This window comes from Lynx canadensis, chromosome C1 (assembly GCF_007474595.2).
Source record: "Lynx canadensis isolate LIC74 chromosome C1, mLynCan4.pri.v2, whole genome shotgun sequence".
NCBI lineage: Eukaryota > Metazoa > Chordata > Mammalia > Carnivora > Felidae > Lynx > Lynx canadensis.
Window position 1 is genome coordinate 194,679,019 of NC_044310.1, and position 272,258 is coordinate 194,951,276.

Genomic DNA, 272,258 nt, shown 5'->3' on the forward strand with positions numbered 1-272,258 from the left:
AGTTTACATTAGAAAACTGTTACATAACTACTAAGCATATAAAAACTCATATATGTACGTAAATTGGTGCGTGTATGCACACACGTGTGTGTGTGCATCTTCTAGTCCTCCAACTGAAGTTATAGATTTTGATTATATGGCAGTGAATCGAAAGTACATTCTGTATGCTTAAACTTTTAACTACGTTGGCTATGAAAAGTATGTTTATAGAGAGACCTGCTAAACTCACCCAAATCACAAAGGAAGATTATTTTTTTTTGTTAAAATTGCTTATTAAATAGGCATTGCTTATGTTGTGATTTATACTTTCAAATATTATTTGGGGTTTTGTGTCCCATTTCCTAAGAGAATGAAAGACACCTGTGAGTTAAAGATAATGGATAAAATGAAAACTTTCACATCTAAAACTTGAGAAAACAGAGGTGGTAAACGGCCTCTTCAAAATTTTACAAAATTTTCAGAACATTTACTTGATGCTGAATTAATTCTCGAGTGCAGAAATATATGTATAAGGTGGCTTTATGATTCTTTCTAAGCTGATATATTTTGCCTGTTAAAAATTATGCTGCTCAATTAGTGTTAGAGGCCTTACGTTTGGTAATTACAAGTGTCTGGGCTGTATGAGTCTCTATATGTGTGCACTTTGTTCCAGCTTTTTGGTTCTCGATTCAAATTCTCTATGTATAATCGTATCAAATATTTAAAAAGTAAAGGAGTCAAAAAAAAACTTGAATATATGACAAGAATTCTAAATACCTTTATATATATTTAAAAAGTATTGGGCTGTTTTGAACACGATTATACTGGCATGTCTGCGTTTCAGCCCGACTCCTTCATTCTAGTGTTACGGAAGTCTATTGGAAACTTTTTAATAAGCTAAGTATTGTTGTACCTTGCAAAAAAGCCTCCACTCTGAGAAACCGGGCCTTACAGAGTGGGAATGTTTTCAGACTGGGACTGCTGAGGTTTTGCAGATGTGTGCATCTGTTCCATTTAAGGTGCCCTTAAATGTGTTGAATGTAATGTGTTGAATGTTTCTGTGTAATTGATAAGGTATTTATATGTATGTGCATAAGATTGTCACAAGATGTATTCTCAGGAGTACTGTTACCTGGAGTTTGAAAGAATAACTATTTAAAAAAAAAAAAAACAGTTGGGGAAGATCAGAAAAAAGTTTAAGATAATTAACACATTTTTGTAATGTTCCAAACGTTATTGAGTATATGACTAAAAATTATTATATATGGTAAATACAGATTGGTAATACTAGATTATTCCTTAAGCTATGATGCTTAATGATATTTATCTTGTTTAAAGGAAAATCAAAACAGGCACCTACTTCCCATGTGTAAAACACTGGACTAAACCAAGAGGTTGCTTCTTCTGAAATTAACTTTGGAAAGACCTTGGAATAAAAATGTATCATCCATGACAGTGGGTGTAGATTTATACCACTCAGATTCAATTAAAGCAGTTCAAATCCTGGATACAGCATTTTCTATAGCAAAACATTTTACTTTCATTTTTCAGTATTTGCTGCTTTTTATAATTCTATTAGATAAGTTATTTGATTTTTCCAAAAAGGAAACTGAGTTACTGAGTGCATTGGGACAAGTCGCTGAGAACCATAGTGGCAAAAGGCATAAATGGGCAGGACAATGGTGGAGAAAAAAATGATGTGGTGTTTGGGGAGAGGGGGTCTGGTTAGGGCTTGTTGGCTAGGCTGGGAGCAACTGGCTTGCTATTTCAAGCCTGCAAGAGAACATTAGGCAGGGTGACATCTCCCTTCTTTAGTACCTGTCCCTTTAGTCAATGAAGAACATTCTTCACTCTGCAGCCTAGCTGTAAGATGATATAAGATGAGAATAGGGTGTATATAGGGACCAAGAGGGAAAAAAAGGGTCATAAGTGGAGTTACAGTCCAAAATGCAAACTAAATACCCTTCCTCAAGTTATACAGGATACTTTATTAAGCCTCTGGAATTTGCTGCTATCACACTGAGTCATGCTGTTGCCCTGTGACCTCACACTTCAATTCCATGGCCTTGTCTTGGCAGTGAGTAGAAAGTCCCACTTCCTTGCTTACTTTAGTGGGTCTCAACTGCAGCATTTCAGAAACAAAGTTTGGTTTGACACTCAGGACAATAAAAACAAGGGCAGAATGTATTTGGAAAAGCTTAAGATAAATTTACTTCTATTATTTCAGGATCATTTAGCATTACAGATCAATGTACCTCCATAATATTTTTCAACAGTCACTGTGACTACAGGATGAAAATCCTTTATTAGCCATTTTATAGGTAAAAACAAAAGATTGATTACACAGCCAACTTCCCTTAGATGACTATGAAGTCTGTGATGAATACTGAATGACCAAAGAGCATGGAAAAAATGCATATGAATACTGAAACGTTTATGAAAGATATTTATGAAAGATATTAAGACCTCTGTGTTTGAATATGCACATATAATAAAATAAAGCTAAAAACATTTAAGATGCCTGATCAAGTTTCATTTTCTCATTCTCAACATAGGGAATAGGTTAACTCATTCAGAAGTTTTCATTTTGGAACCCTTGGGAGTGCTTTGATGTCTCTTCTCAACCCCCAGTCTCCAGTTCTTCCCTCCAACCCCAGATGAGCTCCGTTTTACTTAAGCTTTCCACCCCTATCTTTCAAACTAAAGCAGAATGGATATATTGGGAAACAGGTACCCAGGTTTGATTTCTCTGCCCCGATTATGACCTGATGCAATGACCAATAGATTTCCCAAGAGGAATGTGAAGGAACTGGTTGCCCTCTAAACATGGCCAGGACCACCACGGGGTCCAAGTTACCACTTTCAATCAATTACAAAGTGCCCATTCCCTACCATCTAAGGTATGCTCTTGCTAAATCCTTTTTTTTCCCCCCCTCACGGGATTTCCCCCCACCCCCTTTTCCTGACCCAATGACCTTAGACACATTTGGCAGAGGAACAGACATGCCTACTCTCTTCCAGATTGGGTCCGAACAGTAAAAAATGTATTACAATTTGTCAACGAACCTCCATAAAAAGGAAAAACAAAAGAAAAATGAATAAGGATGAGGGCCAGAAGCCAAGAAGGGGAGTAGTAATAATAATCACCACCATTTTGTACTGGGCACGCGAGGTCTCGCGCTGAACGCATTATCTGGATTCACCTATCTGATCCTCACAACAACCCTAAACGCTGGGTAGGGGTCCTAACAGATGAGAAAACGGAGACTGGGAGAAGTGACCGCCGGGTTACCCAGTTAGTACCTAGAAGAGCGACGATTCCGCCCTAAATGTGACTCCTTCAGCTCCTAAAAAGAATTCAAGGAGAAAGCTATGAGAAGAAAGGATTTATTTGTTCCGTTGTTTTACAGGCAAGCACAAGCGCTGGAGAGGAGAGGACAGCAGCACAGGTGGAAACAATGGAGAAGCAAAAAGTGAAGTGAGGGCAAGAGCCGAGAAGAAAAGAACCCGGGGGATGTAAAGCAAAAAAAGATTTAGAAACTCTTCGAATTCGGCGAGGGCTGGGAGACCTAAATACTACTTCAAGAAGGAAGACGGAAGGAAAGAGGCAAGGGCCTGCAGGCGAGAGGCCCCACCCCTAAGCCCTCGGGCAGACAGCCCCGCCCCCGAGGGGAGGAGGGACTTCCTCCCTGCGGGCAGCTGCTTCCGGTGGAGTCCGGAAGACGCTATCGGGAAGGGACTAAAACTGCGCAGCCAATCGGGGCGACACTTTCGTCTTACCGGAGGACTCGTGGGTAACTTGCTCTTGGGAACCAGCACCATGGCGTCTGGCTGCAAGATTGGCCCGTCCATCCTTAACAGCGATTTGGCCAATTTAGGGGCTGAGTGCCTCCGGATGCTGGACTCTGGGGCCGATTATTTGCACCTGGATGTAATGGACGGGTAACTCCGCGGGGCTCGGGTCAGGGTTGCCGCGCGGGGCGGGCTCGGCGCACCTTTATTGAGTGCCTTTTGGGTGCACGGCGTCCCTGTACCGCGGAGCGCCGCACTCTGAACGCGGTGCTGAAAAGGGGACTTGGGGTGGGAGTCCTGGAGGCCCTGGCTGGAGCGAACCTGAGGCGGCAGCCTGGGCTGCGACCGCGTCCCAAACCCCACTTCTTCCCCTCCCCCCACGTAACGTGTGGCCCTTAGCACTAGGACCTGGACGCAATTTTAAATCTCTTGGACGCGTCTCTCATTTTCAGTTAGAGAAACTGAGGCCCAAGGGGATAGGCATGACTTGCCCAAGCTCATATAGCTAGTTAGTGGCAAAGCTGGGGAGACAGACTTGCGTAACGATTAAGAGCTTGGTACCTGTAGCGAGATTGCCCGAGTTCTGCCATTTGATGGATCACCTGGGACAAGCCACTTAACCTCATTGAGCTTCAGTTTCATTATGTGAAAAATGGGAGTAACAATAGAACCTACCGCTTAGGCAATTTTGGAAGATGAAATGAGCCAACATGTAAAGCATACAGTGCCTGGCGTATAGTAAGTTCTCAATAATTATTAGGTGTTGTGTCATTGTTCGAATTTTGATTTTCCTGTTTATTTTCTCTTCAGGCACCCTGCTCTTCAGGGAGGTCAGTTTTTTTGTAAGTAATTTTTAAGCACTGTAGTTATAGCACATAATCGATATTGTTCAGAGTCAGTATGATGCTAGTTTAAGTTGGCTATAAAATGTAGAGTCTAACCTTGAGAAGACAGTAGGACTTTCAGGATTACACAACATTGTGACAGAGTTGCAAATTGTATTTTCTTGGGTTTGCCAAGTAGTTCCTTGAGCCCTGCTGATAACTGGCCTTAAAGCAGTAACAGCCATTACTTTGGGTTCTGGGTCAAAAAATAAATTTAAACAGGTAAAATTTCTGTGTGGCCTCGTGCAAATTTGCAAATTTGTTTTATTTACAAAAGATGATCAGTTACTTCCTGTTCTTTTTAATGTCACTCCTGTTACAAGAGTTTTGTCTTTCTCTGTTCTGTCTGGTTAAATCTGTTGTTTCTCTTTTATATCCGACTCAGTTATCATTAAGTATCCCAACTGATCACGGCAAAGTCTTTACTTTAGAGTCTAAGCATTCTAGGCTAAGTGTGTAAGATTGGTAAGTATTACCTCGCACGAAAGCTTGATTTTTATTGTGTTATATACATAATTCATATTCATAGTTATGTACACGTACATAATTTTTGAAAGCTCTGAGCTTTCACAGGTAACTGGAGGGTGTACCTCAAAGATGGGTAGGTACATTTTCATGTCTGGGATACAGATTTTGTGTCTGAGACCCCTACCTCAGGATAGAACAGGCTACATGTGTACATGTGTAGTCTGTTTAACACAGAAAGCAATTTGGTGTTTTAAGTAAGTCTTGGGCCATATTTGAGTAACTGAATGGAGAAGATAATTTTTTCAGTGCACAAATCAAGAATATTAATGATAACAGTAGTAGCTAATATTTTTGAGCACGTAAGTGTTTTCAATGTTCTTTGTGAATTAACTCACATAACCTTATGAGGTTGGTGCTGTTGTTGTCACCAGCATTTGACAGTGGGGAAATGGACACAAAAAGGTTAAGTCACCTGTCTGAGGTCTTCTAGTTAGGAAATGGTGGAGCCAGGATTAGAAGCCTGCAACAGCTTGTGTGGTCTCAGAAGTTAAATGTCTTCTGTGGGCTCTGGGCTTATCAGGAAGGATTAAGACATTCTCTGTCCACAAAGACCTAATAATTTATACAATTACTTTTGTTGTCTATTTTCCCATCTCTCCTGCTGTACTGTAAGCTCCCTGAAAGTAGGGTGTCTTTGGCTCACCTCTGAATTCTCTGCAGGTAAAGCACGGTGACAGGCTTAGTTATAATTGGTTGAATGAATGATTGGCTCTGTCATAAGAGAGGGATGTCTGATGAAACACCTTGTCCCCTCCCAGCCCAGTGGCAGACCCTGAGCTGATTAAGATACACATATTTGTTTTTTACTGGCTCTTTTCCCCCTTTGCCAAGTAACATCTTGGTTTGACAAAATTAAATTCTCCAAACACCATTTTAAAACCTTTCTCTTTTAATCTTCACAACGTTTTGAGCTCAGAGGTATTTTGATCCCCTTTTGTAAAGGAGGAAACATTTAGGGAGTTTCAACCTCTTCCCGATGTCCCACCAGAAGAGGCAAAGCTAGCTGAGCTGCATTGTTTCCTAGGCCAGGTGTGTGAAAGTGGGGGCGTGGACTCCCCTTTCTAAGGTAGCCAGCCTCAACTTACCTTCTCTTCAGGTACTGCCTCTATGCTGTTCTTTTTCCTGGTCCCTTTAAAAATCTCTAGTATTCTAGTTTGGATGCACCTGTTGTTTCCCCTTTTCCCCTAAGGTCCCCGATTTCTCTCCTGATTAAAACTGAATGTCTTCATCTTGAAGGTCAGGAACAAGTTTTGGGAATACTGTGGGGGGTGGTGCACTAGTATGGTTGGATATTTGAAAAAAAAGGACAAATGAATTCTCTGGAAAAGAACATTGGAAAGCATATAAACCTGCCATGACAGGACAGTGATCAGAAATGTGCTGTTAGTCCTAAGTGTAGGAACAGAGCAAATATGCAATTTTTTTTTTAAGTCTGTTTCTAACGTTTGTTTATTTTTGAGACAGAAACAGAGCATGAACGGGGGAGGGGCAGAGAGCGAGAGGGAGACAGAATCTGAAACAGGCTCCAGGCTCTGAGCTGTCAGCACAGGGCCTGACGTGGGACTCAAACTCACGGACTGCGAGATCATGACCTGAGCCGAAGTCAGCCGCTTAACCGACTGAGCCACCCAGGCGCCCCGCAAATATGCAATTTCTAAATTAGTTACCAGGATTTAAAATTGGGGAGATTTCACATGAGTACTGGATTGCTGACTTTTGAAAAACACCCAAAGATTTGCTAGCACTTGGTCCACAGCCTCATGAGGCCACAATGGGCTGGAGCTGAATGGCAGCCACCATCATTAACCAGGCTAGATGTTCTTCAATTGTCTTCTGTCTCCATCTGCCCTATATTGCTCCTCTGTGTTTTTTGCCAGCCCTTGGAAACATGAGATTGTGTTTTCTGATTCACAGGGAATGTTTTCTCATTACAGACTTGCTCCATTTATTTTTTTTTTTAAATTTTAATGCTTTTATTTATTTTTGAGAGCCAGAAAGAGCGCCATCAGGGGAGGGGCACACAGAGAGGGAGACACAGAATCTAACACAGGCTGCGGGCTCTGAGCTGTCAGCACGTAGCCTGACGTGGGGCTTGAACCCATGAACTGCGAGATCATGACCTGAGCAGAAGTCGGATGCCCAACTGACTGAGCCACCCAGGCACCCCAACAGTCTTGCTCCATTTTAGATCAACTTTAATCCTCCGTTTACCATCTTTATCTTGAAAGATCTGGTAAAGGTTTTATCTCTCTGAAATTGATTGTATGACAATTGGAAACAGCTTCAGGTTGATGAGAGAAGATGATGAGAGATAAAATAATTATATACCTGTGCTGTAAACAGTTATAGCTTAATCTCACTAAGTCTCTGGGGAAAAGGGATACTTTTTTATTGTATTTTATTTTTTGCAGACTGCAGAAAGTACCTTTAACAGGACAAAGAAAAAGAATAATACAATGGTGAAGCCGACTGCTTTGATGATATTTCTCTTAGAGTGAAATAATGTATTTTCCAAGCTGGTCTGATAAGAACTCCCAAGGCTTTGGCGTGTCTGGGTGGCTCAGTCAGTTAAGCATCTGAATGTTGGTTTCGGCTCAGGTCATGATCTCTTGGTTTGTGGTACTGAGCCCCGCGTCTGGCTGTGCCCTGACAGCGTGGAACCTCCTGCTTAGGATTCTTTCTCCTTCTCTCTGTCCTTACCCTGTGCGCATGCACTCTTGCTCTCTCTCTGTCTCTCTGTCTCTCTCTCTTTCAAAATAAACATAAAAAAAGACCTCCCAGGGCATTTGTTGAGAATTCAGATTCCCAGGTCTTCTTTAGTGTCATAGGGTTGGCATAGAGCCTGTAAGTCCTTTTGTGATACGTGGTCCCAAGGTTACTGTTGCCTGGCAAATTTAGGACCCCTTCACTTCATGCTTGGGTTTGTTGCCTTTTTCTGTTTCAGCTTAACCATAAACCTTTGGTGTCTTGTCAGGGTATCAGTACCTTTCTGTTCTTCTAGTGTTCGTGGTGAGCCTAGAGCACTGTAGTACAATTAGTCATGCAGCTGGGGGAATCAGTAGTGTTACATGATCTGCTTCTGTTTCCCAGTGAAGTAAAAAGTATATTTATTCTGTTCTCCTGTTTTCTCAAGATGTATGTGTTTATTATGTCTGTTTAATTATAAAGGCAACCTAAGGTTGAGCAACAAAAGTACTCTAAGGCCATGCAGCAAATTAAAAGAACAGTGAACAAAATCCCGATTTTCATTCCAGAGCTGTATGATACCCAGTAAGCCTCCCTGTCTGCTTATCTGACCCTCACCTCTGAGTTCCAGGTAAACATAACGAGCATCTTATCCGTGCCCCTGGCAGTCATTGCTCTGAAGTGAAACGGTGGAATGGTTTCTAGATACTAGAAACCCTACCTTCAAGGACCAAAGTGTTTGCAGGTGTCCGTACCTGTCCACCTTACCTGGTCCCTCTCACATGTGTCCTGAATCCTGACTCGTCTCACCTCCCCCTGGACTTTGTTTTTTTGTCGTTATCAGTGGAGGGACAGATGAGCGTAATAGGTTAAGAGCCTGGACTTTGGAGCCAAGTTGCCAGTGTTTAATGCCTGCTTGTGGCACTTCACAGGCTGTGTGACCTTGAGTCTCTCTTCCTTGTCTGTGATATATGGATTATAGGAGTACCTGCACCATAGAGTTGTGAGGTTTTAATGAGTTAGTATATGGAACGTGTTTAGAATGGTACCTGGCCTGTGTAAGTTTTAATTTTTTTATTAGCATTCATTGGTCTGCCATCTAAGCTTAAGGTCTTAACCGTGGTTTATTCTCTTTTGAGCTCCTCACATCTAATGAGTTCACAAGTCCTGTCACGCGTTATCTGTCGTCCTTTCCATTCTCATTGTTCCTTGCCCAGGCCGTCTTCCCACTTTATTATTTCCACTTTATTTTTTATTTTCTCATTGCTTTGTGTGTTTTTTTTTTGTTTGTTTGTTTGTTTGTTTTTTTTAAGTAATGTCTGCTATGGGCCTTGAACTCACAACTTCGAGATCAAGAGTGACACACTCTACCAAATGGGCCTGCTTGTTTCTTGCTTTAAAACCTCACTTCATATTTACAGCAGGATAGAATCCAAACACCGAGCCAGGCATTTGATACCCTTGATGTGACATATTCTGCCTCCTGTTCTTTTCACCCTCACCAAGCCGAACAGCACCACCTCTCCCCCACTTTGAACACAAGTTGCTTATTTTTGCCTTTGCTTCATTTCTTTTCCCATCTTTACAAATTCTTTGTTCTCTAAATCTCGTGATCTTCCCTTCTTTTCAAGTGCCATACTACTTGCCTCATATGGCCCACTTGTGGCTTTACCTTTTCTTGCTATCCTCATACAGGGTAATATCTACTACCTTTAACCAATAAAGCCCCGAGTTCAGTGACTTAATGTTATAAAGTTCAGTTATTCACGTAACAGTTCAGCTTGAATGTCCTTCCATGAAGAATTTCAGGGACGTAGTCTCCTTCCATCCTGTCACTCTGCCAGCCCTTAATGGCTTCTCTATTGGCAAAAGGGTGAAGTGAGGGCAAAAAAGGAATACCGCTTAAGCTCCTGGCCCTGCAGTGACACGCATCACTGAAATTCACAGGCCTTTGGGGAGAACCAGCTGCACGGGCCACCTGGAGGTCAAGGGAGTCGGCTCTCCCCAACAAATACAACAGCAGGGCCAGGGATTCCGTTGGGTGTTAGCCATTTCTCGCCAATGAGATTATAAACTTTTCTAGGGTAAGCAGGAACTCCCGTATCATGGTACTTGCATAGAGGGGGTTTTGTTACATATTGAAATGAGCTAGTGATAGAACAGAAGGACAAGCGAGTAGGTCAGTGGCATGAAGTACTTTGGGGTCAGATGTCAGGAAGACTTACTCTGAATCCTGCCTCCGCAAATTATTAACAGGGTGACTTAAGGAAGTTATTTTTCCTGTGTTCTTCAGATGGGGCTATAACAGCATCTACTTCATAAGGCTGATGAGAAGATGAAGTAAGGTACAACACCTGGCATGCTGGAAACCCTCAGTAATGGGTGGTTAAACTGATTTAGTGCCCACTGAATGAAGTGGATTAGAAGTGGCCACAGGACGCCCATGACAGACTAGGATTTGAGAGACCCATGTCAGAGTCCAGAACTTCCTAACTAGTGTGTGACTTGGGCAAGTCATAAAACTTTTGGAGTTTGGATTTGGTTGTCTTTCCATTTTTACCTGTTGGATTACAAACGATGGAGTTAAATCTTGTGACACTGTCTGATTTTGTTGAAATATCAGGGAAATACTGCTTTGTAAAACTGAAATTACTGAGATATTTTTAGTATTTTTTAATACTGATGATGTTAAATACTACATGGAAAAATACTGCAATCACAGATGGTCCCATTTACCCCTATCAGAGTGCTTTTGAGAACAATACAGAAATTGAATTGAAAACATTTTCAGAGTAAGATTTTGTTTGTCTTGTAGGCATTTTGTTCCCAACATCACCTTTGGGCACCCTGTGGTAGAAAGCCTCCGAAAGCAGCTAGGCCAGGACCCTTTCTTTGGTAAGTGGGTGTTACGCTGTCTGACGCTGGATGTGTTGCTCAAGTAGATGATTGATCTCTCAACCTCCAATTTCATCTGGAACCCCCAACCCCCACCCTGTGCTGGGTCTTCACTGGCTGCTTGTAATAAGCCAAACTCTTTCTTGCTTCAGGGCCTTGGCACTTTAGCTGATCTCTTTGCCTAGAAAACTGTTCACTTGGCTGGCTCTGCTTTATCTTTTGGCCCTGAATTACTGGCATTTCCTCAGGGAGAAGCCTTTCTAAGCACCCCATCCTAAATTAACCTTTATCCAGTTATCAGACCACCTTCCGTATTTTCTTTTTCAAACTTCCTTCAGTCAGATTACTTTTGTCCTTTACAGCAGGGATTTAATACACTTTGTTTTACTGTGGTTTTTGTAGAGCTAAGCATAAACACAAGATTGGGGTTTAGTGTAATTGTTAATTCTCGTGAACGTGAATTCAGTCCACATGTTGTTACTGCTCTTTTAAGCTAAGTTAGCAACGGCTTGAAGCTGACAAATGTCTCGTACGTAAGGAGTTGAACAAATTTTTATAAATAATGTTCTTAAGTACCTTGGAATTTAGTAAAACTTAGGTATTTTTTATTGGCATATTGTAGGCCGATTTTGAGAAGGATTCTAGTTGTGCTGTCCCATGTGGTTGTCCCTACCCACATGTAGCTATTTAAAGTTAGTTCAGGTTAATAAAATGAAAGATGAAGCTTCTCAGTGGCATTAACCAACCATATTGCAAGCTCTCAGTTGCCACATGAGTCTAGTGACTGTTGTACAGTGCCATTCTGGAACATTGCCCTCGTTGTAGGAAGTTCTCTCCGTCAGAGCTTCTTCATAGGATCCATCTACTTTGCACATAAGAAAGGGTGCGTTACCACGTAATTTATGTGGCATGAGGGAAACCATGTTCCAGCAGCTTGTTCACCATTTTGAAATTTTCAGATAATGGAATGTAATCCTCTGATGATCTGGACTTTTTTATTACATTTTAGAAAATGAATTTTCCAAAATAAATTTGTTCTTATGAATATCAGGTGAATGAAATAAGTAGCCATGTTTGCCCCCACCGTGCTGTGGCCACAGAGTCCTCTGCATCTGGCTTTGTATGAATTTAAAAGAAGTTGTTTTTTTTCTTTTTTTTTCTTTTACTTGGATTCCTCGCATCACTACTCAGTGCTATTTGTGTCTCCTACATTTGTGCCTCTCGTATCAATCCTACTGCTACAACCACACACAGTCTGCTCTTTCTTTCTGTTTTTAGTTTATTTGCTAATAAACTTGCTACTAATCAGTCTGTCTAGAAGTGGGTCTACAGTAAAGATGAATGGACTCCAAATGCTTTAATGTTTGGGTTTTGTGACTTTTGCTTTTTATATTAAGACGTGTTTTTTTTGTTTGATTCTTGGATCTTGGTTGTTGGATAATTCATGTGTACATTCTAAGAAGTATTTCACAAGTTGCATGCATAACTGGTACAGTTCTGAACTGTTCAGTCTCAGTATTGAGTGGAAATAACCAGTAAGCAATCAAGTGATAGGGAAAAAGCTATTATTTTTGTGCTTTGGTTTTGGGTGTTTTGTGTTGTTTTGTTTTTGTTTTCTTTGCTCTCATCTAAATCTGCGGTCTTCACGTGTGGTCTGAAGACCCCAGGAATCTCTTGCGGGTGGAACATGAGGTGATGACTACTTTCATATTACAGCGTTATTTGTCATTATTTGTGTGGATGGTACAAAAGCAATGGTGAGTTTGTCTGTTGGTTCCTTAGCCTGAATCAAAGCAATGCTATTGAACTATCCAAGTTGTTGTTAAATTATTCTTCACCACCATGTATTCATGGTACATATCGTTGAAGGTCAGTACAAATTATTAACTACAGTAAATCTGATGGTTGGGTGCATTTCTTTTCATGTTTTGTGTGCCAAAGCAGGAAGTACATATGAAGTGCTTCTGCAGTATACTGTGTGATGATGGCTTTCTCAAGGAAAACCCACTTGTGCCACTGAGTTGTGAACTGAACTGGCTGCCTTTTTCACGAACACTTATCTTCACTGGAATGATAAACTGATAGATGAACTATGGTTATCAGACTTCAGTATTTTACTGACATTTTCTTGAAAGTTAACTAAGCCTGTCATTTCAAGGAAGATGCCTCATTAATTATTGTTTCCACTGATAAAATTAGAGCTTGCAAATGAAAATTTGAATTTTGAAGAAGTTGTATCTGCTTCTGTGAGCTTATTAGCTTTCTCCTGTTTACAGCTGTTGTGATAAAATCTGTGGTGTTGCATAATTTCTGATAGCAAATAATAAAACGTGTCACTCTTTGGAAGTCCTATGTAATGCAGCAAACCAGTACTGCAGAGATCCATTCAAAGTGTACTAGGACAGGCCAGTGGCTTTTAGTGTAACAAAGCTCAAAAAGTTCATTGGTAGAGTTTACAGATTCCACATTGCAGCTAACCTTTATTAAAGTCCTACTTGCTGAGTTCTGGGGTAGAAATAGAAGAATATCCACACTGGTCTGAAAAGGCTATCAATGTACCCCTCCCTTTTCTGTGTACTTTTTTCCCTTTTCTTCATATAAAACAACACATTGCAGCAGACTGAATGCAGAGCACATGTGAGAATATGGAGGTCTTCTGTTAAGCCAGACATTAATGACTTGCAAAAGTATAAAATAAGGTCACTCTTAAGTTAACATGTGATAGATTTATTATTATTTTTAAATGAGTTCAGTAGACACTTAAAAATTGCTTAGTTTGAATTTCTAAAACATTTTAGACAGTGTTAAATACAGTTCACATCAACATCGTTTTGGAGGTCCTCAGTAATTTTTAACAGTGTAAGCGGAGGCTGATGTTGGAACGTTCGAGAACTGTGACCTCAGTATGTCACCTACAGGCAGATGACTCACTGAACTGGTCGCTCCCTGAACACTCTCCATTGAGGGTTCCCAGCGGTGACCGCACGCCGGAGGAGGACTGGCATAGCAGTCTGTTAACGAAAGGAATGAATAGATATTTTAAAGCAGATTGATTTTTCCTTACTTATAACACAAAGAAAATAAGAAACACCAAATAGAGTTTGTCTTTTAAAAACAATGTTTTACCTATTAACATAGGTTCTATTTTTGTCACTTGTTAGTTTAGAAATACAAACTTTAATCTCGGCTTTGTCAAGCAGTATTCCCTTTTCCTGATATTTTTCAAAGCCTTATTGCATTTTATGGTCTTAGTTGAGTCTAGAATTCTAGACATTTTTTCTTTAATGTAGCTCAGCTGTATCAGAGGTATGCTTCCTCTAGCAAAAAACAGACAAACTCAAAACTCTTCTTAGCATATCTGTCTGACCTAGGAGTATTTACTGTTTCCTTCTTGACAGCAATATTTCTTGACTTAACCACTTTTAAGCCGCCCTCTTCTTGTTAAATGGTCTAATGTTTCAAGTCAAGAACCTTAAGAAGGCCACCCCCACTCTCCCTAACGGATCCCTGTGATTTGAGCTTTACAGTTAGGATGTGTGTCAGACCTGCAGTTACCATGTCCTTCCCTCGAGACCCGTCCCCCGTGGTGCAGTTTTCGGGCTCCCCTCCCCCTGCACATTGGCCTGCAGCAGCTCCCGCTGCCATAGCTGCAGAGCAGACCCAGAATCCTGCCACTGCTTGCCAGTTTCAATCACTGCCAACGTCATTTCTTCCTGGGTGACTACTGTGGCTTTCCAGCTTAGATCTTGTCACCTCTCCGCTCAGAATCCCACAGTGCTCCCCCCCAATCTCGTTCAGAATAAAGCCCAGTGGTCTGCAGAGCTCCAGGCTGTGGCCCCTCATCCCGTGCCCCTGTGATCCTCCTGCCCAGCCACGCTGGCCAAGCTGCCAACCCAGTGTGTGTTGTATTAACGTAGTTTCTTTATGGTCTGTCCCCACCCCCCACTAAGAATGTAATCCCCATAACAGCAGAGATTTTTGTCTGTTTTTTATGCTCTGTCCCTGGGGTCTAGAATACTTAATGATGCAGTAAGTGCTCCATAAGATATTGTAGAATCACTTTATTTAGCTTTCTTATAAATGAGAAATGAAATCTGCATAGATAATAGGACTGTTGAGAGGTTTTTTTAGACTAGCATTTCCTGGACCTAGGTTTCCTGAATTCTAGTCCTTTTCATATATACCATCATATGCCTTTTGTGGAAAACTGGTTTTTTGAGAAATGAGTTTAACTCAAACTGTATCTTCAAGTCAAAAGGAGGCTAGCAATAAATACAGCAGTGTCATTATTTAAGAATTCTTTTAATGCCAAGTAGTTGATATCCAAAACAGCCAGAACTGCAGGCTGGCCTCACCAGTATGGGGCAGGTATCTTCCTTTCAGTAGTATTCAGGAGATGTGTCTTTTCTTTCTAGATATGCACATGATGGTGTCCAGGCCGGAACAGTGGGTAAAACCAATGGCTGTAGCAGGAGCCAATCAATATACCTTTCATCTTGAGGCTACTGAGAACCCTGGGGCTTTGATAAAAGACATTCGGGAGAATGGGATGAAGGTGAGGGGCCAACAGTGACCATAACGTTTTAATACTCTTCACTCTTGGTGTGGACGTTTCATTAGAAGACAGGAAGTGATAGGCAGAGAAGACCAGACTTGAGCAGTTGTTTTTTAGCTGAGAAATCAGAGTTGAAGTATAAGTTGTCTGTTAGACAGGATTTCTATGTTCCCCTAATGTTTTCTGAAAAGTACTGCCTTTTAGGAAGATTTACATGTGGGTAGCCTTGTTGACTCTTTTAAAAAATAGTTTGAATAACTTATGCATTCCATTTCTGTGTATATTCTACTCTTTAAGAATAGATATTTCTAGGGGCGCCTGGGTGGCTCAGTCGGTCACGCATCTGACTTTGCCTTGGGTCATGTGCTCACGGTTCGGGGGTTCAGGCCCCATGTCGGGCTCTGTGCTGACAGCTCAGAGCCTGGAGCCTGCTTTGGATTCTATGTCTGCCTCTCTCTGCCTCTCCCCTGCTAGCACTCTGTCTCTCTCTAAAATAAATAAATATTAAAAATGAATTTTTAAACGATAGATATTTCTACTGGGTCTGACATGCCATATTAATATAATGTGGAAATAATTATTAATGTGATGTAGCAAATTTGTCTCTGTTATAGGTTGGCCTTGCCATCAAACCAGGAACTACAGTTGAGTATTTGGCACCATGGGCGAATCAGATAGATATGGCCTTGGTTATGACAGTGGAACCTGGGTTTGGAGGGCAGAAATTCATGGAAGATATGATGCCAAAGGTAAAGAAATATTTGGTTTTGGGGTGAGGCTTTTATAGTGTGTGCACATTCGGTAAGCCTGTATTGAGCCACTTGTGTATTTAGCCATGTCCTGTTCTGAAGATGGTGGGGGGGGGGGGATGCCTGCAGATCCCTGGAGTATGGTGTGATAAATGCTGTATGAGATTTAGCGTGGAAATCAGGAAAAATATCACATCTTAATCTTGAAATTTTCTGTCAAAGGCATTATCCCTGTAGCCTTTCGATCTCTTGGGAGATCTCTTTTCATTGAACATTGAGGGTTTTTTCTTTGTCTTGTTTGCATGAAGTATATTCTCTGCAAAGCCATGACAAGTTCAGTGCCATTCCCCCAGAAGAATAAGCCTTGCTTTTATGAAGCTGGATTTGTTTCAGTATATTAAAAAGGAAGGTATCCCTGATCATAATTTGTATTAGTAGAAAGTTAACTGTGTGGTGGGCACCTGGCCGTCTCAGTTGGAAGAGCATGCAACTCGTGGTCTCTGAGTTGTGAGTTCGAGCCCCATGTTGGATATAAAGACTACTTAAAATAAAGAAAGAAAAATAAAGTTACTGTGTGAGACACTTGGAATCCTGTTTTAGTGGCTAGTATTTGGCTATTTGATTTTTTATTTGGTTGTTTTTCCCCTTAGGAAATATCCACCTTAGGAATCACTTATTTCTTCGTGTATATCTAGGTTCATTGGTTGAGGACCCAGTTCCCGTCCTTGGACATAGAGGTCGATGGTGGAGTAGGTCCTGACACTATCCATAAATGTGCAGAGGTGAGATTGCTCTTCAGGTCACAGCTGAACTGGTCACAGACCAGTTTCCTATCAAATGTAATGTCTGGAACATTGTCTTGTGCGCCAAACAGATTTCCTGTGTTTCCTAAATTGCCTTTCTTTCTGGGAAAGGTATTTTTTTTGTTCAAATGTAGAACATTGAGAATAAAGAGCAATAAGTGAATATTCTCAAATCACATAATCATTAAAAAGTAAGTCCCAGTTATCTCATTAATGCTGAAGGAAGTTATTTTTTAAAAAAGAATATGCTGAATGCCAGCCTTTGGGAGATCATTAAGTTCTAGGCCTTGGAGTAAGACATTTTTCCAAAATAGGGAAAGAAAATCTCTACCTGCTTATAAAGTGAAAAGATTGTGATTTTGTATAGCTTAGGTGTATTAGTTACTGGTTTGTCCCTTGTAAAAACTGACTGGAGCCATTTCTGATGTAAATTTTGGTCTGATTTCTGGATAGCTGTGGTCCTCCTCTACGTGAGGGGGGATGAGTCTTCCCAAGTAGCCAGCTGAGCTGAGTTAATGAAGCCCTGAGCTTCCCAAGAGGGTGCCAGCCCTTCCTGTAACACTGCAGGTCATTGAAGTTTATGTGGCCTGTTTTTATTTAAGCAACATGGTCTAATCTGCACTTTAAGTTTTTTGTATAAATGCCACACTTTTCTGCTTGATACTTGTCAAAAGCCGTGGCCGTGAGGTACTTCTGGAAGAGGAGCTGACCGGGTGATTAGTGAACGTATGTCCTTTGACTACTTGTGGATTTCTTGTTACTGAACTGTGCTGTGCCTTTGGGCGTTTTTCCTGCTTACATTAAAACCATGTTAGGCTGTAACCCTACAAAACTAATTTTTTTTTACATTTTTGGAAGGAATGTTTTTGGAGATGTGCACTGTATCACAGAGTGACGGTGTCTCCTGGGAGGAATTTTCCTCCCTTCTGCTGCCTCTCCCAGTAGCCTCCTGCCACTTTGTTCCGGAAGTGGATCACGTGACAGATTGGGTTTCCCTCAAGTCAAATCCTGGGAGTGCAGAGCTAAATTTGGACTTCCCTTACTTGCTTTTTCTCTTTGATTTCTTTGTTTCCACATTTAAAAGTATATTGAATATCTTTTTTAAGCCCTTCAAAGCCTTTCTGGAATACAGTGAAGTAATACATGAAAAAGTGCTTCAGTCTTTCTGACGTCAGAAGGAGAAATTATTTAATGTTGCTGTATTTTATAGTTTCACACTTTAGCAATAATGGTCTATCAATTCCTTCACAGTTGACCCTTGAACAACGTGGGTTTAAACTACCTGGGTCCATTTTTATGTGGATTTTGTTGTTGTTGTTATAGTAATGTAATTGTATTTTCCTTATGCTTTTCTTGTCTTTTTTTTTTAATGTTTATTTTTGAGAGAGAGACAGAGTGTGAGCGGGGTAGGGGCAGAGAGAGGGGGAGACACAGAATCCGAAGTGGGCTCCAGGCTCTGAGCTGTCAGCACAGAGTCCGACATGGGGCTCAAACTCACAAACTGTGAGATCCTGATCGGAGCTGAAGTCAGATGCTTACCCGACTGAGCCACCCAGGAACCCCAATTCCTTCTGCTTTTCTTAACACTCTTCTCTAACTTTATTGTAAGAATACAGTATGTAATACATGTACCAAATATGTGTGAATCAACTGTTTATGTTATTGGTAAGGCTTCTAGTCAATAGAAGGGTTTTAGTAGTTAAATTTTGAGCGAGTCAAAAAGTTACTCACAGATTTTTGACTGCACATGGGGTTGGTACCCGTAACCCCTGCATTGTTCAAGGGTCAACTACAGAGTCCAAAGATTAAAAGATAATTTGTTTTTTAGTAGCCTTAGGGGCACTGGCATATTTTGGAAAAACTTTAATAAAGTTGAGGATTAAAAGATTTTTACATCTTTTTTTAAATATTAGCAAAGATTCAATGTCGTTTATTTAAAGGTGGTTATTAAAAAGCCAGTGATTTCTTAAATACATTTAAAAATCATTTTATGTTTTCATTTGTTAAGCATTTTATTTGTTCATGGAACTAGACTGTTTGAAGTCTGTTCATCTCAAGGTAGCTTTCGTGCATTTAAAGCACTGACGAATGCAAGGGTAGAAACTCTAGTCCAGAAATTGTTTTAAGCTTCTCTGCGTCTTCCTTTGAAGGATAACCTGAGTGTTTACTTCTTCCAGGCAGGAGCTAACATGATTGTGTCTGGCAGTGCCATTATGAGGAGTGATGACCCCAGATCTGTGATCAACCTGTTAAGAAATGTTTGCTCAGAAGCTGCTCAGAAACGTTCTCTTGATCGATGAAACCGTGAGGAGTTCAGTGTTTACGCTCATGAAATCTTTCTCCTGGAAAACAAGAATATCGACTACCAAAACATACCACAGTTGAAGCAGGGCTGTTTCTCTGAGCAGCTGTTCATTCCAGTGACTAAAATCTATCCTGCAGAATGTTCCAAGAGGTTAGAAATTGGTGTGTATGTCTCCATTTTTAGTGATGGAATTTAAAGATTAGTGTGGTAAAATACCATTTTTACTGGGAGACTTGATTTTTATAAGAGTAAAAATATGGCTGTATTAATAGGGTTATAAACAGAAATGTGTCTTAATGCCTACTGAAGGCATACTAGCTACTATGAAAAAATATTTTTTTTCTGCATTTTAAATCTTCTCGTTTCTTGGTTGTTTTTCCAAAGCAAAGGAAGTCCTTATGTTTTTCCTGTTTCATGTCATTTTTGATTTGTGTGTGTGTGTATGAGAGACAATATGAGTAGAATGGAAGTAATTTGCTTCTTAAACTTTATCTGTTTTTTATTTTGTACCTTATATTTGATACATAAAAACTGCACAAACAGTGTATGAAGCCCAGGGATTTCAGGTGGTCTAAAATACAAGTATAGATTTTACAAAATTTATACAAATATAGATTTTATCAGGGCGTTTTTTCCTTGTTAGCTTTGCTGGAGGGGCAGGTTACACAGTGATCCCCACCTTTTCTTAATCCTCCCCACCATTCTTAAGGACATGAAATAATGTGCTAGCTCCGAGCAGAAAGGAAAGGAAAGCCTCTGCTTGGAAGTGATATTGAGTTGAATCTGGATTCTTCTCCTTTCCAGCAGTTTGACTTAGCAAATCAGATCAACCAGCCTCTTTGAGTATCTGTTAACTGATTTATACACTGAACGTAATTACAGTTACCATGCGGTGTTGTGTTGAGCACTAAGAGATCCTATGTATACGTAAAGCTTCCACTACTAGTCCCAGAATTGTAGGATAGTAGAATTGAGGATGCTCAATACAAAGTAGCTATCATTACAGAAGTTTATGTTTTATAGCCTATAAAGTACTTTGATATAATTTCATTAAAACCACAAATCACTCTTCTGAGTGATGGGACAGGTATTTTTTGTCCCCATTTAAAAAAGGAAGAGAGAAAAGCTCAGGAACAGGCTGGTACCATGGAAAGAATCCAGTAGGGCAGAGGATTTCTGGTTTTACTCTTTTCACAAATGGAGCCCTTGGGAGGTAGATTAGGCAAAGGTAGCCTTGTTTATTTAACCTTGTCTAATTTTACTCGGTAGCAGAACCAGATGGCTGAGGATATTCTGGACGTTATGGATTTTGACCCCAAGGATATATATTATATTAATCCAACAAAGACCAGGTAGGCTAAAAGATGATAAGGTAGAGTTAATCCATAAATATTTAAAGTTGTGTCCCAAATTATACTTTGACAACAAATATGTATCTGCCACTTGCAAATAGTCTTGATATATGGCAAGAAATAACAGGACCTAAACTTTAGGCTACTATGAGTTTTGACAAATAAAAAGTTTGAAAAATAAGAACATTAACACTTCTGCATAGAATAGAGCTTGCTTGTTTTTTTCCTATACTACAGTGTAAAAGTTTGTTTTTGACTTAGGAAAGGTTTGTGCCATGAACAGGTGCCGTTTAATCAAATCAGACAACACGAGGCATATAGAAATAACTTTAATTAAAAAACTTACATAGAAGATTATAATGTCAGACATGACAAAAAGATTTGACCTTATTTGCCTAGACAACTTGGGTTTGTCTGGCTTTTGTTTTCTTTTTTAAAAATAAATGTACAGTAAAACTACAAGCAAAAATTTGTCAGTTTTGAATTTGAACTTTTTTCCTTCTTTAAAGGGACTAGTAGAATTCCCCATCCCTAACAAAAACTTGGTGTGAGTCCCCCAGACTAGGCCAGGTGGCCAGGATTGTCAGTTATATGGGGACTATAACTTGAATAACCTTTTTTTTTACATGAGAGAAAGCGATTCATAAATTGTCCTCAACTTTTATATAGAAAAAATTATGTAATAGCTTCAAGAAGTTTCTTTAATGTATACTCCTGTATTCAGTACTGAAGCACTATCCTTTAAAAAAATTTCTCACTCTAGCATACACATGAGAATAGATGCTTGTTTGGATAGAGTAAGCTAATGGTAAGGAATGACCAAATTAACTAGAAATACAACATTTTTTACTTTCCTATTTGTTGCTCATTTTCACTTGGGGTCTTCTCTTTATGAGATACATAGGATAGATAAAACTCAAGTTTTAAAATTAGACCAATATTTAACTCTGCTTTGCTTGTCTTAATCTGTTAGGAGTGAATAGAAGATGATCTGAATTTAGTCCAACAGATAACAGTGATTTCAAATAAAGGCATATTGTGTTATCTGGTATAGAAATTTCCATATATAACTTCTATTGGTTAAACATGTTTAAAATCTCCATAGTCACTGGGAACCTGTGCTTTACAGTGCAGCTTACATTCCATGGGATAATTCATCCATGCATTTCAAGTGGAGTGGTCACTGCCAGTGTTTTTTAAAACTACGTGTGTGTACATGTATGTATATATACTCTATACACACATATTTGTATATTCCCATATACAAAGGCATATATTTGAGGCAATTTTAATGAATTACCATAGAAATTACATAGAAATGTATAGGAAAAAGAGCGATCATTGATGCACAGGTGTTTCTGTGTGTGTACATATGTATGTGTGGGTATGAAGTCTTCTAAAAATTATTTACCCAGTAATACGATTTAACATCAGCTTGCAGCAGTTAATTTTCTGGTGCTTGTGATTTGCATCATAAACACAAACGACTAGCACTTGTCTGTAGGTGAAAAGCTAGTTATTCCTGTGGTTCAAGGAAAAAGAGACCTACCTTGCCTGTTTTAAAACAGCATAAAAGATTAATACATGCAGTACATGCTCTTACTCTGGAATTGTGGCTGAGGGGGTGGGGGATGGAGAACAGGGCTTATTTTTTCCTCCTGCTTTCCATTCAGTTACATACTTTTTTTAACCTTTCCCTGTCACCTGTTTTTTTTAACATGAGTAAGTCCTAGACCAAAAGGTTTGCATTCTTCCATTTCATCTGTCTGCCTTTTTGGATGGTGACCGTTTTCTGGTGCACTAGTACAGAAGACTTCTCCACGGAAAACGGGGCTTGAACTTTCACTATGATCCTTTTTTTCATCTTGACATAGTAAGGCTTCTGTGTCTTCATCCTTCAGCGGAAAAGTCCGTCGTTCCCACCACAAAGACTGAAAGAAAGAGAAAACCTTTTCAGTTAAGTTTCAACTAATTTGTTTAAAGTTCATGTATCCAATAATCCTTAAATGTCAACTGTGTAATTATTGTTTGGTTCTTTAGCACGTCAATGTACACATTTTCATTTGGGCCTAAAGATCTAGCAACTCCAATGGAACATACTGGCAATTGTTTAGAGACCTTTGGGAACTATCTTTCCACTTCACCCTTCCACAAAGAGGAAACACCGCTATAAGGCACGGGTCTTCCTTATCAGCACAGGAGCGCTTTGGGAAAAGCCCCTTTAAAGGTGTTTGATCTACTTGAGTGTCTCCATTTCCATCCCATAACTATCACAGACACCTATTGACTTTTCCTTCCCCGAGCTTTCTACGACTTGCCTATTAATTTTTATAGTTTCTGCTCTGTGTTCTAGATACAGTTCTTCTTTTTCAACACCTACTTATGAAGAACAGTGCAAAAATTTATAGATGGTGTGTTAGAAATCATTCCCTGTGAGGTAAGAACTGGATCCACGGGGAGACAGGTAAAAATCTGTTATGAAGGGAAGAGAACTAGCTGACATTTGCTGTGTGCCAGGTGCTGTTCCCTCTAATCAGATTTGTGTCGTCATGAAACTTGGATAGAATCCCCATTTCCTAACAGATAAGTGAGTAGGTGGAGTTAGATACTGACATGTTCTACGAAAAGATAAGGTGTGTATGATTAGTGACAGAACTAGAAAATTTGTACCCAGCAGTTAACGCTGGATTGTTATGCTGAACTCATTAATTGGCAACCAGCAGGTTTCTACAAACAGGTTTTCAAAAGGGTAAAAGGCATTGAAAAAGAGGTGTCACAGGTCATGTATATCATACTTACCTTGAGTTCTTGACTTTGATTTAAGGAAGGTGAGCCCCGTGTGCCCAGATCCTGGCTCTGCGGAGAAGGCTCGGCAGGACTCTCGGCAGCACAGTGCTGACCACCACCAAGGTCGTTAGGGTATTCTTTCAAGAGCAAGTCCTGTCCTTCAACGTTTCTACTGTAAGCTCTAGCAAGAAAATCAAGAAAATATTTAATTACTATTTCTTGAGGTCTTAACGTTTTATGAACGACCCCTAAGTCCATTTAACTTGGTAGCTTTTCTTTAAACAGTTCTGCCCAAAAGATTTCTAAAAATTCATCTGTCAATCTTCCTGATGCTTTCTCAAAGACTTAAACAGTATGTTATGAATACTATTTTATGAAACTGCCAAATTATAATAGTGGGTTTCGGGTTTTCAAGGAGGGAGTTTTTGTTGTTTTATTTTTAAATAAGAAAGGACAGTTACTTGACCCTTACAGTCTTTCAGAGTTCCCAGAGTATTCTAAGACTATTATAATGTCATCCATGTAAGACTCGATTCACATTTTCCTCTGTACTTCTAGAAAATTATATCTCTGGAATGTGGAGAAAGAAGACAATTGAGTCTTATATGTGTGTTAAGATAACTCTTGGAATAAGGATCTACAAGAAATCGGGATATTTTCAGACCTAAAGAGAGATGTGTTTTCAAAATACAGTTGAGGGGCGCCTGGCTGGCTTAGTAGAGCATGTAACTCTTGATCTCGGGGTTGTGAGTTCGAGCCCCACATTGGGTGTAGCGATTACTTAAATAAAAGTACAGCTGACCCTTGATGAACACAGGAGTTGGGAGCACCAACCACTTTGTGCATTCAAAAATTCACATATAACTTTTGACTCCCTCAAAACTTAACTATTAATAGCTGACTGTTGACCAGGAAACCTTACCAGTAATATAAACCAGTCAATTCACACATTTTGTATATGTATTATATACTGTATTCTTACAGTAAAGTAAGCTAGAAAAATGAAATTTGTTAAAATCGTAAGGAAGAGAAAATACATTTATAGTACTGTACTATTAAAAATCTGTGTGTAAGTGGGCCCACATAGTTCAAACCACAAAGTTCAAACCTGTGTTTGAGGGTCAACTGTACTAAGTAAATGAGAGGTGCCCCCACACTAAATTTAGTGACTACCCAGACTTCATGATCTTCCTTTCTGAGTTTCGGCTATATTAAAACACAGTGAAATGTAAATATAAAATACCATGGACTTTCTCAAATATATAATTACTAATTACGTTCTCAGGATTTAATCCTCCCTCCCCAAAAGTCATATTCAAAGTATTTTAGACCAGGTGCTTTTTGTCTTTTAATTTTTTAAATGTTTACTTATTTTGGGAGAGAGAGGCAGAATACGAGCAGGGGAAGGGCAGAGAGAAAGGGAGACATGGAATCCAAAGCAGGCTCCAGGCTTTGAGCTGTCAGCACAGAGCCCGTTGCAGGGCTGGAACCCATGAACCTTGAGATCATGACCTGAGCTGCAGTCAGTCACTTAACCGATTGAGCCACCCAGGTGCCCTAGACCATCTGCTTCTTAGACTGGACAGGTTTTTTGAGAACATTTTTAAAAAAAAAATAATGTATTTTTTAAGTGGGTATGTTAAAATCGATCACCAAGATTCTAATCCCTAGTGTAAGGTCTGCTATTACAGTACAATGAGATGATCTACTTTAGGGAGAATTTTCACATTATTTGCTGAGTTAAATCTGTTCCTCAGGCTGACAGTAAGCATGAGAAATAAGAGTGGAGGAAAATACAAAAACTCATTTCATTACTCTGTAATTAGCCAAAATGTATATATATATTTATTTTGACAGCACGAGTGGGGGAGGGAGACAGAATCCCAAGGAGGCTTTGCGCTATCAGTGTGGAGCCCAACGCGGAGCTCAATCTCACAAACCTGTGAGATCATGACTTGAGCCAAAATTAAAAGAGCTGGACGATTAACTGACTGAGCCATCCAGGAGCCCCAGCCAAAATATATTTTGAATGTAAGCTCAGTAAATGCAATGTTTCCCTCCTGTGCACAAATAACTGATGTTATACAGTATATACTTTTTCCTTTCTAGTGGTCTTCCTCAATATTCATGCAGAATTTTGTTAATTCTACATGGATTTCATGGTTTTGGCTTTTAAATTGATAACACCTGCCTGCTGTTTCTTCTGTGCCACTTGCTTTGTTCCCATAGTGACCATCTGGCTTGCTCTCTCTCTTCATATTTTTTGTGTCTTAGGGAGAAGACTTCATCAGAAAGATCTTCTACCTGGAATTAGAAAGAAAGTTTTTCTTTTATCAGAAACATTTTGAAATAGAACAATTTCTCATCAAGAGAATATAGGAAGAAAACTCTAAAATTGAACTTCAAATTCGAAAATAGAGGGAGTGAACTTTTTTTTTTTTTTTTTAAACTTTTTTACTTCTGGGTCATATTGGAAGACTTAACCTAGATTACAGATAGGTTCACAGTGCTTTGTATAAAAAATTCTTAATGCTTAATTCATTCAAAGGTTTGTATTTGATTGCCCTTTATGGAATACACTGTTCTCTTAACATGTTAATATCAAAGAAAAGTAAAACTGAAAAAAAAGAAAATTAATTTAATGAGTTATCAGAGGTTCTAAGACTCTGGTGGTAGTGGTTTAAGAATTTGGGTTTCCTGGCCAGAATCATTCTGAACTAGGGAAGAGTGCATTGAAAAGTTGATTTGGTAGCTGAAGAACAGTCAGTGGGCCTAGAAAGATTATGATAGAGACAAAATGTCTTACATAATACAGCTTCTACAGATCATCACTTTCAAATTGATTTGGTTACACATTTTTCCCTGAAATTATGCTTGTCTTAATAGAAGCTTTACCCATACAGGCTTACAGTCCCTTTCCTTCAGTTCTAAAAATCTGAAAAAACACGTGCTCATAATTCATTTGGTGACATAGCCCGTTCTGGAATGATGAGGTTATTCCAATTTCTATAAATATTTCCCTACAGAAACATTAATATTTGATTATGAGAACTATGCTAGACTCCACATATGTCTTCTTTCTTAAGTCCAAAGTTTTCCAAATTCAAAAGCAACCTGTTCCCAAGGTTTTGAATATGGCATTGTAGGGTTGAATATTAAGACCACATCTCCTTAAACAGAAAAACAGGACTAATAACTGGAAATAAATATAGATATTAACATAAATTCAGTGTTTCAACAGTTCATGTAAGCAACTGACATGTTTTTCTTTATATGTTACTGTCTTTGCAAATCTAAATTTGCACAAAAACATTTTCCTAATGAAGTTAATATCCTTAATGAACTTTCTTTTCCTAAGTGAAAAACAAGTCAATGTATGCTAAAGGGCTTATATTTCCCTTGAGTTCCTCAAGTCCCAGATTAAGCAGGCTTCGTAATGTATACAGTGCAGTTATCTGTAACTGAAAGGCAACTTACCTCTTCACCTACGTTATATTCATCCAGAGGCTGAAGAACAGCCATTCTCCAGCTGTTGAAGATACAAACCAGTTTCAGCTTATGTTAATCTAAGTGTAGCAATTGTATTCTCTAAGCACAGCTAATGCAGTAGTGTTTTCTTTCCTTGGGACTTGCACAATTCAAATGGTTGTATTTTCATACTTTATTTTTTTAAAGAGAAAAATTTGTATTATGAAAAGAAGATGAGACTTTTGGCCTTACAGTGAATAACTGTCTCTTCTGTATAGCTGCATTTTATACCTAAGAATATACTAATTTTGAATTAAGTCAATAGATGGTGATACAGTGGCAGGAAGAAAAAACAAAAACAAAAACAAAAAATCCCTCACTTGAGCATTTGGCAATTTCTTTGTGTGAAGACACCCGGCATGGCCTCTTGAGTTTAACCACTGGATCACAGAATTCCTCTATTTAAACAACCAACCCAGCCAGCCAGGTGCAGCCTACCAATGTCAATTGAAAAAACATCGTTGCTGCAGAACATCATAACTACAAATGGTACTCTGCTTCTGCAGAATGTCTCAACAAGTTCTCTGTGGGATTTCTCATAATACCTCCTAGAATATTAAGAGTTCTTAATACCTCAAAGCAATTAGGAATAAGAGAATTCGAAATCAGCTAATATAGAGAGGGGTAGGAATTACTGTAGTTGTCACTGAGCTTATGTCTGTTTCCACCCTCTTCTGTCTACTTTCTGGTGCCAGATTCACATTCTGAAGAAACTGCTTTCATCATTGCTAAAAAACAAAACAAAGCAAGACTTTGACTAACTTCACTGCCACTAGGAAGCAGATCTGTGTATGGCATTCGGGGACCTCCATAATCCGGTTCTAATTTCTTTTGTAGCCATAACTTCATCACCCTATACAAAAACTTGGTCTCTAGCTTAGGCTTGCACACTTACCTGTGTGCCTTTGTTGTGGTTTCCCTGTGTGAATAAACTTTCTTCTTTTTCCCTCCTTCGTGATGCCCCACTAATATCATGTATGTATTGCTGACTTGGCAATACATCAGAATCTTATTTTTGTGGTCATAGGTGTTATTGTCTTGCAGTGAATACCCCTTGCAAAGGTAGTTGCTTTCTTTGAACCCTTTTTGCAGTCATTTACAGAACTGCATGTTAAAGAGCAAGGGTTATTTATTACTCAGCTTATTTACATCCCTAAATAGCCTTTAGTGCCATATATACATAAAAGGTAACTAAACATTGAAAAAAAGACTTTAAGAGCGTTAGAGTAAGTTAAGTCTTAGGAATTCGCAATTCTTAATAAAAACTGAGAGGCAGGGTGATAATATATGGCACTTTTTTTCAGCATGAGTAATGTAAAGGTTTCTTTCACCGTTCTCCCTCCATGGTTCTCTAAGTAGAAGACAGGAGAGAGGAACATCTTCCTTTCATTAATTAAAATTTTAACTTCACTTTGAAAATTTAAGTTTACTCAAGAAGGAAGAGAAAATAAAAAGATGTAAGTATACATACCTTGGAGTAAGTATTTCCTTATATTGGAGTTTCTCCAACTTAGCTGGGGCAACTAATGACATGGGAATCACGATATTATCTATGTCATAAGAGCTCTCGCTTCTCAATCTCCGTCGTGCAGTATTCTGCAAGGTAGGAGGACAGCAACTCAACAACAGTATCTCGTTACCTGTGATGATGCCCTCCTTTCATGAGGGCTAGAAGAGGTGTACTGCATACATGTTTTATAAATACGTTGTGATAGAGTGGACTATAAAATGTTAAAACAAGCACACCTCTCCTTTGTAAAACAACACAATCCCTTTGGCAGGTGTGAAGTGTACATTTGTGTACACATACAAGCCTATTTTTAAGACCATAAAAAATAGGAATACCTTAAAATGTCAAACTCTTACTAGAGGTTACCATAAAGCACCCAAATGTCAAGGAAATGATCATTTAACAAGCACACTTATTAGGAAAGAATATGAAATATTTGGTGTACCATTTAGTAAAGATCATTTTTTATAATCTTCATTTGTGTGTTCCTGGTCCCTGAGCTTTACAGTTTCTTCTAAACCCTTTCACCTTTTAACCCCTACTCTGACCAGGTGACAAAACAGTAAGAACAACACAAGTGCTGGATTCTTATTAGCAAGACTAAATTTAGCTTCCTGGTAAGGAGTAGGGATGGTTATGATAGTTTCTCACAGGAAAAACCAAAAAACTATAATCAAGGATTACTGAGCAATTAGCTCACTAGTAAAAAAGTTAAATACAGTTTATTGCTTCCTAAGAAGATCATTTTAGGGGCGCCAGGGTGGCTCAGTTAGGCATCTGAATTCAGCTCAGGTCATGATGTCATGATTCATGAGTTACGAGCCCCGCATCAGGTTCCCTGCTGTCAGCACAGAGCCCACTTCGGATCCTCAGTCCTCCCCTCTTTTGCCCCTCCCCACCTTGCTCGCTCGCTCTCTCCCTTTCTTTCAAAAACAACAAAAACCGGGCCGGTATGTACAAGTAAAATAAGGCTATTAAAGGTTAACAAAATATTCTATACGTTTTTTTACTGGCCAGTTTTAAAAATCTACAAGCAATTTTAGGGTTCAGTATACCAAAAAACCTACTTGTGATGATGAATTCTGGGTTCTTGATATACCATTGACATTAGTAACAGCAGTAAAATTGCTATGGGATCCTGGTTCTGTGCGTTGAAAAGCAAATTCTTCAAATCTAGTTCTTTCTCCTGCCATGGAAAGAACCATTGAGAATGTCATACATTAAACATGGTGATAGGTCTTAAAATTACTTTCCTAATTAGGTAACATTCCTTATTTGTTTGATCTTTTTATTTTAAAACTTATGTATCAAAAACAAAAAATTAAGGAAATGAAAAAAATCTTACCCACAGTTCTGTCACAATTACTTCCATTTTCTTTTAATCCAGTACCTCTAATTTCTTTAATCTCCCTTCTCTTCACTCTGTTCATGTTTTCTATAATGCCTATTATTTGGATGTTAACATCCAAAGACTTACCCCCTTAATTTTCTCTGTGTTTTTCATTCTGACTTTTTAATTTCTGGGAGATTTCCTTTCCTTAACTTGATCTTCTGACCATTCTACTGAGACTTTGTCTGCTAATACATTAAATTATTAATTTCTAATTACATAGGAAAATATTTTTCCATTTGTTTTGATTCCCTAATTGTGAATATATATTTATTCACTTATTTTCTGCCCTTGTTTATTTTACTTTAGTACTGATATTAAAAAGTATTCTGTGTAATATAAAATTTAATACCCAGTCCATACTTCTATTTTTCTAGTTGTTAAAAAAATGTCCTTTATGGTTAGTACTTTCTTCAAATCAGGATCCATATATTGAAATTAGTTACTGTCTTTTAAGTTTCTTACAATCTAGAAGAGTTTGTTTTTCATGATATTTGTTAAAGAGACCAGCTACCTTGCTCTTTCGGGAGTTACCTATTTACTTTGTAGTCTGGCTCTTACCTGTTCTATTCCTGTATTCCCACCAAACTTGAAGTTATGAAGTTAGATCAATTCAGGTGAAACATTTTAGATCTTAGGTAATCTGAACTTCATAGTGGTTCTTATTAAGAGATGCAAGTTTTCCTGTGTGTTGGTATGTAGGTAGTCCTCAATTTAGCAATGGTTCTACTTAGGATTTTTCAACTTTATGACAGCCCCAAAGTGGCATGCATTCAGTAGAAACCGTACCTTGGATTTTGACCTTTTTCTGGGATAGCAGTGTGGTAGGACACCCTTAGGCTGGGCAACAAACTGCAACTCCTAGTCAACCATGTGATCATGAAGATAAACAATGGATATACTTAAAACCATTCTGTACCCATACAGCCAGTCTGTTTCTCACTTTCATTATAGTATGCAGTAAGTTACAAGAGATATTCAGCACTTTGTGTTAGAGGATTTTGCTGAACTGTAGGCTAATGTGTTTTTAGCACATTGAAGGCTAAGCTATGGTGTTTGGTAAGTTAGGTGTATTAAATAATTACTGACTCAAGATATTTTCAACTTACCATGGGTTTATCAGGATACAACCCTGTTGTAAGTTGAAAGAGAAAGATCTCTATATGTAAGTTCCTCAGAAGCTAGGTGACTCTTGGTTGTCCTAAGATTGAGGCACTAAAAAGCACAATGGAATCTCTGGATGTGGCCCAGGAGTTTAATTTTGTGCCACACTACCTTATCAGGTAGTGACTTGGGCTGTTAAGGTGGGATTTCTAGAGATAGTAGTGATAAATGTGTTAAATTCATCAAGTATAATTAGTCCAACACATCTTGAATGCAATTTCTAAGTTTTTGGGTATATTGACATATTACATCTGGGGAATACTTGACTAATGAGTATAGTGTTCTGTCCACTGGAACAATGAACAAGAACCAAAAAAGTATATAGATAATTTGCATATATATTTCCCGGTAAGTTTTATTTTTCAATCATTATTTGCAACAATTCTGGAAACAATCTGATAGTCCCAAGTCCCCACAACAAAAATCCCACCTTGTATTATTAGAAGAGTTCTAGTTTCAAAGAGATCTGTTGACCATTTTGGAACTATAAGTTCCTAAGAGAAATTGAACTACTTGGTTGAGTTACCTTTGGTGAATCTCAGCCAGTTTCTCAAAATTCTAAGGAAGCTTCAGTGAATTGACACCCCCACAGTAAGTCCCCGAAATGGTAATACATTTCTGTGAGGAGACTTTGTACTGACATACTCGGAGTCCAGAACACAACCCTGGAGGCTTAAGTTCTGTTTCGGAGGATAGTCAGTAGAAGATAACTCTGGACAGGGAAAATAGGAAGGAAATCCTTAATTGCCATTAGTGGATGGATGCCCAGTCCACAGATCATTCTGAATTGTCTATATGAATATGCCGTAATGTTTATAGGACCATGGATATTTTGTGTAATTAGTGATTATTCTGGATTACCATGAAGCAGAGGTTCTTTGAAGATCAGAATTTACTTTCAGTTTTTAGTACTAGTGCTCACATCCTCATTTTAACCTACCTAATGCTGTTTCACTCAAGTGTCTTTTCTTTCTTCCCTGGAACAGCTGTACAGAAGATTCTGACCTTATCTGAGGCTTGCATGTAGGAGAATATCCATTTCTCCATTGATTCAGAGAAGTATTATGTACTAAAACAAATAGAAAGGAAATGTGAAGTTTCTTTCCCTTGACACAGATAATGAACGTGTTAATTTCTTATAACATTGCAGAACATTAATTTACCAGTTCAGAATAACATATGAAATACTTCTATACCAAAATGGAATGATCCTACACTGAAAATACACATAATAAGATTCCTTAAAAACCTCTTCCATAAGCATCCAATTTCCTATAGTTGCTCCATTATTTGAAGGGGATGAAAAGGTGACCTGTTCTCGAAGCCTTCTAAATTGCAAAATTTTATAGAGGAGGTTGGTTCACATCTGTAAATGTTGCCTGAGGATGATATGAATCCTTAAGTTAGCCCCTGCTCACCCTTCAGTGTGAAAATAATTCAGGATCAAGTAAAATCCTACAGAATTATAAGAGACTGGGACCTCTTGAGGGCAAGAACCAGATTTCATCAAACTGACGGTACCTAGCACTGTTCTTTCAATTTTAAAAGCAATGTATTTTCTAAAACTTTTAGGGTCACTTGATGTCTCTATGCCTCAGTTGCCTTATCTGTAAAATAGGGATAAGTGCACCTATCATGGGATTATGAGGATTAAATGAGTTAATCCCTGTAATGGTCATTAGGAGGATACCTACCCGAAGTATTTAATAAATGTTAGTTTCTTCATGATCGTTATTATCTATCTGAAACCCATATTTCCAGTACTGGATTAATAACCAAATTGGCTTTTTTTGAAGGTGTTGGAGATGTGGAAAGGAATGGAAAAAGAAATGTAGGCCTAAGTGCCAAATTCTCACCAACACTGAAAAACAAAGTGTGGTCTACCAACAGTAACCAGACTCTGATTACAAGATGACAAAGCACCCTAAAAGTAACAGACAAAAGTTTTATACATAGACACACAGATGTGCACATATACACACATATATATATACACATTAGCAAGCAATAAAAGGGAACTTGTGAGTAAAGCAGAATTTGTGAGGAATCTCTGAAAGACTAATACCACATGGAATTTGGAGAGCAATCAAGGTAAAAGCACATGAGAAAGTGCTGCCACAAAACTATGACCATCAAAGGTGCTCTAGACCTGGAGGAAATGAAAGTGGAGGATAATTACTTAGATGGACAGTTAACTGAAAGGATAACTACACAAGCCAACTTCTCAGCCACACTCCTTGAGATTATCTGTCTTAATAGATAACAAAATCCAAGCCGAGCAGAGAAATGGATGAGAAAGCAATACTAAGTGCCTCACTTTGAACTATGTCCTGCCTGACCTTAACTGCTCCTGAAAACAGTATATACTGCAACTTCTACCCATCCAGGGAAAGGATCCCATAAATAGCAGTGGCAGAACAGTCTTAATAGTGAATATGAACTGTAAAGGTGAGAACACAAGACTCCAAAAATCTGAATACCAACACCGTAAAAGTCAAAGAAGATGTAGAAATGAACCATCTCAAGTAATAGTGAATGGATGCACAGAATACAGTTAACAAGACTGAAACAACTAACATTGCCAGAAGAAACAGGCAAAAGTCCCCACTAGAGAGCCCTCAGAAATGGAAAATGTGATTGTTCAAATTTAAAAACAACCATCACTAATTGGACTGAATGATACAGTGGACACGGGCTAAACATCAAAATCTAGGTTGACTGAGAACTGTACAACTCAAAGGAATAGAGTGATAGAAAATATTGGGGGTGGGGAGAGGGGACAAACCAAAACAGGGTAACAGAATGAATGGTAGCCAATGTTGAAGAAATGGGCCAAAGTTTTTCCACAGTGATATTAACCCTAAGATTTCAAGAACTCAGTTGGCTGTCAAGACAAGTGGAGGGGGAAAAAATTCTAATCTTACAGCACATCACAATGAAGATACCCTAAAACTTACCAGAAAAGGGATGAGATTACTGCAAAGAAATGATCAAATTGACCAGGCAAAACTACCTGCCTGAAAACAGAAAGTGACCTTAAAAAGCTCAGGGAAAATGGCAGAATTCTAAGATGGCCCCAAGATTTCTTACCACCCAAAGACTTCAGAGAAAGATGTCACAAAGAAAACAAAACAAGATGGCAGGCATAATTCTAAACTCATTTCTAGAAAGGGTAACTAGAATTGTGAGGTTTTAAAATTGTATGTGCCTGGCATGGGCAGGTAGGTATTCCAATAATGCCGTCTCTTGTTTTAATGGAAACATTTTTGGAGTATTTTCAAACAAATTCCAGTCAATTCACTCTTCTTTTCTAAAAGCAATTCATCACCTTCCTTTTTTTCTAAAAGCAAGTCAAACTTTTTTAAGAAACTTTAACCTTCCCTAAGGTGATACTTTTTATTGAATTTTAATCATTTTTTTACACTTACTTTCCCTTATTGTCTTGTGAGGTTGCAATGGACTCTTGAAACAGTAGGTAATATGACAATTGAAAAACTATACATTCTCTTCGTCTATTTATAACCCTCTCAGCCTTTCAGTGCTTGCTCTCCAAAATCCTCTCCTAGATTCTATCCTAAAACACACTTTGACCCCATATCTCTCCTGTCTCCTGCCTTCCCTTTCATTTATTCATTAACTATAAAGACTTAATTACAATACCAAGTACCCTAGGGACACTGGTAAGCAGAGTCATGATCCCTGCCCCTAATGGGCTTTACAGGCATTATCTCAAATAATTGCAACCAATGTGTAACAGAAAAGAGAAGTGCTATTTAGAGAAGTTAATGGGAGTATGTAAGAGAGCTCTAGGAAAAGTACCCCAGGTAAAGTGGTAGATTTCAAATATGAATAGAAATAACTGATGTCAAGGGGAAGAGAATGGTATGTATAGAGAGGCCCAACAGGAAGCCAGATAAATTTGGCAACAGAACAGCAGCTAGGTAGTATAGAGTAAGGAGGATAGTGAAAAAGAACCATGAACAGGTAGGAGCCATCCTGTGTGGGTAGAGCTTTAGGGGTCCCTCAGTAATACTTCCTTTCAAATCATTTTAAGTTATAGTGGTGGGGAGCAGGTGTGATATAAGTAGCTTTGCATCTTGAAAAGATCACAAGCTACAGGGATTGGAGAGAAGGAAGAATTGATTAGGCTATTTCAGCAGTATAGATAAGGGATCATTACACTGGACTCTGAAAGTGGTAGAAATGAAGACAGAGGAGCATATTTGAAATGATTAAGATCAAAAGGACAATGGGCTTAGATATGAGGACATGTAGGTGAAGAAACCTGAGCCCTAGGTTTTTGGCTTGTGTGGGTTTCAACGCTACTGTTCCTCTCATCTGTCCACTAAAAAAATAAACTTCATTTTGACAATTTCAGACTTGGAATAGTAAAAAGAAGTCCCATATACCCTTTACTCAGATTCTGCAAATGTTACATTTGCTTTATCCTTCTGAACTCCAATGAAATTAAGTTGTTGACATGATGTACCTCTATGTCAATACGTATTTTTCAAAAACAAGGGCATTCTCTTACATGGCCACACAACCATCAAAATGAAATTAATACTATTAGCTAACTATGGACTTCATAGAATTTCACCAATTATTCCTATAATGTTATTTATAGAAAACTCTGTTCACTCTGCATTTGTCATATCTCTAAAGTTTTCTTACATCTGAAACTGTTCACTGTTGTCTTCCATGACTGCATGTTTTGATGAATACAGGCCCTTAATTGGCTTTGCCTGGTATTTCCTCATGATTAGCTACTAATCATTCAGTCTTCAAACCACTACAATTTGTCTTTTCCCTACTTGTTACTTGAAGTCAGTTGTGCTTTCTTAATTGCCAATTCTGGATGACAGAGGATAAATACAAGCTCTGTGGCAAAGCTCGCAAACATCCATCTACTTACCTTCACACGGTTTACCCTATAAGAATACCAGGCATTCTGTATATACTTAAACACATCACCCTGTCTTATGGTTCTGTGACAAATCACATGTTTGTTTCCATTTTAAAACCAATATGGGTCCAAGCGTTTGAATCACCTGGGACCTTGTTAGAAATCCAGAATCAGACTTCATTCCAGGATTAACTGAACCAGAATCTGCATTCTAACAATATCGCCCAAGTAATTTGCACATAAAAGTTTGAGAAACAATGATTTGGAACACTTTGCTCTTCTTCCTTTAAATTCTAATTGAGTATTTAAAGCTACACCTGGCATCACCATCTTTCTGGAGTTCCTCTTGCCCTTTCCCCATCACTCTGCCTTCCTCCAGGCAGAGAGTTCTACACTCTCTCTCCTTTTTAGAATGTTTTTGTCATATCTGTGCTCACATCATTTTAATAGTTATTTGCGTGTCTGCTTCCCCCTATTACATTATAATTTCTTTGATTCCCTGTGATTCACCTTTGATTCTTTAGCACTTAGTCTGCCTGGCACAGAGTATATGATCAATAAATGTTGAACTCTAGTTTTACTTAATTCTACAGAAATCACTTAACAATAAAAGAAAAAATAACAAGCGACTATTCCAGACATGCTTATATACGATGAAACCTAATTAACCCTTAATTATTTGGGTTTGGAGTGGTAGGGGAAGAAAATAAGGGAGGAGAGATCGAGATACAGAAGACTACATACTCAGATGATTTGCCTAATAATACAGCAGCACTCATCTCAAATGTCTTCCATTCCTAGCTCTTAATTCCACCTAACTAGCATGGCATTGCATTACTGGTATGTTACCATTAATTCTGTGACTAACACATTTACACTGCCCTATCTTTTTAAGTCAAATAGATAAACAGAACAACATTAGAAAAAATATAATCACCTAATCTCACTTATCTAACAGCATATAATTTCAGTTTTGCATATTCCCTTTCAGTTATACATGTGCATACATTTCATATTCACATTTCAAATGTAGTTTAACTTATTTTTCAAATTTGATAATTCACAAATTATTTTTTCAGATGGTTGCCTAACACTCTTCTAATTAGAGATAATATCACTTAACTATTCCCTAGCTATTAGAGCTGGTTGTCATTAATCATGATATTTCTATTATGGTCATTCTTAAAATGATCATCTTCATGCATACATATTTTCTTTTTTAAAGATCAGTCTAAGGAAAAATTTCAAGTAGTAGAATTATACCATGAAAAATTACCTGCACATAACCTATATTTTCCTGCATTTCTTTAGATTTTTCTCCCCTAAGCATAGGCAACTGCTGCTTGTCCTTAGTGCTTTCCACTTATTTTTTTTAACTTTTTACCATGGAAAAATTTCAACAAACACAAATGAGGAAGAGAAGAATGAACTCCCCTGTGCCTATATTCATAACCAATGATTACAAACTGGTGACCAGTCTTGTTTCATCTTTTTCCCCACCAACTTTTTTTTGCTGGCCTATTTTAAAGCAAATCCTGGACTGCCTATCTTCTATCTTGTCATCGACGTATGTGTGAGCTTGAATTTCTAACAAACAGATAAAAAGTGCATGTGTGTTTATGGAACCACATGCATTACTACATCTAACAAAATTAATTCACTAATACTCAACAGCCTGCATGTTCAAATTTCAAATTTTTATTATCTCAAAAATTTTGTGTGCTCGTACAGGTGACTTGTTCAAATCAGGATCCCCAAAAGGCCCACGTTACATTTGGTTGAAAGAAGAATGAACATTTTTATATGGTTATAATCAGACCATACACAGAAGTAAAACTTTTTTGTCCTTTTCTATCACTTAACATTCTTTAATGTTTCCATCCTTACATGAACTTTTAAGATATTTTTAAAAGCTGTATGTCCCACTGTGTTGGTTAATCACATCTCAATTATGCTCTGTTTCCAATTTCCCATTAACACAAATAGTGTTTAAAATGAATATATTTGTAAATATAAATGAATATATTTGTATTTAGCATTATACTAGGTTATTAGAAATGGATGTATTGGGTCAGAAAACAGAGTTAGCAGTTTAGTAAACATTAATTGTAAGCAAGTGAACAAGTAAACAGTGTTTTTCTTCGATGAGTTTATTTTAAAAAATAGGTAGTTTAAGGGCGTTGTCATTCATTTCCCAATACTTTCCAAAAGGTTTGTATTCTTAATGCTACCTAAAATATTTGAGGGTCCTGTTTTTACTACACACAGTCTTGCCAGAATTGATGATTATAATGTTTAAATGTCTTAATGTAATCAGAAGATAGTAAATGTTTAGCACGGTGTCTGCACATAAGCACTCAGTATATGTTACTTATGATTATCATTTTCATTATCATCATCATTAAATACATCTAGTTTTTCTTATAATTCTTTTAAGACATCATTTTTAACATTTAACTCTTTAATCCATCTGGAATGTATTTAATGTTCACCCATCTTAAATTTATTTTAATGTGCTGTATGTGGTAGAGATCTCAATTGTTCCCCCAAAATCATTGTTTAATCCACTGATTACAAAGGAAACTTAGTTGTTTAAAACATGAATTCTTTGAGCCTGATTGTTTGGATTTGAATCCTGGCCCTATCACTTACCCAAATGTGACTTTGAGAAAATTAGTCAAGGAGAAAAACAATAATGTTACTCACTTTACATGTTAAAATACTGTCTTCTGACAGGAACAGGGTATTTCTATTTAGGCACATCATCTTGCATTCCTCAATAAAACTCTGGAAGTTTTCTTTCGTGTAGACCCTTACAAATTTAATTAATCCTAGATAGTTTATATTTTCATTGTCAATATCTCAAAAATTCCTTTACATATTGTAAATGGTTATTATTGGTATTTATAAAAGCTGCTGATTTCTATAAATATATTTTAAATTCCTATACTTTTTCAGACTCCCAATTTTAACAGGCATTCAGTTGATTCTTGAGTTTTTGAGGTAGATGATTATTTCATCTAGAAAGAATTTATCTCAGTTTGTATGAATTTTCTGATATTAGAAAGATTTCAGCCTTGTAGATGGTCAAAATATGTTGATATTTCTCTTCTTGTTTCCAAGCATAGGCAATGTCCCTGCCCCCATTCATAATACTGAAAACAATTTCATTTTAATTCTTCAAGTTTTATTTTGTAATTTTAGTGTTTTATTTCAAGTTCTTGAAACCAACTAGAATTTATTCTGATACATGGTATGAAATAAGTATGTAAACAAAATTTCCCCCAAAAGACTAACAATACTAAAAATATTGTTTACTGAATAGTTCTCCACATTCTCATGAATTTACAATTCTTCCCTTACATTATAAAGTATAAGCTATATAGTCTGCTTCATGGATTTACTTTCCTAATTGTATGCAAAATCTATGCTAATAATTATTACATATTTTTGTCATGTTTCCATATGTGGTTAAGATGGATTCTCTGAATACTTCTTCCAGCAGTTACTTTGTATCTCCCCATTTATTCTTCCCAGTGGGCTTTCCAATTATTTTGTTAAAATAACCAAATCTATTAGAACTTCAAGTTATAAACCAATAGGAAGAACTGATATCCTTATTAATCTTGTCTAGGAATGCTGTTTCTCTAAGTGTATTTAGATTTCCTTTTATATTTACTAATAACATTTCATAATTTTCATTCAGTATCACATTTCTTCTTAAGATCACTGCTATGTATTTTCTATTTGTGTGTGTGTGGTAATTTGTAAAAAGTGAATATTAAAAATTAAGGATTTAGATTTGTTCTTCTGTTAAATTTTATTTCCTTAGAAAGCAAAAACAGTGAGTATCGGAAAGATGTAAAACATATATAAAGTACAAGATTTGTAAATGACATACCAGGTGATGGAGATATGACACAGTCTCCTACTAATTTATTTTCAGCAAGATCTCCTTTTATTTCAGTCTTTTTTAGCAATGTTTCAAAGTGAAAATGAAGAGGCACATCTGGCAAAACAAAGTAAAAGTACTTTGAGTGAATACCATTCTTTACGGACTCTAATATTAAGATTGCTTTCTTTCTCTAAGTAGCACATAAGCTTAGAAAAATAAGCAAAAGCTTAAAATGTCACAACTATCAGAAGTGGCAAAATACTCTTTCCAAGCATACAGAGAGAAATTTGGAAATTACTGGTTATATGCTGTATATAAACAAAAACTCTGATGATGAACAAGTTCATAAACCGAAATAGTAAGATGATAGAAATTATTAGTATTAATAAGTAGTATTCATAGATGAAACAAATGCAGTCAAAGGTCTTGAATAAAACAGAGCAAAACCCGGCCACCTAAGTTCATTCCACCCACCCCCACAAACTTGACATTTGAAATAATGAGGTTTCTAAAAGATACATAATTTTATTTTTTTTTTTTTTAATTTTTTTTTTCAACGTTTATTTATTTTTGGGACAGAGAGAGACAGAGCATGAACGGGGGAGGGGCAGAGAGAGAGGGAGACACAGAATCGGAAACAGGCTCCAGGCTCTGAGCCATCAGCCCAGAGCCTGACGCGGGGCTCGAACTCCTGGACTGCGAGATCGTGACCTGGCTGAAGTCGGACGCTTAACCGACTGCACCACCCAGGCGCCCCAAGATACATAATTTTAATTACTTGAGGGAAAACCACTGTAATTCAGATGCAACATCTTATAAAAATACCAAGGTTCACATTCCCTTAGTTTACTAGTATTGTGAATGACAAAATACACTTTTACATACAGACTAGTTCCTTTCCTTCAAATAGAGACTTAAGATGTATTTATATTCTATATTCTCACAACCAAAAGAGGAGCTAAATAATAAAGTAGATGTGCTTCACATTTTTTTTTCAATCAAGAACGCTAAAATAAAGCATTTAATAGAGACACGTAAACTGCTTCCTAAGAAACAAATATTTCATAAAGCAGTTGATGTATTTAAAGTTTTGCTACTGAAAAAAGAAAACTAATTACAAACATATAAATCAGAACAGACCTAGAATGAGTCTGGACTTTAAACAAAGAAGTACCTCTTTCTTAAACGCTGTATATTAATAACAGATCCATACTCAAGTGTGGGGAAAAAAAAAATATGTTCATGAGTTTCAACATGGAATCTGTCCCAAGGGACAGAACAGAGGTAGGAAAGATTTCAATCCTAGCACTATATACTATGATCGTACAAAAACTACATAACAAAATGAAACTAAGAATACAAATTAAATATGCTACTTATACATTTTAGGAATCCAATGGTTTCCAATTACCAAAAAATAAGCTTATTTCTCTGAAGAAATATCACTTATTTTTATAAAGAAAATATCACCTATTCTACCACTGTTCGTCATGAGTTGTGAGAAAACTAGGGTTAGGCCCTTGTTCCATCCATATATCTTTCTTAGTGCCCACCCTGTGACTTTGGGCTTTTATAAAAATATATCATAACACTGTAGTACATCAATCAGTTTACATTTCAGTTTTCTTAAACTAGAATGCAAGTACCTTGAGGGATTTATTTGTATTTATACTCCTAATACCTACTTAGTACCTAGTAAGCAGTGGGTACTTAATCTTTATTAAATGAATGCAAGAAGAAATGAATAACACTAACTGGCAGGTGAGGAAGTTAATCTTAACTTATTGGAGGGGACCTAAGAGGATTAAAATGAAGGATAATTCTATCAGCTCTCAGGGGTATATCATCAGAGAAACAAATGTACTATGAGAAAACAGACAGTAAAGAGTAAAGGTTAGGAGTGTAGCTCTGAAGTATGACTACTCACATCAAATCCTGCCTCCATTATTTACTAGCTGTATAATCTTGGAATAGTAATTTAAAATCTCTTAGCTTCAATTTTCTTGTATGTAAGATAAAGAGGACAACTATGTATTCTCATAGGGTTGTTGAAAGAATTAAAACAATGTAATGTGCTTATGGGTATGCTAAGCCCAAATGTTGGCTGATTATTGTTGTATTTATTATTGTTTCTATCATTAAGTTTTCCTCAAAGATGGAATAACACAGCTCCTGCCAGAAACTTACTTCAAAGTATTATGTAGCTAAGAAACCACTCAAATACTGGTAAAAACAAAACACAAACAAACAAAAACTAAGATTCAGGAATCAGGGCAGGAACAGGTACAAGAAATAGTGTTTTGTGAAGACGAGCCATCGCTGGATGATTAAAACCGAAAACTGAAAAGGAAACACAAAAGCCCATTTGAGACGTCTTCCCATACAGAGAAGAACCTGAAATAACCAGTGTGAAGAATGTTTCCTTTCTTACCCTAAATATTTACTTCAGTTCAATACAGAAACAACTGGAATGGTTCCAACAAAAATCAAGAACTAGAAACTTAAAAGGAGGTGCGACTAGATGTGACTCATTTACTCAGTTACGGATTATAGATTTTCTTGAGGTTCAAAAATTAGCTATACCTAAAGACGGACAATTTTCTTCTCTTGGGAAACTAATGCTGATTATAAACAGAGGAATATTATATGGCAGAGAAAATTCCATGCAGAATAACACATTAGAAAAAGAACACTGACTTCCTGACAACCATTTCAACAGCATAGTCAAGTTATAAATAAAATTCTAAAAATTTAACCCTGAAAAGATCAAAAGCTAGTTTGTAATCAATGTAAATCAAAACAGTTTCCAAGGAATTAAAGAATCAACTTGCAAAGATAGAACATTAACTCAGGATTAATTCCTCTACGAAAACTTTAATTCTAATATCTAGTGACAAAATAATTGATACAATTTTGATTCCATATATCCATAGGATTACATTTCACCATAGAAATATGCAGTTACTTAGAAATTTTTTTTTATAAGTGGACTTACCTGACGGCAATGATAGGACAGAATGGAAAGAAGAGTCCAATTCTGATACATGCTCTCTTAATATCTGAGATTTTGAATTGTGTTCACAGCTACTCCAAGTTGAAGCTGATTGCAAACAAGGCATTTGTGTCGTATTTAAAAATGTTGTTTCTTTTGAAGGCAAAGTCTGCAAGGGAAAAAAAAGACTTCATTTTTGCTTAAAAACTGAATCACTCAGAGAGGATATAATAGTTATCAAGTACAGTATCTAAATGACACAAGAAAGTTCTAGTTTACTAAGTCACCTTGGAGAAAGAACTTGAAAATGACAAAGGGATATACTCTTTGTCATTTATTAAAGGTCATAAACATGATGAGATTTCACTAATCCCTTTTCAGTTTTTCAAAAGGAAGAGCAAGGTCTTCCTTTACCTTACAAAATCACAATAAGGAAAAATAAGTGTGAAGAACTTTGGGTTAAAAGACAATGGCCAGGGGTGCCTGGGTGGCTTAGTAGGTTAAGCATTAGACTTCAGCTCAGGTCATGATCTCACAGTTTGTGGGTTCAAGCCCCGTGTCAGGCTCTGCGCTGACAGCTCACAGCCTGGAGCCTGCTTCGGATTCTGTGTCTCCCTCTCTCTCTGCCCTTCCCCCACTCATACTCTGTCTCTCTCTCAAAAATAAATATTAAAAAAAATTAAAAACATAAATACAAGACAATGGCTACATTCCACATTAGTGACAACTGTAAGTGATGGTGAGCAGGTGCTATGTTAGGATTAAGAATTGTGCATACTGTTTTCCTCATTGCAATCTGTTACAATCAATGAATGAAACTGGATTCTCTGTCTTAAATTCCAATGCAAGAAAATATCTACACTGGAATAACTGTGAAGTACTACGAGCATTGTATTTTTTACATTAGGTAAAATTTGACTTAAAACATTAAAAGAATATGTATAAAACACACAATATGTTACACGAGTTTGCATTTCTGAAAATAAAGATTTGAGTCCAGGAATCTTAGGAAAACCATGTTGCTAAACCAAAAAAAGTTATCTTACTACATTAAGAAGTACATATTCTGTTTAAAATCTGGATTTTAAATTCTTTTTTCTGGTTATAAAATTAGTAAACAAGCAAAGATCTATAAAATAGAGAAAATATTTTTACAATAGAGCTCACCTGTACTCCTTCCTTCACTCTTAACCTCTATTATCCCCTATAATAACATTTGGACTCATTGTGTTTTTTAATGTAATTGATATTTAAAATGCTAATAAGAGATCTTTAGATGCTATTTTTAAACACTTTTATAAACTTACATGAGGTTTGTCAACTTTCTTGAGTTTGAGTTTCTTAGCTAACCTTGGCATTTTCTATGTTTCCATAGCACCTTAGGCACATCTATCTCTACCACAGCATTCAACTAGACTTTTTTTTTGGACTATTATTAGCTCCTTGGAAGGTTGGGACTATAATTTGTTCAATGCTGTATTCCCAGAACCTGACACAGTCCCTGACATATGGTTGAAACCTGAATGCTAACCAACTGCATTTTATTTTATTTGCTTTAATAAAAATTAAGTGAATGAAAATTCTCAAATGCATGTATGCCTGAGACTATTTCACTGGGGAAAAAATAGTTCCTGTTAACATATGCTAAAATTTGTCATGCAGTGACTTCTGTTTACATTCCATTAGCCAAGACCTAGGTCACAGAGTCATACCTAGCTGCAAGAAAGGTTAAGAAATGCAGTCCTTCTGGGAGGTCAAGTAAATCGATGGGTTTATATAAAAAGATATAATATGTTTATACATGATTATAATAATGTGAGTTGTTTCCAAGATTTATTCTAATGATATGTGTATATTTACGGGAACAACTGCTGTTCTTTATCTTTACAGGATACACTGATACTTTGGACTCACTCTAGAATTATTTGTCCTTTTATGATGTACTTCAGAAAGATATAAAAAAATCTTTGAAATTACAAAGAAAAAAGGGTGCTAACCTCCCTTTTCCTTATATGGATAGAGCATTATGAACAAAAGGTGATAAAATCTGAATATTTACCATATAATTAGTTTTTTCTTGAATTTTTTCCAACTCCAGGGAACCCATTAGCCAATTTGAAACTATCCTAAATAATTTTGGAGACAAGTGAGGGGCATCTAGGAAAAGGTCTTTTTGTTCCCTGCAGAGAAAGTGAAGCCCGGGAGGCTGAAAAGAAATGGATGGAAAAATAAGAGAAAAACCAGGAGATTCTTGCCAATAAAAACTCAAATGTTTAGAGGGTATGATCGATAGTTCCATATGCTGCAGAAGATTCAAGCAAAACAAAGCCAAAAAGTATCCACTAAACTTCTTAGCTTTAATAATGAAAAATTTCATATACATAAAAATATATAATTTATAGGGAAGGCATAAAATAAAATATTAGAAGGACACCTATACTTACCATCCTATTTCAAGAAACAGAACAATACCAATTATGCCTTTTCCTCCTACTCCACCCTCATTAGCCTGCAGCAGATATTGCTATTTTCCTCCAATACCTCTGCTCTCTTTTTGTCTGTTGTAGAACTGCTGATTTTCAGCTAGGCACATTTCTCAAGCCTCTGTGGATCTAAAAAATTACTTAAATTCTAGCCAGAAGTCATGTGTGCAACTTCTGGGAAGTGACCTTTTAGGTCACTCATTTCCTCCATTCCTCCATGTTATACTTGAAACACAGCTGTGGTGCGGAGCTACCATAACCATGTAGATGAGGATAATACAAGATTAAGCAAAAGAGAAGCCTAGCTCCTAGATCACCATGTAGAATGTGGTTGTCATATCTAGGATATTTTCAATCTAAGACAAAGAAATAAACTTGTATCTTGTTTATGTCACTATGTAGGGTTTCTGACAAATGCAGCTGAACCTGTATCTTAACTAATACAATGTGCCTCTTTAACCACATTTTTCTATTATTCCAGGAGTAATTGCTATTCTGAATTTTGATTTTATTATTTCCTTTATAGTTTTTTCACATAAATACATGTAATTCTATATAACTTTTAAAATCTGGATCCTTTGGGACACCAGGGTGGCTCAGTTAGGCATCTGACTTCAATTCAGGTCATGATCTCATGGCTGGTGGGTTCGAGCCTCGAGTCGGCTCTGTGCTGACAGCTCTGTCTCTCAGCTCTCTCTGCCCCTCCCCCTCACCCACTCATCCTCGCTCTGGCGCTCTCTCTCTCTCAAAAATAAACATTAAAAATAAAAAAAGATGTACATAATAACCATTAAAAATAAATAAAATCTGCATGCTTTAAAATGTATATAGACAGAAAGTTAAGTGTACTTTCCTGCTGTATTCCCCAACATTATGTGCATACAATTCATCATTCTCTTCTGTTTATAAATATCTAGAATGTTTCTCGTTTTTTACTACTACGAACAATGCTAGTATGAATATCTTATTTGTCTCCTGGCGTATGGGTGTAAGAATTTCTCTAAGAGTATGTACACTGTTAGAAATGGATTTGCTGGGTTAAAGAAACACATGAATGCATACATTCAATTTCACTAAATGATATGTTGTATTACAAAGTAGTTGTAACCAAATTTACACTCCAACAAAGCAGATGCTGGTGTTCACTGCATCAGATTCATGCTAACATGCATACTGTCAGACTTTTTATTTTTGCTAATTTCAGAGCATACACATATTCTCTTATGGTTTAAACTTGCATTGCTCTGTTTACTATTTAAGTTGACCACCTTTTCATTCCTAAAATTGGTCATTCACTTTTCCTTCTTTTGAGAAATACATATTATGATGTTTTTTCTCTAAGAATGTCTTTTTCTTACTGATTTTTAAAGTTTTCTTTACACACTCTAGAAAGTTACAAATCCTTTGAAGGTTCTATCTATTGCTCCCTGTCTGAGCTTCTCTTTTCACTTTCTTTCTAGTGTCTTTTGATCAACAGATGTTAATTTAAATATTTCCTTTATATAGAGTCTGTACTTTATATCTCTATGAGGAAATCTTTCCCTACCCTGAAGTCAAAGATATTCTTCCACTTTGCTCCCCCTAGTTGTAAGGTTTTTTGCCTTTGTACTTAGATCTTTACTTGAAATTAATTCACATGATGTGAATCCAACCTTAATTTTTTCTTATATGGATCATCAATTTATCCGAACACCTTTTATTGAACATCCTTTCCCAATTGATCTACAATGCTACCTGTTATATACACCACATTCTATATGTGTGTGGTACTATTTCAGGATTTCTAATGTTGTACCATTTGTGTCTATGCTAAATAACCAATGTCTTAATTACTACATGTTTAAGTCTTGACATATGACAATGCAAATTTCTCCAATTTGTTCCTCAGGGGTATCTTGGCTACTATTGGCTTTCACTCTTCTGCATAAATTTTAAAAAATGCTTAACTTCCAGCAAAAAACTGCAGAGCTCTTCTACAGTGAATCTGTAAATCAACTGGGAGATTTTTTTTTTTTTGACATCATAATTAAAGGTCACCCAATCCATGACTATGACACACCTCTTCATTTACTTAGGTTCTCTTTAATTTCTTAAAAAAATTTAATGTTTATTTATTTTTGAGACAGAGAGAGAGCATGAACGAGGGAGACACAGAATCCGAAGCAGGTTCCAGGCTCTGAGCTGTCAGCACAGAGCCAGACGCGGGGCTTGAACCCATGGACCGTGAGATCATGACCTGAGCTGAAGCTGGATGCTCAACCGACTGAGCCACCCAGGCGCCCCTCTTTAATTTCTTTTAATAAAACTTTATAACTTTCTTCTCTAAAAAGTCTTTACATATTTTGCTAGGTGTACTTCTAGGTACTTGAATATTTTTTCAATTGTAAAAGGAATTTAAAAATACAATTGACTTTTATACTTTGAACATATCCCACAATTTGGCTAGACTTTCTTATTCTGATAATATATTTGTAGTTTCTTTTACTTTTCTATTATCCAAACATATTATTTACAAATAGTGACAGTTTAGTTTTTTTCACTCAATTGCAATATCTTTATTATTATTTAGAGGGTTCCAAACATGCTAGATGGGTTCATCAGTTCAGTGATGATTAGAAATGATCAGAGGAGATATTGTTTTGTTCCATATTATAAAAGAAATGCTTTTAATTTCTCAGAATTAAGAATGATATGGATTAAGAGTAATTGTGGGATTTTTCTAGGGGGGTATATTCTTTAACAGAATATATTCCGAGGTTGCCAAAAGTATTTTTTAAATATGTAATGTTGAATTTAATCATTTACTTTTTCTGAATCCATTGAAATAATTACACATGGGTTTTCTTTTTTAATTTAATAATGTGGTGAATTAATGATGTTAATAAAATTTTAAATGTAAAATCAACTTTGGATTATTCTTGAGTACACTTGCTGGGGCTTATCAAATTTTGTTCAAAGAATCAGAAATTGAATTTACTTTCTACACTGTATGTAGAAATTTATTGTATATGTATGTTTTAGATTTCATTGACTCCTATCTTGATTTCTTTGGGATTAATCAAATATTACATTTTCCCCCTCTATTAACTTAAATTTATATAATCTTTTACTTTTTAGTGGTTTCCCTAGAGATTATAATGTGCATTCTTAACTTTTTTGCTTTTAGAGAATAAGACAAATTGTTTTCTTACCATTTCCCGAAAACATTAGAACAGTTTAAATTCATTTACTTTCCTCTTTCTGTATTACTGTTATTTTAATTTTATATATATTCAAAACACTACAATATATTACTATTAAAATTTATATTACCCATATATTTACCCTTTCTGTTGTTCTTAGCTCTTTCCTACAATTCTGTACTTACAGAATTGTGTTTACAGGATCATGTGTCTTCTTCCTTTGCTATTATTATACTGTAAATTTGCTGACAAATTCTCTCAGCTTTTATTCTCAGTTTTTATTACGTGAAACTTTTGTATATCACCAGTTTCAAAGGATTTTTTGTGATTATAGAATTCTAGGCTGGTTTTCATTTTTTCTTTTAGTATTTTAAGGATGCCTTCAATTCACCTGGCTTCCATTATTTCTGATGAGTAGTTAAGTCTTATTGTTGCCCTGATTTAAAGATAATGTTTTTTTTTACCCTGACTTCTTTTAATATTTTCTCTGTGTCTTCATTTTAGCAGGCTGGCCATAATATGCCTTTATGTAATTTCTATATATTTTTCTTTTTGAGGTTCACAGAACTTCTGGAATCTACAGGATAAGGTCTTTTTTTAGTTTGAGAAATACTACTTCTGCCCTATGCCCTAACATATATGGGTAGATTTTTTTTCACTGTCACACACTTCTGGTTGTTTAATTCTTTCTTATCTCTGTGCTTCCCACCTTAGTATTTTATATTTAGTTTATTAATCCTGACTTCTCTAATTTGTATTCTAATTTGTAATTAAATTCATCTGGTGAGGTATTAAATTTCACATGTTGTATTTTTCAGTTTGAAATGTTCACTGAACATCTCTTTAAAAAAGAGTCTCTTTAAAAAAGTAGATTCCAATTATCTGGTGAAATAGTCTGTTTATTTTTTCTACTTGTTCTCTTTGTTTTAAAACATATGAATCACAGCCATTTTAAAGTTCTGGGCAGCTAAATCCAATATCAGAATCACCTGATAGTCTGATGCTATTGTCTGTTTTTCCTCTTGAAGACTAGTCATGGGGTCCCATCTTTTGTAATACCCAGTAATCTTTAACTGAATGCCAAATGGCTTTTTTTTTTTTAATCAAACGTCTCCACATGATGTAATCTTTCTGTACAGAGCGTTCTCTCTCCCTACTGCTAAGTAGATACAGTGCAGATTTCTTTCCTTTAATCTAATCTGAATGTGTCCTAAGTCTGGGTTTCAGTCCTAGTATGGTTCATAGATCTGATTTGTTTTTAGCCCTTCAAGGTTTTCATCTAAGTGTTTGATGTATTTTATAAAATTTCTCCTGATTATCCAGACTTTAAGAAAATTAAATCCTAAGAGTATACTTTAAGCCTCCTGCTCTGTGCATCTGCAGTATTCAGCAAATGTTGAGGAGAACAATGTCAAAATGGTTCTGAAGTAAAATCTGGCCATGTGATTTAGATCTCCCAAACACCACCAACAGCATCCTCCATAGCTATCATCTATGAGCATGTGCACCAAATTTGAAAATTCCTGCCAAAGCTCAGATGAAAGTGGTTGCACAAACCAGCTCCCCTAGGTGTTTCCTCCTCTGAAGACATACATATGTTAGACTTTCTCCTCTAACCTCTATATTTAATTAATCTCTTCTCACATTTTCTGATTCTTTTTACTCTACATGTTTCATTTTGTATAATTTCATTTAAATCTATTCCCCAACAACACAATTCTCTCTTCAGGTGTATCTATCCACTTAATCATATTCCTAATTACCTAAATTTATTTTTCTTAGATATATTAAACTTACTTGGTTTTACATTCCGTATATGGTAATTGCAACATCTGAAGTTTGCCAGTCTGGAAATGAGCTTACCTATTTTAAAACCCAATTTTTGTCTTTTTAAATAAATCACATCCAAAGCATAATTTCAGACTTTAACGATATAAAAGGCCTAATTTCTTGTTACGAATTTTATGCATATACTCTATTTTACATTTTTAATCAGAGCCTAAGGCAGACAAAGGCAAGCTCTTTGCATCTCTGTGCAGCAGAGTTAAGTTCTAGTTCACTCATTAACAGAGTGAGTAGCCTTTGAAGGCCCTTAGCGTTATGTAGGATCTCTAATATACCTTCCCATATCTCTTAGGTTCTAGGCGTCAGCTCCAGTCTATCACAAGACTATTGAACAAAAATTTCTCTCTCTCTCTCTCTCTCTCCTTTCTTTGTTTCATTTTTAATTCCGTGGCTTTCCATTTTTCTAATCAGATTAACCATGCATTATATAAAATATCCTTTACATTTTACATTCTAATATTTTCTACCTGGAGGCTTTCCCAAGAACTATTCCACCACATTCCTAGAACAATAAGTTCTGCATTAGATCTGGCAATTCAAAGGTGACTCTGACCTTTAAAACAATATTTCAATAAAATGCTTTTGTTGGTCACCATACTACAGTAGGGTGAAGAATGAAATAAGAAACCAGAGACGTTGCAGTGTTTCTCTAGGAACCCAACATTTGAAAGAGATAAATACAAATACTATCAAATTTATTGTGGAGGAAAGAGATTAAACAATAGCTAAATGAGATATGCTATTTAAAAATAAGTTTTGAAAGGAGAAGAGGTATTTCCATTTCTGTCCATGAATAAGTACAGCTACGGGACTTATATGAAACATTTATGTTTCATATAACACTTTTATGGACATCAAACAACTTGGACAATAGGCAGCAGATGACTGTTATACTTGAGAGACAAAAACAAATGAAGTGATCCTATAAATCTTGAAGCTTTTTGCATGAAGCTATGTTCCTCAGATTTCAGCACATGGAAGGGGGTCCAAGTAGAGCATGACAGTCTACCTGATTTGAAAAGATAGATATTAAAGTTTGGGGAGAAAAAGGTAGCCACAATTTGTAGAAGAGATTGCCCTAAGAGAGGAAGCTATGCAGAGAAAGGGCTCCAGAAATCCACATGGAGTCCTTTTCAATTGTTTGTCAAATAATAATCTACACATGTATATAATGAAGCAACAAAGGCGAGTCTAAGAACAATTAATTTGGTGGGGTGGGTGGGGGAGAGGAAGCAGGAAAAAAGAACAAACAACACATGGGAGAAATAAAAAGCAGCAAAATGGTAGATTTAAACCTAACTACATCATAATTACATTAAATATAAATGGTCTAAATACTCCAATTAAAAGGCACAAATTTTCATATTGGATGAAAACAACCTAAACATATACTATCTACAAAAAAACTGCTTTAAATTTAATGTCATAGATAAGTTACAATAAAAAATTATACTACCCAAGCATACTAATCATTAAATTAGTGTCAGTGAAAATAGATTTCAGGATGTGGGCAAACATATAAGAATAAAAGGGTCAAATCATAAAGACATAAAAATAAAATATCTATGTAGGTACTAAACAAACTTCAAAATATCTGAAGCAAAAGCTGAAATAACTAAAAGAGAAAGAGACAACTCCACCCTTATGACTGGATATTTGAACACAAGTGGGAAGAAAATCAGTAAGTAGATAAAAAAAATTGACCATTATTATCAACCAAATAAACCTAATAAACATTTATAGAAAACTCCATCAAAAAAAAAGAATATACACTCTTTTCAAGTGTGCATGTATTATTCCCCTAGACTATATGACAAGTTATTAAAAAAACCTCAATTTAAATTAAATTTAAATTAAAACAGGATGCTTTCTACATAAGACCATTCCTTCCAGATCAATAGACAGAGCTGACATACCTAATACATATAAACACATAGACTCAGGCAAAACATGAAGACAGAGAAATAGGTTTAAAATGGAAGAACAAGACAAAACTTCAGAAAAATAAGTAGATGAAATGGAGACAAACAATCATATCTGACAAAGATTTCAAAGTAATGGTCATAAAGATGCTCACCAACTCAAGAATGGATGAATACAGTGAGAATTTCCAGAAGAAGTTAAAAAAAATCAGACCCGAAGAACATAATAACTGAAATGAAAACTATACTAGAGTGAATAAACAAACAGATTAGCAGATGCAAAACAGATCAGCAACCTGGAAGAAAGGAAAGTGGAAATCATCTAAGCTGAACAGCAAAAAGAAAAAAAATAAAAAAAAAAGAAGATAATTTAAGGGACCTCTAAGACAACATTAAGCATACTAACATTTGAATTATATGAAGTCCAAAAGGAGGAGAGAGAAAAGGGCAGAAAAATCATCTGAAGAAATGGTAGCTAAATATGTCCTTAACTGAGAGAAGGAAACAGACATATAGACTCAAGAACCAAAGAGAGCCCCAAACAATATGAACTCAAAGAGTTCCACACCAAGACATGTAATTAAAATGGTAAATATTAAAGAAAAGGAGATCATCTAAAAAGCAACAACAGAAAATAACAGGTACATACAAGGAAATATCATGAGACCATTAGTGATTTTTCAGCAGAAAGTTTGCAGGCCAAAAGGGAGTGCCGTGCTATACTTACAATGCTTAAAGAAAAAAACAAAAACAAAAACAAAAACAAAAACATACAACCAAGAATACTTTATACAGCAAGACTATCATCCAGAATTGAAATACAGAGAACAAGAGAAGAAATGAACAGGAAAGAACTACAAAAACAACCAGAAAACAATTAATGAAATAGCAGTTAAGTTCAAGCTATCAATAATTATTTTAAATTGAAATGGACTGAATCTTCCAAGCAAAGACATAGATAGGGTAACTGGACAAATTAACAACAACAACAAAAATCCATCCATTACTGCCTAACCCAGACTCACTTTATACCTAAAGACACATATAGACTGAAAGTGAAGGGATGGAAAAAAAAAATATTCCATTCAAGTGAAGAGGAAAAGAAAGCTGGAGTGGCAATACTTAGACAAAATAGATTTTATTACTTATGTCAGACAACATAGATTTTAAAACAAAGACACTAAAGAGAGACAAAGAAGGGCATTACATAATGATAAAGAGATCAATCCAACAAAATGATATAAGACCTGTAAATATGGATGCATTCAACAAAGGAGCACCTAAATATATAAAGCAAATATAAATAGTAATTAAGGGGAAAATTGACAGTAATACAATAGCAGTGTAATACTATTCTTACATAGATGGACAGATCCTCTAAACAGAAAATCAATATGGAAACTGACCCAAATGGCACATTAGATCAGATGGACTATGTGTGTACACACACACACACACACACACACACACACAAAATACTGTCTTCAAAAACAGCAGAACACACATTCTTTTCAAGTACATATGGAACATTCTCCAGGACAGATCACATGTTATACCACAAAACAAATGTCAATAAATGTAAGAAGAATAAAATCCTATCAAGCATCTTTTCCAATGACAATGGTATGAAAATAGAAATCAATTACAAAAAACAAAAAAGGAAAAAACACAAACACATGCAGGCTAAACAACATTCTACTAAATAGCCAATGGGTCAACAAAGAAATCAAACAGAAAATGAAAAAACACCTTGAGACAAATGAAATGAAAACACAATGCTCTCAAATCACCAGGACGTAGCAAAAGCAGTTCCAAAAAGGAAGTTTACAGAGACACGGGGCTACTTCAAGAGAAAAGAAAAATTTCAAATAAATAATCTAACCTTATAACTAAAGGAATTAGAAAATAAAGACCAGAGTTAGTAGAACGAAATAAAGATCAGAGCAGCAATAAATTAATTAAATACAAAACAAAACAAAAAAAGCAAACAACAGAAAAGATGTATGAAACCAGGAGGTGATTCTTTGACAAGATAGAATTGATCAACTTTAGCTAGACTCATCAAGAAGAGAGAGGACTCGAAATCAGAAATGGAAGAGAAATTACAACTAACACTAGAGAAACACAAAGGACTGTAAGAGACTACTACAAACAATTAGGCCAACAAACTGGATAACCTAGAAGAAATGAAAAAATTCCTAGAAACATACAATCTTCCCAGACTAATCAGAAAGAAATAGAAAATCTAAACAGATCAGTTATTACTAATGAAATTGAATCAGTAATCAAGAAACTTCCAACAAACAAAAGTCCTGGACCAGACAACTTCACAGGTAAATTCTACCAAACATTTAAAGAGTTAATATCTATCCTTCTCAAACTATTTCAAAAAATTGAAGAGAAAGGGATGCCTTCAAATTTACTCTATGAGGCCAGCATTACCCTGATACCAAAACCAGACAAAGACACTACAAAAACATTGCAGGCCAATATCCCTGATGAACACAGATACAAAAGTCTCAACAAAATAGTAGCAAACCAAATTCAACAATACATCAAAAGGATCATTAATCATGATCAAGTAGGATTTATATCAGGGATAAAAGGGTGGTTCAACATTCACAAATCAATGTAATATACCACATTAACAAAATTAAAGATAAAAATCCTTGTGGATCAGTTGGTTAAGTGTACAACTCTTGATTTCAGCTCAGGTCATGATTTCATGATTTGTGACTTTGAACCCCATGCCAGGCTCAAGACTGACAGCATGGAGCCTGCTTGGGATTCTCTCTCAAAATAAATAAACTTAAAAAAAAAATCATATGGGGTGCCTTGGTGGCTCAGTCAGTTAAGTGTCCGACTCTTGGTTTTGGCTAAGGTCATGATCTCACAGTTTTGTGAGTTCAAGCCCTGTGTTGGGCTCTGTGTTGGCAGCATGGAGCCTGCTTAGGATTCTCTCTCTCTGCTTGTTCTCTACTTGCGCTATCTCTGTCTCTCTCAAAATAAAGTTAAAAAAAAATTTAAATCATATGATCACCTCAATAGATGAAGAAAAAGCCTCTGACACAATTCAGCATCTATTTATTATAAAAATACTCAACAAAGTAGGTACAGAAGGAACATATCTCAGCATAATAAAGAGCACATACGACAAACGACAGCAAACATCATACTCTGCCATGAAAAGCTAAAGCTTTTCCTCTAAGATCAGGAACAAGACAAGAATGACCACTGTTACTATTTTTATTCAAGATAGTATTGGAATCCTAGCCACAGCCATCAGACAAGAACAAGAAATAAAAGACATCCAAATTGGTAACAAGTCAAACTACTCCTATTCTGCCATTATGTTCGTGACATACTGTATATAGAAAACTGTAAAGATTCCATAAAAAAAAAACAAAATTAGAATAAACTCAGTAAATTGTAGAATACAAAATTAATACACAGAAATCTGTTGTGTTTCTAAACATTAATAATGAACTAATCAGAAAGATAAATTAAGAACAATCCCATTTACAACGCCCTCAGAAGAATCAACTACCTGGGACGCCTGGGTGGCTGTGCTGACAGCTCAGAGCCTGGAGCCTGCTTCAGATTCTGTGTCTCCCTCTCTCTCTGCCCTTCCCTGGTCTCTCTGTCTCTCTCAAAAATAAATCATACATTAAAAAAAAAATGAGTAAATTACATAAGAATAAATTTAACTAAAGACGTGAAAGACCTGTACTCTGAAAACTGTAAATCATCAATGAATGACACTGAAGACAATGCAAATAAATACAAAGATATACCATCCTCATAGATGGAAGAATTACTATTTTAAAATGTCCATACGACTCAAAGTAATCTACAGACTCAATGCAATCCCTATCAAAATACCAATATCAGCTTTTTTTTTTTTTTTTTTACAGAACTGGAATAATCCTAAAATTTGTATGGAGACACAAACAGCCAAAGTAATCATGAGAAAGAAGAACAAAGCTGTAGTAATCAGAACAGCATAGTACTGGCACACACACAAAAAATACATATAGATAAATGGAACAGAATAGAGGGCCCAAACCACATTTATATGACCAACTAACCTATGACAAAGGAAACAAGAATATACAGTGTAGAAAAGATAGTCTCTTCAATAAATGATGTTGGGAAAATTGAATAAGTCATGCAAAAGAATGAAACAGCCATTTTCTTTTACCATATGTAAAAGTAAACTCAAAATAGGTTAAAGACTTATGTGTAAAATCTGAAACCATAAAGCACCTAAAGGAAAACATAGACAACAAACTCTTGGACATTGGTTTAGCAATTTTTTTTTTTTTTTGATCTGTCTCTTCAGGCAAGGGCAACAAAGCACAAATAAACACGTAGGACTACATCAAACTAAAAAGCTTTGGCATAGCAAAGAAAGCCAACAAAATAGAAAGGCAATCTATTGAATGGGAGAAAATATTTGCAAGCAATATATTTGATAAGGGGTTAATATTTAAAATATATAAAGAACTCACACAACTTAACACCAAAAAAATTATTCTGATAAATGGGTAGAGAACCCAAACAGATGTTTTTCCAAAGACAACACACAGATGGCCAACAGATACATGAAAAAGGTGTTCAACATCAATCATCATCAGGGAAATGCAAATCAAAACCAAAATGAGATATCAACTCATATCAATTAGAATGGCTTGTACAAAAAAGACAGTACACACAGGATGTGGAGAAAAGGAAACCCTCATGTGCTGTGAATGTCAATTGGTGCAGGTATTATGGAAAACAGAACAGAGGTTCCTAAAAAATTAAAAACGGAAATACTATACAACCCAGCAATTCCACGTTTGGGTATTTATCCGAAGGAAACAAAAACACTAATTTGAAAAGATATCCACCGGCATGGCTCATTACAGCTTTGTTTACAACATATGGACATTGTTTACAATATGTGGACAACATGTAAACATTGTTTTCAGCATATGTTTACAACATATGGATGTAATCTAAGCATACATCAATAGATAAATGGATAAGATGTTGTACACACACACACACACGCACACACAGAAATATTACTTAGCCATAAAAAAGAAAAAAAATCTTGCCATTTGTAAGAGCATGGATGGACCTAGAGGGTATTACGCTAAGTGAAATTAAGTCAGACAGAGGAAAACATATACAATATGATTTCACTTATATATGGAATCCAAAAAACAAAACAAATGAACATTAATACAGAGAACAAACTGGTGGTTGCCAGAGGAGAGAGGGGCTAGAGAAAGAGTGAAATAGTTGAAGAGTATTAAAAGGAACAAACTTTAAGTTATAAAATAAATGTCATGAGGACATGAAGTACAGCATGGGAAATATAAATAATATTGTAATAACTTTGTATGGTGACAGATGACAACTAGATTTTCTGTGGTGATCATTTTGTAATGTATATAAAATGACTAATTAATACTGTATGTTAACTATATCTCAGTAAAAAGTAATTAATTAATAGGAAAAAAATCCAATTGCCTTTTCGGCAGAACTGAAAAAGTCAACCTTCAAATTCATATGGAAATGCAAGGGGTCCTGAATAACCAAAACAATATTGAAAAAAAAAAGAATGAAGTTGCAGGACTCACATTTCTTGATTTCAAAACTTAGTATAAATCAACATTAATCGAAACATTGTGGTACTGGTATACAGACAGACATATAGACAAATGGAATAGAGCTGAGAGTATTAACTAAATCCATACTCCTATGGCCAAATGATTTTCAACAGGGGTGTCAGGACTATTCAATGGGGGAAAAAAGAGTCTTATCAACAAATGATACTAAGACATCTGGATATCCACAATTAGGAAGCAAAAGACTGAAGCGGGACACCTATCTAATACCATATACAAAATTTAACTCAAAATGGATCAATGACCTAAATATAAGAGCTTAAAACCATAAATATCTTAGAAGAACATACAGAGGTAAATCTTCATTACCTTGGGTTAGGCAATGGAGTCTTAGATTAAAAAAAAAGGCACAAAGAACAAAATAGACAATAAATAAATTGGACTTGATTGAAATTAAAAAGTTTGTGCATCAAAAGACAATGTCAAGAAAACAAAAAGAGAAACCAAAAATTGGAGAAAATATGGGAAAATATATCAAATCATATATTTGATAAGGGTCTAGCATCCGGAACATATAAAGGACTCTTATGCCTCAACAATAAATAAAAAGACAACACAATTAAAACAGGGGCAAAAAACAGAGTTTTCACCAAAGAAGATCTACAAATGGCCAACAAGCACATGAAAATATCCTCAGCACCATTAATCATTAGGGAAATGCAAATCAAAACCACATCACACTCATTAGGATGTGTGTACTAAAAAAAAAAAAAATGTTGTGGAGAAATAACAAGTGTAGAAGATTTAGGAACCTCATACATTGTTGGTGGGAATGTTCAGTTGCTGCAGAAAACAGTTTGGTGGTTCCTCAAAAAGTTAACACAGTTACCATATGACCTTAAAATTCTATTACTAGGTATATCCCTCAAAAACTGAAAACACACAAACAAGCACATATACATACATATTCATAACAGCACTATTCACAATAGCCAGAAGGTGCAAACAACCCAAAGTCCATTATTGGATGAAATGATTAACAAATTGTGGTGTATACATACAATGAAATATTCAGTCATTAAAGAATCAAGTACCAATTCTACAATCTAGATGAGCCTCAAAAACATTATGCTAATGGAAAAAAGGCACAAAAGGTCACGTGGTGTATGATTACATTTATAGGAAATATTCAGAATAGATAAATCCATAAAGAAACTGGTGGCTGCCAGGAGCTGGGGATTTGGGGTAATGGGGAAAAACTGGTTAATGAATAAGGGGTTTTAGTTTGGAATGATGAAAATATTTTGAAACTAGACACAGTTAGTGATTGCACGACACTGAACATGTACTAAAGGCCATTGAATCATTCACTTCAAAATGGTTAATTGAACGTAATGTGAATTTCACCTCAATAAATTATTTTTTTAAAGTTTATTTATTTTGAGAGAGACAGAGACTATGTGAGTTGGGGAAGGGCAGAGAGAGAGGGAGAGAAAGAGAGAAATCCAAGCAGGCTCCATGCTGCCAGTGCAGAGCCCCATGGGGTTTGAACTCTTGAAGTGGCGACATCATGACCTGAGCCAAAACCAAGAGTCAGATACTTAACTGACTGAGCCACCAGGTACCCCAATAAATTACTTTTTAATGCAAATTGATAGGTGATATGAAATAATGGATTGCTCCATTGATTGCAAAAGGCAACAGTGTAAATAATCCAAATATTCAGCAACAACAGACTGGCTAGATACATTACAATATCTCTCTACACTGGAATACCATAAAAAAGAATCAGGAAAGCTCTAAAAAAGCTGATATGAAAAAGTCTCTAAAATGTACTGTTTACTAGGGGGGAAAGGGAAGGTACTGAATAGTTAATATAACACATTACTATTCCTGTCAAAATGTGGGGGCTAATTATACCTATATATATTCACCTATATATGCATACAAATAGAATGAAAGACACAGTAGATGCTAGTAACACTGGTTACCTTGTTCGGAAGTAGGTAGGTATAAGCAGAATAGAAAGGCAGGAAGACTTCAATTCATACCTTTCCAAAATTTTCATCTTGAATCATATATACTACTTAAACAGTTACTTTTTTGAAAGTCTCTAGCAAGTTTAAAGCTTTTAAAATGATTAAATACAAAACAATTATCTAAAACTTAAGTATAAATGTAATAAGTAATTATAAAGTAATCACATGTAATCCTGAAACAGATCAAGCAATAGAACACCATCTGCACTCCAAAGGTCCTTATGTAGCTCTTAATCGTTAGCCCCTTCGTTTCACCAGAGGTAGTCACTATCCTAATTTATAACCTACTCACTTTTGTCTTTACACTTTTACTTTTTTTTTATGCAACCTTAAACAATATTGATTTAATTTTTACCTGCTTTTAACTCAATATAAATGGAATTCATCCATGATGTTGCATTTTTCTGAGTACATTGTGATAAAGAATTTCATTATATGAATATATCAAAATTATTCATCAATCCTATTATTGATAGATCACTGGATTGTTTACTGTTTGTAGATATCACAAATAGTGTTACTCTGAACACTATTATGTATGTCCTGTTGATGCCCAAAATCACTTTTCTAGGATATCTTTCTAGAAATGTATTCTTAAATTATAACTATGTTTATCTTCAACTTTACTACAAAATACCAAATGTTCTATCAAAGTGCTTGTATCAATTATTTTCCCATCAGCACTAAGAACTTCCATTGTTCTACATCCACACCAATACTTGATATTATTTTATTTAAAAAATGTTCCCAATCTAGTGGGTATAAAGGGTATCTCATTGTTTTAATCTTCATTAATTATCAGTGAAGTGGCTGTTTGTTTTTTTTTTAATATTTGTTAATGGGGAGAATTTCTTACGAAGTAGCATGTTCAAGTCTCGCACATTTTTAACTGTTGCCAATTTTTTTCTTTTAATAATTCTTCATAGTCTTTCTATGAGTTCTATGTTGGTTGTATGTGTGGCAAATATCTTTCTCACATGGTTGCTTGCATTTCACTCTGACTTTCCAATAGAAATCTTTCATTTTAGGGGTGCTTAGGTGGCTCAGCCAGTTAAGCGGCTGACTCTTGGTTTCAGCTCAGATCATGCTTTCATGGTTTTGTGGGTTCGAGCCCTGCATCAGGCTCTGTGCTGGCAGTATGGCACCTGCTTGGGATTCTCTGCCTCCCTGTCTCTCTATTCTTCCCCTACTTGCTCTGTCTCTCTCAAAATAAATAAATAAACTTAAAAAAATTGTTTAAATTTCATTTTAATGTAATTTTGCCACTTTATGGTGTATTAGGATATTTTCCTACTTTGAAATTCATACATCCCATAGTTTCTAAAATGCTTTTTAATGTTTTCTTTTATATTTAATTCTATAACCCACCTGTATATTATTGTACATAGTAAGGGATAGAAATCCAATTGCATTTCCCCCCATTTGAATAACCAATTTTCCCAGCAATGTTAACTTAAAATATAACTCCTTCCTCACTGCTCTCCAGTATCTCCTGTCTTAAATCAAGTGCCCATATACATTGAGTCTTTCTCTGAGCTATTTGTCTAGCCTTGTACCTCTGTACCAACATAGCACAATGTCTTAATTCCCAGAGCTTTACAATACTATTTAGTATCTGGCAGAACAAGTCCTCTCGCTGTGTTTTTGTTTGTTTGTTTTTAATGTTTATTTTTGAGAGAGAGAGAGAGAGAGAGCACACACAAGCAAGGGAGGGGCAGAGAAAGAGGGAGACAGGGGATCCAAGCGGGCTCTGTGCTGTCAGGGCAGAGCCCAACGTGGGGCTTGAACCCACAAACTGTGAGATCATTGACCTGAGCCAAAGTCAGACGCTTAACCCAGGTGCTCCACCATATAAATTGAATCTGTCAAGTTTCAAAACACACAAAAACAAAAAAGCAAAAAGCAAATACTTAAACCACCTTTTGAGATTTTGATAGGCACTGTATTAAAGCTATGAGTCAATGTGGAAAGAATGGACTTCTTTGCAATAAGACAGTATTCCTATTTATGAAAGTGTTTTTCCATTTAGATGTTCTTTAATATCTCTCAACAAAATTTTGTAAATTTTTCCATAATGGATTTGTACATCTTTAGCTAGATACATTACAAAGCACTTAATTTTTGAAAACTGCTGTGAATGGTATCTTTAAAAACTAATTTTATTTTGCTGGAAAGTAAGTTTATAAACTGATTATTAATTCAAATAGCTCATCTTTTGGATTTTCTATAAACTGTCTACAAATGACTTTTAATTCTTTCATTCTAAGTTTTTTTTTAATTTCTCATTGTTTGTCCAACTGTGTTGGATGATCCTTGTGGTAAAAGGCAAAATAAAACTGGCACTAGCAAGCATCCTGTGTCTTTCCCAATCTCAAAGGCAAAGTCTTCAGTGTTCACCATTAACTATAATGTTTAATATGTACTTTTTTAGATAAGTTTTTTTTTATTATTAAAAATTTTTTTTTAATGTTTTTATTTATTTTTGAGACAGAAACAGACAGAGCATGAGCAGGGGAGGGGCAGAGAGGGAGACACAGAATCCGAAGCAGGCTCCAGGCTCTGAGCTGTCAGCACAGAGCCTGACGTGGGGCTCGAACACACGGACTGTGAGATCATGACCTGAGCTGAAGTTGGACGCTCAACCGATTGAACCACCCAGGTGCCCCTAGATAAGTTTTTAAAAATCAGAGTAAAAATGTAACTTTCGGTATCTGGCTAGCTTAGTCAGTAGAGAATGCAACTCTTTATATTGGGGTGAAAGTTTGAGCTCCACAGTGGGTGTAGAGATTAATTTTTTTTAATTTTAAAAAAGGAATATAAAATTTAAAAATAAACTCTTAAGGAAAAAAAGGAATGTAACTTTGTATTCCAGAGTTTTTATCATGAAGATACAAGTAATATATTCAAATCTTGTCTTCTGTACTAATCAAATGGTTTTTTACCTAAATCCACTTTTACCTAAGCAGTAAACTAATTTATTCCTAATGTTAAACTAATCATGCATTTCTGGTATGAAGCCAGCTTTGTCAAGAGGTCATATTCACTTTATACATTGCTGGGTTTTATATATTGCTAAGTGTTAGGATTTTGTCTAGAATTTCTCCATCTCCGTTTATAACAGAGATCGGCCTAAAATTTTCCTTTTCTTACTTCCCGTGTTATTTATGTAAACGTTATTTATGTTATTTATGTATTTATGTATATTAGACTCAATTTCTTTTCTCTGAGTTTGCATAAGTTTGGAATATTTTCCTTGATTATTCACTAGCATCTGATATTTAATGAAGTCATCTTAATTCAAGTTTTTTTGTAAGAAGAATTGTTTTTTTTTTTAATTTTGGAGAGAGAGCACAAGCAGGGGAGAGGGGCAGAGAGAGAGAGGGAAAGAGAGAATCTTAAGCAGCTCACGCTCAGCCTGGAGCCTGATGTGGGGCTTGATCCCACGACCTGGGGATCATGACCTGAGCCAAAATCAAGAGTTGGATGCTCAACCAACTGAGCCATCCAGGCACCCCTCTCTTGAGAAGAATTTTAATTATGGATTAAACTTCTTTAATGGTTATAAAGTATTCAGGCTGTTTTTTATTCACCTTTGATATGCTACATAATTTTAAGGACTTTGTCCATTTTACATGATTTTTCAAATTTAAGGACAGAGAGTTACTTTTTCTCTATTTTTATAAGATGTATTTTTTAGCAGGACACACTGCCACTCTGTGTATAATTTAGGGCTCTATTTTTTTTTCATTTTTTTAAATGTTTATTTTTGAGAGAGAAAAAGACAGAGTATGCGGGGGGAGAAGCAGAGAGATAAGGAGATACAGAATGCGAAGCAGGAACCAGAGTCTGAGCTGTCAGCACAGACCCCGGCACAGGGCTTGAACTCACAAACTGTGAGATCAAGACCTGAGCTGGAGTCGAACACTTAGCCAACTGAGACACCCAGGCGTCCTGGGAAGAAAGTTAAAGAAAGAAAGGTAAAGTTGATATTGCATAGGCAAGAAGCTAGGATGTATATACAGAACCCAATAAGAACCATCTTGACTGAGTAATAAAGCTGGAAAATGACCAGCTCTAAGGTATAGCAGCAATAGAAGTCAAATTAAAGTTGCTCTTAAAAACAGTAGAAAACTTTAGAAGATTTGTATATCTTTTTCTTCTGTAGATACTGTTTAAAAAGTCATAATTCTGATTTATATTACATTACTGAAACTCTAGGTATCTATTATTTCTTAGATAATTTAAATATTTTAACCTTTGTAAGGACTCCATTGTGGTCATAAAAAGGACAGTGTGTTTTTAATTTCCAAGAAATCTGCAGGAGGACTGGTTACATATCTGTATTATTCATTTTCATAGCCCTTCAAGAGGAAAGGCAAAAAGAGAGTAATAAGAATAAGCAATAGGAATAAGAAGGTGTGTTGAGGGCCAAAAAATCACCTTTTAGTGAAGTAATGAACAATGTTTCATTCTTTAGAAATGTTTTAAATGGTTAAAAAAAATCAGCAAACTTAAGCTTTCAGGTTCTTTTCCTAAAAAATTTATGAAAGTGAACAAAGCTACTACAAGATTTAACATTTTAACACATTTTTTAAAATAAATATTACTAAGCAGTGTGCAAACTAGCACTGGCTCATTTTCCCTAATATTTTTAAGAACCTAAAGATACGTTTTCTCCATTTGTTAAGCAACTCCTGAATTCCATATGCAAGTGATCTATAAACAAAACAGCACTGCACATATTTATTACTTTCTAGGTAATATAGAAAGTATATTACTCATTTGAACATGTTAATGTTGATATAATGGCACCCTAGTACAGAAATGGCAAATAATATAGCATGTCTATTACCATTCTTTCCCTCATTTGTGGCAAACATTGAAAATTAACCATAGCATTCCCTCCCCAAGCCAAAACGTCAAACTCTCTCAAATAGCACTTCAGACAGCCAATGGCCGATACCAGTCAATTGAGTAGGCAGGAGAAGAGGTGGGGAATATTTGCCTTTCTTCAGTGGCTTGAAAGAATAAAGGAGAATGAGCTATAAAGAAAAAAGATATAATCGAGGACTATACACATTTAAAGCAAATGACTTAAGGTTTGCTTACTTGTGTTGTGGAAGAAGGTTTCACTCATCCACTTCAAAATGGAGTTGATAGAATTGTGACTCAGATGACATTAAGTTGAAAGCCAGATTTGGCACATGTTCTACTGCTGTTTAATCCCTGATAGAAGTGTTACTATATGACTTGGCATTTTACAAAATGGATTCAGCAATACCATAAGTGCCTCCTCTTCCACTCCTCTCTAAAATTTTTCTTTTATCATATCAAATCACTTAAGAATAGTCATTTCTTCTTTGAACTGTTTTATATATCTATCTATATCTATATCTATATCTATATCTATATCTATATCTATATCTATATATCTGGTTCATTCCACTCTTTGTAACCTTACATCTGGACTACTATAGGAGCCTAGGAGCCTCTTTAATTGATCTGTTCCTCCAATCCCTTCCCAGGGCAAATTGTCTTGTTCAAAGGTACCAAGTCAAGCTTTCAAAAACAATACTTTGATCATTTTACTTCCCCACACAACCATCACTGATTACCGAGTGTTGGCATAATCACCGAATCACAGTTGTTGTCATCATCATTCACAACTGATGAGGATTTAACCTGCCAGCCATTGAGCTAAGTACCTTTAAAATATGTTATCTTATTTACATTTTTTAAATGTTTATTCCTTTTTGAGAGACAGAGAGAGACAGGGCATGAGCAGGAGAGGGGCAAAGAGAGAGGGAGACACAGAATCCGAAGCAGGCTCCAGGCTCTGAGCTGTCAGCACAGAGCCTGACGCGGAGCTCAAACCTACGAATCGTGAGATCATGACCTGAGCCAAAATCACACGCTTACCCGACTAAGTCACCGACTGAGCCACCGAGGCACCTCTCAAATATTTTATCTTATTTAGTATCAACCCAACTATATATGGTAACCCTATTTTTTTCCCTTTTTTTCACTGCTTAATTCAGCTGATGTCTTAATTTGAGGTTACTCGTTGCCCCAAGGTAGACCCCAAATGGATGAATGCTTAACGGCCACAAATTCCTCCTATTGCTATATATATGCATACCTCTTCGCTGCAGTTATCTCCGAAAGGTAAAGTCTATTTCTCCACCTCCTTAAATCTGGGCCGCCATGTGACTGGCTTTGCTCCACCATCAAATGCAGTGGAGATGAGGTTGTTGAGACCCAGGGCCTAGGCCTCAAAACTTGCAACTTCTCTGCTATCTTGGAATACTGTCCTGAAGTGCCATGTTAGGGAAGCCATCCTTAGCTACTACACAATGAAAGGCCACAAGAAGGAGAGTTGAGTCTTCTCAGGCAACATCCAGCACTACTTATCCGCCAGATAAGTAGGTAAGGCTAGAATCTTCTAGCTGAACACACCCTCCAACTGAATATAGCCACATGAAAGTAACCCTACGTTTATGGGTAAGGAAAATGAGGCAATGAGTGATTTAGACAATACTACACACTATTAAGAAGAAGAACTAAGATTTCAATCCAAACAACATGTCTTCCAGAACCCATGCATGAGACTACTAAAAAGTGTTACTTCCCCCTAGGAAATAATTTTTTGGCTCTCTAGAATTTGATACCTTCCAGATTTATCTACAATTACATAAAGCATCTTTTCTCAAAGAAATAAGGTCATATACATTCTATACATTTCTGAGTCAACCCATAAAACCCAGGAGCACAGAACTGTTGCAGCATGGTGAGAAAATCTTCAACCAACATACTTCCACTATCTAGAGCAGATGCTCCAGCAGGTAGAGCTGAAGTCAGGATGGCACAGAAGAGGAAAAGCCAGTCTCCCAGCTAAGTAAGAATACATTCAGGGCCTCAAGACCTCTCCTCTTCTTCATTTAAGCAGACACTTCCTATATCATGAAATTAACTTATTTTGTTACCTCAATTCAGATTTTTCTTCTTCCTGCCCTTAATGCAGAAGAGTAGACTATATCTCAATTTGCTGAAATTTATCCCTTGCATTACATTTTAATTTGCACATTTGTGCCTTATTGCCCCAACAGGAACTTCAATTTCTGTAAAACCAGGTCTTTATTTTCCTTTAAAATTCTTAAATTATTTGCTCACAAAAATAGCCTGAATGCACATAAAGCGTATAAAGCTAATCATTCCACAATTTAAAAACTAAATGAAAACTTTAAAATGGAAATTTTATTATATACACATTAACGTATATACCTTACTTGTATTATTAAGCCACCCACCTTGGATCTGAAATCTATAAAAATAACAAAAATGAGAACTGACTATCAATACCAAGAAACACTACTTAGACAAATTTGCCTTGAGAAATATATAAAAGAACACAGAATAACAGAGCTTGTAATAGGAATAGTTCTAAGGGGCAAATATCCAAAATATATTAAAAAACCCATGTAACTCAACACCAAAAAAATATGATTTTTAAAATGAACACAGGCACAATATGTATAGATCTAGAGAGTATAATGCTAAGCAAAATAAGCCAGAAAAAGACAAATACCATATGATTTCACCCATATGTGGAATTTAAGAAACAAAACAAAACAAATAAAAGAAAAAAAAGAGACAAACCAAAACAGACTCTTAAACTATAGAGAACAAAAAGATGGTTACCAGAGGGGAGCGGGTGGGGGAAGGGAGCAATAGGTGAAAGGGATTAAAAATACACTTATCTTGATGAGCACTAAGTAATATATGGAGTTGCTGAATCACTACATTGTACACCTGAAACTAATATAACAATGTATATTAACTACATTGGAATTAAATTTTTAAAAAATGAACATAGGACCTTGAATAGGCATTTTTCCAAAGAAGACATACGGATGGCCAACAGACACATGAAAAGGCATTCGACATCATTAGTTATCAGGGAAATGAAAATCAAAATCAAAACGAGTTATCACCTCATACCAATTAGAATGGCTAATATAAAAAAGACAACACATAACAAACGTTGGCCAGGATGTGGAGAAAATGGAAACCTCGTGCACCATTGCTGGGAAAGTAAACTGCTGCAGCTACTATGAAAAACAGTATGGAGGTTTCTCAAAAAATTAAAATAGAAATACCATACAACCCAGTAATTCCACTTCTTGGTATTTACCCAAAGAAAACAGAAACACTAATTCAAAAAGATATATGCACTCCTATGTTTGTTGCAGCATTATTTACAATACCCAAGATATGGAAGCAACTTAAGTGTCCATTGATAGGTGAATGGATAAAGATGTGGTATGTATATTTATATACACACTCAGCCAGAAAAATATAATGAATTCTTGCCATTTGCAACAACATAGATGGGCCTAAGTGAAATAAGTCAGAGTCACATACCATATGATTTCACATATATGTAGAATCTAAAAAACAAAACAAATGAACAAATGAAACCAAAAATGATGTAAACATACAGAGAACAAACTGATGGTTGCCATTGGGAAAGGGAGTGGGAAGAATAAGTAAAATGGGTGAAGGGAGAAAATGGGTGAAGGGAGATAAATAAAATACAGAAATAGTTCTTCCTTATTTCATAAGGGTTATATTTATTCTTTTTTAAAAAAAATTATATTCATTTTTGAGAGAGCACGAGCAAGCGAGAGAACAAGTGGGGCAGGGCATAGAGAGGGAGACACAGAATCTGAAGCAGGCTCCAGGCTCTGAGCTGTCAGCACAGAGCCCAGTGTGGGGCTCAAATTCATGAACCACGAGATCATGACCTGAGCAGAAGTCGGACATTTAACTGACTGAGCCACCCAGGTGCCCCTAATATTTATTCTTAATTATAAATTTTACCTCAATTTGCAAATATGTTAGGCCTACAACAGCTGTTACCATAAATATATATGAAATGGTTCTTAGTTTGCATGTTAAAATTTATGAAAAATGAAAAAAATTCTCCTGTTCATAACAGTTTCCCATCCAGCACATGCCATAGTCCTATGTGACTATTTTATATTTAATTTACTACTTGTGTAGGACTTCTCATAATGAAAATAGCATTCTTTAGATTGACAAGATCATTGCTAAATAGTTTACCAGAGATTAGCAGGGTCACCTAGAGACAACACAGGTTAGTTATATTTGCAAAAAGGCAAGGAGAAAAAAAGAAAAAAAAATACTAAGTTAGAAAACTTAAAGAATACTATGGGTAAGCAGGACCCTTACATGAGAGCACTAGACACCAAGGGGATGGGAGACACCATAGAGGAAAAGGGATGACAGAAGACAGGTGGGGTCCCACAAATAAAGTTTCATGTATTTAAAAATTTTGCCTAGGTAACATATTGATATTTACAGTATAGTGATCTATAATTTGTACCCAAGGAGCTGTAAGTATTAATGGGGAAGAAATAATCACCACCACTGCCAGTCCCAAATATGGAAAGTGGTTGGGAGCATAACCAAATAAACTTTGGGCTTTTCAACCACCTCCTTTCCCTATTCCCAGGCAAACCATCTATACTTTTATCAGTTTCATATAAAATAACCTCTAATCTAACCAACTGAATAAATTTATCAGTTTATTCTTGCTCACTTATTTTTACTAAAATCTTAAAATAAAATAAAATCACTACTCTAACTTAAAATAGAATTCTTGTTATGATTAGCACCCTATATATACTATTTATGCCCAATTACCCACAACCTGTTTCTATAGAAAACTGTACCCAGAATTGTAACCTTGGATGACAGAAACCTCTGTCCTTTTATCCTAGTGGGACAGAGAACTCCCCTGACAGGAGTTCATCAGGGTGGTTCCTGTTAACCAAAGGCTGAGACACTAACAAGGTAGGGCCTAAGGTTGCATGGTGATTGATACTCTTATAAAGAAGAGGCTGAAGAAGCATATTATGGCCAAATCGTGTTTTTCTTTAATTCTTAATTAAAAGTGAGATTGTACTTTAAAGCAAGCTTGTGGCTACATTTACATTTTAAGACTTATACTAGAGTATTATTCTGGAAAACACATTCATATCTATGTCTGTCAATGTGTTTTCCCGAATCTGAAGATATTTCTATACTTTAGATAGATCAAGCAATATTATACCAAGCATAAAAAGGCATAGATTCTCTAAGGATAGTTTCTTAGTAATGAATAAAGATTAGACAGAAAAATATGTGATTCAGCTAGACGAAGAAGGCCAAAAATAAAAAATAAAATAGCTTTAGAAACTACATGGATTTTAACAATTGTTGCTATGGGCTGAGATTTCACAGGAAGGAGTTTTACCGAAGTTCATAAAAAAAATAGTGTTAAGATTCAGTCTTAACATTTAAAAGAAAATTACAAAATTGTATTCCCATTTATTTTAATTAAAAAGTTGTTTTAATGTTTATTTATTTTTGAGAGTGGGAGAGAGAGAGAAAGAGAGTGAGCATGAGTGGGGGAGGGGCAGAGAGAGAGAGAGGTCAAACCAAGAGAGAGAGAGGGAGGGAAGGAAGGAGGCAGACACAATCTAAAGAAGGTTCCAGGCTCTGAGGTGTCAGCATAGAGCCAGATGTGGTGCTTGAACCCATGAACCTTGAGATTATGACCTGAGCCGAAGTTGGACGCTTAACCAACTGAGCCACTGAGGTGTCCCTCCTCTTATTTTTTTAAATGTTTATTTTTTTTATTTTGAGAGAGAAAGCAAGAGAGCATAAGCAGGGAAGGGGCAAAGAGAGAGGGAGAGAGAGAATCCCAAGCAGGCTCCGTGCTGCCAACACAGAGCCCGATGAGATCATGACCTGAGCCAAAACCAAGAATCAGATGCTTAACCAACTGAGCCACCCAGGTGCTCCTTACTTCCATTTATTTAAATAGTGCTAAATATGTGTATTTTTGCATTCTAGGTGCACTTCAGTTTCCCAATATAAAATGGGGTACATTAAATAAGAAATAAATGTAAAGCATTTATAAGTTAAAACAATGCCTTGCACATAATTCCTTAATAAATATTAGCTATGATTATTTGACATTCTCATTAGAGACGGGTATTGAAAAAATGGCAAAATCACAAAAAATATATACTAATTTATGCTTTTTATTAATTTTTCCCAGCAAAGGAATCATAACCTCTGAAAACAAGGATCTAAATAATCATTTCAATTCTTACACCTTTATTTCTTTCATCTTTATTGCTCTGGCAGAAAAAGTAGTGTAACCGTTGACTGTAGAAATGTGGAGGATAAAGAGGGTACATAATGAACTCACAGATCTGGCTAAGGAGGTTTCTAGGCAGAATTTTCGAAGTACCAATTGGTTTCATTTAGTTGCCTATGATAAATTATGGATGTAATAGGGCAAGCTCAAAAAGGAGCTGTTAAGTTTTCAAACAGTTTAGAGGAAATACAGAACCAAGACTTGCTGGTTCAAACAGTAAGATTGTTGCTGGTTTCTGGCCACTCCAGAGAGCAAAAGGTTCACACGCAACAAAGAAATGATACCAATTCAAAGACCAAACCCAGGAAACTTTGCCAGTAAAACTGGCCTCAGTATCAAGATCTCACAGGTGAGACTGCAAGACTCTTTGTTAAGACCTTACAAAGGTTTGAGGCATGCCGATAAATCCTGGCATCTAGATAAGAAGGTTTCTAAGATTTTTTTTTTTTCTTGCAAGATTTTTAAGTAGTCTCTATACCCAACACGGGGCTTGAATTTATAGCTCCAAGATCAAGTCTCTCATGCTCTATGGACTGAGCCAGTCAGGTGCCCCAAAGGTTTCTAAGAATCTTAAAGGTGTTTCTCAATGATCTTCTCAGCTAGCCGAAAGTGCTTCTAAGGATCCTAAGGGTATTTGTCCTACTGCACCACACAAAGTCCAAAATGAGAAGGACCTTTCTTGAAAAGATTTATAGATATGACTTTTGTTCAGCAGAGTTTATTTTCATGCGATACATAAAGAGTCTACAAAGTTTCAAGGACTTGAACTCAGATTAAGAAATAGTTCAAAATTAAAAGGACTTTGGGCCTTCAGCTTTTTTCAGTCAGTGACATGCTGAGAAAACACACATGCAAAAAAGGGTTTAAAAACTGTAATATTTGTTTATTTTTCAGAGACAGAGGCAGTGTGCAAGTGGGGGAGGGGCAGAGAGAGGGAGACACAGAATCTGAAGCAGGCTCCAGGCTCTGAGCTGTCAGCACAGACCTGACACAGGGCTCAAACTCATGAACCATAAGATCATGACCTGAGCCAAAGTTGGATGGTTAACCAACTGAGCCACCCAGGAGCCCCCAAAAGGGGATCTTTTGTGTGGAAAAGAAAAAATGACAGAGAATGTAGTCAAGAGCTCAGAGGGCAGACACAGCAGCCACAAAGAACCACTTCCAGAGAAACAGACCCACATCAACAAACCTGTAACATGTGCCTAATTCTGTATTTCAGAACTGCTCTATTCCTCCCATTCCCCATCTGAGCAGACTGTCTATTCTGATTATCACCTGTCTCACTATTGTATGTTGGGTATGTGTAAAGCAAGTAATAATATTAGTTCACAAGTTAATAGTCTTTTAATCCAGAGGAGCCATACTTGAGCTATACCCAAAGAACCACACATGATGGACCTACACCTAAAAAGTCTCATTTCAGGGATGCCTGGTGGGCTCAGTCGATAGAGCATGTGATTCTTGATCTCCAGGTCATGAGTTTGAGCCCCACATTAGGAGTTTACCTAGGAAAATAAAATAGAAAAACTAAAAAAAAAAAGTCTCAATTCAGGTACCTGACCATCATTTAATATGATAAAATTCAGGACTTTTAAGCCTGAGCTTAATGAGGTAACAAGATGAGACACAGGGATCTTCAGGAAAAAGATTATGTGATTTTTACATATGAGAGGTCAATAAATAGGAACCAGAAATGAACTAGAGTAGTTAGCCTCCACTGATGGCTTCCAATGAACCATGTCTCCCTCCTGGTATTCTAGCCCTTGAATAGTCCCTCCCATATTAAATCTCACACTGATTTGCTTTACCTAAGAAATTGAACAAAAAAGCTCTATCCTAGTTCTAGGCCTAAGTCTTAAGAAGAACTGGCAGCTTTCATATTTGCATTTTGGAGAGGCTGAGCCACCATGTAAAACTACTCTGCTAAAGAAACCATGTGAAAGTCCACATGGAAAGGCCTGAGACTACATAAAAAAGAAAAAGAAGCCCAGATCACCAGTCCATTCAAGCCTCCAAATGATTCCGATTCATCACCATCTTATTACAACTGTATGAGAGACCTTAGACAAGACTGAAAGAACCATTCAGGCAATTCACAGAATTATGAAAAATAATTGTTTTAAATCACTAAATTTTAGAATAGTTTATTATGTAACAGTAGATCATAAAAATAAAAAAGGATGGGGTAACTCTGAAGGTGTAGCAGGGGACCCATGCCCACTTCTATGATGAAGAACATACCTAACATAACATTTTACATATGTATATACCTGGTAACCACATCACCACTTCGATCAACATATGAAGCAGTTCCAACCACCCAGAAACCTCAGTTACATCCTTTGCTGATCAACTCCCATCCTCCATATAAAAGTCACCACAATTCTAATTTATATTACCACCAGTTAAGTTTTGTCTGTATTTATCAGAGACTATGTACTTTTTCCTTTCACTCAACGTAATGTCTGGGAGATACATATTTTTGTATCAGTAGTCCATCTTTTTTATTGCTATATGTATATACACCACAATTCTGCTGATGGGACATTGAGACTGCTTTCTGTTTGGGGCTTTAATGAGTAAAGCTGTTATGATCATTCTTAACACAAGTATTTTTGAGTACATAAGTATTCATTTCTCTGAGGAAAGTTCCTAAAAGTGGATTTGCTATTAGAAGGGTAGGCGTATGTAGTGGTATCTTGTTGTAATTTTAATTGCATTTCCTTGATGAGTAATGATTTTAAAAACATTTTCATATGTGTATTGGCCATTTGGATATCCTCTTTTATGAAAGATCTGTTCATAACTTATGCCTTTCTTTTTTACTTAAAAGAAGTTCTTGTGGTAAAATACACATAAAATTTATGATTTTGACCATTTTAAAGTGTACAACTCTGGGACACCTGGGTGGCTCAATTGGTTGAGCACTGGACTCTTGGTTTCAGCTCAGGTCATGATCTCACAGTTTGTGGGTTCGAGCCCCACAAGTGCAGAGCCTGCTTGGGAGTCTCTCTCTCTCTTTCTGCCCCTCTACTGCTCATATGCTCTTGCTCTTTCTCAAAATAAACATTTTCAAAAAGTGTACAAATGTTTATGCCTATTTTTAATTGGACTGTTGGTCTTTTTCTTGTTTTATTAGTTTAAAATGCATATATATGTGTGTGTGTGTGTATATATATATATATATATTCAAGATAAAAATCTTTTTCTTCAGTGTATACTTTGACTTTCTTAATGCTACGTTTTATATAAATAAGTTAATAATTTTAACAGAGTCTAAATTAATTTTTTCTTTTATTGTTGTTTGTGTCCTGATTAAGAAAGACAGGAAGGTATTTTCCTATGTTTTTTTCTAGCTTTAATGTTTTCCTCTCACCTTCAGGTCTATGAGTCACCATTTTTTTTCTTTTTCTTTTTTTTTTTTTAGGGTAGTACATATTTGTAGCTGAGTAGGTAGCTCTCTTGCCTATTTCCTGCGTATAAAATTTTCGGGATCCGATAACTTTCTTTCATCCAGTCTGTGCCCTTTTTAGTCTAAGCTGATACTGTTTTTGTTAATATAAAATTCTCAAAAACCTTGTTATGTCAAGATGATCCATGTCATTAGACAAGAGGGTGCCCTCCAGGTCTTTTATGGATAGCCTCATCTTTATTCTTTGACTTCTGCTAAGATGGTTGATTGGATCTGTGAGTAGGTCCTATGCCTAATCTCTTCAGGAAAAGTCTGTCCAGCCACACCCCCTGAATTCTCTCCAAGACAGAGTACATGGTTTTTGTTTGGTTTTGGCAACAGAATGAAAACTTTCCAAATTATCAATTTCTGCTTCCTTTTTGGTTAACAATTGCTTCCTCAACTTATCCATTTCTTCTAATATTTTACTATAAATAGCAAGAAGAAACTACACTGTAAATTCCATACTTTGATGATTCCATACTTTGACTCAGCCACCCTGGTGTCCCTGAATTTTCCTTTTTATAAAGACATCAGTCATATGGGATTAGGGCTCATCCTAATAACCTCATCTTAACTAATTATATCTACAACAACCTTTTTTCCAAATAGGCTCAATTCTGAAATACTAGGGGTTAGCACTTCAACATATAAATTCTGATGGACACAAATCAATCCATAACATTCATAGATACCAAGAGTTAGGGCATGGACAGGTTTTTTTGTGGGGAGACACAATTATGCCCACTAGTTGTTTTTTTTTTTTTTTTCTTTCAACACTTTGAATATTTCATTCTACTCTCTGCTTACATGGTTTCTGATGAGAAGTCAGCTGCAATTCTTATACTTGTTCTTCTATAGGTAAGAGTCTTTGTTTTTATTTTTGTTTTTCCTCTGCCTTTCTTCAAGATTTTCTGTCTTTGGTCTTCTGCAGTTTGAATATGTTATACCTAAGTGTTTTATTTTTTTGTTACTTCTGTTGTTTTTTAGGTATTTATCCTGATTGATGTTCTCCTGCTTGAGTTTTCTGGATATATGGTTTGGTGCTGGTCATTAACTTTATAAAATTCTCATGTATGATTACTCCAAATATTTTTTTGCTCCATTCTTTTTCTCTTCCTTGTTCCAACTACATATCTGATAGACCTTCTGAAATTACCCCAAAGTTCTTGAATGGGCTATTCTGTTTTTGCATTCATTTTTCTCTTTGCATTTCAGTTTGCAAAGCTTCAGTTTGACTTACCCAAGCTTGCTGATTCTTTCCTCAGCCATGTCCAGTCTATAGATGAGGCCATGAAATGAATGCTTCATTTAGGTTACAGTGTTTTTGATTTCTAGCATTTACTTTTTATTCTTAAAAGTTTACATCTCTCTGCTTACATTACCCATATATTCTTACCTGTTTTCTACTTAAATCTATTAAAGACTTTAACGTATTAATCACACTTATTTAAGAGAATTTCAATATCTTTGTCATATTTGAGCCTGGTTCTTTTTTTTTAATATTAAAAAAATTTTTTTGATGTTTATTTTTGAGAGAGAGAGAGAGAGAGAGAGAAGCATGAGTGGGGGAGAGAGAGAGGAACACACAGAATGTGAAGCGGGCTCCAGGCTCCAAGCTGTCAGCACACAGCCTGATGCAGGGCTTGAACTCACAAACTGTGAGATCATGACCTGAGCCCAAGTCGGATGCTTAACTGACTGAGCCATCCTGGCACCCCTGTGAGCCTGGTTCTGATGGTTTCCTTGTCTTGTCAGAGTGTGTTTTTCCTAGCATGCCTTGTAATTTTTGTTGAAAGCTGGATATGATGTATCAGGTAATAGGACTGGAGGTAAACAGAATGTGTGGGTTTTTTTTTTTTTTTCAGTAATCTATACCCAACATAGGGCTTGAACTCACAACCTGGAGATCAACAGCTGCATGCTCCTCCATCTGAGCCAGCCAGGTGCTCTGATGTAAAGAGAATTTTACTGTGAAGCATTACATTAATCTGGCTAAGAGTGGGTGGTGTTTAATGGCTAATATAGTTGTAGGTGCCAGAGGCCTCAAAATTCCTCTAGTGTCTTTGTCTCCCTGTTAATTTTTGACTTCTTAAGCACTCCTCCTCAGAGAAAGTCTATGCTTTGCAGCTGTACCCTCCTGTTGTAGTACCAGAAACTTGTTGGTATGGTGGTAAAGTGTGAGGAAAAGGAAGCATACAAGGGGTGCCTGGCTGGCTCAGTCAGTAGAGCCTGTGACTCTTGATCAGGGTCATGAGTTCTTGCCCCATGTTGGGCATGGAGCCTACTTTAAAAAAAAAGGGGGGGGTGGTGCTTGGGTCACTCAGTCGGTTAAGCACCCAACTTTGGCTCAGGTCATGATCTCATGGTTTGTGGGTTCCAACCCCGCGTTGGACTCTGTGATGACAGCTCGGAGCCTGGTGCCTACTTTGGATTCTGTGTCTCCCTCTCTCTGCCCCTCCCCTGCTCATGCTCTGTCCCTCTCAGTCTCAAATATAAATAAAACATTAAAAAAAATTTTTTTAAAGAAAAAAGAACAAAAGGAAGCCCACCTACTACAGTAGCATAATGTACTATATTCTTACAATTAAATCGTCTTTTAGTGGGTCTACTTAAACAAGTGTTTCTTATTTTCTACACTCATTGCCTCTATAGGGGGGCAGCAGTGGGAAAATGCTTTTCTCCCAGGCAAAGTAAGACTTTACTGAAGTCTTTCCACTGGAAGAAAAAGCTGTGTTACAGACAATGCTCTGAACTCATTTCATAAAAGTTATCTCTTCCCTTTCCATACTTAAGCCACTAAGGATTCTTCTTAGTTCTTCATTATGAGAACCTTGTGGGGTCGTAGAAGTAAAGCCCATGAAAGTGTTGGGGGGGTACTTTTAAGACAGGAGTACCTAGGAGTTTTTTAATCTCAAGGTAATCCACACTCAGCCTCAAATAATTCATCAAAGTTACCATGTAAGTGTTTCTAACAGTTTAGTTAATGGTTACTGTGGCTTCTGCTCTAGGAGAGCACATCTTGGCTGTAGCTCTCTGAAGTTGCTTTTCTCTCCATATTTCAGGGTGGCAATTTGTCCCATAGCCTTAATTCTTTGATGGGACCATGGAAAAGCAGTGATTTTCAGTTTGTTCCCCTTTCTCTTACTGTAAGGGTAGCAGTGATGACTTCCAGGGTCCTTATGTGCTGGAGCTGAAACCAGAAGTCTTCCTAATGTCTTTACTAGTATGATTTTTTTTCTCTGCAATTTATACATGTAGTTGTTGCAATGAAAGTGAGGATCAGCCAATTACTATATGCTACGTAGTAGCAGAGGACTCCTACTTCTCCATTGTCTTTATATAAGCTTTTTACAGCCAGTACTCTGCTAGAGAGTTAAGTGCTATAAAAAGTAATTTAAATAATTATTTTCTCAACTCTGCCAAGGATGCTACATGGCTAGTACCATTCTACATGCGCAGGAGTTAATTTATTACATAAAATGGATGCCTTAGCCACTTTATCCCTTAATATTTCAATGTGCATTTCTTAAAATAAGGATATTTTCTTACGTAATGGCAAAACAGTTACCACATTTAATATTGATACAGTGATACAATATTTTTATATAATCTACCATAGTACAACAGTACAGTTTTCTTAATACCCAAGAATCCCCCTTCTCTCCCCCCTCCCAAGATAATTCTAAACTGGATCAAATATTTCTTTAACTGTCATGTATCTTTTTAAACTCTCTTTTAATCTAAAATATTCCCTTAGTCTTTCTTGCCTTTCACAACATTGACTTTTTAAAAAGAATACAGGCTAGCTGGGGCACCTGGGTGGCTCAATCAGCTAAGCGTCTGGCTCTTGACCTCGGCTCAGGTTGCGATCTCATGGTTCATGAGTTCAAGCTCTGCATCGGGAGCCACACTGACAGTGTGGAGCCTGCTTGGGATTCTCTCTCTCCCTCTCTCTCTTCTTCTCCCTGCTTGTGCTCTCTTTCTCTCTCAAAATAAAAAAATAAACTTAAAAAAAATTGTTAAAAAAAAAAAAGAATACAGGCCAGTTTTCACAATTTCTTAACAACATGTTGCTGATTTTGGCTTTGTCTAATATTTCCTTATAATTATATTCAGGCCATGCATCCCTGGCCAAAATACTCCATAGCGATACTGTATCCTTTTCGTAGGCTATGTTAGTTTTGACCACCTACTGATGACTCTTGCCCAATCAGTCTTTACTATGATTACTGCAATAATTCTCTACCTGGGCTCACTCCACATTTATTAATCAGCAACCTACTATACAGAAAAGTCCTTCCTTTCTCCTTTTTATCTATCGATCTAACAGTAGTATGGACTCATGGTTTCCTATTTCTTCAATGGTTCGCTACTGTCCTTAGTTATTTTGATGCTCAAATAGCCCTAAATTTGGCCAGCAGCACAGCCTCCTCAAACTAGCTTCTGGGTTCTTTTGACATGCCCATCTTTTTTTTTTTTTTTTTTTTTTTAATATTTCCTTGCCTTCTGGTAACTTTGAGATGTTCCAGGCTCATCTTACACCTTCTGTTCCCCGTGTCTGGAGATTGACCATTTCTCCAAAGATCCCTGTTTCCTCTCAGTAGGGAATAGTATTAGAAAACAAGAATGAGGGCCATATGTACTCACTGCTGTCAGGGTAAGTACAAGTCTAGACCAGTCATATCCAATTTGGTAGCCAGTATCCATATGTGGCTATTTAAATCAAAATAGATAAAATTAAAAGTTCAGTCCCTCAGTTGCACTAGCCACATTTCATGTGCTAAATGTATTTAGTTTCTACCATATTGGACAGAACAAGTATTCACAGAACATTTCCATCATTACAAGAAAATTCTATTGGACATTACATACTAAGACCCCTTCACAAAGCAAATTGAGGACACAAACACATACACACACTCATTCTCATTCTTCACTACCTTTTAAATAACCTCTTATATCCATTACATTAATTCTTTCAAACATTAAACAATTATTTAGGGGCACCTGGGTGGCTCTGCAGGTTAAACGTCTGACTCTTAATTTTGGCTCAGATCATGATCTCATGGTCGTGAGATCAAGCCCTGTGTTGGGTTCTGTGCTGACAGCACAGAGACTGTCTGGGATTCTCTCGCTCCTACTCCCTCTGCCCCTCCCCTGCTCTTGCTCGTGTGCCCTTTTTCTCTCGTGCACACACTTGCTCTCTCTCAAAACAATTAAGCAATTATATATTGAGCATATGTTATAGGGACAGTTACTATTCAAAGCTCTGTAGGGTCAGAAATATATACTCTCTATTCTCTAAGAACTTGTAATGAGAAGACAGAAAAATAAATGATTATTAAAAATGGACTATTTTCATAACATAAGGTATTTGTTGTATTAATATCCCACTACAGGGATGTCAAGGAAGCCTTCCGGAGAGAAAGGACATTTATTAAGTTTAGAAAGGCAAATAACTATTTTCCTGGCAATTTGGAGGATAAATTAGGGGTGGGGCATTTTCTATTTTCCATCATTTTCTCATCTCTGTTTCTATTAAAATTCTTTCTCTACCTCTCCTATGACTTTTCAAAATTCTGTTTATCTTTCAAAACCCATATTTTATGATGCATTTCTGAATACTTCTAACCAGATAAGCCCCTTCCCTCAATCCCCAAATATAGTGTCTTTACTGATTTCAAAAGCACAAAAGATTTGGTCTATTTTTGGCATTATTGATACACTGGGTAAGAACATGGGCTTTGGAATCAGACTTATTGCTTACTAGGTGTGTGACCTTGGGTAAATTACTTAATCTCTCTGCACTTCAACTTTTGTATCTAAAGAGGGGATTAACAATACTACATGGTTATATTTTGAGATAATAATAAATAATAATGTATTGAAAATACTTGGCATTGTGAATGGAATATGATAAAGTATATGGTCTACCAGTAACAATAATGTGACACTTGTTTCTTCATTTGTTTGCTGTAAAAAGGCCCATGTTTACAATGTCAGGTATATGAAGTATTCCAGCAACATCTAGCAAATCTCCAAAATTACTCAAGCAAATTCCTTCCAGTCAGAATATTTTGGCATAGTCATATGCTCAATATTTTAGACAATTCTACTTATAATTCTGAAATTACAAAATCAATTTCAAAAATACTACTTATTGTTTACAGCATCTTTAAAAATAAAAATAAAATATGATTTTGTATATAAAAACTTTAAATAAAAATATTTTCCTATTTGGTTGATTACATAGAATTTCTTAAAATTCTGAAACAAACCTAAGTTTTAAAAAAATATTTTCAAGTTGGGAAATAGTAATAAAATCTAAACTACTTAAATGGTAAAAATCAACGTATTAATAAAAACTAATTTGTCAGAATGCACATTTCTATTTAAAATTGGAGCCTATAAAACCAAACTTAAAATTGGTTTCTAATGAAACAAGCATCTTGATTTTTATACAAATATATTTAAAATAGTTAAATATATTTAATAGTTAATATAGTAATAATCAGAAACAATATTAAATGATAGTATCATTTCTTTCCTTTGACATAGTATTTAAAAATGTAATAGAAAAAAAGCAGGTCATATAACAAAAACTAGAGGTAACTCATCTTCCCTTTACCACAGTTTGTTCAGATATGCACTGAAAGATGCATACTTAACATTTTGTGAACAAGTGAAAAATATGATTTTTAAAATGAATGGCTTTAATGAAGTACATTTTAATTATAAAAAGAATAAGCACGGATACATAAACTTGCATTGCTTATATTCCAGAAAAAGAAAAAGGTGTGCTCACAAGAATTAACAAATACCAAACCTAAAAAGGAGAGCAATGCCATTTCCTACAAAATAACTGACAGCTATACAGATTTTCTTTACTTTTTTCTTTACTAAGCAAAGGACAAATATGTAGTACACTTGTGTTTTCTTTATTACCCTTACCAGTAAAATTTTTAAATAACCATGATATGTAATATTCCTTCAAATTGGTTTAAACATAACAGTGCATTTAAAAAAATGGAGATGTGAGAAGTTTCAGAATGCACTATGTTAAAAAATTACTAATTCCACTTAGATATTATCAATACCTACGTGATTTATAAACTATATATTTAAAGCTTTCTAGATGTAATTATTCTAAATAACCAGGTACAATCCATACCCTCTTGTATGTGAAATATACTGATGATAAAATCTTTGTTCATGTTTCCCCATAGGCAGCCTTACCTGTGGAGTCCAATAAAAAGTAGGGCTCAATCGGTAGAGTTTTCGTTTGTGGAAACTCTGAAGTGGCCTTGTTCGAGCTGCTGTACTCATGATAGTCAAGGATGGAGATTTCAATCTTGTCCTGTCTTTTCTCCTTTTCTTACTGTGCTTCTGGTTAAGTAACCAGCTACTGGAGGAAGAGAGCTCATCTAAATTCTCTGAAGCACTGAAATGCCATGAAATAATTGGGGAGTGGAGGGAGTAAAACAAAACAAACAAACAAACAAAAAAGACAAAGAAAACTAAATGTAAATTGCCTTGATCTATTAGGACAAAAGAGTATTAATTTTAGCCAATTTTGTGGTAACAATTGGCAAAAGAATTGATATTAATGGGGAATTACATATTCAAGTTGTGAAAATAATCTCTACTTCTATTTCCTCCTGCAAAACAAAAATCCCATAGGTTAGAAATGCTGACATGAGTTCGCTGGTGCGACGTAAATGTTCACTGTAAATTAATAATTTGCGCATGTTGCATAGTGTTGTAACTATTTACATAATATGTTTTTTGCATGTGGGTGAAATTACATAAGATTATTAGTCTGAAAAGGGCTAAAATCCCATACTGAAAATCATTAGTTGCTCTGAAATAAACACTACATACCATCTCCATGAATTCTGAAACAAACATGCATCCTACTATGTTTTAGGAACTTTTTAAAACTTCTGATGATATAGAAGCTACAACTATAAACTGAAATAGATCACACAAGCTACACATAAAAATAAGCAATATTAATGTCATCATTATGCTTCGTATTAATTTTTAAACATATTTAAATATTTTAAAAATCAGAATAGCAAGAGGAAGTTAATGCTCAATGCCACACAAATTTAATTTCATTTATACAGTATATTATATATAAAATAATTTTTTCAGGCACTACAATATACCAATTTCAACCTTGTTTATATAGACAGAAGCTAGTCAATTTAGTTTTTTATTTTTTTTAAGATTTTATTTTATTATTTTTTTTTATTATTTTTTTTTTTTTTTACATTTATTTTTGAGAAACAGTGAGACAAAGCGTGAACCGGGGAGGGGCAGAGAGAGTAGGAGACATAGAATCTGAAGCAGGCTTCAGGTTCTGAGCAAGCGGTTAGGACAGAGCCTGATGCGGGGCTCGAACCCACGAACTGTGAGATCGTGACCTGAGCCGAAGTCGGATGCTCAACCGACTGAGCCACCCAGGCGCCCCAAGATTTTATTTTTAAGTAATCTCTATACCCATCGTGGGGCTCGAACTCATGATCCTAAGATCAAGAGTTGCATGTGCTACAGAGTGAGCCAGCCAGGCACTCCAGTATTCTAATATCAACAAGTGAATGTGTTATGTGTTGGACTGCTAATCATCATGAAAGTTCTAAATATGCTATTTGGTTTAAGTAGAATTGGTGTTTAACAGTAAATATAAAATATTGTTTTTCTATAGTAGCACCATTAGTTTTCAATCATCTTTATGGCTGCTATAAAATATTAATAGCTTGTACATAAAAAGCAAGTAATTCAAAACTGCTTTACACGGTATTAACTCAGATATAAAGGTACCTGAATGGCTTTTGTTGGTGACACCAAAAAGAATTAAATATGAAATTTGGGGACTATCATACATTCAACAAATGCACTACTGGCCAAACCAGTTTAGGGAAAAGAGCTGATAATAATTATCTATTTCACTTTTAAAATCTTAACTTTAGTCTTCAGAGAGCCCTAGTCAAAAATGTCTTAAGTCCCAGTTTGTAAGCTTTCTAAAGATCTTCTGAGAAAGATTTAAGATATAACACTACTCTCAAATTAACAGGTCCAATCTCATATCCTGAAGTTATTTTCTGTAACAAGTGTATCAGCGGTCAGTCATAGTCTTCTCTTGAGAAACAGCCATGGAGTCAGGCTATCATGTCAAGGGTGAGCAGAAGGTATAGATGATAGGAATATCAAATTGGGCACAGGGCTGGCACAGAAGTGTCAGGTCAGGAAGAAGACAGGTTTCAGAAGCTGGTTGACTTAAGAAGTCATCAAGTCAGGATGCTAGGATCCAGGAAGGCAGGACACAAAAAGAGGTTCTTCTGGCAAGTTAGAAATACCTTTAGGCAGATAGGTATATTGGTTCCTTAAAAGAGACAGGTTCTGTAATATCTACAGAATATTAAGAGCTTTTATTCCAGGACCCTGACGCACTGTTAACCTGGCCCTCTATTTACAATTCTTTAGTTGTTAATGAGTCCTTAGTTCCCCTACCCACAGGAGACTTAGCCCTAAAGAAGGGAACCACAATCTCTTTATAGACTGACAGCAAACAGCTTTTGAACTGGCTAGAGGCTTACAGGTTGGGTTAAAGATAAACAGAAAACATGCCACTTGTTCACTAAATGTTGTTGTATTTTCAAGTTTCTCAAGTGACTGACACAATACCATCAAGGGGAAAAAAGTTTTGTTTTTTTAAATTAAGTATGTTCCTAGCTGTAGACAATTCTTCCTTAATGACTTTCAACACTCTCTGTTAAGCATCCTTGCAAAGTGTCATCAAAATTTATTCTTCTCGGGGTGCCTGGGTGGCTCAGTCTATTGAGCATCCAACTCCTGATTTCGGCTCAAGTCATGATCCTAGGGTCCTGGTATTGAGTCCTGCTTAGGATTTTCTCCCTCACTCTCTCTCTCTCTCTCCCTTCCTCCTTCCCTCCCTCTCCCCCTCTCCCCACTTGCATGCTCTCTAAAATTAAAAAAAAATTATCCTTCCCAAATAAATGGGGAAATGTACTGAAATTCAGAGATGTGAAATCTGTTTATTTCATAACTAATGTGTAAAACACATTATTCTCACCAAAGCTCATTTGGTACATAAACCAATTTTATAAATAATTAATGAGGTTATTGTAAAGGGTTATTATAAATTACTGATAAATTCAGTTATTTTCCACAGTGTTTTACATTAAAGAGAGAGTCAATCAATTAAACTCAATGAAAACCAGAACAAGAGAAAAATGAGGGAATTTGGAAGACAACAACCCTGCTCAAGTAACTCTATAACATAAAGCTTTTTTATCAGGAGATAATATCTAGTAATTAAGCATTACATAAGAATTTAAAACAAAGATATCATTAATAAACCAATAGAAGACATCATCATCACGTGACATTCTTAGAAAAAAAAAAAAAAGAGAGAGAGCTATTATAATATTGGGAGGAGGAGGAGGACATGGAGGCAAAATCCCAGGACAGGGGAAAAAAACATTTCAGTAAGAGAAGGCTTAATGTTCACACTGAGTTGTAGGTACACCCTGGGAACTCCAGAAACAAAGGATGCAATGGGTCACCATAAAGTACTGTCATGTTATAATTATCAAGACAATATCAATAAGTATTACTATACAATTATCACTGAACTTTTGAAATCACAAACTTATAAGTGGGATAGTAGCAGGTAAGGCAATAAATTATACTTCTGTAGATTTCCAACTGGAAGCTATGACTCAGAGAATAATAAAAATCCCTTTGGGGCACCTGGATGGCTCAGTCAGTTAAGTCTCTGACTTAAGCTCAGGCCATGATCTCACAGTTCCTGAGTTTGGGCCCGATATCAGGCTCTCTTTTGTCAGCACAGACTCGTCTGCAGATCCTCTCTCTCTCTCTCTCTCTCTCTCTCTCTCTCTCCCTCCCTCCCTCCCTCCCTCTCTCTCCTTCCCCCACTCACATGCACACTTGCTCTCTCCCTCTCTCAAAAATAAGAAAAAATCCCTCAAAGGATAGATCCTTTCTGTTTTCTAGGCAGATAGCATAATTTGGCTTTAAAATGAATTAAATAATTGAGAAGGGAGAACAGTGAGGGTGGGTTTACACCTTTCTCCATTTCCACCGTCACTCACTTCCCTAATCCAAGCTTGTGTCCAGAAATACTCCAATAGCTTCTAACTGGTCTCCTTCATCCACACTTTTCCCCCTTCAGTCCCTTGTATACCAATCTTGTAGGAAAACAAATCTTATCCTGCTATGCTCTTTCCAAAGACTAGGTCATCCCCTTTTGAGCTCTGATAGCACTGTTCACCTGTCCACCACAGCATTTTTCATGGTGATAATTTTGCATTCATTTGTATGATTATCTGATTAATGACTGTCTTGCTTTCTAGACTGTAAGTAGTACAGGGAGTGTGTCTGTTTTGTTACCCTTGTATCAGAAGTTCCTGATATTGTACCTTGCATACTGCAGATGCTCAATAAACACTTACTGAATGGAGAAATACATGTTTATCATTCCAGTTCTGTGCTTATATACGGTGCATGGACAACACACACTACACCTAAATAATCAGCTTAGTGAATGAGTAGACATTGAACACTTTAACCTAAGAGCCAAAATAAGTTCTAAACAGAAGGTTATGAGAGAGCTTTTATTAGAAAGATATATATATTCAGATGGCCTTGAGTTCTATTCTAAATCTCTCTTTGGTTTACAAAAGGTAGTTGTTGGTAGTAAAATATGACACATCTTATTTTATCTTATAGTCAAGTATGTCCAACATAAATTTATAAGAAAAAGATGATGAGAACTATAAGATGTTCTGATTTGTAAAAAGAAAAAGACATCAATCAAGTCTAAAAAATTTCTTCTCATCTAAAAAGTGCAAAATGACTGAGAGCTTTATCTAATAATTAGAAAGTTGTGAATTCACATTAACACTAATTTCTCTAATAGTTATTTAATGACTTCCTGAAATCACTGGTTTTCTATTAAAATCCTAGAAAATCTTGGCAGTTAATATATTTATGGATAATATATTGCATTCAATTTGCTTGTACAGAGTATAAATGGAAAACTTAAAGTCAATTTTAACAGTATATCCCTATACTTTCATTACTACAGGAACCAAAGGCCCAAAAGTCACTACCAAAATCATTTCCTGCTAATATTATGTACTTATCTCACAATAAATAAAACAATCTAAAGATATAGGGACACCTATTAGATTTTGGGTGTTATCTTGGTGGTAGTATTAACCGTAGCAACATCCTGCTGATAGCTGAATTTACTATCTTGTTTTCCCTTGATAGTATTTGGAGAAATGAATGCATCATATACTCAACTCAATGACATTCAGGATGGCATTAACCAATTTAAAATAAATTACATAAAACAGGGCTTACATAAACTTACTAAAATGGTTCACTAGGGGCATTACTTGTCTTCCAAGCAGCAAAAGTAAAACACCTCTCTCAAGTGACCAATGAATCAAGATCAAGATAACAGGCATTAATCTGGTACAGAGAAAACTGTCCTTTTGCCAGGTCATTTCCCCTACTCTAGGTATTAATTAGAAGAACTGTACCCCTTACTCAAAAATACAAGTCTCTTCAACTCTAGCAATAAGAAAATGTTTTGAAGTACAATGTAAAATAGCATTCTAATTAGATATATACCTATTCTCAAGAAATAAAGTATATCTTAATGCAGACATTAAAATGGAAAGGAAATATTTTAAGTAGAAAAAGCTTCAGATATAATGTTAAAATAACATCTAAAAGTGCTTCTAATAGAGATCAACTATGAAAATAATGTATAAAATGACAGAAAAGAAATACACTCTGAGCAATATGATTTCCACTTTTTCAATATTTTGTGAATTTTCCAATTTTCCTAAAATGAGCTTGTACTGTTTTCTAAACAAAAATATCATCTGGAAATCATTTTTTTTGTATTACAGACTTTTTTTAAAGATTAAAAAAAATCTTTTTTTAATGTGGATTTATTTTTGAGACAGAGAGAGAGAAAGAGAGACAGCGCGAGCAGGGGAGAGGCAGATAGAGGAGACAGAATCTGAAGCAGGCTCAAGGCTCTAAGCTGTCAGCACAGAGCCCAACACAAGACTCAAACCCACGAGCTGTGACATCATGACCTGAGCCAAACTCGGACGCTTAAGTGACTGAGCCACCCAGGCACCCACCCTTTAAGATTTTGTTTTTAAGTAATCTCTATACCCAATGTGGAGCTTGAACTTATAACCACGAGATCAAGAGCTGCATGCTTTCCCAACTGAGCCAGACAGGTGCCCTTGTATTAGAGAATTCTAATAGACTTTTAAATGACTACTTGAGAGTAAGAGACTTAGGAGATAATTACCAAATGTAATATGGATTTTGTTTCAATCCTGATTCATAAACCATATTTTACTAACCATAAAAAGATAATTTTGAAGGAAATCTGAATATGAATAGAAATTTCACGATAGCAGCACATTATGGCTAATAATATAAAAATAATAAGCAGATGATAATACCATGGTGGGTATGTTAAAAAGAAGAGTTGGTTAAAGAAATAAATACACATTAGTATCTATAAGTTAAAATAACAATCAATACAATTTGATTTTTAAAAATTCACAGAAAACAATGTGTCAGGAAGGGAAATAGCTGAAATGAATCAGGGAAATCTTGGGAATTTTTTTAAGTAAACTCTATCCCTGATGTGGGGCTTGAACTCACATCTCCAAGATCAAGAATCATATGCTCTACTGACTGAGCCAGCCAGGTACCCCAAAATCTTGGGAATTCTTAAACCTGGGGAATATGTGATTTCATTTTACTATGCTTTCTATATGTCAAACTTGTCCATAATAAAAGGTAGAGAGTAAAAGAGACAATTATAGTGCTATCTGCTATTTTTATCTCTGACTCAACTTCATGTGGTACTTTTTTTTTTTTTTTTTTTTTTTTTTAGTAATCTCTACATCTAAATATGGAGCTCAAACTCACAACCTGAGATCAAGAATCCCATATCCTACTGACTGAGCCAGCCAGGTGCCCCTCAAATAGTACTTTGGTTTTAAGGGGTTTTCTGACTTATTTATTGAGAGAGAGAGAGTAGGCGAGGGGCAGAGAGAGAGAGAGCATGAGGGTGTGAGCAGGGGAGGGGCAGAGAGAGAGCAGGAGAGAGAGAATCCCAAGCAGGCTCTGCAGTGGCAGCGAGCTGAAAGAGTCGGATGCTTAACCAACTAAAGCACCCAGGCACCTCTCAAGTGGTGCTTTTTAAAGCATTAAGCAAAGAGACTATGAAACCAATGTGGTGGTTATATTTTTGTGAGAATTGAGACCTAAAGTTTGTCAAACATCTCTAGCTAATATATAGTTTGGGAGATACGGTTCAGATTCTTCAATATAATCTCTTAGCTGTTTTTCTGACATGTAATTTGTTTTAAAGTTTGAAATGGAGACTTTCTGTTTTACTAATTACTATTTTTCATTTTAAAGGAAAATTTGGAAATAGAAAAAAGTTGAAAAAGAATTTCAAAATCCCATCATCTAAACACAAATACAGCTTTCATTAAAATTATAACCTTCAAGTCTTTTTTTCTATGAAATGTTCCTATACAATGGTTTTGGTATCCTGATTCTTCCACGTAACATTCCAAACTAAACATGTTACCATATGATTTTTTAAATACATGATATTCCATCCACTAGTTATAACACTATTTAAACATTCCCTATAACATTAAGTTTTAGACTTGAAGGTAAAAAGAAGACTTTTTACAAAAGAAAATAACTCCTACTGTCATTACTTAAAAAGCACAGCTGGGAAATTCTTTTCCTTATTGATGCCACACATTCTCTATAAAATCAGGTTTTAGAATTACAGGTAAGAAGGGGAAAGAAATGTTTTTACAAAAGAAAATAACTCCTACTGGCATTACTTAAAAAACACAGCTGGGAAATTTTATTTCCTTATTGATGCCACACATTCAGCTAATATGATAATGTGTTGCTCATATGAATCCAAAATTATGTTGAAAATATCAGCCTAGAATATGCAGCTAAGAGGGTTTTCTGGTGAGAAGTAACTATTGAAGATACTATAAGTATAAAAGGATTACTTTCTATGTAATTAGTTTGCCAGTTTTACTGCAGTTTTTCAATTATTATACCCAATTAGAAGGAATGGTTGCATTTCATGAGATAATTACCATTAGTGGAAATAAATAGCATGGCAATGATTCATTGGAATTTAATTTCATATCATGTTCTGGGTCTCATTAAGGCAAAAAGAAGCAACAATAACAATAATAAAAATCTAGACATTACTTCAAATAGAAATTCACTTTCTCAGAGATAATAATACCCCATGGGGTAAACAAGGATCCATTTACATTTTATCTTCATTTTCGAGTAGGAGATCTAAAAACTAGTAACTATCTCTGATGATGATAAAATGTAATGCTTCATTTGTTTGAAGACTCAATCTTTTCAGTTTTCTCAGTTCCTGGTGACTCATCTTAGACCCTGTTGCCAAGATGAGTAAAGCTAAAAAAAACAATTCTAACTTCTGGGAGATACTGCCATTAAATAAGAGGTGGGGATTGGCAATCAATGAATAAAAAGTGGGCAAACAGGTAGCCTGGAAAATAATTAACCAAGTGAATTTACTTTAGATATTGTGAGAGAACAGTTCAGTAGGATATTGTAAAAATGACCTGAAATGTCTTTTAAAAATTATATCAAACATTGAGCTAGTTCTACGTGATCCACTAAAAATTAATAAACAGAATAGTGGCCAACATTTAAAAATTCAAAACTTGAATTTCTTCTAACCTAATTATAAACAAAAATTATGATATAATGTGATATAAAGCTAGAATAAGTATGCCTTATTAGAAGAAATAAGTGAAGTGATAATAAAAATCTTCACTTATGAGATTACTTACTTGGCAACCCCAAGTAGCTAGAATATGGATGAAATCACAAAAGCTTTTTAAATAACAAAAAAACCTCACAGAAGTTCACTCCTGTTACTGTTAGGAGAGGCATTCTTTCTTACTAAGAAATGTCTCTTGTAGTATAAATCGTTCTACCACTTTGGTTATCTACTTTTCTGGTCCAGAGTTAAGTTAGATGAGAGGAAACAGAACTGCAGGAGATAACCATGAGAGCAATAACTAAAGCATCAATCTGACAATGGGGGAGAAAAGACAAATAAGTACAATTTTTTTTTTTTTGACAGAGAGAGAGAGAGAGAGAGCGCGAGCAGGGGAGGGGCAGAGAGAGGGAGACACAGAATCCAAAGCAGGCTCCAGGCTCTGAGCTGTCAGTACAGAACCCAATGTGGGGCTTGAACTCATAGACCAAGAGATCACGACCTGAGCCAAAGTCAGATGCTTAACAAACAGAGCCACCCAGGTGCCCCAGTACAAAAAATTTTTTTATGGAATGCTGATTACCTGCAAGAAATCTTGAAAGACATTTCATTCATTCAACGAACATCTATTCTGCCCATTATGTGACTCTCACTGATCTAGATGCTAGGAAAATAGCAGTTAATAACTCAGACTAAAAAAACTCCTGCTTTTATGGAGCTTATATTTTCTCATCCAAAAAGATAGACAATAAACAAGTAAAAAAAAAAACAAAAAAAATTAAAGCAAAACAATGTCACACTTGTTATTTCATTTGATCCTCACAACAATCCAGGAAGCAGACTTTTTTCTTTTGAATTGTGACTTAGAAAGTTGCCCAAGATCACAATGCTACCAAATGGCAGAGTTGGGATTGAGTCAGATTTGTCTGATTCCAAAGGTATATGCTTAATAATGAATTTTCTCATAGTAACCGATCAGAGTTTAAAATTATGCATTTATTTGAGTATTTGGTTGATGGCATTTTTCTTCAACTAGAGCCTATATTGTGAGGCCAGAAGCCACATGGATTTTTATTCAACACGTATCCCCAGTGCCCAATCCAATGCCTAGCACACTGAGGTCACACAGTAGATATTTTGTGAACTACTAAGTGAATTCTTTTACAGATATACAACTATTAATCTCCATAGTCCCTGAGAATGTGGTCATAGTCATGAGCCTGAGTTATCAAAGAAAAACTGAATTCACCACAGTGTCATCCAAGAAAGGCAATATGCAATAAATTTTACTTCAACAATTCTTGGCTTATTTGAAAGTTTCTAGTGTTTGAGTAGAATCCTCATTTCTCCCACTGTCCCGAGTACCTCTTTCATATTAACTTCTAGATTATGATTTTAAGTTATGTTGAATAATTTGTCTCTACTCACTATGTCTCTTGATATAAGCTAACATAAAATGACTACATCCAAAGCAAATCACAAAGTCATGTGACAAAAAGACACATTTTAGGCTGTGTTGAAATCTTTACATTTTTATTGTTCATTTGTTTCAAAAAAGAGTTCCTCAAAAATAAACACTTAATTGAAAAATATTAGTACTAGAAACTAGTTGTGTCCCAGTAAATTTAAAGAAATGAGCTATAAAGAGATTAACTGACTTGCTCAAGGTCACAAAATGTCTAAAACAAAAAGAATATATAAAAATGTATACTCTATACTCTCATAACCACAGGTTACCCCAAAAGAACTAAATTATAAAAAGCACTATTAACTAGTTAAAAATGAATACAAGTTAAAACTTTTTAAGGGGGGCAGGGAGAGATTAAATGTCCCAATATGATCTTTTGAGAAGGTATGTTTTATATAATCTGAGAATAAAACCCAACACTATGTTTACCCTGAATTTTTACACACTTGGTTCAATTACAGGGTACCATACCCACCAGGTAGACCAAAGGTAGGACAGCAACTTATATCTCCCCAAGAGACATGATGGAGAAACAGATGATATCTCTGATTTCCAGTATCTATATGATGAGTGTTCAGTAACAGGTGGCCCTACATATGCCTTAAAATCCTTATCATAACCAAGACCACTTTGAAGTACTCTTTTAAAAAAGTAAGGATAGTTTTAAATCAATAACTAGTATAATGCCAGGATATAAAAGACATAACAGACTACCTATAATTTTAATATACAGTTTTAACATATATAATATGTTCTTACATAAGAATATCAATGGTTAACATTATTTGGCTATTTCTTACATGCCAGGCATTGTTATAAGATTTCTGTATGTACTATCTTATTTACTTCTCATACAATCATGTACTATCTCTCAATATTTAACGTTTACTGCAAGACATACCTTTAATTCTCAATGATCTGTTTTGTGGTATACTACATTTTAATAGACTAACATGTACCTTTTAAGATAATATGATTGTAAAAATTGGGTAGGAGTGGGAACTGAATAAGGGCCAAATGTTGTTAAGATTTTATAAAATTTTTGGAGCAGAAAGAATGTAAATATTTAGGCACCATTATAACTTTTAAGAACTATAAAGTAAACATATATTATTTATCACAGTAAATCACTAAATTTCCTATCATTTTTAAGTGTACCTTTTGCCTGTATCTACATTCTGCAACTTCCTATTATTGTACTGCTATTATTAGGTCTGATATTTGAATTAACTTACACATTTCAGTTGAGTATGCACCTCAAAATTCACAAGTGCCTATAAAAGAACTTTTTGATCAGAGGGACAATTAAAAATACACTACAGCTACATGTCCTTTTTATGTTTTTTAGGCATTCTTCATCTGCTTTCCATAAGTATGTATGAATGCTTTCAGTTAAAAAGAATGGATATCCTAGATTAAGACAGATTTGACAGATAAAGGGCAAAGGTTATAAAATCAATTAACTGGATCATTCTCAGGGTAAATGTCCGACTTCAGCTCAGGTCATGATCTCATGGTTCACAGGTTTGAACCCTGCATCGGGCTGTGTGTTGACAGCTCAGAGCCTGGAGCCTGCTTCAGATTCTGTGTCCCCGTCTCTCTCTCCTCCTTCCCCACTCGTATTCTCTCTCTCTGTCTCAAAAATAATAAACATTAAAACAATTTTTAATTGTTTTTTTAAACCTATTATGGCCACTGTGTTTTCTATTTATCATTTTTAAAGTGTATAATTTGTACCCTATTTTTCTGAACTTATTGATTGTGAAATATGTTACCTATAGATAAAAACATAAAATGTTTATCTTATGTTTGACTTATTAATATGAAGCAATGCCTCACCTACTCCTCTCTATTCCTCCTACTCCTGTCCCATAATCGTCACTCAGGCCAAGAAATGGAACATTACTGGCACCTATGAAGCCTCCTCCCCACCACGTGGACTTCCTCTTCATATTTAGCATAGAAAGATAAAAAGTTAAATCAAAATCAGTACTTTTACCAGTGCCCTGAATAATTCAAGGACTTGAGCACAACTTCAAACCATTTTCTTCCTCCTGACCTACATGCTATTGTTGCCACAGATTTTTTTTTTCTTTTTGGCCCCACTAGACATGTTTTACTACTGTTTGTTTAAATATACCCATATAATTATTTACCATTTCATTTGTTCTTCATTGTCTCTTGCATCTCCAATTACTCCTCTAGTATCATCACTTTCCACTGCCTGACGCACACCATGGTTATCATTATAATTAGAATTTACTAGTGACATACTCTTCAGTTTTGATTTGTCTGAGAACATTTGTGTTTCACACTCAGGCTTTCAAGATGTTTTCTCTGGGTATAGAATTTCTAGGCTGGCAGTTTTCTTTCAACTCACTGAAGATCCCCTTCCACTGCACTGTGGCTCTTATTCTTGAGAAGTCAGCTGTTAGTCCAACTGTGGCTTCAGTTAAGGTGATATCTTCCTCCTTCCCCCCTCCATTATTGCTTTCAAATGTTCCATTTGTCTTTGTTTTTTCCCCATTTCCTCTGTTTCTATGGACAGATTTTTTTTTTTTTTTTATTTGTCCTGCTCAAGAATCTGTGTTTGGCTTCCTGAATTTGGTGTCATTCATCAGATCAGGTAATTTTTCAACCAAAACCTCTTCAAATATTGCTTCTGCTCCATTCTCTATCTCATCTTCAGGTCTCCATTTAAGACTTACTCAATATGTTTCACTTGTTTAAATGACTCTTTGTTATTTCCCACAGTTTTGTCTCTTTTCCTACAATCTGGAATTTTTCTTCTAATCTATCTTCTGTTATATGTTCTCTCTTCAATTGTGTCAATGTTGCCAAACTTACTAATTTTTTTTAATTTTTTAAATATTTATCTTTGAGAGAGAGAGACACAGAGAGACATAGAGAGAGACAGAGAGAGACAGAGAGGGAGCAGGGGAGGGGCAGAGAGAGAGGAGACATAGAATCCTCTGGGATTCCAGGTTCTGGGTTCCAGGTTCTGAGCTGTCAACACAGAGCCCAATGTGGGGCTCAAACCCACGAGCCATGAGATCAAGAGCTGAGCTGAAGTTGGATTTTTAGCCGACTGAGCCACCCAGGTTCCCCAAACTTACTTAGTTCTTTAATTTCAGTATTTTTCAGAAGTTTTATTTGGACCTCTTTCAAATGTGCTACATAACTTTTATAGTTTCTTCCCTGCAGATATTTTCAAGCCTATCTTTTATTTCTAAAATCAGAAGCAGCACTATTTTCTAAAAATTATCAGGGTTTAATAATTCTGGTATCTGAGAACTTTGTAATCTGTTTTTGCTGTTATTTTCCTTATTCTTACTCCTACTGATGTCCTTACATATTTGATTATATTTAACTGTGTGCTGATCACTGCCTTGAAAAATTATTCCTAAGGATTTTCTAGGGCTAAGAAAGAAGGTGTCTTCTTCCAGTGAAGAAGTGAACCTACAATTGCCTCTGCCATCTACCTTGTAGTATGGCCCATTCCAAAACCATTTTAAACTAGGGATTCCTTGGATCACTCATTAATACAGATTTGAACTAAAAATCAATGTGCAAGTCCCCACCATGGTCAGGCTATCTCAAAGACAGATAAGTTTCGTTTTGTTTCTGTTCTGCTCGGGACCAGGGCAACTCTCCCCCATGGTGCCCTATGTGGGGAAGGGGAAACAGTTTTCTTCCTGAGTTACATTTACTCTGAGGCTGTAAACCATGGAGGAAGATTTCATCTCCCTATCAGAGGCAAGGTTTTGATTTATCTTCCTCTCACCCCACAAGCTATTAAAACTTCACTTGATTTTTGATTTGGCTTTGATTTCTCTTTATCCCTCCACAAAGCTATCAAAACTCAATTTTGTCAGAATTTGTCCTCAGACAATAGTAGATGCTGAGCTTTGCTTACTTTTCTGGTTTCTTGCTTTTTCTTAGCTTTTGGCTTAGAAATATCATTAACATTCACTAATTTCTCATTTTCAAAATACCTAATAAAATATTCTTATTCAATCCAACAATTCCACCTCTGGATATATGTCCAAAAAATTAAAAAGCAAGGACTCAAATGAAAACGAAAAAAAAAAAAAAAAAGGCAAGGACTCAAACACACATTTCTATACTCATGTTCATAGCAGCATTATTCCCAATAGCCAAAAGGTGCAAGCAACCCATATGTTCACCCAGATATCAATGGACTAAAAAAAAAGTATTCTATACATAAAATAGAATATTATTCAATCTTAAAAAGGGAATGTTGACACATGTCACAATATGGATGAATCTTGATGACCTTATGCTAAATGAAATCACCCAGTCACAAAAGGACAAATATTGTAGGACTACGTGAGATATCCAAAGTAGTCAAATTCACAGAGACACAAAGCAGAGTGGTGGTTGCCAAGGAATGGAAAGAAGGAAGAATGGGATGTTACTCTTTAATGGGTATGGAGTTTCAGTTCAGAAAGATGAAAAAAAAGTTCTGGAGATGGATGATGGTGATTGTTGCACAACAATGAATGTACTTAACTGCCATTAAACATAAAAATGGTTGCAATGGTAAATTCTATGTTGTATACATTTTATTAGGATTTTATTTTTTAATTATTTTTAATGTTTATTTTTGAGACAGAGAGAGAGACAGAGACCGAGACAGAGTGCGAGCTGGGGAGGGGCAGAGAGAGAGGGAGACACAGAATCCCAAGCAGGATCCAGGCTCTCTCTGAGCTGTCAGCATAGAGCCCGACACAGGGCTCGAACTCACAGACCTCCAGATCACAACCTGAGCTGAAGTTGGATGCTTAACTGACTGAGCCACCCAGGTGCCCCTGTTTTATCGGGATTTTAAAAGTTCTTATTCAAATGATTAATTTTCTTACCTTCGCATTTACTGAAATACATAAAATGAATAGTATTTATATGCTTAAAAGGGACATCTTCAGAAAGTACTTTCTAGTTAAGTGTCAAGTTTGAATAACATTAAACTAATTAAGTCCTTATTCGTGAAAACCTTTGAGTTTTAAAGATTTTTTTTTTCACATTTTACATGTGAAGAAAAAAATAACAACAATGCTGAAAAATGACAAAGATGTAAGAACTAAATTTAGGCCTCATTCGGCATTTATTTACTTCCAGGATCAAAAGGCTCATAAATAGATAAATTTCACCTTCCTTCAATACAGATATCTTTAAACCAAAGTTTTTTTCATATATTACTGTAATATAAAATTGTGTGTCCAATTAATTTTCTAAATCTATGGTAATATTCTCAAATGTGAGTACTAAAATAATCTGTTAAATTTATAGAATTTCACTATTATGCATTTGCTTATTTTATAAAAAGTTCAATTACAGACTGCTTTTAAATCCTTACTAGTTCTACAAATATCAGTTAAGTATCTTTTGCAATATAGCTAAAGGGTTAACAAAAAAAAAGAAAACAACTTAGAAACCACAAAACATCATTCTCCAGGGGTAGGCTGTTCATGCTACAAAAAAAGGAGGAGGGGCAGAAAGGGAAATGAAGAGAAGAGAAATGTTTGGTCAATGTCTATCCAAACCTTTACCTAACTCCTATAGCTTCCTTTGCCACTCTTGGCTAGTCACTTTATATAAACAACTGTGACTTCATCCGTTTTAATCTCTGTCATGCCACTCTCTAGGAACACATGTATTTCCACCTGTTTAAAGGCCCCTCCATAACTTTATGATATGTATTCCTATAGTTACCATCTCTAGCTCTTTTCCTTCATTTTAATAAAGATACTTACATTTCTTCCATTTTAAAAACAAAATACCTTTCTTGACCTTGTACATCCATTTTATTTTGGCCTTTACAGCAAGCAATTTTGAAAATGTAACCTTGACTCCACTGTAGTTCATCTCCAATTCTCTTACTAGCTCACGCTTGTCTCTCTCCATCATGCCACTACACTGCTTGTGCTAAGGTCTCAATTTGTAACTGACAAAGCCAAGAGACATTTTTTAGTACCTCCCTTTGGCATGTGAGACAACAATCACAAACCCTCAAAACTTTCTACTTTTCCTTCAGAGTTATTACTCTGTTATCTGCAATATGTTCCAGTTTCTGTGTTCCTGGTTAAATAGACTTGTATATTATGGAATATATTTATCACAAACAGAATTTTTACAAAAAATTTAATGAAACCAGAAGTATCCCCCAAATCTTTTGTTTCACACAGCAGTTTGCTGGTTATGTGGTAACAAAGCACTTAAAAACAGTTAATAAACTTAAACATAAATTATACATTTTAAACAAAATCTCTAATATTCTAAATTTGCCTACTTTTTCTTTAAATGAAAGGTGGCTATATTACATTTTCTAGCAAATGTTATAAAATCTTTTCTTCACAAGAAATGTATTTTGACAACAAATGTGAGAATGCTTTTTGAAAGGAACTCATGTTATATAGAAAGCATTTTGAAAAAATGCTGATTATTGCCAAAAATAAATGAATTAGTAAAATTAATAAAACTAATGAAAACACTTACATATCAGCATACTTCAAAAAGTTGGAGAGCAAACTTTAATCTGGTCTTAAATCTAGCAAACAAAGAATTTAAGTAGATTTTGAACCTGTTATAAACTTTTTTTTTTCCTTTTTTTTTAGTTTTCCCCCCAGGCCCCTTCCTAAACTTTCAAAAACAAACTTTCCAATTAATTTGTAGGAATAAATACCTGAGATCAGGAAAGATGGCAATTACTAGCAGATGTCAACAAGAACCTCTGAACTATTAGTAGACAGAATTGAAAAAGTATCATGATTTAGTAAATAAAGCCCATGTTATACCTCTTTCATTTGGAACCATGTTATCTTTATGAGCTATCTTTTCAACTATGACAGCTATTAAAATCAAATATTCAAACAACTTCACACAATTCCTTTATTATTACATATTTTAAATTATTATGTTTCACCTATGAGACTGCAAGTTAGCTAAAAGTGGAGACTGTCTTCTTCATCTTTGTAACCTAGAACTTTGACTATATGACATACAGCAAATAGTTATGCAATATGCTGTGTGAATGAATAATGAAAAATATAGGCAAGTACATTAAAATGAAAATATGTACACACATGCATATTTATGTAATAGTGTAATACCTGGTTAGGTAAACAAGTGTTACCTAAAACGGGCATGGCCACAAATCACAATGTTTGCACACCAATTTAATGGTATTTAATGGCTCAACTTGTAATTATGACTTTCTTTTTGTTTGTGTAATTATGACTTCCTTAATTAGCATATGTTTTCATAAATGAAGATATCAGAGTTGTCCTACACAATATGTGAGAATCTGCTTTCAAAGTGAATCATCAGTGATATAAAGAATGAATATATAAAATCAACAAAAATAAAGTGAAACCAACAGAAGAACTTTTTCCGTAACACAACAATGAATAAAAGACTCAGCACAAATGAAATAGTGAAAGTATCAAAACTTAGATTTTCAAAATAACAAATTAGAAATAAAACCCAAATAACACTATATTTAAGATTCAGTTTATATCCACTAATCTCATTAAGAATGTGATAGCTACTCTGCATCATTTTTACCATGGTACAAATGTTTCTTTCATGCCATATTAAACAAAATTTAACAATAAATCATATAATTATTAATATAAATATTTCCCAATACTAAATTATACTCAGTCCTCTATGGTAGTTAAAGGAGCCCACATTACAATTTTATTTGAAAAAAATTAGATGTTCACACAAAATAATATTCTATTAGCATCTTTAATTCTAATTGAATCTTTAAAAGAGAAAAATAAGGAAAATAAAAGAGAACAAAAGCTGTTCCCAAAAAAGAATTATGATCCCATATATATGTAATTGTGTATCTGCTGATAAACGTAATAAATTGCTAATGATTACAGGAATTTTTATATTAACTACATTCAGAAAAAATTTTTTTCCTTATAAAAGCTGAGATACAGATTAAGTGAAACTTAAACTGAATTTTGCGGATGAAATCTATCCATCTTCTGTGTCCAAAATATATCTAGCGTCTTTTTTCTTAAAATGCATTGAAAAGGCCATATAGAGCTACAGAATAGAAAATGTACAAAATGGAACGTGTGTTAAATAAAGCAGTACTTCTTTAACAAAGGGTATCGCAGTTTTTCTTTTTCAGAAACATTAAACATCCTGGAAAACTTTCTCCCTCGTTCTAAGGTTTACAGTAATCTTAATTATGTAAGTTTGATGCTATCTAAAAATGTATCCATGTTCTATTGATTGTACTCTAATAGTGCTTAAGAAGAAAAAAGCAGCTATACTACTTAAAAGATCAAAAATAAAATAAAATAAAATCACCAAAGTCAAATTTAGAAACCAAACTATCTCACTGATACCTACCTCCTGGAAATGCCATTCGCTAGACATTTATGGCTACAGGATTTGGAGGATAGGGGTGATGAAGTTGGGGACAAGTTGAGAGGGGCAATCAGACTGTTGATGATTTCCGTCAACTGTGCACTCTGCAAGAAAACAAGTAACCTTTTACTACTGCTAAGCAAGACATGTGAGTTAAGTCTCACACCTTTAGCACCTACTAAATGCTTGACTTTTCATGAAACAAGTAAATGCTTGTATTTTAGTAAATATTTTAATCTCCAAAGATGATTTATGTCACTACTAATTTTTTCCATTTATTATAAGTATGTTCACATTTTAAAGTAGTCCTTTACCATATCCATTTTTGTTACAGGTCATTTATCTACTCTTCCTATCCTCTTAAAACATTTGAATTTAGCTAATAGCATCTACAAAATATTTCCTTTGAGGCAGCCAAGTTAATAATAACAAAGTCATAGCTATAATTTATGAAGTGCCTACTATGTGCCAGGCACTATACAAAGCACTAAACAGATTATTTCTAATCTTTACAATTAACCTGCAAAGTAATTAGTATTAGAACTACTGATATTACTATTAAAATCAACTACAGCTGAGGAAATTGAAGCTTGAGCAAGGATTATAAAGTTGGTAAGAAATTCAGGCTTGAATCCAATGCCACACTGTTTCTCAATATTTTTCCTAATTCAAAAATATCAGGGTTTTTTTAGGTACTCCAAATTTTCATTGACCCTTACTCCAAATTTAAATATACATAATCTATTTGTAATATGTAATAAATATTAAATTATCCTAAAACGATAACCTACAACAATTACAATAAACATAGGCCACGTCAGTGGAAACAGTACGTTTCTACAGAAGAATGACAACTATTTTCATTACATATGTAATCTGTGTTTATTGTAGAAAAAGGGAAAGTATAGAGGGGCTTAAAAAGGGAAAAGAAAGTCTCTTGCATTCATATTTCACAGAGTAAAAACACTGCTAATATCTTGGTATATATCCATCCCTCTAGACTAAGTTTTCTGAGTATATGTGAGTAAATACAACACGCATACACACACACACACAGTTCTAATTTAATCGTGTCACATCAATTTTCTAAAACCTGGTTTTCTCACTTACTAATGTATGATTTTATTGTTTTAAATATGTAGACCTGTGTCACCATTTTTATTAACTGAAAGATATTCCATTATAAAATAGAGGGGCACATAAAATAATTATTTTAAATTTTTCATTTGTATGAAACTAATAACATACTATTAGAAATAATGAGACTAAAGAATATAATAGAACTAAATCTAATATTTGAATTCTTCAAAAAATCTTTGAAAAGGACCCTGAAAATTTTTTACCATTTATTTTCTTAAAAAGTAATACATACCAAATGACTTCATTTTAAAAATTATCACTCATTTTTCAATTAAAGCTCATTTTCAAAATCATTACAAATACAGTCTTTATCCACTTGGTAAGCATTCATTAGTTTAGTCATACAAAGAAATTTATAAAGTATCCCATATTTTTCAGTCCAAAACACTGATACACTCTTTTCAATGTTCCACTGCCAAAAATATCATTAAAAATCTTCTAAGCCCCCTGGAGGTAACCGGTTAGGTACGTGTGAATAATTGGCTCAAAAGAACATTATAACAACCAACTCAATCCAGCCTGATAAAAATCACAAATATCTGAGTCCATGTTTGGGATAAGAAATTCATAATAAAAATGAGAAAAAAGTAAAATTAGGAGAGGCATAATTTAAACTCTTAAGATAAAAACTAATCAACTCAAAGTTAAAACACTTACTAGCTATTGCATAACAAGGTTCTTAATGTAAATACACCAGTTTGAAATTTAAATTACCTAAAGTTCTAAAATAAAGTTACCTTTTAATTTATGAATAAAATACATTATCTAATAATGCAAGTATACATTAATACTATAGACCAGTAAGTTGCTTTTTAAAACTCATATCAGTGTACAACTTAATAGTGCCTTTAGTATTTTAATTGCCAACTCTTTCATTGTTTTGAGATACATAAATAAATTTTGTTTGGGAAGCGAACATTTCTCTAATAAAATTAATTCAGGTAAGTCATCAATACCGGATCTATATTCAAGGTCCACTATAGTCAACAAACAGTTATATACCAACAGGTTATCTTAAGAAAAATGTGTGTAGTATCAGGGTTGCCAGGCCTGCCACTTAATTCTCATCCCTCTTCAGCAGCATTTGTAAACAATTTTTTAATTGACTACGAAAACATTATTAGCATATGTTTCAAGAGCAAATGACCTGTTTATAGGCAATTTACTAATGACCTCTACAAGAGATTGCTGGTGTCCCTTTCTGTATCCTTTTGCTCTACTCTTCCTATACCTAAAGCCATTACCATTGTTCTCACAACTCCCGGTTCCCTTCTCTTCCAAAGCCTCTGGCAATCCTGTCAGCAATGGGACCAAAAATAAACATGTGATACCCAGGGTCAACTTCATGGGTGAGCAACCTGAGCAGTCACACAAGGCTGCACTCAGAAGGGTGCCATGCTTGCTTAATGCCCTGCTGCTACTGACTTAAAACTCTTCAAAATTGTTTTTAACAAAGAGCTATGTGATTTCATTTCTCACTAGACCCTGTAAATTAGCCCATTCTGATATTAATAACTCAGGTCTAACAAAACAAATTGGTGCTAACAAGGAGAAAAAAAAATATTAAAAGAATCTCTTTTCAAAGGATAAATAATGAACTACAGGTAAAAAAAAAAAAAATAAAAACGAAAACAAAAAAAACAGAAGACCTGACTGACCAAGCAAGTACATTATTCTGGAGTGAGAAATAATTAGGGCCAAACTGAAAGGGTAGTGTAGTGATCCTATGGGATGAGAGAGAAAAGAGAGTAAAGTGGGAACATAAGCAACACTACTGAAAACACCACCTATCTGGTAAAGTGCATTCCAATTTAATATCAGATGATTATAAAATAACTTTCTGAATTACAAAATAGTCATAAAAGTAGTTTGATGATGCAATTCTGCAATTAAGGAAAACTCCAGGCAACTGTAAATGCAACAAATATGGGGGAAGAGGCGTTGCACCATACCCTGATTTACCGGAAATAAAACAGTAGTAACCTAATACTAAATTATTTCACAATATATGTCAGAAAAACTTAGAAAAATTAGATGTGGGCAGGCATGAATCCACATTATCCACTGGAACAAGGTAATCATGCAGCTGTGATCCCAACTGGGTCGATTCCAGCAGATTCAGATCAGCTGCAAGTTAACAAACTCCTAGAAAGTCAGGTTTGTTCAAAAGCCACCAATGTCTAAATAAAAATAAATGGTATGATTTTAAAGGATAGATACAGGAAAAAATAATTAGACTTCTAGAGTCAACCATAATAGAATTTAAATATCAGGAAAGGCTTTAGAATCAAAGTAATTTGTTAGGGGCTAATTTGCCATTTATTTCCATGACCTTTTTTAAATAAAGGAACTCATATTCTGATATCTTTCATTAAAAATCTCTATCAATAAATTGATCAAACAACTATTCAGATTCAGATCTATTAAGTGGTATCACTCCTCTTTCCCCAGGAAAGAAAAGTCCAATGATGAGCAATTTTGTTAGAAAAAAAGATTTTCCAATCCTTGCATAAATGAGTTGTCCTATGGCTATGTACTAATACTTTGTATACAATATGTAAATAATCTTAATTCTATCAATATTATGAGAGACCAGTCACATACTAAATATTTTAACTATATTTAATGTCAAATGGCAAACTTTAATAACCAAGATCCCAAGCAGACACACAGGTTTATTTGAAGAGTTCATAAAATTGATTAAAAGTCATTTCGTGCCACTCCCATCTTACTCTTACTTCACATTACCTGTTTTTCTATGTTGCGAAGAAGAAGTGTAGGACTACTTGGTGACATTTCAAAATCTTGTTCTGGTAAAGGATCTTGACTCTCTTGGGGAATCTGGGGATTCCCTGTCGTATTTAATGAAGCCGCTTGGTCAGCAAATTGTATTTGTTTTTTCAGAATGTCTTTTGGAAGCTGACATTCTTCTAGGATCACTATCCCCTAGGCAAACAGCAATTAAAGAGTTGAAATGAAAACAAACTGACTGCTAAATCAATTTTAATGTTACAATGCACATGAAACCATGCTTCTCATTATTGCTTGGAAATCAGAAAGCACACTTGAAAGTACAGTCTAACTGTAAAAACTTGGCTGATTTAAAACATGTGTAGCTAAAATAAAACGTATGTCTTAAGGGTTAGGTTTGTGAAATATTGTCATAAATTGTATACATGCAATTATTTTTCCTTTTATTGGTTTTAGTTATTAGCAGTAAAAAGCATGACACATTTAAAATAAAGGCTTATACATAGAATGTGAATATTTCACGCTGAAATTTGGAACACTTCCTGATACAGTCTTTGAGTATTTTGGTAGCTAGCATTTCCATTTGAGTTTTATATTTGAGTACTCCCAGCTTCATAAATTAAAGTACCAAACTTACAAGCATCCAAACAACATTCTGACTTTGTACTAACTTCTTTCCGAGCACTCTAAGGAGTTCCAACTCTGCTGCTGCCAGCAAGCAACAAAGGGCAGGACTGCACTATTGAGAAAAAGTACTCTCGAGGCCACACTAGTGCTTACTAGGTAGATGAGTTAATAATACAGACACAAGTTTTCAACTGTGCTGCGGTATTTTCTGAAATGTAAGAAACTAGAAGAAAGAGTAGGGATCTAGCTGCCTCTGTCCTCCCTGCCTACCATTCACACACACACGTATACTTACTCACAACTGGCTTGCTAAATATTCTCCCATATTCCCCAGATTCTTCACTCCAACTGTTCTCACCCTTAGGCCCCTCAATGGCAATGAAGACAGAAGAGAAAGGGGAAAAAGAATGCACAGAGATGATCTCAACAGTTTCATAATCAGTTCTCACCGTAAAACTTTTTCCCTCCCTACCGCTTCTACCACTTCCCCCCCCCTGCAAAGAATAATATATATTTTCACATAATGTATAAATGTGTGTATATGGTTGTATATATGTATACTTGTATATTAATGGTTGTATACACACACACACAAAGAAACACACACACATATGTGGTTGTTTTGCAAAATGCCAATAAGCTCCTAATAGGCCAGTTAGATAAGTATTAAATGGCTATGTGGCTGAAATATTCTTGTAATGAAAAGCCAACTAAAACACTAATATAAGTACAGTAGTTCATGATGGAAATTAAAAAAAAAACTATATAAGCCAGCTTATATCATGTATAAGTGCTATTTATAGGATGGAAACAGCCTATAAATTACAATGTTATATATGGATAGTTTCAATTTACACCTTAATTTGGAGCATATATCACTGTAGCATGAACACATTCAGGTATGGTATCAAACATACATTTTATTATTTTGTAGCAATATATTACCACCGACGTGTGGTAAAAGTAACAAGTAAGTTATTATCATTATTTTTAAACTACACTTCCAACAGTGCTAGTAACTTTTACAAAGAGAAGGAGATCCAGTTGTTGATCCCATCTCAATAACTATTGTCCTAGAATGCACAGATATGGCTATCAAGAAATCTGAAGAAATATATTTTTTAAAAATTTTTGTTTCATTTGGTATTTTTAAAGTTAAAGTAGACTTGATAGAGGATCATCAATCTCAAAAGCTCTTGACTGAAAGTATCTGAAATGTCATTCAAAATTTGTAAAAGCGTCTCTCTCACCAGATTTTTCAACAGTATCTGCTTGTAAAACAAATACAAATTTTCATCATATCAATGTAGCTATAATTCCCATTGGTTTGATTATTTTATGAGCCAGGCTGCTGTGAATTAGCCTGTTTTCATAACCCTTACTAATAATCTTGTACATATGGAAAAACTGATCCTGAATTTCAAAAGATCAATTTTTGAAACTTTAGAATACTACCTATTTAGAAGTAGGAAACTTGCTACAATTAGTTCAATGAAAAGTAATATTTTAAAAATTCAACCAGGAAGACATCTGTAATAAGGTCATAATCTATTGTTTTCCCCCTTAAACTGTTGCCCTGGACAAAACTCTCACAATGGCCGAGAATAGAGTAAAAAGGGAAGAAGATTATATCCTTTGAAGACACTACAGAGATAGTTTCAGTTCTTAAAAATCAGGAAAAGAATACAGGTGTGTTGGGTCACCATGATGTACACTTAAATATCTTAAAATTTTATTTGTCAATCATACCTGAATAAAGCTGAATTTTTAAAAAACTCAGAAAAAGAATAGTCTAATCATAGAGAAAACAAGGTAAATAACAAAGATATGAAATGTTTTAGTGGGATGAGTTGCAATGACTGAGACCCATGAAAACTCTAGCATAAGATGAAAGCAAGTCAACCTCACCAGAAGACAACTATTCCTGATATGAACACTTGAAGAGATCCTTACCCAGCAACTAGGTTTAGTGAAAAAATAATTAATTGCTTCAACATCATCATCAGTATTTATATAAAGTCATGAAAGCTAAGATTTTAAAAAAATTTAAATGAAAAATTTTAAATACACAAAATTACAATGTAAAATATAGATAACAAACGAAATCTAAAAGAGAAAACATTTAATATAGGCTAACCAACTTCTCAACCAAGAAAAACTATTTTAATTTTTTTCTGAAAGTGATGAGAAGCTACTGTCTTAGTGAAAGCTGAAGCAAAGAAAAGGAGAAACATGGAAGTTGTAATGTGTTGACAAAGTGTTGGAAGAACAAGGAAGGAATGTTGCTAACATGTGCTTTCTTCTTTCTAAAAATTTAGCAAAAGTTAGACTACCCCCAGTGTGTCAAAGAAGAGGTAAATGGCAGCTTAAAGACCTAAAATGTGGGGCGCCTGGGTGGCTCAGTCGGTTGGGCGTCCAACTTCGGCTCAGGTGGTGATCTTGCAGTCTGTGAGTTCAAGGCCCGCGTCGGGCTCTGTGCTGACAGCTCAGAGCCTGAAGCCTGTTTCAGATTCTGTGTCTCCCTTTCTCTGACCCTCCCCCGTTCATGCTCTGTCTCTCTCTGTCTCAAAAATAAATAAAAGTTAAAAAAAAAAAAAGACCTAAAATGTTTAGATCTACTAGATCTCAGTGTTTCCTGACCTGTTTAAACAGGATATTTACAAAAGAACATCTCTAGATCTCTTTCCCCTCCCCTTATCTCTAATTTAACTAAGAAAGGATTTTTTTTCACTTTCAAGGTAAGTTAAATAGAAAGTTCCTTCAAGATAACTTAGCCACATGCTTCTCAATTTTTTAATTACAGTAATTCAAGAAGCCAGAAGAGCAAAGAAAGTGCAGTTTTCTCTATTCAGTATAATAATTTAACTACACTACACATAAATAAGCAACTACACACCTTGATTTCCAAGAAATGTAAGAAGAAACTATTAAAAGAAATATTGTAGTGACTTTTCCATAAAGTAAACATAACGTGATCCTTAAGAAAACAAAGGGCCAGATACACATCTAGCCTGAACTAAGAAAAATATAAATTATTAGTGGGAAGTTTAGATTTCTTTCCTAAAAATAATTTATCCCAATAGATGACATAATCAAAATTTAAAAATGTTTAAACAAGTATATAGCACTGTTTAGAACACACAAAACATTAAAACACCAATGAACCAGACTATGTAGATTCAAGTATGAAACTTAGTAATCAATTTTACTAGGAATCTACTTTCTTGGAAATTTCCTAATCGGTTTAAACTTGACTTGTTCTAAGAACTCTATTTACTATAAAAATGCCTGTGATATTATTTCCTTTAAAGAAAATGATCAGAAAGGATAAATTATCTGGTAATCTGAAAGAATTGGGAAATTACTGAAGGTTTCGGTGAAGACAGTTAAGAAACAGTAACGACTTCCATCAGGAAACTATTCTTGAACAAAATTCTCCCAAATCCAACACAGAGAACAGGTAAGCCTAAGGGTTTAAAGTCTATCCTCCTATTCACCTTCCTACAGACAATCGACAAATTATGCAAGGAATTCAATAACATTCATTCATTCATTCCTAGTTTCCTCTCCCATCCTTGCGCAACTCATACTTTCTGCTCCTTTGAATTTTCATTCTACTTTGTAAATTCCAAAACATATCATGTTGTTTCATGCCATCAGACCTTCAAGGAATGCTCTTTTCCAGTTCCATTGGTTCAAGCAAACTATTTATCCTCCAAAACCATACTGAGGCATCACCTCTTTGCTGATGTTTTCTCTGACCTGCTAACCCCTAAATAAGAGTTATGCATTCTCTCTATGGCACTTCTATATCTTATTAAAAACCTGTATCAGTGCACATATTACCTTATATTGCAATTAATTATTTACATGGTCTCTCTCCCCTACCAGAATAGTACCTAAAACTTACTAATCACGATAGTACCTAAAACTTACTAATCTTTATTTACATACAGACTCTTGGTACCGTTGGGCTAACCATATGAGTAAACATGTCGTTAAGAGCTCTGATTCCTTTCCTTCTCAGCTTTTTCTTTTCAGACCAAAAACCATCAACCTTACAATATTATCTCCATAATGTCCACAGTTTCACTATGTAGAATACAGTTTCCCATAAAAACAAAGCTACAAAGAGATATTTAGCAATATTTAAATTAAATAGTACTTGATGGGATTGTATAAGAACTCCTCATATTATTATTTCAACGGAAAAATATACTTTTGAGTTCCAAGCAAAAGCCTGTAATTTGGGGGGAAAAATTTTGGTTGGAATTAAAATAACATTTATATGTGTAATCATTTGTGTAATTTCACCCCCATTTGACCTAAACCCTAAAAATTTAAGAACTCTGTGCGTTTTGTTCTTCACTGTGTACCTTAAGCACACATTACGCTAATAAGTATACGTGAAAGCAAAGATGGGAAAGAATAAAGGAAAGGCAGAGGGAAGGCAGAAGATAAGACAGGATGGAGAGATGAATGAATTTTATTTAAAAACTGATACAGGGGCGCCTGGGTGACTCAGTCAGTTAAGCATCCAACTTCAGCTCAGCTCATGCTCTCACGGTGCATGAGTTCAAGCCCCACATCAGGCTTTCTGCTGTCAATGTAGAGCCTGCTTCGGATCCTCCCCCCCACCCCCCCACCACCCCTACCCCTCTTGTTCTTGCGCGTTCTCTCTCTCTCTCATAAATAAACATTAAAAAATAAGTTAAAAATAAATTTTTTAAAAAATAACAAAAAGTAAAAATTGATACAATAACATAGCTTTAACTGCCATTTCTACTAAAGTAACTCCAAATCTGTATCTTCCTATAAACTTGCCTTTTCCAATAACTCATATTTCCAAGTCTTTCAGGACATCTCAACATGAGTTATCTGATAGAACTTTAAAGTCAATGTGTGAGAAAACTTACTTTTATCAATTTTCCTATAAAACAAGCACTTTTCTCCAATAACTAATGGGGGAAGAGATAATGGTGATGGTTATGCAACTACCTATTTGTCAAAATTCAGTGAATTGCTAAAAATGTGTCTTCTGAGAACAGATAAAATAGAAATAAATCCATAATTAGACACCTATTGGTAAAAACATGTAGACCATCAAATATACAAAAACAGCTTTTAAGTTACCAGATAGACTGCTCAGCAGAAAACAGTGAAATAGGATCTTTAAAGGATGAAGGGAAAAGAACCATCATATTAGAATCTTATATCAACCTGAAGTATCATTGACGAGTGAGGGTAAAATGAAGGTACTTTGAGATAGAAGCCACTAAAGAATGTATTTCAGCAAAATGTAAACCGAGAGAAAAGGGAATGTAGCAGAGACTACAACAATCTATATCCATTTTCCTCTTCTTTTTAGAACCAAACTCCACACCTACTGGATTTTTAGCTATGCCTACAACTTCTCATTGTAAGACTGTACTGTTCACCTTTCCCTGCTACATATCTAGCTGCAGCCATGTGCCTAAATCTAGGCCAATGAATGTGGGACAAAGTAGTGCAATTTCCAAGTCACCTCCAACTTGAAAACAAACAATGCTGCACTTCTCTTCTCACTTCCCAAGGGCCAGAATGAGGAGGTGACCACAACCCTGTTTAATAGTGCCATCACCACTACTCTAGAGGATAGCAGAGCAGCAAGACAGAAAAGACCACAGCCTGTATTCACTCCCTCGGTTATGAAGTGTTATGTATTGCATAAAGCTGCGATATTTCTCAGTTTCTTTGCTACAGCAGCTTAATCTGTAAACTAGCTTTATAGGGAGAACACAAAAGAAAAGTAAGCACATTTTTAATAAAATTAGTTAGAAACAATTAATTACCGACCATAAAAAAGCAACTACATTGAGTAGACATATGCAGTGAGTAGTTAAATAACATTAGAATCCATGTTTTAAGTAAAAATATGAAATACTGAGTACTTTTAGTCTTTTAGTCATTGTTAGGATTATTTATAGTTAAGTATGTTAAAAATTGGGAGTAATAACAAAGAATAAACCTGTACTGAATAGCTTTTAAACCAGCATAGGGAAAAGAAAGGAATGAAGCAAATTCTACCAATCCAAAAAGGTGAAAAAACAAGATATAGGGTGTCTTGAACCTGGGTGGCTGAGTGAGTTGAGAGCCCAACTCTTGATTTTAGCTTAGGTCAGGATCTCACGGTTCATGGGTTCAAGCTCCTAGTCAGGCTCTGTGCTGACAGCTGACAGTGTGGAGCCTGCTTAGGATTGTCTCTTTCCCTCTCTCTCTGCCCTTCCCCTGCTGGCACATGTGCTCTCATGAACTCTCTCTCTCTCAATATAAATAAATACACTTAAAAAAAAAAAGAAAGAAAAGATATAAATACAAAGAGAGGAGAATAAGGGCAAATAAAAAATAAAAACCAATCAGAGTCGGTTTTTTAAAAAAAAATTTTTAACGTTTATTTATTTTTGAGAGAGACAGATAGAGTATGAGCTGGAGAGGGGCAGAGAGAGAGGGAGACACAGAATCCGAGCTATCAGCACAGAGCCCAACGTGGGGCTCAAACTAACAAACCATGAGAACATGACCTGAAGCAAAGTTGGCCACTTAACCCACTGAGCCACCCAGGCACCCCAGAGTCAATTTTTTAAATCTAGCTATTTATAGTTTATAAAAAGAAACACCTAGAATTATCAAAAATTTGTATCTACCAAGCAGCATTACTTCAAAATGTTAAGAGGCAAAAACTAACAATTACCAGAAGAAACTGAAGAATTCACAATGAGAAATTTTAACAAATCTATATCATTAATGGAAAGATACAGAGGTATAAAGATATGGCAGATATATAAAGTCAACAAATTAACAAAGAATTCTATAATGAACACACAAAGAACATGCATTCTTTTCTATTATATATATATTAAAATTGGAAAAAAAACACAACATGAGAGATGTGTAATATTCATAATTGACCACATTAGTCTCCAAAATTTAAAAATAATTCACGAACACATACCTCTACCAACCACCCTCCCCCCAAAAAAAGAGTGAAGGCAAAAAATAAGTTAATTCTTAGACAAAAAACATTTGATGGTCAATTACACTGAGGTCCAAATCTCTATACTAAAGAACAGTTAGATTAAAACAGTAATAAAATAATATTTCATACTCATTACACTGGAAAAATTAAGAGGTTAAAAATTATGAAATGTTGGCAAAGATGTGAAGAAATATGAGGTCTCATGCACTGCCATTGGGAAAATTCATTACCCAATCACATCAGTAAGTACAGGAAAGCTGAAGATAGCCAGGCCTAAGATCCAGCATTTCCACTTTTAGGCATATACCAAGAACTCTTTTTTGTTCACAAAAAAACACATAGAAGACAGTCATTACAGTATTGTTTTTACTGGCATAAAACTAAACAATGTATATGTCTATCAATAGAAAACAGGAGAAGAGATCAAACATTCCATTGTACTCATACAATTCCATCACATTCACACAATTAAATAACATGCAGGATCTATAAAATGTAAAATTTATGCTGAGCAAAAACAAGCAGGTCACAAAAGAGTTTGTAGTATATATATCATTTATATAGACTTTAAAAACAGAAAACTTGGGGTGCCTGGGTGGCTCAGGTGGTTAAGCATCTGACTTCGGCTCAGGTCATGATACCATGGTTCATGAGTTAGAGCCCCGCATCGGGCTGTGTGCTGACAGCTTGGAGCCTGGAGCCTGCTTCGGATTCTGTGTCTCCCTTTCTCTCTCTCTGCCCCCCACCCCAGCTTGTGTTTTTTTTCTCTCTCTCTCTCATAAACAAAATTTTTTTAAATAAATAAATAACTTAAAAAACATGGAAAATAGTAGTTGTAGACACAGACATCTATGTGCCAATAATATAAAAACATACATAAAAATAATAAATATCAAAACATGTTGGAGTCAAAATATTGGCTACAGTGGCATGGGGAAAGAGAATGGGATCAGGAAGGACTATCAGGACCTCAACTGAAAAGTATCTCAAGTAGCTGAACTGCTCATCGTGATAAATAAAAAGGCATGATAGTGATAGCTTCAACTTATAGCAACTGACATATCAAAAATGTTAATATTAACTACATTTTTATAAAGTCTTATAATAATTACTTTGTGTGGAGAGATGAGAAACTAAAACAGTAATAATATTTTTAAAAATACAAGAATACAGACAATACCTTGGAGGCACGAATCTGCCTGTGAACATCCGTTAGCTGTTGGATTTTGTATTCTAGCTCTGAAATCTGGGCTTGAAGCCATGTCCATCGGCTGCCAACTCTTGCTCTGTCTACAAGCCACTTCCATTCAGTACTACAGTTACTGTGAATAAGACAAACAGTGTTAGTCAAGGCACAAAGGCAATCAAATTTTCACAGACTAAATAAATTCCTGGACTCCTGTCATATAATCCCCAATTCCTTTATAAAACATCTAATTACATGCAAGAATCACATATCAACTTATCAAAGAAAAAGCTTTAACTTCCTTATCTTTCTATCCCAACAAATGCTTGCTTTTATTATTACATACCCAGTAATAAGATCATCTCTTCTGTTACTTAATACTTTATTAATGCACAAGGGCTGAAACAGGAGTGGGCCAGCAAAGGAAAGGAAACAGGAATGATACTAATAACGCATAAAAACTTACATGAAGCTTTTATATGTAAACAGAAGTACTAGAAGTACAGTCATTTGAACTGTGCTAGATCTAAATCTATGTAACAAATGTAACAAACCACAGCAATTTTATTATATGCAATTTTCATTCACTAAAACAGTGGTCATTGTTAGCTAAATACCTAAACTCAATTTAAATATATTGTCAAAAAATACCAAAAATATGCCCTACATTTCAAATAAGCCTACCAAATACATAAGTCCTGGGATGTTTATTAAGGTTAACAGTGTGTTAAAACCTGATTCTCAGGATTCAGAGACCAAAGATAATAAGGAATTTATATAAAAGGGGCGTCTGGGTGGCTCAGTCAGTTAAGCGTCTAACTCTTGAGTTTCAGCTCACGTCATGATCTCACTATGTGAGTTTGAGCCCCACGTCAGGCTCTAAGCTGGCAGTGTAGAGTCTGCTTGGAATTCTCTCTTCTCTCTCTGTCCCTCCCCTACTCCCTGTCTCTCAAAAATAAATATATGAACATTTTTTTTTAAAAAATTACATAAAGACTTTCTTTCAGGCATATTTGAAAATAAGGGTTGAACCCTAGCTCCTCTACCTTTGAGCAAGGGCACTGCCCTAACCGATAGTTTGTGAGATTACAGTTAATTGTCTTTATGAAAATATTCCAACTAGAAAACAATTATTTGGGATTAGACTAATTAGGAGCTTCAGATTGCAAAGGAAAACATGACAGAAATTGAAGATATAAATGAAAAGCAATAAATAATGGCAGAATACAAACTTTATGAAAATTGCTTAAAAATTCCATTTACAGTCAAAACTCATAGAATGTACAACACCAAGAGTGAATCCTAACATAAAGTAAAGAACTGATAACAATTTGTTCATGTACGTTCATAGACTGTTTTGCCGTGTATTGATACGCTGGTTTGCCGTGTATTGATAGTGGGGGAGGTTCTATCAGTGTAGGGATGGGGGTATATGGGAACTCTGCATTTTCTGCTCAAATTTTCTGTGAACCTAAAACTGCTCTAAAAAAATAAAGTTTATTAATTTTTACATATTTAACCATAATTGAATTGAATGTCTTCCATACACACTTTAACCAGAGTAAATATTTCTTTTAAAGATCATTTGTTGGGGTGCCTGGCTGGCTTGGTTGGTTAAGTGTGCTATTTTTGATCTCAGGGTTGTGAGTTTGAGCCCCATGTTGGGTGTGGAGATTAAAGTCTTTAAAAATAATAAAAATAAAATTAAGCAAATAAATGATCATTTGTTGTGATGAGTGTGTCGTATGTAAGTGCTAAATCACTAAACTGTATATCTGAAACTAATATTACACTGTATGGTAACTAACTGGAATTTAAATAAAAACTTAAAAAGAGGGGCAGCTGGATGGCTCAGTCAGTTAAGCATCTGACTGTTGGTTTTGGCTCAGGTTACAATCTTACAGTTGATGAGTTTGAGCCCTGTACTGGGCTCTGTGCTAATAATGCAGAGCCTGCTTGGGATTCTGTCTCTCTGTTTCTCTCTGTCCCTTCTCCGCTCATTCTCAGTCTCTCTCAAAATAAATAAATAAGCTAAAAAGAATAAATAACTTAAAAATAAATTATCATTTGTTGTCAGAGAAACAATACAATCATTACAACTTTACTATATAGAATATATTTATTATAACCGGATTTTACATTAAATTAATGTTCCTAAAGAGCTATTTTTGTTAAGATTCCAACTGCATACAATATGATTGAGGAGACCTTCATATAAGTTAGGAATTCTCTTGGTATCATTATTTATGCAGTTTGTAGTCATTATTCTGCTTCTGTAAATGACACCCTTTTAAATCATATTTTCATAATTATGAAAACAATAAAAGAGAATGTCTATTCAAAATAATATTTATATAGAGGCACCTGGCTGGTTCAGTTGGAGGAGCATGCGACACTTGATCTTGGGTTGTGAGTTCAAGCCCCACGTTGAGTGTAGAGATTACTTAAATAAATAAATTTAAAAATATATAATATTAGCTCTTCCCTTTTGCAGCCATTGCTGAAGCACCAGCAGCCAAAATGAAGTTCAATCCCTTTGTGACTTCCGACAGAAGCAAAAATCGCAAAAGGCATTTCAATGCATCTTCCCACATTCACAGGAAGATTATGTCTTCCCTTCTCTCCAAAGAGCTGAGACAGAAGTACAAGTTTTGATCCATGCCCATCCAAAAGGATGATGAAGTACAGGATGTGTGAGGACACTACAAAGGTCAGGAAATTGAAAAAGTAGTTCAGGTTTATGGGAAGAAATACATCATCTACACTGAATGAGTACAGTGAGAGAAGGCAAACGGCACACCTGTCCAGGTGGGCATCATCCTAGCAAGGTGGTTATCAGTAGACTAAAAGTGGACAAAGATCACAAAAAGATCCTTGAACATAAAGCCAAGTCTCGCCAAGTAGGAAAGGAAAATGGCAAATTAGAAGGAAGAAGCAACTGAGAAGATACAGGAATAAAGTAATCTTATATACAACTTTAAATAAAAGCTGTTAAAATGAAAAAAAAATTAAAATAGATACGAATATCTATTATTCATAGATAATAATACTAACTGCCAATCATAAAATTAGTGAGAAAAGCAAGGGCCATGGCATGTAGCACTTGTACAGGTAATCGTAAAGTGTTGGATTTTATGAAAAAAGGAAGTTATTAGCAAGGCAGTAACAAAAAAATTTTTTCCCTAAGCACTCTGGCTACTAGGTAGAGAAAGCATGATAGTGGGATATGAAAGGTAATAAGGAAATCAATTAGATACAACTATAGTAAACTGTGTGTGGTACAGATAATTGTGATCTCTATGTATTTCACTTAGGTTGGATCCATGTAACTAGCTTTGACCAATGGGCTGTGGGCAAAAGTGATATCGTCATTTCCAGTCCACCAGACAACCTTCAAAGCCACTACTGCAGACAGTATAGCTACAAGATGTGTTGGTTGGGGATCACAACCCAAACCACATTAGATTTTATGCACGCCACAGTAAACCTTGGCTGTGTTTAAACTACTGAGATTAGAAGGTTAATTCGTTACTTGAGAGCCTATTCTGACTAAAACACTGAATAAAAAATGAAAATGGCATGAACCAATAAGGGAATGGAAGATAAAGAAGAGATGAAGAGGATGGGTTCAAGGTTCATTTTAAAGCTGAAAGGACTTGCAGAGTATGGTTTGGGAATAAGCATGGGGAAATCAAAGACGATCTTAAATATTCCTTCATTAAATTTAGTTCCAGTTGAAAATTTCCCTATAACACACAATTTTGTTTGGTTGTCAAACTCACGATTAGCTAAAAAAGAAAAAAAAAATATGGGTGGAGTTCATGTTATTGTACTTCTAGTAAAAATATTCTGATAGGGAAGTTTGTAAAAATTATGTTTGGGGCACCTGGGCGGCTCAGTCAGTTAAGTGTCTGACTTCAGCTCAGGTCATGGTCATCAGTTCATCATGATGGTCAGGTCAGTTCATCAGTTCAAGCCCCACACTGAGCTGTCTGCTGTCAGCACAGAGTATGCTTCGGATACTCTGCCCCTCTCTTTCTCTCTGCCCTTCCCCCCAACTTGTGTATGCTCTCTCTCTCTCTCTCAAAAATAAATAAACATTGGGGGTAGTGGGTCAAAAATAAATAAATAAGTAAATAAATAAACATTAAAAATTATGTTTATGTTCACACACTATATTAAATTATATTAACACAAAAAAATAGTAATATCAGATCAAATTTACGTAAACTAAATAATCCTGGGACTTGTAATACATGAAATGAATTTTCTATAAAAGATACCTTATCCTTTTTTTTTTTTGGAAAGTCAATCCAATTTTATAGGATAAAAAAAACAATAATTTATCCAAAAGTTTATGCCAGTAGTCAAAATGGGATATGATTTATGGCAAATTTCAACTGAACTAGAATTAAGTATGAGATTATCAGCTTACATGATGGCTGATCACATATAACCACATTGAAATAATACAGAGATCCATGGGTTTAGATGCACATTTTGGAAAGAGACAGATACCTTATCCTATATTTTAATAGGACCTAGTAAAATCTGTTTGGTATGGTTAAAAATGACAAAAAAGCTTTACCACCAAAAATGTTCCCTTGTTTAAAAACATATCTTTCTAAAAAATAATTATGGTTGTAAACATGTTACAGATAAGCACATGGCTATTTCACTCAAAGTATATTAACACCTGTTATATCTCAAAATCAAGACATAAACCCATGCTTATATGATCAATTAATCTATGACAACAGAGGAAAGAAAATACTATCAGTAAAAGATAGTCTCTTCAATAAATGATATTGGGGAAACTAGACAGCTACAGGCAATAGAATGAAACTGAACCATTTTCTTATACCATACACACAAAAAAACTCAAAATGGAATCAAAAATCCTAAATGTAAGACTGGAATTCATAAAACTCCTAAAAGAAAACATTTCTTGGTTACTTATCTTAACAACGTTTTTCTGGATATGTCTCCTCAGGCAAGGGTGACAAAAGCAAATATAGAGTATTGGGACTACATCAAACTAAAAACTTTTGCATAACAAAGGAAATCATCAACAAAACCAAAAAGGCAACCTACCAAATGGGAAAGGAAATGGTATATTTATGTTTTAAAATCCCTTGCATAACATCAAATATTGGCAACTAGGAACACATAAATAAAGGTAATAAATGAAATTTTAACTAATCCATAATACAGGGCCTTAAAGAAATACAAAAGCCAACTACCTGCTTTTCCACAACTGACAACAAAAAAATATATTCCAAGAATCTCTCTTAAGAGTTCTAAGCCACACAATAAGAATGAACCTAGTAGCAAAAATTAGATTAATTCCTACCCAAATGTACTGTTGCAGGTGGCCTCAAAGTAGTAGTCACTGAATTGAGGGAGAGTTGGATGGCCTGAGAAAAATAACTAATAAATTGATTAGTCTATAGGCTCAACAACTATGAACAAATGAAATCTTTGGTTGTGATATTTTCTTTTTTTTTTTTTTTTTTTTAATTTTTTTTTTTAATTTTTTTTTTTTTCAACGTTTATTTATTTTTGGGACAGAGAGAGACAGAGCATGAACGGGGGAGGGGCAGAGAGAGAGGGAGACACAGAATCGGAAACAGGCTCCAGGCTCTGAGCAGTCAGCACAGAGCCCGACGCGGGGCTCGAACTCACGGACCGCGAGATCGTGACCTGGCTGAAGTCGGACGCTTAACCGACTGCGCCACCCAGGCGCCCCTGGTTGTGATATTTTCACATTTAACTGACTAGAGGCAAACAGAATGGAAATTCACCCTTTTGAGGAAACTCTAGTAGCATAAAACATCCTCTACCTGAGAAACCCAAACTTGCACCGACAAGAAGCAAAGTGGGAATGCAGTACAGCCTCCACTTAAAGGTATGCTCTCCAACATTAACTGCAGATATAGACACAAAGGATAATGGATAAGGAGTAAGTCCCAAAAAGCAAAGGCAAGAGACTATGAGAGACAAAGGACAAAGAAGCCTCTCTCAGAAAGGAAAATTAGGATTCTACCAAGACCTTGTTATACTTCTAGAGCAAGATGTCTTATTAATTATTGTAAGAATCTATCATGTGTATCTCATTTTCTTTACCCAGGAGTTTTTATTGTAGCTTTCCTGTCTCTATTACTACATACATAAAACAAACAAGAGTGTAAGAGGGTTAGAAAATTGTCTATTTATAGGTCACCACTTCATAAGGAATCAAATCTGTACCTGACTGAAAAGACACTACTCCACCTATTGAAAGTGACTTTGAATTGTCATCCTGAGGAGTGGAGGTTTTCTCTATGAGAAGGGAGTATATGGATATTTGGGTGGCCAAAGAGGCAAACTAACATCTATTCTCCTCTTTTTTGATAATAGAACCCTTTCAGTTTTAGCTGAGCTCATGGTAGCTCAGCAAGGTACTATATATTTCCCAGTCTTACTTGCAGTTAGGTGTATGTCATTAAGTCCCTAACAATCAGATTTGAGCCAAATCAATGTGTTACTTGACATTAAAAAACGATTGTGTGTGAAAATCAGATGAGCAACTGGTGAGTAAGTTTCAACAATGCAAGCAAGGGCAGCATCCTAGAGTCTGGCAAAGCCAACAGGTCCCTGGCAAAACCCTGTGAAACATACCACATACCTAATTCTTGACTATGAAATGAGAGAAAAATAGATTCTACACATTCATATTGAGGTCGTCTTGCTGTTTATGACACCTTAGCATATAACTTAACCAACACACCCCTCCCTCAAAATTACTTTATGCTTTTAAGAATCATTTAGGTTAGCAAGCTCTCATTTAAAATGTTTATTATCTTTAAGAAGATTATGCCTCATTGACATACAAGTTAACAACGTTAATAATGTACCACCTAGTTGTATATACACACAGGAAAAATAAACAAGCAAACAAAAAAATAAAGGAAAAAAACAGCTGTGGGGGCACCTGGGTGACTTGGTTGGTTAAGTGACCGACTCTTGATTTTGGTTCAGGTCATGATCTCACAAGCTCTGCATAGGGCTCCACGCTTGGGATTCTCTCTCTCCCTCTTTCTCTGCCCTTCCTCTACTCATGCTTTCTATCTCTCTCTCAAAATAAACAAACAAACATTTAAAAGAAAACAGTTGTGAACTCTAGGAAATTTTGGCATGGTGATAAACTAAGTTAAGGGGTGGGGTTTAGGATGTCCAAGGACAAACTGAGACTGGAACTAGAAAAGACATTAGAAATGAAAGGGAACAAGAATAATCATAATATATTGTGCAATTCCGCCTAGAACTCTGGCAGAATCCAGTGTGTCAATTACCTAAACTGAAATTTTTAGTATTAGTTTAAAAGAATTCACATATCAAACTGGCAAATTTAGGTTTGTTCCCCTACCATCTATTCACCCCTTCTCCCAGCCAAAGAGAGGAAGAGAGAAAGAAAAAAGAAGTATAGGGAATATTCATACATACTATCAATATAACCCCCTTTCTCTTATACAGAAAAAATTTTGAAAGCTAATGGCCTGCTTAACAGTTTTAACTGTGTTTTTAAAATCCTTGCATAAATCAAACATTGACAACCAAGAACATATAAGAAAATTAATAACTTTTTAAACTAATCAAAACATATATCCTAATGGAATAGTGTGAAGTCATGCCTGTCAGCATCTCAACAAGCACTGTGTGTGTGCGTGTGTGTATGCGCACGCGCATGTCTCTTTTGTTCAAGAAGCCAAGCCACCATGCACCGCGTCCAAACTCTACAGTGCACAAGGGCCCAGCTGAAAGTACAAGCAGTGCTAAATCCAGCAAGAAGTCTACATTTTAAGGCTGTAATTACACATCTAAATCTGCTCCGAGTTCTTGAAGAAGCACCTTTTTGTTTTGCACAAAAATGGGCTAATGATGGCCCTACGAGCCACTATGATGGGCACTAAAAAAGAATTAGAAAAAAATGATCAAATACCCTTGTTACTCTAAAAGGGGACTACCACAAACCTATAATTGGGCGTAGGCATTTCTTCTACTGCTGAATAACCCATGTTCTGTAAAATAAAATTATCTGAACTTACAGAGAAAATAGAATTGGAGCCAGACCACTCAAAATCAATGGAATTTTTCTAACAAAATAGCAATCCTTATAAAAATATTAGTGTAGTTTTTTCCACTGGCATTTGTATCTACTAGAATAAGCCAGTCCACCCTTTAAAGCTTCATATCCTGGAGCTCATATTTCTTTTGATGTGGGTTCTTAAAGACAATCACTTCTAATAGACACCAGTTTAATAAACATTAAAAATATCACTTAGAGATAGACTTCTTCATCAGTAATTTATTTTCAACACAAGGGAACGATCTTTGCAACTTCTGCAAAGCAACCTGCAATTTCCTCAGATCTTTTAACATAGTGGAATATATAGTAACTTTTAAGCCAATAAACCAGCAATTTACTGCACTGCAGGGTGGTACTTTTACAGAATTTTCAGCATTTTTCTTATACCATTAAGGTTTTCTCTCTTCAATTGTGAAAAAGTTTGCCCCTGCTCATTCCAAAACATTAATATGTTTTAAGTGGTCTGAAAAACACCCACACCAAATCCTTTATTATATTGACATCATTCCCCTATATGCCTAATGTTAAGTTTTTTAGAGAGAAGGAAAATCACATAGGTGAGAAACAGACCTACATAAAGAGAGAAAGAACACTGGAGAATAAGTGAAGGTAAAATAGTAACTTTTATTTTTCTTACTCTTTTTTAAAAAAAAAAATTTAATGTTTATTTATTTTTGAAGGAGAGAGAGAGAGAGAGAGAGAGCGAGCGAGCGAGCAGAGGAGGGGCAGAGAAAGAGGGAGACACAGAATCCAAGGCAAGCTCCAGGCTCTGAGCTGTCAGCACAGAGTCTGAAACGGGGCCCCAACTCACAAACCGCGAGATCATAACCTGAGCCAAAGTTGGACGTTTGACCAACTTAGCCATCCAGGCGCCCCTTATTTTTCTTATTCTTAATGGATCTAACAGGTAACAAATCTGGTCCAAAATAATTATAGCAACAATTAGTTGATTATGAATGTGTCCATGCATGTGTGTATGCTTATATATGCCTATGTATGCTATGTATAAGTGAAATAAATGACAGAAGTGATACAAAAAAAAAAAAAGAGGAAAAAATTAGGATTATTTTGTCATTATAAGGTACCTGCAGGTTTATTTAAGAGCAAAGTTGAATTAGCTGTAAATGTAACCTCTAAAAAGAGTTTTTTAAAGAGGGCACCTGGATGGCTCAGTCAGTTGAGCAACCAACTCTTGACTTAGTCTCAGGTCATCATCCCAGGGTCATGGGATCAAGCCCCACGGAAGGCTGTGCGCTGGGCATGGAGACTGCTTAAGATTGTCTCTCTCTTCTCCTCCCCGCCCCGCCCCTCTACCCTGCTTGCTCGCTCTCTCTAAAAAGAAAAAAATATAAATAAATAAATAAAGTATAATTGATATTCTAAGAAAGGAAAAAAAAAGCGGAATCATATGTTTAGTTAAAACCACAAAAGGCATTAAAAATGTGGAAGACAAAAACAGGAGCAAACAAGGGCAACAAATAGAAAACAGTGACAAATATAGTAGATATTAATCTACTACATCAATAATAACTTTAAACATCAATGGTCTAACTATACCAATTAAAAGACAGTGATTGTCAGAGTGCATAAAAAAATAAGACCCAACTATATGTTATCTATAAGAAACCAACTTTAAATATAAAAACACATACAGATTAAAAGTAAAGAGATGGAGAAAGTTATGGTATGCTAACATTAATCAGAAGAAAGCAGGAGTAGCTATGTTAATTTCAGACAGCAGACTTCAGAGCAAAGGAAGTTATCATGAATTACAGTATAATAAAAGGGTCTATATCCAAGAAGATAACAATCTTTAATGTGTATGTGGCTAACAAAAAGAGCATCAAACTATCTGGGGCAAAACGGACAGAACAGCAAGGAGAAATAGGTGAATCCACTATTACAGTCGAAGACTACAAAACTCCCTCTATCAGAAATGCACAGATCCAACAGGCAGAAAACCAGTAAGGATACAGCTGAACCATTCATTGACTAGACATAACTGACACTGACAGCCTACTTCATCTAACAACAGCGGATTATACGTTCTTCTCAAGTTAACAAGAAACATAAAAGAGGGGTGCCTGGCTGGCTCAGTTGGAAGAGAACGTGAATCTTGATCTCAGGTTGTAAATTTGAACCCCACATAATATGCAGAGATTACGTGAAAATAAAATCTCAAAACACACACATATGCACACGCATGCACACACACACACATACACACACACACCAAGGGACATAAAAGAGACCACATTCTGGGCCATAAAACAAACTTTAGTTAAAAAAAAAAAAAAGAAATCATGTAATGTCTGCTCTCAGACCACAATGGAATTAAATTAGAAATCAATAACAAACAGGAGTGCCTGGGTGGCTCAGTTGGAAGAGCATGCAACTTTTGATCTCAAGGTCATGAATTCAAGTCACACAACAGGTATGGAGATTACTAAAATTCAATTAATTAATTAATTTAAAAAATAACTAACTGAAAAATCTCCAAATACTTGGAAATTAAATTACACACTTTTAACTAATGCATGGGACAAAGAAGAAATCTGAAGATAAATTTTAAAATACTATAAACTGAATGAAAATGCAAATACAAGTCACCAAAATTTGTAGGCTGCAGTGACAACAGTCCTTATGGGGAAGTGTAAGAGAAAGTTACACAATACATAGCATTAAATGCATTATTGGAAAATTTTTTAAAAATCTAAAAACAATCATACAAGCTTCCACTTCAGGAACCCAGAAAAAGAAGAGCATATTAACCCAAAAGTAACCAGAAAAAAGAAATAATAAAAACTAAAAAAATCAATAAAACTGAAAATACAAAGTTGAAAAAAAATCAATGAAACCAAAAAATGGTTCTTTGAAAAGATCAATAAACTCAATAAGTCTTTAGCCAGACTAACTAGAAAAAAAGAGAGATGACACAAATTACTAATATTAGAAAGAGGAGACATCACCACAGATCCTATGGACACTCAAAGGATAATAAAGGAATATTATGAACAATTCTAAGTCCACAAATATGATAACCTAGGTGAAATGACCAATTCCTTGAAATGCACAACTTGCCAAAACTCATACAAGAAGAAATAGACAGGAAGGTCGATGGGGGTGATGGATGTTTAATCACGATGGATGTTTAAAGGCGATGGGAATTAAGGAGTGTACTTGTGATGATCACTGATTACTGAATGGAAGTGTTGAATCACTATACTGTACACTTGAAACTGTACATTAATTAACTAGATAACCTTAACAAAATACTCCTGGGTTTGATATAAATAAAATATGTAAATTTTTAAAAAAGGAAAAAAAAATAGACAACCTGAATAGGTCTATATCTATTAAAGAAAGTGAATCAATAATTAATAACCTTCCAAAAGAGAAAGTACCAGGCCCAAAGGGGTTCACTGGTAAATTCTACCAAAAATTTAAGGAAGAAATTTTACCAATTCTCTACAATCCCTTTCAAAAGATGGAAGCAGAGGGACCACTTCTTAACTCATTCTTTGGGGTCAGCATTACTCTAATACCAAAACCAAAGACATTATAAGAAAACTACAGATCATTTCTTTCATGGAGATAGGTGCAAAAATCCTCAACAAAATATTAGCAAATTAAATTCAACAATGTATAAAAAGACTTACATACCATGACCAAGTGGGATTTATGCCAGGTATGCAAGCCTAGCTCAACATTCAAAAATCAATTAATATAATTCATCATATCATTATATCAATAGATACACAGAAAGCATTTCACAAAGTTCAACACCAATTCAGGATAAAAACTCTGTTATACTAAAAACAAATACAAATGAAAAACTCTCAAGTTAACCAGGAATAGAGAGAATTTCCTCAACCTAATAATCTACCAAAAACCTACAGCTACATTATATTTAATGGTGCAAAACCAGAAATTTTCCCACTAAGATTAAGAACAAGGAAATATATGCTCTCACTTCTCATTTTCAACATCACAGAAATCCTAGCTAATGCAATAAGAAAAAGAAATAACGGATACAAAGGTTTGTAAGGAAGAAATAAAACTTTTTGTTCATAGGTAACATGATTATCTATAGGACAAATCCAAAAGAATTACACACAAAAAACCCTGCAACTAATAATTACAGCAAGGTTGCAGGATACAAAGTAAATATACAGAAGTCAACTGCTTTCCTATATACTAGCAATGTATAAGTGGAATTTGATTTAAAAACATATTACCATTTACATTAGCATGCCCATAAATAAAATACTTAGATATAAGTCTTATGAAATATGTGCAAGATCTATATGAGAAAAATTTCAAAACTCTGATGAAAGATATCAAAGAGCTAAATAAATAGATATTCCATGTTCAAAGACTCACTATTGGGGCATCTGGGTGGCTCAGTCGGTTAAGAGGCCGACTTTTGATATTGGCTCAGGTCTTGATCTCACCATTATGAGATAAGGCCCCATGTCAGGCTCTGTGCTGAGTGTGAGGCCTGCTTGGGATTCTCTCTCTCACTTTCTCTCTGCCCCTCCCCTGCTCACTCACTCTCTCTCTCTCACTTGCTCTCTCTCAATACTAAATAAACATTTTAAAAAAAAAGACTCAATATTGTCAATATGTCAGCTTTTTCCAACTCAATCTACAGATTCAATAAAATCCCAATCAATTCTTTTTATATCTTACTTCTAAACAATAACAAAATGGACAACCCAATTAAAAAACAGGCAAAGATCTGAACAGACACCTAACCAAAGAACATACAGATATGACAATAAGCATATAAAAAAATGTTCAACATCACATGTCATTAGGGAATTGCAAATTAAAACAACAGTAAGATACCATTACACACCTATTGAAATAACCAAAATGCAAAACACTAACATCAAACGCTTACAAAGATGTGGAGCAACAGCAATCTCATTCATTGATGGTTGGAAGGCAAAATGGTATAGCTACTTTGGAAGAGAGTTTGGCAACTTCTTACAAAATTAAACATACTCTTACCATATGATCCAGCAATTGCACTTCTTGGCATTTACCCAAATAAACTGAAAATTTATGTTCACACAAAAAAATATGCCCATAAACGTTTATGGAAGTTTTACTCATAATTTCTAAAACCTGGAAGTAACCAAGACATCTTCAACAGGTTTAATATAAGTAAATCATGGTATATCCAGACAAGAGAATATTATTTAGCACCAGAAAGAAATATGCTATCAAATCAGGAAAAGACAAAGAAAACTTAAATGCATATTATTAAGTGAAAAAAGGCACTCTGAAAAGACTGCATACTGTATGATTCCAACTATATGACTCTAGAAAAGGCAAAACTATGGAGACAGTAAAAAGATTAGTGGCTGTCAGGGGTTGGAGGAGAGAAGGATAAATAGGCAGAACAAGGAAGATATGTAGGGCAGTGAAACTATTCTGTATGATACTACAATGGTGGATATATGTCATATATATTTGTCCAACCCATAGAATGTATAACACCAAAAGTGAATCCTACTAATAAACTATGGACTTTTGGTAATAATGATATGTCTATACAGTACCGCTGTGGTAGGGGAGGTCAATAATGGGGGAGGTTACACATGTGAGGGGACAGGAGATATATGAGAACTCTCTATACTTTCTACTCAATTTTGCTGTTAACCTAAAACTGCTCTAAAATAAGATTAGTTTAAAAATATATAAAACAAGGAGTTTATTTTAATTGAAATATTACTTTCCTCAGTGCTGTCTATATGGCAAGACATAAAGTATTCACCCTTTTGTAGCTATTACTCCATTTTGCAATTACACTTGAATTTCTGCTCTTCTGTCACAAACTGTCACTCAAGTATCATTACAATTTCTCTAGGATTGTTTTTCATTCAACTTTTTCTGCTTCCCATTCAAGTAAAATAAAAGAAAACCACACTTTTCTCATCTATTTCTGAAGTGTAGAGAATTTAAAAGGTAATAAATGCAAAACTAACTTGCCAACTTCACATTATACAAATATAAAGGTACTCTTATTTGCAATTTATTAATGAAATGTTGTTAGTCTCTTTACTCTCTGAATGTCAGACTGAGTTCATACTTCTATTTGTCCAATTTCTTGAAGGGAAATTCATCACCTGATTTTACCTCTTCTTGTCCTTTCCACTGGTAAAATAGAAAGCACACACTATGAGTATACACTTCTCTAGGTCTGCAAGAAATTATTTATTTTTTTCAATCTAGAAAGGTTGACCTGACAGCTTCTAACTGAATAACAACAGTTCTCTCCTTTCCTGGTAAATGTCTAATTTTGAGTAAAAGAATTTCCTAATCAAGACTGCCAATTATCAAAGAAATTTGAATATATAGGGACTAATTTGGGGGAAACAAAGAGATTTTTCTCCCAACACCCAAGACAGCTGGGTGATTCAGTAGATACTGTCAGGTTTCCTCAAAAAAGACTTAACTATGTTTCTTCCTTTTTAACAACCTTGGAGGATCAGAATATGTCTGTGACAAAATCTGTGCATTTCCCCATATGCATCCTAGATGAAAGTAACTGATCATTATTTCCCAGAAGAAAATGCTAGCACTCTAAGGTTTTACCACCAGATGAGAGAGAACATAATTGTAGCTGAGTCTGTCAGTGACTCACCCATACCCCCTGACACTTACCAGTTCAGCGCACAAAGACCTGACTTCCAAATGCCAGCACAATGCATTTCTTTGACCCAGGGCTTTTCTGTTGTTGCCTGAGCTTGCTTTGTCACCAGAGTGGCAGAACAAAAGGGCAGGGGAATTAACCTTCACCTAGTAACTGATGGGACTTGATGTATAAATACTCCAGCTTCCTCACCTCTCAAATGGGTTAACTCAGGCATGTATTTTACCATGGTTCCCCAAGTTTCTCATGGAATAATTAAGCTCCAGTCTCTTACAATAAATTACTCAATAAGACACTCTTTATTAGCTTTCAAATCCATGCCTTATTATGTATAGGTACTTTATAGTTAGTATTTCATCTAATCATCTCTAGAACTCTTTAAGGTAGGAATCTGATTCAAAGAGTTAAAAATAACATTAACGTTTGCTCAGGGTCACAGAGCAAGCCATGACTATTACACAGGAGGTCCAAAACCTGCACTCCTTCACCAAAGGAACAGAACATGGAAGGGGGCGGGGGGGGGGTTCTATTCATATTATAAGGATTATATCTCAAACCTACAAAAACCATAAAATCATATTTTCTTTTCCAAAGGAAAACAGCTTTTAAAAAAATTTTCCAAAACACACTAGTCTCTCAACCAAAAGTTATTTTTAAGGTAATTAGTAATGTCATTATGAATTAATCTATTGCCTACATTTTTTGGGGGGGGGAAGAAAAGGGTCAAGTCAAATACACAATGGAAATGGTAATGGCTACAGTGAGTGCTTTCCAATTTCCTAAAAATATTCCTTCACAGCTAAATTCCCTAATCAGAATGAAGGTATTTGTTTTTCTTATCAGTACTTAAAAAAAAAATAGGAATAGAAGACATTTATAATAATATAATCCAAGATTTTTTAAATAAATATAATCCATTTTACTTGTCAATCTTTAAATTACAAATGTTAAATATTATAATAAAATACTTTTAAAATCTTTAAATTACAAATGTTAAATATTATAATAAAATACTTTTAAATGTACATATTTTGTCATGCTGTATTTCATTTATTCATTCATTGCATAACCACTCATGCTGGTTCTAAGATGTATAAGATACATCTTGTGGCCAGTTTCGTACTAGAGAAAAAGGAAGGGGGTGGGGGGACAAAGTAAAAATAAACTACAGAATGGATGGAGAAAAGACAAACATATGGAGAAAAATTTCATAGACTGCCAACCCCAATTTTTGTATCTTTAAAACTACATTTCCAAATATAGAAAAATTCATTTAATTAACAAATACAAAAAAAAACCACTAAAAAGTAGACAATGCTAGGCAGTGAATATACAATGACATCAAAAGTAATATTTGCCCTTAAGTTACTTAAAATTAAGTTGAAGTAAACTTTAGTATTTGCCACTGTAGACCTCATGATTAAATTCAGAAGTCTATTCATATTCAGTAGAGATAATGAAAATGTAATTGTATTAGCACTACTTAAAATTTAGGTCCACAAAATGCATTTTTAAATGTATTTTATGTTTAAGGTTTAACTTGAACTTCATTCATTAAAAATATTCATCTACATTTGAAACGTGAATTTCCAGAAATACACAGTAAATAACAAAAATAAATTAAAAAAAATAAAAGTAGACTAAAAAAACTTAGTAGGACAAATGTGTTAAATTATTAAATGAATTTAACCTGTAAAAGAACTCCAATTTAAAAAACAGAAATCATTTTTATATTCACATCAAAAGATACAAATAATTAAGTTTGCGTTATTCTCAAAATTCAGTCAGCATCAAAATTAATAAAATGTTGAAAAACAATATTTCCCACATTATTAGCATTAGTAAAAATACTCAAAGCAAAGTTAATATCCAATTTGGGGGGAAATACATAAAATCAAGAAATGCAAATAGAGTTCAAATAGCAAAAAAAGAACAAAAAAACCTAAACAATTATCAAATAATTCAGTGACTTAAAGAAGTCAAAGTTGTTATAAAATTTAGTATTAATGATTTGAATCGATCAGATGAATATAACCTCAGAATGAAGTGGATCTGAACTCTAGAAATATAAATATTTCTAGAAATACAGAAATATCTAGAAATATCTAGAAATATAGATATGAGCTTTAATAACCAAGGCATCTTAATATAAATGGCCAATAATGCAAGAGGCTTGAAGTATATCTTAAAGAATATTAAACTTCTTAGATTCACTATTTTCTAAAATATATGTGTAGTGTCCTTGAGCCTTTCCAAGCTGATTATAGGAAAAAGAAAGAATGAGAAGAAATAAACTTTCCAAGCCTGAACCCAATTTTTTTCCAGGCTACTTTACTTCAATTTTCCTTAATAAACTGGCAAAGTTGAGAAGAAAATAAAACGAGATGTATATTGCTTGATGCTCTGTATAAAAAATCTTTTAATAGTTTGAATATCCCTATTCCTGAATGTTTTATACAAGTGTCTAAACTTAGTGTTCTCTGACTAAAGGAAGAAAGGAAAATCTTAAAATATCTTGACCAATCAGTAATTATATGCTTAATATATATGAGATTTTTTTTAAGTTTAAAATGTGGTTTTCAGGGATGCCTTGCTGGCTCAGTACAGCATGCGACTCTTGATCTCAGGTTCATGAGTTTGAGCCCCATGTTGGACATAGAGATTACTTAAAAATAGACAGACAGGGGCGCCTGGGTGGCGCAGTCGGTTAGGCGTCCGACTTCAGCCAGGTCACGATCTCGCGGTCCGGGAGTTCGAGCCCCGCGTCAGGCTCTGGGCTGATGGCTCAGAGCCTGGAGCCTGTTTCCGATTCTGTGTCTCCCTCTCTCTCTGCCCCTCCCCCGTTCATGCTCTGTCTCTCTCTGTCCCAAAAATAAATAAACGTTGAAAAAACGTTAAAAAAAAAAAATAGACAGATGGATAGATAGATAGATAAGTAAAAACACAATAAAATGTGGTTTCCATTCTTACTATGTGTTGGGTTATTAAGACTAACATAACTTAGCAAATCATATAGAACAAAATAGGACATAATGATAAACTATATGGCAGATCAAGTACTATAGGAGATCAATGAAAGAAAATCTTAAAGCCAGAACAGTCTAGGAAGACATTATTTTCTGATTTTTGTTTCCAACTTAAAAGAGACAAACTTGCCCATTAGCTGTCTACAACAACAGAAAAGTAATTAATTTACTAAGTTTACCTACTAAATTTTAGTAAATTGAATTACTTTAAAAGCATTATAAATATGTATATATATAAATTGGTAAATTTCTGGACTTCTTTCAGAACTCATGTACTTAATAATTTCTGTGGCTCTAAGATCAATGAATGATACACTGACAAAGTTGCAGAGTCCGATAGCAAGAACAGTGGTTTTAAGTCTCATATACATGGACAAGAATCCTAGTTCCATCAATTATTTGGCTTTTTGACCATGGGTAAGTTGCTTAACCATGCTGAGACTGTTTCTTCTTAAGTAAGATAAAGATAACAACAGTCACTTCCAATGGTTGTTGAAAGGATTAAATAATACAAGATATGTAAACAGCACAATGCCAGTCATGTGCTTAATATTAACTCCCACATTCAAACACATTTCAAATATAGTGATAACAGAACACCAAAAGACTGAAATGCTCTCTTTGTTTTACATTTTATTCTTCACCATAGAAACTGATATACTGACTTTCTATTTATTAGTAAAAATTAATGTGTTCAGCTTCTAATTCTGTAATGACTCTCATTCATCTCTGAGAATTTGATAAAAATGATGGACCTCTTCCTCCCAAAATACCACCTATGCACAGCATTTCACATCAATTTAGGGACATCAACAGATTCTGTGAAAGCTAGATTGAAAATCATGTTCTATCTAGCAATTTAAAAAAACTTAATTCAAATTAAGTAAAATTTTAAAATTCAGTTCCTCAGTTGCACTGGCCACATTTAAGTGCTCAATAGCCACATAAGGCTATTTGATAACACAGATATAGAACATTTCTATCATCTCAGAAACTTCTATCAGATAGGGCTGTTCTGGAATATTAACACAGTGTGATATATAAAAAACTATTTTACCTCTGTGTTTGTTTGGTTTTAAATATTTGGATACCTCTCTTTAAAGCAGATCCTCAAGAGTGTAGAGACTATGAATATTTTGCCTGCAAATAAATCTTCCAGGTCCAGAACATAGTAAGTATTCAATCTAATAGCTGACACTATAATTGACTAAATTGGTAAAGACCAGAGCTGAAAGGTGGGAACTCAAGGAGTATACAAATGTTGTAATTTTTTTTTTTTTTAAATGGGGAGGCGGCTGGGTGACTCAGTTAAGCATCCAACTTTTGATTTCGGCCCAAGTCATGATCTCACAGTCATGAATTCAAACCCCATGTGGGGCTCCACACTCAGTGTGGAGCCAGCTTAAGATTCTGTCCCTCTCCCTCTGCTCCTACCCCACTTGTGTTCCCTCCCTCTCTCCCTCTCTCTCTCTCTCTCAACAATAAATAAATAGTTCCCAACTTAAAAATACACACACAGACACACACAAAAAGGAGATCAATTTACATATACTCTCAACTAATAAACTCCTAAAGTCAATGAGGGCTCCCTGCATGCAGACTGAAGTTTTTAATTTTGACTATACGTACTGGCTAAAATATGCAAAATTTTCAGCCTTGTCTATAGCCTATTCTATTCAAGAATAGGAAAGATGTTTACTTTTAGCTAAAGAGCTTACATTACTCCTATATGGATTTTTCCTAGATAGAGCAGTTGAGTAACTCATTTTTAAACAGTATGTATATATTCATACATAGTTCAACAAACAAAACATTTTAAAAATTCACCAAAGTTTTATAACTTAAAGATTATGGCACTAAAGTTTTAGAAAACTTATTTCCACTTAACGTATCTTGAAATCAAGACAAAATCGCTGCTATACACAGAACAGTAAAAGGTCTAAGAGTAATTTTGCACTTACACTGCCACATTTTTTCTAATGGTATATTCATCCAAATCATCATCAGAGCTGCTATCAGTTGCATCAGAATCCAGACCTTCTTCAACATGAGACAACAGCCCTGTAGCGGACAGTGCAAATCTTTGGATTTCTGCAGCTGTACACCGTGCAAAGCCATTTTTTGTATCACTCCACAATTTATTCTCTGCAGTCAACATGTTCACTTCTGGCTTAATTTCAGTGCATTTAGGTAAACTGCTATCCAAAATTGTGGTAGGTTCGTGAAAGATCTTCATTTGGGGGAGTTGATGTTTCACAGAAAATTTCATTTGTTGACCATAGTGCTTAACAACATGCTTTGCCAGGAGCATCTGCAAATGTTTCTGAGTTCTTCTAGCCTGGCTAAGTAAAATTTTCTGTTTACTTACACAATGAAGTAAACGAGCATTCACTTCTTCCTCTTTTTCAGCAGCTGAGAAACCAACAGGCACATTTGAGTGGCCAGGCCCACTTTTCTTTTGAGCACAGTGCAATAAACCTTTTTTAACTTCAGCATCAGTAACTTTATCCAAAAGTGCATTCTTTTGGTACCATTTACAGTTTTGTAGTTGTACTTTATCTACATTAATGTCTTTGGTTGTATTTGAATCCAAAATAATTTGTACATCTGTCATGCACTGGCTTGTGGTATCTGACAGAGGTTCCTTTTTGATGAACTCTTCAGAGTGAGAATGACAGATTTTACTAAGCTGAATGTTGCTGCCATTACACAGTATGTTTTTCAGCTTACTGCAATTAGGTTCCCCTAATTTCCTTTGTTTGTAATTTTCATTGTATTTATTTAATGTAGAATTTGAATTCATTAAAAGAACCGTCTGATAATGTTTTGACGACTGAGAGGAGCCAAAATGTTTTAAATTCACAAAGTTAGTGTTAAGAGTAGGTTCAGGAGTTGGAAATCCCAGCATCTGAGACAAAGTGTCTTCCTTTAACTTTTCATCTACAGTTCTTGGACTTTCCATGCATAGCATCTTGTCAGACTCCATGGTACTTGGTAAAGATGAAAAGCAGATACCCTTTGTTGCTGCCTCCCTCAGAGCTGGGGTCATGGCGAATCCTGCAGATAATTACTGGAAACCTAAAATAATGTAAAAATAAACGATCAAATATCTAGAAAAAAAGTTTATGCTTACACTTTTTCCAAGGGCAACATTTTCAATGTTTCTGATTAATATGTAAATGAAACCAAATTCCTCTTTTATTTCCCAACGCCTAATAATATCTCTGTTCTTTCCTAATTCATAACGAATTCAACAAAGACTATTCTTCACTCTGACTGTGGGCCCAATTCCAAAAACTCCAATTAAGGTTGCACATTACCTAGCACATGTTAGACAAATGCTTGTGGATGTGCCTCAGGACTCCTTTTTCCTTTCCTTTTTTTTTTTTTTTTTTTTTTTTTTTTGAGACAATGTTTAGTGAAAGGCAAAAGAAAAAAATTCCAACCTGGAATTGGGGAATTATATTTGAAAATGTAACTCAATCTCATATTTTCTGCCAAAGTAAGAATTAGTTATCTTTATAAAATATAGTAAGTTGCTCAAAACATCCATTTCTCAACTTAAATTTCATAATCTGAACAGTATAAATATTAACTAAAGCTAAATGTTAAAAGATGTAAGTAACTGAACTAGAAATTAAAAAGTATATAATTTCACAACTGTTAAAAATAATATGATAGCAAAAACTTGCTTGATAAGCAATGTGCAAAATTTTTCTGAAAAAGCATCTGTAATAATTTTTTTCCCTTTTCACAATGTAGAGTCATCAGTTATCATTATAAAAGCTGTTACTCCTGCCTGGAAAATAGTGGGGGCTGTAACAGATAACTACTAAAGATTAATCCTATAATTAAACAAATTTCATTGTATTTTATCAAAAGAAAAAGTGTATATACCATACAGTCTGATTCATTAAAAAAGTTAATCCTATACCATTGAAAATTATGAAGACTGAATAGTGAAAAAATGTGTATATCATTAAAAATTACGAGGTTTATAAGATACTGTGCAATGATACTACATAAGTTTTGTTTCAACGCATGACAGTTAATAGTCATTTAAATGGCCACACTCTCATATCGTATGTCCCCAGGTGCTAGCTGTTAACTCTATACCCTCATTCCTATAGAAAAACACAAAACCAAAAGGGGATTCTTTGCAAAGACTAGCAAATATGCTCAAAGGTAAAAGAGCATGAAAGTTTCAATGCAGTTAAAAAAAATACTTAAAAGCAAGTTATAGTCTAGGAGAATATATTGGCAACATATATAATAGAAAATAATTTGTATCCAAAATACATAAAGGACTCCTACAAATGAGGAAACTAGTTAGACACTTCACAGATGACATCCAAATGGTCATTAAACACATACTCAATCTCACTAGTAATGAAGGAATTATAGATTAGTAAAGCACGACAACAGTTTCCCAATCACTAAATTTAAAATAATGTTTTAAATCTAAAATATCACTTATTATGACAATGTGGGTAAATAAGATTTCTCACATCTATTTGGACTATAAGTTAACTCTAAATTTGACATTAATTCGGAAAATGTATTTGTCACAAGTGCACAAGACAGCAGTGTTTGTAACAGCAAAATATTCTTTCAAAGCAACCTAGATATCTAGCAATAAGAGGATGCATAATAAAGCACAATGGAATACTATACAGCAACTAAAAAGAATGATCTTTATATATATATCAATATGCACAAATCTAAGAGTATAAAGTTAAAAAGAATGGTACAGTATATGCTACCAAATAAATACAATACAAACACAAGCTCTCTTTGCTAGAACTACTGTGAGAATGAGAATCATTCTCAGTAATCAAACTGTCGACTTTCAAGAAAATGTTGATGTCACTCTGAAGAGACGCACTGTTATTGTGAAGGGTCCCAGAGGAACCCTGCAAAGGAATTTCAATTACCTCAATGTAGAACTAAGTCTCCTTGACAAGAAAAAGAGGTTCCGAGCTGACAAATGGTGGAGAAACAGAAAAGAACTGGCTACTATTCCCACTATCTATAGCCATAATCAAGGGCATTACACTGGCTTCCGAGATGAGATCTGTGTATTCTCACTTCCCCATCAACACTGTTAGTTATAAAAATGGTTCTCTTGTTGAAATCCAAAATTTCTTGGGTGAAAATACTTCCACAGGATTTGGATGAGACCAGGTGCTGCTTGTTCAGTATCTCAAGCCAAGATAGATGAGTTAATTCTTGAAGAAAATGACATTGAACTTGTATCAAACGCAGCTGCTTTGATTCAACAAGCTACAACAATTAAAAACAAAGATATCAAAAAAAATTCTTGGATGGCATCTATGTTTCTGAAAAAGGAACATTTCAGCAGGCTGATAAATAAGATCTAAGTTGTCCAGCTATGGAAACAGCAAGATGCCAGATGTATTTTAGACTTGAGGTATTTTAACTTTTTTTTTAAGTTTTTTCATTTATGAGAGACAGAGACAGAGCCTGAGTGGGGGAGGAACAGAGAGAGACAGGGAGACACAGAATCCGAAGCAGGCTCCAGGCTCTGAGCTATCAGCACAGAGCTTAACGTGGGGCTCGAACTCATAAACTGTGAGATCATGACCTGAGCCAAAATCAGACGCTTAACTGACTGAGCCACCCAGGCGCCCCTGAGAGATTTTAAAAATACAATAAAACCTGCATTGATATGGGGGGGAAAATACAAACACAAGACCACACCATATATATGTGTGTGTTTATGTGTTTACAAGAATAAAAAATGAACCAGAAAAATGCCCACCAAATCTGTGAATATCTGTGAGCTGCACATCAGATAACTTCCATGAAACAGAACTAAAAGTGGTAGTTTAAGAGGAGTTGAGTTTCAACTACAAACTTTAGTACTGGGAGGAAAATGACTTAAATGCAAAATGAACAAATGTTATTGGTTGTTAATTCTATGTGATAAAAATATAGATGTTTGGGGGCACCTGGCTGGCTCAGTCAATACAGCATGCAACTCTTGATCTCAAGGTTGTGAGTTCAAGCCCCACATTGCATGTAGAGATTACTTTAAAAATAGAGAGATGTTTGCTCTTTTTATATTTTTCTGTGTAATGTCTCAAAAAAATGTAGACATTCTTCTCTCCCCAAAGTCTATTTTTAGTTTCTAATTTTATAAGAAATATTCTATTATATTCTAATCTATAAACATCTACAATAGTATTTAGATAACTACACTGCTCTCTAAGGAAAACTGTGTTAATCACAGATGAGGTAGTCATATTCAAAAGGTCCTATACTCTATCCCCTCCCTCCCCACCTTCTCTCTCTCACTTTGAACAAGGTGCTAGAAACATAATTAAAGTGACTAGTAGCAGAGGCAGAAGGTAAAATGTCATGAGGGAGCAGAGTTCATCTTAGGCCCTTGATAAACTAAATATAAGGGGAACTAAAAATAAGAGGTAAAAAAAATAAAGAGATTAATAGTTAAGAAGTAGAGCTGGTAGCAAAAAAAAAAAAAAAGAAAGAAAAAATGCAGATTTAGACTGGCTAAGACACATTTATGGTATAGAACTAGAATAAAACACACACAAAAAAAACTCTGGTGAGATCTCTAGGGCTTGCTTGGTAGTATCTACCAGTTTCTAAAATGATCTTAATAATCCCCATCTCCTGGTATTCATGCCCTTTCTATTGGAGTATGGACTGGATTTAGTGACTTGCTTCTAGCAAACAGAATGCAGGAGAGGTGACGGGATAGCACTTCTGAGATTAGGTTACAAAGGGACTGTGGCTTTCATCTTGTCACCCTCATTCTGGAATGCCAGCTTCCATGCTGTGAACTGGGAAGACCCACATGGCAAAGGACTAATGTCTCCAGCAACAACTACCTAAAGCCTGCCAAAAGTTATGTCAGTGTTCTGAGAGACAGATCCTTCCCCACTCAAGCCTTCAGATGACAGAAGACCCAGCCAACACATGGAATGCAGCCATGTGCAAAATCTTGAGCCGGAAGCACCCAGCTAAGCCATGCTTAGATTCCTGATGCACAGAAGCTGTGAAATAGACATTAAATTGTTACAAAGCAATAGGTAACTAATACACTTGGATATGAAGACTTTTGGGTTCTAGTCTCTGGAAGCCCCATCCATATCACAGTTACCATTCTAGGATTTCCATAAAGTGCTTCTATATTCTATTCCCAAGCATATCCTTATAAAATTCCCAGCCTAAAGCCTTTCTACTTTGCATCTAAACGAAACTCCTAAAAATAGATGTCTCCTGTAAATAAGAGATTAAACTTTGTATAGTTTTTTTTTTTTTAATGTGATGTATCATACTGATTGATTTGCAAACATTGAACTATCCTTGCATCCCTGGAATAAATCTCACTTAATATTTAGTTTTATCATGAAACATAAGTGCATTTAATCTAATTTTAAATTATTAAATATGCGATCATTACATATTAACAATGTATCCTGATTATCCTAAACTTTACCACTTCTGACTTCCTGCATATTACATAAACTACATTTACCACTAATATTTCTAAGGATCTATGAAGGCTTGGTTTTTTGACTATTTTGTTAACTACAGGCATCCCTCATTTTATCATACTTCACTTTATTACACTTCACAGATTGTGCATCTTTTCCAAAGTGAATGTTTGTGGTAACCCCACATCAAGCAAGTCTACCGATGCCATTTTTTCAACAGCATATGCTCACTTCATGTCTATGTCACATTTTCATTATTCTCACAATATTTCAATTCTCACAATATTTTCATTATTATTATATATGTAATGGTTATCTTGATTGGTGATTATGACTCACTGAAAGCTCAGATAACAGTTTTCAGCAACAAAGTATTTTTATAAATTCAGGTATGTACAGTTGACCCTTCAACAATGAAGGGGTTAGGGGTGCCAACTACCAATGCTATTGAAAATCCATATATAACTTTGACTCCCCAAAACTTAACTACTAGAAACTTTACCAATAATATAGTCAACACATTTCACATGTTATATGTAATATATAGTATATTCTTAACACTAAAGCTAGAGAAAAAAGTTATTAAGAAAATACATTTACAATACTATACTTATTGAAAACATACTGTGTGTATAAGTGAACATACACAGTTCAAATCTATGTTGCTCAAGGGTCAACTGTATATTGTTTTTTTTCAGACATAATGCTATTGCATATTTAATAGACAACAGTACAGTAAAAACACAACTTTTATGCACTGGAAAGCAAAAAAATTCATTTGACTTGCTTTACTGCAGTATTTGCTTTGTTTTTTGGGATCTAGAACTAAACCCACAATATCTCCAAAGTAGGTTTATCATCAACATGAAAAAGTACCTGACATACAGTAGATGCTCAGTAAATACCTGGTGGATAAATAAGTGGTTACCATTATACTTAGAATAAAATCCAAAGTCGCCCTTTCTATGATCTACAAAGTTCTACATTATCAGGTCCCTGAATGCTTCATATGCTACAGCTCTCTTCTTGGATTTACTACACTCCAACACTGGCCTCTGTGCCACTCTTAAAACACACCAGAAAGTCCCTGCTTCAAGGCACTTTGTAATTCTCTCAGCCTGGAACAATCTTCCACAGATAAAATGGCTGGCTCCCTCAATTCATTCATATTTCTGCTCTACGATCACCTCACCAGAGTCTTGGCTTGACTAATACATGTTAAATAGCTTGAGCCCCTCAACTCATGACACTCCATTCCCTCATAATGTTTATTGTTCCTGATAGCACTAATCATTACTTATTATTTTATTACATTCTATTGAGGAATTTATTTTAAGAGAACTATATTTTGGTCAATATTCTAATCACTGGCACTGAAAACAATGCCTGGTACACAAAAATTGTCAGATATTTATTGACTGAATTAATAACAAACGAGTCATGATTTTGAAATGTGTTGAGAGATTTAGGTAGTAATAAATAGCAACAACACCTATTTTAATTATTAGGAAAAGGAGAATTGTTTAAAGAGCATCTACGCAAAAGCCTAAGCATTACTTCACCATTAATGATGAAAGACTGAATGCCTTTGCCCTATGATTGGTAATGAGTCAAGGTGTCTGTTCTCACCACTCCTATTCATCACCATACTATTGGCCTAGCCTGTGGAATAGATGAAGAAAGAATAAAAGACACATATTGGAAAGGAAAAAGTAAAACTGTTTATATTCACAGATGAAATGATTTTCTACATAGAAAATCCCAAGAGATCTATACAAAGAGCTCCTAGATCTAATGAGTTTACTAAGGTAGCAGATAGGGTCAAGATACAAATATCATTTGTATTTCTAAAATTAAAAACTGAAAATAAAAAACACCAATTAAAAAAATCAAGGAAGACCTAAATAAATGGGAGTGATACACTGTGTTTATGTATTAGTTTATTCAATATTGTTAGAGTGTTAATTCTTCTTAAACTGATCTACAGATTCAACACAATCCCAATTAATCTTGGCAGAATTTTTTGCTGATATTAACAAGCCAATTCAAAAATATACTGGAAAAGGCATGGAACTAGAAACTAAAACAAGAAAAACAACAAAGCTAGAGGATTCAAACTACCTATTTACCTAAAGTAGTCAAAGTAAGTGTGGCACTGGTAAAAGAATGAACACTTAACAGAAAGAATACAGAGCTCCAAAACAAACCAGCACACATATGGTCAACTGATTTTTGACAAAGATACAATGGCAATTCATTAGTAAAAAGGCTAGTTTTTTAAACAGTAAAAACTAGTAAAAAGTTTTTAGTTTTAGTAAAAACTAGTAAAAAGACTAGTTTTTTTAAACATTGTTCTGGAACAGTAAGATAACCGTATGCAAAAACCTGAAACTTAATCCATACCTCACATGTTATATAAAAATGGTCACATCCAATAGAATGGATCACAGACATAAAAGTTAACTTAAAATCATAAGACTTCTAGAAAAATATGCAAAATAAAATCTTTGATTCTGGGTTAGACAAAGATTTTTTGGCTAGAACGCCAAAAACATTATTCATAAAGAAAAAAATGATAAACTAGACTTCCTCAAAGTTAAAATACTTGATAAACTAGACTTCCTCAAAATTAAAATACTAAATAAACAAAAGAAATTATTCAAAACGTAACTTAGGAGTTTCTGACATATATATGCACAAGACATATGTTTAAGTTAGTAGAAATCAGATGTGCATACTCCTGAAAGATAAGGAGTTACCATTCAGGTTAACTCTAAATAATGGTTTCAACCATTACATAGTTTTAAATTGTTAACTATTTTCAGTCACCAGCTCATTTTTAGTCATAATGGACAACTGGTTAGAGGCAGATGCATAAGGAATACTGATTTAGAGCATAAAATAATGAATTCTGCAAATTCACCTCAATATTGAGCTAAACAATTCCTGGTGACTGATGTTGATTTGTCCCAAAAGTCCAAGTTCTTGAGTTTTCACACTACAGGTGGCAGTCAATTGTTCAACATACTGTAGCTTTTCCCCCCTAGGAGTACATACACTACAATGTGTTGATGTGGACTCTACAGCCATAATTTTCTTGCAAGTATTTTGGAATGATATATGTTTCTAGTATTTTTGTGCTTGCACAGAGTTTTGATGATGGTTGCTTTCTTCCTGAAGGAAAAAAACGGCCAAATTTTAAAGACTTACAAATACCAACTATAAAAAAATGCCAACACGTTAAAAAAAAATGACATAAGCTTAATTCCATAAGCTGTATTCCGCATGATCACAATTATTTTATAGCACTTAAAGGTATCTCCAGGATTCAGAAGTCAATTTAAAAAACAAGACAGTGAGAATATCTGGCTACAACTCATCTGGTTTTCATTTGAGTATAAAGACTGTCCATACCACAACATGTTATTTATAGAGAAGTACTCGTGAATGGCAGCTGAAAACCAATTTCATCTTTTAAAAACAAAACAAAATAAAAACTTTCCAAAAGTTACAGAAATAAACAAGTTGAAAAAAAAAAGAATTAGCTTTTTAAAAGCAGAAAATGAAGAAATGGCCAACTTTGAGTCATAAATATAGTTTTGTCTATTTTTGGTAGAAGCTAGATTTTTAACCTCCATTTAACATATATTCAATCTAAAACCAAACATTTAACAATTCAATTTATACACATTTATTGATCAACATGTAACAGACACTATCCCAGTTACTAGAAACATAAGAGTGAACATGAAAAATAAGGTTTCCATTCTCACAGAGCTTACATCCTAGCAAATGGTAGATATAGAATAAATACACAAATAAGAAAATATCAAGCAAATAAGGATTCCATAGTGTTTTTGTAAAAAATTAAAGAGTGATACAGCATGCCAGCATTGGGAGTTTAGATTTGTAGATGAACAAAGGCCTTTGTGTTGGTGACATCTGCTCTGAGACCTGAAATGACAATAACATGCCAACCAAGATTTGGGGGTAGGAGCCTTCCAAGAAAAAGGCAACTAATAAAAACCTCGAAAGCAGAAATAAATTTGTTGTGTTTGTGGAACAAAAATAAGAAATATATCTAGAATATAATGAGCCAGAGAGAGAAAGTAAGAGGAAATAAGATCAGAGAAGCAAATGGTTTGCACAGACATTTTATGTAAGTCAAAGGAAAACCATTGAAGATATTTGGATAAGGTAGTAATGTGATCTAATTTACATTTTTATTTTTAAAAAATTACTCTCTAGCTGTTCCATAGAGAAAAGGTTTGTATGGAGAAAGAATGGAAATACCTTCCAGGAACAGAAGTAGGGAGACCGAAAAGCTACTTGAAGTAATCTAAACAAGAGATGGTACTGGTGGCTTAAACTAGTGAGGTAGTTGAGGAAAAAGAAAAAAAAAAAAAAGGATGAATCTAAGATATGTTTCAAGACAGTTAACAAAACTTTTGTCAGCCAAGATTTCGTGGGGCCTAAGGTAAAGAAAGCAATTAAGTATGACTCTTAGATTTTTGGGTTGAGCAACTGAGTGGTTAGTGATGTTATTTTCTGAAATTGGGCAGACTTGGGGTAACAGGTGGTTGAGGGAGAAAGAACTTTCTGGGTTATGTTGAGTTTGAAGTACCTATTAGCCATCCAAGTGGAAGCAGTCAGATAAACAAGTCTAAAGTTCAAGCAAAAATTCATAGTTAGAGATATTATTTTGGGAAGTCGTCGGTTATAAATAGTATTTAAAGCCAAAGGACTAGAAGAGTTTATCTAGGGAGAGAATATAGGTAAAGAAGAGAAAGGAGCCCAGGATCAAGCCCTGGAGTGCATTCACATTTGGGGGGGGGGGGGGGGAAGGGGCACAAAGGAGGAGGAGCTACCAAAGAAGAAGAGTCCTAAAAAGTCCAGTCGGTAATGAGAAGGAAATTCCCAAGTGTGTGGCAACTGAGATCTCAAAGTGTTTAAAAGTATATAAAGAAAACAGGAGCAGGTCCATCAAATTACAGTGAAGTCAAATAAAATAAGGATAACAAAGTGACATATATTACTTTCTAAGCAATCTGTTGAAAAGCTTTGCTTTTTCTCCGTTAAGAGTGAATTAAAGAAATACCCAAACCCAGCTCCTTCTAGCCATCCTGTTCTTACCTAAAAGGGGGAAAAAAACCCCAGAAGCATTTGTGCAGTTCACAGCCCAGGGGCACAGGCTTCCTAAAAGACAGACCTAATCATCAGATATAGAATGCTTCCCCAACATCTTAGTAAAGGGCTATTTACTGGAGTTCCTTTTACCCAATACATCATGTCCCCTTTTTCGACAAGAAATTATAAGGCATACCAAAGGGTAAAATATAGTTTGAAGAGACAGAGCAAGCATCAGAACCAGACATAGATATGGTAGGAATGTTGGAATCATGAAACTATAAATTTAAAAGAACTTAAACAACAAGCTATAATTAATTTGCTAAGGGCTCTAAAGGAAAAAAAGTAGATGGCATGCAAGAACGGATGCATCATCATAAAAGCAAAGAGATGGAAATTCTAAGAAAGAATCAAAAAGGAATTAGCTGGAGATCAATAACACTGTAACAAAAATGAGAATGCCTTTGATGGGCTCAACAGTAGACTGGACATGGCTGAGAAGAGAATCTCTGAGCTTGAGGATACGCCAACAGAAACTTCCAAAAGTGAAAAGCAAAAGGAAAAAGACAAAACAACACAAAACAAAACCCAGGGAGAGAACAACCAAGAACTGTGGGAAAACTACAAAATGTGTTTACATGTAATGGGAATACCAGAAGGCAAAGATGAAAAAGAAGAACTATTTGAATAACAATTAAGAACTTCTCCAAATTAATTTGATATCAAACTACAGATTCCGAAGTTCAGAGATCATACAAGACAAATGCCAAAAGTAAATTAAAATAGCATATGTCACCAGATAAATGAAGCACTATATTAAAATTATATTACATTAAGTTATACACAATAGCATACTCACAATACTTCATGTAAAAATTTTTACTAAAAATTACTTATCATATATATTTTTCCCACTAAAATGAAAGCCACATGAAGGCAGGGTTTGAATGTTTTCATTCAGTACTGTATCCTATAATATTGTTCGTCACACAGCAAGCAGGCCCTTAACAAGTATTTCTTCAACTAATAGCATCAAATATAACAAATTTACAATTGACCCTTAAACAACATGGGTTTGAACTGTGTAGGTTCACTTAAATGTGTTTTTTTTTTTCCAGTAAATACAGAACAGGTACTGTAAATGTATTGTCTCTCATGACTTTCTTTATAACATTCTTTTCTCAGGCTTATTTTATTGTAACAGAATATATAGCACATATAACATACAAAATATGTGTTAATCAGCTATTTATGTTATGGCTTCCAACCAACAGTAAGCTATGAGTAGTTGAGTTCTGGGGAGTCTAAAGTTTTATGTAGATTTGTGACTGTATGGGGGTGGTCAGGACCCCTAGCCCCCACGTTGTGCAAGGGCCAGCTGTATTTTAAAATGTCAAGGAAGGGGGTGCCTGGGTGGCTCAGTAAAGCGGCTGACTTCGGCTCAGGTCATGATCTCAGGATTCTTGAGTTCAAGGCTGCATCAGTCTCTGTGCTGACAGCTTGGATCCTGCAGCCTACTTCGAATTCTGTGTCTCTCTCTGCCCCCTCCCCTGCTTGCACTCTCTCTCTCTCAAAAATAAACAAACATTAAAAAAAAAAAAAAACATTTTATGTCAAGAAAGGAGGTACATGAGATTTTACTATGAAAGGAGTCTTAAGGCTAGGAAATAGTAGTATAGAACATTGCTGTCCAACAAAAATATTATGTGAGTTACACATTTAATTTTAAACTTGCTACTTTAAAAAGTAAAAAAAAAACAAAAACAAAAAGCATGAAATTAATTTTAATTCCACTGAACCCATTATATACAAAATATTATTTCAATCTGTAATATAAACATATCTTGAAGGGAAATTTTATGTTTTGTATGTTTGCTAAGTCACAAAATCCAGGGTTTTTTACATTTAGCATGAACTCAATTTGGACTAGCCACATTTCAAATGCTTGATAGTCACATGTGATTAAAGCCTACCTTACTGGACAGTACAAAGTATAAAGTATATAGTCCCCCTAAGTAAACAAGAATCAACCATTAACTAAAATATTTCAGTTCCCAAAGTTCTTAGCTAAACATATTGTTTAGTATTTTTAGACACTAATAATATTTTATGTTATCCAAAAAGAATATAGAAAAGGCAAATCCTTAAAAAGCTTTCAAAGAAGCATCTTGATCTTATGAATATCTAGTTTCTAATTATTCTGGGTTCTATTATTCAGTTTCTAATCATGCACATAATTGTGTGGGGAACAAAGCATTTAGACCTTAGCTAAATCTAAGAAATTTCTTTCTAGCTGCTAAAATACTGTAAATACTGTACTCTATTTACTGTAGGGACCATTTATTTCATATGCACCTAAGATAATCAGGCAAAACAGGCCCCCCTTCTAAGAGTTTCATATATAGGACTTTAAAGAACCTGAAACAGGTAACAGAGAAAAACTAAACTCCTTTGACCACAACATAAAAAAGTAAAATATTAAGCAAACAGGATTTAAGAAACAAAACTGCAAGCTTAGGAACCAACCAGTACCCTTTCAAAGAAAGCAACTAGTCAGATTATTCTGATTATCTGTCAAGAAGCAACTGTTCTCGATAATCCAAAAATCAACTATTTCCTGAGCATGAATTTCGTTTCTGTGTTTTTACAACAGTTTTCAACTAACATTTCAATTTAAATAGTAATTAATTAATTAAATACCTTAGCACATCCAAGCCCCGACATTTTGTGTGTGGCAAAAAACAAAACCAAAAACCCATCTGTTATAAATCTGTTACAGATAATCCACTTAACTAAATAACCCTACAGCCAACAGTCTATTTTTCCAAAAAATACAAACCAGAGAGAAAATTGCAGTGAAACCAGCCAAAGTTTATGCTTTTTTTTTTTTTTTTAAAGTTTATTTATTTATTTTGAGAGGCAGAGAGAGAAATCCAAGCAGGTTCCATGCTGTCAGCACAGAGCCCGGTGCAGTGCTTGAGTTCATGAACCGTGAGATCATGACCTGAGCCGAAACTGAGTCTGATGCTTAACTGACTGAGCCACCTATGTGCCCTCAAAGTTTATGCCTTTAAATAACAAACATTTAAAAACCACAAAAAATCAAAACTTTTCGTCTTTTGTTCTGGCCATATTAAGCTTCATTATTATATACAATCAAATTAATCCAGTATAAAAAAGAGTCTAAAGTCTGTATCATAAATTCTGATATTTGGTCTACAATTTAATCCAACACATTCACTGTGAATTAAGAAAGAAATCAGTTGCTATATTACCACAAATAAAAAGCTTTGCCCTGATGTCTACAAAACATTTCCATTAGTAATTTAATATTTATAAATCAGATTTATGAATTTAGCATTAATTAAATGTAAAACAGTCCTGTAGACCTCATGAGATAAAGTAAATATGTCATCCCTCTAAACTGGCATGTACGTAATGAGATACTTACGATGTCAATAATTACTGAGTTGGTCCCAACACTTGGCAGATCAAATCTTTACAATATGTAAGTCACATATACCAAATAATGTTTGGCATACATTCTTTAAAAAAAAAATCAAAAGTTTGTTAATCTAGGAGTGCATGGGTGACTCAGTCAGTTGAGCATCCAACTGTTGATTTCAGCTCAAGTCATGATGCCAGCATTGTGGGATTGAGCCCCGTGTTAGGCTCCGCACAAGTGTGGAGCCAGTTTGAGGTTCTCTTTCTCCCGCTGCTACTCCCCTGCTCCCACATGTGCTCTCTTTCCCTCTAAAAAAAATAATTTTTAAAAAAAGTTTGCTACTCTAGTCTATCTTCAGAATTGAAACTGATAGACAATTTAGATAAGAAAAACCATCCTTCCTTCTGAAAATGAACAAAAATTAAACGCCAAATCTGATTTTCCACCCCCTAAAATACTCCAGACTTTGACTATGATTTATATTCTAGCACATGAATGTATATCCCACAGAGTCCATGGAAAATATCCTATTCAAATCTACCTAGAACATTAATTTACTCTTTGAACTGGAATCTGGATAATCCCAGTTCTCTTAAATGCAGTAACACAAACTAGGAATCACAGTATCACAAATAAGGCAGACTCATCTACAAGTTTAAAACAATAAAAACTACCAACAGCATTATGAGAGAGGGAAAAGCCTGAAGTAGGGACAAAAATTACTTTCCACAGTTACAACTTAAATGTGTTTCAGACAGCTGATCCATTATAAAAGTCAGAGAAAGAAAAGGCAAAAAAGCCAAATTCTCTTAGCAAAGTATGAGAGAAGCTCTTTCAAATATTAATAAAATATTTAAAAATTCAAAATTTTAAATTTATAACTCATAAAGAAAAATTCCAATTAAAACAACAGAAGCAATGAGAGTTTATACTGGTATAATTTTACTCCTCAAAAATACAGGAACTGATGGAAGATATAAATATAAAATAGTGTCATGTTTTCAAGGTTTGTTACATACAGGCATTCTCAATTTACAGCAGAAAACACTGCAGTAATTGGCATGACCAGGGTACAGTTGGCTCAGTACTCTGTACTCAGTAATGTTTATAGCAAGAACTTCTTCCACTTTGAAAACTATCCCTAAAAAGGAATTCTCTTTGAAGACTAAAGGAATTTAATTAAAGATAAAGCCACTTGGGTGGCCACATAACACATCAAACAGATCATACTTCAAGCAGAATTATTACTATTCAGTTATAAGTGCATGACTCATAGGAATATAAATGAAGGGTTTTTTTCTGTGTACATCCGCTTGGATCCAGAAATTTACATTTAGAAATACACTATCACATTTGTTTCAATTTAATTTCATGTCGTTAAACAATGATTAATGAATGATCTACTACCAAATAATTTTTTTTAATTACCTTGAAAAACATGCTTGAGAATTCTTGGACTTATAGGACTGGAAACAGACAATAAATACAAGGTGCATTACAAATATTAATAAAACCTCAATATTATAAATGAATTCATTTTCTCCCAATTCTGAATACTTATAGAGAACTGCCACATGTGTGTAGAAATAAAACATGCTTCTAAAAACCTTCATTACAAATCAAGTATTAAAAACCTTCATTACGAATGGTCTTCAGATTTTCATTATACTGTCTACAGGCAAGTACAATATTACCATTTTTATTAACATTTGGTTTTTTACTTATCCTACATGGAATAAGGAGCACAGTTCATGGAAATCTCTCTTTAAGACAACATTTAAGAGGAAAAAAATTAAAAGAAATCGTGTGTAAATGATACACCCTCCTTGCCTTTCTAAACTGAAGATAAAATACAGAAAGTAATGTAAGATTGTATTGATAATTTGGGGTCATCCCTATATACAGCATTCCATTAAAGTACTGTAATACAGTCAGGACTTTAGGATAGAGGTAGAAGATGATATGCTTTAAAGTCAGTAAATTGGTTGCAAAGTCCCTATTACCGGTCACTTCTGTTGCAAGTAGCCCCATTCCTTGCAGTTTATAACTTGAGGAACTCAACTAGTAAAAAATCCTAAACACAATTCTAAAACCAAAAGAAACAGATTTCTGCCTCCTTCACAATCTAATACAGTATAGACAAATGCAAAAGGACATGAGAGGAAAATAACTGAATAAAGGAAAATAAAAAGTACAGATACATATAAAGTTTATGTAGGTTAAAGGCAGTAAAAGATGTTATAGGCAATAACTGGTGGACTATCAAGAACAATGTGAATAAAACAAAGAAACTTCAGACATTAGGCTTTAAAAAAATAATAACCCAGTAAAGGCTACCTGTGAAACTAGAATGATCAAAATGAAATTTGTAAGTGAATTCTATACAAGATAGATAAATGAATAAAGGAAATGAAATAGTTTAAGTTATTGTGATAAATGGCATAAAAACTGGATGGAGCTCTCAGATAATGTAGCAGTTGAACAATGAGAAGTCACTGGACCTTTTAGTAGACATCTCTGAGAAGAGCAGTGAGTCCCCCACATGAAGGGAGTACTCTAATGAATCAATCACAATGACCGTACGTTGCCAACAATGTACTGGTAAACTCAGTAAGACAAAAAAGGCAAGACATCACTTCCTAATCTTCCAGAGGTCAAAAAGGTAAATATTAATAGCCAAATGGCAAGTATTCACTGATCACTCACTTTGTGATTAGCAGCATGTCAAATATGAAATACACTCTTCTCCTTCCAGGAGCTTACAAGTTAGGAAAATAAAATATATGGGTCACAAGACATCAGTGGAAAAAAAATTTAATGCAAATTAAAGCAAGATTTTTTGTTTCAATACTAATAATAACTAGAAGAGGAAAAAAGATATAATGTGAGGTTGGCTCATACACTAGATACACTGTGTCATACTAGTTACAACATTCTGGAAAGTAGTTTGGTGATGTTCAAGAGTCTTAAACACACACACACACACACACACACACACACACACACAGACTCTGACCTAGTAATTTCTCTTTTACAAACCTAAGGGGGAAAATTTTTTCAAAGATTTATGTAAAAGGTGATTCTCTGTAGTGAAGTTTACACTTTAGCAAAACATCAGAAACATCCCAAACATCTGCCAATAGGAAAAATTTTAAGTATGATAGTTACATGATATAATTTTAAGCAACTAAAAATAACTTTTCAAAGACTAATGACATTGGAACGTTTACCAGGTAGAGTTCAATGAAAATAACACATGAACCCAGTTATAGGGAAAATACACAAATAGGCATAGAGAGAAACACAAATTGTATTTTTCTTAGTTGCACTCATCTTTATTTTCCAAATTATTTTATAATAAGATTAAGTAAGCAATTGCTATTTAGAAATGGCACGTATGACGCACAAAAAATAAATGTAAAAAATAAATGTGATAGAACTGGCCTGGATTTTTAAAAAATCATGTGAAACTCTAGAAGGGCTGGGGAAGAGAAATAATGATCACCTAGGTAAAAACTACAGAAAAATGGTGGCAACCTTGACACTGATCTGAGTAAATAGGAGGAAAGTGGAGAAGAATCAAAAATAATAGTTACAACAGATATTAAAGATATTCAAATATATCCTATTTCATGATTCATTCACCGTTTATACTCTTCCAGTATGGTGGATTAAAAACAACAACAACAACTGACTTTTGCTATAAAACCGTATTCCTTAGCAATTTCTGTATTTGTAATGCTTGGTGAAGATTTTTACTAACAGAAGGTATTTAATTATCACAACAATCTCTTAAAGCAGGGATAGTATTATGAAACTATCTGCAAGACGAAACAAACATTGAGATGAGAGGGGTTGTGACTTGCCCAAGGAAACAGCTAGTTAAAAACTGGAAACAGCAGAAACCACTCGACGCTAAACCTCTTTCTCAAGTAATCTACATTCCAGAATACCAAGTTTTTCTCCAATACTGAATTATTTTTAAAGCCTCTTTTACCTAGTCAAAAAACACCGCCAGTTTTGTCTGCAGTACTGGTAAATATCTCTTACGTTTAATTGGTAGGTAACAAAACTACCCCAATCCTGCATTTTAAAAACATTCCTACCGACCCAAACTCAGCACCAAGTTAAGTAAACGGAGTTAAGACGAAATAAGTTACCCTCTTAAACCTCACCAGCTGACTAAAGTTTGGGGAATCAAAAAGGAATGTGCTTCCCTCAGTTAAAAAAAATAAGAAGAAATCGCCAAAACCCCCCACCTCCCCGCGCCGCGCCTCACAGCTGATCCGAGGTAAAGGGTGGAGTGGATCTGCCGGGCAGGGAACCAAACAAACACTAATTCTCTCGAAGTTAAGAAAGTATTACAAGAGGGTCCATCCAGTGCCTTCCCTCTTGTATGCAAAGCTAGCCTCTTCTTTAATGACTAGAAAACAGCTTTGTATTTCTGGCTACCAATCACCACATATCCTCAAATTTTCCAGCAACGTCGGTCCCTTCAGAACACCTAGAAGCAACACAAACTTGGCAACACCATTCCTTAATAATTCTTTAGATTCCTCTCCACCCCATCTAATTCCAAAGACCAAATCAACGTATGCCTGAAACAAAGTATAAAATAAAGAAAACAAGGGTCACATCTAACACAGCTCCGCTTCAGAGCTCTCCCAAAACAGCCGACACCGCAACCGCACCCGGAGAGGAGCGGCCGCTAAATCAAGGGGCGGGCCCAGGAAACCACGTGTTCTGCCTTCTGCGCACGCGCCAGCCAAAACAAAAGGGAGGCCTGCCAAGCCCCTCCCCTGCCCCCACGTGACCGCGCCTAGGACCGCCCCCACCCCTCCCTCCACTCCTTCTCTCCCCTCCCCTCAGCTTCTGCCAAGGCTGTTAGGTTTAGCCGTTTAAATTTGGCTGCGGTCCGACCCCTGCCCTAGAGCGCGATCCTGTGCCGGGACCCAGAGTCCAACAGCCCAGAGGATTCGGGGGGCGAAGGGGCTGCCGTTCGGCTGCCGGGCCCGCAAGTCCACCCGGCGGTCTTCTCCGCTCTCCCCTCCCCGCGCTGCCGCCGTCCCCGGCAGAGGAGACCCACCCCCCTCAGCCCGCCGCTGAGACGCCGGCCACTCGCCTGCTGGGGCGCCCTGGCTCCCCTCCGCCGCCGCACCTTCGGTCCGGCCGTGGTGGGGGCTGCTGAAGTGATCTCTAGCTGCCCGCCCGCCTCCCCCCACCCGGGGCGCCGCTGACTCGTCTCCAGAGCGCGCCCCGCTCCCGCCCCGGCCGCCGCCGCCGCGGTTTAACAGTCCGCCCGCTGCCCGCAGCTCCGGGCGGCTCGGGGACGGAACCCTGCCGTGGTGGAGGGGCAGTGGGCGGGGCGCGACGCCAGCCAATGGCAGCGGGGGAGGGGAAGCGCCATGCAAATGAGCGCGGGTGGCGGGGAAACCCCGGCAGGGGGCGGGGCCTGCATAAGCGACTTGGAGCGTTCTGGAAGTGGCTGAAGCGCAACGCCGGAGCCCTGGTGCAGAGGCGCGGCGGCTCCCCGGGGGCGGGTGCCGGGTCGTTCTCGCTTCTTGCCCGTTCCCTTGCCAGCGGGAAACAGGCACGCGCGCGCGCGCACACACGCACCGAAAATACGGGCGGGCGACTTCCCGCCCTTGCTTTGCTATTTCTGTACCACCGTGACAGGAAAAGCAAATCGAAGGGAAAGTCGGGCTGCATTACGCCCTACCGCCCGCGCTCGGGCTGCGCCGGCTCCTGGCGTCCCGACCATCCCGTGTTGCGGCTTGAGGGGCAAGTTTTAAAGCTTTGTCACAGTTGCCAAATCTATACGTCTCCTTGCGTTTGCTTGTATACACGCTCTGCGCTCAAATCCAAAGTCATAATTCTGTACGACCCTCGAGAGGCCCTGAAATAGGGTGACAAAACTGTCCTGGATCCAGCTGGGTCGTTTTATGGTAAAACTCAGGAGCCGCTGGCTCAAGCATTTTTAAATCTGCACAAAGCTAGTTTGAGTGGCGGTAGAGTTAGCTATGTACCGCAGTAGCGCAAATAAATAAACCGGGTTTTGTGTGGAGATAGTTGGCCAGGGACACATAAAAACGTTTCTGAGAGTTGCACCTGGCCCAGCGCTCCACTCACAACTACACCCGGACATTTCCCCACACGCGCACTTTTTTTTTTTTAAATAAACTTTTTAAAATCTAACTCCTTAGATGATGTACTACAGGTTTTCTTAAGCACCTAATTTACACATAAAAAGATTTAGGGAATAAAGCGCACTAGAATTTTAGCTCCAAAAAGACAAATGGCATTATTTCAACCTTATTAATTGGATAAGATCATGGCAGGGGGAGGGGGGAGTCCAAGGAATTGGAGTTACAACAAAGGGTAAGGCATAACACAGATTACTGGAATTAGAAAATAACTGCCTCGTTCTCGATTTTTCTAGTGGATTGGGCCGTTACTGCAATACTTTCTATGACAAGCTGCATTTATACCAGAGAATGCTTTCTGAAAATTGTTCATGACAATAATTGCACCTTCATATGGGGTAAGGGAAGAGTTTCAGGAAATTGATTTACCTTCACTGGAATAAAAATTGTAAGCGAATAGTATGTTATGAAAATAGTTAAATAAATAAATACTTATTGGATATTTACTATATTCAAAAGGTTGTCCTTGTCCTTTTGGACAGAAATGCAAAAATAAGACATTAAAGTGTTTTACTTATTTTTTTGAGTTTATTTTTGAAAGAGAGAGCGTGAATGGGGGAGGGGCAGACAGAGAGGGAGAGAAAGAGAACCTCAAGCCGACTCCGAGCCCCAGCACAGAGCCCAGTGTGGGGCTCAAACTCAGGAAACAGTGGTATCATGACCTGAGCCAAAACGAAGAGTTGGAAGCCTAACCAACTGAGCCACCCAGGTGCCCCTAAATGTTTTATTTTTTAATTAACAGTCTGAGAAGTCAAATGAGTGTTGAGGTAGTTCAAAGGAAAATTTTAATTTGAGCTGGATATTTTTAAAGACTTTGGGCAGAGAAGAGAGAAGACATCAATCAGGAGATAGTATCTTTGAGTAGAGGTTGTGTTTATGATATCATTGGGCTTGAAAAGTACATGTCAACTAGATTGAGTAAATCTTGAATAGCAGGAATTCAGATTTTAACCTGAAGGAATTGTAGTGCATTCAAATGAGTGGAGGATACAGTTTTCTTTTATGAAATAATTATCATTTACGAAAACAAAGTATTCATGTACTTACTAAATGTTTATTGCACACATGTTTTGTGATGGGTATTGGAGATACAGCCATAAACAAAGTTCCTGCCCTGGTGGAATTTATAGAGGATGGTACAGGCATTAAGCTTTGTAATTAAGCAAGTTATAATTCAGAAGGCGTTTTTACATACATTATCTAGTTTGTTCATCAAACAACCCGAAGATAGGCTGTTTCCAATACTCCAAGTTAAATCTTCTATCTTGTGGTCAGTCCTACAGCCTGCCAAATTTGTAGACCTTAAATAAATATTTCAATCAAAGCCATCATTCAGATATAAGTTCTCATTTCTTTCATATTCAGTTCTTGAACCTCCAAAAATAATAGAGACTTTGGGGGGGGGAAGTGATTAATAATACAGGTTTGGTCTAAAAAAATGTAGAAAAACCAAGGGGCACCAGGGTGGCTCACTCGCTTAAGTGTTCAACTTCAGCTCAGGTCATGATCTCATAGTTCATGAGTTCCAGCCTCATGTCAGGCTCTGTGCTGACAGCTCACGTGGAGCCTGGAGCCTGCTTCTGATTCTGTGTCTCCCTCTCTCTCTGCCCCTCCCCCAACAAGCACTCTGTCTCTCTGTCTCTCCCTCTCAAAAATAAATAAACATTAAAAAAATATTAAAAAGTAAAAATAAAAAATGTAGAAAAGCCCAAAGAAGAAAAGCACAGTCATCTGTAAATCCTGCTGTACTTTATATGTGTGAGATGATATTGCACACAGTTGTTTGTGGGGTTTTTTGCCCCACTTAACCAAATATTAAGCACATTATCTATTGACACTGGACATTACTCTAAATACTCTAATATTTGTAGCATATGCATGATGATTTTCCAGAAATGTAGAATACCAAAGCTCTTTAATATGAAAGCTGACATATTGAACCATTTCTCAAACTGTTTTCCATATTCCTTATTCTGCAAATCCTGAAAAATGCACATAGTTAATTTTTTTTTAGCAAGGATATATTATTATAAAGAGGGTACATTAAAGACATTCTGATATCTAAGAAAAAATATAACGATGGCTAGGAGACTTACAGAATCCGGCAAGAACAAGGAGAAGGGAAGGGCACCATTCTTGCTGACATAATTATTACCTGTCTAGAAGCACATAAAAGTGTCCAGGTAAGCAGTATTACAATGATTTCATGAGATAAACTTCTCTCCTCAACACTGGTTTTTATTCTGTCACTCTTTTCACTCAGGAAACATGTGTGCAGCATTTAATATACAGCTGACATTATGATAAATGCTAGTGATACAGGAAAAAGATCATATTCTAGTCTCAAGCAGGACACAGTCAAGGAGGAGTTACAAGTGCATCCTTTTCTCTCTTCCCTGTTCTATTTTTCCCCATGGTACTTTCCACCATCTAACAACACTGATTTTGATTCTTTTGTTTTTCATTGTCTTGTCTCCCTGGGTAGAATGTAAACTCCATGAGGTCACGGACTTTTACTCTTTTGCTCACTGCTGTATCCCCAGATCCTAGGCAGGGACCAACACATGTAGGTTTCCAATACATATTTGTTGAATGCATGCATGCATTTAATTCTCACATTTTGCAAAGTGAGTTTTATTTTCGTTTTCCAGGTTGGGGTGTGGGTGGGGGGGAAGCAACTCAGTGAGGTTAAATAATGTATTCAAATTCTCACACTAATAAGGTATGGCCAATGTAGGATGTGAAGACAGACCTGCCCAGCTCCAAATCCAGAGTCTGTTCCCCACTACCTCTCATGGAACAGAAAGCTAATTTGAAAGCCTGTACGATTTATTCCAAAAATTTCCATGCCCAGGGCAAGTGTTCTCCACTTTTATATGCTAGTATATTTAATTCTTTCGTTTTGTGGTCATGTTTACAGAGTGGGATGGGAGAAGTAGCAGGGCTAATAGATGATAACTCCTATTCAGGATAGATTTAGCTCGAACTAGTCAGTGTCAACAACAAGCAGACAAAGGGCAGGGCTACGTAGCCAGAGCTATAAGATTCTTAGAACCAGGGCAGGATACAAGAGTGGCCAGAACTGGCCCATGCCTGTAGGGGAATAAAAAATGACTCTTCATGTATACAGATAGCAACTTCATTCACAATAGCCCCAAATTGGAGACAACCCTAAGAACCATCACCTGGTAAAAAGTTAAAAAATGGTGGTACATCCATATAATGAAATATTGCTCGGCAATAAAAAAGAAAAAAAATATATTGATATACAGAACAACATAGATAAGTCTCAAACAGTATGCTGAATGAAAGAAGCCAGACTCAAAAGAGAGTAAATATTTTATGATTCCATTTATATAAAGCTCTAGAAAATTCAAATTTAACCTATCATGACAGAAAGCAGTTGCTTAGGCCTGGGGTAGGGGGAATTGGCCAGGATAAGTATAAACGGTGTTGGAAATATTCTATAATTTGACCATTTTGGAAGTTAAATGGGTGCATGCATTTGTCAAAACTCATCAAAACATACTTAAAACAGGTACATGCCAATGTATGAGAATTATACTTCAATAAACTTGATTTTTAAAACAAGGACTCTGCTTGAAGTCAACTCAGAAATTTGAAGGAGCATTGAGTCCAAAATGCAGGCAGAAAAATTAAAAACCAGTCTGTATTAGTTAGGATGCAGATAATCCATATGAAATGTATCCAAAAGCCCAAAATAATGACCACTGTAAGCAAAAGAGTTGATTATCTCTGTTATATTTTGCTGATTCTGAAACATATTTTTTTGTTACAATTTAACATTTCTGAAATTGAGATAACCTCAGTGCTGGTGCAATAAGAATTCATTATATCAGTTTGACTGGTAATGGGCTTTCTTAATAATGCATATAATGATGCACCTTAAGAGTTAATGCAACATTGGAAAAAAAAAAAGTTTAAAGGTAGGTAGCCCCAAGCTGATAGAGAAACTCCACAAGGTCACCAAGGACCCAGGCTGCTTTCTATTATTCTCTTCTGCCATTCTCAGTCTTGACTTCATTCTCAAAGTAACTTCATGGTCCCAGATGGCTCCTGAGACCATGCCACCAGCACTCCAGCCACCGTATCTACTTACCAGGCAGCAGATAGGAAAAGGACGCAAGGGAAACAGAGCTTTTAAGTCTCTCTCTTCCTCTTCTGACGTCCCTCTCCACAATTCTACAGTTTGTTCTTGTGGATATATCTAGTTGCAAGAGAGACTAACAAATACAACTAAAGTTGAACACATTGTTACCTCCAATAATGCACGGACTATTAGGAATAATACAGGATCACTTAGAAAGAAAGGGAGAATAGATGTTGGTTAGTCAATGGTTTCCACCAATTCGCAAAGCAAAACGTCTAAAACTGGAGCTGCTAAATGTAGCAAGCTGCTAGGGGTTGAAAGGATATCAAACAAACAAACAAAAACACCTAAAGAAATTTTTTGAACTACATTCCCTTTTCAGGCTCTGTGGCTGTGTCCAGGAGTGTTGAGAATGATGAACACACTGATGAAATTAGAAAGAATAATGGTGCATCCGTCTGCAAAAGTAGGTTAGGACCAAAATGTAGAAGGCTTCGAGGCAAGACACTAAGTAAGGAATATAAAGTTCAGTAACAGTGGAACTATTGAAGATTATTGTGTAAGTAAGTGAAATGATAAAAGCTTTGTTTTCAGAACACTAATCTCATAGGTGCTTCACTAAAGAAGTGTATCTGGAAATGCTGGTCAGAAATCACCATACTCAAAAAACTATCCCAACATTCTGATTCATTTCACATGAAATCTGAAAATCATGGTATTTCTTGGGATCACTGGTGTTACATTTCTATTGTATTAGTTCTATTTCCTCAGTTACATGTCAATTGTAAGAACATATGAAATTTGTATTTGTCAAGATGGGTCAGGTTAGGAAGCAGTAATGAAAAACACCCAAGTCAATGATTTGAGACCAAAAAAAAGTTTGTTTCTATCTCACACAAGTCTGTTGCAGGTACAGGTAACTATCCAGAGCCCTTTTCTGCCATATGTTGGATCTGTATTCCATGCTTTGATCTTCTGTCACTTCATCACTTCTACAAGTGCTGCCACAGGGTAAGACACACACATCCCTTGCATCCAAAATTCATTGGCAAGGACTAGTCACATGGCTCTGCCCAATTGCCAGATAACCAGGAAATATAAATTTCTCATGTGTCCAGAAAGGAGACTTGTGCATGGATGCCCAGAATTTCTCATGTGCCCAGAAAGGAGACTTGTGCATGGATGAATATTAAAACTCTACTAATAAAGTCCCATCAAAAAATTTTTAAATGGCACCAACAAATGAGACATTGTCTCATTTGAGATGTGATAATCTTCAAGGCAAGTTTGTAGGTTTTTGGGGTTTTTTTTTTCAGAGACTTAAAAAAATATTTGAGAGAGAGGTAGAGAGAGACAGAGAGACAGAGTGGGAACAAGTGGGGAGGGGCAAAGAAGGGGGTGGGGGACAGAGGATCCAAAGCTGGCTCTGTGCTGATAGCAGAGAGCCCAATGCAGGGCTTGTACTCACAAACTGTGAGATCATGACCTGAACCGAAGTCAGACGTTTAACCATCTGAGCCGCCTGGGAGCCCCTAGTTTGTGGTTATTATAGCAGGTATGTGTTAGTTGCCTATTTGGTTTCTATCCCACAATTTCCTTTTCCTAACATTCTCCTGATTTTCATGCTGGTTTCCAGCCCTCCACCAAGCTTATGTACTCTGAGTGAATCTGCTCCTACCACTACGCTTCAAAGTGGGCCCAAATTGGCTTGGGTCAATTAATGCATTTCATTTCCCTTGGCACAGTCATTGGCTCAAAGGTGGGCATGTGACTAAAACTAGCTCCATGAGACTAAATTTCAGCTCTTATGGCTAAAATGCTGGGCAGAAGTGCATTCTTTCACTCTAGACATGAATAATAAAGACCATCCCATGACCATTAGAGGAGCCACTTTTAAAATTAGGCCTATACTATAAATGACAGAACACAGAGATGAAAAGAAACTAGTAAAGTGGGTCCTTAGTGACAAAACTAAGGTGTTTGGTCAACCTGTTTTGAGTCTGCCCTGTCTCTGAGGTTTCCAGTTTCATGAGCCCTTCTTACATTTTTTAAGTCAAATTTGATTTGGGTTTTCTGTTTCTTGCAGCAGAAAACATTCTATCAATCTAAATTTCTACTGTAAAATGGAACATACTATCTCTTGATAAACTTATGTTGAATTTATATTTAAGGACAAGACTGAAGAAAAAGTACAATTTTTAGCAATCATAATATATTCAAGATATTTTTATTAAACAGAAGTTAAAAAAAAATGCCTGGGTAGCTCAGTTGGTTAAACATCTGACTTTGGCTAAGGTCATAATCTCACGGTTTGTGAGTTCGAGCCCTGCTTTTGGTGAGCCCCGCCTGTCTCCTTCTCTCTCTTTCTCCCTCTCTCTGCCCTTCACTCACTTGCGCTCTCTATCAAATGAATGAATGAATGAATGAATGAATAAATAAATAAATAAATAAATAAATAAATAAATAAATTTGGTAGTAGTTTAGAACTAGAAAGACGTCGCTAAAATAAACTAGGGGTATTTGGAAAAATGGCTAAATTCAGCTCTAAGGCAGAATTTGTACATGGTAAGTATGGGAAATTTTGTTGTGCCAGACAGCAAGCACACTATCAGAAATAACAAGGTCATGTCAAAATGATTCAGCGTTACATGATGCCTGGTATTTGTTTGTTTTTTTAATATTTTTTTTACTGTTTATTCATTTTTTGATAGAGACAGAGTGAGCAGGGGAGGGGCAGAGAGAGAGGGAGACAGAATCTGAAGCAAGCTCCAGGCTCTGAACTAACCACACAGAGCCTGACGCAGGCCTCGAACTCACAGACCAAGAGATCATGACCTGAGCTGATGACAGAGCCACCCCGGCGCCCCTGGTATTTGTTTTAAAATAATCCATGACAGAGGTACCTTAGTGGCTCAGTCGGTTAAACAGCCAGCTCTTGGTTTCAGCTCAGGCCTTGATCTTGCAGTTTCATGAGTTCAAGCCCCGCATCAGGCTCTGCACACTGACAGCACAGAGCCTGCTTGGGATTCTCCCTCTCTCACTGCCCCCGTCCCACTCACACACTCTCTGTCTCTCTCAAAATACATAAATAAACTTAAAAAAATAAAGAATCCATGACAGTAGGGGCTATATAGTGCTACAAGGTGACTAAAGATTAGTCATGAGTTGATAATTGTCAAAGTTGGGTGATGTATACATGGTGCTTTATTTTATTGTTCTCCAGACTTTTGTACATGTTTGACATTTTTTATAATAAAAAAGAAAAAAAAAATAGGAACAAACTTGCAGAAACTCTTACTGGCCTAAGATGAAACAATTCACACATCAGAAAGAATCATGATTGTAATTAACTAAAATACATCAACATTTCCAAAATCCCTGAGTTCTTATTGAAGCCATTATCATTGGAGGTTCTTGGGACACCCACTCATACTCTAAAAACTGATAAAAGGAAAACAAAAGTCAAGAATTTATTTGGCTTTAACTTACAAATTCTATTTCAGGATGTGGCAGCCATGGAGGTGCAATTCTCAGATCTCCCTTCAAGAAAGAACTTGCCACTTTGTTGTAGGGAATACGGTTAACTGAGCCTCTAGCTGTTAGCACCACAGGATCCACATTAGCTTTTGAGCTGAGGCCAGGCTCTTTCCAGGCAGTCGCTGGACAATGACTGAGCAGGGAAGAAGAACAAGGGGCTGACCATTTAAGACAAATGTGGGACTCTTCTAATAAGGAGTCTTAACTCCAGAGCTCCTCACTGGGCTGTGCAAGACTTTTTCAGATCTGCTTCATGGTCTAAGGCTCTCTTCTCCTTGCCCACTGACTTCCTTCCATTTTCATCTTTCACAGATGTTACCTCTCAAAAAACCTCTTGCACTTGTGTCTCCACTTCTGGTCCCTAGACAACTCAAAGCACACACAGACTAAACAAAAAATTGATGAAAATTCTTAATGAAAGTTCATTAATGCAAAAGGAGTTAAAAATTAGAAAGCCATCCTTTACCTACTTAACATACCTAATGAATGTTAAAGCCATTAGGTAAAATGTTGACAGGGAATTTCATGGAAATATCAGAGTAATACTATCTTAATCCACTGATCAATCTCAGTATCTCTAAAAGTGAGACAACTAGATATTATGTGTCTTCTGGCACAGTGCAATAGAATATTCACAGCACCATTTATTAAGTTTTCTGGGCAAAAATATTGAGACTGAATCTAATCAAGCCTTTAGCTCTACCAGTTTATAGTAAACATAGGGAATAAAGGGATAAGTTAAAAATCACCATGAAAGATCAGTCAGGTAAATCAATAATGGTGGATATTTTACAAAACAAATGACTAGGCTTCTTTTCCCCAACAAATCGATGGCATGGAGGAAAAATAATCCTCAATTCATTTTTTGAGGTTAGCATTATTGTGATAGCAAAACCAGGCAAAGAAAGTTCAAGAAAAGAAAATTACAGCTAAATATTCCTTATGAAGGTAGATGCAAAAATCCCCAGTAAATATATCAAATAGAACCAAGCAATATCTAAAAATCATAACACACAATGACCGTATGGGGTTTATCCCAGAAATGCAAGGTTGGTTCAATACTTAAAATACAATCAATGTAATTTATATTAATAATCCAAGGAAGAAAAACTATATGATCATATCAATTGATGTAGAAAAGCATTTGACAGAATTTGATATCCATTAATGTAAAAAACTCTCATCAAATTAGGAATACTATAAAACCTCTTAAACCTGATCAAGGGTATCTACTAAAAATCTACTTAAAGAAAATCTGCATTTAATGTGAAAGCCTGAATGCTTTCCTCCTAAGATCAGAAACAAACAAGGAGGTACATTTTCACAACTCCTATGCAATGTTGTAGAGGAAGTCCTAATAAGTACAATAAGAGAAAAAGAAAGAAAGAAATGAAAGGAGGGAGGGGGGAAGAAAGAGAGAAGAAATGAAAGAGAGAAGAAAAAAAAAGAAAAAAAAATAATAAAAGATATACAGGTTAAAAAGAAATAAAACTGTCCCTATTCATGAATGACATTATTGTCTATATAGAAAATCCCAAGGAATCTGCAAAACAAAACAAAACAAAACACAACACTCTGGAATTCATAGATGACTTTAGCAGATGCAAAGTCAAAAAACAACAAAACACATTCAGAATCTCCATGTTGAAAACTACAAAATGTTTTAGAAATAAATCAAAGAAGGGGCACCCGGTGGCTCAGTTGGTTAAGCATCTGACTCTTGATTTCAGCTCAGGTCATGACATCATGGTTTGTGAGTTCAAGCCCTGTGTCTGGCTCTGTGCTGACAGTGCAGAGCCTGCTTACAATACTCTCTCTCTCTCTCTCTCCCTCTCTCTGCCCCTCCCCTGCTCACATGCTCTCTCTCTCTCTCAAAATAAATAAATAAACTTTAGAAAAAAGAAATAAATCAAAGAAGATCTAAATAAATTGAATCATTCCCAAATTCCCATTCATGAATTGTAAAATCCAACATAGTAAAAGTGGCAATTCCCTCCAAAGTGATTTATAGATTTACTATAATTCCAATCCAAAACCCTAAAAGGATTTTTTTTTGTAGATACAAAGATTGAAAAGTTTGTATGGAAAGGTAAGAGGATTAGAACAGCCAAAACAATTTTGAAAAAGAAGAAGAAAGTTAGAGGAATCCCATTATCTGGAATTTTAAGACTTTCCATAAAACCACTACAACCAAGACAAAGAAGGAGATATATAGATCAATGAAACTGAACAGAGTCCATAAATAAACCCAGACAAATATGGTCAACTGACTTTTGACACAAGTACAAAGGAAAACCAATGAACAAAAAAAGATATTCTTTTCAACAAATGGTACTGAAAGAATTAGACATCTATAAGCAAAAAAAAAATGTAACGACATAAATCTCATATCTTATAAAAATTACCAAATGGAACACAGACCTAAATGAACAATGTAAAATAAAAAATTCTTAGAAGAAAACAGGAGAAAAACTTTATGACTTGAGTGTGAGCAAAAAGTTCTTAGATATGATACCAAATTCATGATCCATAGAAGAAAAAATTTCCAAATTCATCAAAATTAAAAATGTTTGCTCTATAACATCCACTTCAGAACTAGCTACAAGGGGTGTCTGGGTGGCTCAGTTGGTTAAGCATCTGACTCTTGGTTTTGGCTCAGGTCATGATCTCACAGTTTGTGGGTTTGAGCCACGCTTCAGGCTCCATGCTGGCAGTGCAGAGTCTGCTTAGGATTGTCTTTCTCTGCCTCTCCCTCCCTCTCTCTCCCTCTCTCTTTCTCTCAAAAATAAATAAATAAACTTTAAAAACAAGAGAGAGATAACTAGCTACAGATAGAGAGAAAATATTTACAAATCACATATCCGACAAAGGACTTGTATCCATTGGGGAAGAGCCAGAGACTGACGACCTTGCACATTTCCACACAGAATACTTGGTGAGCCCCCTGGAACACGAGAGCATGGAAGACTTGTGAGGTGCTGCTACAAGCTGTTTCTCAATGGCTTCCCTATCTACCCAGACAGCCCTCACTGTTTCAGGTTCTTATGGGGTATGAGGTTTTTCTGCCTTGCCACCCGTAAGGCACACCTACAGCTATAAAAGTAATGAGCAGCCATCATGGAATGGAATCTGCAACAAGAGAGTGTCCCCTCATTCCTACTATAGTCATCTGGCTTCTTTTGGCCTCTTTTGTTTCAGTGTCATCCCACACAAAGGCCACAGAGAGTGGATACCTTTATGCTACTCATCTTTTAACTCTGTGTAAACAGTAAATTTAGTCAAAAAAGAGCTCATTGTTTATTTACTGGCTGAATCTGTCAGCCTGGCTTTGCCTTGTGCTTGACAGTATTAGAATATATAAAGAATTCTTGAAGTTTAATATTAAGAACAAGCAACCCAACTAAAAAATGGGCAAAAGACCTGAACAGAAAATTCACCGAAGAAGGTATATGGAAGGCAGTACTTATGAAAAGCTGTTCAATATCATTAGGCATTAGGGAAATGCAAATTAAAGCCACAGTACCATATCACTACATACATATTAGAATGACTAAAATAAAAAATGCAGTGCTATAGAAGATTCAGAGCAACTGGAACTCTTGCATTGTTGGTGGGGAGCAAAATGGTTCAAGTATTCTGGAAAAACAGCTTGGCATTTTCTAGAAAGTTAAACATACAATTACTTTTATGACCTAAAAATACTTTCCTGGGTATTTAATCTCAGCAACCAAAATGTTGTAAAGCAGATGAATGAATGAATAAACTGTAGCACATCCACAAAGTGACATACTATTTAGCACTAAAAAAAGGAACACCCTATTCACACAACATGCATAAACATTAAATTCATTTTTCTAAGAGAATGAAACCATTCTCAAGAAGTTACATACTGTATGATTCCATTTTTATGACAATCCTGAAACAACAAAACCATAATAGAGAACAGATTGGTGGTAAAGGGGGAAGGAGAGTTAGAGGCACAAGAGAAGGTGTGACTATAAAGGATACAAGGTATTTTTGGGGGGTAATGGAACTGTGGTAGGGATTGCATGAATCTATTTACATGTTACATTCAGAGAACCAAAAAAGGGAATTTTACTGTATGTATATGTACCAAAAACAGGCACATTTACTACATGTTAATTTACAAAGTAAAATTTAAAAAGACAGAAACAAGAGAGAAGGGAGAATTGTTATAAGATTTAAGAGACAATAGGAAAAATGCAATTTGTGGACGTTGTTCAGATCCTGATTTGAACAAACCAACTACAAGAGGCATTCTTGATACAACCAAGAAAAAAAATCTGTTTAATTTTTATCTATTTATTTTGAGACAGAGAGAGAGAGAGAGAGGGAGAGAGAGAACCCCAAGTAGATTCCACACTCAGCATAGAGCCCAGTGCAGGGCTTCATCTCAGGACCCACAGGCAGGTCACAACCTAAGCAGGTATCAACATATCAATAGCTACCCAGGAGTCCCAATCAGGACACTTTTAATGTTGATTTGGAACTAGAAGTTAAATTTAAGTTTTTAATTTTAATGATGGCCTTGTGTTATGTAAAAAACAAATCTTCATCAGTTAGATATTTATTCTGAAATATACGTGTGTGTGTGTGTGTGTGTGTGTGTGTGTGTGTGTCTGTGAGAAATAGGATTAAGTCTGGGATGTGATTTTAAAAAAATTGAGAAAAAAAGTGGGGAAGATACATTAGCAAATATTGAAGCTAGAGGTTCATCATTCCATCTTTACTATTTTTTAGTATGTTTAAAGTTTTCTGTAATTTCTGTTAAAAATAGAAAATGAGATTTCAAAAACAGAGTAGAACTTCCTTTCCACAGTTAGTATAAAGCAGAAGATATGATAGGCCTACAGGTGGTTTTCATCTCAATGTCAAATCTTTCCAATGACTCCAAATAAATAAATGCTGTGTGTGCCAAAAATAATACTGACATATGAAAAAAAAAAGTCTCCTAGAAATCTTACATCTTGAACAATGAACTCCTAAAATTACTAGATTAGTAAAGATTTGCAGTCAGATTTTAAAATAGCAAATCAAAACAGCTTCTTTTACATATTTCCACTTTCAACGACACTATCAAAGAAATAAAGAGCAAAAATAATTTTATAGCAATAATTATGATTCTAAAAACCTCAGCTAAAAACCAAAATTACTCAGGCTTTCCGATTCTCATTAATTATTTACACAGTGTGGCTTTCTTGCTGTGTTGGTCCAGTCTGTTCTTTTGAGCATTATTATTATTTATCATTTCTTGAGCACTTAGCACAGCGTGATATACAGATGACAAATTCCCTCCCTAGGGGACAACAATCAAAGCCACACAAGCAAAATACAAAGATTAGCTATTTAAGAAATGAAAACTACATGAAAGGTTAAAAAACACATTCTGTATTCCCTTTTTTTGCTTTCAGCTTTAAGCCCAGGATACAACACATATTTCTCTTAGGGGCCCAAAGCAAGAGTGAAATTGACAAGACAAAGAAAACAACTGGCTTAGAATAGATAGAAAACATCCTAGACATCATTCCAAAAAGATATCCTATCTTACAAATCCTTTTACTTTCTGAGGTATAAAAATTACTAAAACCTATTCCCAGCTCTAGTGGACTGTAATAGCTTTGTGCGTGGTGTATGATTTAGGTCTGCCCAGCGACTTTTCTGTTCCCTTTTTTTTTGATGATACCACTCTCTGCTTCAGGAACTGCTTCCCCTAGTCTGTGTATTCCTGATGAGACTGTCAATCATAATGCACCTTTCCCCTACCTTATAATGACATTGTGCTGAAAGCTGTAGGCCTAGAGAAGCCCAAGGTCATTTTTACAGACCGTGTAATGAAATTTCTCTACAGAGTCCATTAGGCCAATTTGCAAAAAAAAAAAAAAAAAAAAAAAAAAAGTAAAATAAGTGGAGGCAATGTAAGTGCTGGCAGTTCTAAGCCCCAGAACCAGGCTTTCTGAGACCCTGGTTCCTATAGTTCTTTAGATTGTATGAGCTACCCCACAATCCTTTTAAGCTACCACATTCGAGTTTGTGCTTACAATAGTAAAAATTAGGTTTCTTTTGTCATTTGCACCTGAAAGAATCCTGAGAAGTTAAAAGAACTTACCCAAGGTCCAGTGTCTCCTAAAAAGTAGAGTCATTATTCAAACTCAGGTCTGTGCACCTCTACAATAGTAGCTTTTCTTACTATGGCAATTTACTTTTTTTTTTTTTTTTACTTTTTTTTTTTTTCAACATTTATTTATTTTTGGGACAGAGAGAGACAGAGCATGAATGGGGGAGGGGCAGAGAGAGGGAGACACAGAATCGGAAACAGGCTCCAGGCTCTGAGCCATCAGCCCAGAGCCCGACGCGGGGCTCGAACTCCCGGACCGCGAGATCGTGACCTGGCTGAAGTCGGACGCTTAACCGACTGCGCCACCCAGGCGCCCCTACTTTTTATGCTACGGATGTTCCTAAAATCTAGTTTCATTAAGATTGAGAAAGGAAGGAAAAGGAGCTTGGGAGGAGGGGGTCCATTTGTCTAATCCAATCTGGTTTCTTGGTAATAGGAGGGAGGTGAAAATTTATTTTAACCCGTTTTGCCTTGTATTTAAGGTATATAAACAAGAACTCCAGGTTGGGACCATACAAACTTCTATCCAAGAGCAAACCAAAGGTGTGGAATTCTAGGAAAGAATGGTATCAAAGTATTTTCTCTTCCCTTTGCTCTACCCAGTTGTAATGGTTGCATTAAAAGAACAATGTTTGATACCAATAATACCAAATAAAATGTTTAGGTTTTCTTTTTTTTTTAATTTTTTTTTTCAACATTTATTTATTTTTGGGACAGAGAGAGACAGAGCATGAACGGGGGAGGGGCAGAGAGAGAGGGAGACACAGAATCGGAAACAGGCTCCAGGCTCTGAGCCATCAGCCCAGAGCCTGACGCGGGGCTCGAACTCACGGACCGCGAGATCGTGACCTGGCTGAAGTCGGACGCTTAACCGGCTGCGCCACCCAGGCGCCCCCAGGTTTTCTAAGTTTACCAAGAATACATCTATGTTTCCATTAAAACTGTCTTTATTCACTGTATTGCAAGTATATGCAAAAAGAAAAAAAAAACGTACTGAAATAATTCTAGAAGAATACAAATTAAATTAATGGTTTGTTTTTTGATAATTACTTTTAAGTGTCAAATCAAATGTTTCATCACTTTCTTATTTTATTTATTTTATTTTTTAAAAGATTTTATTTTTAAGTAATCTCCACACACAATATGGGGCTTGAACTAATATCCCTGAGATCAAGAGTCTTATGCTCTATCAACTCTGCGAGCCAGCCAGACACCCCCTTGCCTTCCTATTTTAAATGCTTACTTTGTTATTGCAGTTATCATGATTTGAAAGCATCTTGTTGTTTTTATTATTGTAACTTACTTGTTTATTCACTTATTAGCAGGGATCTTGCCAGTTTCATTTGCCATCATATTTTTAACAGTTTAGCTTATAGAAGACACAATGTACTTGTTAAATTAATTTTTAAAAGTACACTGTTCGGAAATAAAAGTCACTGTTTTGATATCTATAAATATACCAATATATTGAAACTAAAGGATGATAAATGATTCTGTGTTCTACTATAAATTAAACTGGGATGGTATCTGTTGAAAAGCCCAAGTGCCAGTAGATAAGAGAAACAACCACATTCTCTTTTTTTTTTTAATGTTTATTTATTTATTTTTTTGAGAGAGAGAGCACAAGAGAGAGCAAGCTGGGGAGGGGCAGAGAGAGAGGGAAAGAGAAATCCCAAGCAGGCTCTGTGCTGTCAGCATAGTCTGAAGTGGGACTCGAACTCAAGACCTGAGCCCCAGAAACCAAGAGTCAGATCCTTAACCAACTAAGGCACCCAGGCACCTGATAAGCCACCACATTCTCTAGCTGGAGTTGGGCAAATGAATGCTCAGTTTGAGTCATAGTGGATCCAAGGCAATAAGGCAAGAGGGCTTCCTGCTTCCACTAAAAGCACTCATCACAGTTTCATAGAGACTCTTCATAAGCTTTTGTTTGAAGAAATGATTCCACTGCTTAGAAATAGGTTTAGGGGAGGGTGGTAGAAAACATTTGCATTGTATATTATATTTATTTTTCCCTTTCAAAGTCAATGATCTCTAACTGCTATTAATGTTTTTCTAGTATAATAACAAAACTATTGCTGTCTCAATTTGAAAGCAATTATTTTTTATTTATTTATTTTAGAATTTTAGGGAAAAACCAAACACCAAGGCTTCTAGAATCAGAAAATATTTGCCTTTTAGCTATATAAAAATTAAAAGTTAAGCCTATCCTGGACAATTTTAGAATCTTTGAATTCAAAGATTTCTCCTATCATTGTACTAATCTCATATTTGATTTCTCCTTCAACAGACAGAACATATAAAAACATGTTTAGCATTTCCTCCCTTTCCAGGTTGCATTTTATCTTGAGTAGATTTAAAAGCAGATTAGTTGTAATAGGATTCCAGGATGTGGGCAGATGTCTACTTGTCACGGATGATCTCTCTTGCAATCAGCTCCTTCATTATTTCATTGGTACCACCATAGATTGGCTGAGCGCGGGCATCCACATAAGCTCTAAGTAAATCAGAAGATGATTGAATGAATAAATAAAAGATAATGGAAGTTATAAGTTTTGTCTCAGCAGGAAACTATTGATTCCTTTAAAGTATTCATTTAATGAAATCCAAAAAATAAAAGTTCTCTATAAATTACTTTTTTTTTCAGTATGGCATTCATCCTAGATTTGTATAATTATCAAATTCTATTAAGGTACTGATCATTTGTACAGCTTTTAGTTTGCTTGATGTTTAGATTACAATTTAGATTACAATTTCAAAATAACATTAAAAAAATGTTTATTTATTTTTGAGAGAGAGGGAGCATGAGCAGGGAAGGGACAGGGAGAGAGGGAGAGAGAATCCCAAGCAGGCTCTGAGCCATCAGCACAGAGCCCGATGCAGGGCTTGAATTCACGAACCTTGAGATCATGACCTGAGAAGAAACCAAGAGTTGGTCGCTTAACTGACTGAGCCACCCAGGAACCCCAATAATAACATTTATTAGTATGTTTCATTTGATTTAATTTTGTAAACTTCAGCACATATACTAGCATTCTAAAAAAGGCTGTTTCAGATTTAGAGTGGATAGAATGTCTCAATTTATTATTATCTTTAATGTTTCCTTAAAAATGTTGAAATCCACTGGTTTTATAGGAAACAAAAGAGAAAAGAAAGTATCTATTTTCTAACATCCCTTAGATTTCACCACCACTGCTGCCATCAGGAGTATAAATCGATGCTTTAGAAAATATTACTTCCCACAAAGTTAACAAGTAACTTATTTTTTAGAAATGGTTAATAGTCATTCCAGTAATGTATGACATTAAAATACTGAGTAGCTGAGTTTACACACACACACACACACACACACACACACACACACACACACACACACGTTACCAGGAATTCACTTTCGGTAGCAAAGATAGCAACCGTGATACTGTATAGTTGTTTTTACCTTTTCTCATTTCATTTTATCCTCTCAACTCCAGCATCAGGAAGGATAAATATTATTATTGTTTTGTAGGTAAGGGAACTGAGATGCAGCGTAGTTAATACACATATTAATTAGTGGTTGTTATTTAGTGATCACATAACAGATAATTGGCAGGCTGGATTGAGAAGGTAGGTATCCTGCCACTTTGGCAAGTATCTTTTTTATTATATCATAGTATTTTCATTGGCCCAAGCATGTAGGATTAGTTATTGAGCTTTGGACTCAAATTCAAAGGCATTTTTTTTTCAAGCATAGAATCTATTTTTGGTTTTTGCTTTTTATTTTTTAATGTTTTCTTTAATTTAACATTTGAGACAAATTAAATATGCTGGCTCTCTAGGAACATGACCAATTCTGGACTCTTCATATTCTTCATGGTACCTTATAAAAAGTAAGCATTCAGTAAATATTTACTGACTTAGTGCATTACCAAGGAATTTTAGAGTCTCAATACCTACTTTTTGTTGAAACTTGGAATCTAAAGACATTTGTATTTTCAAGTATATATATTTTTTCTTTTGAACAGATTCCATTGTTGCTTATGGAGCACTTGCATATGGAGAATCTACGTGGCACTTTGGCCTACTTCAGCAATCTCAACGCTTCCAGACATTTTTGGATTGCATTGGGCTTTTTTTTTTCTTTTTTTCACATTAAAGAAATTCCAATGGAGTAGGTAATGAAAGAGATCAGTAGACCTTTTATAGGTTACTAATTAAATTCAGTCATCAACTAAAATTAACAGAGAAAGGCAGCAGAAGGAATGTTTAACCACACAGTGATGGAGCTCTTTATCTCAGGCTATTCTTCCTACATGGCAGAGAGGTCTTGAAATGGCAATGCTTAAGCCTCACCTCTTACAGGCCCCAAGCCTAATGAGTAAGAGTGAAATAAGTTCACTAGCTTAAGACCAGTTATTTAAAAAACAACAACAACAACAACAAAATGAAACAAAGCAAAAAAGCAAAAAAAAAAAAAAAAAAAGAAAGAAAAAAAAAAGAAGCACCTGTTTTATCTGCAAAATCAAGACTCAGCAATACACACACATAAATACACAAATAAAATAGCTTAATCCGAGGATACAAGAAACACCATTAGAGTGATTTTTTTCCTATCAAATCAAAATCTGTGCACTGCAACCACATAACCCCTAGTGTGTCTAATCAGCCTTTGATATTATCTACTACTCTATCTCTTGTTAACTTATGAAAAGTTCTTTCCTTGTATCTCTGGGGTGAGAAATAGCAGTCTAGTTTAAAAGTTCATACAATCTTTGAACTAACAAACCGGCCAAGAAGGGGATTATTATTCTTGAAAGGAAATATAAGTCTCTCAAATTGAAACCAGGGATTTCAAATAAGCCATCAAGCTACAATTTTTGCTTGCTACTGACCTGAAGGAATCGCCTCTAAGAAAACACAGAGCAAGACTTACTCTGCACTCTAATCTTAAGTCATGTGGATGGGTGACCCCTCACCTCATGTATCTTCCTTAGAACCCGAACTAGACTAGACAAACTAATCCACTACATGTTTACATTTCCAGCAGCGGTTGGAACAACACACTTAAGTATAAAAATAGAGACATTCATTATGATTTGACTTTCTTAGCATTGTGAATATTGTGAATAAGATGGATTAATATTACGAATAAAACATGAAAATGCACAGAAAAAATTCCAGTGATGATTTAATTTGTGCTAGCATAACTCAGTGTTTACTTCTGATTTCATGACTACACAAAGATAAAAAAAAAATCTGCTTTTGATTAAGGCTTGTTTGAAGTAGTTCTGAAAGGATGTACCAAAATCCAAGTCCAAGGATTGCCAAAAAAGTAAATATATAAATAAAATCATTTAGTTACTTCACGTCTACATTCCCAAAGAAAGGAAAAGCCCTAGTTGTTGCTGAGTTTTTATAAAGGTTATAAATTATACACACCCTGTGATTAAAGCTTTCTGAACTAATTTTACAGAAAATTAGCAGATTATATCTATGCTGCAGCTTCTGTTCTTAATTTAACTTAACTAAAATGTTTATTTTCCTCATTAAAGACCATAAATGTATCAAATGTTTCCAATTATGTTTGCCAAAATGATAAATGTCAAAGTCAGTTTGAATACTAATTTGATAATTTTCCCTTTAGATAGTATGTATTTACATTAAAATTAGAATAGAAAAAAAAATTTTTTTAAGTTTATTTATTTTTGCAAGGAACAGAGAGTGTGTGTGCACAGGGAAGCAGCAGAGAGAGAGGGAGAGAGAGAGAGAGAGAGAGAGAGAGACAGAGAGAGAGAGAGAATCCCAAGCAGGCTCTGCACCATCAGCACAGAGCCCAATGCAGAGCTTGATGTGGGGCTTGATGTGGGGCTTTAACTCACCAACCATGAGATCATGACCTGAGTCAAAGTTAGACACTTAACCAACAGAGCCACTAGGAAAAAAAAAAAACAAAGCAAAACAAAACAAAACAAAAAACAAAAAAAACCTAGAAAAAAACTAAAAAAAACTAAAAACAAAAACAAAAAAATCTAAAAACTAGAAAAAGTTTTTAGAAGCCCATAGCATCCATATTCTCAGATTCAGAACTAAACCAGACCTGTCTCCATATAGTAAAACTTCTTTAAGTAAGTTTTATAAACTGAAAATATTGTTAAATTAGAGGAAAGGTTTATTTTCTACAGCGATGACAAGAAATGTCAAGGGGAAGAGGGAAAGAGGAGATTATGGAAGTGGAGAAAGAAATATAGAAGAGGATGCTGCCTACTGACAAACCAGTACTGCTCCAAACTAACAACAAGAATATTCATGTGTAAGAGAGTAAAAAAGGGTGCATTTAATTTCTTTGGAAGGAAATAAAAATTATATCTGGAAAAAATTATTACTTTTGACTTGTTTTTTAGAGAAAATAATCAAATGCTTAAGATATGACAACTTAGATCTTTTTCATGTGCAAGTTTTTTCCTAAAGTGCCTTTTTTTTACTTTTAAAAAGTGATATTTTTAAAAGAATACATATAAATGACCAACGGTATATGAATAAATGCTCACTGTCACCAATCATCAGGCAAATACAAATCAAAACCACAAGGAGACATCACCTCACACCTGTGATGATGGCTATTAACAAAAAACAAAGGCCAACAAGTGTTGGTGAGAATGTGGAGAAATTGGAACCCCTGCACACTGTTGGAGGGAATACAAAACAGGGCAGCTGTGATGGAAAATAGTATGGAGGTTCCTCAAAAAATTAAACAGAACTACCACATATCCTAAAATTCCACTTCTAGGTATTTATTGCAAAGAATTGAAATCAGGACCTGCAAGCAATATTAGCACTCACATGTTCATTGCAGTATTATTCACAATAGCCAAGATGTGGAAACAACCTAAGCGTCCACGGACAGACGAATGTATACGGAAAATGGAATGGAATACTAGTCAACCTTCAAGCAGAAGGAAATTCTGCAATGTGTGACAACTTGGATGGACTTGAACATTCTGCTACGTGAAATAAGGCAGTCACTGAAAGACTAATACTACATGATTTCTACCTATAATGAAGTATCTAAAATAGCCGATTCACAGAATCTAAGAGGTATGATGGTTGTCAGGAACAAAGGAAGGGGATAATGGGGAATTATTAATCAATGGGCATAGGGTTTCAGTTAAGCAAGATGAATAGGCCTTAGAGATCTGCAGCACAACGTTGTACCTACACTTAACAGTACAGCATGGCAGGGTGCCTGGGTGGCTCAGTTGGTTAAGCATCTGACTCTTGATTTCGGCTCAGGACATGATCTCACAGTTCTTGAGTTCAAGCCCTGCATCAGGCTCTGTGCTGATAGTGCAGAGCCAGCTTGGGATTCTCTCCCTCCTCTCTCTCTGACCCTCCCCTGCTGACATGCACGTGTACTTTCTCTCTCTCTCTTTCAAAATAAATAAACATTTAAAAAAATACAGTATGCGACACATAAAAATTTATGAAGAGGGTAGATCTCATGTTAAATGTTCTTGCCAGGGTAAAATAAAATAAAATAAGATGAAATAACTAATAGCCAATGCAAATTAAAGGAAGAATAATAACCTATTTTCTATGCATTATGTTAGCACAAAGTTTAAAAAGCAAGAACATTCATAGTTTAGGAGGATAAGTTATCCTCAGACTTTTTTCATTTGAGTAAGAGTTGCTACTAACTGGAGAAAGTGATTTGGCAATGTATTAAAATTTAAAATGTGCATATTTTTGAAATAGCAATACTACTTTTGGAACTCTGTCCCATTGTAATCGAAAACACATGTATCTAAGACAAACGCATAAAGGTGTTCTGTCGCAGCATTTATTGCTTGTCATAGCAAAAAAGTAGAAATAACCAGATAATGGTTAACCAATAAAATACAATATTCAACTATAACAAAAGTGATATTAGTCCTTCTGTAAAACGATTCAAATAAAGCCAAGTTTTATTATATACTGATCTCTTCCCTTTCTTTAAAAGCGATAAAATCCTTTCTTTAAAAGGTTATCAGGTGGGCTGATAACCTGAAGCTGTTTCATCTGGTTGAACACACTCTGTAGTCAGCTGACAAATGCAAAGATTTTGCATCTCTTTTCCCTCTACACTCAATGCACAAAGTACAGGAAAGAAATTTTCCTTTTTCTTCACATCATCCAGAAGTGTGTACCACAACAACCATACTCACTTTGTAATCGGGTGCTCCCACATGTATCCCCAGGCTCCATGGAGCTGGACACAGTCATAAGCTACAGTGTTTTGTAACTCACTTGCCCTGGATGACCAAAATAAAAAGCAAAAAAGGAACACTTGAAATGGGTTTTCGCGAGGTGCTTCACAATCAGGAAACAAATAATTTATGACTGTTTAAATACATACATTTATCAAACAATTACAATTAGACATATTAGCCAACAAGAGAAGACTGATATAAATTACATATGCAATAAACTTCTGGAAAGTTTTCATGTAATGAATACTTTCTGCATCAATTGGTTCTGGCTGGGCTTTTGTTAAAGCTAGAAATAAAAAGTGGAAAGCATAGTCTATTAGGTTTTGGGCTACTTTAGGCTTGAGAAGGACATAATAAAAACTTGAATTTTGTCTAATTTATTTAAATTCTCCATATAATCTCAGTTAAATGTATAGTTATACAGCCATCTATTTTCTTTTGCCTTGTGATATGTCTTTTTCTCCAAAGATACCACTTCTACCCGAAAGTTGCAATTCTGAATTTCAGTAACTGTGAAAAAAATTTTTTAGAGTTTTTCAGAAATAAACTGAAAGTAAAAGTGAAAACCTAAAAAGTACTATTAAAGTACATACCATCATATAGGAAACTTTTAAAAGATTACTTGGGTATTATTATTCCCAAAGTATATGTATATTAATATGAAATACTTGAGAAATATTCTTGTTTGGTCTCATCACAGTAATTTTAACTACCATTAAAATTCATAAGATAACTGGTAGGGATTTTATTCATCTCAACATAAAAATATAAGTTCAAAATTCTTTTCACCCCATTTTTCTTTTTTTTCTTTTTTAATTAGAGATTCCTTTTCATGTTTATTTAGTTTTGAGAGAGAGAGAGAGAGAGAGAGCAAGCAGAAAAGGGGCAGAGAGAGAGGGAGACACAGAATCTGAAGCAGGCTCTACGCTGTCAGCACAAAGCCCGACATGGGGCTCAAACCCACGAACTGTGAGATCATGACCTGGGCCAAAATCGGACACTCAACCAAATGAGCCACCCAGGCATCTCATTTTTCCCTTAAAAATTTTTTTTAAATGTTTATTTATTTATTTTTGAGAGACAGACATAGTGTGAGTTGGGGAGGGGCAGAGAGAGAGGGAGACACAGAATCCAAAGCAGGCTCCAGGCTCTGAGCTGTCAGCACAGAGCCAGATGTGGGGCTTGAGCCCACAAATCGTGAGATCATGACCTGAGCTGAAGTCTGGTACTTAAGCGACTGAGCCACCCAGGTGCCCCTCCTTTTTCTTTTTTTTTTTAACCTCTGCCCACAACATGGGACTTGAGCTCATGACCCTAAGATCAGGAGTTGTATGCTCTACTGACTGAGCCAGCCAGGCTCCCCTAAAAGTATTTTTCAATAATGGGAAACCTAAAGCAAAAGTAAGCATAGACACATTTGCCTATTTTAAATAATTTTTAACTCTCAGCAATAGCCAAACTATGGAAAGAGCCCAAGTGTCCATTGACTGATGAATGATAAAGATGTAGTATATTTATATAATGGACTATTACTCAGCCATTAAAAATAATGAAATCTTGCCATTTGCAACAACGTGGATGGAGCTAGAGAGTATTATGCTAAGCGAAATAAGTCAGTCAGAGAAAGACAAACACCATATGATTTCACTCATGTGGAATTTAGATACATGTGGGAAACAGATATACATATGGGAAGGGGGGAAAAAAGAGAGAGAGAGAGGGAAGCGAACTATAAGAGACTCTTCATGATAGAGAACAAACTCAGGGATCGATGGAGGGTGGTGGGTAGGGGATGGGTTAAATGGCTGATAGGTATTAAGGAGGGCATTTGTTGTCATGAACACTGGGTGTTACATGTAAGTGATAAATCACTAAATTATACTCCTGCAATCAACATTATACTATATGTTAACTAATTAGAATTTAAATAAAAATTTGGGAAAAAAATAAGATAACTTTTAACTCAAGCCATAAGACAGGTGAGGATGTTTCTAAAAAGTACAGCAACAATATAATGATTAACAGGTAAGACTCAGGAGGCAACAATATTTGGAATTCTATAAATTTTTGCATTTGGCAAGTATTTTAGTGAAATATTCACTGGGTATAACTAGCTGCTTCCTCTCCTTCAATGTGAAGTAACAGTATGTCTAGAAACTTGGTGTTTTTAAGAACAATGAGGTTAATAGCTATCTGAATATTTCTTTTTCTAAAAATACCTTGCCTAAAAAATTTTTACACTTTTCCAACTAGTCACAGGATTTGCTATAAATGTAAATGTAAAACGTCTCCCCCTAAAAGAAGTTCCCAGTAATTCCACATCAGTTCCAACCTGGCAGTTTTATTATTTTGGAATCATTTCATAAAGAACTATTCTGCATACTTCTCCACTCTAGTTCTGACTGAACTGAACACAGGTTAATGAATAATGACAGGAATTTTCTTCTAAGTTATTTTTGGGCTAATGAGATATGAGAATGTTTGTTTTTAAAACAGAGGAAACCAAGCCCATTTTCAGTATCTGATTTAAACCATGTTCTTGCATCTTAAAATAAACAAAGGCCTTATAGGAGTCTCTTTTCAATTAACTCATCTTTAATACAATTGCTAGTCATCTTTAATACAAATGAAAGTTCTTTCCAAATTTAATAGGACACTTTCCCTTTCACTTAATAGAGCATGTGCAACTTCTGATTGGATAATCAATTTTTCAGAAATTTTTCTTAGATCTGGACACATTTTAAAATCAAAAATGGAGTCTAATCTACTCATTTCAGAGATATCAAAATGTTGGCCCAGAGAGAATTATTAATATTTTTAAGTGTATTTATTTATTTTGAGAGAGAGAGAGAGAGAGAGCACAAGAAGAGGAGGGGCAGAGAGAGAGGGAGAGTGAGGATTCCAAGCAGGCTCCAAACTGTCAGCACAGAGCCCAACTCGGGGCTCAAACTCATGAACCGTAAGATCAGGACCTGAGCCAGAATTAAAAGTTGGACACTTAACCGAATGGTCACCCAGGTGCCCCAACCCAGAGAGAATTAAATTTAATTATAGTTATTTAATGAAAGAATTGGGATTCAATCTCAGGACTCTAAGTGGTAATGTTCTTTTGTGGTCTCACTATACTGCCACTCATCAGATAATTTGAAATTGAACTACTACTTGAATGAGTTAATCAGTCATCCTATTTCAATACCTTAATATCTTACTCTTTTTTTAAATGTTTATTTATTTTAATGTTTATTTATATTTGAGAGAGAGAGAGAGAGAGAGAGAGAGAGAGCATGCACGCATTAGTGGGGGAGGGGCAGAGAGAGAGGGAGACACAGAATCTGAAGTAGGCTCCAGGCTCCGAGCTGTCAGCACAGGGCCTGATGTGGGGCTCAAACTCACGAACTATGAGATCGTGACCTGAGCCATTAACTGACTGAGCTACCTAGAGGCCCTAAATGTTTATCTATTTCTGAGAGAGAGAGAGAGAGAAAGAGAGAGACAGAGACAAAGTACAGAAAGCGTGTGTGGAGTTGGGGAGAGGCAGAGAGAGAAAGGAACAGAGGATCCAAAGGTACCTCTGTGCTGACAGCAGAGAGCCCAATGCAGGGCTCGAACTCTCGAACCTTGAGATCATGACCTGAGCCGAAGTCAGACTCTTAACTGACTGAGCCACCCAGGCGCCGCAATATCTTATTCTCAATTGCAAGCTAAAAGTTAAATCAACTCGAGTAATTTTTAGCACACTATAAATAGGCTTAATGGGACCTTTCAGCGTTTTTTAAAAAGTTGGTTCCTACTGTTAGTTTTCATTTTCACAGCCTTCTTCTTTTAAGACCCTCAAGGTTGAGTTTAAAGTTGGAAGAATTCCATAACAGTCTATGCAAACACCACATTTTAATTACTGAGGCATGCATACCAATATTTCGCCATGGCAGCAGTGGCAGAGTCCAGACGTTTCTTTTCATGCAGCTGGAGACAGCTGTCCACAAAAGCTCTGGTTACACAAATGTGTGTTTTTAATTCTGCCAGCTTATGCTGCACTGTCTTGAGTTTAAAAGAAATGAAAGGGGGGGAAAAAAGTGAGCATACTAAAAGAGCACATTTTTAGTCACCTAGCATATCTAAAATTATATAATAAAAGACCTTTAGAGCAAAACAAAAGTGGAATTACTGTTTGTTTGTTTGTTTGTTTGTTTTACTCTCCAAAAGAGGCAAATATTAACCAAACGGCTTAAATTTAAAACCCACAATACTCATCACCACTAAGGAAAGTTGTACTAGAAGATGGAAAAAAAAAAAAAAAGAGATAAATGATAAATAACATCTCATGTTTTAGATTAAAAAGTTTAGACCATTTAGGGAAACTGCTTGAAAACCAGCATGACTTTAATAGGTGAGCACCATCTTGTGGTATAGTCCTTTAAGTACAGCTGTTAAAAACACCTATTTTCCTCTGGAATCTAAAACCATGAAGAATTTCTCTCTCTCTCTCTCTCTCTCTCTCTCTCTGTCTCTCTTCTATTTTCGAGAGTGAGAGTGAGAGAGAACTGAGGAGAGGGGCAGAGAAAGAGAGAGAGGGAGAGAGAGAGAGAATCTTAAGCAAGTTCCATGCTCAGCATACAGCCTGACTCAGGGCTCCATCCCACAACCCTGGGATCATGACCTGAGTCAAAATCAAGAGTGGGTTGCTCAACTGACTGAGCCACCCAGGCACCCCCCCAACCTTTTTTTTTAAGTATACATATTTTTTTAATTAAGTATATATATTTCTCTATTCTGATTCTTTGTTCTAGAGTAAAATAACAAAGTAACAAGCTGGAAAGACAACATTAAAAACATTAATTAAACATTATTTTATATTGGGAAGTAGTTAATCTAGATCTATAGAATGCAGTAGAAGAACGACATCAGCACTCAAGAGATCAAAGTCGTATCCTTCAGCCTCTTCCGCCTCTCTCCACCCTCCCCCACTGACCCCCCTCAATAGCTAGTCTCTAACTTGAACTGAATGGTCTGGAATGGTCAACAACGTCAACATATTATACTTTCTCTTGCCAGCCACAGACAACCTATAGCAGCCTTGGAAATCATTCTATCTAGACTATTCTCAAGTGTTCTTGACTGCTTTCATTTCAATCAAATATTTTTACATTCCAGATTCTTGGCTCCCACACCTTAAATTCTGAGTTTACATTTGGTCTCTTTGGCACCAACTTTTGAACCTCCTTCAGGAAACTGACTTGGATTTGACATATTGGCTTTCCACTTTGAGTAACTCCCCAAAATACACCCCATTCTAGTTGACCTCTCAAGTTCAAGGCCCAGGACTGGTCAGCTGGCTTTCCCTTCCTTATGAAAATACAGGCAGAAACAGAGTTTTGATCATTCCGCTATGGGATTTATAAGTGAGACCTTCACTGTGGCTAAAAAAAGCATGGAAGTTAGTGAAAAAGGTTGCACAGTTCAACTCAAACAAGACATTAATATGCCCCACCTATGTACTGGCAAGTTCAAACCCAAGATTGAGTTCCCAATAGGAAGGCTTCAGGGACCAGATTCTCATGAGGATGCTGGCCCTGCCTGCCATTCATACTGGTTATAGCAATTCTCAAACCACAAAACTGAACCTTTCAACATCATTGTAGTGGGGACAGTTTGGGAACTTTCCATTTCTAGAAAAGGAATATAATAAGACCGTGGACCAGGCAAAACCAGGGTGTCAGGAGGAGTAGGAACTCTGAGGGACAGATTCCTCAAGAGGTGTATCAATATAACTACCATACTAATGAAAAACTCAATTGACTGCCTTTCCCTTGGCTTTATTCCATCCTGTTCTAGAAACAGACAATATAGCTGGCACCTAATGGTTTTAAAACCAAACAGTAGGATGGCTGATGCCACACATTTTCCACCTCTGTATCCTGGCCTCTAATTCAGAACATGCTGGGTCACATCAAAACTTTCTTCCCCTCTCACTCTTTCCTTACATTGTCTATCTCCCTTTCTAGCCATTTATATTTAATTAGGCCAAATCTCTACACAATAAATCAGCACAGAGTTTCCCACCTCTGCCAAGATTACTCATAGAAAATCTAGAGATAGAACAAGAAAAAAAAGTGGGGAAATATTCTATACATTGAAAACAGATGAGTATATATTCCCTCTGAGCCGACTCCTGGCTTCGTTCAAGGACACCAACCATGATACTTCATTTGGAAGATAAGGGAGAATCTGACAAGTGTCCAGATAGTTTTGTCCTCTCCCTATTGTGATGGCACACTTGAAAATTTATGTACTATTTACAGTATGAAGGAATCAAGATCTCTAAGCCCAATTCCCTTCCATGAGAGCTGTTTTTCTGGGAGCTTCCAGAAGCTGAAGTTAAATTTTAGACCAGGATGGGCTCATTTAGAACTCTTTCTTTTAAAAGAAAAATGAAAAAAATTTTTTTGTTTAATGTTTACCTATTTTGAGAGAGAGACAGAGAGTGAGCGGGGGAGGGGCAGAGAGAGAGAGAGGGAGACAGAATCTGAAGCAGGCTCCAGGCTTCGAGCTGTCAGCACAGATCCCAATGCAGGGCTGGAACCCAGGAATCATAAGATCATGACCTGAGCCAAAGTTGAACGCTTAGCTGACTGAGCCACCCAGGCGTTAAAGAACTCTTTCTTTAATTCGCTTAGTGAGGTCCACAGGTTTGAAGAAATTAATGCCTCCAAGAGTACATAATTTACTCTCTGGGGATAAGCAGATTATATTTGCATATTCTTGGCATCACATTGGGTGTTACTATATAAAATTTGTCTGGGTTCTTTACCACAGATATTGTATCTAGCTTTCAGAAATTATTGTGTAATGGGTGGTGGCTAATAATTGTACCACACATTATTAGCAAGGTGTTTTTTGTGAATGATCAACACTTGTAACACTACTTTTAAACATTCATTACTAATCGCTAATAGATAATACTACAGCTAGCATTTAAATAAATTCCTCAAAACTTACTAAGTGTATCAGATCAAGTCTCTTTCAGAGTTCTGAATGACATTATTCTCAGAATCATGGAATTTTAGAATTGGAATACACTTTGGAGAGGTTATCCAGCCCATATTCCATTTAAACAATACTGTTAATTGTACTGTAATATATTATGATTCAAATATAAAATATAACATCTTCGGTTTGCTACCTAATTTTATAATTAACCCCACACTCAAGGTCTTAAGAACTGGATAATTACATTTTGGAGGAATGTAAGGAAGAAGTATCATTTTTTTTTTTTTCCTCTCCTATCCTTTTCATAATATTCTGTGCCCTTAGACTCAAGAGCACATCCCACACAGGAAATAACTAAAGTTTGTCTTAGAAAAGAACATTACATTTTCACTTCATCGCCCATGGGTGAGGGAAGTGAGGAAAGAAAAAAGGTCTATCTACTTTCAATTTCTGGGTAGTAAAACTAGGATAGGAGTTAAGAGTGTACGTTCCAGGACCGCCTGAGTGGCTCAGTCAGTTAAGCGTCCAGCATCGGCTCAGGTCACGATCTCAGGGTTCCTGGGTCCCAGCCCCGTGTCGGGCTCTGTACTGACGGCTCGGAGCCTGGAATCTGCTTCAGATTCTGTGTCTCCATCTCCTCTGCCCTTTCCCAGCTTGTGCTTTGTCCCCCCCCCTCTCTCTCTCTCTCTCTCTCGAAAATAAACATTTGAGGTGTCTGGGTGGCTCAGTCGGTTAAGCATCTGACTCTTGGTTTTGTCTCAGGTCATGATCTTCCAGGTTTGTGAGTTTGAGCCCCTCATCGTTGGGATCTGCGCCAACAGCAGGGAGCTTGCTTGGGATTCTGTCTCCCTCTCTCTCTGCCCCTCCCCCACTCACGCTGTCTCTGTCGCTCTCAAAATAAATAAATAAACCTAAAAAATAAACGTTAAAATTTAAGAAAAGATTTAAAGAAAAGAGTGTAGTTTTCAGAGTTATAATGTCTGTGTAATCTTGGGAAACTTGCTTAACCTCTCCATGCCTCAATCTCTTTATCTGTAAAATGAAGGTAAAAAGAATGCTTATAAAGAGAGTTGTGAAGAAAAAAACAAGATAATCCATTTAGCACAGTGTCTAGTACATGGGAACAATGTAACAAATCAGTCATTATCATTATTTAATAACTGAATTTTACCATTTTATTATCTAATCCATGGAAAAATCATAAGATTTGACATCAAATATCTCCATATTTGAATGAATGAAAAGGAATAAAAATCTTATAATAATTGCAACTTAAGTATGGTTAGGTCTCCATTCTACAAAGAAAATGATTTTTTTGTGAAATGCACTGAAATGGTCAGAAAGGCCCCAAATGTTCAAAATTCAAGCATAACAAAGATAAAGGAAACTGAATAGTTAAATGATTGTAAAATGACATTTGGCTAAGTATAATACAACATTTAAAGGTCTTCTATTTCATATTAATAACTGGAACAATAGTGTACCAAGCTCTAGAATAGGAGGTGTAAGCATATATTGGTCATTCATCTTCTTTGAATACATTCCTAGATTGACTATGAAAATATTCAAAGATCTTTATTTCAGTAAGGCAGAAAGATTAGAAGAAATATCCCAGAAATCTGAGAACATAATAAATTTACTTGAAAAACCAGACTACAGGTAGCGTAGTACACTGGTGGAAGTGATACTACTGCCACCTAGTGACAGTTTGGTAAACTCCCTTTGAAAGAAGGTAGTGCTTCATAAAAGAGCGCTCGCTTTGAAAAAGATTAAAACTATATTCTCTCTTTTTGCTGTCAAAGTGTATGTATTTATTTAGTAAATATTAGTCAAATACACATATTACAGGCTTTTTTTCTTCTCTGGGAAAACATTATACCAGTTTCCTATTTCCTTCATGGTCAAATGTCAAATCATATTTAACGTTCTGAGCTATAAACAATCTGGGTAATATCATAGTCATCTTTATTGTAATTTAATATGAATTCCATAAAAGGAGATGTAGATTTCCAAGGGGATGGAAAATATGCCTATTTGATTTACTTTTTATAGTGTCCATAACAGGGCCAAAGGCGTGAGGTGGTGATGGTTGGTTTTCAGAAGCAAAAGCTATTACAGGCACACTTTGTTTTATTGCTCTTTGCAGATGTTGCATTTTTTACAAATGAAAGGTCTGTGGCAAATCTGTGGAGCAAGTCAATTGGTGCCATTTTCCCAATAGCATTTGCTCACGTGTCTCTGCGTCATATTTTGGTAATTTTCACAGTATCTCAAACTTTTTCACTATCATTATATTTGTTAAGGTGATCAGTGATCTTTGATGTTGCTCATCTTCTTGTTTTGAGGCACCATGAACCGCGCCCATATAAGATGGCGAATTTGATCGATACGTGTGAGTGTTCTGACTGCTCCACTGGCCAGCCGTTCCCCATCTCTCCTTCTCCTTGAGCTTCCTTATTCCCTGAGACCCAACAATACTGAAATGAGACCGATTAATAACTCTACAATGGCTTCTAAGTGTCCAAGTGAAAGGAAGAGTCACACGTCTCTCACTTTAAATCAAAAGCTGGAAACAACTAAGCTTGCTTATGTCAAAAGCAAAGATAGGCTGAAAGCCAGGCCTCTTGTGCCAGTTAGCCACGCTGTGAATGCAAAGGAAAAGTTCTTAAAGGAAATTAAAAGTGCTACTCCAGTGAACACATGAATGATAAAAAAGTGAAGAAGACTTATGCTGATATGGAGAAAGTTGTAGTGGTCTAAATAGAAGCTCTAACCAGCCACAACATCCCCTGAAGCCAACACCTAATCCAGAGCAAGGTCTTAACTCTCTTCAATTCTATGAAGGCTGAGAGAGGTAAGGAGCTTGAAGAAGTCTGAAGTTGGCAGAGGCTGGTTCATGAGGCTTAAGGAAAGAAGCCATCTCCATAACGTAAATGTGCAAGGTGAAGCAGCAAGCGCTGATGCGGAAACTGAGGCAGGCTATCCAGAAATTCTAGCTAAGATAATTAACAAAGGTGGCCACACTAAACAACAGATTTTAAATGTAGATGAAACAGCCTTACATTGCAAGAAGATGCCATCTAGGACTTTCACAGCTAGGAAGATGACAATACCTGGCTTCAAAGCTTCAAAGGACAGGCTAACTTTCTTATTAGGGGCTAATGCAGCTGGTGACTTTAAGTTGAAGCCAATGTTCACTTACTATTCTGAAAATCCTAGGGCCTTTAAGAATTATGCTAAATCTACTCTGTCTCTGCTCTAGAACTGGAACAATAAAGTCTGGATGACAGTACATCTATTTACAACGTGTTTGGCTTATTGCATATTTTAAGCCCACTGTTGAGATCTACTGCTCAGGAAAAAAAATTCCTTTCAAATATTACTGTTCGTTGACAATGCACCCGGTCACCCAAGAGTTCTGACTGAGATGGACAATGAGATTAATGCTGTTTTCATGCTTGCTAAGACAACATCCATTCTGCAGCCCATGCATTAAGGAGTAATTTTGATTTTCAAGTTGTATTATTTAAGAAATACATTGTATAAGGCTGTAGCTGTCATAGATAGTGATTCCTCTAGTGGATCCAGGCAAAGTAAATTGAAAACCTTCTGGAAAGAATCTACCATTCCACATGCCATGAAAAACATTCATGAGGCATAGGAAGAGACTGAAATACTAACATTAACAGGAGTTTTAGAAGTTGATTCCAACCCTCCTGGATGACTTTGAGGGATTCAAGACTTCAGTGGAGAAAGTGACCGTGGGATGTTGTGGGAATAGCGAGAGAATTACAATCGGGAGCCCGCGGATGCCTGGGTGGCTCAGTCAGTTGAGTGTCCAACTCTTGATCTTGGCTCAGGTCATGATCTCACAGTTCATGGGACTGAACCCCACATTGGGATCTGCGTTGACAGCTTGGGATTCTCTCTCCCTCTCTCTCTCTGCCCCTCCCCTGCTTGTGCACACACCTCTCTCTCTCTCAAAAGAAATAAGCTTAAAAAAAAAAAGTGGAGCCTGGAGATATGACTGAATTGCCACAATCTTATAATAAAACTTTAATTGATGAGGAGTTGCTTCTTATGGATGCATAAAAAAAAAGGGGTTTTCTTGAAATGGAACTACTCCTGGGGAAAATGCTGTGAAGATTGTGGAAAAGAAGACAAAAGATATAGAATATTACATAAATTTAGTTGATAAAGCATCAGGTTTGAGAGGATTGATTTCAATTTTGAAAGAAGTTCTACTGTGTATAAAATGCTATCAAACAGTGCATGCTACAGAGAAATTGTTTGTTGAAGGAAGAGTCAGTTGATGTCGCAAGTTTTGTTGTTGTCTTTTAAAAAAGGCACAGCCACCCAACCTTCAGCAACCACCACCCTGATCAGTCAGCTTCCATCAACATGAAGGCAAGACCCTCCATCAGCAAAAGATTACCACTCACTGAAAGCTAGATGATGGCTAGCACTTTTTAGCAATAAAGTATTTAAAAAAATTTTTTTTTAACGTTTATTTATTTTTGAGACAGAGAGAGACAGAGCATGAATGGGGGAGGGTCAGAGAGAGGGAGACACAGAATCTGAAGCAGGCTCCAGGCTCTGAGCTGTCAGCACAGAGCCTGATGTGGGGCTCGAACTCACGGACCGCACGAGATCATGACCTGAGCCAAAGTCGGCCACTTAACCGACTGAGCCACCCAGGCGCCCCAATAAAGTATTTTTTAATAAAGGTATGGACGCCATTTGGACATAATGCTATTGCACACTTAATAGACTACAGTATAGTGTAAACACAACTTTTATATGCACTAGGAAAACAAAAATTTCATTATAATCGCTTTATTGTGATATTCTGGAACAGAACCTGCAATACCTCCGAGGTATGCCTATAACGCACTTTGGGTAAAGTTCCGAAAGTCACAGAGTAATACCACTTCATATTGCTAGCAGCTTATAGTGTGTATTTTCAGAATCACATGTATCAAATTACATTTCAGCATCTAACCTTTAGAAGGCAGTCAATACATATTTGCTCAGTGAAACAAAATGGAATAAGTTATGTATATCACTATTTCTCAGAGGGAGACTATTGGCATTTTGAGTGAGACAATTAGTTGCTATAGGAAACTATCTCTGAATTACAGGACATTTAACCATACTGGCCTCCAGAGCACTAAATACCAAACACACCCCCAGTTGCTGTGTACCCCACCTCCTGAGGGGTTCTAAATGCCTGAGGGGAAGAGGGCTATCACTGAGAATCACTCATAGGTATAAATTAATGATATGCAAATTAAAAGGAATTTACAGTATAAAATCCTCACTCTGTTTTTGTATAAAGTCAATTCTTCTCACTATTTTTTAAATGATTATTTATTTGTTTTGAGAGACAGAGAGAGAACACGAGTGGGGGAGAGGCAGGGAGAGAGAGAGGGAGAGAGAGAATCTCAAGCAGGCTCTGCACTGAAGTGTGGAGCCTGACCCAGGGCTCGAACTCCTGAACTGCAAGATCATGACCTCAGCCCAAATCAAGTATTAGATGCTTAACTGACTGAGCCACCCAGGCACCTCTAAAATCCTTACTCTTTTTAAAAATTTTTTTATTATTTTTTCCTTTAAGTTTATTTATTTATTTTGAGACAGACGGAGCACAAGCTGAGGAGGGGCAGAGAGAAAAAGAGAATCCCCAGAAGACTCCGCAGGGTCAGTGCAGAGCCCGATGTGGGGCTTGAACTCACAAAACTGTGTGATCGTGACCTGAGCTGAAGTCAGATTCTCAACCGACTGAGCTACCCAGGCAACCCTAAAATCCTTACTCTTAAGGAAATCACAATTTAGGAAAGTCAAGTCATACTGCTTTTTAAAAATGTTTTCTAAAGTGTGTGCCTCATGTTTACAGATTCAGAACAACTATTTTTGGATCTGTTATGCTAATAAGAAAGTTAGGATCTAAAGAAGCTTTTTCAGAATGGAAAAAAGTTACGTTGATGAACAACGGAGTAGGTTCCCTTTATTGGAACAAAATAGAAGACGACATTACGTAAGGCAAAAATAGCAAACTGTAATGAGTGCTAAATTTGCCAGGCAATATTCTGACCACTTTGTGTATATTATCTCAGGTAATCCTCACAGCAATTCTATAAGGTAGCTACGGATATCGTTCACATCTTGCAAATAAGAAAATGCTTCCTAGAGAGGTCATACAACCTGACTAGACCACGGAGATCCAAGTAGCTGAGCTAGGACTTAAAAATGACTGAAGTTAATTCCATAAAGCTGGTCCTCAAAGGCTACCAAAGTGTTTCATCTCCGCCTTGCCCTTCACAAAGCCCTTCATAAGCCATTCCACTTGAAACTGTTTAGGTAGATTTCCAACTCCAGGTTTTTTGCTGGCAAAATGTTGAAGCAACTTTATGGCTAAATTGTTTATAAACTTTTCTTTCATTTAAGAAGAAACTAGAGTCTAATATTTGATTGGCATGGTTAGTGATTATGGCCACCTTATGCTGAGTTTTTTGGCAAATACCTTAAACTTCCTTGCAAAACCTTAAACAATCATCCACCTTCTCTGTGTTTGATCATCAACAGCTAAATCCTTCTAGTAAATCTAAAACACAAAAAAGAAGAAGGTACCACTATACACCCATAATCATTAACCTCATCTGAGTCCTCAATACTGCTCACTACTGCTCACAGCCTTATTATATTTCTCTAGTTAGTTCAGTCTCTTACTTTGAAAGGGTATCTCAAATATTCCTCTCTCCATGGACACCTGCATGACCCCTTCACTCACCTCTTTTTCAAGAGCTGAGTTTCCCTATGTTATTTAAGGAAAATGGAAGTCTTCATAAAGAGCTTTTGCAATTTTCTACCAACAGAGCTAAGTGTCTGACTGAACCCATACCCATTCTTTCCTCTTTTCTTCCTGTCACAACGGAGGAAACACCTCTGCGGTGGAGGTGGGAAGGACTACCTTTCCATATGCTTTCGCACCCACACCCTGATTCTTTCTCAAATATCATAGCAGTTGTCTTCTTCATATCTACAATCTTTCTTTCTTTATTAATTCCTTTTTCTAGGTATTAAAACATGCTCCCAGGGGCACCTGGGTGGCTCGGTTGGTTAAGAGTCAGCTCCTAACCAACTTCACCTCAGGTCAAGATTTGAGGTTTGTGAGTTCAAGCCCCACGACGGGCTCTGTGCTGACAGCTCAGAGCCTGAAGCTTGTCAGCTTCTATGTCCCCCTCTCTGTCTCCCCCTCCCCTGCTTGCTCTCTCTCTACCCCTCTCCTGCTTGCTTTCTCTCTGTCACTTAAAAATAAATAAACATTAAAAAATTTAAAAAAAAAGTGCTTCCAGCATTCTTATCCTAATAATAACAAAAAAAACCTTAAATCTTACAAGTATGTCACTTGACCCCAAGATTCTACCTGTCACCCGCCATCCTCTTCTTACTCCCTAGTAACCTACCTACCATTCACAGCCAAACTCAGGAAAGAGCTGTGTGCCATCAGTATCTTTACTTCCTCATTTCTATTTATCCCTTTACTTACTCTGGCCTGGTGCAACCACACTCTAGTCTGTTATCAGCTCCCTATTGCGATGTCCAATGGGCACTCTTGATTCTCATCTTGTTTTCCCTTTAAGCAACCTGTGGCCCTACTCCTGCCTACTTGAAATCTCCTTTTCTCTTGGCTTCTGTGACTCTACTTGCTTGATTTGCTTTTTTCTTTCTAGTCCTTCATTCTGTGTTGTCTTTGCTGGTTTCTCCCTACTAGTCCACCTTTAAATACTAATTTTTTCTCAGGACTCTGTCCTAGGACCTCTTATCTTACTCTCCACTCTTTATCCCTCAATGGTCTCATCCACCTCAATGGATTCTAATACCACCTCTATGAGAGTTATTCCATATTTGTGTTTAGATGAGGAAACTGATGTCGCTCAATACTAAATCATGACAATAAGCTTACCTGTAGATGTGCAATTGTTTTCCCAAAAGCTTTTCTTTGTCTAACGTAATTCCTGGTTTCTTCGAACATGAATTCACTGGCTGAAAGTCCCATTTCAGCAATCAGTAGCCTTTCCTATAACCCAAAATTAAGTCTTAAGCATCATTCTAATTCCACAAGATTTTGATGATAATAAATTCAATAAATAATCGTTATAAAACTCCTAAAAGTTAATTTATTTCTTAATTCTATAAGAAAATGCTCCCATAGATTTATAAGAATATTGGACATAGCCATAGTAATTCTTTAAAACAAATCCTTTACTTTTATAAATGTCTGTCTTTACTACATATACATATATACATAATTTATTTAATTCCTTCATCAGTCATCTATGAGAAAAGAAATATGAAATTGTTGACTTTTATTTATTGATCTCTGCACACTGCATATTCTAATAGGTCTATGGAAATCAACCTTTTAAAGTGGATAGGTTAAATTCTGCCTACTAGTATCCATGGTCAGTTTAAATCCATCTTGCTGGTGATTTTTATATTCTATTCTATTTCCATGGCAGTATTCCTAACCTTGTCCCCAATTTAGCCCAGGCTGTGGCAATCACTAGACAAATGCACCTATGTTTCTATGCTGGCATGTGAGGTTCAACAATCACATAGGCACCACACTCCAAAAACACAGATGTGAGAGCTAACTATGATGGACTAAAACTTTCCGGTATGATGATTCCTTGGTATCATCAAAAAAAAAAAAAAAAAAAAATCCTGCCAAATATTTTGGCTGATATTTCCTTACGAGGAGATAAGAATTCTTGACTTGTAGTTAAGAAGCTAAAGTCATTCTAAGAAGGTATCACAGAACTAAAATACCTAATTTTCCTACTCATTTATAAGCTTTGATTGGATATCCTTGAGTTCAGTTATTTACTTATCTAGGCTACAAAACTCAGGTTTTTTGTTGGTTGGTTGGTTGGTTTATGTAGTCTCCACACCCCACAACGTGGGGTCTGAACTCATGACCCTGAGATCAAGATCTGAGCTGAGATTAAGAGTCAGATGCTTCACTGACTGAGCCATCCGGGCACCCCAAGAAGTCAGGGTTTTTTTCAACTTTAACTTTACTCAAATGATTGGCTATGTCACAAGTTTTATATGCACGAATTTACATGGTTCTATTTCACACCACTTTATTAACTAATCAAAAGATGGAATATTTAATAATTCTGACCTGTGGAAGTTCTTGCATGAGGTGATAGAAGCCTTTATTCTCTTCTCCAAGTAGGGCACTAGCTGGTAACCGTACATCCTCAAAGAATAATTCTGCAGTATCCTAAGGGATCACACAGTTAAGTACAGAATGATCTCACTTAAATCTCCCAACACCCTAATGAGGTGACTATTATTTCCATTTAAGAAAACAAAAACAAGAACAAAAGAAACTGGAAGCCAAGTTGGAGTAGTTAATGAATACATCTAGTAGGTAATAAACCACGGATTCAAACCCAGATCCATTTGATTCTAAAAATTTGTGGCTTTCCCACTGCAATACACTGTCATTTTTCCTTTTGGTAATGAAAAAGCTACCAAATAATTACCAAATAATAGAAAAATATTTTCTGCTTTTATTCCATTATTTTCTTCAATCAATTTAATAGAAGGTCTATTAACATATAATTTTGCCGTTTCTGAAGCAGATATTCAAAATATGCTGATTCACTTCCACTGCTGAACAACAGAGATAATTTGGATAAATGGAATAAATCTCTCTTACCATTTCTTTTCTTTTTTTTTTTTTTAACATTTGTTTGTTTGTAGAGAGCAAGCACGAGTGGGGGAGGGATAGAGAGAGAGTGGGAGAGAAAGAATCCCAACCAGGCCCCGTGCTGACAGCACAGAGCCTGATGCAGGGCTCAAATTCACAAACTGTGAGATCATAACCTGAGTTGAAATCAAGAGTCAGAAACTTAATCAACTGAGCCTCCCAGCACCCCTCTCTTTCCATTTCTGAAAAGCATATTTTAGGAATCTGGCATAGGAAGGTATGATTTGCTACATGTAGTTCTATAAAGTATATTTGAGTACACGCAATTAGTTATAATTAATAATTCATATTGTGACTTACCTGGGCTTTTAGTCCCATTTTATGTAGCTTTCGTCCCTTGATAAATCCTTTCATTCCATTTTCCACCAGAAAAAGGCTAATGCCATGAGCAGGAGAGTGAGCTTCATGATTTGTGATTGCCACTACGATCACAATGTCACTTAGCTGCCCATTACTGATGAATACCTGCAAACCCCAAATTTACTGTGACACTTCACAATAAACCAGGTCGATGTTTAAGTCATGATGGGAGGAAAGTATATTCAAGAAGACTAAACCAGACAAGACATGCTTTATGCCTCTCTTTGTACTCTACCCAAATATCTTCAGTGTTGATTATTCATATATGAGGTTATTAAAAAGTACAGGGAAAACAACCCATTGCTTCAAAGAATGAAGTCAGTACATTTTCATTCCATGATTAATACTGTAAATAATGAACAGAGCTTATTATGTCTTTTCTAAATTAAAGCAAAATACTCTATGATAACTATATGATAAACTATATTTTAGAAAGAAACTGCAGATGAGAAAAAGGAATCTGTTCTAAATGGCAACATTAAAGTATTTGTACTCTCACAACAGTTTTCGAAAAGGCATGGATTTGATTTTGATGATGGATGGCCTACTTCTTTCCAAATGGCCTCAATAAGGAGATAATGATTAAAGAGGGATAAAATAACATACTAAATAAGAGACATGAGATTACCAGATGATATTTATTTATCAAACAAATATACCCAGCACAAATTATTAACTTATTCTGTGCCTTTCTTGGGTCACCTCAAGCACTTCCATGGCTTTAATTACCATCTATCTGCTAATGACTCCAAATCTTTAAGTGAAATTTCTTGCTAAGTTTCAGACCTGTATACCTACCTGCCTCTGGAGAGTCCGCCTGATGACTCATGGGCAGAACATATCTTTTCCTACCCTTAACTCTTAACTAATCTTGAATATAAATCTATTTTTCCTATCTCAGTGAATGGTGCCAAAAAAAAAATCATGTTATCATCTTGCTTCATATTCAATTTGACTTCTAATTCTCTCTAATCCATTTCAATACTTTATGAATCCACTCACTTCCTTTCTCTTCTATTGCCATTACCTTATTTCGGGGCCTCATCATTTCTTAAGTTCCTACAACTGATGTCCCTGCACCTCTATTATTCATCATGATCTCAGAGACCTTTTTTACAATGCAATCTAATCATATCATTTTCATATTTTGAAATCTCTGAATAGCTCGTAATAGGCCTCAGGATAAACTGTAAACCTTTAGAAGGACATATAAAACTCATCAAAAACTGGCACTAGCTTATCAGTCCAACCTTATCTTTTATCTCATTTTTCTCATTCCCTGTCCTCAGGTCAACTCCACTGAACTATTTGCTATCCTTTCTATTCTAAGGTCTTCATTACCTATGTGTCTTCAGAAATCTTGTTTCCTCCACTGGGTGGCTGTTTCCCAATGCTGCTAGGATACATCCTACCATTCTGGACTAAAGTCTTCCCAAATTCTCCAGGCCAGGTTAAGAGCTCCTGTAAGCACTCTGAATTCACCATCATCTTAGCATTTATCAAACTGTATTCAAATGATCTATTCTTGTCTCTATCCCTTTGAAATAGTAGGAGTATAAAATGGCATCAGTTACTTCTATCACCTAACATCTATGCCCTTTATAAGATTTATGTTCTCAAATCCACAGTGCTGTACATAAAAATAATGGGAAATAAGCCAATGATGTTAGTGTTGTCTACATGATAGCAAGTGAAGGCCGTGGTGGTGGCCTGGTTATAAGTGACACAACAATCAGAGACCCTCAACATTTCTCTCTACAAGGAACTACTCAAGGGCAGGGACTATCATCAGTACTTAGAGTAGTGTTTGGCATATAGAAGGCTTTCTTTTTTTTTTTTTTAAATTTTTTTTTCAACGTTTTTTATTATTTATTTTGGGACAGAGAGAGACAGAGCATGAACGGGGGAGGGGCAGAGAGAGAGGGAGACACAGAATCGGAAACAGGCTCCAGGCTCTGAGCCATCAGCCCAGGGCCCGACGCGGGGCTCGAACTCACGGACCGCGAGATCGTGACCTGGCTGAAGTCGGACGCTTAACCGACTGCGCCACCCAGGCGCCCCTAGAAGGCTTTCAAGGATGTTTGCTGAATAAATGAGAAAAATGTGTTCCTAGAAAAAAAAAAAAATTATACATCATGGTCAATGTATTTTTTTCTATAATATTTCTCCATTATACCACTTGCTCAAAAACCTTTCAAGTCTCCCAATTTCATATTTTTCTAAGAGAATAATGACCATCTGTGTAGGTGCACAGTTGAATTGCTGAAATAGTGCTTTTCTGTTCTGAATCGCATGTCCAGGGATTAGTGTCTATAAGCTCTAAATCCACAGCCTCAGACATTAACAGACAGACATTATTATAGATAAAAGACAAACAATGGAATGAAAGGAAGGGAGGAGCTGTTTATACGAAAAAATTGTTCACTTTAACACCCTGACTTCAATTTGGTAAAAGTGAATAGAATTCTTCAACAGTTTTTTTTAGACACAATTATGGAAGAAGGTTAATCGATTCTGAACCATTTCTGCAAGAGTCAAACAGAAGGCGAGTATTTCCAGCATGACTGCTTTCCTTTTCTTATAAGAAAATTCTCCTTGTAAAAGGATTTTCTCAACTTCGTTCTTAATTATGACAGTCAAAACTCTTAATAGGGCTGGGATTATCCCTACTGAGGGCCATCATTTTTTTGGGTATTGAATGTTTATAAGTTCATTGTAGACATTATATATAGTATATTGTTATAAAGAAAAAAGAAAAAAAAATCCTCAAGTCCGTCATGTAGATATCATTATGAATTTCCTTTCTGTTTTTTTTTTCCTTTTAACATAGTTGAAATGTATGTGCATTTTGTTACTTAGCTGAAATCTAGGTGTATAAAAGTTAATATGATCTCTTCACTTAATTATTTTCCTAAGCCATTAAAAACTTTGTGTCGACACTTTGATGGGCACATCTTAGGGTCATTTTTTTAAAGTTTATTTATTTGTGGGTGGGGGAGGGAGGGAAGGGCAGAGAGAGGGAAGAGAAAGAATCCCAAGACACAGGGATTGGTCTCTCAAACCGTGAGATCACGACCTGAGCCGAAATCAAGAGTTGATGCTTAACCTACTGAGCCACAAGGCACCCCTTAGGTCATCTTATTGAGGTACTATATTCACTTACTTATTCCTTTACTTTTGCTTCCTTTCAATTTTTTGTTATTTCTAATAGAGGTTTGGACATAGTCAGTGGAGTTTTCTTGGGTGGTTCCCACAGAAGAACTGCTAACAAAGCTGGAGTCATAAGAGAATGTGTTTCCCATTTGATCAAATATCTTAGTCTTCTGTGGCCCTCTGTGTGCAGAGTTAAGTGATTATTATACTGGAATCATCTTTATTATAATCTTCATTATACATCTTTACTATAATCCTTAAGACAAATAGTTTAGACTAAAATTTCTAACAGTTGTGGGGAATAAGCTTAGGAATTCCCTGAGGTTGCACCAATGGCTTAACAAGGCATAAGGAATTAGAAACCCACAGAATGAACACACTCAAGTTTGGCTAAATAAGATTAGGTAAACAAAATTAGGTAAATAGGTTGCAAAGGCCCCCAGTATAGGAGAAAGGTATAGGAATAGGAAATCTCAGGATGTTTTCATCATCCAAAATGAGGTAAACAAGATTAGGTATTCAGGGTGAAAATGTCCCCTCTCCCCCCCCAAGTTAGTACAATAACAGAAAGCTGCTTTCACAGGAAGGAAGGACAAAAACAGGAAAACAGGACTTTGGACCACAGGAGGATGAAGTTGCCCAGAGCTGGAGCTAATTAGCAAAAGAAAGATGCCTTGCTGACCCTGAGGTAGCATGCTCTGTCCTTCTTGTCCCCTAGGCCAGTTTAGGTAAACAGAGGTGGTGTCTCATGTCTGCTGTAAACAACTTTCCACCCAGCTCCAGGTTTAGTGTTGACCCAAACAGCTAACACTGAATATCTTCAAAACCCCCTTTCCCTCATGCCCATGAGTTCATGTTCACGATTTCATTGTCTCTTTGTGTAAGTCCATCACGCTTGTAAGCCTTCTGGTCCTAATAAAAATGGAGCAAGGACCCTTATTCAGTACTCTCGTCTCCTCCCTGACATTAGCCTCTCTCACATTTCAATCCTGCATCTGCTCTCTTGCTGGACAAGAGAGAACGCCAGACCTAGAGTCTATGACAAAAAGTATGTTTGGGAAAATACTAGTGACTCAATCTATAAAGATAATTTCCTAGGGCATAAGACATACTATACCAAACTTTTAGAGGTTTATAATGTACATTAGCATGTCAAAGAATGAGAAGTTGCACACATTTTCTAAATTTATTTGACACCACAAATACTGGTTTTTTGTATAACAACTATGAAACTAGATTATGAAATGGTCTTTAGACCTGGGCTGTGCAAAATGTGTTCTTCAGACCCATTCCAGTCCACAAACTGCTTTTAGTCCTTGACAACGTAAGTACAGAAATCAAGGCTGTTTACAAAACTGAGAGCAATTTGAAAGTAGCACAACATTCAAACTTGTGATTTTGTAAATGCAAAGGTATTAGTCTAAAACTAATTAGAAGTTTTAAAAAAATTCAAAGAAAACAAATTAGTTCTTCAACAGGCTTTGAAACAATTTTCAGAAAGACCTCCTTAGTTGCAGAAAATAAACATCTTTCCTTCACTTAACACTCAGTCAACAATAAATATTTACTGAGTGTATACCAGACACAGTTTTAGGTAAACAAAATCCTCTGTCATCAGTGATATTAGATTCTAAGGGATGTATTTACTCCTAAGCCCATCTGTAACCTTAACTGGAGGGCTTTCCGATTCATCTAGGCTGATGTGACTCTCAGAAGGACTGAAGGGCTCTCAAATTCTATCAAAGCTATCCTTCTTTCCTAAGAACTTTTGAAAGTCTTCTTGATATTTATAAGAAAATCTTATCTCCAATTTTTCACAAACATCAAGTTTATTAATTATCGTTTGTCTCATATTTGGACAATGTGAGCCTCTCCTTCCCCTTTTCTGGCTTGATAAGGGCCGTTTGGACAGTAAAACATTTGCCATAATAGTGAGGGGAGCATGTAAAATGGAACATACAAGAAGAACAGATCTCATGTAATATAAATGTTGCAAAGTTCACATTGTCCCCCAAACAAAACAACTTAAGTAAATTCAATTCTTACGTGAGTCCGTAGAATGAGACAATCCATAATGAGCAGTCTTTTTTTTTTTAAAATTTTTTTTTTCAACGTTTATTTATTTTTGGGACAGAGAGAGACAGAGCATGAACGGGGGAGGGGCAGAGAGAGAGGGAGACACAGAATCGGAAACAGGCTCCAGGCTCCGAGCCATCAGCCCAGAGCCTGACGTGGGGCTTGAACTCACGGACCGCGAGATCGTGACCTGGCTGAAGTCTGACGCTTAACCGACTGCGCCACCCAGGCGCCCCAATAATGAGCAGTCTTTGAGACACTGTTACTTGTGGCATGGACTCTGGAGAGAAGGGCTATGGGAGCCCCTCTTTACATACCTTGCTTCCATTGAGAATCCAGTCACTCCCATCCCTTTTGGCATTTGTTCTTATTCCTTGCAAATCACTATAATTTTTTAAATAATGAAGGAAAATTCATTAGTTGGTAAAAACTGAGTTATTCAAGTATTGTTGTATAAGTATGCATATAATGTGCTAATTCAAACTGTTCATACTATGAAAAGAATTGACTTCTAACTAACATTAAGAATGTTCACACAAATGCACTGAAAAACCACATCTGATGTATTATATTCTAAACCGCTTACACAAATGAATATATGATTAAGATTACATAAAGTAGCCAGATTTTATAAAGCATAAAAACTCCCAAGTAGATCCCCAAATTGGACTCAGATAGCATCTCAAAGCCCACTATATTTGAAATTATTTGCCACCATATATCTGCCTCCCTCTATTCACCTTGATTCCTTCCCTTATCTCTATTGATCAAAAGTTAGCTATTTAAAAGACTTATGTCTCAAATGCTTCCCTTAACAAGACTGCTCTAAAAGTGGAATAGATTATTTTTTCTAAGTGTAAAATAAACAAATATCCATAGTTAAAATACAAAAGATAGACAATATTTCTGACAAAGAAAAAATACTGAAAAAAAACCTTACTTCCTAGAATAAACATTTCTAAAATACATCCTTCCAGAATTTTTCAGTGAAAATAGATACACACATATATGTATTTTTATAAAACCAGAGCCATACGTATGATTTTGACCTCTTAATAATATCTAATGCTTTTCTATAATTTCATTTCTATCAATGGCATAGAATTACATTGTATAGCTTTATCGTTTTTTAAAAACAATCTATTATTGAATACTTAGTTTTCAATTTTCATAAATATCCTACAATGAATACCATCATGTATAAATAGTCTACATCACTTTTTCTGATTCTTCTTCTTGAATATGGTCTTTATATTGTAAGTCAGTATGAAATATTAGTTCTTAAAATCAATACATGGCTTATTGAAATACTTGTTCTATACAGGGACATATCAAAAGTAACAAAGGTAATGACACAGCTCAGTTTGTGGATTAAAAAAAGCTCATGAATGGTAAACATGGAATATTAAAAATATACTACTAAAATATATACTACTTATAGTATTGCCAAGAATTCAGACCCTTGCAATAATCGTATTAAGTAAGTATCACTGATACAGACATTGAGGTTCAGAGATTTCACCCACAATCACACAGCTGGTGTCAGAATAGTCTGGATCCAATGTCATCATAGGTTAGCTCTATGAGTTTGGTTAAAATACTTCATTTCTCATGTTCTGTTCTCCTTTACATAGGAATCACAGTATATCTTCATATAGATTATTGTGATAGTCCAAACAGAAAATCAACATGAAAGATACAAAATGTTAAGGTATCATACAAATACACACAATTACACATTAGGGAGTCTCCTATGTACGTGGAAAGGAAAAGAGGCAGGGATACTCTGAATCTTTTCTAGCAAACTCCACCCTTTTTGGTGAAGGCCAAATGAAAGCAAGAATGTAAGAGTGGCCAAGTTGTTCCTAAAATCCGGCACAACAAACCATCTCCCATCTTTATTCCTTCTCTCCCACATGCTTTTTCTTTCTTTCTTTTGGAAGTCCTGAACACTCAAACACTCTTCTGCATCTGCCGTTTTCCTTCACTCCTGCATTCACTCATATGGCCCCTTTGCTCGTCTCTAAATACCTGACCAATTTACTACCTTTCCATCACTTATACCAGCCTTCCAAACCATCTGCCTCTTTTCTCCATTCTCCTTCTCAGTTTCCATCTTAAGCATATTCACCTAACCCCAGATGAGGACAGAGAATTTAAATAAGCAAAAATCAATCAGCCTTTGTTTGCTTGTGTAAGTTGGGGACAAGTTAGGATCTTTGATTTATATTGCCTCTAAGTGAGAACTAGCATTCAGTGGGTTGGAACAGGAACATACTGGTCCAGAGCTAGCATGATGTAATCCAAATTTTGGTGAGTCAGTCACTTATCTTAGAAAAATTATCTAACTTAAAAGCAAAGGAAGATTAAATTTTTATTTCTTTTAGATCACATTTTTAGGCCAAAGAAGCAAACAAAAACCTTTTACCTTTGGGAAAACTAAGAATCAGGATTGGCCTGTAATTATAGGTTTATATTTGGGAAGGAGAAATACAATTTAAGCATGTTGCCAAGTCACACTATGGAGTGCTAAGCCATTTAAAAATAAACAGCAGTGTCAGAAAAGCAGTGTAAAACATGAGGGCCTGATTTTTGCAGAAACAAGCCTTGGGTTTTCAATTACTGCTTCTGCCACACCTTTAGGTTGTTGCTCTCCACTGCCTATTTCCCGTTGGCCTAGAAGTTGCTGTTCCCTTCAACATAAACCCTTCCCCTTACTGTGCTGGCCTGTCACAGCACAGTACTGTCTCTGTTTACACTCTCTTTCACCACAAACTCTGAAAGATTACTCTGTGTTCTCTACATCTGATTTCTCAATACCCAACTCTCTTCCAAAGTAGCCTCTCCTCTCTACTGAAATGACAATCAAAAGATCACCACCAGTGGCCTGCCATGACCTTTTCTCAACCCTCAACATTTTTGTGGCCTCGACATTATTAACTTCTCACTCCTGTCCTATCACCTTTTCAAAGTCACTTCACCTCATGCTCACGACAGAGCACTGGTGTAGATCTCCTTCAGACTCCATCCTTCTGTCTCTGTGGCTGCCTTTTGTACAGTTCCAAAGGAAGCATAATGCCCAAGGTTTCCTGTCTGCTCTCCTTGTCATCCTTGAGGATCAGGTCCCATTATGTGGAAGCGCCTCCCCTCCATTCTTGCAGTTGGTTCTTTCTCATTTGTCACATCTCACTTTATTATTTTTTGAATGTAGTAATATAGGTGTTTATTTTATTTATTAAGTTTTTAATTTTAATTCTAGTAAACAGATAGTGTTATATTAATTTCAGGTATACAATACAGTGATTCAATAATTTTATGTATTATTCAGTGTTCATCATGATAGGTGCACTACTTACTCCCCATTGCCTATCTCACCCATCCCCCTCACCTCCCTCTGGTAAGTCATCAGTTGGTTCTCTATAGTTAAGAGTTTTTTCTCAGTTTGTCTCTCTCTGTCTTTCTTTTTTCCCTTTGCTCATTTGTTTTGTTTCTTAAATGTCACATATGAGTGAAATCATACAGTATTTGTCTTTGACTTATTTCACTTAGCATTATACTCTCTAGCTCTGTTCATATTGTTGCAAAGGGCAAGATTTCATTCTTTTTTATGGCTGAGAAATGTTCGAAAGTACATAAATATATACCACCTCTTTATCCATTCATCTATCAATGGACACTTGGGCTGCTTCCATAATGTGGCTATTGTAAATAATGCTGCAATAAACAGAGGGAGATATATTCCTTTGAGTTAGCATTTTTGTAATTTTTGGGTAATTGCCTACTAGTGCAATTACTGGATTGTAGGATAGTCCTATTTTTAATTTTTTGAGGAACCTCCATACTGTTTTCCACAGTGGCTACACCAGTTTGCATTCCCACCGAGAATGCATGAAGGTTCCCTTTTCTCATCGTCACCTACACTTGTGGTTTCTTATGTTTTTTGACCTAGCCATTCTGACAGGTGTGAGGTGATATCTCATTGTAGTTTTGATTTACATTTCTGTGATGATGAATGACGTTGAGCATCCTTTCATGTGTCTGTTGGTCATCTGTATGTCTTTGGATAAATATCTGTTCATGTCTTCTGCCCATTTTCAAATTGGATTGTTTGGTCTTAGGGTGTTGAGTTGTAGAAGTTCTTTATGTATTTTGGATACTAATCTTTTATTGGATATGTCATTTGCAAATATCTTCTCCCATTCAGTGAGTTGTCTTTTAGTTTGGTTGATTGTTTCTTTTGCTGTAAAGGAGCTTTGTATTCTGATGTAGTCCCAATAGTTTATTTTTGCTTTTATTTCCCTTGCTCCAGGAGACATACCTAGAAAAATGTTGCTATGGCTGATGTCAGAGAAATTACTGCCTGTGCTCCCTTCTAGGATTTTTATGGTTTCAGGTCTCACATTAAGGTCTCATACATTTTGAGTTTATTTTCATGTATAGGGTAAAATGGTCCAGTTTAATTCTTTTGTATGTAGCTGTCCAGTTTTCGCAACACCAGTTGTTGAAGAGAGTTTTTCTAATTGTATATTATTTCCTCCTTTGTCAAAGATTAATTGACTATATAATTGTGGGTTTATTTCTGGGTTTTCTATTCTATTCCATTGATCTATGTGTCTATCTTTATGCTAGTACTATACTATTTTGATTAGTACAGCTTTTTTTTTTTTCAACGTTTATTTATTTTTGGGACAGAGAGAGACAGAGCATGAAAGTACAGCTTTGTAATATGACTTGTAATATAACTGGAACATTCTCCAGAATAGATCACATATTAGGCTACGAAACAAGTTTCAACAAATTCAAAAAGATCAAAGTCATAGCACGCATCTTTTCTGACCACAACATTATGAAACTAGAAATCAACCACAAGAAAAAATCTAGAAAGAGCACAAATACAGGGAGGTTAAATAACATGCTACTAAGCAATTAATGGGTCAAATAAGAAATCAAAGAAAAATCAAAAAGTACATAGAAACAAATGAAAATAAAACACAATGGAATGCAGCAAAAGCAACTCTAAGAGGGAAGTTTATAGTATTTATAGTATTATACTATAGTATTATAGTATAGTTTGCTTCTGAAGAAGCAAGAAAAATCTCAAATAAACAATCTAGCCTTACACCTAAAGGAGCTAGAAAAAGAAGAACAAACAACACCCCAAACCAGGAGAAGGAAGGAAATAATAGAGCAGAAATAAATAATATAGAAACTAAAACAACAACAAAAACAACAAACAAAACAATAGAACAATCAATGAATCCAGGAGCTGCCTCTTTGAAAACATGAACAAAATTGATAAACCTCTAGCAAGACTCATCCAGAAAGAAAGAAAGAAAGACAGAAAGAAAGACAGAAAGACAGAAAGAAACAAAGAAAGAAAAAGAAAAAGAAGACCCAAATAAACAAAATCACAAATGAAAGAAGAAAAATAACCAATACCACAGAAACACAAACAATTGTAAGAGATATGGAAAATTTTATACCTAGAAGAAATGGATAAATTCCTAGAAACATATAATTTACCAAAACTGAAGCAGGAAAATATAGAATATTGGAACAGAGCAATTACCAGCAAGGAAAGTGAATTAATAATCAAAAAACTTCCAGCAAACAATAGTTCAAGATCAGTCAGCTTCATAGGCAAATTCTACCAAACATGTAAAGAAGAGTTAATACCTATTCTTCTCAAACTATTTCAAAAAATATTGGGCACCTGGGTGGCTCAGTTGGTTAAGCATCCAGCTCTTGATTTGGCTCAGATCATGATCTTAGGATCGTGCTGGGCTCTGTGCTGGCACCCTGCTTGGGATTCTCTCTCTCCCTCTCTCTCTCTCTGCCCATCCCCCACTTGTGTTCGCATGCTCTCTCTCTCTCAATAAACAAACAAACAAACAAATAAATAAACATAAAAAGAAACTATTCCAAAAAATAGAATAGGAAGGAACACTTCCAAATTCATTCTATGAGGTCAGTATTACCCTGATACCAAAATCAGATAGCCACCACAAAAAACGTGCACTACAGGCTAAAATCTCTGATGAACATAGATACAAAAATCCTCAAAAAAATACTAGCAAAACGAATCCAACAATACATTAAAAAAAAATCATTTACCATGTTATTCCCAATCAACGTGATAAATCACCTCAATAAGAGAAAGAGTAGATGCAGAAAAACCATTTGACGAAGTACAACATCCATTCATGATAAAAGCTCTCAACAAAGTAGGTCTAGCGGGAACATATCTCAACATAATAAAAGTGTCATATGAAAAACCTACAGTGAACATCATACTCAATGGGGGAAAACTAAAAGTTTTTCCCTTAAGGTCAGGAACAACACAGAACTGTCCACTGTCACCACTTTTATTCCACATTGTACTGAAAGTCCTAGCCACAGCAATTAGACAACAAAAAGAAATAAAAATGCATCCAAATTGGTAAGGAATAAGTAAAACTTTTGCTATTTACAGATAACATGATACTATATATACAAAACCCTAAAGACTCCATCAAAAATGTATTGGAACTGAAATGGATTCAGTAAAGTTGCAGGCTACAAAATCAATGTACAGAAATCTGTTGCATTCCTGTATACTAATAATGAAGCAGCAGAAAGAGAAATTAAGAAAATAATCCCATTTATACTTGTACCAAAAATAATGAAATATCTAGGAATAAACTTAACCAAAGAGGTGAAAGACCCATACTCTGAAAACTATAAAACACTGATGAAAGAAATTCAATACAACACAAAGAAACGGAGAGACATTCCATGTCATGGGTTGGAATAACAAATACAGTTAAAATACCTATACTACCCAAAGAAATCTTCAGATTTAATGCAATCCCTATCAAAATACTAATAGCATTTTTCATAGAACTGGAACAAACTATCCTAAAATTTGTATAGAATCACCAAGGACTCCGAATAGTAAAGTGATCTTGAAAAACAAAACAAAACAAAACAAAACTGGAGGTGTCACAATTCAAGATTTCAATCATATTGTAAAGCTGTCACATCTCAGTTTACATGTAACCACTTTTTATAGGCCTTCTCTAGCACTCCTATCTAAATTCATTTTTCCCTTTCCTACCAAACACACATACACCATTAGTCTCTAGCATAGCACCATGTTCCCTTCATAGTACTTATCATAATTTATAATTAGAGATATATTTATTTATGTGTTTCTCATTATTCTCCTCAATAAGCACAGAGACCACATCTGTTCTAGTTCACCACTGTGTATGTAGCACATTACAGGCACTTAGTAAGTAACCTTCAAATGACTGAATAAATGATGCTATTCTTTCTCATTGCTCCAATTCTTGCCACCCCAGCTTGCATCCAGAATCCCAAATCTTTGCTGGACATTGCCATGTGAATGTCACACCACATCCAAAATCTACCATGCTCCAAATTCTAGTCATACCCTACCACTTTATTTGCATTGCCCTATATTAATATCTGAAAAACAGCATATATTATGTTTTATTGTTCTTTATATATGATAAGGCCTTATTTTCCTACTAGAATTTGAAGTTACTTGAGATTGTAAATTGAGCTTGTGTTAATCATTGTATCCTTCCTCGTACATCATGCAAATATTTGTATGAAGTGAGTACTGAGAAAATATTTGCTGTTAGGGCACTGCTTCCAAAAATCAAAACCAAATCAATGTTGATTTACCTTCCAGCCCCAGGCTCTGTCATTGCTAGGGCGCCAATACATTTCCCAGCAGTCATCTGGGGGATGAAGTGCTTAATCTGTTCTTCAGAGCCATAGTTCACAATATAGGGCATGACAATATCTGAATGAAGACTAAAACCTGGGCCTGTACAATTTGAATATGCTCTTAGAGAGAGAAAAAAGAAGAAAATTTAAAGCACAAAATAGTTATTTGTTCTGCTTTCCGTTTCTTTGATTTTCAACTAAAGAACAACAAATTATTAAATCTTATCACATTGTGTCACAATAGCCTGTCTCCCCACAAACCTAGAGCTCCTGAGGATTTTCTCTTTGTTTTTACTAATCTTTTAATTTTTGCATATTGACAGTACTGTAACAGAGCTCCATGAGTACTTACCTAGTGAATTAAAAGATAAAACATTTCAAAGTATGGATCACCTACAATTGTATTACCCTAACATAGCAACTGTTTTCATTTTGACAAATTACCTTTGCCCATAAGCATATATTCTAATATAGTTGCAGTCGTGGTGTGAATTTGTACTTAACTAATTTTTTTTTAAGTGTTTATTTATTTTTGAGAGAGAGAGACAGAGTGTAAGTGGGGAAGGGGCAGAGTGAGAGGGAGGCGTAGAATCCAAGGCAGGCTCTAGGCTCTGAGTTGTCAGCACAGAGCCTGTCTGATGCAGGGCTCAAACTCACAAACTGTGAGATCATGACCTGAGCCGAAGTCGGATACTTAACCAATTGAGCCACCCAGGCATCTCGCATCTCGTTAACTATTTTTTTTTTATTATTATATGGCATGAAAAAGTCCTTTTTTTTTACATGTTGTCATAACAATAATCTGAAATAGCTATAAAGTATTCCAAATTGTTTATGTAATATAATTTACATTTTTTTTGTAATTTACTTATTCATTCTCCCAATACCAGACATTTAGATTGCTTCCATATTTGGATGTTTATGATCTAACATGACAATGATTTCTGTACATAGCTCCTCTTTTTTCTATTAAATTATTTCCTTAAGATAAATTCTCCAAAGTGATGCCCTGGATCAAAGAGCAGAAACATTTTCATTTTTTGAATGAAAATTGCTGAATGCTTCACCAAAGCATTTATTGTTCTAATTTATAATGCCACTAATAGTGTGAGTATGCTGTTTTCACGGCAACCTTGTCAGCAGAGGGTATTATGATTTTGAATTTTCACTGACTTTTGCAAATACTCAAAATGATAACCTCCAGGTTAATTTAATTTACACTTGATTGGCAGTAAGGGTGAGCTTTTTTCATCTAGAAGAACCTATTTGGGGGTGTCTAGGTGGCTCAGTTGGTTAAGCATCCTCCTTCGGCTCAGGTCATGATCTTGTGGTTCGTGAGCTGGAGCCCCTTGTGGGGCTCTGTGCTGACAGCTCAGAGGCTGGAGCCTGCTTCTTATTCTGTGTCTTCCTCTCTCTGCCCCTCCCCTGTTCACACTCTGTGTGTGTGTGTCTCTCTCTCTCAAAAATAAATAAACATTAAATAATTTTTTTTAATAAAAAAATAAAAGAACGTATTTGTATTTTGTTTTGATGAACTGTTGGTTCAAATCTTTTGCCCATTCATCAACTGAAATCTTTATTTCTTCTTATATATTAAACTTTAAGTATATTTGATGGGGATATTTTTCCACTTTTTTTTTTAAAAGAAGAAAATGAACACATAAGGCAATTAGAAATGAAGCAATCTCTGATTTTCAGCAGCAACTATTTTAATAACTTAATAGGGCATTTTCCTATCTTCACACATTAAAAAATGTGCAAATGATACACATATTCATTCGCATTTTAGTTTTCAATATTATAAGATTAGAAAGCATATTTTATCATCTCAGAAAAGTGAGCAGTGTGCTTACAAAACACGATTCCACTTCAAATGTCTGCATACTCACTGTTCTTCCCACATTATAGCTGCTGAATACAAGTCTCCACCAATACCACCATGATGCTTTGCAATATTGACACCGAGAAGTCCTTGTTTGCCAGCTTTTTCCCAAAGCTCCCTGCTCACTTCTCCAGCTTTCTCCCATCTGCAAATAGCAAACATTTTAAAATCAGAGAAGATTTTTTCATGTTATTTAAATGGTCATAATTTGAATTTATGAATGATCTTGTACAGGAATGTTCCTTTAAGGTAATTGTTGTTGACATTGGCCATAACTTTCTATTTGCATTGCACTCTTTCATCATTTCTCTCCTTATTCTCTTCTTTACTTCTTCATATTTGCCACTGTTCTCCTCCCTTGACTTTTCATCAGACCTACAAATTACATGTATTGACATTCATGGGTACAGTTTGTCTCAGCTGGTCCTCTTAAGATGGAATCTTAGTTGTGTCATATAGTCATGGGAATTTGTCCAACTTATCCTATAAAGGCAATAGCCCTCTGTATATTTCCTTAAAGTGCTGAACTTAACGGGATGAGCACATAAAAAGGTGACAAGAGCAGGCAATCTTATTACAGTTTAAGTTGGAACAACAGAAGCACATAAGCATCTTGCAGCACAACTGCTGTCCAATGAACTTCTGAAAAGAGTAGACATTCGAATAAGATTGTGCAACCTCTGCTTTTTTAAAAACAAGAATAGCAGGGCACCTGGGTGGCGAGGTCCGTTAAGCTGTTAAGTGTCTGACTCATGATTTCAGCTCAGGTCATGATCTCACAGTTTGTGAGATGGAACGCTGCATTGGGCTCTGTGCTGACGACTTGGGATTCTCTCCCTCTCTCCCTCTGCCCCTGCTCTGCTCACACGTGCGCTCGCTCATTCTTTCTCTCTCTCAAAATAAATAAACATTTTTACAAAATGAGACAGGCATGATGAGGAAAGAGCTAGTTGGAAATAAAGAATCTGAGAATTTTTGTTTTATTTTATTTTTTTTAAGTGCGAGTTAGATATACTTACCAAAAATGAGGTATATTTTTGAAGATACTGATGAAAGGGAAACACAGATGCCTCAAGAAATTGTAAAAGAGTTTGATTATCATGTATGTTTTGATGTACATATTGCCTAAATTAGCTTTGGAAACATTTTTATCATTAATCTCAAATCTGTCAACTTCTATCATTTTTACTTCAAATCTTCATCAATAATTTTTCTGGAACAAAGTTTCGAATCAGTAGATTAATGAACAAAAAAGATTCTCCTAGAGTGTACCATAATCAATTTCTTTCTTTCTTTCTTTCTTTCTTTCTTTCTTTCTTTCTTTCTTTCTTTCTTTCTTTTTCTTTCTTTTTAGAAATAGTTGCTTTTCACCAAAGACTAGTCATGGCATTAGGTTTAGCTAATTTTGGTCATTTTTATAGCGAAAGCATTAATGAAATCTTAATGGAAGATATTTAAAAATGTTTTAAAAAACATTTTAATTATAGTAAATTACTGGCAGTGAATGAATTTTAGAAATATAGCAAAATCCTACTTTCATAGAAATGACAGTGTTTTGATCAAAAAAGTAGGTGATCAGTAATTAAGCAGTTAATCAATATACATCTCATCCAGTAGTAAAAATACTTTAAGGTGGTCCATTGCCAACCAAGATTTGTCAACTGGCCTGTTGAGCTTTCATGAGCTTTCATTTTAATTCACTCATGAAGCAGAAAAAAAACATTTGGAATTGACTAGTAATTACTTAATTGCCATTTAACCAGAGTATTCAAAATACTACTCTTAGATTGAGCTGCAAATTTTCAAATTTACTTACTTTTAATTGTATATTTTAAAATTCATTTAAATAGCTTTGGACTAATTTAAGAATCCTGAGATCTTAGAGTATTACAGTTAAGAACAGCAAAATGTTAATAAAGCAATTAATACAGTATATTTTCTGTAGAACAACATACGACATTCTAGGAAATGGTTTGTTTTCTTCTTTTTTAAATTTATTTATTTTGAGAGCGAGAGAAGAAAGAGACAGCGGCATATGGAACATGTGAGAGGGAGAGGGGTAGGGAGAGACAGAATCCCAAACAGGCCACGTGTTGTCTGTGCAGAGCCTGACTCAGGGCTCGAACTCATGAACCCTGAGATCATGACCTGAGCCAAAATCAAGAGTCAGACACTTAACCGACTGAGCCACCTAGGCGACCCTAGGAAATGGTTCTCAGTGTTCTCTTTATGCAAATTACTTTAAAGAAAAATGTACCACTTACTCTGCGTGGTGAGGAATCACTTCTTCTTGAAAAAACTTCCTTACATTTTCCCGGAAAACGTCATGTTCTGAAGAAAAGATTCTTCGAGTTCCTATATCTGTTAATTTTTCAGCAGAAGGAGTTTCTAGACGTTTCTCCTCTCCGGAATGAGAACATCTTTAAAATATATATATACATTAAGAAAATTAAGTGAAATTGTGACCCTTCATACCCAAATTAATGCCACCGAACAACATGGAAAAATGCTGATTTTATTTCCCCCAGAGACACTATAGAGGTAGGTAGGAAGAGTGTGAAATTCGACAGACCTGTTCACATCTGAACATTACCACTTTTGATAGGATCTACCTCACCTGGATAAGATCAAGTAGTATGTCCTTACTCAGCTCACTCTTCACTTCCAAACCCATGACTAACCTACATGTCTGAGTTGAGGTAAATGCAAATTAAATGATGTAAAAATTCCAAAACCACCACAGAATATTGATAAGTGTTCATGTCATGTACAATATTTAAGATATTAACATTTCCAAATTACTATTTTATACAGTACCACCATAGCATATTGATAAGTTTTCATGTCACGTACAATATTTAAGATGATATTAACATTTCCAAATTACTATTTCATTCAGAATCACACAATTTGAAATGGCAGGTGTGTAAGATACAACTATGGCGATGTTACTGCCATATTAGAGGCAACCTGGGTATAAATTTAAAAAAAAAATGTCCATGAATCTCTGTAAGGATTAGTACAGAATTATTCAAGATCTTCGGAAACTGACCCTTCCCTCTCCATACCCCCCTCATATTACACTTAAAATAAGACTGTTTTGTAGTTCCTTTTAGTTCAATGGTCTTCAGATTTATTTCCCTCTTGAGGTACTCCTGAAAAGTTCTGAAAATCTGTGTGTCACTTTGTATAATTCAAGCTCATATTTAAAAAACAAAACAAAACAAAACTTTTTATCATATATCCAAATATTAGCAAAGGATGTTTTTCTGTTTTGCATGAAATGCTGTTTGGGGTTTCTCTCTTCCTTAAATGGACCCTTGTTTGTTTGTTTGTTTTCTCTTTCCTTTCCTCCTCCTCTCCTTCTTCACATTTTTGTTTAAAAGACAGTCTTGTTTATGGGCAATTAGGTTGTCTCAACCTTTTTTTCCCCATGAAATGAATTATTTTTACTTTATGCATTTTCATTTAACGCTATGAATTGAGTTGTGTCCCTCCCAAATTCATGTTGAAGCTCTAACTCCCACTGTGATTTTACTGAGTTAGTTAAATGAAGTCATGTGGGTGGGATCCTAATCCAAGAGGATATGTGGCCTTATAACAGGAAGAGAGATCTCTCTCTCTCTCTGTCTCGCTCTCCCAGTGTGCATGAAACAAGGAAAGACCATGTGAAGATACAGAAAGAAGGCAGCCATCTACAAACAAGAAATAGCACTCTCACCAGCACTTTGATCTTGGGTTATCCAGCCTTTAGAACTATGAGAAATAAATTTCTGTTATTTAGGCCACTCAGTCTATGGTATTTTGTTATGGCAGCATGAGCTGAGTAATACATTTAACATGCATTTTCTGTCATTGTGCTTTAGGTTTATCTTTTATATGCAACTTTTAGTGGAGTTTATGAATATAATTTGAGATGCCTTTTAGGTAGTAGTCGTTGGTTGTGAACATGCAGTACTACAAATTTTATAGTTAGTCTGCCTTTTGCCTTCTTAGTTACTACCCATTCATCCAAATCATCATTTTTAATAGCGTATTCATTCATTTGGTCAACAAATACTTTGAGTACCCTTTATGTACCAAGCACTGTTCAGGTAACTTGGGATACAACAGTGAGCAAAATAAAGATCCCTGTCTCCAGACTCACATTTCTAGAAGGGGAGTCTGAATAACTATACTATTTATAGTAAGGAAGCAAATTAAAGCATATATGAGAAGATGATAAATTCTATGGAAAAGAAAAGCAGAGTAAAGATCAGAGTGTGTGTCTGGAACAAGGCTGGGACATTGGCTGCAGCATGGAATAGTGCGGTCAGGGTAGGTTAAGTTAGAAAAATGAGAATTTGAGCAAACGTCTCAAGGTGACAGTCAAGCAGATTTCTCAGTAGAATTTAAGTCAAGAAAACAATTAGAGCTGGGTGCATGGGTGGCTCAGTCAGTTAAGCATCTGACTGCAGCTCAGGTCATGATCTCTCGGTTCGTGGGTTCGAACCCCACATTGGGCTCTGTGCTGATAGCTTGGAGCCTGGAGCCTGCTTCAGATCCTGTGTCTCCTTCTCTCTCTGCCCTTCCCCCCGCTCATGCTCTACCTGTCTCTCTCAAAAATAAATAAACACTAAAAAAATTTAAAAAAAAAAGAAAACAATTAGAGCAAAAGGTGTCAGGCACGATGGTATCTGATGCATTCTAGAAAGAGCAGGGACACCAAGTGTGGATTGAGTGCAAACAGTAGATGAAGTGAGAGGTAACAAGATCAGGATGTACAGGGGTCTTACATACCACTATAACGTTACATCAAATAGACTAAAATTTACTTTATCCTCTAATTGAAATGATTGGTTGCAATTTCCTGCTAGTGGAAATAAAACTATCATGCACGCTTTTGTCCATACAGCTTTTCTTTTCCATACTGTTACTTTTTCCTCAGGGAAAAAATGTGCTGAGATTAGGCAACTGCTGCTCTGCAACACTGAATCACTTGGTAACATAATTAACAAATAACAGAATGGAATTTATATTCCAGTCTGCCTGGATCTTAAAATTTTATATCCCATATTACCTTAAGAAAATATTGGAATATTTGGAATATTGGAATATTTCTGAGTTAAATACACCAAGACATTAGAAAGTGAAAGCAGTGCCAGAAAGAATAAAGACTTTCAGGTCAGTCAGAAGTATTCAAGAGAGCATATGAAGAAGAAAACCAAAACACCTGCACCAAGTATGTTGGTACATCCATTTCTTGAAGACCAAGAAAACTTCACTGAATAAATTGGCCCCTTTTCTCCCTATAAAGACCAGGAAATCTGTACAAAAAGAAATTTCTACCAATTTAACAGGCTAAGCTCTAATTGTTAGTTTTACATTTTTTTAAATGTTTATTTATTTTTGAGAGAGACGGAGACAGAATGTGAGTGGGTTAGGGGCAGAGAAAAAGGGACACACAGAATCCGAAGCAGGCTCCAGGCTCTGAGCTGTCAGCACAGAGCCTGATGCGGAGCTCGAACTCACGGATCTGTGAGATCATGACCTGAGCTGAAGTCCGACCGACTGAGCCACCCAGGCGCCCCAATTGTTATTTTTAAAAAACTTCATTTACATTATAAAAGGGAGACAGCTTCCACCAACACCTTCAGCAATACTTGGGAACTGGTTACAAATATACAATTTCAGATCTCACCCCAGATCTACTGAATCGAATCTGTATTTTTTTAAATTTTTTAAGTTTTATTTATTTATTTTGAGAGAGAAAGACACAGCATGAGCAGGGGAGGGGTAAAGAGAGGGAGAGAGAATCCCAAGCAGGTTTCACACTGTCAGTGCAGAGCCCTATGTGGGGCTCGAACTCACAAACCGTGAGATCGTGACCTGAGCTGAAATCAGGAGTTGGATGCTTAACTGACTGAGCCACCCAGGCACCCCAGAATCTATATTTTTAACAACATCCCTGAATGATCCATATGCACATTAAGAAGCCTGCTATAATAAAACAGTCCCAAGCCTATTCAGATGGTCCCTCAGGTTCTCCTTTTCCCAAAATTCCCTGTGAGATTTTCTTCCTATACTTCAACCATAATAACTTACCCCAACAGACGTAATGCAGAAACAGATATGAGAATTGGGCTGTCTTCTACTAAATCAGACATTAAAGAATCCATGAAAATGTAAATAATGTCTCTCTTCTTGTTTTGAAAAAGCTATTTTTCATAAAAATGTTATTTATGTTAACATGTAATGGGCTTATTGTTACTTTTACTTATTATTGAGCTATAATTGACATATTACCATTACAGTAGTTTCAGATGCACATGATTTCAATATATGTATTCGCTGTAAATAATCAACATGGTAAGTCTAGTTAACATCCATCACTACACATACTCATTTTTTCCTTCTAATGACAACTTTTAAGGTATACTCTTTTAACAACTTTAAAATATACATGCAGTATTAACTATGGTCACTGAGCTGTACATTACATTCCCATGGTACTTTATAGCTGGAAGTTTGTGCCTTTTGACTCCCTTCACCCATTTCCACGCCCTGCCCCCAACCACAAATCTGTTCTCTGTGTCTAGAGAGACTGTCTTTTTTTTTTTTTTTTTTTGCTTGTTTTCTGTAAGAGTCAACTTCTAAGTGAAATCATACAGTATCTGTCTGACTTACTTCACTTACCATAATCTCTATTGTTCCTTTTAATGAACTAAATTATGTACTTGTACAATTTGTTTTGTAGATATCTTTTGATACCCATATGAATAGATACAACCCCCCAAATAAAAACAATCTCTGAGGTGGTCCTTTAACTTTCAGGGCATAAAAAAGTAGTGACACCAAAAATCTGAGGCTCACACTCTTATGACGTTCTGGGGAAGAGCTTAGAAAAGTATGTGCATCCTAAAGTCAGGTCACCGCCTCGGTGAAGTCTTCCCAACTCTCCTCAGGAATAACACACGTTTCCTCTCCCATAGCATCTCAGAGTTCCACCAATGTTATAATGAGCTAGTTTATCATTCCTGTCATTCTCCTTAATAGAGAATCCCGGATGCTTCCAGTTTATCCGATGAATGGATTTTATATGATCTAAACTTTTGATCTTATAAACACTACCTTAATAGGCACAGAGCCACTTAGAAACTCTATTAACTCTCCTGGATTTAATTAATTAAAGGATTTGTTAAATAAATCTCAATGTCGTTGTGTGATGGGGCTGGTGTCAGGTCTTTGCTGTCCCAGGCTGCCTTCTTCGGGGCACTCCTCCACATAGGCTTCGCAAAGGGTGCTCCTGCGATCTCCAGATCTGCCAGTCGGGGAGTCCCAGTGACCCGTTCACAATCAGGACGCGGCCTTCAGCCACCTTTCTAAGATGAAAGGTTGCAGCCCGAACTCCAGCAACCCCGCGGTGAGGCGGTCACGGCCGACACCCCCGCCCGCCCTCGCCGACGTGGGTCCCACCAGGCCCAGCCCCTACCCGCGGAGTCTCCGGCCCAGACTGGCGCGCTTTGCTCGCCGCCGCGTTCAGGGTCCCCAGGAAGGGTAGGTGTCGCCGCCCCTACCCCGTAGACCACCCCCTACCCCCGGGCCGTTCAGCTGGAGCACGGCGGGCACTGACCTCGCGGCCGGCGGTGAACGCAGGGCAGACCGGCCGCCCCACATGCGCAGGGAGCTGCGGAGCAGGCGTGCAGCCATGGCCGGGACGGCGTAGGGAGGCAGGGGCGCCGGACGCCACTCCTCGGCGACTCTAGGGCGGAGTTCCCCGCGAGCCAACAGTCTTTAACGGTCCTACTCGGCTTAATGGGGATAAATGCGCCCGGCTGCGGAGCCGGAAGCCAGAAGACCTGCCAGCCCTCGAGCAGGCGGGCGGAGCGTAGCCCAGCGTTGCAACACTCCCCTCTTCAGAGTCGCAGCCACCCAAGTAGCATTTGATTTGAATTCCTGCTATGCCATTTTCCAGAAGTCATGAAATACTGTGTAATAACCAACATTTCAACGGGATGATAGTCTGAGCTGTTGAAATTTACGAACTTGGTTTTTGGAGATGGGAAATCTCTGAAGGATTTTGAACTCTAAATAGGGTTTGCCGAGTGGAATTCTAAGGAGGTAAGAGAGGCCATTTAGACCATTCGACTAGTGGAGGACAGTTATCAGGGCCTGAACTTGGGCAAGTGAAAACAAGATTTTGTGTTAGAAATCAAGAACTTATTCACTGAATGCAGAATATCAGGAAGTTAAAAACTAAAAAGGGAGTTAATACCGATCAGGTATTAATATTAGGTGAATAATACTTGTTGACTTGAGGGAAGCACCGGGCTCTGTGCAGGCTTGCCAAAATTCTGGACTTGGCTGGCTGGTGGTCTTAGGACCTCCGCCATTAGGAGTCTTTGCCGGGTATTTATAAGCTTCATGGGACCAGACTCTTTGTTTTTCAAGATGGTAATTGGCTGATCAAATTACCTGTCTGTATGGGGCAATAAGAGACCTTTTTCTGCATGATCTTACTGAACGTCTGAAATCACATCTCACAGGTGATTTTTTTTATAGGCTTATTAATTCACTTTTAATTGCCTCGTATGAAAACACTGGTGGCAACAGCTGGAGACTGGATCCTCTGCATGGAGACTCTTCTGTGTTTTACTAGAAGGTTCATGAACTCCTGCTAGGGAAACTTGGTGAACGGGGCCACTTTCTAGAGGCTGTCTTGTTGAGATAGCCATAGATATTAGAGATGGCATAAAAGGTGACCTTGGCAAAATTGCCTGTGGTGGCAGTGCAATCTTTGGTGTAGGTGTGGCTATTGTCTCTATCAGTTATCCTCAGCAGCTTCTTGGGCCCAGATGAATCTAGTGCTTCCAGGGGAAGCACTACCAGGCTAGCCATACCAGTGATGAAATTTGAAGTGGGGTTCGCAAGAAAACGGCTAAGAAAGAATTATTGAGACATCTTTGGTGCAAAAAAGGTGATTTTATTAAAGCACGTGGACAGGACCTATGGGCAGAAAGAGCTGCACTGGGGCTGTGAGATGCGACTGATGATATACTTTCAAGTTTGTGAAGGGAGGGGGGTATAGCTAACTTAGGTCTCCAAGGAATTTCTGGATGCTGAAAGTAGGGTCTCACAGGACCCTGAAGATTTAGCTATTCTCAAGATAAGGTTGCTTTTAGTTTAGTTTTTTTTTTTTTTTAATGTTTACTTATTTTTAAGAGAGAGACAGAGGGAGAGAGACAAAGTGAGAGTGGGGGAGGGGCAGAGAGAGAGGGAGACAGAATCTGAAGCAGGTTTCAGGCTCTGAGCTGTCAGCACAGAGACTCACACGGGGCTCGAACCCAGGAATCGTGAGACCATGATCTGAGCAGAAGTCAGATGCACTGAGCCACCCAGGTGCCCTTAGTTTTTAAGGAAGTGTAAACGTTACGGCATGATGGCAACCATAAAGGTCTTGGGGAGTGTTACATGCTGCAAGTCTCTGACATCTATCAGTGGGTTGCAGGCTAGAAGGGAATTTAATTTAAACTACATTTTTCTTGCCTTTATTTACCTCATTTCCCCCCCTGAACAACTTTGACCCTTAAATCTTTAAGGTTGTTAAAGGCAGAAGGTCTCATCTTCTGTAGCATCTTCATGCTGCAATAAGGGCGTAGAGATGGGCTTACCTAAGGGTCAAGGCTAGTCTGTTGAGAATTTAATAGGAGTTAGAAAAGGCTAACTGCAACAATATCTAGAGTGGATATCATATGGGAGTTTTCTTGAGGAGAAAGGATCATCTGTTGGCTTGAAGTTATAGCATTGAAGAAGTCTCGGCACCAGGTGGAGAGACATGGGAGAAAACAGCAAAACATGATTAAAGTAACAAAAAGAGACCCAAATAAGAGTCCTTTGATAGTTGACAAAAATCTTCCTTTAGTTCGGTCCAGGAGTTCAACCACTTATTAAAGGAAAGAGAAGGATCATTTAAAGTGCCAATTTGAGTATTTTTCAGTTAGAAACTCAGAAATATTTCTGTGGTAATCTGAATGTATACACAGCACTTTGTTTTCATGAGACCACAAATTCCACCTGTGCAACAGGTAAAATATCTAAGGCATTTTATTTTGAAGAATTGTTTAATGCATTTGAGTTATTTTAGTGTTTAATAATATAATGTTATTTTGAGAATCGTTTAAGGCCTTCATTGTGTAATAGGCAGTGTCAATCATCGTACAGATTCTGTTTTGCTTAGTCAGGTGATTAGTAAGTGACAATTATAGAAACAAAAATACAGGTTAATGGTTAAAGCAAAATTATAAACCCAGTGTCTGCCAGTTCTACCAGTGAGATTTTTAGATGTTAAGCTTGAAGCATCCTCAGATAGACTGAGAACAGGCAGCAAGAATCAGATGGGGTTTTCTGGTTTGTAATTCAAATGTCTGTGGTGATCCATCTGAATGGCCCATAGAGCAACAGGCACACAGATTGTCTATACATGAGTTTTGTGACAATTTCTCTGAAGTTTGCCTCAAGTTGTCTAGTGTAGGCAAACAACAAACATTTAAAGGCAATCAGAACTAGAATTTAACGTCCATAAAGGTGCGTTATTGAAATATAATTTTTCTCTCTAGTAACCCTGATTTCCAGAGAGAGCCAAATCAAGACTAATTCATTTGTAGAATGAGTCCACTTTTAACAAACTCAGCCTAATTATTTACATAAGCTCATCAAGAACAGTGATTGGTCATATAGATCTTTTAAAATTTGCTTTGCTGGAACTTTTTATAAGGAACCTCTAGACTGAACTTTTAGTAGCCTCGCCAGGCCAGAAGCCAAGCCAAGTACTTGCCATCAGACATGCCTGCAATACCTATAGGATCGGGTGAATTCCTCTTCATGAGGTCCCCAAGGTATCCTGAGGTTCCTGCACCTGCCGGGAAGTGACCTTTACTCACCTGGTAAGGCTGCTGGGAAATCTCTAAGCGAGGTATCAGACCAACATTTCCAAGCGGCTTTATTGGCTTCATGCTTCATAAAGTCAACCTTAGTTCCTTAAAACTGTCTGGTCGTATCTGAGTCTATGCATGTCGCTCTCAAATATGACATTCCAGTCAAACCCTTGGTAAAATAACCAGTATCTCCAAGGGTGAACTGTTACAAGGAGAACAGATTCTTATTGAATTTATGCAAATAACTATAATGACCATGAAAGAAAGAATCCTTATTGAGAACTTTTGAATTTCAGAGGGTTCAGGTAGGGAGAAAATTAAATGCTTTATTTTGTTCACAAAGGAATATTTTATCACATTTCTGTAAGTCATAGGTATCTTAAGAGAAAGTTTCCTTAATCTGAAAGAACAAATATTAGAGGACAAGCAATATTTCCAACAAGAGTCACAAAAACTATAATTTTCCTTTGTGTGTGTGTGTGTGTGTGTGTGTATATATATATATATATATATATATATATATATATGTGTGTGTGTGTGTGTGTGTGTGTAATTTTTGAGCAGTGACAGCATTTACCCAAGCAATACAACCTCCGGTTTACCATTATTTGTTTGATAGTGAGGAGGAAGCATAAGGCAGGCTGAGGGCAAAGTATAGGCTGACAGCAGTCCTGCTTCTCCCCACCTCGCAGGTGGAATATGTGTGATATTCCTTGGATACTCCTGGCCACCCAAAAACAAAGGAAAGGGGTTTAAGTGCTTGCCATGGTGATGTGGGAAACTAAGGCAAATGAAAAATTAAATTCCCTTACTGCCTACAGTCCACTGACAAGTCCTTGAAACAGGCAGAGTGACTTCCCTCTACGAGCTCAGCTGCCTCCGTGATGACACTTTGCTGGGGGCAAAAGGGAATCTTGGCTTAACATTATCCTGACCGCCCCCCACCCCAGGGTCCTGTAAGTTTACTTTAACATATAAAAATTCCTTTGGAAACTTCCTTTATGTCAACTACCCTAACATATATGCTGGCAATCATAGCCTAAGCTTATGGCCCCCTGATATACATCTGAAGGGTCTCATGACTGAGGTTTTACTAAATAGCAATAAATGGTGTTTTCCTAACAGCACCTCCCCTCTCAAGGTCCTGGAAACTTTGCTTCCAAAATTCCTTAGAGACTTACTCTATCCCTAACTCCCTCTCAACCTGAGGGTATATAATTAGTTACCTGTCACAACCTCAGGGCAGCTCTTTCTGACCACAGGTCCTGTCCCCATGCTTTAATAAAATTACCATTTTGTACCAAAACCCCATCACTCACTGCCCTGTATCTATAGAGAAGTGGGCCAAGACCATGCCCCAGCATGTGGCAGAGGCTGTCTCCTTGGAACACATAACACCCAGAAACAACTTGGCCATTGTAGTTCCGGATGCTGACAAATGCCTTGAACTAGTCTACTGGCCAGCACAGGTCTCCTTTTGCATGGCCTTGATCTTTAAAGGGACACATTAACAGAAAAAAAGTTGATCTCAAACTCCTTAATAGGCAAGGAGAAGAGTTAGAACGCCAAGTGATATGGTATGAAGTGTTGACCTTTGAAGCCAACTGCCAAAAAAAGAATTCTTGAGACATCTTTGGTGCAAAAAGTGGTTTTATTAAACCATGGGGACAGGACCTGTGGGCAGAAAGACCTGCACTGAGGTTATGAAGAGTGACTGATTATATGCTTTCAGGTTGGGAGGTGGGTAGGGATAGCATAAGTCTCTAAGGTAGTTTGGAAACAAGGTTTCCGGGACCTTGAGGGGCTAGCTGTTGTTAGGAAGAGGTCATTTATTACTGTTTAGTAAAAACTTAGTTATGAAACCCTTCAGAAGTATATCAGTGGGCCATAAGCTTGGAGTATGATTGCCAGCCTATATCTTGGGGGGAAGAGGTACAAGAAGTTTCCAAAGGAATTTTTCTATGTTAAAGTGGACTTACAGGATCCTGGGGGGTTGGGATAATGTTAAGCTAAGATTGCATTTTGCCCCTTAGCGAAGTGTCATCATTGAGACAGCTGAGCTCCTAGAGGAAGGTCACTCTGCCTGTGTCAAGGACTTGTCAATGGGCTATAGGTTATAAGGAAATTTAATTTTTCATTTACCTTTCTTTCCCACATCACAAGGAGTTTATCTTCATGTCCTTGAACAGGAGGCCCAACTTAGTGAGGAAATATCCTTGGCCTTGCCTGGCAAGTTCTGCAGCCTCCATCTCACCTGGACCACATCTAGGACCCGGACTAGGGCACTGTTGCTGAAGCCTCTGCATAGAACTTTCTGTAAGTGTAAGCTGTTTTTATTCTCCTCCACTCACATATTCACATTTTCAGGTAATCCTGACTTTTAATAATGGCCTTTAATAATCAATTTGACAACAATTAGATTTCTTCTAACTCAAATAATTGGCTCTGATAGTGATATTTCAGATCAAGAAGATCTGAACAGGATAAAAATTCATTTGCCTCAAGAGGAAATGGAAGTTTTGGGGCAGACCTATGGGGGAGCTGTCTGAAGCAAGCAGGCCTTTGTGGTACTTTGTGGCTATGTTTTGAGTCTCTGAGCAGGACCAGGCATGCCCATGTAGATGACAAAGGCAAGATTTCTCTAGAGAGTTTTAGAATTATTGTCAAAATCCGTAGGAAATGCAGTAACGTAAGTGAGGTGATTTGAAGTGTTGGGGTCTAGAGTCAATGGCCAAGAAAGATTTCTTGAGATGTCTTCAGTGCAAAAAGGTGTTTGTATTATAGCATGACAGGACCCTTGGACAAAAAGAGCTGCATTGAGATTGTGAAGAGCAGTTGACTGTATACTTTGGGGGGGGGGGGATTTCCAAAAGGATTTTCATATGTTAAAGAAGACTTGCAGGATCCTGGAGGCCTGGCTATTGTCAAGCTAAGGTTCTTTTTCCCTCTAGCCAGGCATCACCATTAACACAGCTGGGGGAGTCCCTGGAGGAATGTTACACTCTGTGTCAAGTATTTGTCAATGGGCTGCAGGTAAAAGGAAATTTATTTTTATCTATGTTTCCTTTTGCCTTTGTTCTCCACATCATTGAAGAAACCCCAAGACTCCTAATTTTAGAGGGAGTGATTAGTGATGTTTGTGGAGACGGGTTTCATTATACATTTCCATTTACATGAAGAGATTAGGAAGACATTATCTGTGTGTTTAATGAAATACAACATTAAGTGATCTATAAGCCATTTTCAAATGCGAAAATACTAAATGATTGTTTTGGATACTTGCCATACCTCCTTGAAATGTGAGCTTGATTGCCCCTTTGACATGTAACCTTGTTATTTTGCACCTTTATCTCTTCTTTTCCTCAATGAACTTTTTTGTTTTTCCAAATAAAGTTTTTTTGAGCACTTTAGGTGATCTTAATTTTTCATCAAAATTAAACTCCTTTGTGGATAAATTGGATATATCATGTCCTGTTCACTTCTAGTGTATATTTCCTAAGAATAAAGGAGTTCTCTTAATAACTGTAGCACAGTTATCCAATGTAGAAATTTAACCCTGATATATATTCTTTATTTAGTTATATTATTCTTATTTTTTAGAGTAAGCTGTACTCCCACTGTGAGGCTTGAACTTACCACCCTGAAATTGAGTCACATGCTCTACTGACTGAGCCAGCCAGGTGCCCTGAACCCTGATATAATATTCTTAAATTATATCTACAGTCCATATTCCAATTTCAACAAGTGTTCTAATAATATCCTTCCATTACAGTGAAGTCTGATAAAATAAAAAATGGAGATCAGCCCTTAAAATTGCCTGAGTGCACAAAACCAGTTCAGTCATAAAACTGAATGTAGCTTATTTTCAAGACTAACTTGACTTGGGTCATTTATTCTTACTGCCTCTGAAAATCGCTGGCAAAACTTGAACTCTTTTTCCAAGATTGATATGAGGACCAACTCCCTTTCATTTAAGAAAATCCCAATATTATAACTAATAACTAACCACTGTGAAGAATAGTCATTGTCTTCCTTACCATACAGTAGTGCTTCCCCACTTACCTGCTGGGGATAAGTTCCAAGACCCCATAGTGGATGCCTGAAACCCTGTATATACCATGTTTTTTATACATACTATTGTACCTGGGATTCAGGGGTGCAAGAGCACCTGACTCCTGGGGTCTGAAACAGACTGGGTTCAGCAATTCTCTGCTGACAAAATCCAAAAGTGGAGAAACCAACTGTGGTGAAACAAGAAAGGAATGTATTTCAGTGAGGGCAACACCAGGAAGACCGTGGACTAGTGTCTCAAAGACTATCTCCAAAGTGCTAAAATACTTCCAGGTTTATATAAGGAAAATCTGGGGCAAAGGTGAGTGGTCCCTGTGGGTAGGCAGTGAAAGTCAAGTCAATCATTGTCTTAGAGTCAATCCAAACTTATTTGTCAGGTCTTGCTGGCTCAGGGCAACCTTATTGCTTAAGAGGGTAGTTTGGATTCCCATCAGGGGATGTTTGGCCCCAGGGTCTTCTTTTTTTTTTTTTTCTTTTAATGTTTATTTATTTTTGAGAGAGAGAGAGAGAGAGAGAGAGAGAGAGAGAGAGAGAGAGAGAGAGGGAGATAGTGCAAGCCAGGGAGGGGCAGTGAGAGAGGGAGACACAGGATCCAAAGCAGGTTCTGCGCTGACAGCAGAGAGCCAGATGTGGGGCTCTAACTAATGAACCATGAGATCACGACCTGAGCCGAAGTCAGACTCTTAACCAACTGAGCTACCTGGGCACCCACCCCCAGGGTCTTCTCCCTGAGCCAAGAAACAAACTGGAAAGAAGAACCCAACTAGAAACTGTGAGGTCAAAATGGGGGCAGCAGAAATCCTCCTTCACTATGATAAAGCTTAATTTATGAGTTAGGCATAGTAACAGATTACCAACAATAATAGAATAATTATAATAATATACTATTAAAAAGTTATGTGCATATGATCTCTCAAACTATCTCATTGTACTGGACTCACCATTCTTCCTGTGATGTCTATGTGATGAGATGTAGTGAGGTGAATGACGTGGTCACCATGACATGGTGTTAGGCTACTGACGATTTGTCAGAAGGAAGATCCTCTGCTTCTGGATCACAGATGACCATGGGGAACTGAAACTGTGGAAAGCAAAACTAGATTGGGGTGGGGGTGGGGTACACTACTGTTAAACTGCTTTATAATAATAAACCCCAAGCCTCATTCTATGTTTTTGTTTGAGTGCTTCCCATTTGTGAACTTTTGGTGTGTGCGGAAGAAACTTTTACTAATTACTTCTTCAATGATTCACTGGTTTGATTTGGCTATTTCTGAACTTATTGACAAGTCCAATGTAGAATATTTTGTTATCTTGCCTCTCTAATATCCTTTCACCTGGCACAGTTCCTTTTGTCTGATAATTCATGACATTAACATTCTTTGAAGAATACAGCCAGGCAATTTCAAAAATATAATTTATTGTCAAATTGGCTAACATACAGTGTCTAAAGTGTGCTCTTGGTTTTGGGGTTAGATTCCCGTGGTTCATCGCTTACATGCAACACCCAGTGTTCATCCCAACAAGTGCCCTCCTCAATGCCCATCACCCATTTCCCCCTCTTCCCTGCCCCACCATCAACTCTCAGTTTGTTCTCTGTATTTAAGAGTCTCTTGTGGTTTGCCTCCCTCTCTCTCTGTTTGTAACTATTTTATTTCCCTTTCCCTTCCCCCATGGTCTTCTGTTAAGTTTCTCAAGGTCCACGTATGAGTGAAAACATATGATATATGTCTTTTTCTAACTGACTTATTTCACTCAGCAAAAACCTTCCAATTTCATCCATGTTGTTGCAAATGACATGATTTCATTTTTTCTCATTGCCAAGTAGTATTCCATTATATATATAAACCACATCTTTATCCATTCATCAATTGATGGACATTTAGGATCTTTCCATAATTTGGCTATTGTTGAAAGCGCTGCTCTAAACATTGGGATACACGTGTCCCTATGAATCAGCACTCCTGTATCCTTTGGATAAATTCCTAGTAGTGCTATTGCTGGGTATTAGGGTAGTTCTATTTTTACTTTTCTGAGGAACCTCCACACTGTTTTCCAGAGTGGCTGCATCAGTTTGCATTCCCACCAACAGTGCAAGAGGGTTCCTGTTTCTCCACATCCTCGCCAGCATCTGTTGTTTCCTGAGTTGTTAATTTTAGCCACTCTGACCGGTGTGAGGTGGTATCTCAGTGTGGTTTTGATTTCTATTTCCCTGATGATGAGTGATGTTGAGCATCTTTTCATGTGTCGGTTGGCCATCTGGATATCTTCTTTGGAAAAGTGTCTATTCATGTCTTCTGCCCATTTCTTCACTGGATTGTTTGGTTTTGGGTGTTGAGTTTGGTAAGTTCTTTATAGATTTTGGATACTAACCCTTTATCCGATATGTCATTTGCAAATATCTTGTTCCATTCTGTCAGTTGCCTTTTAGTTTTGTTGTGTTTCCTATGCAGTGTGGAAGCTTTTTATCTTGATGAGGTCCCAATAGTTCGTTTTTGCTTTTAATTCCCTTGCCTTTGGAGATGTGTCAAGCAATAAATTGCTGAGGCTGAGGTCAAAGAGGTTGTTGCCTGCTTTTCCTCTAGGGTTTTGATGGTTTCCTGTCTCACATTTAGGTCTTTCATCAATTTTGAGTTTATTTTTGTGTATGGAAGAAAGTGGTCTAGTTTCATTCTTCTGCATGTTGCTGTCCAGTTTTCCTAGCACCATTTGCTAAAAGACACTGTCTTTTTACCATTGGATACCTTTTCCTGCTTTGTCAAAGATTAGTTGGCCATACATTTGTGGGTCCAATTCTGGGTTCTCTATTCTATTCCATTGGTCTATGTGTCTGTTTTTGTGCCAATATTATACTGTCTTGATGATTACAGCTTTGTAGTAGAGGCTGAAGTCTGCCTTCCACTTTGGTTTTCTTCTTCAATATTATTTTGGCTATTTGGGGTCCTTTGTGGTTGCATACAAATTTTAGTATTGTTTGTCCTAGCTTTGAGAAGAATGCCGGTGCAATTTTGATTGGGATTGCATTGAATGTGTAGATTGCTTCGGGGAGTATCGACATTTTAACAATATTTATTCTTCCAATCCATGAGCATGGGATGTTTTTCCATTTCTTTGTGTCTTCTTCAATTTTCCTCATACGTTTTCTATAGTTTTCAACATACAGATCTTTTATATCTTTGGTTAGTGTTTTTTTTAATTTTTAAAACATTTTTATTTATTTTTGAGAGACAGAGAGCATGAGTGAGAGACGGGCACAGAGAGAGGGAGACACAGAATCCAAAGCAGGCTCCAGGCTCCAAGCTGTCAGCACAGAGCCCAACACAGGGCTCAAACCCACAAACTGTGAGATCATGACCTGAGCTGAAGTCAGACGCCCAACTGACTGAGCCACCCAAGTGCCCCTTTGGTTAGGTTTATTCCTAGGTATTTTATGCAATTGTATAAATGCAAATGTTCTTTATGCAATTGTAAATGTGATTAATTTCTTGATTTCTCTTTCTGTTGCTTCATTATTGGTGTATAGAAATGCAACCGATTTGTGTACATTGATTTTTTACCCTGTGACTTTGCTGAATTCATGTATCAGTTCTAGCAGCCTTTTGGTGGAGTCTTTCGGGTTTTCCATGTAGAGTATCATGTCGTCTGCGAAAAGTGAAAGTTTGACTTCTTCTTTGCCTATTTTGATGCCTTTTATTTGGTTTTGTTGTCTGATTGCTGATGCTAGGACTTCTAACACTATGTTAAACAACAGTGGTGAGAGTGCACATCCCTGTTGTGTTCCTGATCTCAAGGGGAAAGCTCTCAGTTTTTCCCCATTGAGGATGATATTAGCTGTGGGCTTTTCAAATATGGCTTTTATAATGTTTATGTATGTTCCTTCTATCCTGATTTTTTGAGGGTTTTTATTAAGAAAAGTTGCTGTATTTTGTCAAATGCTTTTTCTGCATCTATTGACAGGATCATATGGTTCTTATACTTTCTTTTATTAATGTGATGTATCATGTTGATTGATGTGCAAATATTGAACCAGCCCTGCAGCCCAGGAATGAATCCTACTTGATCATGGTGAATAATTCTTTTAATATGCTTTTGAATTCGATTTGCTAGTATCTTGTTGAGAATTTCTGCATCCATGTTCATTTGGGATATTGGCCTGTATGTGGGGTCTCTGTCTGGTTTGGGAACCAAGGTAATGCGGGCTTCATAGAATGAATCCTGAAGCTTTCCTTCCATTTCTAGTTTTTGGAATGGCTTGAGAAGGATAGGTATTAAGTCTGGTAGAATTCCCCTGGGAAGCCATCTGGCCCAGGACTCTTATTTGTTGGGAGAGTTTTGATAACTAATTCAATTTCTTCACTAGTTATGGGTCTGTTCAAATTTTCTATTTCTTTCTGTTTGATTTTGGTAGTGTGTGGGTATCTAGGAATTTGTCCATTTCTTCCAGGTTGTCCAGTTTGTTGGCATGTAATTTTTCATAGGGGGCGCCTGGGTGGCTCAGTCGGTTGAGCGTCTGACTTTGGCTCAGGTCATGATCTCGTGGTCTGTGATTTTGAGCCTCGCGTTGGGCTTTGTGCTGCTGACAGCTCAGTGCCTGGAGCTTGCTTCGGATTCTGTGTCTCCCTCTCTTTCTGCCTGTCCCCCACTCATGTTCTGTCTCTGTCTGTCAAAAATAAATAAACATTAAAAAAAATTTTTTTTTCATACTATTCTCTGATAATTGCTTGTATTTCTTGTCTTGGACTGTAAGTCTAAAGTTCTTTCTTGTCTAGCAAGAATGCGGGACACAGGATTAAATGCGAGAGATGACTAATGTCTGGGAAAAGACAAGAGCCCCGATTAAGGGTCCTTGCTCTGTTTTTATTAGGATCATAAGGCTTACAAACATAGTGATGGACGTGCACAAAGAGACAATGAAACTGTGAACATTAACTCATGGATGTTAGGGATAGGGCATCTTGAAGATATTTGAGGTTAGGGGTTTGGGTTAATACAAAACAAAATCCTGGTGCTGGCAGGCAGCCCAGGCAGCTGGGCTGAAGGTTGTTTACAGCAGACATGAGGCACCACCTCTGTTTATCTTAGCTAGCCTAGGGAATAAGACAGAGAGAGCAAGTAACTTCAGCGTTAACAAGGCACCTTTTCTTGTGCTAATCAGCTCTGCTCTGGGCAGCTTCACCTGTAGTTCAGGGGTCTATAGCCCTATTTACCTGTTTGCCTAATTTGGTCCTTCCTTCCTGTGAAAGCAGCTTTCTGCTATAGTACTAAATTGGGGGACACTTTTGCCCTGAATACCTAATCTTGTTTACCTCATATACTGTAATGGGGGCCTTTGCCCCACCCTTTCTATCCTGGGGCCTCAGCCCTGCCGTCTCTATCCTGGGGCTTTTGCCCCACCCTCTCTATACTTATTTACTTAATCTTGTTCACCCAAACTTGGGTATGAGCATCCTATGGCTTTGTAATTCTTTTTGCCTTGTTAACTCATCAGTGCAGGCTCAGGGAATTCCTAAGCTTATTCCCCACAATTTCTGAGGGATTGTTGTGATAAATCCATTTTCATTTGTGATTTTATCTATTTAGTTCCTCTCTCTTTTCTTTTTGAGAAGTCTGACAGGTGGTTTATCAGTTTTGTGTTGTTGTTGTTGTTGTTTTTTCTCAAAAAACCAGCTCTTAGTTTCATTGATCTCTTCTACTTTTGTTTTTTGTTTTTTGGTTTTTTTTGATTCTATATTGTTTATTTCTGCTCTGATCTTTATTATTTCTCTTCTTCTGCTGGCCTTGGGGTTTCTTTGTTGTTCTGCTTCTAGTTCCTTCAGGTGAGCTGTTAGATTTTGTATTTGGGATTTTTCTTGTTTCTTGAGATAGGGCTGGATTGCAATGTATTTTCCTCTTAGGATGCCTTTGCTGCATCCCAAAGGGTTGGACTGTTGTCATTTCATTTTCATTTGTTTCCATATATTTTTAAATTTCTTCTTTAATTTCCTGGTTGACCCATTCATTCTTTAGTAGCATGTTCTTTAACCTCCATGCATTTGGAGGTTTTCCAAACTTTTCCTGTGGTTGATTTCAAGTTTCATAGCACTGTGATCTGAAAATGTGCATGGTATGATCTCAATTGTTTTATATTTGTTGAGGACTGTTTTGTGACCCAGTATGTGATCTATCTTGGAGAATGTTCCACGTGCACTTGAGGAGAGTGTGTATACTGCTGCTTTAGGATGAAAAGCTGAATATATCTGTGTCAAGTCCATGTGGTCCAGTGTATCATTCAGGGCTATTGGTTCTTTATTGATTTTCTGTCTGGATGATCTGTCCATTGTTGTAAGTGGAGTATTAAAGTCCCCTGCAATTACCACATTCTTACCAATAAGATTTCTTATGTTTGTGATTAATTGTTTTAAATATTTGGGTGCCTCCGAATTTGGTGCCTAAGCATTTATAATTTTTAGCCCTTCTTGATGGATATACCCCGTAATTATGATATAATGCCCTTCTTCATCTCTTGTTACAGCCTTTAGTTTAAAATCTAGGTTGCCTAATGTAAGTATGGCTACTCCAGCTTTCTTTTAACTTCCAGTAACATGATAGATGGTTCTCCATCCCCTCACTTTCAATCTGAAGGTGTCCTCAGGTCTAAAATGGGTCTCTTGTAGACAGCAAATAGATGGGTCTTTTTTTTTTTTTTTTTAAATCCATTCTGATATTCTACGTCTTTTGGTTGGAGCATTTAGTCCATTTACATTCAGTGTTATTATTGAAAGATATGGATTTAGAGTAATTGTGTTATCTGTAGATTTCATGCTTGTAGTGATGTCTCTGGTCCTTTGTGGTCTTTGCAACATTCTACTCTATTCTAAGAGTCTCCCTTAGGATCTCTTCTTATAGAGCTGGTTTAGTGGTGATGAATTCCTTCAGTTTTTGTTTGTCTAGGAAAACCTTTATCTCTCCTTCTATTCTGAATGACAGACTTGCTGGATAAAGGATTCTTGGTTGCATATTTTTCATATTGAGCACATTGAATATTTCCTGCCACTCCTTTCTGGCCTGCCAAGTTTCAGTAGATAGGTCTGCTACTACTGTTATGTGTCTGCCCTTGTATGTTAGGGCATGTTTGTCCCTAGCTGCTTTCAGAATTCTCTCTTTATCTTTGATTTTGCCGTTTTTATGATATGTCATGCAGAAGATCGATTCAAGTTATGTCTAAAGGGAGTTATCTGTGCCTCCTAGATTTCAATGTCTGTTTCCTTACCCAGAGTGGGGAAGTTCTCAGCTATGATTTGTTCAAGTATACCTTCTGCCCCTTTTTCTCTCTTCTTCTTCTGGAACTCCTATGGTACAGATATTATTCCTTTTCATTGAATCACTTAGTTCTCTAATTCTCCCCTCATGGTCCAGAATTTTTTTTATCTCTCTTTGTCTCACCTTCATCTTTTCCCATAATTCTATCTTCTGTTTCACCTATTCTCCCCTCTCCCTCTTCAATCCTCGCTGTCACTGCCTCTAGTTTATTTTGTACCTCATTTACAGCTTTTTTTAAAAATAACCTTCTCATCCTGTTTTTTTGAATTTTTTTAATGGTTTATTTATTCTTGAGAGAGAGAGAGACAGAGCACGAGCGGGAGAGGGACAGTACAAGAGAGGGACACAGAATCAGAAGCAGATTCCAGGCTCTGAGCTGTCCGCCCAGAGACTGATGTGGGGCTCAAACTCACAGGCCGTGAGATCATGACCTGAGCCAAAGTCGGATGCTTTACTGACTGAGCCACCCAGGCGCCCCTCATTTACAGCTTTTTTTAATTCATCATTACTATTTTAGTATTTACTCATTTACTATTTTAGTTCCTTGATCTCTGAAGCAATAGATTCTCTGCTGTCTTCTATGCATTTTTCAAGCCCAGACAAAGAGAGTTATGACAGGGATGGGAAAAAGAAAAGAAAAGAAAATTGACCAGGCAAAGAAAATCTATGGCCTAATCCAGAGAGAGAGATGGGAAAATAAAGGAGATACAGAACAGGTATAAAGAGAATAGATTAAATATGTCTACTTAAACAAACCAACAACCAGGATAACCAGACTAGAGAAGGGAAGAAATAAGGAGAAAAGGAAGAGAAAAAAATAAAAAATATATATATATATAATAAGAATTGTCCAATAATTAAATCAGGAAATGAAAAACTGCTGGGTGCCTTGCAACCAGTGGCAGTGCTAGTCTGGAGGGGCTGTCTGGTTCATCAGCATCCATTCCGCTCCAGTAGCAATGCAGTTCCCAGGCGCAGAGGGTTGTGGTTTGGTGTAGGCTGGTCCTGCCTCCCCTGTGGGCCCTCTTTCCATTCCCTGAGATCCCACCTTATTGGTGATGGGGAGAAAAATGGTGAAATCCCAGTCTCTCCTCTACGGATCGGGTGTCCCAAACCACTCTGTTCTGGCTGTCCTCGCAGTGCCACGGGCATGAATGAGGCAGTTTGTCTAACTCCACTGACTCTCGTGCCTCCCTGGTGCTCGACTGGGCTTAAAACCCCAATGTCTTAAAGGGTCCCACTCCGTGCGCCCCAGTACCAGGGGGAGGGCCTCTCCATGCTGCCGCTGCCCATATATGGTCTCTGCTGGCGGGTGCAGGCAGTCTTTGTCCTTTGAACGGTTTTATACCTTCTTCTCACAGCGCTCCAGGGAGGGGATTGCTTTCTCCCACTGCGGACTATGCCTCTGAACTAGTCATAGCCCAGGACTGGCTCCCCTCCTCCCCAGGTATGCGAACTGAGCAGCTGGCCCCAGTCTGGAGGAAGCCCCCCAGTTAGAGATTGGATCTTTCTGTCCTGGTCCATGGTTTTTCACTTGTCCAGATACAGATGTACACTCCCCAGCCTCTCGTTCTCTTCCCTGTGTCTCTCCACAGAAGGGGATCCCTCCCCTTCATGCCTATGCCACCCATTTTATCTCTCCCGGTTTGCAATCACACACCTATGGCCCACCAGGTTGTCCCAGTGGGCCCCTGGAGACGTCTTTGTCCCTCTACAGCCCGGACTCTTGGAATTCAAGGTCCTTTGGCATCAACACTGCTGTGTTTGAGGGACGAGGGAACTCTGGGTCCCCCTACTTTTCCGCCATGTTGGATCTCTCTTGTCTGAACCACCTTAATTTTAATATCTTAACTTGGTTAAGATGATGTTCACCAGGTTTCTCCATCACAAAGGTAGTATTTCATAAGTTCCTGTGTTTCATTTTGTGAATTAAGATCAAATGTGCTTCTGAATGCAGAAATGATTTAGTCAAATTGCCCAGTGTTTCATGAATACTTTGAGCCGTTTATATCTCCTTGGCAGGAATAAGTCACATCTTTTACTTGAGAGTTCTACTGGCAGGTTAGCATACTTTTATTAATTGAAATGTAAATTAGGGCCAGAGTAATCAAGGAATGTTCCAGTTAGTGCATATACCTTGAATTTAGAGCTTTAGTAATTAACAGAAGGGAATGAAAGATCAGGGCACTAGAGGAGCTTGGAACAAAACTAGGAAGGCTTCTAGAAAGGAAGGACAGTCTGGAGGATGGATATTGGGAAGAAGTAGGAATTCAGGTTCATCAGATAAGTAGTGGCTGGGAGGCACCCTGGGACATAGGCTTGCTGTATGGATTTGGGCATGAGACCACCTGGGTTTAATCCTAACTCTCTTCCTTACCAGTTGTCTGTTGTCATTGTGGGAATTAAGTTCTGATGCTTATGTGAAGGGTATTGCAGAGCCGTTTGCTGCATTGTAGCTATTCAGTTCAGTTACTGTTGGCCAGTATTTTTATTATTACTAAATATCACACCAAGGAATTTAGATTTGATGTAGTAGGAGGTAGAGTCCCTAAGACCTAGGAGAGTAGAGTTCATTCATTTATTTATTCTCTTATTCAGTAAATACTAGTTGGGTTCCGCCTAATGTTAAGGGTACAATATTGTACAAGATAAAATATCTGCTTTCAAAGACCTTGGAATACAGTTATGAAAATAAGACTGGTATAAGATAATTTAAAATGTAAGACAGAGCATGATAAATGTAGGAGTAAGGTAACAGTCCAGAGCAGGGAACTGACACTGTGGGTGGCCTACTTGATTTGCCTCTTTTTCCCACTTTATTGTTATGGGCTAGTGGAAAAATCATGGGCATATAACATTCCACAGATCAAGACTGAAGTTGTAAACCTCTCCCTTGAGTTAATTAATCTCTCCTCCATGCCTGTTTCCTTATTTGTAAAATGGAGATATTAATAGTGTCTACCTCACAGGGTTATTCTGAGGCTAAAACAAGGCAAAACATGGGTAGCATCCAGTCTGGCAGCAATAAGAGCCCAGTTCATAGTAACATCATTACTGTTTTTCCTTACCTTCATCCTTAGGAGAGGCCATCCTCTTCCCAAGTTGGTAGGGAAACAAAACCCCTAGAAACTGCCCCTTCCTTCCAACTGAGTTAGCCATCATTCATTTGGAAAGCTGCTTCTTCTAGTTTCAGATATTTAGGCCAGTGTCTACTGGTCACTTTAGTTAACCCTTGTATTGTGAGGGTGAGCAAGGGTTATGGGCGCTAGCTTTAAGTCTCTGTTGTGTTGATTTCTTTCCATAGCTTTTTCCCATTTTAGAGAAAGCTAAAGTAAGCCCTCATTACTAATATCATTTGAGAAAATGCTGCCCTTTGCTTGTCCTTCATCTGAGAGTTTGCAGCCAACACTAGGGATCTTTCAAGATAAAACAAATGTAAGCTAAGGTGCAAAAGACTTTCATTTGTCCAGATTCTAAAATTGAGCAATAATCCTGGTTAAATGTTCTGATATGGTATAAACAACCACTTTGAATGTTAGACTTTAAGCTTTATTTGCCTTTAGGGGAACAGATATTTTATATTTCATATTTTAATATTTTAAAGGAAAACCCAAGATTACAGACCATGAAGGGACAGATGGGTTGTTAATCTCTCTGGAAACTTTCAAATTTATTTAGCTATGACAATAAATACATCAAAGTCACAGGATCACAAGTCAGACAGCAGTAAAGTCCAGGAAGTGGAGCCAAGAATAAGAGGTAAGATAAGAGATTGATATTTCATGATTAAGACTGACGCAAGGGAAGGCGTGGCAAGGATAGGGCTCACTGGAATCTACCAGATGTTGGGAAACCTCTCTGGCTTGCTTCAATTTTTTTTTTTTTTTTTTTGAGAGACGGAGAAATCTTGAAATTGTGAGCATGCATGGGAGGCGGGAGGGGGAGAGAGAGAGGAGCCCAGTGGGGTTCCATCTCATGACCGTGAGCCAAAATCAAGAGTCTGATACTTAATCTAGTGAATCACATAGGCACTCCTTGCTTCAATTTTCTTAAGGCTCTTTTGTACACAGTCTGATTGACACAGGTCACCTCAGAGCTGGCATGGACTTAGTAGATACAGCATAATTCTCTTAACTTCCACTTACTCACATGTAAATGAAGAATAACAGTATCTATATCATGGAATTGTTGGGAGGATTTTTCAGAAAAAGAGGATGAAGTGGTTAGAACAATGACAGGATTATAGTAAGCGCTCAATAACTTGCAACTATTCTCATCCTTGAGAAATATCTATATTTTGGAATACAAAAAAAGGCAGAGAAACTCCTAAAAACACTAAAAAAAACCAAACAAACCCACAAAACTACAAGTTTAAAGAAGAAGAAAAAATTACCACCAGTTCTCCAATTGAAATATAAGAATCTTTAACCCTTTGGAGTATATGAAGGAAAAAACATCTCCTTAACTGTATTTAGCTCTCCCTCTCTTAATAGTACTTATTAGAGATTATACAAAGATACACTGTCTTATATGTTTAAGAACTGTGTATGCCATGTCTCTTAATTAGAGGGTAAGTGAGGTATAGGGATTGCATATGTTTCTGTCCTGATACCTGTTTGTAAATATCAGGTCCACATGGTCCTTTTCTGGACTGATGGAAATGCCAGCTTCTCTAACTTCAGTCACTCGCTGTCTGTTTATAAATCTATACAAATGGAGTGACTAAGATTATTTTATTATTTTATATTTGATCTGAAGAGTATCTTTTTTTTAATGTTCTATTTTTGAGAGAGAGAGATTGAGAGAGAGAGAGAGACAAAGTATGACTGGGGGAGGGGCAGAGAGAGAGAGAGAGAGAGAGAGAGAGAGGGAGAGAGAGACAGAATCTGAAGCAGGCTCCAGGCTGCTTGGCATCCCAGGACAAATTTCATTACCAGTGCTCATGGAGGAGAAACAGCCCCAAAGCTTACAGAAGCCACAAGAGACACCCTATCCTTTCAGAGAATGCAACGTTTTGCCTGAGCTTCCTGAACTCTGGCTGGTTGCTTGAGGTCTGCAATTTGCTGTTGTCTCCGTCACAAGCTGGGTAGACTCTCCAGATTGGTGGTGAATATTGCCTTGGCAAACCAGCAGTGAGAAATGCCAGAGTTTTCTTTATTTACCCAGAGGGTGAAAATGATTTTCTTTTATTATTCAGAGAGAGAGAGACTAAATAACAATTGCATTGTGAATTTTCACCCATATACTTCTGGGTGGAAATACGCTTTATCTGTGCTGCAATATATAATCTTTGCAGCTAATGAAAATTCTGGCGCAATGTTACCTGTTGAAACTGACAGTCAAAGAGTTGATAAATACTGTCCCATTTTTTCAGTTTAAAGGTATTTACCTTCTGGAATATTTAGCAAAGCATCTTCATGATCTATAAAGCAAGCCATAAATTTGAAGGTAATTACATTTGAAGGTTCACTCAATTAAATAAGATCTATCTATGTATCTCAAAGTTTAACCTAAGTTATGAAGGACATACATACCTTGATCCAAAGCTGTATAAAATTGCTTTAGAGATCACCTTTCTCCTAGTACACTATTACAAAATCAGAGTTGTACTAGAAACATCCCTAGAGTTTAATAATTTAATCCCAGTGGGGAAAAATAAGAGTTCTTTCTTTTGTTAATTTCTTTGAACTTTCTTCTTATTATGGAGGATGATTTTCCCGGTCCCTGGGAGTTATGCAAGAACTCATTATTCCATTAAGTTTATACCCCATTCTTATGATCCCAGATTTTAGAATTTAAACAAGAATACAGTCAACGGGTACATTTAGCCATGTGTATTTTTTGCTTAGCTCTTAAAAGCCGAAATATTTTACTGTACCTGTTGTAGTGAACTTCAGTCACAAATAATATATTTAAATTTTTTTTTCAACGTTTATTTATTTTTGGGACAGAGAGAGACAGAGCATGAACGGGGGAGGGGCAGAGAGAGAGGGAGACACAGAATCGGAAACAGGCTCCAGGCTCCGAGCCATCAGCCCAGAGCCTGATGCGGGGCTCGAACTCACGGACCGCGAGATCGTGACCTGGCTGAAGTCGGACGCTTAACCGAATGCGCCACCCAGGCGCCCCTCAAATAATATATTTAAATTGCTGGAATTAAAGTCTATTAAAAATTATAATAGCAGCAAATATTGGCTCTCCATCTAAAATTATATTCCTGGGGGTTACTAAATATGGTCTCTTATGATTTTTGAAACTAGGAACTAATTGCTTAACATTTACTCAACATAACTACTACTATAAATGGACTTAAGCCTATTTGGCCACATACAACCCTTAAGATTCTTTTTGTCAGATAATAGTAACCACGGAAAAGTTTGAGGTGGGTGAAGGTTGTCCATTTCCCCACATTTTGGTGACAGATTATAGTAAAAGCAAGTCTTAGACAAAATTTTACCCCTCACACAGACATTTATTAAACATGTATTTGCAGGCAAGCACAAAACAGTTCATACTACAAAATAAAAAAAACCTAGCTCTTTGTTAAGTGTGGGAAGCATGTCTGATATATTTCAGCCAATCATGTATCTTGAACACCACTAATTTTCCCAGTGATAATCTGAATAACAATTATGATGACCAGCAAGTCATTAATTTTACCCGTGAAAATATCTTTCTGATATTCACTTTGCTGATTAAGAAAGCATCAGAGTTTGATATCCCTTTGGTGAAACATGAAAAGCAGAAGTATTCTGATGTAACTGAGGCACAGAAAGATAAGTAATTCCCAAAAGTCACCTAGCCAGCAAGTGGCCCAGCTTGTCTGATTCTGTATCCCACAACAATGGGCCCGTATTCTTCCTCTTAATCTCTCTAAATTACCGATATTGGTAAATTCTCTAGAAGCAAGTTGATCTACTGCTTTGAGGGTAGAACTAAAAAGTATAGGCTGTAATCGAACCTGCAGAAGAGAGAAAAGAAAATCTGACACAAGAAACAGCTCCAGGTTTTAACCATAGAATGCAGAAAGCTATCCTAACTAAAGACATCTATTTTTAGAAAGATAATATCAGATCACCACTTACCTTGATGGTCATTGGGTAGATATTCTGGTTAAAAGGAAACATCCTGCTTAGTAGAGATTCACAATAGAATCTCTACTTTGATCTACTCATTTAAAGGGAATCAGATGCTAACCAAATAAACAGGACACAAACCCTGAATTGAATTGTACTATTTTCTTGATAATATTGATTGTATTGATATCCTGAAAACATCACATGATATTGAGCTCTTCAAGATTTTATGATACTGGTAGAGCATAATTGTTCCTGTTAATAGGAACAAAATACTAATGATTTTTCTAGAAACTCATCCTCCAAGATACCGGAAGGTATCTTTGCAGTAAAGGTAATGAGTATGATGAAGAGTTGGCTATAAAGACCTGAGATGAAATTCAGAGTACAACTTCTGAAAATTCTGGTTTTCAAGGAAAGTTTTTGTACTTCAGACTCAGCTAGATGAACATCTTCGATTTATCCCCCTCCATTTCAGTTTTATTTTCTTTTTCTTCACCCATCTATACACTATGTTTAAAATAAAATTTATTGTTTCCTTCACTCCCTTACCCTGAAACTTATCCAAGTCTGATGTACCACTGTTCTCCAGTCCACTTAGGCTTGAATCATTGGGCCAATTTCTCTCACTTCTAAATATAGTCATAAGATACTAATAATTCTACTTCTAACATTTTTCAGACATTGCTTTCTTCACATTTCTACTATTAAACAGTCTGTATTAGTTTGTGTTTAAAAAGTTTCTTTTAATGTTTATTCATTTTTTGAGAGAGAGATGGAGACAGAGCATGAGTGGGAGAGGGGCAGAGAGAGAGAGGGAGAACAGAATCTGAAGCAGACTCCAGGCTCTGAGCTGTCAGCACAGAGCCTGATGCAGGCCTTGAACCCACGAACTGTGAGATCATGACCTGAGCCAAAGTCAGACGCTTAACTGACTGAGCCACCCAGGTGCCCCAGTTAGTTTGTGTTTTATCTTTATTGGACCCTTTATAGTTGCATCTGTAGTGAGCTGAATTGTAGCCCCCAAAACGATATTTCCAAGTTCTAACCCTTGGTACTTGTGAATGTGACCTTATTTAGGAAAAAGAGAATTTGCAGATGGAATTAGGGATCTCAAAATGACATCATTCTGGATTAACTAGTGGACCTTGAATCTAATGAAAAGTGCCTAAATTAAAACAATGAGATATACCTGCATACTTACTAAAATGGCCAACTTCTAAAACACCAATATCTCTAAATGATGAGGTTATGGAACAACAAGAACTCTTAGTCATTGCTGGTGGGAATTCAAAATGGTACAGCCATTTTGGAAGACAGTTTTGACAGTTTCTTATGAAACTGAACATATTCTTACCATGTGATCCAACAATCGTGCTTCTTGGTATTTACCCACAAAGGAACTGAAAGCTTATTGTCCACAAAAAACCTGCACATGAATGTCAACAATTTTACTCATAGTTTCTAAAACTTGGAGGCAACCAAGATGTCCTTCAGTAGGTAAATAGATAAATAAACCAGGGCACATGTAGACAATAGAATAGCATTTAGTACTAAAGGAAATGAGCTATCAAACCAGAAAAGACATGGAGGACCCTTAAATACATATTAATAAGTGAAATAAGCCAGTCTACAAAGGCCATATGCTGTAAGTTTCCAACTATATGACATTCTAGAAATGGTAAAACGATGGAGAAAATAAAAGATCAGTGGTCGCTAGGTTGCCAAGGGTTGGGGGAGGGGATGATGGGTAAATAGATCGAGTTCAGAAGCTCCCTAGGGCAGCAAAAATACTCTGTATGACACTATTATGATGGATATATGGCATCATACATTTGGACAAACCCATAGAATATACAACACCAAAAGTGAACTGTGGTGTAAACTAACTTTGGGTAATTATAATGTGTCAATGTAGGTTTGTCAAACGTACCTCTTTGGTGTGGAATGTTGATACTGGGGAAGACTAAGCATGTTTGGGAGCAGAGTATATATGGGAAGTCTCTGTACCTTCCTCTCAGTTTTGCTGTGAACCTAAAACTGTGCTCTAAAAAAATAAAGTTTTTAAAAATTTTTTAAATTTTATTTTAAGTAGGTCCCATACCTAACATGGGGTTTGAGCTCATGACCCTGAGATCAAGGGTCACATGCTATACAGACTAAGCCAGCCAGGCACACACCCCTCCTTTGTTTTGTAAGGTTATCTTTTAAGTTTTTTGTACGGGGAAAGGAGAAGGCACATGGAGGAAAAGGCCAAGTGGAGATAAAAGCAGCCATTGGAGTTTTGTAGCCCCAAGCCAAGGAGTGCCAGGAGCCACTGGAAACTGGAAGAGGCAAAGAAAATTTCTTCTCAGACCCCACGGAGGGAGCATTGCCCTGCTGAGACCTTGATTTTAGACTCCTGGACTTGCAACACTGTGAGAGAATAGATTTTTGTTTTAAGCCAGCCAGTTTGTAGCAATATATTATAGCAGCCCTGGGAAACAAATACCATATCTATTTTCCTACACTCTGCTTTCTACTGTGGTCTGTCAGCCAGAAGTAGTCATTTATTGACTTTGCTAACCCGAATCTATTCACCACTTTTCCATTAATGGAATTCATGTTTTCCTTGGAATAGCATCTCTCTCCCATTCTGCCCATAGGGTATCCAGGGTTGTGGTAGATGGTTCGCTTTAGTGGTCTAAGTCCTTCATCCTTCTTTGTATTACACCTGTTAGTATGTAACTTTGGGGTTTCTCCTATAAAGTTGAAATTCATTTCCCCAACCTATGTGATTTTCTTTGGCCTATAGCCTTATGGGAAAGTGAATCAAAGCTTCAAGAAGATTTGCATGTTTCTGATTCCTCTTTTGCACTCCTGCTGTGCCATGGAGGTTCACGAGAGGGACCAGAGCCTTCCTATAGCCAACTCCCAGCTCTCCCCCAGGCATGTGAGCAATAATGCTTATTATTGGAGGCTTTTGAAGCTGTGTAGTTGTTTGTTACACAGCATTACTACTGTAATAAGTAATAGATATAATGTGTTATGGTGGGGTTCAGAGCAGGCTTTTCTCAAATATGCCTCTTTGGCATATTGATTATTTTGAGCTAAAGTTACTGAAATAGATGGTACCAGAAGGACACCCTGACTGTCCTTTGTCCCCCTGAAAGCAGGACATGAATTCTTCATGGAAAGACTACTCTCCCTGTTCTCACAAGTTGCCTTCTATCCAGAAAGCATCCTTATTATCAAAGGTAGGAAACTCAGGTCTGAAAAGGCTGTATAAACAAGCCTTGTTACTGCTTCATTAATGTGCTACTCCAAACCCCAACTTCTTTGTCTTGTCAATTCTTCACAAGTTTATTTTTTCTTTGTCTGAAAGGTATAAGAGCTATCTGCTTTGGTTACTTCTTTGAGTCTCGTTTTTATGAGCTCCTGTAGGTATGAAATTAAATTTGTTTTTCTCCATTTGATCTGTCTTATGTCAATTTAATTATTATATCAATCAAAGAATGTAGAAGGGAAAAAAAAGGAGAAACATTTCCTCCACAACAGTTTCTATTCTCTGGCAGCCAAGAGCCTGTGACCTGGACCTGAGCACAGTGATTATTTTGAGCTGTGCATGTTAATCATGTTCTCCAAAAATAAACTCACTTCTGAGTTACAAAAGAGAATCTCGTTCGCTGGACTTGATGCTAATAGAAAATAAGATTGGAGTTACTGGGGAACATCATGACTATCATAATAGATAATAGATAATAGAATAAACTATTACAGGGGAAAGCTGAGTAATCCAGGGAGAGACTGAGTTCAGAGTCTTATTGAAACCCTCAATCCAACTATGCCTGACTTTTTAGTTATGGGAGTCAGTAAATTCTCTTTTCTGATAATCTAACTTGAGTTGTGATTTTATCCCATCCAAAGAACTAAAAGTTTTATCCAGATGACACTGCTGCCATCTAGATTTCCTAAAATACTATTTTGATTGTGTCACTTTCGGAAAATTACTGCTCTTCATTTGCTTTCAGATTAGTTCATCAATCAAAGCCCTCCTGGCCTCTGACTGGGTGTTTCATTAGTTTGATTTCTTCTGACTCTTTTCTTTCTTACACTTTGCAACCATTTGATATTATTGTCCTTCCTTTTTGCTTTTGTTCCTGTGGCTCCCTCTGCCTGGAAAGCCATCCTTTTCTGTATTAGTCAGAGCTTAACTACTGTAATAAACAATCCCAACATTTCAAGAGTTCAATATAATAAAAGTTTAATGTTTGCTTATATCACAGTCTTCATGAAAGTGGTAGGGAGGGAGGTGGTTAATGACATGAAGACATTTATGTACCCAGATCTTTCTGTTACATAACACCATGTCTTTGATTTGTGACCTCTAAGATTGTTGAGAAAAAAGAAAAAAATGGAGCAGAAAATCTAAGTGGAGACCGACTTTAGGGGCTGCCCTGAAGTAGCCTACGTTCTTTTGACCCATGTCCCATGGGTCATAACTAATCACATGATCCCATATGGCTTCATTTGACCCCATCACGATTGAGAAGTCTGGAAAATATTGTCTTCCTAGGGGCCTAACTGGCTTAGTTAAGCGTCTGACCTTGGCTCAGGTCATGATCTCACAGTTTGTGGGTTTGAACCCCGTGTTGGGCTCTGTGCTGACAGCTCAGAACCTGGAGCCTGCTTGGGATTCTGTGTCTCCCTCTCTCTCTGCCCCTCCCCCACTCATGCACTGTCTCTCTCTCTCTCTCTCTTCTCAAAAATAAACATTAAACAAAAATTTTTTTATAAAAAAAATATTGTGTTCCTTTGTGTTCAGGTGGGGAAAAAAAAGGTTGGTGACTTTATAGCCTTGACTGTCACATTTGCCATCTCCATCTGTAAAATCCCCCCAGTAAAATATAATTTTCCATATTCTTTTTGATTTGTCAAGGTGATTTTCTGTCTGTTTACCTTAGCCTCCTTTTAAATTCATTCATTCAATCAGGAACATATGTAAGCACACATTTGTTGAATTCCACAGATATAAAGATGAATATGACCTGCTTCCTGTCCACAAGAGCTCACTGTCTTGGAGGAGACATAGACATAAACAATTGTAATCTGATGTAAGAGGCACAGTAATAAAGGTATTTACAAATTGCTAATCAAGCATAGAGGAAATAAGTTTCTTGATGGTAAGGGCTATGTCTTTTTTGTCTGTTTATCTCCACAAGTACAAAGAATGTGTGCAGGGGAGGCTTGCAGGGGAGTGAGGCATAAACACTCAATGATTTCATTGAGTATGAGTAAGTGAGCTAATAGAGGAAGAATGAATGAAGGAATTCATAAGGACTTTGAGGTATACAGAGGTAGAGTATAGAGGCACCTATACAGATGGGAGTTTTGTTTTTTGTAATTAAATATCAAAAAATATATACAAGAAGATTAAATGAGAGTGTTAGACATGTATAAAAGGCAAAATGCAGAAAAGTCTCAAAGAATAAAGGTTTCTCCTGCTATTCAAAAATAGCATATTCCTTTGAACAAAATAGAAGCAATAACCATGAATTTATATGTTAAAAATTTGGGGCATACCCTCACCCCAAAAAACCTCTTTTAGGCTTATCGGTACCTCAGGGTACATTTTGCTAACGGATGCACAAAATAAATTGTGATAAAGCACAGAGGATCACAGACACAGTTCAAGTCTACAGTGGCTTGATGGTGAGCTGCTGTGTGGTCCCTGGGGAAGGAGCTTGGAGGGGCCTCCAGCCTCACCAGGTGTATGCCAGCTCAATAACAGCTTGCTACAAAACATACAAAGCTATTTTCGCTTTTTACCTTTCATCGTGAAAGTGAAAATTCTTAAAATCTCTTTCAGTTAGTGAAAACAAGTACTAATGTAGATCTTTTATAAAAGCCAAGTGGCCTAACGTGAACTCAAAAAGTGGGGGAAGCTGTATTGGCAAAGTGCCTCCATCTGTGATCTGCCAAGAGGTAAATCTACAAAGAGGTAAAAACCTCTTCATAAAATTGTACTTCATATTATTTTGACTTCATCTTCAATATACTTAGTTCCAATGCTTAATTTCAGTTGCTAGGGGGATATAACAACTTAGGAAAGTTATAGATAATCACTGGGATATAATGAAATGTAGTTTTTACCTGGAATTCTACGTCCTGCATCAAATTTTAAGAGATAGTGCTGATCTTTCATTTACCTACCAAAAGCTTTTATCCAAGTGTGAGTGACTATTGGAGGCACTTCAGGAACATTTTCAGAGTAACCTGGTCCCATAAAAGATTTCATAAGTCAGTCACTAGAAGGCAGAGAACCAGTACCTACCTCCTAAAAGTTCTGTCTTCCTGTATTAGTTTCCTTTTGCTGGGATAACAAATTACCACAAAGTTAGTGGCTTAAAACAACACAAACTTATTACCTTACCCTTCTGGAGGTCCGAAGACAAATAAGTTTCACTGGGCTAAAATCAAGGGTGTTGACAGGCATGTGTTCTCCTGGAACCTCCAAGGAGGGCTCTGTTCCCTTGCCTGTTTCATCCTCTAAAGGTTGCCTCCATTTCTTGGTTCATATCTTCTTCAACCACTCTGCTCTGCTTCTGCCTACATATCCATTAATGAGTTGGATCCTCCTCCCTCCCTCCTATAAGGAAGGACCTTTGTGATTACATCGGACTCACCTGGAATCCAGAATCTACCAGTCTTGATTTAATCATTTCTGCGAGGTCCAATCTTACCATGTAAATTAACTTATTCACAGGTTCTGTGGATTAGGACATGGACATCTTTGGGAAGCCATTATTCAGCCTACTGCATTTCCTTCATATGCAATTAAAAAAATATATTTATTTTGAGAGTGAGACTGCAGGCACCCCCAAGTGGGAGAGGAGAGAGAGAATCCCAAGCAGGCTGTGCTTTATCAGCACAGAGCCCGACTTGGGGTTCGATCTCATGAACTGTGAGATCATACCCTGAGCTGACATAAAGAGTCGGACACTTAACTGACTGAGCCATCCAGACGCCTCCCTTTCATATATAATTTTTAAAAGATGAGGATTAATTTACATTTGTGAGTAAATGAGTAAATTACAAGAGTAAATGAGAAATGCATGTGAATAAAATCATAGGACCTGCTGCATAATCAGTAGCAAAGAAATGTTAGCTATTATACTTTTAAAATATGTTTTTAAATAGAACTCTGATGAGTGTAGCATTGTCTTGCCTTATTCACTGCCACATTTGTCTTGTATAGGGTAAGTGTTCAATGAATACTTAGTAAATGAGTGAATAAATGCTGAATTTCTACAGTGGGTGCATACTAACTTTTCCTTATGTTCTATTGTTTCCTTATGTTTCACAATCACATGAACAAATTCCTTGTAGGGAGATTATCCATCCTACTGTTCCTGTTCTCTGGAGAACCTGCTTAAAACATACTGAAAATTTGAAAATTTAGAAGTCTGGTAGAGCTGGTGGTAGTTGCTTCATTAATTTTCAGTGGGAACTCAAATAGTGAGCTGCCCAGGCTAGGAGTGTGTGATCTAATTTCATGCTCCCCACTTGTATGATCTTTCTTTTGACTTGAATCCAGAGTAAAGCAGCTATTATAGCTGTAGAAAGTAAATAATGCATATATTGTTTCTGAATATGAAGCTGGAGAATTCTTTTGAAAGCTCTCAGAATTATAAAGATCCAATAATTAGGATTAAGTAATGCAATTCTCTGAAACATTTCTAGGAGGACAGATGCTTTTAATAAACCCATTCATCCCTAATTCAGTTTCCTGCTCCATCTAGAATTATTGCAATTATACCAGTGATCTAATTCTTGATATTAGCAGAAAAATGACATTAAATATGATAGCTTTAAAATGTCTATATTTCTAAATGAGGGAGCACAGGCATGTACTGGCTACCATTTTAGCCTGAAGGGAAATTCTATGTTGTTTATAGCTTTTAAGTCTGTCTCAAGTGGAAAAAATAGAGGGGCAGGGGTTTATTTTCTTGTTCCTATCTTGCCCATTCAATACCAAATACACACTCATTAGCATACTGTGATATAGAATTGTCTCCATGACTCTTCCCCCACCTGCCATTTTTCTTTCTAACCTATCCCATTAGTTTTGAGGAGTGGATTCTCGATGTATACACTGTTTCTTGGTTAAAGTAAAAAGATATATGAGACCACAAAATAAAGGAGCAGATGGCTTTTCATTTTGTGGATCATCTCTACCTTTCAGGTAGAGAGAAGAGCACTTACAAAGCCTGGAGGGAAAGCCTGGAGGAGGAACAGCTTGAAGGTTTAGCCTGTTTGGAACATAATGTAGTGAATGAGTGGGAGGCTGGTGTAAGATGTGGGGAGGGGGCAGCTAATCTGAGGCCAAGTCATACAGAGCATTGGAACCCAGGAGAAGGGTTTGAGATTTTATTTTAGCATCAAAAAGAGGCCAGGGGAGGGTTTTAAGCAGGGGAGTGGAATGATTGTTTACATTTGTGGAGAGGGGATTGCTGGGTGGTTCTGTGGATCCCAGTTAAGAGGTTACTGTGCTCTTTTGGTGAGAGATGATGGTCATCTGGAAATAGATGTAGTGGGGATGGAAGGAAATGAATGGATTCTCAATATATATTTTTTGGAGATAGAATTGACAGGGTTTGACAACAGTCTTGATCTGTTCAGGCTGCCATAACAAAATATCATGCTCTGGGTAGCTTGTTCAAGAGTGGGGTGCCAGTACATAGTCAGGTTTTGGTTTCTCTTCCAGGTTACAGACTTCTCATTGTATCCTCACAAGGGGGAAGGGACAAGATATCCTTCTGGAGCCTCTTTTATAAAGGCACAAATTCCATTTCTGAGAGCTCCACCCTTATGACCAAAACACTTCTCAAAGGCCCCATCTCCTCATACCATCCCATTGGGCATTAGGATTTCGACATGAATTTTGTGGAGAAAGAAGGCCACAAACATTCAGACTACAGCATCAACAGATTAGATGTGGAAGCTGTAATGCCCCTGATTTCAAATCCGAGAGACCACCAAGGAGCCGATACCGATGCAAACACATGAGGGTTTATTTGCAAGCTCAAGCTTGGGCCCAAGTATACCCGACACAGCGGAGCAGGGACTTGGACCCCTAGGTTAAAAGTAGTAGCAGTTTTATAGGGGCCAGTGGCCAATGAGATTGTAACACACACAGAAAGTTGCATAGTCATGCCAGTCCACATGCAGGTGGCCAATTGAATTGCAATTTACCCTATAGTAACTGTTTGAACTAGCCTATCACTCTGGTCAGAATTGGAGTGCAAGTTTGGCGGGCAAAAGGCGGGGTTTACATTCTTTGGCGGTTAGGGGTTCCGCATTCCTATATGAGCCAGTTTCCAGTAAGGGTGTGCTCAGCGGCTTGACTAGGGTGGGGGAGTGTCTTAAGCAATAAGTAGGTCATGTGGGGTTATATATGAGATGGTGGGTGTAGCACAAAATGGAGTTAGTCTTGCTCTGCTTGTCCAGGGGTAGGGGATTTTTGTTAAATTCCTTGGGTCCCACAGAAGCAACATTTCACTTGAATATTGATAGAAGATATAGCTCAGTAAGTGGTTGGAAATATGGTTGCTTTACAGTCATGAAATAGTCATGAAATAGTTTATGGAAAAATCTGTCATTTCTTGTCACTTCTACCTTGAACTGTTAAGATTTCTCTGGTGTGGATTCTAAGTTTATAAGACTGGTTCAATGAACCATTCTACTCTTAAATAACATGTGACACTATTTAAACAACAGTTACTGGGATTTTGTGTTCTCTTCATTTAGGAAGGAAGTCATTGTCTTGTGCTATAAACTCCCCAGTGATTTAATGCAGGAATGGAAAATAGAAAGGGTAAAGTAAGAAGGGAGGAAAAGTGGGGAGAGAGTGGATGAGCTGGAAGCCAGTGAGTAAGGTCTACAGAAGTGGATCTTTTTCATTAAGTATTAGTCTTTAACTGAAGAGTGAGCCACTTCTGTGGGCCCAGAGGATTCAGGAGGATTTGGGATTTAATATTTTTGAGTGTATTAAACTAAAGTTCTTATCCCATGCTTCAAGGTCTCAGTCCTTTCTAATCCAGGAATAGTTAGATTTAGCAGGATTGAGAATTTAATCTCCTCTGTAGCTCTGACACCGTTATAATTAAGTCCTGGGCCTCATCCTCAGTCTTTACCCTCTCTGGCATAAGAATGCTTAAAATTTTCTTTCTTATATCCTTTGTGTATACTAAAATAAAATAAAAAACATTGTGTTTTATAAAATAAAAAACATTGGTGAATAAACAATTTCTCAGTAAAGTAAGGATTGATGGATATTTCTTCAAACTATAGACTATTCTATTTCGGCCCCCAAACCAGTATCATGATGACTGGAAGCACTAGAGGTTTTTCATTTCATGTCAAAAAACAAAAAACAAAGACAAAGCTTTCAAATAGGGTATGTGAGGGCAAGGCCCTGGTTTCATCTCTACTGAGGAGACCTGGATAAACAAACAAGCAGAAACGCAATCTCATTTATGTTTAGAGCTTTTAAAGAATGTAATGAAGACTGAGTAAAGTCTTCAGAAAGAGTGAACCATAGAGGATCTGGGTGGCACATCAGAGAGACCTTCAGACATTTCCACCCCCAGGGGCAGTTGTCGTGGAAGACAGTGGGCAGAGGAAGTCTGCTAGGGCAAGAAGAAGCCAGTTGAATTTTTAGTTTAGTGGCTGAACATAAGCTGGTATGGAGCATTGGGATTTCCAGGAACCCAAACTCAGAGCTAATCATTCCTGTCCAGGTTTCCACCCTGGACTTCTGCTCAGTAAACCTCTGTACCACTAAGAGGATTACACATTATTGGTGGCAAGTGCAAATTGTTACAACCTGTAAGGAAGACAACTTAGTAATAACTGTCCAAATATCAAGTGCTTATACCTTTTGACCCAGTAATACAATTTGGAGGAATTTATCTGATAGTTATGCTTGCATGCCCAGCAAATGATCTATATGTAAATTATTCTTTGCAACATAGTTTGTAATAGAGGAAAATGTAAATATTACAAATGTAGGCAACTGATCAGCTAAATTATGTTCACTCATGCAATATAATGTAACATGTCTGTATAAAAATGAGAAAGCATCATATGTAGAAATGTGGAAAGATCTCCCAAGATATATTGTTAAGTAAGAAAAAAAGCAATGCACAGGATATTGTGTATGGTACGGTGCCTTTTGAATAAAACGGGGGCTATAATTAGAATATATTTTGTATTTGATTGTACAAGTATAAAGAAAATCTGGAGACATATACAAGAAGCAGTAGTGGTTACTTGTGGGGTTATTTGTGGCGAGAATTAGTGGCAAGAATATAAGCCAAATCATGATAAAAATGTGGTGTAGAGAGAATTTTCATAGCTTATTTAAAATTTGTTATGCTATATTAATATATTACACTTCAAAATCCACCGCAAGAAAAAGTTTGGAAAGACAAGAAATACTTGGAAACTAAAGATCATCCTACTAAAGAATGAATGGGTGGGGCGCCTGGGTGGCTCATTCGGTTAAGTCTCTGACTTCTGCTCAGGTCATGATCTCTCAGTTCTTGAGTTTGAGCCCCACGTTGGGAGCTCTGTGCTGACAGCTCAGAGCCTGGAGCCTTCTTTGGATTCTGTGTCTCCCTTTCTCTGTGCCCCTCTCCCATATGTGCGCGCTCTCTCTCTGTCTCTGTCTCTCTCAAAAATAAACATAAAAAAAAAAAAAAAGAATGAATGGGCTAACCAAGAAGTTAAAGAGAATATTAAAAAGTACATGGAAACCAATGAAAATGATAACACCACAACCCAAAACCTCTGGGATGCAGCAAAGGCGGTCATAAGAGGGAGGTATATAGCAATCCAGGCCTTCCAAAAGAAGGAAGAAAGGTCTCAGATACACAATGTAACCTTACACCTTAAAGAGCTGGAAAAAGAACAGAAAATAAAACCCCAAACCAACAGAAGATGGGAAATATTAAGATTAGAGCAGAAATCAATGCTATCGAAACAAACAAACAAACAAACAAACAAACAAAACGGTAGAACAGATCAATGAAACCAGGAGCTTATTCTTTGAAAGAATTAACAAAATTGATAAACCACTAGCCAGTTTGGTCAAAAAGAAAAAGGACAGGACTCAAATAAATAAAATCAAGAATGAAAGAGGAGAGATCACAACCAACATTGCAGAAATACAAACACTAATAAGAGAATATTATGAGCATTATATGTCAATAAATTGGGCAATCTGGAAGAAATGGACAAATTCCTAGACACATATAAGCTACCAAAACTGAAACAAGAAGAAATAGAAAATTTGAACAGACCTATACCCAGTAAAGAAATCGAATGAGTAATCAAAAGTCTCCCAAAAATCAAGAGTCCAGGGCCACATGGCTTCCCAGGGGAATTCTATCAAACATTTAAATAAGAGTTAACACCTATTCTCTTGAAGTTATATTTTATGAAAAAATATAAATGGAAGGGTCACTTCCAAACTCATTGTTGAAGCCAGCGTTACCTTGAATCCAAAACTAGACAAAGACCCCACTAAAAAGGAGAACTACAGACCAATTTCCCTGATGAACATGGATGCAAAAACCCTCAGCAAGATACTCGCCAACTGGATCCAACAATACATTAAAGGAATTATTCACCACGACCAAGCGGGATTTATACCTGGGATGCAGGGCTGGCTCAATATCCACAAAACAATCAATGTGATATATCACATTAATAAAAGAAAGGACAAGAATGACATTATCCTCTTAATAGATACAGAGAAAGCATTTGACAAAATAGAGCATCTTTTCTTGGTAAAAACCCTCAAGAAAGTCAGGATAGAAGGATCATATCTCAAAATCTTAAAAGCCATATATGAAAGACCCAACGCAAATATCATCCTCAATGGGGAAAAACTGAGAGCTTTCCCCCTAAGATCAGGGACAAGACAGGGATGTCCACTCTGGCTCCTGTTATTCAACATAGTGTTGGAAGTCCTAGCCTCAGCAATCAGACAACACAAAGGAATAAAAGGCATCCAAATTGTCAAGGAGGAAGTCAAACTTTCACTCTTCGCAGATGACATGATACTCTATCTGGAAAACCGAAAAGATTCCACCCCAAAACTGCTAGAACTGATCCACGAATTCAGAAAAGTCTCAGGATACAAAATCAATGCACACTTCTAAAATTTAAATTAAAATTCATAGTCGAATTACAAGAAAGTTAAGTAAAGCCCAGCTATCAAAAACGAAGAGGGAAACAAATAGCAGAGTAAGTGGGGATTGGAAATGTAGTTGCCTTTGGAGGCAGGAAGGGATCTTCCCTGATCTTGGTAATTAAGGGCTTGAGTTTAAGTGTTTAATTTAAAAGGTGGGAAGTAGATACTGAGATCCTGCATTAAACTGGAATCCTCAAAGGTCTACATGCTAAGTGAAAAGGCAAAGAAAATGCCTGCTGTTGCTAAAACAGTAGATCTTACAAAGTTCTCATCATCACAAGAGAGAAAAATAATTGTACCTATGTGGTGATGGATGTTAACTAGACTTATTGTAGTGATCATTTTGCAATATATACACATAGAAAATCATTATGCTGTATACCTGGAACTAATAATATGTTATATGGGAATTATATCTAAAAAAAAAAAAAAAGAAAGAAAAAGAAAGAAAAAAGAAAAAGAAAAATGTCTACCCATAAATGCAAGCACATAGGTGATAAGGAAGTTTATGCATCTCAACCTGACTCTGGTATGAGAAAAATACTTTCCTAAGGATTTAGAACTATTGGCCTGACTTCACTTAGGTTTAGGTTTCAAATATGTACCCACAAGAATGGCTAAAATTTAAAAAAAAAACACAAAGTTGTCCATTACTGCCATTATTATTTAACATTTTATTGCAGTCAAGAAAAATATATACGTAAAAATTGAAAAGGAAAACTAATTATAGATAATAATGTTTAATATCTAGAAGCCCAAGAAATCAACTAAAGAAAGTATTTTATACAACAATTTTTGAAAGGTAGCAGGGTAAAAAATAGTGAACAGAAATTTTCCAATACATGAACAAGTAATTTTTTTCTGTGCAAATATATGAACAAGTAGTTTGAAGAAACAATAGAAAAAATATTTTGAGAAGATGGAAAGAAGACACAAATAAATGAAAAACATTGTGGGGAATGTAAATGAGTTAAGCTTGCCAGTTGAAAGACAGATCATCTGGTTGGATTAAAACCATTAAAACAACAACAAACTCCTAAAATTAAAAAAAACAAACAAACAAATGACTATGGGATGTTTATGAGAGACATGCTTAAAACATAAGGACCTGGAAAGTTTGTAAGTAAAAACATGTAAAATAGGTTAGCTAAGAGTGAACCAGTAGAAAGCTAATGTAGCTATATTAATATGAAACAAATCAGATTAATGGAAAAATTGTTTGAGAATAAAAGGACCGTTTGATAAAATATAAACCAAATCATGACAAAAACTTTTAGTAACGTAGAAGAAAGGAACATCATAAACCCATTAAAGGGTGTGTACAATACAATCTGCAGTAAATATTATAATAAATGTCAAAATCTCACAAGTATTCCTTTTCTGATATCACATCTATCCAAAATTAAATTCTAGTTATTAGAATGGTAAAATTGGGGGTCTCCTGGCTGGCTCAATTGGTAGAGTGTGCAACTCTTGATCTCAGGTTTGTTAGTTTGAGCCCCATGTTGGGTGTAGAGATTACTTAAAAATAATAAAATCTTAAAAAAAAGAATGGCTGGAAAAGAAATAAAAGTTATAAATATTGAATAGAAAGTACAAAAGTTGTTATTATTATCAGATAAAGACTGCCTGTGTGGAAAAATCCAAAGGAATGCTGGGACAAATTATTAGAAATAAGATCTCAAAGTTTACTGTATATGAGATCGGCATTAAAAACTCAATTACTTTCCCATACACATCAGCAACAGAAAATGTGAAAGTGTCGGAGCTGACTGTGTACCAGACCAACCACCTAGTGTTCATTGTCAAGACTGTTTATTAAGTAATCTGCAATTGATGAGTAATCAGTGTGGGTGAAATACAGCTTCACTGAAGAATGGGCACCAGTCACGTAGCCCTGAGAGGACTTCGTGACTAGAGGGTAGAAACCTGGAGGCCCTCAGTGCTGATGGCTTCACTGAGCTGAGCTATTCTGCACATTCAATTTTGTCTTTCATGACCGCAAATGACCATATGGTGATTTTTGGAAATTAGGAAGCCAGGCCTGGGCATCACCAGACTTTATGTCATCATGTATGCTGTATGGCTGGCTGTTGTATTTTCTTTCTTCATGTTAAGTAAATGTGGTACCGGATGAAGTCTGTTATTTCTTGTGAATTTAAATGCCAGTCCATACTCAAGACTACTACTGTTCATAGAGAAGAGTGGGTGTTTCTTCTCCTTAAATTATTTTATAAATTTAATAAAATTACCATCAAAGCAAAGGGGCTTACAAGGTTGTGTTAATTAAGACAGTGTGTTATTAATGAGAAGATAAACAAATGAACCAATAGGACAAATTAAGAGAGCCTCAAAACATACCTTTTCATTTGTGGAAACTTAATTTATGAGAGATGGCATTAAAAAATGGTGTGAGGGGTGCCTGGGTGGTTCAGTTGGTGAAGCATCAGACTCTTGATATTGGCTCAGGTCATGATCTCATAGTTCATGGGGTTTAGCTCCACGTTGGGCTCTGAGCTGACAGCACAGAGCCTGCTTGAGACTCTCTCTCTCCCTCTCTCTCTGCCCTTCTCCCACTTGCATGTGCGCGCGCGCGCGCACACACACACACACACGCACACACACACATCTTTTTCTCTCTAAATGAATAAATAAAAATAAAGACATTAAAAATTGTGTGAAAATGGGTGAATTGTTCTATATAAATTGTGCTGGGACAACTCCTTACCTATATGTAAAGATAATATATGTTCTTAGTTTATACCTTATCCCAAAATCAACTTTAGATGTAAAGAAAAGCTATAAAACATTTAGAAGAGAAAATAGGAGATTATCCTTGTGGTCTCAAAGTAGATTTTTTAAAAATGTTTTACACAAATTTTAAAGGAAAGGATTGGTAAGTTTGATTATGGTAGAATTGAAATATTCTGTGCATTACAGACATTGGATTATTATCCAAAATATAGGAGCACTGGGTGACTCAGTCCGTTGAGCGTCTGACTTCAGCTCAGGTCATGATCTCAGGGTTCATGAGTTCGAACCCCGCATTGGGCTCTGTGCTGACAGCTTGGAGCCTGCTTCCGATCCTCTGTCTCCCTCTCTCTCTGGCCTGCTTGTGGGCATGTTCTCTCTCTCTCAAATATAAACATTAAAAAAACCCCACAAAATACAGAAAATACTTCTACAAATCAGTGAGAAAATGGTCAAAACTCCTAAAATAAACAATGAGAATAGGCAAAAGAGAGAAAAACCAACTGACAAATAAATACATGAAAAGATGATCAATCAGATCAGTAATCAGAAAACTAATTAAATCTATAATGGGATAGCATTTCAAATCTGGCAAGTTGACAAATATAAATATGAAAATACCAAATGTTGAACAAAGAGAATTTACAAAAACTGATAATGGAATTATCAGTTCTTATACTGTCTTTGGAAGTGCAATATGGCAATATTTAAATAAGTTCAAGATGTATTTATCTTGAATGGAAGCCAGTGTAGATCGTGCATGGAGTGGTTCCATTCTTCAGTGTAGATCGTAATGGAGTGGTTCTCGAAGGGTATCCCTAGACCAGCAGCATCAGGGTCATTTGGGAACTTTTTAGAATTGATAATTTTAGGTTCTCACCCCGACCATCTGAATTGGAAAAAATGTTGAAGATGGGGCCCATCAACAGTGTTTTAACCAGCTCTCCAGGTGATTCTGTTAAACACTAAATTTTGAGATACACTCCCCTAGAGAAAAATTATGTGTGACCATAAAGTGACATCTACAAGAATGTTTATTGCAGAATTATTATAATACTGGAAAAATTAGAAGTATCCTAAATATTCATTAGTGTAGAATAATGTGTAAATAATGTATTGAATAATGTAGGAATGTATAAATAAATTCAGTTGTAGTCCTACAATAGAATACTATACTAGAGTTAAAATGGATAAAATAGAATTGTATGTATTTGTATGATTTATTATATTAAATAGGGAATAATTTTACATATAAAATGGATTATATGGGGAGATGTAGTCAGGATTAAGGCAAACTAGAAATCATGCCCCATCCAAAGGGGACACTGTCTGCTTGGGACTAGCCCATTATTACCGTGGAAGAATGCTTATGCAATTGTAGATCTTCCAATTTTTCAAGCACAGTCAAAAGTTATAATTTTATATAAAACACACTAATATTTGAATATTTGTAAGTAATTAAAAAAGAAATCCACTATGCAGAGCTAACAAAGTGGGACTATAGATTGCTTCAGTTAGTATGTTATTTAATTTGCTTCTTGTATAGTACAGATAATGTCAACTCTAAGGTATTAAAAGTTTGGGATAATTACATTTGATTTTGGATTTGTCTTTTCCTATAGTTACATTTGAGTTTATTGGTTCACATTAAAGCTATAGTGTTTTAAGTATGGTAATGGACAACATTCTCCAGCTTCTGTGCAGCTGACTACAATGTGTTAATAATGCTGGGCATTAAGTTAAAGGGAAGAAGGGTGGGGTGTAGGAGTGGAATGGTGTAGACAAGGGCTAGATATTGTTTTCTGTAATTGCTTTAGATTTTTTTCAAATAGTGCTAATTAAGTGCTTCATATAACAGTAAAGCATACATGTAACTGGGTGATGATAAACTCGGGCTGCCATATGTCTATGGAACACCTGGGTGGCTTTGAATAAGCCTTTTCTTTTACTTAGGGCTCTAGCTTTTCCTGATGGGATGACCATGTCTTGGCTGTTCTATCACAGGCACTCAGCTCAGTCCCAGATTCATTAAAATTTGTTTAATTAATACATGTATTGGGGTGCCTGGGTGGCTCAGTCAGTTGAGTGTCCAACTCTTGATTTCGGCAGCGTCCCAGAGTCGAGGGATTGGGCCCCACGTTGGGCTCCTTGCTCAGTGTGGAGCCTGCTTAAAATTCTCTTTCTTTCTTCTTCTGTCCCTCTCCCCCATCATGTGCATGCTCTCTCTCTCGTTTTCTCTCTCGCTCTCTCTCAAATTAAAAAAACAAAACAAAAAAACAAAAAACAAACCCTAAAGGATACCCACTTTAAAAAATAAAATAAATGTGTTAAAAAATAAGTAAACTCATATATAAAGTGAAGAGCTTAGTTTAAAATGCTGTGTTGCAATTTCCAGAATTCACATCTTGAAATACATAATGCTGTGATGGTGTCTCTCACCTAGCTGTGCAACCAGATTAACATTTATAAAGTGCATTTTAGAATAAAACCAGAAGATGGCAATAGAGTAACATAAATCTTAACAGTAGAGGCATTTATGTAGTTTTTCCTAGCCCTTGTCCTTCAATATGCTTATATTGACTACTTATCCAAACTTTGTCTCAAAATTCTTACAAATAGTTTCTTTTGCAAGTAGACTGAAATTCATACTTAAAAAAAAAAAAGAAAGAAAAAAGAAAGTCAGTGACAACAAAACCTTACTTGATATCAGCATTCTCTTGTTCTGTGCAAAAGAATCCTCAGGACCCTTTTTTTTCCCGAAACTTAATTTTCTCTTATGTAAAATAGGAGTAATAATAGCTGTTATTTTGTGGTGATATTGTAAGGATTAGATGAAATGATACATTTAGCTCAGTGCCTGACATGTAATATGAAGCTAAAAAATGTTAGCTATTATTCTTCCACTAAACTAGGGTGGAAGAAATTTGTGTTGTACTGTTGACCCTTGAACGACACAGGTTTGAACTGTATGGGTCCATTTACATGTGGATTTTTTCCCATAAATACAGAACAGTACTATAAAATGTATTTTCTCTTCCTTATGGTTTTCTTAACATTTTCTTTTCTTTAGCTTACTGTATTGTAAAAATACAGTAGATAACACATATAACATATAAAATATGTGTAAATCTACTGTTTATGTTATCAGTAAGGCTTCTAGTCAATAGGAAACTATTAGTAGCTAAGTTTTTGGTAAATCAAAAGTTATATGCAGATTTTAAGTTGCCCCTAACCCCACATTATTCAAGGGTCAACTGTAGTTTTGAAAAAATACTAAACATTAGATTCTGTCGAAACATTTTTTGTTGCTTCTTAAGTATATAATTGAAACAAAATAAAATAAATAAAAATTTCCAAGAACAGGTTGCATGTTTCTATTTATGGTGGACACTAATTACTCCCATTATGTCAGAGATAGGTAGAGTGTGGTGTTTTATTTAGAGTGTTTTCCTTTCTTTGCCACAGATACTTTATCCTTAACATGGTGCATTCAATCTCCTCTAATCAGTTTGTCAAGTAAATGCAGGCTCATTTCCACTCATTGATGATGTGATTATAGCTTTATAGAGCAGGACTTGTGAAGTGATCTCATTGTGTCAGTAAAGGTAGTAAAAATATCAATAAACTGAGATCTTTCTATTGCTGGACCTGAGAGATCTGGTACTCTATAGGAATATGTTAAATTTTGCATTTTAATTTGCATAAAATAACAAACTGGATTCAGATTAGCAGAGGGGGCTCCAATCTATAACTTAAAAGAGAGAGATACACACACACACACACACACACACACACACACACACACACACACACAGAGAGAGAGAGAGAGAGAGAGGCAGAGACAGAGACTCACAAAGAAAACTACCATTAAGGGTGACTTTCCTTCATAGAAGTCTGTGTGTTTGTAGAGAGAAATTAGCACCATTATTGATAATTTCTTTCATAATAGTTAAAGCAGAGAGTAGTGAACTGTAGTACACAGAATTACCCAATTCACTGTCTTTATAGACATGTTACCTGTACACTGTCATTTTTTCTCTTTATGAAATCTACACAGTACCAATAATTGATGCTAAGTACTTTCCATTTTTCTATTTAAATACCAAAGTTCTATGAAGCCAGAGGTTCTCATGTTTGGCTGCACATTAGTGACCTTCGAGGGTTTTAAAAATGCCAGAGTCTCATCCGGATTTCTTAAATTAGAATTTCCGTGGGCAAGAATATAAATTATTTTTTAAAAAGCATTTCCAGGTGATTCTACTATGCATCTAGGATTGAGAACAACTGAGCTAAGTATTATTAGTATTCGTGAGACTAACACTTCTAGCTTGGCCTTGAACAATCTTTTATCAATTCTCATCCCATTTTCTCTAGCTTTTGTGCAAACGTGTTCCATTCTCCTCAGCTTTCCCTCCTGTATCTTTTGCCAGGCCTATCCTACTTAACCAGATCTAGTTCATCTGATGGGATTTCCTCAGTTTCCCTCCTCTCTATTCTCCACTGTGCCTCCACTTCATAGATCCAGTTCTCTCCCTTTGTCACAAAGGCAGACGCGTCCTTTTTCCTTTCCAGAGGCTTTCTCCTCCACTTCAAACTCTCCCACTTCCTTCAAGACCATGCTCTTTCAATGATCCTCTTGTGTTTTGAATTTTCAGTTCAAGCTCTACAAACTTTTGAGTGTCCCCTATGTGCCTGGAGCTAGGGCTACAAAGGAGAATGAGATAGTTAAGGAGTGCAGTCAAGAAGGAGAGACAAAAATACAGACCTAATTATATTGTCGTGTGATTTGGACACGGGAAATATGCAAAGAGCACAGAAATAGCAAAAACGAAGGTGATTGCCAATTTTTCTGTCCCTAATCCCTTCTTTGCTGGAAAAAAGTCAGTTTTGTAGTATTGTAAACGGCAATTACTTTCCCTTGATTTTTAAATTAATTGTCCTTTTCTTCTGTGTCTTTTCTTTCTTTGCCAAGTTTCTTAAAAGGGTAGCTCACATTCTAGGTCTTTAGTTTCTTAGTCTTCTTCTTCTAGCATCCATTTTTACTGCTAACATTTCCTGGCTCACCAGTAGCCTTGCTGTTCAATAACCTAACTCTCAACAGTATCACACACATTGAAACTTTCATTTTTGCTGACTTATGTGATATTACAGTCCCTTCAGTCTCCTCCTGACCTCTCTGAAAAGTCTTTGTCTATTTCTTATTTAGGTTCTTCTTCTTCCTCCCACCCATTAAATAGGTGCTCTTAAATATTCTAATTTAAGACTTCTGTCTTTTTCTGTACCTTCCTTTCCTTGAAGATCTCATCAAATGATTATTCCTATATAGAAAAACAATCTAAAATTTGGATTTCTAGTCTAATAAACAACACATTGAAGTTGAGAAGAGCAAAGTATATTTAAAAACATTTGGTAAGTTTTAGATCAATTCAGTTTGACAAATTCCTAAGGTTCAGCTCTTTATTTCTAATTGGTGGTTATCTCTATATGCTCTCAAAAATCTATTTTGTCCTAAACTGATCTTTTAATTTATTCTCCTAAATTAATCTATTCATCTTTCTTTTTTTTAAAGAAAGTTTATTTATTTTTGAGAGAGAGACAGAGACAGAGACAGAGCATGAGAAGGGGAGGGGCAGAGAGAGAGGAAGACACAGAATCCAAAGCAGGCTTCAGGCTCTGAGCTGTCAGCACAGAGCCTGATGCGGGGCTCCAACCCATGAACCGCGAGATCATGTCCTGAGTAGAAGCTGGTCGCTTAACTGACTATGCCACCCAGGCACCCCAGTCTACTCATCTTTTGAACATATATGGACCGAATAATCACCAGGTGCCATGTACACTAGCCACAAGGGATACATACATTGCTGAACAAAGATGATCTGATTGCCTTTCTCAATAAAGATTACCCTCTAAGGAGTTCCTGATTTATCACAATACTGTTTACCATTTTTTTAGATATCTAGGTCTAATAAATGACTTCTCATTCATTGATCAGGTCTTTAATATTTTACCTTCCCGGGGCGCCTGGGTGGCGCAGTCGGTTAAGCGTCCGACTTCAGCCAGGTCACGATCTCGCGGTCTGTGAGTTCGAGCCCCGCATCGGGCTCTGGGCTGATGGCTCAGAGCCTGGAGCCTGTTTCCGATTCTGTGTCTCCCTCTCTCTCTGCCCCTCCCCCGTTCATGCTCTGTCTCTCTCTGTCCCAAAAAATAAATAAGTGTTGAAAAAAAAAGTTTAATAAAAAAAAATATTTTACCTTCCCAATGGCTCTAGCATAACTGGATCATTGTGATACTCTCTGAATTGCTTTTCAATGTCTTCTTGTCCAAAAAAATATTCCTAGAGCCCTACTCTGAGCATTTTATACTTCTTTTTTAATACCTTCAATAGTTGCCTTTTTAAAAAAATTTTTTAAAATATTTATTTATTTTTGAGAGAGAGAGACAGAGCATGAAGAGGGAGGGGCAGAGAGAGAGGGAGACACAGAATCTGAAGCAGGCTCCAGGCTCTGAACTGTCAGCACAGACCTGACAAGGGGCTCAAACTCATGAACTGTGAGATTATGACCTGAGCCACAGCCGGATGCTTATCCTACTGAGCCACCCAGATGTCCCCTTTCTTTTTTTCTTTTTTTTTTAAGTAGGCTCTACACCCAACGTGGGGCTCAAACTCATGACCCTGAGATCAAAAGTTGCATGCTCTACCAACAGAGCCAGCCTGGTGCTCTCAGTGGTTTCCATTTCACTTCTCTGCTCACTTTCAGTGGGTTCAGAACCCATAGGCCAATATGCAGGGTCTTCTTCAGTAAGGCCTCGCTTCCCTTGCCAGCATTTTCTTGTGTTGCTCTCTTTCAGTACACACCTGTTCCAATCAGAATGGTCACCTCGCTGCTCCCTGAGCACACATTTCACTTATTTTTTTTTTTACTTCTGGGCCCTTACTCTTTCCATGTGTTCTGTAAGATGTGGCCTCCTCTCCTTTTCTTATTTATTGGAATCCAAGCCACTTGTAACAGTTCGGCTCAAATACTACCTTCTTTCTGAAGCCCTTTGCCTCTGCACAACATAATCTCCTGTACTTAGAAATTGCTGTAAGGATTGCTGTTATCATTGGTTTTTCTTCCTAGAACTTTTTGGTTACCCCCTATTGCATCCATAATATACTATCTGCATTTATCTTTCTGGTAGCAATATGAATACATAAGACCAACATCCCCAATTCAAGTTTTTTCTGTAGGACATGTCCTTTCATTGCTCAAGCTGACCAAGTTATTTCATATTATTAGGTATTTCTGTACTTTTTTATAAGAGGGATAAAGTAAAGAACATACATTGCTCATCAAAAAATTGAGTCACAATAACTCATTATATGAATTATTTTACTAATCTGAATTCATAAAGTTAGAAAGAATTGCATGTGGGTTTATAATTTTCCATGTTAGTCAATTAGTGGTATTTTTAGTTTACTTATTATTTCCATTTGAAATTAGTAGATATGAGAAGCCAGCATGTAAACTGAAGTGCTTAGGAATAAAAGAGTATGATATCTACAACTTAGTCCCTTATGTGCATGCATGAGAGGGAATGATAAAGTAAATGTGGAAAAATGTTAGTGATTACAAATACAGTGAAGTATACATGGGAGTTCTTTGTACTATTCTTGCAACTTTCCTATAAGCTTGAAATTGTTTTACAGTAAATTAAAAAAATTAATCCAGGGTATAAATATCTTTTCTCTAGTTCTTTGTATTGAGGATAATGCCCAAATAAATTCTGTTGAATGTTAATAAATAAAATTTAAAGATATTACAACTTTTACACCCTTAAAATTTCTTTTAAAATTCTTTAAAACAAAAAATTTTAACTCAAAAGAACAATAAAACATTTATATTTAAAGATTACTTGGATAGCTTTTATTTTTTATTTTTTGTATGACAAATAAGCAAATATTTTTCAGTAAATATTTACTGAAATATCTACTTTGTGCTAGGCACTGTTGAAGGTGCTGCACACAGTCCCTGCCCTTATGAAGTTAAATTCTGCTGGGGGAGGGAGGTGCTGATAAATGAACAAATGATGGTGTATCTGAAGATGATAAGATCTAGAGGGATGAATGGAGCAAAACAAGAAAGATAGGTGGTCAAGGTCAGTGATATGGTTTATCTGAGCAGAGATTCATAGGAAGTAATGTAGTGAGCCAAGAGTGTAATCAGTGAAGTGTTGTCCAGTTAGGAGAATAACAGATGTAAAGACCCTATGTGCTCACCATGTTCAGAAAACAGAAAGGGGACTGGAGTAGCAAGCAAAGAATGTGCTAAAGGGAAAATGATTAAGGGACGAAGTGAGAGATGTAGTGGGAGCCAGACAATATAAGACCTTACAGCACATTGTAAGGTCATTGGCTTTTATTCCAAGTGAGCTGGAAATGGATTGGAGAGTTTTAAGCAGGGAGTGAGATAATTCCATTTCTATTTTAAAAAGGATAATTGTGGCTGTGTTGTAGAGAATAGATTGTAAGATGGACAAGATGGAAATTGGTAGATGAATTCAGAGGCTATTGCTATAATCCAGTTGAGATATAGTAGCTTGAAAACCAGGGTTCTAGCATTTGTGGTGGAGTGAGGAAAGGTCAGAATTTGAGTCTATTCTAAAGATAGAGTTCACAAGATTTGTTAAAAGATTGGGTGTGCCAAGTGAGAGAAAAAAGACCAGTCAAGGCTGATTCCAAGGTTTTTCACTGAGATGGGGGATAATGTGTGAGGAGGAGACTTTGGAGGGGGAAAATCAGAATATTAGTTTTGAATATGCTATGTTTGAGGTAACTGAGACATTTACATGAAGAGGTTGACCAGAACTTAGATATATGAACCTGGAGTTCAGAGGAAACAACTGGCCTGGAGAATCAATTTGGGAGTTATTAGCATATAGATGGTATTTAAAGTTATAAGACTGGATGTGATCCCCTAGGAAGTAAATGAAGAAAAAAGCCAATGACTGAAGTTAGGAAAACAAGTGAACTTTCAGGAGATAGAAGGAAAACCATGAAAGTAGCAGAGTCTTGAAGTAAGCGTTTCAAGGAAGAGGAATGATTGACTTTCTCAAATGCAACTGAAACATCAATTAAATTGAGGACTGAGAATTCACTTATGAAATGAAGTGCTTTGATCAGAACAGTTTTGGCGGAGTGGTGGGAGAGAAAGTCCAGTGGGTTCAAAAGAGAGAATTAGAGGGGAGAAATTAAAAACATTGAGTGGAGACAGTGCTTTACTAGTTTCTGTGTAAAGGGCAGCAGAGAATTAGGGAAGAGCTTGAAGAGAGAGTTATGTCAAGAGGTAACTTTTTGAAAACATGGGAGGTATTACAATTGTGTATATTGATGGAAATGATCAAGTAGAGAGTGAATATTAATAATGCTGGTGGTGGAGGGATTGTAGAACCTATGTCCTTGAGGAGCCACGAGGGGATGGAATCCATGCACAAGTGAACAAAGGTGGCCACAGCTAGATTTTCCATAATAAAATGGAGATAAGGCAAAGTGTATGGGCACAGATGCATATAGGCTGGTAGAAAGGTTGGGGAGGGCTTGTGGAAGCTCTTTTCTGGTTTATTCTATTCTGTCAGTGATGTAGGAAGTAAGGGCATCCTCTGAGAGTGAGATGGGCTAGGAAGTTTAGAGATTTGAGAGGGGAGGAAGAAGTGAGAAATCGTCATCTAGAAGAGTGAGAAAGTAAATGTCTGAGGAAAATGTAATAGTTTTACTAAACCAACGTCATGGTTGGTTTACTAAACCAAAGTAAATTTAAATGGAGACTAGTCACCACCACTGTTTTTCTAGTCACTCTCAACCGTGCCAGGTGTCACAAGTAGGCTGTGTGATGGATTTCACCAAAGTTGAGGTTTGGCCATGTGAGTACTACAGACAACAAAAGGGTGAGGAAATTGAAGCTGTGTACAGGGGTGTAATTATAATTATGTATCATGGAAGCTAAACTAGATAAAGTGTGAAGTGATGTGATAAAGGATGTGAAGGGGTGAGAGACAATAGAAAATCAAATGGAAATAAGATCTGTGGTTTGCTGAGTTGTTGGGGTCAAGCTACCAAAGAGGGTGAGGAAGAAAATTAGGGAGTGCTATGAAGCTGAAATTTGAGATTTTGGAGGGTGTGTAGTGATGGGTGATGGCAATGGCTTAGGGCATGACCATATGAGTAGGTGGCTGAGACAAGGTTAGAGGACAAGATCGTTGAAGTGGAAAGGGCCGTGGTACTGTGAGGTCAAAATGTCAGAAAGATCATTTGAATGGATATCTGAATCCTCAATACTTGTGAGAGGGAATGACCTAGGGATCTGTAGATGACTACGAGAAGAAGGGACAGCAGCTGACATGGCTTGATAGCAGGAACTTCAAAGCTGGAGTGTTCTAGGGTGAAGGGAGAATTTTCTGGAAGTGTCTCACTTCATCTCCAGATATAATATATAATATCATAGATATGATGTATATATGTATATGTGATTCAGTGTGGAAAAAAAAAATAGGTACTACTTGCAGGGCAAACCGAGTCTCTGGGGAAGGTCAAATATTGGTTACAATAAGAAGAGGAAGGGAACTTCAAGAGATTGAGGGATATACTTTCCCTCTCACTCCTTCTCTCTCTAAACTGATCCAATGCATTTTCTTTTAAGAGATTAACAGTTGTTCATCCTACCACAAACTGTTTTAAGAATGTTGCTGTCAATCATTGCTACCTTAACTTGAGATAAAATGTTTATGAAGTAACCTATATTTTCCTTATGAAGTACAGATTATTGGCAAAAGCAAGTTCAGTTGAATTCTCTAATGAAGTGTACTGTATGCCATTGAACCAATTAATCTAGAAGTCTTATGTAAGACTAAGATTTTTTTGTAGCTAATCAGATGTTCTGAGCATAATTATCTGAATAAAGAGCAGTATTACTTAAAACAAGACAGAAATAATAGGATCACGTCTGATAAATAGTTGCTTCATCTAAAAGTAAATTTTTTTTCTACCAAATGAGGATAAGCATTTGTAATTACATGGGCAGATTTCAAAGGAGACATCTGAAGAATGATGACTTCATTTGGATTTTAAACTCAGTTTGATACACATAACAACTTGGGTGGACCTCAAGGAAATTATTCTGAGTGAAAAAAGCTAATCTTGTATGATTCCATTTTTATGACATTCCTGAAATAACACAATTATAGAGATGGAGAATAGATTGAACGTTAGAGATTTGGGAGAAAGAGTGAGTGCGTTTAAAAAAAATTTTTTTAATGTTTATTTAGTTTGAGAGAGAGAGAGACACACAGAGCATGAGTGGGGGAGGGGCAGAGAGAGAGGGAGACACAGTATCTGAAGCAGGCTCCAGGCTCTGAACTGTCAGTACAGAGCCCAACTCGGGGCTCAAACCCATGAACCACAAGATCATGACCTGAGCAGAAGTCGGACACTTAGCTGACTGAGTCACCCAGGCGCCCCAAGAGTGAGTGTGTTTATAAAGGAGTAGCAAGAGGAAGTTTTGTGGTTATGGCAAAGTTTTGTATTTTGATTATGGTGGTAGTTACATAAAGCTACACATCTGATAAAATTGCATAAAACCACATGCATACACACACACACACACACACACACACACACACACACAAATGAATGTCTGTATAACTGGTGATGTCTGAATAAGCTCTGTGGAGTACACTCATGTCAATTTCCTAGTTTTGTTATTATATAGTAGATGTACAAGATGTCAATACTGGTGGAGGAAGGATGATTCATGGCAGTTGCCTGTATATTTATTTGCAACTTCAGGTGAATCTACAAAACAAAAAGCTTATAAAAATCCTGCTAGATCTCAAGAAACGTACACACAAACACAAAAAAATCATAAAAATAAGTAGATGCATCATTTAGAAATGAATAGTGAGTTGTGGGAGAAGAATGGCATCCAATTTAAAAGTAACATAAAGAGGAGTGCATGGGTGGCTCAGTTGGTTGAGCATCCAACCCTTGGTTTCCACTCAGGTCATGATTTCATGGTTTGTGGGTTTGAGCCCCACATTGGGCTTCTTGCTGACAGCGTGGATCCTGCTTGGGATTCTTTCTCTCTACCCCTTCCCAGCTTGCTCGCCCTCTCAAAATAAATAAATAAAAAGTTAGAAAAAAAGTAACACAAAGAACCCTTTCCTATTTTCATGCCTTGTTGAACATGAACAATTAACTGCTATCCCAATAGACTTTCCAACATTTAAAGACTAGAAAAGTATTCTCAATACTTTCCACATATTTGTCTTATTAGCTCATCATTATCTAGCTTTTTTCCCCTACATTCTTGACATAATTTTCCTTGGACATGGGTTCCATAAACTCTACTGTGTTTACATGAAGAATTATTAATGCTTCTTTTAGTAGGCGATGATAGCAGTGTAGTCCGCTGTTTCCATTTTGGCTTGACTCTATGGAAATTCAGAGCTAATATATAAGAAATAGAAAATAAGATTTACATACAAGAGCAAAAGGCATTACTTTCATACATAAGTAAATTAATAAGAAAAATATCTTTAAAATGTCATTAGAAGTAAATGAGGAGTACTCTTCCACTTTCCCTGACTTTGGTTCTTCTGTGGCCCTCTCTGTTTTAGTTTTTCAGTAATTAATCTTACTTTGTTAGCATCCTGCCTCTGCCTGATCCTCTTTGAACTATCAGAGTACCTCTCTTATACAATAATTTCTGTCTCTTTAGTTTCACTAGTCACCTATAGGAGAAATAAGAAAGATGTCTACAGCAGGTCCTAGGAAAGAATTCAGATTTTCTTAAGGCAGTGTATTGCTCTTTTGGCAAGACTATGTTCAAGTGTTTGATTCTGTTTATTTAAATGAGCACACTCATGGCACCCTGCTCAAAGTCTTAGAGCCAGTTAGACGTAGACCCAGGGCTCAGCACTCTCCCTTCAGTGCTCTATCATATGTTTCATGAGGTTGGGAGATGAATTGTTCATATACATGCATGTTGCTGCCACTAGCAAATTGTGTAATAATTTTTAAATAAAAGGAATAATTATCTTTTGAAATCTAATTGTAGTAAAAGTACTTCTTGAAAATGTATTGCAGTAATGGTATATATATATATATATATATATATATATATATATATATATATATCTGTATGTTTAAACAATATCCCATTTAGTAAGCATCATTATATGAAGAGTCTTTCATTATAAAAGGTTATCTAGGTCCTTGTGGATAGCAGATGATAACAATGATTTACATTTATCCGGTGCTTTTATAGTTTCTCAAATATTTCCATTTGATATTCACAGCAACCACGTAAAATAAGCAGAATTGATTTTGCCATCATTTTGTGGCTTAGAAAATTGGTGTTGGCCAGAACCAGTGGCAATGCTAGGATTAGAACCCAAACCCTTTGCTGTTGAATCTTGTGCTCTTCTCACTAAATCAAAGTGTTTCTCAAGTCAGCAAATGTTGCTGAAAGACTCGTGGAGGAACAGGTTGTATGTCTTCACTTGCTGCCGCCTCTATGTGGAGAAATGGCACATCTTAAGGGCAGGACAGTGCAACTCAAGGTGAACATGGATCCTGGAAGTATAGTTGATATCTGGCAGTATATAAATATTTATCCTTCAATTTATGGATTAAGGTATTATTCAAACTATAAAATATTATTTCACAAATTATTTCATGAAAAATTATATCCAGCATTGAGATAATACACAGGACTATTTCATGATTGTAGGACTATGGCTTCTGTCTAAGGGATACTAATCTATGCCTGATTATGTCTGGAAAATTAGGTGAGAGGGCTTTTCAGAAGCTCCTTTGCACAAGGATCCAGGGGCCTTCTGGGATCACTCATTGGAGAAAAATGGAGGTGTGCACAATGCATTTGATTAAGGAAGAGAGCCATGATTCTTGATTCCGAGAAGGTGGAGGGAAGGGTGGTTCTGAAACTGCACAGTGTGGGTCTCTTGGTTTGGTTCCTTGCTCCAGCCTCACTAAGTAGATACATGTGCCATGGGTTGCTGCAGCCCTTGTAGTGCTGTTGTGCAAACTAGGAAAAGGCACCGCTTTTGGTCAGATGCAGCCCCAGCGGCACAAGGCTCAGTGGCTCAGCAAGATAATGCAGCCTTTGTGAGAAGAAAAAGACTTCTCATCCTCCAAGGAGATGTACCTCCTAGAAGTGTCGGCACTAACAGTCCCTACTTGACTCTTCATTTGGGGACCAATTGCGTACTCTTATGCAGTTGCCCTAACGTGCCCTATTTGGGGAGGTTATAAAATTGTACCTTAATAAAAACTAATTTCATTTAGACTATAAAATATTGACCACATCAGCAGCAGTAGGTAGGGACCCTTCCATAGAACTTAATGTAAGGGTGGAGAGTGACATTGTCTCCTACTTTTATTTTTATTTATTTTTTTAACGTTTATTTATTTTTGAGACAGAGAGAGACAGAGCATGAACGGGGGAGGGGCAGAGAGAGAGGGAGACACAGAATCGGAAGCAGGCTCCAGGCTCTGAGCCATCAGCCCAGAGCCCGACATGGGGCTCGAACTCACGGACCGCGAGATCGTGACCTGAGCTGAAGTTGGACGCTCAACCGATTGAGCCACCCAGGCGCCCCTCTCCTACTTTTAAATAGAAAACTGTGTTGCTCTGACAACTTAAGAGACTTTGGTCGCTCAATAGGGGCAAGAGAATAGTGGTGTCCAGCTACATGGCCATATGCAGCAGACACACAGTGGCAAACTGTAGGTGTCCAACAACATCCTGGTGTCCAGTGGGTGCCTGTGGAAAATGGCACGTACACAGCAGAGTTGGTAGGATTTAGCAGCTGCCACCAAGCTAAGGTGCATGGTGGTTTGTACTAGATGTACTTACTCAGTAAGGCAGCGGTGAGGCTCAGCATGGGGGACTTGAATACACACCTGTGAAAAAGACCTGGGGACTTCCAGAAACAACTGCTGGGAGCAGGCAGTACCCTTTGTAGGAGCTTAGAGGTATTGCCTTAACAAGGTGGGGTGTTGGGGGCGGGGGGGAAGAAACATGAGTGAAGTCTGGGTTTTTGCTGTTATCATCTGCCCATCTGTTCCCACAATCTGGTGGGAAGCCTGGAGTAACTCAGGTTACACAAATAAAACATTAGAGATATGCTCCTTAATGTAGCTCACCCTTAATATTTTGCTCGAGGTCAAACATTAAAAGGATTTTAGGAAAAAAACATGTGTGATCCAGTGCCATTCCTATAAGAATATTATATTTTTCTTTTCTGGGAAAGAAAATTTGATAGGCTTGTACTTTTGTTCAAGCCACATCCAAATAATCCTATAATTAATTCTTAATATAAGAAGGAATGATCCTCCACACCCCATAAATAGCTTTAATAAAAGCGAGCTGGCTGAACAGGTGCAAATTGACAAGGAGGTGATGAGGAGGGTCATTGCATAAGTGATGCACAAATAATAGGTTTTAGAATTTAACTGACTGGTTGAATTCAATGAAGAGGAAAATGACTTTTGGGGAGGTGAGAAAATCACTTAGAAAAGTTCTTTTGGTATTTGGTTTAGTAATTAATTTTGCAGAGAGTGGGCAATGACGCAGTACAAAGGCTGTGGCATAGCTACACAGCCATCATCCTCTTCTGCTGTGAAAGAGGTAGGATCACAAGGAATTAGAGTCCCAAAATAGCCATGCTTTTGAGTGGGCGGCCTTGATTGGGTACAAGCGGAAAACAGCTTCATTTAGCCTCACCACTCTTCTTGAGTCTCTCTGTTGAATCTCTTCCCTTCCGGATCAAATTTTCCATTTGTGATATATCTCCCACTCACTCTTACGCAATAAAAACATTCCTGTTACTTTCCGGCACTATATTAAGGCATTTCTTAAAAGCATATACGACACTCTTCCCGAGAAAAATCCTACTAAATGTAGTTTTCTCCATCTCATTCCACAAAACATGACTGGTATAGTTAAATGGACAAGCGAGGGGGAAGTTGTGAAAAGCAAGCCTTTCATTTGTTGACTTTGTCCCCTGTCTGATGGAAGACAGGGGACAGGAGGCTTCCTAACAGAGACCATCTCCAGTTATAAATTATTTAATGGTCGTCCTGTTCCAAAACAGCACTATTAAAAGAGAACCACCAATGCATTTGCTTTACATAATTAGAGCTTGCAAGGTGAGGTAATAAGTGTCAGTAATTAAGTAAATCGGGACTTTTTCCTCGGAGGAGGAGAGATTTAATCCTACTTTTTGAAACATGCTAATCCCCCTTCCGCTCTTCTCCACTTCAAAGGTTTGGGTCGTTGCAATGACATTATCGGAGAACTGCCGCTGCTCTTCCTGCAAGCTCAGCATGGTGCTCTTGCTGTATACCACATGGAGTCACTAGATACAGACTCAAATGTTTCCTCTTTTCAGATAGGCCATTGTGGTGCCTTTATATGTGTTTGTTAAGAGGCCGATTCATATATTTTCCTTCCCAAAAGTATTTCATCCCTGTCAGTATAGTAACATGTCTTTTCAGGATGACAACCTAGGTGACTCCCTAAATGCTGTGAGTAATTAAGGTAAAAGCCACAGTAGTTCACACCCTAAAATGTTGTAGATTCAATTCCAGTGGGACCTTTTGGAGAGCATTCAGCACAAATATTGGAAGAAAAGTTAACCAGAGATATCATATTTATATGAACTATATGCAATTTAATTTAGTCATATTTATATGATATGGTATCTTATATTATCTATATGATATATATATTACCTGTAGCAAAACTTACAACACAGAGCCATAAGCTGCACATCAGAATAGTAGCTTACACCTAGAGAGTAATTATTATATATGCCAAATGCAGGCAAGATCACCCAGTCCTCACCATGCCTGGGAATGCAGTTTTATCCCTGTGTTTATAAAAAGGGAAACAGAAATTCAGCAAGATTAAGTGACTTGCTTATGATTTCATATCTAAATCTTTCTGGCCTTTTAGCCCATAACCTTCTAACAAAACAGCCTGCCCAAAGAGCAAAACAAGTGCAAATAACTTTTCTTATTACTTTATAAAATGGTAAGCAAGCCATCATTTATTCAATAAATCTTTAATTTATAATTGAGTGTTCTACCTCACTCCAGAAAGGATGAGGAAGCTTATCAGAGCAAATATAGTAAACTGAATAGGTTATCAAAGGAAAAAAAAAAGCACTACCTACAGGGAATATAAAAGCAAACTAGGTGAATCAAGAGAGATAAAGTTACCATAACATAGGTACAAAAACTGTCTGTATTGCAAGTGTGGACCCAAAGAGTTACGTAACAAAAGGAATGTTCTCTGCCTTTTAGTCTCAGTATTTGCATTATACATTTCCAGTTTTTCAACATGTTCTTTTAATTTATAATCGAATATCTAGTCAACCAACACATGAATATGGAATTGAGGCTGTCTTGCTGCTTTGGTACACTTAATAATTTCCATGTTTGTTGATTTGTTTTATATTTATGGAGCCTATGCTTTTATCAATATCACAAACACTTTCAATTTTCAGTTTTTAACTCATTTTTATAGAATAGGTACAAAATGCAGTAAATATTCAACTAATTCCAGAAAGACAGAGGTGCAGGCAGTCCACTGAACAAATTCAGTGTTCCTGGCGAAAGGTAAACTTAGTTGACAGGAAATGACAGAGAGAGATAGGTGGAAGCATCCATTTGACTAGAGACCAAAAAACAACAAAACCCCCATATTAATTTAGCGTATGAAAAGAGATTAAAGAATTTCACTGAATAGTGTTTAAAAGAATAAGTTGTACAAAAGTTGAACCTCAAAGATTCGCACAGAAACTCATATCATAGAGTCCTTCTGGCACAGTTGCTGGAAATGGGTTGCAAATGTGTCCCATAGATCATGGGAGATAGAAACTAAATCAGTTACAGGTTTTACAGTGTCACAAAATTAGAAAAAAAAATCCATTGTTCAGGACAAGTTTTCAAAGAGAAAATCTATGGGGTGCCTGGGTGGCTCAGTCAGTTAGGTGTCAGACTTCGGCTCAGGTCATGATCTTTCAGTTCGTGAGTTCAAGCCCCGCGTTAGGCTCTGTGCTGACAGCTTGGAGCCTGGAGTGTGCTTTGGAGTCTGTGTCTTTCTCTCTCTCTGCCCCTCCCCCGCTTGCACTCTGTCTCTGTCTCTCTCAAAAATAAATAAACATTAAAAAAATTCAAAAAGAAAACCTATGCATACGAATATTTGATGTCTCTCCCTTTAAGAGTCAAGAGGATGCCATTTTGGAAAGAAGTCTTCAATGGGTAGAATTGTTTCTTGTTTTCTACAACTTCTCTAGTAAAGTACAGAAATTTGCAAATGGCAACATTGACTTCTAAGCCTATCTAACAATCTGGAAACAAATTTGTATTTGGTACGGATTTTTTATTTGTATTCAAGCTTAGTGTAGTTCAAGAGACAAATAACACACACGATGAAGTGATGGTACCACAATCAAGGAAAGAATGGCATGGGGTTTTAATTTCAATCCTGATTCTACAGGTTAGTATGAAAGGAATTTCAAGTGTCAGTTTGGCCTCTGAAGTAAGGACACCCACCCTAAGAGAGTTGAATTTATCATTATTATTGCTATCTTGGGGGGGGGTCTTCATATTTTCTATTATATTATGATGACCCTTGTTGATTTTGATTTTTTTTTCAGTTAGAACAGGAAAAAAATAGAATTTTGGTTGTTTCAAAAACTTTAGCTAATTCTCTTTTTATCGGGGTTTAGCAAACTCAGCAAATAATAAGTGTTAAACTCTTAGCCTAAAGCCATGTGAATTTCAAGGGAAATTAAATCTGTTTCTGATTTAGTTATACATTACTCATTGAAATATTATTTGGTGGAAAATGCTTGATGTCCAGAAACCTTATGAGCCATTTTATCATCTTTTTATTTGATCCAGGAAGTTGATTTTCATGGGTAGTAAATAAAGTTTATATCTGGAAAGATGAAACCATGAAGTCTATCAATATGGTTATTATAGTTTATACCACCAATCTTTGCAAACAGATTGAAATGGCTTAAAATAAAAGAAATTTCAATAGGACAGTTAAAAATAAAGGTAAAAATTGAGATAAAAAAGATGTAAAGAAGAGAAAAATATTATATGGAGAGAATTGTAAAATATATCAAATTTGTTGTGAGCTTCCTGACCACCAAGGCAAAAGGCAAAGTAGATGGTTTTACGTGAAAACAGTCTGACACTTACTTTCATCTTGGCTAGTGCACCCATCATGTTATGAGAGCAAAAACTAAGTAGAGAAACCAACAATACTAGAACACCTGTTTAGCAATAGTTCTCATAATAAGTAAAAACTTCAGCCTTCTTGCAAAGTACTGCCTAACAGAAATAGCTTTATCCCTGTCTTTTGAAATCACGTGGGAAAATTATTATATTATATTATATTATATTATATTATATTATATTAATTATATTATATTATATATTATAATAATATTAATTATTATATTGTATTATTATAACCATAAACAACTGAAAAATGAAATCTGGGTAATGTGGTAATTATATGGAGATTTTCATTAAATCTTTACTTTTGATATGGATACCCATTCCTTTTAAAACCTAAACCTCCTTACAATCTTCCTTTCAAGTAAACTGTCTTTTAAAAATGTTTTTGTTACCGTATCTTCCTTTTGACATTAGTTCTACTACTATTATGTGGTATTTCAAAATTCAAAGACTTCAAAATTAAAAGAAGTATTTATTTTTGTTTTTAATTGCTAATCACAAAAGCAATATACCCCTACTATGAAAAGTCAAGAATTCCTACATAAAGAAAACATGCAAA

At 36.4% G+C, this 272,258-nt stretch overlaps 3 protein-coding genes and 2 pseudogenes across 16 annotated transcripts; 3 read left to right on the forward strand and 2 right to left on the reverse strand.

The window, feature by feature from the left end:
- Positions 1-3,701: 3,701 nt before the first annotated feature.
- RPE (ribulose-5-phosphate-3-epimerase) lies at positions 3,702-19,529 on the forward strand. 8 transcript variants are annotated; one of them, XM_030327734.1, is made up of 7 exons: positions 3,702-3,910; positions 4,582-4,613; positions 10,684-10,763; positions 15,179-15,318; positions 15,933-16,067; positions 16,763-16,849; positions 19,048-19,529. In XM_030327734.1, the coding sequence occupies exons 1-7, from the start codon at positions 3,800-3,802 to the stop codon at positions 19,168-19,170; spliced, it is 708 nt and encodes a 235-aa protein (XP_030183594.1). In that variant the 5' UTR covers positions 3,702-3,799; the 3' UTR covers positions 19,171-19,529. The 8 variants fall into 8 exon arrangements, with proteins under 8 accessions (XP_030183594.1, XP_030183595.1, XP_030183597.1 ...); XM_030327735.1 differs by having other exon boundaries at positions 4,582-4,601; XM_030327740.1 differs by having other exon boundaries at positions 3,874-3,921.
- Positions 19,530-20,421: 892 nt separating this feature from the next.
- KANSL1L (KAT8 regulatory NSL complex subunit 1 like) lies at positions 20,422-152,064 on the reverse strand. Of its 7 annotated transcripts, XM_030327727.1 has the most exons (17): positions 149,550-150,031; positions 148,272-148,309; positions 132,749-133,865; positions 112,964-113,105; positions 104,139-104,336; positions 100,233-100,354; positions 81,712-81,916; positions 44,759-44,905; positions 42,703-42,868; positions 39,714-39,821; positions 31,847-31,975; positions 29,420-29,538; positions 28,314-28,438; positions 26,792-26,843; positions 25,506-25,618; positions 23,327-23,495; positions 20,422-22,458 (listed from the first exon to the last, which is right to left on the reverse strand). In XM_030327727.1, the coding sequence occupies exons 3-17, from the start codon at positions 133,834-133,836 to the stop codon at positions 22,228-22,230; spliced, it is 3,114 nt and encodes a 1,037-aa protein (XP_030183587.1). In that variant the 5' UTR covers positions 133,837-133,865; positions 148,272-148,309; positions 149,550-150,031; the 3' UTR covers positions 20,422-22,227. The 7 variants fall into 7 exon arrangements, with proteins under 7 accessions (XP_030183587.1, XP_030183586.1, XP_030183588.1 ...); XM_030327726.1 differs by lacking the exons at positions 148,272-148,309; positions 149,550-150,031 and adding an exon at positions 151,966-152,064; XM_030327728.1 differs by lacking the exons at positions 44,759-44,905; positions 148,272-148,309; positions 149,550-150,031 and adding exons at positions 79,123-79,188; positions 151,966-152,063.
- Positions 115,490-115,927, forward strand: LOC115522127 (annotated as a pseudogene).
- LOC115522126 lies at positions 135,581-136,253 on the forward strand (annotated as a pseudogene).
- A 16,849-nt stretch (positions 152,065-168,913) lies between the features above and the next one.
- On the reverse strand, positions 168,914-214,750 carry ACADL (acyl-CoA dehydrogenase long chain). The gene is made up of 11 exons (XM_030326931.1): positions 214,647-214,750; positions 209,299-209,454; positions 207,042-207,179; positions 205,108-205,272; positions 197,733-197,799; positions 192,127-192,291; positions 191,233-191,334; positions 190,009-190,122; positions 178,966-179,093; positions 175,011-175,097; positions 168,914-169,327 (listed from the first exon to the last, which is right to left on the reverse strand). Exons 1-11 carry the CDS (start codon positions 214,721-214,723, stop codon positions 169,234-169,236), a joined length of 1,293 nt encoding a protein of 430 aa, XP_030182791.1. The 5' UTR covers positions 214,724-214,750; the 3' UTR covers positions 168,914-169,233.
- Between the last annotated feature and the right edge of the window lie 57,508 nt (positions 214,751-272,258).

Coding starts and splice junctions, on each gene's coding strand:
- RPE (XM_030327734.1), top strand. CDS start 3,800: ATGGCGTCTGGCTGCAAGATTGGCCCGTCCATCCTTAACAGCGATTTG. Junction 3,911..4,581: donor CCGATTATTTGCACCTGGAT/GTAATGGACGGG, acceptor TTTTCTCTTCAG/GCACCCTGCTCTTCAGGGAG. Junction 16,850..19,047: donor CTATCCATAAATGTGCAGAG/GTGAGATTGCTC, acceptor TACTTCTTCCAG/GCAGGAGCTAACATGATTGT.
- KANSL1L (XM_030327726.1), bottom strand. CDS start 133,836: ATGACCCCAGCTCTGAGGGAGGCAGCAACAAAGGGTATCTGCTTTTCA. Junction 44,906..81,711: donor CTTTTTATTGGACTCCACAG/GTAAGGCTGCCT, acceptor ATTTCTTTTCAG/CCTCCCGGGCTTCACTTTCT. Junction 25,619..26,791: donor AATATAACGTAGGTGAAGAG/GTAAGTTGCCTT, acceptor TTCTAATTCCAG/GTAGAAGATCTTTCTGATGA.
- ACADL (XM_030326931.1), bottom strand. CDS start 214,723: ATGGCTGCACGCCTGCTCCGCAGCTCCCTGCGCATGTGGGGCGGCCGG. Junction 207,180..209,298: donor GTGATTCCTCACCACGCAGA/GTAAGTGGTACA, acceptor TGCTATTTGCAG/ATGGGAGAAAGCTGGAGAAG. Junction 169,328..175,010: donor TGGGAGCACCCGATTACAAA/GTGAGTATGGTT, acceptor TGATTTACTTAG/AGCTTATGTGGATGCCCGCG.